A 253,777-nucleotide genomic window follows, 5' to 3' on the forward strand; every position below is an offset into this window, starting at 1 on the left:
AGTTTATATCAAATTATCAAAAAGGGATGTTATAGGCAGGCAGCCAAAAGAGGGCACCCCAGCACAGGAAACCAGCCATACCATATTAGGAAATCCAATGGCTCTGCATGGGGGAAGCCAAACAACTCAGCTATGATGGGATTGCCCAAGATAGGAATCAGCATAATCCCTTCACCAAGGAGTATGACAGTAGGTGTTCGCCCTAGTGATTGCTTGCATACAACAGACAAAGTGTTTCATTCTGGGAATGAAACTCCTTTTGTTTAAGGACATAAATGCTGATTGTCTGGTTGTTCTCACATATTCCTTTCCATTCTTCATCCCAGGAAAGTCATTTGACTCTTGGGAAAGTCATTTAACTCCTGAAACACTGCCCCAGAACCCATTTCTTGCCATAAATACACAGACCTGGACCATAGCAATTTGGTCTAATTTTAAGCCAGATACAACCTCTATTCGGTTTCAGATGGACACCTCAGTAGCCAGCCACCCAACATATCACAGGTGACTACTGAGCCATCTTCATTCCCCACAACTGGAAATATGCTTCAATATTGGTACAATAGCGCCTCTTTACAACCCTACAACTCACTATCTTTTACTGCCTTTGCATCATTAGTTCTTGCGCATGTGAGTGTGTGTGTGCTGCATTGTGCCCTTATAAATAAACTAAAACTAATTTGGAACCTGCTTCTGGAGTTCTTTGGGCTCAGAACCAGTATACAAAGGCTTAAGATCCTGGCTTTACATTACTGAAGCCCTCTCACTGCTTCCTATTGAACTAAATCAATTTGTCCATTAAAATTTAAATTCAATTTGTGGGTTTTCTCTCGGGGGGGGGGGGGCGAAATTTAGGTAACAATACAATCAGGAGATGAATCGAGATGTATATATCTCCACTGAAACAAGAAGACAAGCATCTTTCAAGACAGTGCTTGGAGAGAGCATCAGTCATCAAAAGTTTCAGTGGAAGATATGAATCAGTGACTGAAGTCAGATTTACGTTCACAATAAATCTAAAACCATTATTCACAATCTCCTCAGTTCAGAGAATCCTGTTTCTGGGCTCCTAGCACCAAGATGCAGGAGAATGGAGAGACCTTTCACATTACACAATTAGAGAACTATGATTCTACTTTAACTGCCAGAGCAAAATCCTATGGAATCCTGGGAGTGCAGTTTGGGTAGAGGCATTTAGAATTCTCAGCTGTGGAGCTCTTGTGGTGCCTCTGACCAAACTACAAGCCCCATTGGATGCAGCCATGACAGTTAAACTAGAATCATAACATTATAACTGTGTAGTGTGAAGAGACTTATATGGAATAGCTGACCATCTTGACCAGGACAGGTTTTTATATGGTGGTGGTAGAAGATAGAAAGAAGAGATTAAGCCTAGCTTTCTCCGGACATATTTATATGTGTAGGGACTCTAAAGAGAAAACTCTTTAGAAAAGCATTTAATAATAATAATAATAATAATAATAATAATAATAATAATAATATGATTTATTTATATGCTGCCCAATCACTGGGAATCCAGGCGGTTTACAACAGAGGGGATAATAGACGGTTCCCTGCGCTCAGGCTTACAATCTAAAAAGACATGACACAAAAGGAGAAGGGAATGGTGGGGGGGAGGGGATGAGGTCCAACAGATTCTTCCCTCCCTCTGAGGCCTGGACCAAGGCAGATGGACTGGAGGGAGGGCTCTTCTTCTTCAGGCTAGCCCTGATGGAGCTGGGCCAGCCTATTCTCTCCCTCATAGGTTGAAAGATAACAGTTATGGAGGGAGGAGCCTCTTTCTTCAGCCTAGCCCTGATGGAGCTGGGCCAGACTAACTCCCTCCCTCATAGGCCGAAGGATGACAATTATGGAGGGAGGAGCCTCTTTCTTCAGCCTAGCCCTGATGGAGCTGGGCCAGACTAATTCCCTCCCTCATAGGCCAAAGGATGACAGTTATGGAGGGAAGAGCCTCTTTCTTCAGCCTAGCCCTGATGGAGCTGGGCCAGACTAATTCCCTCCCTCATAGGCCGAAGGATGACAATTATGGAGGGAGGAGCCTCTTTCTTCAGCCTAGCCCTGATGGAGCTGGGCCAGACTAATTCCCTCCCTCATAGGCCAAAGGATGACAGTTATGGAGGGAAGAGCCTCTTTCTTCAGCCTAGCCCTGATGGAGCTGGGCCAGACTAATTCCCTCCCTCATAGGCCGAAAGATGACAGTTATGGAGGGAAGAGCCTCTTTCTTCAGCCTAGCCCTGATGGAGCTGGGCCAGACTAATTCTCTCCCTCTCAGGCCGAAAGAATAAATTTAATTTATTCCTCCACAGGAGCCCTCTTCTGAAATCTGAAACAGTACCTTTCAGACATTTGTTTCTCACTAATTCTGCAGTTAGAGAGAAATAGACCAAAACTAATATGACCATGCAGCAAGGTTTGGGGCTTCTTCTGGTCAGAACATATTCCTTAAATCCACCTCAGTTCTTGTACAAATGCTTCCTATTTGCTTTCTAGGGTCTTTTAGGTGTCAGCTATTTTCCAAATTTTGTATCATCAGCACATTTGAGGAGAATTCTCTCCAGCCCTTTTAAAGTGTTCTTCTGAGAGGCACCCATTCAAAAGATTCCTCCACTCCCAGTGTACAGGGACGTAGCCAAGGGGGGGTTATTGGGGTCGGGACCCCCCCCCTTCCATTAGAGAAATGAATGGTGTGTGCTGCTGCGCTGCTGCACCCAAGCCCCATTATAATGGTGGCACTTAGTCTGGACCCCCCCTTCCTAAAATCCTAGCTACGGCCCTGCAGTGTAGTATTCCAACCAGTTTTGAATCCTCCTCATTGTTTGGCTGCAATTAACCATTTGGTTAATCCACATGTCTTAGGTGATTTTGTCAAGTGTATTACAAAAATCAGTATAGATCGCACCCCAACCATTCCTTGAATCTACCAAGCTGGTAAACCAACCTCAGAGAGAAAGGTTCTTCTGGTAGGATGCTCTCTACATACTTATTCCTGGATCCTACTAATCACTGCAATGTTACTGAGATTATTTATTTATTTATTTTGCCTCTTATAGAATATATAAATTCCAGTTCACATGCTTATGTTCCACTACAGCACCACAAGAGATTTTGGTTTGGAGTTTTGAATGAGATCTCAGTTTTGTAAATCTGTATTTTAGCTTGTGTTTTTAAAGTAGAATGATGATGGTTTTTATCACACTGAGTTTTTTGGAGATTTTGCAGCTCAGATCCGGAGTGACTGTGGGTCCAACAATGCGGATTCATGTCATAACGTGAATGTGTTATCAGACAACATTCCTTTCTATGGGAGCTCCTTCCATGGTGCTTCTGCAGTGATTCCAAAGTGACCCCTCATTTTTGGTGAAATTGGAAAAAAGTGAATTCACAGAATTCCCTTTCAAGCTCACTTCGATTTCACTTCGAATTGGTCTCGTGTGGAAAATCGTTCTGATGTCGCCCCCTCCTTGGCCCCCTGCATCCTACTCCTTCATCTCCCTCCTCCGCCTTTATGCCATCTCATCCTCTCTGCCACCCTGCACCTATCCCATCATCCCCTGGCTGCTCATTCAGTCCGATCCTCGCCCATGACTCCCTGCAATCTATGCCATCATCCCCTGCCTGCTGCTTCAGTCCAATCCTGGCCCCAGTGACCTCCTGTGACGTATCCCATCATCCCCTGCCTGCTCCTTGAGCCCGATCCTGGCTCCAGTGACCCCCTGCAACCTATCCCATCATCCCCGACTGCTTCTTGAGCCCGAACCTGGGCTCCAGTGACCCCCTGCGACCTATCGCATCATCCCCTGACTGCTCCTTGAGCCCGATCCTGGTTCCAGTGACCCCCCTGCAACCTATCCCATCATCCCCTGCCTCTTCCTTCACCCCGATGAAGGATGACAGCTAAGGAGGGAGCAGGGAAGGAGGACAGCGTGCAAAGCCCCACTGAGCATGTGCAAGGGTGCCAATCCAAATCGTTGAATCCGCATGGTCTGCACCGGTGTGCTAATACAATTTGCACTCACTCCACTTTGCGTGAATCTGCATCACATGACTTGCCTTGGATTCGATTCCCCCTCATTTCGGACAGGCAACAAGGTGTGATAAAACATTCATGTTACAATGCGAATTCGCATAGCTGAACCAGGAGTCACCCCGGATCTGAGCTGCAAAATGCCCCATGCGATAAACCTTGATGTAATTGTGTTTTACCTTTTGTATACAACACAATAAAATAAAATAAAATAAAAAATACTGAGATTTCTTTTATAACCTAATTCCTTTATCATCACTTGTGGTATCTTTCTCAACATGGACTGATTGACTGGCAGTTCCCAGTTCATAGGAAGTTTATTAACCGGGTCTTCCATAGGAAATGCTGAGGCAGCTCTGGGTAAAGGATGCTGACAGTTGCTTCGCAGAACAGGTAAGGATACCCCCCCCCCAAAAAAAAAAACCAGGCTACTTTTGTAGTAGGGGAAGAATGGGCTTGTATGTATGTGTGTGTGTGTTCAAGTCATATGTTGACTTATGGGAAGCCCATGCATTTTTTCAGAGGGTTTCCTTAGGATTTTATCACACGGGGACTCTAAAATGATTAAAGTGTCCGCATCCCCGAAAAGAACACAAATGTGCAATTGATTATCATATGCCACCAACATCCTAGGGACCAGGGTAAACACACCAGGAGGGTTGGGAAGGGAGGCGAGGGAAAAGTCGACGGTTGCCTCTTCTTTCCTTCCCTCAGCTCAAAGTGGCCCCTTTCCCCCTCAGTCAAGGGCTCAGCTAGGCCCTCCTCTGTCTTGGGACAAAGCAGCAAAGAACCATGGGAAATCTGGCAACAGGGAGAATCCCTTAAGTTGTTTTCACACTACAGCAATTGCGCATAGAAAGTGAATTCTTGAATGAAATGGAAATGAAAACACGGTATTTTCCCGAAAATGACTATTTCCTGATTCATGTCACTTTCTGTTCTCATTCTAAGCGGTTTGCACACAGCGGTGTCTGAAAATTGTGCCTAACACCCTGGATAACCCCAGGTTCTGGCCATTTTAAACTTCCAGTTTTCCTCGTGTGATAAAGTCCTTAGGGAAGAAATACTCAGACGTGGTTCTGCCAGTTCCTTCCTCTGAAATATGCCTATAGCACCTGGTGGGTAACTATGGCTGCATCTTCACTGCAGAAATAATGCAGTTTGACACAGCTTTAACAGCCAGGGTGCCATGCTATGGAATTGTTGTGGATTAAGTCGAAGGCTTTCATAGCCAGCATCCATAGTTTTTTGTGGATTTTTCGGGCTATGAGGCCATGTTCTGGAAGGGTTTTTTCCTGACATTTTGCCAACATTTGTGGCTGGCATCTTCAGAGAATGCTGGTATGGGAGTGAGTGGGGTATATATACTGTGTGACCCTTGGTTGAGAGGAAGTGGTGATTTACATGTTAATCTCTGTGTTGGTCTGTTGGTGGATGGCAAGGCCTCAGGGTCCCAGCAGGCAATGAATCACTAATTAACTGGACACCCCAAGGCCTTTCCATTCAACAACAGGCCAACACACAGATTAACATGTAAATCACTTCCTCTCAACCAAGGGTCACACAGTTTATATACCCCACTCATTTCCATGCCAGCATTCTCTGAAAATGCCAGCCACAAGTGCTGGCAAAACGTCAGGAAAAAATTCTTCCAGAACACGACCACATAGCCCAAAAAGCCCCACAAAAAAACTATGAATTCTAGTGTAATTGTAGTTTGTTGTGGAACAACAAAAACAAACTATGTGTGGAATTGTCGTTTGTTGCAGTTGCGCTCTGGTGCCACAACAAACTACCCTTCCCAGGGTTCCATATCATGGACCCATGGCAGTTAAAGTGGTGTGAAACTGGATTATCTCTGCAATGAGGAGGCAGGCTATTATGTGTCTACAAGTGGGCCAAGGACTGGACCCAGGCATGAGGCCAGGCTGAGGGAGAGCCAGCCCTCCCTTCCCACTCTTTATGGGGCAATGTGGGGTAGCCAGAGGACTTTCCCATTCAAGACCGCTGCAGCCCAGCAATTTGTGCAGACTAAAGCAGACTCTTGGGCTACCCTTGAGGAAGGCAGGCACTGCTGGTGGAGCCCTGGGGCAGCAATCCTGCAAAGCCCCCCCCCCCCCACATACCTCTGTGTGCCCCTTTCCTTCCTGCCTCAGCAAGAGAGGAACCAGGTGTGTCAAACTATGTGACTGAGGATATAAAAAGAAGCCGGAGCTTAGAAACTCTGGATGACAACCATAACCTGTACAGGCAAAATATAGTCATATTGGCAAAATGGGGGGGGGGGGGGGTCAAAACAGACAGATAAAATATCCAAGTTCAGCTGATCCTCTCCCTTCCCCAATTTCATTTTGTGAGCTATCAGGAGTGGTATCAGAGAGTTTATGCATAATGTTGACACTTAAATAATAATAGGGAGCTGGGGATGTTTAGCCTGGAGAAGTGAAGGTTAAGAGGTGATATGATAGCCCTGTTTAAGTATTTAAAGGGATGTGATATTGAGGAGGGAGTACCGGAAAAGAGATTCCATCTGAACTTTAGGAGGAACTTCCTGACAGTAAGGGCTGTTTGACAGTGGTGGAGTCTCCCTCCTTGGAGGTCTTTAAGCAGAGGCTGGATGGCCATCTGTCGGCGATGCTTTGAGTGAGAGTTCCTGCATGGCCCTTGTGGTCTCTTCTAACTCTATGATTCTATGATCCTATGTGCAAATAATGGACTTGAAAACTAGCCCCATTGGAGCAGGGCTCATGGGTTGCCAAGAAATTGGGAAGGTGGTGCATTGATGCCCTGAGGCTGCAACTGCTGGGACAGGAGGGATGGGAGTTAGAGTCCAGCAACATCTGGATGGGTGCAGGTTGCCTCTCTGCAGCCTGCCCTCTCAGCCTGTGTGATGGATCTGCAGAGGAGGAGGAGGAGGAGGGGGAGAGCAGGGCCCCTTCCAGAGAAATGTGGGACATTCCCAAAAGGAAAAGCAAGGAGAAAAGGCTCATCTCAAGAGAAGCCCAGGGTTGTTCCTAGTGATGCTCCAAGGGGAGGGCTGATCATTCGGGGAGCATCCCTCGCCCCCTCCCCTTTTGCTGACGTCACCAGAGCCTCTCTTCCCCCCCCCCCCATCCGTCCACCTGCGCGCCCTCCCTCCCTCCCTCTCTCGGTGGGTTCCTGTTTCCCAGACCCTCCGTCTTTCGGCTGCGGAGGCAGGTGGTCCAGTGGCCCGAGAGCATCCTTCCGAGGAGAGAGACGAGCCTCCCAGGGAGCCCCCCCCCCAGCATTGCTCCGGCGGGGAGGGGGCAGGGCGGCCTCCCCCTCCCCTTGGCCGAGGAAGAAGGTAAGCAGGGAGCCACTGCGGAGGAGGAGGAGGCAGGGAGGGAGCGTGGGGGTTCCCTCTGCTCCCTTGCCCCCCCCCGAGGTCTCTGGAAGGGCATTTCTGAGAGGGACGGGGGGACAGGGGGCTCCTCCCGCCTCGCCCCAGGGCCCAGGAAGGGGCTCTCTCTGGGGGCAGGGGGCTGGAGGGAGGGCCGGAGGGTGGGGGGGCCAAGGGGTGCCCCAAGGAAGACCTGCCTGCCCCGGCCCTGCCCCCGGGATGGAGGCCAGAGGAGGGGATGCCCACCGAGAGGGGAAGGCCGAGCTCATGCCTCCGGCCCCTTCAGGGAAGGCCCAGGGTCCCTCCCGGAGGGAAGACCCCGAAGGAAGGAAGGTGGATGGATGGATGGACGAAAGGAAGGAAGGAAGGAAGAACGAACGATGGAAGGATGAATGAATGGGTGGAAGAAGGGTGGATGGATGGATGGATGGAGGAAGGAAGGAAGGCAGAAGGATGGACGGATGGAAAAAGGATGGAAGGAAGGAAGAGGCCCAGGCATCCCCCTCTGCCCACCATTAGGCCCTGTGCTGCCAGGGAAGGAAAGTGGTGCTCATGCTCTCTCTCCTTCTCTCTTGCCCTGCTGCCCCTCATGCGTGAGGGACACCCCTCTGGTCTACCCACAGCCTCAGGCCAGCCTCATCACGGGCCTCCTCTCCATTGCCCCCCTCCCTGCTGCCCAGAGGAAGGGGGCCCAGGAGTAGCTGCTGCCTCCTTTTGCCCAGAAGTGCCCACCCTCTGGGCAGCAGAGCAGAGAGAGAAGGAAGTGGGTCTGGAAGCACAGCCACCCAGTGCCAGCTGCTGTCTGGGTCTCAGGTGAAGAAAAAGAGGGGCCCCTGTGGCCCTGAAGAGTCTAAAATTTCCTGCCCTCCTCCTGCCTTGGGGCTGAACGTCTAGGGATGAAGCAGTTCAGAGATCAGAGGCCTCAGCTCCTCATGAGACACCTGCTGCCTCACTCTTGGTGCTGATTCTTGGTGCCCCCATCCTCCTCTAAGAGAGTTTATGTAGTGCCACCATAAGGAGCTTATCACACAAGGGACGGGACATCATTGTCCTGTCCCAGTTTCATGCTTCTTGCATGATCATGGGGAGGACTTTCACACTAAATTGCACTTATCCAGACATTATTCCATCCAGAAAGTACGAGTGAAAGTGATCATACAAAGGGCTTTCTCACTGCATCAGTATTATCTGTATTATCAGAACATCCCATTAATGTAATTCCACTTCAGCAACAAGACATGACAGGATCAGTACAGTGTAGTGAGAAAGCCTTTCGCACAATCACTTTCACTCACTCTTTCTGCATGGGATAAGGACACCTGTTCCCATGTGATAAAAACGAGTAAGACCTGAGCATGTGAAGAAGAATAGGGAAAATGTCCTCTCTTTTCTGAGTTGTCACAACCCACTCCCAAATGGTAAGAGGAGGCAGCATCTAAGGATGCTGAGGTGCTCATTTAGAACTGCAGAGGTTTTCAGGTCTGGAGATTAATTATGTTATCTTGGTTTATAGCCTGCTCTCTTTTCTGAAGCCATATGGAAGGTAACAGTAGGCAATGGAATGGAATAAAACTAAGTTTTAGACTACAGCATCCCTTCTAGTTAACTGGTTTAGTAAAAGGAATATATGCAGGTCAGCAAGAAGAAAGCAACAAATCCAAGCAGTTATAGCCATAGTCTAAGGCTGGATGCAAATATGAGAGATGTTGTTCAGGGCTGCTGGCTCTGGAGAAAACCAGAAATCTAGGCTAAGGAATGCATGGTCTTGCAGAGGGCAGTCTGGGCACCCAATTGGCTTAAGGAGGAAGAGCCCAAGCACTAAAAGGAGAGAGAGAAAGAAGACACCTACCCCCTTCAAGGAACTGTTCACACTACACAGTTATAGTGCTATGATTTCACTTTACCTACCATGACAACATCTTGTGGAATCCTGCAACTGGCTCTCACCCCAAGAGCTTCTCTAATGTCTCACCAGACTATAAATCATAGGATTCTGTAGGAGGCAGCCATGACAGTTAGAGCAGAATCATAGTTCTATAACTGTGTAGTGTGAAAGGGCCTCAGCTCTCAAACAAGTATCTGAGGCCCCTCTTTCCTTCACCTCTACCTTCTCGGTACAGCGGCTGGCATCATCCCACCATTTGGGAGAAAGCCTCACTTCCTCTTGATAAAGTAGGCCTCTCAGGCTGGTGCACCTGACAGGAGCATGTAGCATTTGGAGGGAGATGAAGGCAAGTTGTGGAGTTGCTTGCAAGGGCATTTAGCAGATGTTTAGAGTCTCTGCCTCTTCTGGTGAGTCTTGTGGATAGGAAAAAGTAGCATTCTTCTCTTGACACAACTTTGGATCCTTCCACTAAGGAAAAGCAAAGGGTGGTGAAAAAAACATGCTTTCTCTTTAACCAGAGAGTAATAATTGCAGAACCAGCCCCTGATTCCCAAGACTAGCCTGCTTGCCAGCTGTATTAGCTAAAATGGCTGGGGCTGGGAAGTCAGCTGGAAAAGAAAGCTACTTCCCCCTACATTTAATCCTTGCCATTGTGCTGATGTCACAGACTCCATCTAATACATCTGTGATTCACAGGCTGTTAATACTGCCTCAACCACCACATTTCTAGAAAAGACAGCATTTCAGCCCACACTTAGAATGGCAGCAGACCTTCTGCTTTGTGTTGGCTGCAATGGTGTTAATCGTCTGTCAGGCACCACTGTATCTTCATGCTGCCTGGATACAGCTGGGGCTACCCTGATCTTAATAAATAAATAAAATGTTTATTTCTATCCCACTTTTCTGTAGCAAGACAATCAAAGCGGCTACCAACTAAAGCATCCATATACAATATTGTACATAAAATTACAATCCCCCCCTTAAAAAAGAATTAGATATATTACAGTTAAAAGAGTTTTCAATCTATTAATAATAGCATAACATGGGCAGGGTGGTGGTAATACATGGTGTGAGGGGGTATCATTCTGTGGCCGAGGAATTTTATTCAGGAAAGGCCTGCTGGAAGAGATGCATCTTGACAGCTTTTTTGAAGTTGTCTAAGGCGGGATACAAACTGCCGCTTTGCGGCGCTTACCCGCCGGCGCCATTTGCTCCGCGCGGGAGCTGCAGCAGCCAAACTGCGCAGCTCCCGCGCAGAGCAAAAAAGAAGCTCCATTTCGGAGCTTCTTCTTGTGGCGCACTGATGATGTCGCGAAGCGCCGCTGGCGCATTCGCGACGTCATAGGCGCCGCGACACGTCTGGACGCTATGCGTCCAGTACGTAAAGATGGCGGCGCCCATGTGGAAGGGGCACTGCCATCTTGTACGTATTGTATACGTACTAGGGTTAGGGGGGTGCGGAAGCACCGCCCCTTCCTAACCCTAGTACGTATACAATACGTACTATATGGCGGTGTGTATCCCGCCAATGTTGGTAATTTGACAGATCTCATCCGGCAGGCCATTCCAAAGTCTGGGAGCAGTTGCAGAAAAGGCCCTCTGGGAGGTTGCAGTTAATCTGTTAATTATTATATATTTAATGGAGTGGGCTAGTGAGGGCTCCAGGAAGTGATGCAGCTGGGTTGTAATGTGTTTGGGCTACCAACTCCCCGGCACACCTGGAGAGGAAGAAGCTCAACAGGCAGAATCTACTAGTATAAGCTCCCTAAAATCAATGATGAAGGGTGGTATATAAATCTGTTAAATAGAGTGCACTTTGAACTGTGTGTTTATAAACACTGTGGATTGCATCCTGTTACACCAGGCATTGACAAAACACAAGCTGGCTTGAAGGTTTCTGGTGTGTGATAGACGCAGATAAAATATAATTTCAACATTCTTCTGTTGCTTTACGCTATATATAACTTCTATAAACTTTCAAGTTGCTTGGCTTTCAATATTTTAATGATATTATTTATGATATGGTGCTCAGAGCCTGAAAATAACAGTCACCTATAATGTATAATGGGGGAGGTGTAACAAGGATATAACGATGTTCCTTTTGTGACCTTATATAACTGCTGGTAACATGTGGGTTTTGCTGGATGGGGAGTTGGGGGATTGGCTATTTTTCTGTTTTTAAGAGTTTAAAAATAGTCAAGAAAAGTAATGACTAATATATTACTTTTTGAAAAGCATATTGCTAAAAAATTAAAATAATGTTCCAATCTCTGATGGTGGTTGCTGTGAGCACATCAAATAATGCTGCAATGCAATGAATTCATCAGTTAACTGACAAACCAGATATCTGAAACCTCAGAGCCAGTATATTTTCACTGGCTCTGAGGTTATTCTGGCTGAATTCACTTGCTGTCTTAAATCATCTGAAGCTACTTCTAACAAGTCAGGTCGTTGGTTCATCTAGACCAGGGCTGTCCATACAGCCACGTAAAGGCATTTCTTAAACTCATTTGGAGATGCCAGAAATTGAATGGAATCTTTTGCATACAGGAAAATGTTCTACCATTTATCTCTAACACTTGAGAAAGAATAAGCTAACCAAATTTCAGCCCATATTTCTTACTAATACTGATTACTTTGTTAAGTAAATACTTAATCAAAAACCTAAACACTCTTTAGATACTGTTGAAACGTAGCACAGACTAAAATATAGTAAGTGATACACACAAATTTAGTATTAAAATCCTAAACAATCCTAAAGTTCCAGCACAAGAAGAAATATTACACACAAACAAAATGTTTCACATATACAGACATTGTGAGCACCAAGGGTTCTTCCCTAGGGACAACTGAGGAGCCACCACCAAGAATTCCTTCTCCCACATAATAATAATAATAAATAAATAATAAATTTTATTTATACCCCGCCCTTCCATGGAAATGATCAGGGCGGCTTACAAAATTCTCAGATTGATGGGACATTCTAAGAAGGCCTTCCATTAATGATCCTAGAACATGGCCACGTATTTATATCCAGGTAAACACAGTGGTGCTTGATTACCACAAGTTAAAATTATTATAATATAAAATCTGCAAATCTGTTTCATCCTGGAGAGAAATGACCCATGGGGTGACATCTTTATTAATGATTTGGATGAAGGAATAGAGGGCATGCTTATCAAATTTGCAAATGACACCAAATTAGGAGGAGTTCAACAGGAAGAAATGTGAGATGCTGCACTTAGGTATAAAAAATGAAATGCATAGATATAGGCTGGGAGACTACGAGTGAAAAAGATCTAGGAGTCCTAGTGGACCACATGTTGAACATGAGCCAACAGTATGAAAAGGCCAATATGATTCTAGGTTGTATCAAGAGAAGTATAGATCAAAGGAAATAATAGTGCCACTGTACTCTGCTTTGGCCTCACCTGGAATATTGTGTCCAGTTCTGGGCACCACAATTCAAAAAGGACATTGAGAAACTGGAGCGTCCTTCCACATAAAGGACATTGAGAAAAAGGAGGGCGACTAAAATGGTGATGTTTAGCCTGGAGAAGAGAAGGTTAAGAGGTGATACAATAGCCCTGTTTAAGTATTTAAAGGTATATCACATTGAGGATGGAGCAAGCTTGTTTTCTGCTGCTGACACGAAACAATGGATGCAAGCTCCATGAAAAGAAATTCTACTCAACATTAGGAGGAACTTCCTGACAGTAAGAGCTGTTCGACAGTGGAACACACTCCCTCAGAGAGTGGTGGAGTCTCCTTCTTTGGAGGTCTTTAAGCAGAGGCTGGATGGCCATCTGTCGGGGATGCTTTGATTGAGATTTCCTGCATGGCAGGGGTGGACTGGATGGCCCTTGTGGTCTCTTCCAACTCTACGATTCTTTGATTCTATGATTTATTCAGGGCACGTACAGCATAATTATGTACATGTACAGTAAGTTTCAATGAAGGCCCATTCCCAGTTGGATGTCACAGGATGTCGCAGTCCAGACATATTTGCAGGAGAATTTAAAGCAAACAAAAATCAATAGAACTATACTATAATTTTGCATATATGAGCAGCCAATGTGAAACTAATAGATAAAAAAAATTAAACAAATAAAAATTTAGTTTGACATGGAAAAGTTTTCCTTCCCAAAAATCAGATCTCTGAGGCCAATTCAGAAGTTACAAAAATGTGCAAACATTTGAGAACTCCAAATGGAGATTTGGTGGTATATTACAAAAAATAACTGTGGGGTAGGAATAGGAGGGGGAGAAAGACTGACATGATGTTCAAGTCAGAAATGGGAAACAGAGTTTTGCAGACATTCAGATTAGGCTGTACCAGCTGATGATTATACAGGCCCTAGGGCTGCTAGAAGCAAGAAACCAACAAATCATAGTTGATCCTTAATTTCATTTTTGTTTCATCTCCATTTCAACATCAGATCATTCATTTTTTCTTAACCCTCATTTTCTGTTGCCTGATGAAGAGATCTGAGGATCTGGAAATCTTGTATCTTTTTTATGAGTTCGCTTAATCGAGATATGGATTCTGTTTTTTTAAAAAATACAGTAAAATGCATACATGGATATATTTTAAAATGAAATAATTAAGAGTCAAAGGCTTTCATGGCCAGCATCCATAGATTTTTGTGGGGGTTTCGGGCTATATGACCATGTTCTAGAAGAGTTTTCTTCCTGACGTTTCGCCAGCATCTGTGGCAACATAGCCCAAAACCCCACAAAAAACTATAGAAATAATTAAGTTTTATCACCAAGCAAATCTTCTTTGGGAGAGAATCTGAAAGCCAGGATGTAACAGGAAAGCAGTTATTCCCATTTTTATATATAGTACTGTGGAAGAGAACAGAATTTCATCAAATAATCATAGTAGTCAAAATGTGTGTATGTGGTTTCAAATTATTAATTGACTTACAGTGACCCCAAGATGTGACAAAATCTGATCCCTTTATACCTGAAATCTTATTAGTTTGAGAAATTATTTAATCTGGAACCTCTTGAACTCTTAGAATAGAATCTGAAAGCACATGAACTTGTGATAAAATATTGCAGTATGGTAAATTCCTATTAATTATTTTAGCCAACTAGCCATCTGTTGACATATGTTGGTTAGCACTAGAGTTGATTCTGTCAATGTGGATTGCAGCAGTTCAGTTGGAATATTGACTATTCCTGGTTATTTATTTATTTATTTATTGCTATTTCTCTTATTGCAACTTCCACCTTGCTTTTTAGAATTTGGGCTTCGTCTTCATGTGGCTCTTCATTACATGTGTCCTTCATTTTGTCATCCTTTTCTATAACTCTTCTGTGTATTGCATCCAATGTCTTTTTATTCCTTCCAGGTCTTGAATTTTGGTGTTTGTTTTTTTTTATTGTCATAGATAGGGTTGCCATAATGGAGGACCTCCAAACCTGGACAAATGTAGGACATGGTTTGAAAATGTAGGACATTTTTTAAAAAAAATTTCCTGGCTAGGAAATTAAAAAAAAAAGTCCTAGATTTTTAAACCTTGTCCTTGTCCTCCTCCTCCCAGCCTGGGAGGGAGCCTAGGCCAGCTCCCAGGCCGGGAAGGGCAGGGGGAAGCTTGGCAAAGCGGCGATCGCCGCGGTGCCAGGCTTCCTCCTCCTCCTCCCGGCCTGGGAGGGAGCCTAGGCCTGCTCCCAGGCCGGGAAAGGGGCGGGGAAGCTTGGCATCGCGGCGATCGCCACGGTGCCAGGCTTCCTCCTCCTCCTCCTGGCCTGGGAGGGAGCCTAGGCCAGCTCCCAGGCCGGGAAGGAGGCGGGGGCTGACCCTCATCGCGGCGATCGCCGCGGTGGGAAGCGGCCTCCTCCTCCTCCTTGGCCTCGCGGAGGCCTTGAGGACCCCGCGGCCGGAGCTCCGACCGCGGAGCCAGCTCGAAGGCCTCGCTGGGGCCCGGGAGGGAGTGTCTCCACGGCTGGAGCTCCAACTGCGGAGAGCCTTCCCAGGCCTCAGCAAGGCCTTGGAGCCGCCACGGGGCCTGAGGTGGCCGCGGTGGGCGGGGCCGTCCCGGTTTGGGCGCCAAACTGGACCGGGACCGGGTTGGCACCGCCCAAACCGGGATTGTCCCGCCCCCCGGCGGGATATGGCAACCCTAGTCATAGAGCATCCCAGTCCTTGATTTGAACTTTCCTTAGACTAGAAAGCTGGGCCAAAGCTAACAAAATGAAATTCAACACAGAGAAATGTAAGGTATTGCACTTAGGGCGGAAAAATAAAATGCACAGATATAGGATGGGTGACATCTGGCTGAATGAAACTACGTGTGAAAGGGATCTTGGAGTCCAAGTAGACCACAAGTTGAACATGAGTCAACAGTGTGATGCGGCAGCTAAAAAGGCCAATGCTATTTTAGGCTGCATCAATAGAAGTATAGTGTCTAGATCAAGAGAAGTAATAGTGCCACTGTATTCTGCTTTGGTCAGGCCCCACCTAGAATATTGTGTCCAGTTCTGGGCGCCACAATTCAGAAAGGACATTGAGAAACTGGAGCGTGTCCAAAGGAGGGCGACAAAAATGGTGAAGGGTCTGGAAACCATGCCCTATGAGGAACGACTTAGGGAGCTGGGGATGTTTAGCCTGGAGAAAAGAAGGTTAAGAGGTGATATGATAGCCCTGTTTAAATATTTGAAAGGATGTCATATTGAGGAGGGAGCAAGCTTGTTTACTGCTGCTCCAGAGAACAGGACCCGGAACAATGGATGCAAGCTACAGGAAAAGAGATTCCACCTCAACATTAGGAAGAACTTCCTGACAGTAAGGGCTGTTCGACAGTGGAATGCACTTCCTCGGAAGGTGATAGAGTCTCCTTCCTTGGAGGTCTTTAAACAGAGGCTGGATGCTTTGTCAGGGATGCTTTGATTTGGATTTCCTGCATGGCAGGGGGTTGGACTGGATGGCCCTAGTGGTCTCTTCCAACTCTACGATTCTATGATTCTATGATTCCCAGATCTTGGGAATGAGTCTCTTGAGCTTCCCTCTGTGTTGTTGTCTTACAGCTGTGAACAGATCCATGATTTAAATCTACAAAACCATTTTGAGAGCATCTATGTAAAAATTAAGGGGGAGAGAAACAACATTAGGAGAAACTTCCTGACAGTAAGGACTATTCAACAGTGGAACAAACTCCCTCGGAGTGGAGTGGAGTCTCCTTCCTTAGCGGTCTGGATGGCCATCTGTCAGGGATGCTTTGATTGTGATTCCCTGCAAGGCAGAGGGTTGGCCTGGATGGCCCTTGTGGTCTCTTCCAACTCTACAATTCTATGATTCTATGATTCTGTTTCTCTGCACTAGTCATTGTAGTAGTTTTCTTTATCTTTTCACACTAGCCGTTGTACTGTTGGTTTCATGGTTCTTAGTTTGTTCCCACCCCCCTTTTATTTTGCTTCTCTTTTTTCCTTTATGGCTATTGAAAGTGTCTGTTTGCGTTCTTCTTTTAATAGATTCTTGGTCTATTGTGGTTAGTAGCGCAAATCTGTTCGTTATATTGTCAATAAAGTCTGTTTAGATATTGATTTTGCATTGTATCCCCTGACTGCTTTTGCCATATTCTTTCTTAGGCGGGTTATAGACCGCCCATTTGGGGCGGGTTGCACCCGCCCCTTTCCCCGGTGTATCAGGGCCTTAGTGTGTAGAGCGGCAGCCGCTGAGGCCCCGATCCGCTGCTTTTCAGGCTGCGGGGAAGCAGCAAAACGCCGCTTCCCCGCAGCCTGAAAAGGGGTGTCCCTGGGGCTTCAAGCCCCAAGGACACCCCGCGGTGGCGGGGAGAAGAGAAAGGGGCCATCTGAAGGCTGCGCCCAGCGGACTAAACGGAGCTCCTTCCTGCTCCATGTTCAGGGCGCACTAAGCGCCCTGGCGCGGAGCAAGGATGTCATATCCGCGCCGCCCCGTCTAGAGGCGGCACGGCCGTGATGTCATCACGGCGGCGGCCGTATGGAAGGGCCGCCGCCGTTTAGTGTGTGACGAGCACGCACTAGGGTTAGGGCGGTGCGGAAGCACCGCCCTTTTGTAACCCTAGTGTGTGCTCGTCATGCACTAAAGTTTAAAAGCCACCCCATTTCTCTGTGTCTTTTCTGTGGTTGTTTGCTTTAAAGTGGACCACTCCTGTACATTTTAACTCACTCACCTCCAGTACTGCTATGTTAAGGATACTTAACTAAATAACCTCTCCTGACCCAACCCCCTCAACCTTGACGGAAACATTATTCACGCATGCTCTGATCACTGGCACAATGGAGCTTTATCCCCATGATACTGTTGCCCAGTAAAACAGGTTGTGGAGGCAGGTTACAATTGTGGTCATAGTGTCACAATGATGACTAACTAGTAGTTGTGAATATAGAACAGTTACAGATGAATAAATCTAGGTAACTGTTCCATATTGACCATCACTACTTAGTCACCATTGACTTACTATTGTTACAGTTATAATTTCCCCTCACCTGTTTTTTTTTATTTATTGAATTTATATCCTATCTTTCTCCTGAGATGGGTTTCAAGATAGCTACTTTAATTTTGTTGTTGTTAACTGCCCTTGAGTTGGCCTTGACCCATGGTGACCCTGTGGATGAGACATCTCCAAGACCCCTGTCCTGCACTGCTCTGCTCAGGTCCAACATCTCTTTCTACTGCCCTCTAGCTTTCCTAGTAACATGGTCTTTTCCACTGATTCATGCCTTCTCCTGGCATGGGAAAAGTATGATAATCTCAATTTAGCCATCCTGGCTTCCAGAGAGAGACGGGTTTAATCTGTTCTAGAATCTATTTGTTTGTCTTCTTGGTCATCCATGGTATTCTTGGCACTTTTCTCCAGCATCACATCTGAAATGAGTTGATTTTCTTTGTCTTTACTTTCTTCACTGTCCTGTGTTCACCTCTGTACATGGTGATGGGGATTACAATGGCTTGAACAATCCGCACTTTGGTGTTTAGAGTTATATCATTACATTTTAGGATCCTATCCAGTTCTTTCATAGCTGCCCTTCCCATTCCTATTCTTCTAATTTCTTGAATGAAGTCTTCATTTTGATCAATATTTGACTCAAGATATGAGAATTCCTTGATTATTTGAATTTCTTCAATATATAGTATACATTTTTGTAGATCTTCCATGGTCACTATTTTTGTTTTCTTAATGTTCAGCCTTAATCCTACATTGGCACTTTCCTCCTTGACTTTCTTTAGTAATTGTTCCAGGTCTCTGTTGGTTTCTTCTACTAATATTGTGTCATCTGCACATCTTAGATTGTTAATGTTCTTTCCTCTGATCTTCACTCTTCCTACCTCTAAGTCTAAGCCTGCTCTGCATACAATATTTTCTGTGTACAGATTGAATAGATAGGGTGATATTATGCAGCTTTGCCTGACCCTTTTGGCAATTGGGAACTATTCTATGTCTTCAGTTCTGATGGGAGCTTCTTGTTCTGAATACAAGTTATGCATCAGAACAGTTAGATAAGGGCCATCAAGTCAACCCTATACTTTGCACGAATACACAATCAAATCACCCCCCACAGATGGCCATACAGCTTCCAAAGAATGAGATTCCACCACACTCAGACAGTGTATTCCAGTGTCGAACAGCTCTTACTGTCAGGACGTTCTTCCTAATGTTTAGGTAGAATATCTTTTCCTGTAGTTTGCATCCATTGCTTTGTGTCCTAGTCTCTGAAGCAGCAAACTCAACTGTTATTTCTCCCAGGTTTTTTTTTTAAACTTTCTTAGTGATGCTGAATTAGAGTTTGTTAGAGTGGGTTACATGGAACCAAGGTTTGACACAGCTCGGTACACTGATACACCTCATTAAAAAAAATTGGTCAACCTCTACCAAAAAATGTATTTCAGGTCTTTTTGCAGAATATTTGTTTTCTGAAAAATATTGTATTTGCAGAAAAACACATTGACTGGAATTCAGCAAATTCATAAGGGGGTTCTCTTGGAAAAAGGGAAGGCTGTTGGTTCTCTGTGTTCATTTTGCTGGGATGAGTTCTCAAACTTTTAAAATTGTGACCCATTTCTGTAGATCACTGGGAGGAGGCGCTATAAGCCTAATTCTACATAGCTCCTAGCAGAAGCGCACACCTAACGGCGTGTGAATTTTCCTTCTATTTTTTATAGTCAAAGAGGTTTTAAAGTACAGAGGAGAAAGTACCTGGGAAGAGTGTGTGAGAGGGGCTCCTTTAAATTTTATACTTTTTTCCTTAAGGGGCTTGTGGGGACTTGTATTTAGAGGAAGTGAGTCTGAGACTTACCTCTGGAAAGAGCTAGTAGGAGCTTTCTACATAACTATAGTCCCAGTTGATTGAGCTTGCTAACAGATCTTGGGGTCAGGGACAAAGCCCAAGCCAGCAGGTTTTCTTTACACTGGTGTTTAACAGAGGAAGCCCACAGTATTGTTTCAGTGCCTCTTAAGACTTCTCAGTATAGATATTGAGGGACCTGCTGCAGTCACCGGCAACACCTGTGGGATGTTTGTCTTCTTGCCTAGGGATGTGGGGAACTTCACCCACACCAAGTGCAAGTTGGTAGCCCTCTTGAAAGAGAAAGTCCAGCATGTTAGTATATTGAAGGTGAAAATGTTCAGATGTGGCAATGGCTGCAGAAGCCTAAACTGGCTACAGCTGGAGTCCAGAGCAGCAGTCGGATGTTCAAAGTCAACTGAGATGACTAAATGTAAATATGCTATGTCTTCAGTCTCAAGATGGATTAGTGTCTATGGTGCATAGCAACTTGTATATGAAGAGGCTGGACTTAGTGGTCGCCTCATGGTAATACTGTATATAAGGAAAACGCTGTTCTGGTGGATTGTGGGAGTCTGGGAGTCTGAGATAGTGTGGTGTGTCGGTAAGAGTTTTTTGTATAGTAATGACTAGTTCGTGTTTATCTGAAACAAAGTAATAAAGCCCTCTAAGGAGTGAACTGCTAGAGAGTGATTCTTTGATTTAGCAGCTGTTTCTCCAGGCATTGTTCCAGCAAGCTGAAAGCCTGTATTTGGAGTTTCGCTCTGTTCTTGAGTTGGAGAGATAACCAGCATCTTCATCCATTTGGTACCAGACTGGAATCACAGGCAAGGTTCATCACCCAAAATATCAACACAGCAGCTGGAGGCCCAGGTATCTACTCTTCAGCATCTTAGGGAGCAAGAGGTTTTCCTTCACAGAACGGACCTAAGGGTCTTTGGGGGGAAACACACAGAGATTGCACGCCATTGGCAGGTTTTATATTTTTATTGATTTGATTATTTGTATGTAAAGTGCTGTGTACATTTACAGCACTATAGAAATAAACTATAACAACAACAACAGAGGAAGTTTCACACAGAGAAGTAGGGAAACCAGGGAACGTTCTGTGAGCTTGCAGCTACAGAATCGATTTGAACCTCTCTCTGTTATTAAAGATGATGAGGAACAGCAGCAAGGACAGACCTCAGGGACAGAGCAGGGGACCCAGGGAGTATCACCAAAGGGAACAGCTGCTACTAAGCCTTGGAGGAGGTGTGTGGTGGTCGTGGGGGACTCCTTGCTGAGAGGTACTGAATCAGTGGTCTGTGGGCCTGACAAGATGTCTCGGGTGGTGTGCTGTCTCCCTGGGGCAAAGATCCATGATATGACGGAGGGGCTGATAAGACTGGTCAAGCCTACTGAACATTACCTCTTTGTTTTGGTTCATGTGGGAACCAATGATACTGCAAGGTACAGCCTTCAGAATACCATAAGGCATTATGAGGCTTTGGGTAAAAAGTTGAAAGAGATGGATGCACAGGCTGTCATCTCATCTCTTCTCCCAGTCGAAGGGCATGATCCAGCAAGGGAGAGGAAAATAGCAGAGGTGAATAACTGGCTCCGCAGATGGTGCCGCCAAGAACAATTTAGATTTTTGGAGCATGGTCTGAGGTTCCATGAGGAGGGACTTCTGGTAAGGGATGGGTTGCATCTCACGCCAGTTGGAAGAAATGTTTTTGCCAATAGTTTCAAAAATTCGACTAGGAGGGCTTTAAACTGAGTTATGTGGGGAAGGGAGACAGTATTCTGGAAGGCAAAAGGGCTGGAGAAAATAGTCAAACTGTCATAGAGGGAACAAGACAAACAGTACAAGGACCCAAAAGTGGGAGGCAAAAAAACTTGCACAGGCAGCAAATAGTCTTCGATGTCTCTACACTAATGCACAGAACATGCGGAATAAGCAAGATGAACTTGAACTCCTAGAACAACAAAGCAAATATGATATAATAAGCATTACTGAAACCTGCCCTTGCTCAGGTCTCTGCCATTGCCATTGCAGGCACTATGCCTAGCATAAGGTTTGGGACTCTGCCAGAAGGGCAGATGGGATAAGCTCTTGGTCTCCCCCTTCTCCTTCCCTTCTTTCATAGGATAGATGTCTGTTAAAAGGAAGAAACTAAAAAAAAAGTTTCTTCTATGAGTTGGTTCTCACTAATACAGGGGGTTAAGCAAAATTCTTAATCAGAAACAAACAAACAGCCTCCTCTCCATCCCAGGAGAATCCCCCCTTTTCCCATGAGTGTTTTAAAACAATAAAAACACATTTTTCTGCTAAGGGGTTGCTTCAAATCCCATACAGGCATCCTGTAGAGCCTTGAGGGGATTTGCCACAAAAGAAGAACACAATTACCTGTTTACTAGTCAAAATAGTTAAATTTTAACTAAGAAAGCCTGCTGATGGGCTTGCCATACAACTGGTCTCTGTCTTGGTAGACCTATTGTGACAAGGTCTATCATGCATATGATGAATTGGGCTCAAGGCCATGAAGGATCACGCTGCCTATCTCTTTCCTTAAATTGGTCTCAAGGTGCTACAAGATGCCTTTGCATACTGTTGTTATAAGGTTAGCCACTTTGTGGGTGTCTTTCCCAGACTAGGTTTTCATGGCAAAGTCTGGTTCAAAGAACACCAAAGAACACTGCCTTTTTCTGAGGTTGGAAAAATAGACTTGCCTTGTTTTCTGGTAGCACACATGCTCAGATCTAATATACCATGTAGCATAAAGCTCCATATAGGGAGTTACAGCCAGCCCTCTTTATACCCACAGCTTGTAAATATATGTCATATATATATATATATATATATATATATATATATATATATATATGCATGCATGAAATTAGTTAAATTAATGAAGGCTTGAATCCCTACTTCTAACATTACATCTAAGGTGTGAGCAAAAGAGAGGAGATGTAGCATTTCCTTCTTTTTAGCTTAGGAGATATATTCAGAGGCAGCGGTATTGGTCATAGAATAGTACAATAACACCCAAAATGCACAAAACAAGGGCAATCTTTATTCAGCCAACCAAATTTCACAAAATACATGATGCAAGCTTTTGAAGCTCCACTGGCTTCTTCATCAGGCAAAGGTAGGAAAGAATCTTAACAATTTTGCCTGATGAAGAAACTAGTGGAGCTTCAAACACTCGCATTGTGTATTTTGTGCATTTTGGTTATTCGAATAAAGGATTCTGGATCTTACTCTCTTTAGCTTAGGTGTGTATGAAAGCCTCCCTGCCATTTTGATATTTTATGCCAAAGATAATCAAAACTCTAGTTTGATTCCGATATTCTAAATAGAAACAGACTCCCAAAAATTCTTCCTGCATCTCTTGATTTTGAAAGAAATAAGGTAAATATTGATCAAACAAGCCACTGTTATCCAAAAGGAGCTGCTATGCTATGTTCCCTGGCAGACAGGCTTTCCCATGAAAGAACTAGGGCAGATGGGAACAAGGCTGCTTGTGATCTGAGCCAGAGTGCTGCTCTGCTCAGAATAGGCCATGGGTCTAACCTCAGTTTTTAGCATGGAAGTTGAGCAGTTGTTGTGCCCCATATGATTTCATGCAGTATGTCAGCACACACTAACACATACATGCTGCTCCACTATATCTGACGGTCATTATCATCACTTAGAATGAGTCTTCATACTCTCAGCATGGTTTGCAATTTTCTGCTGTACTTGATGGTATCTTTGAGGGGTTATATTCTTATAATCAGGGTGATCTGATGTTCTAACCACAAAGGACGACAAAGCAATGCAAAATATAGGACATTCAGGAAAAATGTAGGACATTACAAAATAAAGGCTAAAACTACTAATATTAATATAAATTGATGCTTCTTTGTCATGTTAAAAATGGAGGACATTTTGGAATTCCTCCTGGACAGAAGGCTGAAATGTAGAAGGTGTCCTGGGAAAGGAGGGTGTCTGGTCACCCTGCATATAATCTATACATATATGGAGAGGAAGTAGAATAATTTGGCAATTACAGTTATTAGCTGGCAAGTTACAAGCTGTATGTCCCCCCTCTTTTTTATTTTGTTAAGTTTTCTAGTTACAGTGGTACCCCGGGATACGAATTCACCGCGTTACGAAATTTCCGGGGTACGAAAAAGTTACATTGGAAAAAACTGTTCCGGGTTACGAAAGATTTTTCGGGTTACGAAATTAATTTCGGTGCGAAATTCAAATCGGAAGCCGCGGCTAGCGGCTTTCCAGCGCCTTTTCGGGTTGCGAAATGTATCGGGTTACGAACGGCGCCGCGGAACGAATTAAATTCGTAACCCGAGGTAGCACTGTATTTTGTGTAGCTGGTTAGTATTTGATTTGTAGAAGCAGTCAGTCTTAGATTAGTAGTTGTATGTTGTTTTATGTTATTAAAAATAATGTGTTAATAAAAAAACCTAAAAGTAAAGGCAGCCATATTGGCCATAAAAAGCTACTAAAATCCATATTAATGTAATATCTTTATTCATCCAACCAATATTTCAAACATTTGAAAAGATGTGTGCCCTTTTGGTTGAGCTAATAATGGTATTAAGTAGGTTAGCATAGCATAATGACTGAAGTGCCAAAAATCAGAAATATTCTGATACTTTCTAGGTATTTTGAATCTGACTGAAAGTTTTGTGTTCCTCCCTTTGTTGTACCCTGGAATAGGAAATGTCTCTGGACTCAGGTGTCATTCCTTCACCATAAGCTTCTCAGTGGGCTACATCATACTTCCAGCCATCACTGCTGATTTTACTGATGAAATTTAGCAATGCGTAAAGCTGCATTTTTCTTTCAAAAACACTGATTTACTGTTAAATTGTGCAGTTCTGATGCCTTGCTTATAGATAGATTTATGTGTACCTTGGGCATATCTACATTGGCTGCTTACCAGGGTCAGTACAGAGCATTATGCCCCCAAATGGCCCAAGTAGTTTCTACTACCATAATGCTGTTTTTATTTCTTTCTCCATGCATCTTTACCCAAATGCTCTCAGGTGGTTCAGTCTTATCACTCACTTGGATTTCTGTACAAGTCACTTTGTCTTTGACATACAATACTACTCCCCCTTATCTTCACCATCTTTTCTGTTTGAACAGATTATAGCCTTCAGTTGTTATAGTCCAATCATGGGAGTCATCCCACCAAGCCTCTGTCAGACATATAAATCGTATTTACCTTCCTGCACTAGAACTTCAAGCTCATCTTATTTGTTTGAAAACTCTATGCATTGGTATATAGACATCTAAAGCCTTGTTTGTTAACATCATTTATTTTATTGGAACTTTTACTGTGGTGCCCATCCTCTCCCTCAGTTTCCCCTTCAGAATTCACATTCTTGTGTTTAGAACTTGCTTTTGGACAGATGTTTCCCATCATCTCCTTCCCCACAAAGATTTAGCTTAATGCCCTCTTGGTCAGATTTGCTATGTTTTTGTCAAAGACATTCTTTGCATTCTTCATGAGGTACAGAAGAAAGGAGGTCTGTTCTCTGCTGCCCCAGAAGGTAAGACCAGGTCTAATGGTTTTAATTTATAGGAGGGTAAATTACAATGGAACCAATTACCTATTTTTTAAATTAAATTATCATTTTTAATAGTTACAACTGATCTGAGAGGACTAGTATAGAGCAATGTTTAAAGTTCTGAACATGTAACAAATCTCTGCTTGGTCATAAAAATTACTGTGATACTTTGAGTAACCACTCCCTGTCAGCAAGCCTAACTTCCAGTATTGCTGTGGGGATTAATAAAGAGAGGAAACCATGAAAAGTGGGCATGTACATTCCAAGTATAGTACAAATAAAAGAATAGCAATGGTCCAAAGCACACTGCAGAAGTAATTAAGTTTGAGACTGTTTTAACTACCCTGGCTCAGTGCTAAGGAAATCCTGGGAATGGTATTTATTGTGGCACCAGAACTTTCTGTCAGAGAAGGCTAAATGTCTCACAAAACTACTGTTCCCAGATCTCCCTAACATTGAGCCATGGCAGTTAAAGCAGTTTCCAACTGGATTATTTCTTCAGTGTGTTTGGGGCCAAAAATTATATTGGCATAGACAATTCAATTGGTATTCTCGAAGGTCCCCCTCCTCCCCGGCAATCAGTTTTTCACTGATGGCAAAAAAGGTACAGAACCATGGAAATACCACAGATGGCTCTGAAAGTGTCTGCCATCTGATCATAGGGCAGAAACAGAGGAAAATAGAGACAAGTAGCAGGAATTGGAGTGGGGAAAGGATGACCTGATTTCCTGCTTAAGGGCAGATACTTTAGCATAGTCAAGAGCAAATATTAGATCTTATTGTTTTTCCTGAAAAAAACATGACTACCCATTGAAAACATTAAAATATATTACTTGGTATAAAAAGTTAAGCTAAATACAAATCCAGTGTTGAAGATGTGCCCCCCAACACCATCCAACGTAAATCCCTTTTACATCCTCAACCTTGTAGATGCAGTTTTGTTTCCAGACAGATTTTACACTGTAGAGACAAATGGTATTCCTCTTTTATGCACGTTTAACTTAACAGGGCACATGTATGAGTAAACAGTTCCTCTAGGTTCATATGACAATTGACACTCCTCTTTTGTGTCTGGACACCCTGCTAGAAAGGCAAAAGTGCAGGTTATAGTCTGTGTGAATCAATGGCCAGATTTTAGACTATATGTTGTTTGTACAGTTTAATCTGTTATATCCCTAAAGTTGTGGAAACTGGCCAACTTGAAAAATGTTGGTATTGTTCTGTAATGCTTTGTGCTATATATGTGGCTTCATGCAGGTCAGTAGGGAAATGTTATATTGGTGAGGTGCTAGTTCAATACCCTATTGAATGGGAGCCAATCTCATCTTCAATTCATGCTTGTTCTTGACTATTACTACTACTACTCATCATCATCATCATCATCATCATCATCATCATCATCATCATCTTAAATCCCACCTTTCTCCCAATATAGGGACTCAAGGCAACAAACAGCAAGTATAAAACAATACAATTTAAAAAAGTACAATAATATTAAAATATATAAATATAAAATTTAAAAACCAATTAAACAATTAAAAAAGTTAAAGCAGTTATAAATTAAAACATGTTAAAAATACAAATCATTAAAATTTATGTAGCACAACTTAAAAAACCCAGCTCTTATCAGCTTAAATGGCTGGACTGCACAAAAACATCTTTACCTGGAGTCAGAAGGACAGTAAGGATGGAGCCATCCTTGCCTCCCTGGGGAGGGAGTTCCAGATCTTGGGCGCAGCCACTGAGAAGTTCCTCTCTCTTGTTCTCACCAAACGTGCCTGAGAAGATGGTGGGACAGATGATCTCAAGACTCTAGTGGGCTCATATAGGGAGATACGGTCCTTCAAATAACCTGGACCCAAGCTGTATAAGGTTTTATATCTTAAAACAGCATGTTGAATTGTGCCCAGAAACAGACTGGCAACCAATGGAACTGTCACAGCAAGAGAGGTGTATGCTCTTGTAGCCAGGTCCAGTTAACAAGCTGGCTGCAGTTTTTTGAGCCAGCTGAAGTTTGAGTACTTTTCAAAGGCAAACCCCATGTAGAGTGCATTACAGTAATATAAATGGGATGTAATGGCAAAAACTTTGCTCACTTGTCTTTTCTTTGTTCTTTTCCAGACCAAAGTAAATGTCACCAGGAAAGAGGTGGTGGATCAGTACCCTCACATGGAAAAGAAGGCCTTGTTCACAATGGATACTGCTCCAGATAGATTTAATGCAGAAAAAACAGGGAGCCATAAGAGAAAAGATACCCTGGGAAGAAGTCAGCCCTGCTTGCAATCACTTATCATTTGGGGAGCAAAACATTGTAATCTGCTATTCCTCTGTCACCCTGATATGGCTGCCTGATAATTTCTCTAATTGCTGAGAATACGCATGAGTTGCTGCCAGAAAGCCCATAAGAAAGTTTACCTGCAGGCCAGTGAAGGATGTTCCTATTGCACAAGAAGGAGCTTAACGATGGAAACATAAAGAGAATCATAGCTGAAAGCAGAAAGACAGAGGTTTCTCAAAGGTATTTTCATAGATACTAAGAAAAATGTTGAAGATGATTCCTCTGAGGTGTAGCTGAGGACATATCTGAGGGTTTTGCAAATGGGAGCCTTGCTCCATATATAGCAAAATCTTCTGTGTTTATGATTATGCCAAGTGTGTTCTGCTGCAGAGCTTCTGGAACCTGAGGATATCACATGAAAACCTTGCTCATTTCTCACTGCCTGGCTGGACCTTATTGTATGAGTACTACTGACATCCACTGAATGAGACTCTGTCTCTGATGCACATAGGCCTGCACTTGTAGCAACACAAGGAGGCCACGAGGAGAGTGCGGGTGGTTCCATCATCTCACCATGGTGCTTCCACCTCCAGACAAGCGTCACGTGTGTCTCACCACTATTGTTATCATGACGAGCATGGCATTCATGGATGCTTATCTGGTGGAGCAGAACCAAGGTCCCCGTAAGATTGGCGTTTGCATCATTGTCTTGGTGGGAGACATCTGCTTTCTGATAGTACTGCGCTATGTAGCTGTCTGGGTGGGGGCTGAGGTGAAGACTGCCAAGCGTGGCTATGCTATGATCCTGTGGTTCCTCTACATCTTTGTGCTGGAAATAAAACTGTATTTTATATTCCAGAACTACAAGGCTGATAAGAGAAACTTGGAGACAGTGGCTAGGAAAGCACTGACTCTGCTTCTCTCTATCTGTGTGCCCGGGCTATACCTGGTGCTTGTGGCCTTGGATAGCATGGAATACATACGCACCTTCAGGAAGAAAGAGGATTTGAGAGGGCGTCTCTTCTGGGTGGCCTTAGACCTCCTGGATATTTTAGACATTCAGGCCAACCTGTGGGAGCCACACAAGACTGGGCTGCCAATCTGGGCGGAAGGGCTCATGTTCTTCTACTGTTACATTCTGCTCCTGATTCTGCCTTGTGTTTCCCTCAGTGAGATTAGCATGCAGGGGGAGCACATTGCTCCCCAGAAAATGATGCTGTACCCTGTCCTGAGCCTGGTGACCATCAATATTGTCACCATATTCATTCGGGCTATTAATATGGTTCTTTTCCAAGATAGCAGGGTCTCCACAATTTTTATTGGCAAGAACATAATTGCCATTGCCACCAAGGCCTGCACTTTCCTTGAGTACAAGAAGCAGGTGAAGGAATTCCCACAAAATGCTATTGCACTTGAGCTGCAGCAGAACTCAGTGCCCCACAATCAGACCGGCCATACTACTCAAGGCATATCTCATGAGCAATCCCCCACCAGAGAGATCTTGGACACATGATGAGGCTCCTTAGATATCAGCACTTGCTCATTTCCGAGGGGGAGGGGGAGGGAGAGGGGGATCTGCTCTCATCCCAGCATGGAGAGCTGCCCTTGGCACAACATTTGGATCAAATGAGAGAACATCTCCTGCATCTCAGGTATTTCTAAGGAGCCCTCTAGGAAGAAAACAAAACCAAATGAACCTTTTAAGGAGAACCTAACCCACAGCATCTGATCTTTTCTATCTGTTTGTTACCTGTGCTTCAACATGTCAGGAATGAAGATTTTTGTTATCATGGCCTGTTTTATAAGGAAGGGGTGGGAGGGGTGGGATAACCAGGACTGGCACATGGACCAGTGTACCTGTAAACATTGGTGTCTTATTTAAAATGGTGTGTTTACAGTTTTTTTGTTTGTTTTTTTTTTTAAAGAAAGCCACCTGCTGAATCACTGCTGGGAATTCTAGTTGGGTTTGGACAATTTTATAATCTTTGCCTAATGGCTCCTTTCATTGCTCTGTTACAAGTGCACTCAGAAAGTGGTCACACCTTCTCACACATGGGTGCAAAAGAGTGAGGCAAATAGTTGGAGAAACAGGAGGTCCAACAATGCCAAAATGTGAAGCAGTCTCAATAAGAACAGTATTTGACTACAAATGTACTCTTTCAAGAGACATTCTGATACTCTATCAAATGATTCAGCACAATATTTCTGTTTTAGGGGGGGGAACTGTTTCTTTCTCACTCTCATTCTCTCCCTGATCACCCTCAGGGAGAGGGGTGCCATGCAGTTTTAGACTGTTGCCATAGTTTACCCGGTGGGCAGGCACAGTTCTTGGATAGGTTGAAGAGTGGAAGTTGCAACCCTCAAATTGGTCACATTCGCTTTTATTCCAGCAACAGCTGAGTTTCTAATGGGGCTGGGCTTTTTAAAAGGTAAACTATACAACCTTTTTCTAAAACATGGCAGGGCCCAGGGCCAGTCACTCCATGTGTGAGCTATAGGATGTGTTGGGGTATAGGGATGGGCAGCAGGAGTTTGAAAAAAGTCACAAAGAATAATACTGAAACACAAACAGCATGGTAGGCTGGTGACGGCTTTCTTCTTAGTATTCTTCTCCCTTTCCCACGTTAAACTCTTGCTCCTCATACTCTCATACCCCAAAAATCTTTTCAGCCACAGTATCTCTTGCTACACCCAAGCCTTACAAAATCTTTTGCACCTGGCAGCACTGCTCCCATCATATGGATGTGCCTTCTTAGGCTGAGAGACAATCTGATGCTGCTTAGGCTGTGAGCTGCATGAGATAAGGGATCCAGTGTGGAAACTTGCTGTTATATCACAGGAGTCAGGTTACAAACTGTTTTTAGATCTGCAGCCAGCTAGATTTTACTCAGTTTTGGCATTAGGAAATGAGAATCAAACACTTATAATAAATGCTAAAATGTCTGTCTGAGGAGGCTGGGCTTAGTGTTTCATGGGCCAATGAAGAAAACAAAGGGAGCAGGCACACACATTTCCCCCCATGTTGCCAGGCATTTTCATATTCTTCTTTCTCAGCAGGTGATGTCCAGTTATTGTATGTTTTGCTTCTTTAAAGGCGAAGAAAAGAATGTTTCCTGAGGTTCATTGGCAGAGTAAAGGCTCAGTTTTACTGCTAGATGAAATATCCACTTTTGACAAAATAATGGGATAAGTGGGGGAATAGGAAAGTACTGAAAAGGAAGGTAAGCAGAAGGGGTGTCACATCCTGGGAAATGCAGGTGATGCACATGGACAGTGTAGAGCAGTCTTACCCTGTCAGGGGACAGGGAATTGGGCATTTCTCCATCCATCCCTGCCGCTCATGGCTCTTCCTTCAGTGCTTACAGCTCCTACAAATTTGCTACTCTAAGACCCTAAAAGTACAGGAGTTTGGAGTCATCAGGCCCCTGCCTTCTCTGAAGGCAAATCATATGAAGATGCTGGACCATTTTCTGGTCCAGAAGGGGGCATTCTAAGATTGTCACTTGCTTGGAAAGTGATGTAACCCACTTGAGGGGGCAGTTTGGTCATTGCACAGGGCTTTGCATTTTTATTTTGTTTGAAGACAGTTTGTTTTTATGTAATAAAGGGTTCTGGACACCCATGAAGCAGTTTGTCTTGCTCTCTGTGTATATATTCTTGTTTCTGTTTTCCACTCTTGTTTGCCCTTTTTCAGAAGTCTCCATGACATCTATGAATAACAGTAGAGGGAGCCATTGGTCCAAGCCCTTGAGGAGGCCTGTAGTGAAGTCTTGTTGTTCGCCTGTTCTGTTCTGGCTAAGGACAAGTAAGATCCATATAGCAAAGCTGTCCAGCAGAGGCTTTGCCTAAAAGCCATTCTTGTAGCCCCACTCATCTCTTAAGGACAGAGCCATGAGATATACAACTGGCCTAGCATATAACCATTGCAAAAAATATTATTAGAATATGTTCAGAATGTATCATCACTGTTTCCTTCTCCTGAATGTTGGAAGATCAGGCCAAGGATTTCTCTCTCTCCATAATTGTGCACAGAATCCTATCAAGTTTGTTCAGAGCCCTTTAATTTTACTTGAGATTTCTACACCTAAATAGGTTGTGGGTAGGTCCTACAATTTTGACTCAAATCTGGAAACTGAGAAGTTTCATTGTAAACTCTAAGCAGATTTGAATTTTTCATGCACTTATGTGATAAGTCAAGAAAAAGGCAGGAATCACTGTCTTGTATTCCAGCAGTTCAGAAAACTGCTGTTGTTTCAAAGTTGAGATCTGTAGAGGGTGCCATTTTAGAGTTTGTGGAAAAGTGCAGTATAAAACAGATAAGAATACAAAGTTATATGGATACAAGCTGGGAATTTCCTTGCAAAACATTTAAGTTTTCTCATGGGCTTGTGAAAGTTTTCTTTCAAGTAATTTATAGCATACAGGAAACAATGAAGCTGGCTTCCAACTTGAAGGATATACTACTTGCAAGAGCAGAGTATTTATTTGTGTGGTTAGACTTAGAAATACTATGAGATTTTTGCAGGAGTGTCTTCTTAGATTGTAAGGGTGAACTGATACTGAAGTAGCATTTGTGATTCTTAATACTAAGACAAATTACTGCCATAAACTGATGTGCCTGCACATTTAAATCAAGATTCTACTCTACTAGACTACTTTGTCACCCAGTAATAATAAATTTGGGCAAGGCACAGTCTGGGTAAAAATCACCCAGCTACAGCCAAAAACCAAATGCCAACAGCAGAGTATAAATACACACACACACCAGCTAGTGCACTGACCACTTTTCACACTTAAACAAATCACAGACAGTTGATTCGTCAAAAGATCCTGGAGGCTTTTATCTTCAGTTAATGTACATATACAATAAAACACAGTATACATACGTACACACACACACACACACCTCTGACTTATGATCAACTTCAAAGTCTGCTTCACAGCTCCAAACGAAGTACACACACACACAGATCGCTACTTCAGCCATAACTCTCAACCAACCAAACATTCCAACTTTCAATTCTGAACTGTCAACAGTCAATCAAAATATTTTTCTGTTGTGTAAAAGCATATGTGTGTGGAGAGGAGGCAAGTCTGCTCCTTCCTTCCCAAGTGTGGTGCAGCAATGTTAGACCATTCCCAGCTGAAGCAATGACAGTAGCCCTCTGTATTTGGTGGGGGTGGCACTGATGGTGGTTTTATATGGCATATTGGGGGGAATATTTTTTTAAAAAATTAAGTAAACACACTGAATGGAAAGAAATAAAATAGAAAAAAGAGAACATGGAAAATATAGGCTAAGTTGTTTTGACTCTATACACTGGAAATACAGCATTGACTGGGCTGCTGATTGTGATGCATGAATCTCCGGAAAAGCTGACCACATATTCTTGTACTTTTCTGCTTTACACTCGCATTGATGTATCACTACTTTAAACAAGGGTAGGAAGCACAAGTCATTAGTTGGCTGTACTGAAGCTGACAATTATTTCTGGTGTAGAACCACCATGTGTTTGTGTGCATCAGAGCCCAGTGATGAGTTCCAAAAAGCAAAGATGTAATTCACAAAAACACTGATATATTTGAAATACAGGGTCAAAGCAGATGACCGCATAAGGGTGGCTTGATGCTGCCCCTTTGAGCGTTGGATCAGGGCCACTGCAACCGCTCACCATGGCCTTGATTCAGCTTTTTGCTGACTCAAATAGAGCCAGCTTTTCCCTTGCCACTGCGGCTTTGTGGCTTTCGGGCAGCATGCAGCGCCTAAATTCCTCATGACTGGATGGTATCAGGTCATGCATCATGCATATGCCATGTTCCCATGCCGCTTGCAAGGCAGCTTTTAGTGTACCAGCCCACAGTCAGGCTTCCAAGTTTAAATAATTACAAAATCTTTATGCCAGTTATGTGGGTACATAATTGATTAGTACACACATACACACCATCACCAGCATCTCAGACAGAAAGTTATTTTACAGTGGACCCTCTGTTCTGTCCTGTAAATGCAGTTGGGTGAGACAAGTCCTTAGGCCAAGGGAAGATCTGTGGATAAATGAGAGTACCATAGACCACTGAATAGGTGAAATGAAGCATTCCAATTGTACATCCCATTCCTTTGCTACAATTCTCCTATCCTACTCTCCCAGAAATAGGATATTTCAATCTTAAATCTTCTCAAGAGCCACCAGTATACTTGCAGTCTTCTGGAAGTAGCAGCTTGATCACTTGGCAGTCTCCTGGATTCTGCCCAGATAACTGCTCCAAAAGTAGAAGAACCATTTTTCAAGTTAGAGAAAGTTAATTTAGGCTGAAAAATGGTGGCCTGCCGGCGCCTGCTTTTCCTCTAGAGGGAAGCCACAGCCACCAAACCATGCAGCTTCCCTGCGGAGGAAAAGGAACCCGAGAATAGCAGGTTCTTTTAAAGCCACAGAGGTGGAGTAATAAGTGTGTCACTGGCGCACTCGTTACGTAAGCGCCACACGGCAACATGGCGCTTACATAACAATGGCGGCATCCATGTACACAGGGCGTCGCCCTTGTTATGCCGTCCATCTATACTAGGCTTGGGGACCATGCGGTTGCCCTCGTGGTCCCTAACCCTAGTATCGGCCCTGGTACGTCGCTTATTGGTGGTATGTACCAGGCCTTATTGGTCTTTGTTAAACTACATTCTTCCTGTAATGTATGAAAACATTTGAATTCACCGTCTGTGACCAAACATTGTTTGAAAGTCAACAACAAGGTGCCTAGGCTTTCCACGTTAAAGTTTTATCGCTAATTTTGAATCTGGGTTTTGCTTTCTGGCAAGTCAAGATGGATTAGCTCACACTCTAGTGAGGAGTATCATCCAAAATCATCTAGTAGCATGGATACTGAACATTTAAGAACTAAGAAGATCTGAAGATCTGTCACCTCTGTAAGAGGATCAGACAAAAAGTATCCAGCCTATGAATAAGATAGGCAATCGATTCATATTGCTGTTGGATTGTGGTGGCCAAGGTATACTGTCTCAAACCACTTCATTGCCATGGATTTTTCAATGTACTGGGCCTCATCAGATTCAAACTACAACAGACAGAATGTATCCAGGTGTATTGGCAGCAATTGGAATGCTAACGATGGCTGCAGAAATAATCCAGTTTAACATGGCTTTAGCTGCTGTAGCTCAATGCTGTGGGATTCTGGAAATTGTAGTTTTATGAAACATTTAGCCTTCTCTGTCAGAGAGCTCTGGTGCCACAACAAACCACAGTTACAAGAACTGCACGGCATTGAGCCATGGTGGTTAAAGTTGTATCAAATGGATTATTTTTACAGTGTGGATGGGGACTACATCACATTTTGCCAGGGCCACAGGAGTGTACTTACTGCATGACTGAATGGAGCATGTTTTACTGAACAGAGTTCAGGAAGGAACTCATCATTGAATGAGGCCCCTTTTGGGTAGGAGACGTGCTGAATCAGCCTATACTAACTCTTAGGCATGATGCCCAGTTGAGATGCTGTCAAGTTATGGATTGGTGGGGCCTTGGAAGGGGCAGCTACCTAGCCAATATTACATTCCTCGTCTTTTATCCTCTATATCCCCAGTTTGAATACACACACACACACACACACACACAGCAAACCTTGAATGTGCCATTTAATAATAAGGAACACAATTTCTATACTACTGTATTAAATGGGATATGATTTTGGTATCCATGGTGAGACCTGGAACCAATCCCCAGTGCATACCAAGGGCCCACTATTCTATGGTTCAAATCCCTAGCTGACTTGAGGATTCTAGAGTCCCTAGGCTTGAAAGGGCTTGTAAAAAGATAGGTGGAAGCCTTCAGTGACTCTCTCTCCTTAAAATGGCTGCTGTTGCTTTTGGGGTCCATTTTTTTAGCAATGGTAAAAGGGACTGTATTTGGATGGGGGTATTTGCCAGCCCCAGCTCCAGGTGGTCCTGTAATGTTTTGTTTCCCAATAGTAGTTGTGGAGACCTTGGAAAAATCTGGCCCTCCCTCCTTTCCAATGCCAGAGCCACTGAAGAGTTGGGAGCCTTAAAAGATCTGCTGGCTAACATTATTGCGAGGGCATGATCACCTAGAATGTGGTCCAACATTATTATGAGAGTTAAGCTCAAACTTGCAATGTGTCTGTTGACACCTGCCCTAGTTATATTCCCAGCAAACACACTTAATTGCGTCCCTTTTTGCCATTTTGATGTGCTGGGTGACTTGCCCACCACAACAAACCACAGCTTATTGTTGAGTAGGCCTTAATATTCTGGGATGACCTTTTATGAAATGCTGTATTGTATCCAATGGCTGCCACATCCCCAGCCAGATTGTGTGCCTTAAGCATGTTTGCTAAGTAATAGGTGAGATGCCAATCTCTTTCTGGGTAGGCTTCATGAACTATACGCCATGAAAATGTTGTGTCCTGGAAACCAGTTGCTGAAGAAGAACCTCCTCCTTCCCTTCGTTTTCCTTTTCTTTCCTGATGAAGTGGCCTCTTCACTTTCTGGTTTCACCAAGGAAAACATAGCTATATAAAAGCCATGAAAGATCTGTCCCCTGACCTTCTGTGAAAGGTGTATTCCCAGTGGGCCCTCACTATCATTGAAGACTTTTATCTTCAGTCCAATTTCCTGCCCCTATTGCTGGAGCCCTGTGCCCTCCTTTTCTGTGCCTGAGCAGCTAATTTAGGGAAATGCTCTGCAGCTTTCCAATATTCCTTGACCTCTTCTTCTTCTGAAGACTCATCTCTCATTCCCCCACTGTTTGAGTCCTCATTCTTTTGGTGTGCCCCTCAGGCTTGTCTCTTTATTGGTTTTCTAACCACTATTTGATCCATTTCTAGGATTTAGAATTCTCAGAGGAGCTGCAGTATGGGGCTCTTGCTTGTTGGGGCATAGAGAGACGCGCTGTGTCCACTACGACCACGTGCAGAGTTGATCCTCACAGGCAGGAAGCCATGAGAAGGCTCTTGGAGAGACGTCTGCAGAGGATTCAAGCAGAGAAGGAAAAATTCCTCCCATGCAGGCTTACCAGCCTTGAGCTCCTAGCTTGTAGAAATAAACACTGCTGAACAGCAAGGCTCTAACTCAAAGAAGAGGGCTTTAATTCACTTGTTCCAAGCTATATACAAGATAGCACAGAGTACCAAACAGCTGTCTGGATACTCACAGCTCTATATACAAATTGACAAAGTGCTTCGCCAGTCACCGACCACAACATGTGCTGTCTTGCCACCAATGAAACCTTGCTGGTTTCATCCCCAGGACAGGTTGCATCATACCATTTCCCATGATGCACCCTCTGACTGACTTCACCTGCTGTGTATGTTGCATCAGATGTCCCATGATGCACAGCTCCCAAATGCTGACTCATGCACACCTGCCACTTGAACTGTAGTAGCCTCTGCTCCAGTTCCACCTAGTGGCCACATCCATGTCATTTCCAGGCCAAGTGTGCCACATGGTTCTGACATTGCTCTCTTTCTGCCTCTGAACTGATGATTCTTTTGGGGTTGCTCAGCCCCTTCCTGCAAAGAGCTAACCCCCTACCCCAATAGATCCACTGGCTGCTCTTGACCCCAGACATTCCACCTTCTCCACAAAGTTTTCTGCATATCTTAGTTTGTTGATATTCCTTCCTCCTATTTTCATTCCTCCTCCTTCTGTGTCCAAGCCTGCTTTCCTTACAATATGTTCTGCATATATGTTGCCCAGGAAGGGTGATGAGATGCAGCCATGCCTGACACCTTTGCCAATTGAGAACCATTTTGTTCCTCTGTGTTCTGTTCTGACAGTATTCCTCATCAGGACTATCAGATGTGTTGGCACTCCCATGTCTTTAAGGGCATACCATATCCATAGCTTTTCATGATCTATGAAGTCAAAGGGTTTACTATAGTCTACAAAGCATTAAAACTACAGTGACACCTAATGTTCTAGAAGATTCATTGCAGCTTTAAAAGGAATTGTGAAGATTTAAAGGGACTGTTAAAAATTGTCAGCTGTCAGCATGGCATCAGGTAGTAAAACCAAATCTGCACATCTTCAACCATCTCAATCTTTTCTCAAAATACAAAAAGACATCATAACAAATGGCATACAGCATATGCAAATGGCATACAGCAAATCCTGGAGAAAATTAGACTAATCGGAGATCAGATGACAGGGGAGATGCTACCAATGAAGCAAGATATGTCTCAAGAAATAAATAAATACAGTTGGCCCTCGTATCCACGGCTTGAAAATATTCAAGTAAATAAATATATGCAAAAAAGCAATCCTTGATTTTGCCATTTTCTATAAGGTTCCTAATTTTACTATGCCATTCTATTTAACGAGATTTGAGCATCCACACATTTTGGTATCCATGGGGGGTCTGGAACCAAAACTGAATGGAAACCAAAGGTCCACTGTAAAATTTTCAGATGGCAAATTAAGAGGGGTAGATAATACCCCAGAGGACAGGATCAGAATTCAAAATGACTTTAACAGATTAACTTTTAGTATTTCTTCCCATCCCTATGGAGTCTTCTAACCTTCACTGGAAAATATCCTGAATTGGTTAGAAGTCAAACTCTGCTAAAAATTTAAAGTTCAACAAATTCCTTATTTGCCTTCCTGATAATTCCATTGTCTAGAAGGTGGAAGAGGCAACAAGGAGAGCAGCTATTTTAGATCTGATGTTGGATGACCTGGTAAATGGGGTACAAGTGGTGGAATCCTTAGGTAGGAGTTACATGGATTTGTAATTGGTTGACCAGCCAAACCCAAAGGGTGCTCAACAATGGCTCCTTTTCATCCAGGAGAGAAGTGACTAGCGGGGTCCCACAGGGCTCTGTCCTGGGCCCAGTGCTATTCAACATCTTATCAGTGACAGAATTGGGGGCATACTCATCAAACTAGCAGATGGCACCAAATTAGGAAAAGTAGCTAATACCCCAGAGGACAGGATCAAAATTCAAAATGACCTAAATAGACTAGAAAGCTGGGCCAAAGTTAACAAAATGAATTTTAATACAAAGAAATGCAAGGTACTGCACTTAGGGCAGAAAAATGAAATGAACAGATATAAGATGGGGGATACCTGGCTGAACAAGACTACGTGTGAAAGGGTTCTGGGAGTCCAAGTAGACCACAGATTGAACATGAGTCAACAGTACGATGCAGCAGCTAAAAAGGTCAATGTGATTTTAGGCTGCATCACTAGAAGTATAGTGTCTAGATCAAGGGAACTAATAGTGCCATTCTATTCTGCTCTGGTCAGGCCCCACCTGGAATATTGTGTCCAGTTCTGGGCACCACAATTTAAAAAGAATGTGGAGAAACTGGAGCATGTCCAAAGGAGGGCAACTAAAATGGTGAAGGGCCAGGAAACCATGTCCTATGAGGAACGACTTAGGGAGCTGGGGATTTTTAGCCTGGAGAAGAGAAGATTAAGAGGTGATATGATGGCCCTGTTTAAATACTTGAAGGGATGTCATATTGAGGAGGGAGCAAGCTTGGTTTCTGCTGCTCCAGAGACTAGGACCCGGAGCAATGGATGCAAGCTGCAGGAAAAGAGATTCCACCTCAACATTAGGAGGAACTTCCTGACAGTAAGGGCTGTTTGACAGTGGAACACACTTCCTCTGAGTGTAGTGGAGTCTCCCTCCTTGGAGGTCTTCAAACGGAGGCTGGATGGCCATCTGTCGGGGATGCTTTGATTTGGAATTCCTGCATGGCAGGGGGTTGGACTGGATGGCCCTTGCAGTCTCTTCCAACTCTATGATTCTATGGTTACTGTCAGGAAGTTCTAATGTTGAGGTGGAATCTCTTTTCCTGTAGCTTGCATCCATTGTTCTGGGCCCTATTCTCTGGAGCAGCAGAAAACAAGCTTATCCTTCCTCAATATGACATCCCTTCAAGTATTTAAACAGGGCTATCATATAATCTCTTAACTATTAACGCAGAAGGATATCAGAATGGAAATAAGATAATTCTGGGTATATTATGGGAAGAAAGGTGCATTTGAAAGTAAGATGGGAGCAGAGATTTGGTGGCTGCCACCCTTCAAATTTTTTAAAACCAAAATAAAATAAAATAAAGGAAATAAAGCCACAGCTGTTATAGCAAGCTGAAAGATTGAGTCAGAGGGATCCCTAAAGGCCCCTCAGGGTATCACGCATGGCTGTAAGTAACACATATGCTAGTGTCTGTGCAGCACAGACTGCAGTTCAAGGAGCTGGATTCAGCTTTTGGAAGGCTTAGAACATCAACACTTAGCTGATGATATTTAACAATATGTTTAATATTCAGGAGTAGTTGTGTTCTTCATTTTACAAATAGAAACAAAAACCCATCAGTGATACCTTTATTAGCCAACCGAAATGCACAGTATACTTGTTGCAAGCTTTCGAAGCTTTGATTTTTGTTTGCATATGCGTAATATGTTAGGTGGTATAACTACAACCTTAATGCATGTCAAAATGCTTGCAAAACTAGTTTGGCCAGACATGCTGAAAGATGGACTGTTCAGTTCGGCCTCTTAGCCTATAAAACAAAATCTATGAATTCTTGCTATAAATAATAATAATAATAATAATAATAGGATTTATTTATATACCGCCCAATCACTGGGAATCCGGGCGGCTTACAACAGAGGGGATAATAGACGATTCCCTGCCCTCAGGCTTACATCTAAAAAGACACGACACAAAAGGAGAAGGGAATGGTGAGGGGGGGAGGAGATCAGGTCCAGCATTCTTCTCTCCCTCTGAGGCCTGGACCAAGGCAGATGGACCGGAGGGAGGGCTCTTCTTCTTCTGGCTAGCCCTGGTGGAGCTGGGCCTGCCTGGTCAACTGCCTCATAGGCCGGAAGATGACAGTTATGGAGGGAGGAGCCTCTTAATTCAGGCGAGCCCTGATGGAACTGAGCCTGCCTGGTCAGCTCCCTCGCAGGCCGGAAGGTGACATTTATGGAGGGAGGAGCCCCTTCCTTCAGGCGAGCCCTGATGGAACTGAGCCTGCCTGGTCAACTCCCTCGCAGGCCGGAAGGTGACATTTATGGAGGGAGGAGCCCCTTCCTTCAGGCGAGCCCTGATGGAACTGAGCCTGCCTGGTCAGCTCCCTCGCAGGCCGGAAGGTGACAGTTATGGAGGGAGGAGCCCCTTCCTTCAGGCGAGCCCTGATGGAACTGAGCCTGCCTGGTCAGCTCCCTCGCAGGCCGGAAGGTGACAGTTGTGGAGGGAGGAGCCCCTTCCTTCAGGCGAGCCCTGATGGAACTGAGCCTGCCTGGACAGCTCCCTCGCAGGCCGGAAGGTGACAGTTGTGGAGGGAGGAGCCCCTTCCTTCAGGCGAGCCCTGATGGAACTGAGCCTGCCTGGTCAGCTCCCTCGCAGGCCGGAAGGTGACAGTTGTGGAGGGAGGAGCCCCTTCCTTCAGGCGAGCCCTGATGGAACTGAGCCTCCAAGGTCAACTCCCTCGCAGGCCGGAAGATGACAGTTATGGAGGGAGGAGCCCCTTCCTTCAGGCGAGCCCTGATGGAACTGAGCCTGCCTGGTCAACTCCCTCGCAGGCCGGAAGATGACAGTTATGGAGGGAGGAGCCCCTTCCTTCAGGCGAGCCCTGATGGAACTGAGCCTGCCTGGTCAACTCCCTCGCAGGCCGGAAGATGACAGTTGTGGAGGGAGGAGCCCCTTCCTTCAGGCGAGCCCTGATGGAACTGAGGCTGCCTGGTCAACTCCCTCGCAGGCCGGAAGATGACAGTTGTGGAGGGAGGAGCCCCTTCCTTCAGGCGAGCCCTGATGGAACTGAGGCTGCCTGGTCAACTCCTCGCAGGCCGGAAGATGACAGTTGTGGAGGGAGGAGCCCCTTCCTTCAGGCGAGCCCTGATGGAACTGAGGCTGCCTGGTCAACTCCTCGCAGGCCGGAAGATGACAGTTGTGGAGGGAGGAGCCCCTTCCTTCAGGCGAGCCCTGATGGAACTGAGGCTGCCTGGTCAACTCCTCGCAGGCCGGAAGATGACAGTTGTGGAGGGAGGAGCCCCTTTCTTCAGGCGAGCCCTGATGGAACTGAGGCTGCCTGGTCAACTCCTCGCAGGCCGGAAGATGACAGTTGTGGAGGGAGGAGCCCCTTCCTTCAGGCGAGCCCTGATGGAACTGAGGCTGCCTGGTCAGCTCCCTCGCAGGCCGGAAGATGACAGTTGTGGAGGGAGGAGCCCCTTCCTTCAGGCGAGCCCTGATGGAACTGAGGCTGCCTGGTCAGCTCCCTCGCAGGCCGGAAGATGACAGTTGTGGAGGGAGGAGCCCCTTCCTTCAGGCGAGCCCTGATGGAACTGAGGCTGCCTGGTCAGCTCCCTCGCAGGCCGGAAGATGACAGTTGTGGAGGGAGGAGCCCCTTCCTTCAGGCGAGCCCTGATGGAACTGAGGCTGCCTGGTCAGCTCCCTCGCAGGCCGGAAGATGACAGTTGTGGAGGGAGGAGCCCCTTCCTTCAGGCGAGCCCTGATGGAACTGAGGCTGCCTGGTCAGCTCCCTCGCAGGCTGGAAGATGACAGTTGTGGAGGGAGGAGCCCCTTCCTTCAGGCGAGCCCTGATGGAACTGAGCCTGCCTGGTCAGCTCCCTCGCAGGCCGGAAGATGACAGTTGTGGAGGGAGGAGCTTCTTCCTTCAGGCGAGCCCTGATGGAACTGAGGCTGCCTGGTCAGCTCCCTCGCAGGCCGGAAGATGACAGTTGTGGAGGGAGGAGCCCCTTCCTTCAGGCGAGCCCTGATGGCACTGAGCCTGCCTGGTCAGCTCCCTCGCAGGCCGGAAGATGACAGTTGTGGAGGGAGGAGCCCCTTCCTTCAGGCGAGCCCTGATGGCACTGAGCCTGCCTGGTCAGCTCCCTCGCAGGCCGGAAGATGACAGTTGTGGAGGGAGGAGCCCCTTCCTTCAGGCGAGCCCTGATGGAACCGAGCCTGCCTGGTCGGCTCCCTCGCAGGCCGGAAGATGACAGTTGTGGAGGGAGGAGCCCCTTCCTTCAGGCGAGCCCTGATGGAACCGAGCCTGCCTGGTCGGCTCCCTCGCAGGCCGGAAGATGACAGTTGTGGAGGGAGGAGCCTCTTCCTTCAGGCGAGCCCTGATGAAACCGAGCCTGCCTGGTCGGCTCCCTCGCAGGCCGGAAGATGACAGTTGTGGAGGGAGGAGCCTCTTCCTTCAGGCGAGCCCTGATGGCACCGAGCCTGCCTGGTCGGCTCCCTCGCAGGCCGGAAGATGACAGTTATGGAGGGAGGAGCCCCTTCCTTCAGGCGAGCCCTGATGGAACCGAGCCTGCCTGGTCGGCTCCCTCGCAGGCCGGAAGATGACAGTTGTGGAGGGAGGAGCCCCTTCCTTCAGGCGAGCCCTGATGGAACCGAGCCTGCCTGGTCGGCTCCCTCGCAGGCCGGAAGATGACAGTTGTGGAGGGAGGAGCCCCTTCCTTCAGGCGAGCCCTGATGGAACCGAGCCTGCTTGGTCGGCTCCCTCGCAGGCCAGAAGATGACAGTTGTGGAGGGAGGAGCCTCTTCCTTCAGGCGAGCCCTGATGGAACTGAGCCTGCCTGGTCGGCTCCCTCGCAGGCCGGAAGGTGACAGTTGTGGAGGGAGGAGCCCCTTCCTTCAGGCGAGCCCTGATGGCACTGAGCCTGCCTGGTCAGCTCCCTCGCAGGCCGGAAGATGAAAGTTATGGAGGAAGGAGCCCCTTCCTTCAGGCGAGCCCTGATGGCACTGAGCCTGCCTGGTCGTCTCCCTCGCAGGCCGGAAGGTGACAGTTGTGGAGGGAGGAGCCCCTTCCTTCAGGCGAGCCCTGATGGCACTGAGCCTGCCTGGTCAGCTCCCTCGCAGGCCGGAAGATGAAAGTTATGGAGGAAGGAGCCCCTTCCTTCAGGCGAGCCCTGATGGCACTGAGCCTGCCTGGTCAGCTCCCTCGCAGGCCGGAAGATGAAAGTTATGGAGGGAGGAGCCCCTTCCTTCAGGCGAGCCCTGATGGAACTGAGCCTGCCTGGTCAGCTCCCTCGCAGGCCGGAAGATGACAGTTATGGAGGGAGGAGCCCCTTCCTTCAGGCGAGCCCTGATGGAACTGAGCCTGCCTGGTCAGCTCCCTCGCAGGCCGGAAGATGACAGTTATGGAGGGAGGAGCCCCTTCCTTCAGGCGAGCCCTGATGGAACTGAGCCTGCCTGGTCAGCTCCCTCGCAGGCCGGAAGATGACAGTTGTGGAGGGAGGAGCCTCTTCCTTCAGGCGAGCCCTGATGGAACTGAGCCTGCCTGGTCAACTCCTCGCAGGCCAGAAGATGACAGTTGTGGAGGGAGGAGCCTCTTCCTTCAGGCGAGCCCTGATGGAACTGAGGCTGCCTGGTCAGCTCCCTCGCAGGCCGGAAGATGACAGTTGTGGAGGGAGGAGCCCCTTTCTTCAGGCGAGCCCTGATGGAACTGAGGCTGCCTGGTCAGCTCCCTCGCAGGCCGGAAGATGACAGTTATGGAGGGAGGAGCCAATAGCTTTTTTGAGGTCTGAATTACCCCCACACTTTCATTTCCATGCAAATTAATTCTTGAGTAGGAAAGCATGGAACTTCAGTTACATACACAATTGATGTCTCCCTTTTATTATTATGGAAATAAAATGAGGGCCTATGAAGATAACATTTTCAAAGTCACAGAATGCAAGGTTTATGACACAAGCAAACAGATGGTTGTATTATATTCACATGAATTCTAGAGAGTAGACCTGTAGTCATGTGCCAAATTGGTCAAATGGTCAAATATACTGAGCCTAAATACCTAAAGGCACCAAATCCCATCTGATCTTGGAAGCTAAGCAGGATAATAAATAAATAAATAAATAAATAAATAAATAAATAAATAAATACTTTTATTTTTATCTCACTTTTCTACTATAAGCAATCAAAGTGGCTTACAATTTTAAATACACCAATATACAATACAAGTACATCTTAACCTCCCTTAAAAAGAATTAAACGTTTTACTATTAAAATTTAAACTATAAAACGAATTATTAATAAATTATTATAACCAATGTACTGACGAGTGAATGGTGGCACAATATGAAATGTGAGGGGAGTTCCTTGTAGCTGGGTAGATCTATTCAGGGAAGGCCTGCGGTAAGCTTTTTTAAAGCTATCCAAGTTGGTAATTTGATGGATCTCCTCCAGCCGGCCATTCCACAGTCTGGGAGCAGTTGCAGAGAATGTCCTCTGGGAGATTGCTGTTAATCTGGCCTTTTTTGTATGCAATATGTTCCTCCCAAAGGACTTGATGGTGCAGGGTGGATTGTACGGACGTAGGCGATCCCTTAGGTTGGACCCAGGCCATGTAGGGCTCTAAAGGTAATAGCCAACACTTTGTACTGTGCCCGGAAACTAATAGGCAGCCAGTGGAGGGATTTCAAGATAGGTGTGATATGGTCGCTCCTGGTTTTTTCATTGACCAACCTGGCTGCCATGTTTTGTTCTAACTGAAGTTTCCGGACTAGGTACAAAGGTAGCCCCATGTAGAGCGCATTACAGAAATCAAATCGTGTACTACAGTTTTTAGGTCCTTTACGTCCAGGAAAGGGCACAGCTGGCGTATCAGGATCAGTCCTAGTTAGCACTTGGATGAGAGATTGCCAACAAATATCAGGTGCTGTAGGCTATATTTCAGAGGAATGAACAGACAAAACTAATAATTAGTATTCCTTGCCAAAGAAAACCCTATGGAATTCTTGAGGTCACCATAAGTCAACAGGCGATTTGAACACACACATCAGAAGCCCCCAGCCCTACTCCACCCGGGAAAAGGAAAGTGTGTGTGCTGGAATTCCCCCACTTGCCTTCACATCTACAGTCTCATTGCTGGTGTGGATGACTAGATGTTCCTCAATATGTCTTTACAGTGGACTTTCCCTTTCTCGGTTTCTGAAATGTTATGGAGAGTCCAGCCAACACTCGTCTTCTGCTTGTAATCTTCTTCTGTTTTCCCACCGTTTGTTCTTTTTACTATAAAAATCCATTAAGAAAGGAAAGGTGGGATAGTTGGTTGGTTTATTGAAGTTATAACACTATTAAGAATTTGGGATTTCATCTTCTATTCAGTGTAAAGTACAATGGATGCCACATCTGCACAGTAGGGGGGAGCAGTAACAAACTGTTATACACAGTTTAGACATTATAAATCAGGAACCAAGGCAAAGAAACTCAGGAATTTGTTTTAATGATTCTGGTTAATGTTTACAACCACACAATAGGAAATTATTTCCTATTGTGAAACCATCTCATCTGAGAACTCCTGCACACTTTGTACCATAAAGCTCCATATGACCTTTATCTGGAAAATAACATTTACAGTGCCATTCGATATACATGTTTATTCATAAGCCTCACTGAATTATCCCAGGTAAGTAAGTGTAAGATGGCAGCTTTAATATCTACCTAGTATTCTGCTTTTAAAAATAAACAAAAACTTGTATAGGCCACTCTTTTTTAGAAATTCTCCCACAGCATTTTTTAAACTGGCACCTTGGCTCCCAACATTCAATACGGAGAAATGTAAGGTACTGCACTTCGGGTGTAAAAATGAAATGCACAGATATAGGATGGGCGACACCTGGCTGAATGAGACTACTTGTGAAAGGGATCTAGAAGTCCAAGTAGACCACAAGTTGAACATGAGTCAACAGTGCGATGCGGCAGCTAAAATGGCCAATGCAATTTTAGGCGGCATCAATAAAAGTATAGTGTCTAGATCAAGGGAAGTAATATTGCCACTATATTCTGCTCTGGTCAGGCCCCACCTGGAATATTTTGTCCAGTTTTGGGCACCACAATTTAAAAAGGATGTGGAGAAACTGGAGCATGTCCAAAGGAGAACAACTAAAATGGTGAAGGGTCTGGAAGCCATGCCCTATGAGGAACGACTTAGGGAGCTGGGGATGTTTAGCCTGGAGAAGAGAAGGTTAAGAGGTGATATGATAGCCCTGTTTAAATATTTGAAGGGATGTCATATTGAGGAGGGAGCAAGATTGTTTTCTGCTACTCCAGAGACTAGGACCCGGAACAATGGATGCAAGCTACAGCAAAAGAGATTCCACCTCAACATTATGAAGAACTTCCTGACAGTAAGGGCTGTTCGACAGTGGAATGCACTTCCTCGGAAGGTGATAGAGTCTCCTTCCTTAGAGGTCTTTAAACAGAGGCTGGATGGCCATCTGTCAGGGATGCTTTGATTTGGATTTCCTGCATGGCAGGGGGTTGGACTGGATGGCCCTTGTGGTCTCTTCCAACTCTATGATTCTATGATTCTTTGACTTGAAATCCAGATAGTGTTATTGAACAGGGAAGCGGAAGCTGAAATGTTTAATTAAACCATCTTAAAGCTATCTTTGTTCAGCCAGTCACTTTAAGAGAACAAAAACGGCAGCTGCACTTTCTGCTCAAATAGTACTGCAATGTTTGCTTCCTTCCAATGTGCCCAGCTCAGTAGCCTGGGTGTCCACAGGATTTTTGTGTGTGTGTGATTTTAATTTGATTAGGGTAGGTAGAACTCACAAAACTACAACATGTCCATACATTATTATTATTATTATTATTATTATTATTATTATTATTATTAACCTTTATTTATAAAGCGCTGTAAATTTACACATTATTCTGTGAGGGTGTAGGTGCATTCCCCCCTTAACAATGAATGACATATAGAAGCCCACAGAGAGTGGTAGAAAATCCTAGAAATTGACAGTATAAATGTGGAAGAGTTTATTTGCTTGTTCCACATGAGGCATCACAACAAAATTTTGCCTGCAGAGAGTGAAAGTGAGAGTAAGAGTGAGTGAGTGAGTGAGAGAAACAAAAATACAGAGGACCCTTGTTATATGCTGGGGATTGGTTCCAAGATCCTTCGTGTATAACAATATCTGTGGAGGCTCAAGTCCCATTAAATATAATGACATAGCAAAATGGTGTCCTTTATAAAAAATGGAAAATCAAGGTTTGATATTTCAAATTTATACTTTTTTGGAACATTTTCAAACTGTGGATGCTTGAATCCGTGTATAAAAAATTCATGTATAAGAAGGGCCGACTGTAAGAGCAGGCATTGGCACCCTAAATCTCTTTTTGTAGCACCCCCCCCCCCCGTCCCTAGGACCTCCCCAGTTTTTCAAATTGTTCTAAAATAATTTTGACACACTGTTGCCTTGGGTTTAAATTCAGTTATTAGCCCCAACAAAGCTATTAAATCAACAAGGCTTTGCTAATTCTGATCTTATAAAAAATTCTGATTCAGTTATATTATTCATTTGTTAGGAACAGCAATTGTATTTAGGCTTTTAGAATGTACTGGGGATTTTCTAACATGAACATTATCATGGCAATGACAGCTTCTGAAAATTTATCTGGAAAAGAGTCACCATATTCTGGAATTGCTTAGTTGATGCTAGTAGTAGAGCCTGCAGGGTGTGTTTGTCAGTTTTAATATTTATCTGTCGCATTAGAACACATAAACACAGTACACATAAAAGACATTACACGACTCAACAATTTTAAAAGTTAACAAAAAATCAAGCACAGTCAAATCACTTTCTAATAACATCCCTATCTATCTACATACATACACATCTTTTTCAGTTAAAACATACATTAATTGAAATAACATGTTTGTCGGATATATCTATCACTTTTACTTGTATTCTACTGAAACTCTATTTTATTAGTATTTTACAGTTCTTTTCCATCTTCCATCTATTTATATAGTGATATAGTTTTTCTACCTTTAGTTTTCCTCTTAATCCTCTATTCCTAGTGCACCTATGGCCTGAAACAGACTGGCCAAAAGGAGCAGCAAAAAACCACTCCTGCCAGCTGCTCATTTGGGACTGCGGCAGTGACCCACTTTCAGAGCAGCCCACCTGGTCACAGCAGTCTCTGGCTAATCATGGCTGCAGCAGCCAGAGGCCACTTGTAGCCATCAGTCTGCTTTGTTCACCCCTATATTTCTCATTATGTTTTAAATAGTCCATCAATTCTAACCATTCTTTCTTGAATTCATCTATTGATCCATTTCAGATCAAACACGTTAAACTATCTATTTCAATATAGTACAACAACATCCGAAAACCACAAAACAGTGATACCTTTATTGGACAAACCAAAATGCACAAAATATATGATGCAAGCTTTTAAAAATTCCCCTGGCTTCTTCATCAGGAAAGGGTGTCAATAATTATACAGGAAGGGGAAAATGGTGATGATAGAGTCACATGCCTACATGTTGTCAAAATTTTGTTGTTCTCACTTAATGGTAAGGATCCAGGAAGGCAGAGGAGATTCCTAGTTTTTTGAGGGTTTTTCAGGCTATGTGACCATGTACTAAGAGTTTTTTTCCTGACATTTTACCAGCATCTGTGGCTGTCATCTTCAGAGAATGCTGGCATGAGAATGAGTGGGTATATATATACTGTGTGGCCCTTGGTTGAGAGGAGTGATTTACATGTTAATCTCTATGTTGGTCTGATTTACATGTAAATCACTCCTCCCAATCCAGGGTCACACAGTATATATACAGTGTGCCCACATCATACGTGGGTGCACCTTACGCAGCTTTCAGCTTACGCTGAAAGCCGCACTGGAAAAAGGGGTGGCACACCCCATAAAGGTAATGGTGCACGCACCCAAGGCACGTGCTGCTGCGCCACCGCATGCACGAGCCCCATTCATTTAGCCCTGTTATGGCTAAAATATAGTATCCTGAATCCAGAAAACATATCTGCCTACATGGATATCTCCCTATACCATTTTAACTGAAAACAGCATCTTGACAGAATGTAGGCTTGTGACTCTAACCCCATCATATTTTTCTTTTTCCTGTATTTTGAACACCGTTGGCCAATGAAGAAGCCAGTGGAGCTTTGAATGCTTGTGTCATGTATTTTGTGCATTTTGATTGGTCTAGTAAAGGTATCACTGTCTTTGTGGGTTTGGGGTGTTACTCTCCCTTGCTATGGTAGGGCCAACGTGACTACTCATGGATGTGTTTTGTGGATTCAAAGATACCAAATTTTAGCTGCAACAGAGGAATCTTGACAAAATGTAGCCCTGTGACTCTAAAGTTTCTCTGTTATAATCCTCCCCACATCTCCACCTCTCTGAATCCTTTCTTTCCTTACTTCCCAACACTTTCCATTCACTTTCCACACCCTTCTTCTTTTAGTCTTGTCTCACATTTTCTTCTCTTACAACCACTCTTTTAATCTTCTTAGTCCTTTTTTTTCTTTCAAATTTCTTTCAGGTTCCTTCTCACAATCTCTCTTTCTTTATTTGTATTTTCCTCTATCTGTCTAATTGCTGTACCTTCCTCATCCCTCTGAGGATTTCCCCCTTCACTTCTCCCATCTGCCATCACCTTTTATCCTTCCAGTCATTTCACCAACACTTTCCTCCCCTGAGTCAGTTCATCTTTTTTCAGCTTCACTTGCCTTTGAAAATCCATCTGCTGTTACTTCTTTCATGGCTAACTGTACCAGTAGATTCTAAATGGCGCTGTTCCAAAAAATAGCATCTCTTCCACCCTCCATTTTCTTACTGCTTTATAGTCTATTATTTCTCTATGGTTTCCATTTCTCTGTCCTCCTCTGTATTTGTACCCATATAAAGGATGGGTCACTTCCAGTTTCATCCTCCTTATCTCTTTATCTCCTCTTCTCCACTCTGTCCATGTTCCCCCTATTGTTAGGTAAATAATTTTTTAAAAACCCTATTGCTATACTATTTGTCTTGCCTGTGGTGCCTGTCCCTCTTTTCCTTTAATTTAAATGTTAAGTGTTTTCTAAATCTTCCTCAGTTAAACATTAGTTCAGTTCAAGTTCAGTTAAATATTAACAAGATCAGATTTGTTCAATCTAACTCGCTATTTCTTCCTTCGTCCTTCCTTTTTACTGTCTTTGTGACTCAATTTGGATTAAGCTGTTTTGTTATCTATTTCAGTATCCATTTAAATTAAGTTTATTTAGTTAGTTGATTCTTCAATCTGTTCAATAGAGTTCTAAGTGTTAAAAGTCCAATGATCCACTTAAGTAGAAATTAAAGATGATTACAATAACAAAGGAGTTGGCAGCATCCTGTTTAACTGCTTTTAGACAGAGACTCAAATATGGCTGTGCATGTTAAGGTACTGAAAGTGTTCAGATGTGGCAATGTCTGCAGAAGCCTAGACTGGCTACACCTACAGCCGAGGGCAGCAGCCGAATGCTCAATGTCGAATGTGCTGGAGAGCATGTACAGCAAATGTAAATATGCTATGTCATCAGACGGAAGAAGAATTGGTATCCATGGTACATAGCAACATGAACAGGAAGGGGCTGGGCTAAGTGGCCACATGGCAATTGGCAATATTCTGGGCAATATATAAGCCCAGAAGCAGTTTGTACTGTGTGGGGATGGTGTGGTGTGACAGCTGGTGTGAGATTTGTACAGTGGTGTTTAGTAATAGCTTATGTGTTTGGAACAAAGAACAAATAAAGCCCTCTTAGGAGTGATAAGCTGGAGAGTGCTGTTTCTTTAATCTGGCAGCTGTTTCTCCAGGCATTCTTCCAAGCAAGCCAGAGGCTTGTCTTTGAGGCTTCGCTCTGCTTCGCGGTGGTGAAATAACCTACGTCCGTCTTCATCCATTCAACATCGGACCAGATTCATCAACAGTGCAGGCAGGAGATCTCTGTGGAACACTGAGGGTTTGGGGGATTTTTGGAGCTCAGATCCAAGGTGACTGTGGGTCCACGATGCGAATTCACGTCATAACGTGAATGTGTTATCAGACGAGATTCCTTTCTATAGACGGAGCGCTTCCGTGGCGCTTCCACAGTGATTCCAAATTAACCCCTCATTTTGGTGAAATCGGAAAAAAGTGAATTCACAGAATTCTCTTTCAAGCTCACTTCAATTTCACTTCAAATTGGTCTGGTGTGGAGTGCAACTTTGCTTCCGTCCCGGTACACCCCCCCAAACTTCCAAAGAAGCAAATTTCCCATGATGCTGCACTGAAATTTTGCCCCAATTGCTTCCGTTGTTCAGAAGAGGAATGGAGGGAATGAAACAGCAGGCTGAGGGGAGAGATGGGAGCAATGGAGAGGGACATCGGAGGTTGGGGGGAGCAACAAACTCCAGTTCCCAGAATTCCATAGCCTCAAGCGAAAGACCCCACAACAAACTCTAGCTCCCAGAATTCCATAGCACTGAGCCAGGACAGTTAAAGTGGAGATAAATCGGATTATCTACTCAGTACAGATGCAACCTAAGAGAAGGCAACTGTTACAAAGGGAAGGAGACTGGATTGGATTCAGGGAGGTGGTATTTTAGGGAGCATGGAGAATAAGGGAAACCGGATCATTTCTGCAATCCTCCAAAATGGGTCCCCTTTAGTTCCAAAGGATTTACTTCCAAATAAACCTGCAGCTTCTACACTGATTATTTTGCAGTGAATAATAATAATAATAATAATAATAATAAATTTCTTGATAATAATAATAAATGGATGGGGCCTCTGACACGGAAGATAGATATAGATGTGGTGAAATGAATGAGGAGAATGACAGGAGAATAGATGTAGATGTGGCTGAAATGGATGGGGGCTCTGACGCTGAGGACCCCGTTTGAATTTGTCTGCCAGGGATGGGAAAAGAGAAGGTAGGAGGAAATGTGAAGCAGTCGTTCACGTGAGGCTAGCATTCATGTGAAAGTGGAACCAGGCTCCCTTCTTAACCCTGGAAATGCAAAGGTTCACGATGCGTTCAGAGCCCACTGAGCATGCGCAAGGGTCCCAATTCAAATAGTTGAATCCGCATGGTATGCACTGGTGTAGTAATACAATTTGCACTCACTCCGCTTTGTGTGAATCCACATCACGTGACTTGCCTTGGATTCGATTCCCCCTCGATTCGGAAGGGCAACGGAAGGGCAACCAGGTGTGATAAAACATTCATGTTACAACAAAAGCCTGCACACCATCTGCCCTCCAAAGGCGGCGTTTTGGCGGAGGAGGAGCGAGGACGCCAGGCTCTCCTGGGGCTACAAAAGCCGCCCACCATCTGCCCTCCAAAGGTGGCATTTCGACGGAGGAGGAGCGAGGACGCCAGGCTCTCCTGGGGCTACAAAAGCCCGCCCACCATCTGCCCTCCAAAGGCGGCGTTTCGGCGGTGGAGGAGCGAGGACGCCAGGCTCTCCTGGGGCTACAAAAGCCCGCCCAGCATCTGCCCTCCAAAGGCGGCGTTTCGGCGGTGGAGGAGCGAGGACACCAGGCTTCCCAGGGGCCAATAAAGGCCAAGTTTACCAACTGCCCACCACTGCCAAAATGGGATTGCACCTTGGTTGGGGTTAGGAGCATGCGTTTGGGGGGAGTGAAAAGGATACATTTCACCAAACCACTCCTTCTCTGGTGTTCCCTCTCTCAATTAGGAGAGAAGAGGGAGTGTCTCGAAGGTGAAGGAGCAGTTGGGGCTCGCTGGGGGTTTTGGGATCCCCTCCAGTGCTATTCTTCACTTGAAAGCGGGGGGGTGGGACTTTAGGAGAGGTGGAAAACCGTAGAGCAACCAATGCCAAAGGAGGTACCTTTTTGGTTCTAGCTTGCCTTCTTTGTTTTTGACATCCAGAAAAAGTGTGTGTGTGTGTGTGTGTGTGTGTGTGTGTGTGCAAATTTTGAATTAAATTAGAACAAAGTCACTATATATCCCATGACAGACTTAACCTGAAAATACTAGAGAAGAGCAAGAAGAAGATAAGTCTGATAGGACTATATTTTAAGCCTGCATTGCTCTTGTGTTTTGTCTTTATGTTTCTTTAAACAGATACAAGGGGTATCTTGAAAATTGTAGAACTGTATTAAGAAAATTTGAACGTTATACAAATAAGGGAAAGCTACTGAGGGAAGATTGACAATTCTTTACTAGACTACCTAACATATCTAGTTAGGTAGTCTAGAAAGAGGCCCATATCTCTCTTACACTTAATAGATATACTGTATCGATGCCTTAATCGTTAACAGACGTTTTGGTCTTTAAAGGTAATGTGTCTGTTTTAACAAAAGGTATATTGGTCGGTTTGATATAATGAGGAAAGGAATAAGAAAAATTACATTTAATTAGATCAAACTGTTTGAAAAAGAATTAGAATAAAATAAAATGGCCTCGGGTACAAGATCTAGAAATCAGACACAAGGACAATTCTCTAATACAAGAAGGGGCTCTATTGAATATACTAGTAAGCAAGACGTTAGTATGATTATACTAGAAGAACTGAGAGAATTCAAAAAAAGCCTTTAAGAAAGAAATAAGAGAAGAATTAAAAGACTCAAGAGAGAAAATCAGATCTGATATGCATAAAGAAATAGAGAGTCTAGCAAACAAAATTGACAGAATAACAGGAGACTTTAAAGACCTAAGAACGGAGGTAGATCAGTTGACTACACAGACAAAAGAACGTGATTAAAAAACGAGCAATATAATAAATGAACAACAAAACGGCAACTTGAGTTTACTAACTCGTGAACTGAGGTATAGAGAAAGGTGCATAAAATTACGTGGCCTCCCACAGTTGGAAAAGGAACAGCTATTTGACCATATAATTCCAGAGCTGGCTGAATACATAGAGACACCAGAAGAAGCAGTGGACCTACAAACTGAAAAAGTATTCAGAATTAATTCGAGATTAGCAAAAGAAAAAAAATTGGACAGAGACATAGCAATCTGCTTTAACAATGTTAGAATTAGAAATAAAATTAGAAATAAAATTTGTCAACAGAGCTTTGAAAAGAGATTAATAATAGAGGACAAGGAAACTGAAATATATAAGGACATTCCCATACAGATATTAAGGAAAAGACAGGAATATAAATTTCTAACCCAAGCATTACAAAAGAACAATATTAAATTTAGGTGGGACATGGTAGAAGGAGTAACTTTCACATACAGATAAAAAAGGTACAAAATAGATAACATAGATAAAGCAAAATAATTCTACAAAAAGGTTCTAGAAAAGAGAAAAAAGACAGAAGAAGAGCAGACAAAAGAGAAAAAAAGCTTCGAAAGAGGATAGAGAAAAAGAAGAATTAAAAGATACCAGGAAACAAAAAGAAACACAAAACTCAGAGGGCTCAAAAAGAGAGGAGAAAGATAAAATAAATACAGAGCTAGAAGGAGAATTTGAGGAACCAGAAGGAAGCATAGTAGAAACATAGTTGGGGAGGGGGGATGGTCAGAGAAAATGAGAATTAAAGTCGGTTCATGAGATGTTAGGGGGTTAAACAAAACATACAAGAAAAATCTTTTATTTCATTACTTGGGAAAAAACTATTGTGACATTTTATGTATACAAGAAACAAAAATAATGGAAAGCGAAATAAAATATTTAATAAATAATAGTTTAGGACATCTTTTCTACTCATCAGACAAAAAGAAAAGACGAAGAGGAGTAGCAATATATGTAAATAAAAAGTATGAAGTCAAAGAATTGTTTAAAGATGAAGAAGGGAGATATGTTGCAATTCAAATACTCATGCAGAATCAAAAAGTAGATATTATTTGTGTATATACTCCACTAGAAAAAAAGGATGCATTTTTCAAAAAATTAGGTAAGGATCTTAATAAAACTGACGGAGATAGGTTGATAATTACAGGTGATTTCAATGGGGTAGTTAAACCCAAGAGGGACAGAAAATCAAGGAAAAAGATAAAAAATAATCAAGGAAATCTGCCGGTCAGTTGTTTTAAGATGATAGAGGAATATAGTTTAACAGATGTATGGCCATATCTCCATAAAGACAAGGAAGGATTTACATACTCCTCAGACTCCTGTAAATCGGTCTCAATGATAGATTTGTTCCTTGTTACAAAAAAACTGTTACCCAAGATAAAGAAAATAGATATAGCGCCAAGGGAAGTATCAGATCATAACATGGAAATAGAATTGGGGGAAAGAAGGACAGAATGGATGTGGAGGTTAAATGAGGATCTACTTAATGATGAGAAATTGGTGAATGATCTGAAAAAAGAAATCAAATTATTTTTAAAAGAGAATTGTACACAAGAAATAAAAGAGAAAACAATATGGGACACATGCAAGGCAGTACTGAGGGGGATACTAATAAAAAAGGCTGTGGAGGTAAAAAAGCAAAGACTAGAAAAGGAAGAAAAAATAAGAACAGAGTTGAAAAGAATAGAAGGAAGCTTAGATAAAAATCCAAACAGTAAAAAATTAAAGAAGAAATACGAAACGCTGAAAAAGAAAATACAAGAAAAAAACACAGAAGAGATAGCAAATAAATAAATAAATAAAGGCGGACAAACAAAAATACTTTGAACAGGCAAATAAAACAGGCCGGTAGTTGGCACATAAATTAAAGAAGGAAAAGGATAAGAAATTGATTACAGAAATAAATTTTAAAGGGAAAAAAACAACACAGTGGTCACAGTGACCTGAGAGCATGTGGAAAGGACCCCTGTAAGTTTATGGCTGTGAATATTGCTGCTTCCCCACCACCTGTCATGTGTATTTCCTCTTGAAGGTCACAGACAAAGACATCTTTTAGTCTAAAGCAGTAAGCCAATCTTTCTGCTTGATCCCATTGTACTTTCCCATGCCAGATCCTATCTCAAACTCCCTGGAGTTGTCCTGATCTTATTACTGCTTGATTAAATGCAATGTCACTGCCATCAACCAAATATATTCCTTTTGTAACTCTGAAGTTAAAATCATCAACCCTGTAGAAATCCCATTGTTTCTGGGATTCCTGGAAAATCAATTCAAACTGCCTCAAGTCATGTTTGGCCTATAGATACCTGTGGTTGGGCAGTCCTATTTTAGCCTCATTAGGAATTAGGCAGACATGCTGTCGGATTCCAGCTGAAACGCCTCAGATTGCTAGCTGAATTCAATCCCAGGTACAGTAGAGTCTCAATTATCTGACATAAATGGGCGGGCTGATAGTCAGATAGCCAAAAATGTTGGATAATTTGGAGGGTCCAAGAAAAGCCTTGAAATCACTATGAATTGCAAACGTATTGAAATTTTATTGCAGTAACAATAAAAGTAATGTTGCAGTAACGTTATAGTAATAACATTTTTTTGTTTGGGGGCATGGAAATGCCTACAGCCATGCCCCCAAGCAGCCACGACAATGGATAATCCGGAATGTCGAATGACCAAAGGACGGATAATCGAGACTCTACTGTAGTGATCTGAGTCCAATCCACTCTGCATCCATTCTCCAGATTGGAACCTGGTAATAGTGCCACTGTATTCTGCTCTGGTCAGGCCCCACCTGCAATATTGTGTCCAGTTCTGGGGACCACAATTCAAAAAGGATGTTGAGAAACTGGAGCATGTCCAAAAGAGGATGACTAAAATGGTGAAGGATCTGGAAACCATGCCCTAAGAGGAACGACTTAGGAGCTGAGGATGTTTAGCCTGGAGAAGAGAAGGTTAAGAGGTGATATGATAATGATAGCCCTGTTTAAATATTTGAAGGGATGTCATATTGTGAAGGGAGCTAGCTTGTTTACTGCTGCTCCAGAGAACAGGACCCGGAGCAATGGATACAAGCTCCAGGAAAGGAGATTCCACCTCAACATTAGGAGTAGAGATGCCATATCCCACCTACAGGCGGGACAGTCCCGCTTTTCGTGGTACCGGGCCGGTACCATCCCTCTTGCCGCCAATTCACAGTTTGCAGCCGTGCGGCTGCCCGCCCCCTCTTCTCCTCCTCCTCCTCCTCTGTGCTGCCCGCACGGCTGCGCCCCCACCCGCCCACCTCCTCCTCCCAGTTCTCTTCCTCTGCGGGGTCTGTGTGGCTGCACTGCCCACGCAGCCGCACCACCCGCCCACCTCCTCCTCCTTCTCTTCCGCACGGCCGCGCCACCCGCATCAGTTGCCTGGGCCGCGGCTGGCGGCAACTCGTGCCCACGCGCGTAGCTAAATAGAGGAGCTCGTGGTCAGCCAATGGCAGAACAGCAGGGGCAGGACTGGTTCCAGCCCCAGTCTGCCATTGGCCAGCCTCAAGGAGGAGGTGGAGACTCAGAGGAGGAGGCGGAGGAGGAGACAGAGGTGGTGGAACAGAGGAGGCCTCTGGGCCAGGGAGAGGGGAAAGGGCTCCTTCCTGGCGCCACATGGCTCCAAGGAGGAAGAAGAGGAGGAGGAGGAGAGGGAGGAGGTGGTGAGTGGTCTTGTGTATTTTTTTTGCAAAGTGTGATTTTTTCAACGTGTGTTTTTGGTGTATTTTTGTGCTTTTAATGCTAACAGGTCTGCTTTGTTTTAACAATGATAGTGGTGATGATGATGATGATGATGGTGATATTGATATCAGTCAGCTTTTGAGGTATGCGCTCACTGTTTCTGAAGCCGAGATGGTGTGACTTTCCAAAGTGCGTTTTCTGCGTATTTTTGGTGCTTTTAATGCTAACAGGTCTGCTTTGTTTTGACAATGATAGTGATGATGATGATGGTGGTGGTGGTGGTGGTGGTGATGGTGATATTGATATCTGCAAGCCTCTCAGGCATGGCCAATGTAAGTTGCTCTGATTTTTACAAACTCATGAGCAGTGAAGAAAAATCAAAGTACCTTGACTAAGTACACACTTCTGAGAAGTAAAGTTGGTGTAAGAAACCTGAAACAGAGGGCAAATCCACTTCTTGTTAAACCACTTTGACATGTTAAATATGCATAGCCATGTTAACCCATGTTAATTGTGAAACCCAAAGGGTTTGGTGATGCAATAAGCCTCTGAAATATGCAAGAGGCCATGTTAAATAAAGTCATGTTCAATGCCCAAATGTGCTGTTGTGTGTGTTTTGGAATGGGGGGGGGGGGGTGGCCAGAAAGGGAAGTACATTTCTGCCATCTGTCTAGGAATAATGCCAAAATGTCTTCCATTTTGAGCATGCCTAAGAAACATGCATTTATAGTAATGCTTTTTTAAATTATTAATTTTTTTGGTTGTTTGCATGTCCTCCATTCTAAAAATATGCCCTACATTTGGGGGCTAAATTTTGTCCTGCATTTGTCCGACATTTGTCCCAGTTTGGAGGTTGACAGTTTTGGCAACCCTAATTAGGAGGAACTTCCTGACAATAAGGGCTGTTCTACAGTGGAACAAACTCCATCGGAGTGTAGTGGAGTCTCCCTCATTGGAGGTCTTTAAGCAGAGGCTGGATGGTCATCTGTTGGGGATGCTTTGATTGTGATTTCCTGCATGGCAGGGTGTTGGACTGGATGGCCCTTGTGGTCTCTTCCAACTCTGTGATTCCATTATTCTATTACAGAACACATCGAAGACAGGATATTACAGAACCCCACTAATGATCACATACACCTCCCAATTGAGACCACTCAGACATTTAATCACTGAACTGCAACCTGTTTTGGACAATAACACTGCCCTCTCAAAGTTAATTGGTGACAGGCCTTTACTTGCCTACAGATAGCCTCCCAGTCTGAAACAGGAAGATGCACAACATAGATGGAGAGACAGGTATAAGACCTTGCCACAAACCTCAATGCCAGCTCTGTCTACACATTGGAAAATGTCATCACAGGAGCTAATCACAGAATCCACAATATTAGAGGCACTTTCACTTGTTCAATTAGCTTCCGGGCCCAATACAAAGTGTTGGTTATTACCTTTAAAGCCCTACATGGCTTGGGCCCGAGTTACTTGAGAGAACGGCTCTCCCGACATAATCCGCCCCGCACTCTCCGAACATCTGGGAAGAACTTACTTGAGCTTCCCAAGGTGAGGTTAACATCTACTCACCAAAGAGCATTCTCAGCTACGGCCCCAACACTTTGGAATAATCTTCCGGAAGAGCTCCAACTTATTTCTACCCTGGATGCCTTCAAATAGGCGTTGAAAACTTACCTCTTCCGGCAAGCATACCCCCCTGATCTTTTATAGACCTCAGAAAAATACTACCTCCCAATCAGGAGTCTACCTCAGGTTGTCAATGAGATTTTATATTGTATTAACTGTTTTTAGATTGCATATGGTTTATATTGTGATTTTAAATAATTGTTTTAGAATTATTGTTGAATGCATAATTTGACTGTAATCCCGCTTTGATTCGTCAGGAGAAGTGGGACAATATAAATAAAACTATTATTATTATTATTATTATTCATTCTCTAATGCAGGGGTCGGCAACGTACGGCCCGCGGGCCGGATCCGGCCTGCGGAGACCATGGGACCTGGCCCTGCCGCTGATTGCCTTCCCTCGGGGGCCACTGGCGATCGCGCCAATTGGCGCGATTGCCAGCGGCCTCCTCCTCCTCCCCTCCCTGTGGGGAGGCCTCGGCTTTCCCACAGGGCGGGGAGAGGCTCTGGGGCTGCTGGCGAATGCCACCCTCCCAGGCCTCCTCTGCCTCGCCCCCAGGCCGGCGCGGGGCATGGAGAAGGGGGGAGGAGGAGGAGGAGGAGGAGGGGAACAGGAGGAGGAGGTGGTGAGTGGCCAGAGGCCTCTGGTTACAAGGTGTTTTTTTTAATTTTTATTTTTGGTGCTTTTAATGCTAACAAGTCTCCCTTGTTTTGACAATGATAGTGTGGTGATGATGATGATGATGATGATGATGATGATGATGATGATATGAGTCAGCTTCAGAGGCATCCAGGCACTGTTTCAGAAGCCGAGAGAGTGTGACTTTCCAAAGTACCTTTTCTGTGTGTTTTTGGTTCTTTAATGGTGATATTGATATCAGCAAGCCTCTGAGGCATGGCCAGTGTAAATTGCTGTGATTTTTACAAACTCATGCGCAGTGAAGAAAAACCAAAGTCCCTTGACCAAGTACACACTTCTGAGAAGTATAGTTGGTGCAAGAAACCTGAAACGCCAAATCCACTTCTTGTGATACCACCTGGACATGTTCAATATATGCATAGCCATGTTAAACCATGTTCAGTGTGAAACCCAAAGAGTTTGGTTCTGCAATAAGCCTCTGATTAAATATGCAAGAGATTGCCATGTTAAGTAAAGCCATGTGAAATGTCCAAATGTGCTTAGTGTGTGTTTTGGAATTGTGTGTGTGTGTGTGTGTGTATGGGGGGGGGGGTATTTGGCCAGAAAGGGAAGTCCATTTCTGCCATCTGTGCCCTCATGCCTTCAAGATACAAGGGCTGGGAGGTGTGGTTGTTGTTGTGTGCCTTCAAGTCATTTTCCTGACTTATTATGAAACGATCCTTTGCAAAGTTTTTTCAGAGGTGGTGGTGGTTTGCCATTGCCTTCCCTTGAGGCTGAGAGAGTGTGACTTGCCCCCCCCCCCGGGCAAAGTTTGTGTTTGTTGCTGTGTGTGCTTTCCAAGTTGTTATGGCTTCTGTGGCGTTTTTCTGGGCAGTTTTCTTCAGAGGGGGTGGGGATGCCACTGCCTTCCTCTGAGGCTGAGAGAGTGTGACATGCCCAGGGCAAAAAAAAAAGGAAAGAAGGAAAGAAGTAGTAGTTAATTTTTCAAACCCTTTCCTTCCTAATAAAGTCTTGTGTGCAGAAGAGGCGGGAGGGGGTTTGCTTTTGCAGAACTGCAAGGCTGCAGAAAAGAGAAAAGAAAAAAAGAGAGAGGTTGCATAATGACTGGTTTGGTTTTTACTTCAAAAATATGATGTGTGCCGTGTATGTAGGAATTGGTTTTTATATTTTATTTATTTATTTATTTAATTTTTTTAAAAAATTATTTAATTATTTATTTTTTGGCTCCCCCCCCCCCAGTTGCCTGAGGGACAGCAACCCGGCCCCCGGCTCAAAAAGGTTGCCTACCCCTGCTCTAATGTAATATATGCCATCTTGTTAACAATGCCTGTTACCACTCTACACTGGGCAAACAGGCCTGTCTCTGCAGCAGAGAAGAAATGGGCATAAATCAGTTATTAGGAATGACAATACAGAAAAACCTTTTGCAGCACACTTTAGTCTTTCTGGTCATTCCATCTCTGGCCTCAGAACAGTAGTCCTTTAACAACAACAACAACAACAACAACGGAAGAGTGGAAAGAGGAACAGCTGAACTGGAACATATCCCAAACTCCACTCCATCAACAGTGCATTAAACAGAGACAATGAATTCCTGGCACACTACACATATTATAACACTTGTTTACACCCCAGCCTCATGAGTATGCTTTAGGCCAGTTTACCACATCTCCTTTCTGGTTTCCATCTTGCACAAACCACATTCAAAAACTCCTTCCAACATCCATTCATATAATTATCCACCCCTCCTGCATCATCCTTCCTCCTGCCTTTGTCCCTTAACACCCACAGTTAAAACTGAATACCATAACCACAGGTTTAGCATTTCTATAGCTATGCTCATGATCTGATTCTAATGGTCCTTCCTGGACACCAGCTCACTCCCATGCATCTGAGGAACTAGATTTAGTCTATGAAAACATTGGGCCCGTCAGGGACGTAGCTAGGATTTTAGGAAGGGGGGGGGGGGGTCCAGACTAAGTGCCACCATTATAATGGGGCTTGGGTGCGGCGGCGCAGCAGCACACACCATTCATTTTTCTAATGGAAGGGGGGTCTGGACCCTAAGACACCCCCCCCCCCTTGGCTACGTCCCTGGGCTTGTACAGACAGGCCAAAATAAAGCTGCTTCGGGTCTCTTTGGATGAATGCTGTTTAAATGGTGCATCCTTAGGACTGGAGTGTGGCTTCCGGCCTCTTAGGACGGAGGCATCATTTATAGCATGCATCCCTCCAAAGAGACCCAAAGCAGCTTTATTTTGGCCTGTCTATAGGGGCCCATATGCGACAACTTCTTTTGCAGTTAGTCTGAAAGTTGCTATATGATCCCTTTGCATATGCGTTTTTAAGTGGCACATGCCTTATAAAACCAGTCAACAGATACCTGTTGAAACAGAAGAATGTTTACTTGTCTGTGAAAAGAATGTAAGGAAGATGCCAGTCTAACATCTCAGAGTAAGGTTCCAGAGTCTGGGGGCAGTCACTGAGAAGACGTTCATATACTGTGCTGGCGTATGACCATAATTAAGATGAACCGAACTGAATACACACATAGGCCTGTTACAGACTGCCAAAATAAAGCTGCTTGGGGTCTCTTTGGAGGTATGCTGTTTAAATGATGCATACACCCTAAGAATCCGGAAGCTGCACCAAAGCTGCCCTCCAGTGCTTAGGAATGGAGTGTGGCTTTGGCGCGACCTCCGGACTCTTAGGACCCATCCATCATTTAAATAGCATACCTCCAAAGAGACCCCAAGCAGCTTTATTTTGGCAGTCTCTAACAGGCCATTGAAAAGTCACCCCACTCCCTCCATCTCTTAAAGCAGTGGTCCCCAAAACTGTGCCCTTTAAGGGCTTTTGGACTCCACCTCCCAGAACCCCAGGCTATTGGCCCCCGTGGCTGAGGCTTCTGGGAGTTGAAGTCCAAAATCTCTTATTAAAGGGCACAGTTCGGGGAACCACTGCCTTAAAAGCATTTTAAAGGGAAGCAAATGAATGCCGCAGCCCCTTTTCCTCCAAAGGTGGGTGTCGGAGGAGCAGAGCTATCACCCCCACTTAGGCTGTCACTTGGTACAGTCCGCACCCCCAGCGCCCTGCTAGAGACGCCATTGGTCCAAGGGCATGCCTTGGGGGCGGGGAGGAGGCAAAGTGGGCGTGGCCGTCGAGGCCGTTGTCCAGGCAACGCCTCTGGCCCGCCCCCAGGTTCTCGCCGGAAGTAAGTAGGGCTGTCCCTGGGCTGCCACTCACTAGTCCCTCGGCCTCCCTCCGGAGGAGGTCCCGGTAGAGCAGGGCGCTCTCTCTCTCTGGGCTTGGCCCTGGCGGGGCTGCCTCTTCTGAGAGGGAGCCGGGCAGGACTGGCCTGCTTCTCCTCCTCCTCCGCTGCTGCTGCTGCTGCTGGGTCCGGCCTGGGGCTGCCCTGTGGGCCATGCCTGTGGGCGCCTCCCCCTCGGCCCGGTCCCGCTACAACCTGGTGGACGACCGGCACGACCTGCGCCTCCCGCTCCACAACGAGGACGCCTTCCAGCACGGCATCGGCTTCGAGGCCAAGGTAGCTGCGTGGAAAGGGTTGGGTTGCACTCTGCACATGCTCCACAGTTCCAGTTCCAGGGAGGGGAGCCAGGTCCAGCTTGCCTGGCTGCTCCTGCTGCTGGATCTGCTGAGGCTCGGTCTGCCCGCCTTTCCCCTCTGCCGAGTCCCCTTCCTTGTCCTCTGGCAGCCCCGCTGGCATTTCAGGGGTTGGGTTTCTAAAGTCACTTTAGGCCTCCTTTCCTTTGCCTTGGTCTCCCAAGCTGTGCTCTTTCAGGGGCGCTTTGGACTTCAGCTCCCAGAATCCCAGGCTATTGGCCAACGTGGCAGAGGCTTCTGGGAGATGAAGTCCAAAATCTCTTACAGGGCACAGTTTGAGGACCACTGTTTTAAAGCAACAAGTCAAGCAGTGAGCATCCTTTTCAACAGTGATCCTCCAACTGTGTCCTTTAAGGGATGTTGGACTTCAGCTCCCAGAATCGTAGACTTGTAGAGTTGGAAGTGACCCCAAGGGCCCTGATCCAGTCCAGCCCCATTCTGCCATGCAGGAACTCTCAATCAATCAAAGCATCCCCAACAGATGGCCGTCCGGCCTCTGCTTAAAGACCTTAAAGGAAGGAGACTCTATCACCCTCCGAGGGAGTTTGTTCCACTGTTGATCAGCCCTTACTGTCAGGAGTTTCCTCCTAATGTTGAGGTGGAATCTCTTCTCTTGCAGCTTGCATCCATTGCTCCACATCCTATTCTCTGGAGCATCAGAAAACAAGCTTGCTCCTTCCTCAATGTGACATCCCTTCAAATATTTAAACAGGGCTATCATATCCCCTCTTAACCTTGTCTTCTCCAGGCTAAACATCCCCATGGCAGAGGCTTCTGGGAGCTGAATTCCAAAATCTCTTAAAGGGCACCGTTTGGGGACCACTGCCCTTAAGTTTCCTGAGCAGGTCCTGCCTTTATTCCAGGAGCCAAGGCACCCTCCCTTCCTTTTTTTGTTTGTATATATATGAAAACACATTGGAGCAGTTCCAAAGGAGGGGCATTAGTGCCTGGTTTGCTCAAGATGAGGACAATGGCCCTGGGCCATGGATTGGCAGGAGGCACTGGGCAGTGCCACTCACCCCTCCTGGTCCTGGTCCTGGTCCTGGTCCTGGTCCTGGTCCTGGTCAAGCCTAGGGCTGCCACAGCTGCTGTGTAACTGCTGGAGCATTTGCTTCCCCAAAGGAGAGTTCCTCTGCTCCTGGAGCAAGCGCTTGAGGAGCACCTGCACCTGGGACATTAGGAAGGAGTCCTCCTCCTGTGGCTGGTGCTTTGGCAGTACTTTTCCATGCCAAGGAAGTGCCTCTCTGGTGGGAATTATTCTAAGGCCTTCTGGTCTTGAACGTCTGCTTCTCAAGATTAGACCTTAATAAGAGTGGCATACTCCTTGTTGTTCCGGGTGGGAGTGAAACAGGATTGCTTGTACTTAATTAATAGTTAACTACAATATGGCATTTCCCTTTCCAGTTCAGGGCAAGGTAGTTTTCTGAATGCCCTTAACCTTGTTTGATTGTTGCCAAGCACTAAATGCACTAAAGAGAGTGAGCGAGAGAGAGAAGACTCAACTGGTGCAGGGGGCTAACTAGGGCAGCATTTTGCAGAGACCTGCACCTGTGCTGAAACAGCAACTTCTCAGCCCCTCTGGCATAACATATGTGCAGAACAAGCAGATGGGAGGCAAGAGGGCTTGAAGGAAGAGCACAGGAGAGTAACAGACCCTGCTGGTGCTGGAAAACATAGCATGAGAAGACATCCTGGGGTCCAAAAGCTGGGCATCTTGAGGTCCAAAATACATCTTGGGGTCCAAAAGACTACCACCAGATCATAAGCACACCTGAGTTTCAGGGCTTATTATGGAGACAACTAAAGCATTGTTGGAAAATGTAATTCAGTGTAGAAAGAAACCTCATGTTTTTCCCAGACTCTTGGGAGACAGCGAAATGTGGAGCCTTTATAACCTGCCTAACACACGCACAAAAAAACCCTCATAACATGGTTTTACAAGCTACTTCCTGTACTCTTGATTTCTAAACATACCTGTCATGCTACTAATAACTCTTTCCATGCCTTATCTAAATTAATTCTCCATTTCTAAATGAAATTAAGCTATCTCATATGATCCTACCTGTGTTTTGAGATCTTCTGGGGAGCTCCTTCTCTCTGTCCCATCCATCTCAAAGCTACACTGCTTCCAGGCTCTGGAACTATCTTCCCAGAGAAGCTAGACTGGTACCCTCTTCATTATCTTCCCACCCATAGGTAAAACCCATTTTTATTCAGCAGGTATTTCAGAATCAGTCTTTTAGGGCAGTGGTTGCTTTTTTCAATTGCATACCTCTTGGCAGCCCATATTCATAAACTGTACCCTTTATGTAACAAAATGTTGGAAATTAATATAGTTGCTGTTAGTTCCTGTTAACATAGCCTAGGTTTGCATTGTCTTTTTTGTCTACTGCTGCATCACAATGTTGACTCATGTTTCGCTTGTGGTCTGACAACAGTTTCGGAAGTGAGGAGTAAGAATCCTTCTTGCTCCCTGTTCTTGAAGCTGGAGGCTTTTTTGTCAGTGGACATACAAGAGTCTCCAGCTGGATGGCCCTTGTGGTCTCTTCCAACTCTGTGATTCTATGGGGGGCGGGGAGGATCCTACTCCCCACTTCTTTTTATTTTATTTTATATATAAATACAAATATTAGACATACAACACATAACACATATTAAAACACCAACTTACAAACATAAAATTGCTTGAATCCTCAAAAAAATGTCATCTTATCTGCTCAAGCTTACTTTTCACTCCATATAATCTCATATCTTTTTACATCCATATTGATCTTACAAATATCTGTTTAACATATAAAGCATAACACATATTCTAATCATTCCTAAAAAGGAAGAATCTTCAACTGATAAAACAATAAATGTTTTCCTTCCAAAATGGAATAATTTCTGCTTTACTTCATTTTAGTTTGAGCTAGTCCTCCTCTTTTATATCTTAAAGATTATATATTCACATTATTTCCTTTTTCCAATCACTCCGTATTTCACCCTTTCCTTTCTGTCCAACAATTAATCTTTCTTTTTATAAATTGACTTTCAGATACCCTACATTATAACACAAAATCATATTACAAAATATATCATTACCTTAGGGTTCCCATATCCCGCCTGGGGGCGGGACTTTTCCGATTTGGGGCGGGTCTGCACAGTCCCATCCCAGTTTGGCCCCGCCCCCGGGACTCTCCCCCCAGCGAGTCCTGCAGGCTTGGCTGGGGCTTGGAGGACGGCTGTCTTCCAAGCCCCAGCCATGCCCAGGGGGCTCCTCCGTGATCACGGAGTCCTCCAGGCTTGGCTGGGGCTTGGAGGACGGCTGTCTTCCAAGCCCCAGCCATGCCCTGGGGGCTCCTCTGCGATCGCGGAGTCCTCCAGGCTTGGCTGGGGCTTGGAGGACAGCTGTCTTCCAAGCCCCAGCCATGCCCTGGGGGCTCCTCCACGATCGCAGAGTCCTCCAGGCTTGGTTGGGGCTTGGAGGACAGCTGTCTTCCAAGCCCCAGCCATGCCCAAGGGGCTCCTCCGCAATCGCGGAGTCCTCCAGGCTTGGCTGGGGCTTGGAGGACGGCTGAAGCCAAGCCCCAAACCTCTGCCTGGCTGCCTCCGTCTCTGGGGGGGGGGGAAATCCCGGGGATGGGGGCAAAACGGCGACGGAGGCAGCCAGGCAGGGGTTTGGGGCTTGGCTTCAGCGAGGCCCCATTCCCTTGCCTGGCTTCCTCCGTTGGCGACGGAGGCAGCCAGGCAGGGGAAAGAGCCTTTCCTCTTTCTCCTCCTCCTCTTCTTCTGCTTCCTTTTCTTCCACCCCTTCTTTCTCCTCCTCTTCTTCTTCTTTCTCCTCCTCTTCCTCCGCTTCTTCTTCTTCTTCTCCTCCTCTTCTTCTTCCTCCTCTCCTCCTCCTCCTCCTCCTCCTCTTCTTCCTCCTCCCCTTCTTCCTCTTCCTTCTTCCTCCCCTTCTTCCTCTTCCTTCTTCCTCCTTTTCCTCCTCTTCTTCATCTTCTTCCTCCTCCTCTTCTTCTCCATCTCTTCTTCTCCTCCTCCTCTTCCTCCCCTTCTTCCTCCCCTTCTTCCTCTTCCTTCCTCCTCCTTTTCCTCTTCTTCTTCATCTTCTTTCTCCTCCTCTTCTTCTCCATCTCTTCTTCTCCTCCTCCTCTTCCTCCCCTTCTTCCTCCTCCTCTTCTTCTTCTCCTCTTCCTCCTCCTCTGCCTTTTCCACTCTTCCTCCTCTTCAATGCCCAAATATGCTGTTTGGAATGGGGGGGGGGAGGTTAGCCAGAAAGGGAAGTACATTTCTGCCATCTGTCTAGGAACAATGCCAAAATGTCCTCCATTTTGATCATGCCTAAGAAACATGCATTTATATTAACATTTTTTAAAAAAAAAATCATCATTTTTGTGTGTCCTCCATTTTTATAAAATGTGTCCTACATTTGAAAATTTTGTCCTACCTTTGTCCTACATTTGTCCCAGTTTGGAGGTTCAGAATTATGGCAACCCTACATTACCTGTATATATTATTCATACTTTTTCTTTATATCTAATCATGTCCTTTTACACACATTCTATTTTTCATTGTTATTTCCCCCCAGCCTGCTTCTCCAGTAGTTTATTATTAAGTTCCAATCTTCTTGGGTCTTCCCATTTTCGTCCTCTCTTAAATTTCTGGTAAGTAAGTCTAAATCCTTCATAGCTAATAATTTTTCCATCCATTCTTCGTCCATGGGTATCTGAGATGATTTCCATTTCTGTCCGTACAGTAATCTGGCTGACGTCACCATATACAATATAATTCTCCAATACAGTGGAACCTCGCCATACGCGGGGGATCCGTTCCGGATCCCGCCGCGTATGGCGATTTCCGCCTATGCTCGAGCCCCATTGTAAACAATGGGGCTCGTGCGCGGCGGCGCGGGCGCGCACGGGGCGCAACGGGTGCACACGCCCATTCAATATGGCGAGCGCGCGTATGGCGAGGTTCCACTGTACTTATTTTCTACTTCTTTCTGTACTACTGATGTTATATTTAGTAAATACATTTCCGGTTTCATATAAAAGAATACCCCAAGTATTTTTATGCATGCCGTGTGAATCATTTTCCAGAACTTCTTAGCTTTCCTGCAGTTCCACCACATGGATAAGTAGGATCCCTCGTTTATCTTACATTTCCAACATTTTGACTTTGAATTCTTATTCATCTTTGCTAACTTAAATGGGGTCAGATGCCACATATACAACATTTTATAATAATTTTCCTTCAGGTTCTGACACATAGTAAATTTATTAGTTTTTTGCCATGTTTTCTCCCATGTTTCTAAGTCTATATTACAATTTATACACTGGCTCCACTTTATCATTGTTTCCTTCACTGCTTTTTGCTCCAACTCTCTTTCTAACAATAAATCATAAAAATTAGAAATATTTTTCTTTGTCTCTCCAAAGATTATATTTTTTAACTCCTTTGAACTTTCTTCTGTCCATATTTTCTTTAACTCTTTTTTGTTATCACCATTAATTGTCTGTATCTAAACCAATCATAGAATCATAGAGTTGGAAGAGACCGCACGGGCCATCCAGTTCAACCCCCTGCCATGCAGGAAATCCAAATCAAAGCATCCCCAACTGTGAAGGGGGCCTACAGGGGAATTGGAATGCATGTAAAAGTGTGGAGCGGGGCTGGACAGAGAGAGGGACAGAGTGGGTTTCAGTTAAGACCTGATAAGGATTCTGACAGGAGAGGGAATTTAGTTTAATCAATCCAGAGGGGAATGTGATAGACAGACAGGTCTTACTGATATTCCTTCTGAGCATGAGAGAGTAGGGTACAGGGTATTTAAAAGCCTGCACTTGATGTTGTTAATGTAAGCTTAAACTAAGCTTGAAGCAACCTGCATAATGTTTCTTAGTTATTTTTTAATGTTATTTAATAAAGTTACTCTTAATTTTTTTTTACAGTAGATGTCTTTATCGGAATTATTTCTGTAACTTATAAATGAAGGCAAGCAGGCTATTTGAACATTGAACTGGTTTGTGGGACACTTGGAACCCTGACCTTTATACACTTCAAAATAGTGTTAATAAGGTAAGGGCAAGCGTCAGTGACTAGTCAGAGAAGAAGTAGAGGTAACCTAAGGTTTGAGAGGAGGTCCCATCACACTTACACTTCTTCCAACAAATCAACAGAGCTAACAAGGATAAAACTATAAAGTAGCCATTAATAACTGCTTTGGAGGGTGGTGGACTCTTCTTCTTTTCTCTCTCTATGCGAAGCTTACTCAGGATCTTTTCTAGTTCTTAGCCCCCCCCCCCCCCTTCTAGTCTTCTTTTGATTTCTTGACTGCAGTCCTCATTCTGATCAATGTTTGATCCAAGGTATGGGAACTCTTACTATTGTTTTCTGTGGGGGTTTCGGGCCATGTGGCCATGTTCTGGAAGAGTTTATTCCTGATGTTTCACTAGACTAGCATCTTTGGCTGGCATATTGAGAGAATGCAGACATGGAAGTGAATGGGGTATATATACTGTGTGGCCCTTGGTTGAGAGGAATTGATTTACATGCTAATTTCTGTGTTAGTCTGTTGTTGAATGGCAAGGCCTCGGGGTGTCTTTTAGTGATCCATTGTCTGCTGGGAAAACTCCTAACCCTGGGTGGTTTGCACTTGCTGGGTCTTGATTTTGGTGGTTTTCAGGACTGGTAGCCAAACTTTACTTTAAGGGTTTCTTCTTTCTCCGTTGAAGTTGTCTAGGTGTTTGTGAATTTCAATGGCTTCCCTGTGCATTTTGACCTGATAGCATGATCCAGAATTTCAGTGTTTTCAAGTAACATTTTGTCCAGGGTGGTTTATAACATGAACTGCTACTGCTGATTTTTCTGGCTGACCCAGTCTGCGGTGTTTCTCGTGTTCCTTGATTCAGGTTTGAACACTGCATTTGGTGGTTTCTATTTCTTCATTGTCTATTGAATTTATGTAGATCCCCCATGGTCATTATTTTTGTTTTCTTTATGTTCAACTGTAAGCCTGCCTTTTTCATTTTTTTCCTTGAATTTCCTTAGTAGTTGCTCTAGGTCTGTAATGTTTTCTGCTAGTAGTATGGTGTCATCTGCGTATCTTAGATGGCTGATGTTCCTTCCTCCTATTTTCACCCCTCCTTCTTCTGTGTCCAAACCTGCTCTTCATATTATATTTTCTGCATATAAGTGAAACAGATAGGGTAAAAGGATGTAGTCTTGTGTGACCCTTTTGCCAATTGGGAACCATTCAGTTTCTTCATGTTCTGTTCTAACAGTAGCCCCTGTCCTAAGTATAGATTCCTCATCAGGACTGTCAGATGTGTTGGCACTCCCATGTCTTCAAAGATGTTCCATAGCCTTTCATGATCTATGTAGTCAAAGGCTTTGCTGTAGTCTATAAAACACATGCTGATTTTCTTTTGGAATTCCTTGGTGCCCTCCATTAGCCATTGTATGTTTGCAAAGTGGTCCTTAGTGAAATATTGTATTGTAATAAAAATCGGTTTGGGTGAAAGAAAAATAGTTGCTAATAGTGGGATTCCTCATTCCCATGCCTATGGGTGGAATGAATTTTCTTTATTTTACAGTGAATAAAAATGGCAGACTATAAAAAATAATAATGGAATGCTGAAAAAAGAAAAACCAGTGGAACTGTTCCTGTGATTCCAAATTAAAGGAATACAAAACTAGAGGAGAATGTCTCAAGACCTTACACTGCACCCATGACACAGGTTGGACTTTAACCTAGGTTTCTTAGATCAGAGCCCAACTCTATGTCCCCCTAGATTGAGAATTTAGTGAGACCTGAATTTGAATTTAGTACATAAGGAATACCCAAAATGCCATACTTGCGTGAGGTAACCATTTCAGCAACTGTATGCAAGCATTATATACTTTAAAATTGGCAAATAGATTATCTACCCTTTTAAGGATTAGTTATTTACTACCGTATTCTGTCACAATGTCAACTCAATTTCCTCTGGTTCTGGAATATTGAGCAATTAATTGAAAATAGGAACGATCAATAACAAGCTTCCAGTGAAAATAAAAGAAGGAAGGCTGCTTCAAAGAATTGTGCCACGTCTTGGGTTGATGTCAGGCAAATGAATTTAAACAAAGAACAAAAGAAGTTGATATACTTGTCAGATTACAAGGGGGAGAGAGAAAACGTGAGCACGAGATAGAGCATGCTGTATAAACAAAAATTGTGAGAAAAATCTTTGTGGTAATAAGAGAAGCTCTACCAACACTATGAGAGATAAAACAAAAATACAGCTAATTACTAGTTTGGGAAACCTGTGTAGTTGTATTGTGCGCGAGACACTTTTAAAATATTTTAGAAAGTGTGTAGTGTGTTGGAAATTATTTTGGCATGCACACACCAATTTTGCCCATGTTTAGCTCCATGCTGGCTTCTAAAAATCCTTTCATAGTTACATGTGCTATTATTTCTACGCTGACTGAAAAGTTTAAAAGCTCATTGCATTTCTTTGTGGATATTAATACACTGGATATTGCACAAACAATGTTGCTAGCCTCATCCCTGTATTATTATTATTATTAACCTTTATTTATGAAGCACTGTAAATTTACACAGCGCTGTACATTCAATCTTTTTAGTTAGATGGTTCCCTGCCCTCGGGCTTACAATCTAAAAAGACATGACACAGAAGGAGAAGGGAGTGGTGGAGGGAAAGGGTAAGAGGTCCAGCAGTTCCTCTCTACCTCCAAGGCCTGGACCAAGGCAGATGGACTGGAGGGATCAGGATTTCAATAAATCTACAATCAGCTTCAACAACAATTCTTCCATTTAAACATTTCTATCTTTTGTTGTCTGCTGGTTGCCCCACTACCCAAAGCATGTGTCAGGAGCTTTATATGCTTTTGTTCTGCCATAATATAGTAATGAGATATGTAGTAGGAATTTTTTTTTAATTTTATTGTTAAAAAATATCATATACAAGAGAGAGAAAACCCCCCACAAAACACAAACACACAAACAATGTCATACAATATCATTTTGTTCTACATCTCTTCTTAATACTTCTTTAATTACTGGATTTCTCTAAATTATACTAATTTGTTACTATTTTTCTACTAATCTTACATACAGTCTTTCATCATGTTTGATTATATATCAGATTATATCCTATCTATCTATCTTCCTTCTTTGTGCTGTTATGCCTTTTTGAATTTTATCATATATCATACATTTTATATGGTCATTTCTTACCCCGGAACAAATACACATACAAATACACGTTTTATTATAAATCTATCCCTTATCCTTTTCAATATTCCAAACCTATTCTATATTTCCTTTATTTTCAGTACCATATTAATTAATCTGGCATCAAGGCCACATGAAGCTCTTTTTTCTTTCTGGATATACTCTTTCCATACTTCCCATTCAGTATAGAAGTCTTCCATAGAACGATTATTTATCAAATGTGTCAATTTGTCCATTTCATAAATATCCATCATTTTTATTTTCCACTCTTCTATTGCTGGAATTTCCTTTCTTTTCCAAAATTTGGCAAATAATATTCTCGCTGCTACCAGGTGCCAGGAAAGGAGGAGAGCATGTCCAAGATCATTTAAGAGGGTGCATCTGGCTGTAACAACAAAGAAAAGGGACAATATGAGAAAAGAAGGAGAAATGTGATAGTTCGTTTTAACAAATAAGAATTATCCAGCCTGAAGTTTGAATTACACTGCGCCTGCACTGTATGCGGGCGCACCATAAGCAGCTTTAAGCATACTCTAAAGCTGTGTGGCAATCAAATGGCGCATGCACCCATGCTGTGTGTACCGTGTCACAAGCATACGCAAGCATTGTTTGCAATGAGGCACAAGCATAAGTGGGATTTCCACTTATGCTTGTGTATGCTTGCGACACGGTACACGCAGCATGGGTGCATGTGCCATTTGTTTATGCAAGGGGGGGTGTCCAGAACGGATCCCCTATATCAGTGATGGTGAACCTTTTAGAGGCCGAGTGCCCAAATTGCAACCCAAAACCCACTTATTTACTGCAAAGTGCCATGTCCCTCTGGCTTTCTAGTAACAAACTCTGGCAAACTCTCTGCTGGGGCGACGGCACATGTGCCCACAGAGAGGGCTCTGAGTGCCACTTCTGGCACGCGTGCCATAGGTTCGCCATCACTGCCCTATATAAAGAAAGGGCCCACTGTATATGCAGTTTAATTGTGTGGTACTAATATTTGATGCTCAGTTCTGACAATGAAAGGCATTGGACTGGAACGTTGGTATCCTGCTGGCCTTGACAGCATGTTGATAAAAAATCTCCAGAAGTAGTGTCAGAGAGAAGTATATGTATATGCTTACAGAATTTGATTAAGAGAAGTTGATAATACTGTACTGCCTCTCTTTCCTCCTCTTGAGTCATTCCCCTAGCTCTTTTTGACCATCATTTCCTGACTTTTAGGCTGAGGCTGAGGGAAGTCTTATGTGAAGGTGTTCTGGAAAATTTATATTTAACTCACTCCAGGAAGAAAGGAGTGGCTATGCCTGCTGATGTTTGGTAGAAAGAGAATAGCAGCCATTTCTTATTGCTCATGCTGTTTTTGTCTAACTGGGAAGATGGTTTTAGATTTTTCTTCTGCTTTCTTTCTTTGCTTGCAGAGACATGTGTACGCATGTTAAACACACAAGATGAATGTGATTTTTTTGTTCAGATATATGTGAATGTTGGTTCAAATATATTTGGAAGTGAAACATAGTATATATAGTTACAAAATGGCTTTACATGCTTGAGTTTTTAAACTATCTTGGGTCAAAATCTGATTCTGACACTTGTTTAAATTGTTTATATTATATGTCATTGGTTCCTAGACTCTGTGCTTCTATGCCTCATGCACTGCAGCAAAATCACAGAGGTGCACAATGGGATATTTTAATCTGGCTTCCCACTTTTTTACCTGGGTCAGCTATGCTGGGTAGAGGAAGCAGAAGTGAAGAAGAGGAGGGTGGTGGCATAGCCCATATTCAGCAGTGTTATTTTTCCTTTACTCTCTGAATCCCTGAAACCTGAATCCCATTGTGGTAGAAAACAGGATAACTAAACTAAATAAATAAACCTATCAGATCTCCTTCAAGAAAAAGCTGCTCTTGTCCACCTGATTTCCCAATATGTTGCTTGTTTGTTTTTACTTTAGAAAATTTGGCAACACCCCTTACCATACAAATTACTTGGAATTATGTTGAAGGCCCTGGAGATCATGGGGGGAAATCACAGCTTGATTTTGGCAGCAGGCGGTACTTGCTAGACCTGTGGTGCTGATATCTGAGAATATGTTATGCTTCCATGTCTCATGGATTGTATTTTTCAAGAGCAGAATTGGAAAGGTCTCTGGTTTGTACAAACCAGAAAGTACTGTATATACTCATGTATAAGTCTAGAAATTTTAGTCAAAAAATTGACCCCCAAAACCTAGGTCGGTTTATCCATGGGTCAATGTAAACACTATAACTCTTATTAAATAGGGAACTATCCCCTGGTGAAAGGCAAGATTTCAATTTTCCTGGAAGCACTGTCCTCCCTCTATTCTTCCATCCAGTCTTTACCCAAAAAAGTTATGCCTGCCATAATTTTGTAGGTTCTTTGACATTGTTTTCCTTTGCTTCATCATCTAGATCCTTTGTTACATGACCTATCCAAGGGTCATATCAAGAACCATAATTTTGCCCCAAAAACCTGCCCTCGACTTATACATGAGGTCTACTTATAGTCGAGTATATACGGTAGGTAGGGCTTAGATACAATAGAATGTACCAAGAAGCAAAGTCTTTGATGCTGACATGGTTACTGAGTTTTTAGGACATAAATACTTATTAAGTTGTTTGGACCTAACTATGTATTTAATAAAAATGGAACTGTTAGGTATTTCATTTGGCCTAGCAGAGCTGTGAAAAAAATTACTGGGACACTAAGGGCACTGTGAACTGAGGAAGTTTGGAAACCTCTGTTTTATGTGGAAAGCCCTATAAATTGATTCTAGGCACGTCAGGTTAACGTTTCCTTTGTGTATATCCCATGGAGTTAAATATTATTTATCTAAACCAGACATTGTATATTGTGTTCTGCAGAAATGAGCAAAGTTGTACCTGAGAGCAAAAGCATGTGTCACACATTCACTTTTTCGGGGGAAATCCTGCTACTGCTGTATTGTTTTCTCTGGCAGCATCTGCTTCTTCCTTCTTAGATTAATCACAGATATGATCTCACCCAACTGGGGATTGTACAGTGATCAGAAAGAAACCCATAAGTAGTCAGATTTTAATGTGATGGTGCAACAGAGAACAAAGACAGCGGAATAACCAAACATTTTGCAACGTGTACTGAAAAATTCAAGAAATTAAAGTGTGTGTGGTTTGTCACTCCTGAAAATATTCACAGAAACACAGGGAGTGAGCTTTTTTTTTATTCAGTTCTTCAGTGATATAGCACTTCCAAGTGGTTAAATTCTTCAAGTAGGCCAAAGAGTGCAGTAGTTTTAGAAGCTCAGTACATAACCATGATTTCAAATAATAAGTAATTACCTATTCATCTAGAAAAAGCTCTTTTCAAAACTGACTTTTTTTAGAATACCCAGTTTTTTTGGAAGGCCTTGGTGGAGTTGTGAGAAATTACGGGTACATTGTCTAAAGGAGAGAATTAGAGGACATTGCAGGGCACCTCTGTTTACTCATGGCAACCTCAGATCAGAGTTGGTCACTAATTACAAATTCATTTGTTATTGTCTTTAGCAGGGCAAATTGTAATTTATGGGTGGATTTTATTTGTTAAATAGAACTTACTAACACAATTTAAACTTTAAGCTTTGAAAGAACTTCAGAGATCTTTCTCTTTTTATCTTCTATGATATTCTTGCAGACAAGCTGGTGAAATGTAGGCCAGACAATGGTACTGTTGGGTGGATTTGTAATTGGTAGACCAACCAAACCCAAAAGGTGCTCACCAATGGCTCTTCTTTATCCTGGAGAGAAGTTACTAGTGGCTTTCAAAACCACACATAGATACTGGAAATAATATGGCCTGGATTATTCTGAATTTGGTATTTAATGATATATCTTTATGCTTGAAGATCTTATCTAGTTCCTTCATAGCTGCCTTCCAAGTCTAAATCTTCTTCTGATTTATTGGCTATAGTCTCCATTTTTATTAATGACTGAGCCAAGGTATAGAAACTTTATTTCAATGTCTTCATTGCTTACTTTACAATTATGCAAATAATCTGTCATCATTATTTTTGTCGTTTTAATACTCACCTGTAACTCTGCTTCTGCACTTTCTTCCTTAACATTCATTAACAGTTTTCCCAAGTTTTTGTTATTTTTTGCAAGTATTATGGTGTAATCTTCACATCTTGACTTTACTTCTTTGCATCTTGATTTACTTCCTCCAATTTTCATCCTTGTTTCTCATGAGTCCACTCCTGCTTTCCATATGAGATGTTCTGCATATAAATTAAACAGGTAATGTGATAAAATGCTGACTTGTCTGATCCCATTGCTGATGGAAAACCATTCAGTTTCTCCAGTTGTCTCTTTGCAATGGCCTCTTGTTAAAAGTGTAGGTTACACATGGAAACAATAAGATGTTATGACACACCTACTTCTTTTAGAGAGAGACGTACTTTCTCACGATTTTGTTTGTATAATTTATATCCTGTCTTTCTCCCAAGATGGGAATCACAGTCAACACAATGAAAGTCTTTGCTATAATCTGTTAAACCCAGATTAATGTTCTCCTGAAATTCTTTGGTGCATTCCATTATGTAGTGCATGTTTGCAATGCCATCCCTTTTCTGAAACCAGCTTGGACATCTGGCATTTCTCACTCTACATATGGTCGGTCGGTCGGTCACTCTCTCTCTCTCTCTCTCGGTAAAATCTTGGGCATCATTTTACTTGCATGGCAGATGAGTGTAATAGTTTGATGGTTAATACAATCCTTGATGTTCCTTTTCTTGGGGTCTGGAATATATTTCGAGTGTTTCCGGCCTGTAAGATATTATTTTGTTTTCCATATTAATTGACATATTATTACTAGAATTTGAATGCATTCCATTTAAATAGCTTGAAAGAACTCAATTGGTATGTTTCTGGTGATTTACCATATATACCCAACTATAAGTCAACCTAATGTGTAAATTGAGGGCAGGGTTTGGGGCCCAAATTATGGATTTTGGAATGACTTGTGCCTAAGTGAAGGATAAAACAGAGGCATGCAGCAAAGGAAAATAATGTGAAAGAACTTTGGCAGGCTTAACTTTTTGTGCTCACCCTAAAGGCTGGATAAATGAGGAGAGAACTATGGTAAACTGGGGCTGTGTGATGTGCTGGGAAGGTGACCAGGAACAGGTGGGGTTAAGAAAATGCACTTATGCACAAGTCATTCCAAAATACATAATTTGGGCCCCAAACCCTGCACATCATAAAGGATCAAGAGGCAAAGCAAAGGAAAGGGCAGTAATGTTAGTAGTCATGGTAGCCTTTAATGTTACTATGATAATTTTGCCTGATTTTAACCCAGGGAAGTTGACAAACATACACAGATGTCTTATTCAGATCCTTAAAAGCCCAATGTTGGTGCCCCTTTGATGAGAAGCAGCCAAAGATCTCCTACTGTTGCCATTTTCCCACCCAGGTATTCAAAAAGATCAGATGTGATGCTGTGGCAGAGAGAACAGAGGAGGTTGGTGCTGTTTTTAGATGCTCACAGGACTGACTAACTCTTGCCTTTCACCACTCTACTGAGAAAAGAGGGTGGTTCTTTTTCTAATAAAAGTTAAAGAACAGCATTTACACTGATTCATGGATAAGTTGACCCAAGTTTTTTGAGACAAATTTTGACTAACATTTCTAGACTATGTACAGCATTTCTCTTAAGCACTGTGAGATTCTCAAACATACACCTCAATTAATAAAACCCTTGAGAATGAAGGATTTTTGGACATGCTGTGGTTACTGACTAGACAGAAGATTTAACATGTTAGGTTATTTACAGAAGGTTTACTAGAACCAAAACATACATATTCACAGCATAAAACAAATAAGCTGCCTGTGGAAAGAATAGCACCAAGACTGGAAGTAACTGCAGATAATTTTCAGAGCTCCCTCTCAATTCAGTAGAGTATAGGACAGGGGTAGGCAATCTTTTTGAGCCGGGGGCCGGGTTGCTGTCCCTCAGACAACTGGGGGGCCGAAGCCAAAAAATAAATAATTAAATAATTTTTTAAAAAATTAAATATATAAATAAACCAGGACAAATGTAGGACAACATTTCCAAATGGAAGACACTTTTTAAAAAAAATGGAGGACATGCGAAAAAATTTGCTGATTTTTTTTAAAAAATGTTAATATAAATACATGTTTCTGAGGCTTATATAGACAATTGCCCCCCAAAGGCCCCAGCGGCAATCGGCGGCAGGACTGGGCTGGGGCCGGTCCCAAGGCCTCGCCGGGCCACATCCGGCCCGTGGGCCGCAGGTTGCCTACCCCTGGTATAGGATAACCCTTTGTGTTTAGGTTTTCAGGGTCTCGGCCAAAGTCTTTCAACAGAAGCCTTGAAGATTTAGATTGCTACACTGAGATGTGTGTGTATGAGCTTTCAAGTCATCTGTCGACTTATGGTGACCCCCTGAAAACATACATAAGTAGAAAGAGTTTAGCTTGAGACCTGAATGGTAGTAAAGACTGGAGCAGGTAGATTTATCTGAAGGAGGGATTGTACAACTGATACCCACCACAGAAAAAGGCTCTTTCTATACGTACAGGAATACACTTAACCCCTGGAAGCAGGAGACAGGCTTCAGATGGTAATTCCTTTTTGTCATTCTGCCTAGGGATTTCTGAGATATGCAACCCTCTTCCCACAAAAATTTCTAAGGTCTCTTCTGATGAAGGGCTTAATTTCTGGAAAGGGTGATATGTAAACATGTCCCTTTAATTAACTGCTGTTCAGAATTTTGGGAGTAGTGTAGCCTCTTGTGGGAGGCAGAAACAAGAAATCTAAATGTTGCACTTGCAGACTCCACTGACTTTTGAGAGGCAGTTTCCCAACTGCCTTTACATTAAACATTTTCATCATGTCATCTGTCCTCGTCCAAAGTCACCTTTATAATCTAATCTGATCCAAAACTTCAAATGGGATTGCTTTGATGGGATACCCTCTAGTACCACAAAGTCTTGGGCCATGCCTAGTAGCAGACACGTTAGAAACTGGAAGAGTAAAGACAATACCAAAAATCAAATATTAAACCAAGTATGCATCTATAATGTATCACAAATGTCCAGTCTACCAAAACATTAGTTTTGCAAGCCAGGTACTTATGTCTAACTGCTACATCTCCTTGCCATCTTGTTCTATATGCTAAAATCACATATAGATAATGCAGGAACTATGTGTTTGTTGTCCTTTCACTTGTTTATCTTTCTCTTCCTCTTCACCAGCACACCTCTGATCTGGTCATTTGTTGTATTTTATGTAATATAAAAATAAAACCATTGGAAGTACTGAATTTATAAAGAAAATCCAAAACTTAATTAATATATATTTGAACATGTGTGCCTGAAAATTTTGATGCATCTATTTAAACATTAAACAGTATATAGTATAGGTAGATGAGTTTTTATTTTGTTTTTGTTCTGTGAGGAGAATCTTGGTTGTAAGATTTCAATTCACAGATAGCAATTTTACAAAGGGATTTTGTCTGTGAAAGGATTATCTCAAGCAGGAAAAATCTGATGTGGTCTCATGGTGGTTTATCTGTTTCAATCTTTCATATCCTCACAGGCAGATTCCCCCCCCCCTCTCCCCACCTCTTCTTACTATTTTTACTCTCTCTCTCTTTCTCTGAGTATGTGTACTTTAGCCTTTCTATCTGTAGGCCTGAGTTAAGACATACAGCAAAAAGCCAACACTGAGCATATCTAGCCAGAGGTTTATGAACGATCAGGGAAATGCCTTCTCTCTGAGCTTCTCTTTCTTGCACATCTTGCCTCCTGGCTTCCTCGGAGCAGGAAGTCTGATCTTTCTGACTACTACGAGAGACTAAAGATTCCTCCTCAGCCTGTCTCTTGTTTTCCTCTCACTTTTTCATGCTTCATAGACTCTTGTGGGGAAGGCATTCTCACCTGGGCTATGACCTGTTTCCTTCTCTCAGTCAGTTATGCTCCTGAATATCCTGATTGGCTATCCTGTATCTTTACATAGCATTCCACAGTGAGAAGATCTGTATTTCTTCCATTGATAGCCTCCAGAAAATGTAGGGAGTCTTGCATCCATCTTGGCTTTTAAATGGCTACTCAAGAACAGGGCCTTTTGACTGAATAGTTGTTGCTACCACAGGTATGGACTTAACTGGGTGGATGGCACTTAACCAGGTAAAGATTTCTCTTCCATTTTCTGTAGTCTTACAAAATAAGAGTTTTGTGGCACTGTAAAGAAAGTGCAGTGCATGTACTTTCAAAGGATATAGTTCACTTAGTCAGGTACATTAATTGGTATTTCAATGAAGAGGTGAATATATGCCATGGGTACAGAGAAGAGAAGAGATGTAGATCAGCATGGACAGAAGCTGCCTTGAAGACTGATTTCTAAAGTGACTTTTGGCTGTATAATTTATTTGAGGATGTTTTTGTAATAGGATGTTCTGCTGTGATCTCTTTCCCTTTTTCTTCCAGTATATTGGCAGCCTAGATGTACCCAGACCAAACAGCAGGGTAGAGATTGTGACTGCTATGAGACGCATTCGGGTAAGTAATGACACTGTTTTGATTACAGCCTCTTCTGTATCTCTCAAACAAAGTGGGGTGCCTGGTTCATGATATCTTTTTAGATGGTGTGGCAAGCATGAATGCTCCTTTCTTTCTCTTCTTCTTCGTGGTCTCTGTGACTCACATAATTGGGTATTCTTCCACCTGCACAGGACACCTTGGCATCTTCTAGAATAGCTAGGCAAGATTTTTGGCAGTATCTCCACCCACCCATAGCTCTAGCCCCACTGTTCCTGCTCATTTGCCTCAGTTCCTTTTCATCCGCTGCATGAGCAGCATCCAGGAACCTCTCTAGCAATCTTTCCTCATAAATGTAATGGTTATTTTCTTGACTTGGCTACATTATGACAATTCTGCTTCTCCTCAGTTTTTGGCATAATTTTGATTTTCTGGTAAGGATTCGGCTTGTGTTTTACTATTCTCAGCTTGGTTTGGTATTCTTCTGGTAACTAACTTGGCTTGTTAACTGCATGTCTTCTGCTCCCTCTCTGTAATGGTGTCCTCCACTTCTTTTTAGAGATGTGAAGACTATGAAACTAAATTAATGGGTGAGATGCCCATTCACTCTGTTTGTTTTGCCTCAGTGAGGCTCATAATACGGGATCTTGCACTCACTGCGAGCATTTACCTGACAAGTATGGAAGGATAGAGAATCCTGTTTGAAAGACTTGTTATATGAGGAAGCCTTAAAATTGCCTCAGCCAGCATTGGCTATGGTTTCCCACCATGAGCAGCTCCCATATTGTCTGCGGCCCATTTCTCTCAGAAGTAGCTGATTGAAACTGAGACTCTTGGTTTTGAGTGGGTACAGTGTCTACTGTTTCAAGAGTGACTCTGGAATGTACTTCTTCTTGTCAAGTTGTTCTCCTGACTCCCAGTTTCTCTTTTCTACTTGAATCTTTTCCCTTGAAACTCTCAGGAAAGAGGAAAAAGCCTAAAAAGAGAAAGCATTCTAAACATTCTGATGCCATTATGCCAAACTAGCACAATCTACTTCAATCTTCTGAACCACATAATTTAGATCTGTTGATAACTGTCTTCATCGACAGCTGTACACCACTCCTTTCCAACTGAATCTCTGTGAATTGTGCAGGTTCAAGTCAGTTGGACATCTGAATGTGCATTTACAGTGTTTCCATAGTGGGCATGTTCAGATTGTTATCAAGTTTGGTTCTAATAAAATTTTGGGTGCATGCGGTCTGTACTATGACCTCATAGAGGATCCACCATTAAGCCAAAGGCAAGGAGACCATGTAGGCAACTCACCTTGCAAAGTCAGAGTCCCTATAAAAAGATGGAATTGGAAATTCTCCTCAGGAAGTTTGGGAGTCACCAAACCAGAATCACCACTGCTTACCCAAGTAAGACAATAGACTCAGCCTCACACCTGATGAACCCAGTGATCAGCTTAATGACTCAGTAATCAAGTCGGATGTCCCTCCGAATTGTGTCCAGACCTAAATGCATTGTGCAACACATTACTTGCTCTTGGCTTAACAAAGTCCAAGCGATCAACACCTTTGTCTAGCAAGTCCCCCTAGCCTCCAGCTACGTTTTGCACTATAAGAACCCTGGGTTTTTGGACCCTCCTTGTGCTATCACCAGGTTGCAATCTGGTCCACGCCAGTTTGAACTCTGATCTTAGCTCCCGCGGCCCTCTCCCCTGCGTTCCTGCGGCCGTGATCCACTGTACATCCAAGCTTCATCAGACTTCCCGGAGAAGACTTCCAAGGTAGTATTCCCTAGTGGTTCCTCTCTTTCTCAAACCTATCCCCCTAACTCACCCATCCCCTGCTGTAGCATTGGATGTATGTGTGTGTGTGTGCGCTCCCCTTTTGCTGTGTGGTTTTCCCTGTGCTTTAATAAATGTTACCCTTTTAATTGGTATCAGCATCTCTTTCTCTTGGGGCTTGCTGGCGACCTCTGGTATACACTGTTGGGACCCGATTCCGGCACGTGGTTTTGTTAGGGCCTCCTCTCAGCTATATTTGAGCTAATTAAAATTCCCCTAAGCGAGAGACTTCCTAACAAGATCCTCCTGTGCATCATGCTATATAGTTACTTAATTGCTTGGAAGTCAAGTGAGAATTCCGTTGCCACCATGTTGAGATATTGTTTGTTACTCCATGACCTACTCTTCCCAATCTCCTGCTCCTGAGTATCGATGAAGATAAGTTTTGTCGCATGAATCCAAGCACAAATTCAGGGGTGATTCTCAATAGTGTGATGCTTTCAGAGACTGTCAAAGCCACCAATCTGTGCAAGACAAACATTATTCAACTCACCATCATCAGTCTTGAGATGACTTCTATGGTAGACACCAGGATCCTTATTTTGTAGATTCTGGTTACCTCTACGGTGTTTCTTATTGCTGCATGTCCACGAACGTGTACAACCGCTCCTTCCATGGCAGTCTCCTATTCCATGGCAGTCTCTTATTCTTCAGTCTGCCTATGTTGCACATGTGTGCATCAATGGTGTGTGAACCATGTGACGGTTCTCTACAGCCCTCCTCCACTCCAGCCCTCCTCTTTTGAGACCACCTTTTTATCTAAAAAAACAAAGCCTTGCTGCCATCGGGATGTTGCTGGGAGATTCCATTTATACCTGCCCTTGCCAATTTAGGAACAGACTAGCTAAGACGAGGCACATGAAAAGGAGTGAAAGGAGAGAGAGTATTTTAAAGAAAAACTTTATTCTAACTAAAGGAATTCTAGAGAAAAATGATATTACTACATGCAGGAACAACTTGTCCTATAGGCACAAACAGAAAGTGTAAGTTACAGAATACAATAATTTCAGCCAAACCAGTAAAATAAAAAAATCCTAACACCACTGTATGCCTTCTTACTCTTATTCTTCTTCCAGGCCTTACTTTAGGTGGCAATGATCATCCTCTGGCCAGAGACAATTCTTCAACATGACTTCTGCTTCATGGTATCAGTACTCTTCAGAGTCCACCACCTTTTCTTAGAAGCCCCGCTCCTCTTCATTGAAACACTGTTTGCTTTTAAGGAAAAAGAGCCAGGACCAGGAGAAGAGGCTTCTCTTCCCCTCTTCTTCCCATACGATTTCCAACCTTTGGCGATAGGCTGGCCCAATACCAACATGATCGGGCTGTAATTACCATCGACACCAACACTGTCTACAAGGGGTATGTCATTGAGTTGGAGAGGTATCCCCTGACAGGGATAATCAACGTAATTCCCCTTTCTTATATTCTCTGTGACAAGGTTTCTACTTTGCTGTACAAAGGTGCTATTGAACCTGTCCCTCTGACAGTGATCCATTGGGAGTTCTTCCAATATTTCATCATCAGTAAAGAGGAGGGAGTCTTCAATCCATCCTGGACCTTAAAGATGTCAATGCCTACATTCCATACAGGGGCTTAGGGATGGTTATACAGTGGGCCCTCCCCTTACGTGGGTATCCGTTCTGGATCCCTCCACATAAGGAGAAAACCGCATGTGCTGGAGCTCCATTAGAAGTAATGGGGCTTGTGTCCGTGGCGCGCGGCACGTGCGTACCTCATTATTTCTTGCAGGGTGCACGAGGGGCTTTTCCAGCGTGGCTTTCAGAGTATGCTGAAAGACATGGGTTCAGTGTACATTCATCCATCTTTCCCCTGTTGCAAAGAGGACTGGTTCACAACAGTTAATCTCAGGGATGCCTGTTTCCATATTGGGATTTGACTGTCACACCAATGCTTGCTATCATTTTTGTAGGAACAGTACTGAGAACTTCCAATTTCACATGCTTCCCTTTAGTCTTTCCATGGCAGCCAAGCATTCACAAAGTGTATGGCTGTGGTTGCTGCCTGGTTGAGACAGAAGGGGATTGTCATTTTCCTATATACAGATGCCTGACTCTTGATAGCCAAATTACATCACCAACTCATTGGACATATCACATATTCCCTTGACCTTCTCAACTCTCTTGGCCTCATTGTCAACTGTGAGAAGTCCTGCCTCAAAACCAGCTCAGAGGGTGAAGTTAATCAGAGCAATCCTAGGCTCTCTTTTGTCTGCAGCTTAACTCTCAGAGGATTTCATACTCTGGTATGGACAATTTGAAGGTAGGGTTGCTCCCATAGTTTGCTACCACAGCTAATCTAGGTTCTCCTCAGCCACGTGGATTCTACCACTGCAATCATACCACTGATCTGTCTTCCATTCTGAACACTGCAATTTTAGTTCCCCATTGTGTGCAATCCACTGGATTCAGTATGCCTTGGTATGTCCTCTGATCTCTGAATTGGTGGCTTGACCATTATAATTTTGGGGCAAGGATGCCTTTTCTCCCCACCTTAGCCACACCTATCAGTCATGAGGGATATTTCACTGGAGGGGTGGGGTGCCCACTTGAATGGTATCTCCATCAAGAACAAGTTGTTGAGCAAAGAAGCCACTCACCACATCAATGTCCTCAATATGGCAGCAGTGAAAAAAAGCCCTTCAACCTTTTGAATCCTTCCTGTGAAGAAACACCATTCAGGCCATTACCAAAAACACCACAGTGATGTATTACTTGAACAAGCAGGGAGGAACAATAAAGTGCAACATATTGCTCTAGCTGACATTGCAAATCTGGGATGGATGCATTTGAGGGAAATCTTCTTGTTAGCAATACCTGTGCCAGGAGAAAAGAGCACTCTGTCAGATGAACTCAGCAGATCCTTGAATTTGTGCCATAAATGGATGCTCCATCATGACACTCTTCATCGAATCTTTCATCAATGGAGCACCACACAGATCAGTTTCTTTGCAAACGTTGGCCTGTTACAGACAGGCCAAAATAAGTCTGCTTCGAGTCACTTTGGAGGTATGGTATTTCAATGATGCATGCGTCCTAAGAGTCCAAAAGCCGCACCAAAGCCACGCTCCAGTCCTAAGTTCCAGCTGCTTTGGAGGTGCATTGTGTAAATACCACACCTCAAAAGTGCCAGAAAGCCACTTCATTTTGACTGTCTGTTTCATCCTTAATTGTGTGTGTGTGTGTGTGTGTGTGTGTATTGACTCAAGTACAGTCCTCCCTCCTCATATGTGAGGGATCCGTTCTGACTCTCCATGTATGGGGAAAAGGGCGTATGCTCAAGCCCTATAGAAAATAATAGGGCGCATGTTCGCAGTGGCGCATGGGACGCGAGTACGCACCCCATTATTTCTGCTGGGGCTTGCCTTCCACATAAGCTCAAAGCCACAGAAGGCAAGCCCACCTATAAGGAGGGCCAACTGTATATATGAGATCTTGGTAACCCTTTATAGTTTGAGACTGCGTCTGCACTGCAAAAATAATCCAGTTTGACACCACTTTAATTGCCATGGTTCAATACTATGGAATTCTGGGAACTGTGGTTTGTTGTGGCTCTATGACTGAGAAGGCTAAACATTTCACAAAATGACAGTTCCCAGAATTCCATAGCATTGAATTATGCCAGTTAAAGTGATTTCAAACTCTGTTATTTCTGCTGTACAAACGTAGCCTATGTAAAAAAAAAAAGAAAGAGTGGGAAACAGTGCAGTTACTGGATTTGACGTTTAAACATGAATTCTTTCTTATTGAATAGGAAGACTTGTTAGCATAATTGGAAGTTAATTAGAGAGAAATAATACTATGGTATAATTACTGAATGAAGTCAGGTAAGTGCTGGAAGTCATTGGGGTAAGATAAGGGAGGGAGAGAAGGGGTGCTGGGGTGGTTATACTGTATGTTGTTATTCTCATTTGTTTATGCTTGTTCTTCTCATTTTCTTTTTTCTTTCTGGTTTTTTTTGTGTGTGTGTGTGTGTGTGTGTATATGTGTGTTGTGATTAGTTGTCTGTTGGGGTTTTCTTTTATTTCTTTTTTCTATCATTGAATAATAATAATAATAATAATAATAATAGGATTTATTTATATACCGCCCAATCAAAAGTTATTTTAAAAATAATAATAAATATATGAATCAGTCTTTTTTAAAAGCTCTTGATGTGGTACATCCTTCCATCTTTTCTCTCACTCACCAGTTTATGACACGGAGTCTAGTTTGGACTGATAATAATTTAGAGGACATGTTGGTGTTCAACTAGTAGACCTTCTATATTTAAAAACTCTTCTAATATCCTATCAAAACCCTGCTTTGGGCCTTTCTACCTTATGATTCTAAGTCCAGAAAGAGTTAGGGACTCTTCCAGTACTACCCAGAACTGGCTTATTATTACTTTGTTGCTTCAAGATGGAATTCAGAGCAATAGGTTGTGGCAGGAATCTGAGGAATTCTCATTATTCTGCTTTCCTTCATTCCTACATGACTGACTAGGAATGGGGGAGGATACCACTAGTGCTTATCTGAGCTGTCAAACACTTTGGGCAAACAGGGCTTAATTTCCATGGAAGGAGGAAAGATTTAAACATGACTAAGCACTGCTGGTCCTGCTCTGAATACAGATTGTATGTGCTCCTAAATTGTTCCCAATACTGAAATTTACAAACAGTAGAAGCAGGTTCTAACACAATGAAACACCTGAGTCAAGTTTGGAGCCCCAATTAGAAAGATGAGCAGAAGTTTGAAATTGCTTCCTTCCATACATTTCTTTCCCTGGGAGACTACATCATAACTGAAATACAATAGCCTCCTCTACTAAGAATAAGCTTAGGTACAGTGGTGTGGCTAAACTGAATGTACCTTCTACCTTGCTCATTCATACCTCTGGCTTCCTGTCATTCCTCTGCCACCTTCCTGGTCTTGTATTTTAGATTAAAGCTCCTTGAGGTGAGAACTTAAGATGAGAAATTACTTCTGACAGTTCTTTCAGTAACCTTGGATGTATATCATCTGGTCCTGGAGACTTCATTTAGAGTAGTTAGGAATTCCTCTACTACCTCTTTGGCTATTCTTTGCTGCATTTCCCCAACAGCATCATCTGCTCCATTTTCCCTAGTTTGAAAGCTGCTCTTTTTAGAAACGACTGAGGGAAAGAAGGTGTTGAGTACTTCTGTCTTTTTTCTGTCCACTGTTAGCATTTTGCTGTCCTCTCCACACAGCAGCACTACCATTCCTTGTTCTTCCTTTTGTTATAGACATAACCAAAAAAGCCCTTTTTATTTTTTTTAACCTCTCTAGCAAGCCTGACCTCATGTTGTGCTTTAGCTTTTCAGACATTCTCACTGTACAAGCTTGCTATTTACAGTTGGCCCATCCTTTACATGGGCTTGCCTTCCGTGGACTTGAAATCACGGGGAAGGCAAGCCCCAATAGAAACAATGGCATGCGCCCCATTATCCTTAATAGGATTTGATCATATGCTTAATTCCCCTTATGCGGGATGCGTGTGTGTCTGAAATGGATCCCCCGCATAAGGGGCAGGCCGACTGTATTTGAATTATTTTTTGGCGATTTCCTGCTTTTTCCATTTTTATATTGTTAAATTTATTTATATCCCACTCTTCTCCCAAGACTCGGACTCGGTCACTTACGGCATTAAAAAAACAATACAGTTAAAAACATACAAAAAATGTACATGTCCCTTTTGCATCTTAGCTCAGTTGAAAGATCTTTAGTCATCCATCCTGGTTTCTTTAGACAATTACCATTTTCCCTCCTTGCTGGAACTGTTTGAAATTGTGCCTTCAAATTCTCACTTTTAAGGGCTCATTCACACTATGAAATAACCTGGTGTGGAAACTGTTATTTCCAGGTTGTTCATAGTGCACTCAGTATAATTTTTGAGGGGGGTGGGGGTGGCAAAAAAAACACATAGTCCTGTACTTTGAATCCAGGACTTTTACCGCATCTTTTTTAAAGAGCCACAAATGAGAACGCACTGTTGATTCCATTTGGAGCATTCAGGAAGGGAGGGGTTATGTGCAGAGGAACAGATATACACATCCCACTGGTCTTGCCCTGCCAGCAAAGCACCATTGTTTTTCCCTCTTGGCACTCTGTGGGGGTGAAGAAACTGACTCCATAAATGCAGTGGATTCAAACTTCCCACACTTCAGAAAGTGGTCTCTTTAAAGTGCTGCCTGGCTCCCCCCCCCCCCCTCTTCTGCAGTGAATTAGTCCCCTTATCTGCATTCCCAGAGTTCACAAAAGCTGGGGAGGGGGTTCTCTTGGAAACATGATGAGGTGATGGGCTTTAAAAAAAATGACAGCTTATGTGTACTGTTGCTTTTGCATGGCTGCCATTCTCTATCAGTATGAAAGTATCTTGAAATACTGATGTAAGCGGCATGAAGAACATGAACATCATTTGATTGACATTTAAAAAAACAAAACCCGAAAATGATCGAACGCATTTGAAATAGAGGCTCCATCTCTCATGAACTTCTTTATTAGTATTTCTGACCATGGAATGACTGCCAGTATTTCCCTAAGTTTACTGAAATCAGATTTCTTAAAATCAAGAGTGCATATTTGAATATGTTTGGCTTTCCCTTTCCACTGTATAACATACTGTTCACTTCAGCCTAAGGATCCTGCCACTTCCACCCCATTTACTAAATTATCACTTTGGGTTAGGATCAGATCTAAAATAGCTGATTCCGTTTCCTCTTCCATCTTCTGCACAACTTGTCTGCAAGACAAGTGAGAAATATGCTGGACTTTCACATTTTTGGCAGAGTTTGACAACATCTTTATCAACAACTTGGATGAAGGAATAGAGGGCATGTTTATGAAATTTGTAGATGACACCAAATTAGGAAGGGTAGTTAATACCCTAGAGGATAGGATCAGAATTCAAAATGACTTTTAACAGATTAGAAAGTTGGGTCATAACTAAGAAAATGAATTTCAGCAGAGGGAAATGTAAAGTACTACTCTTAAGTGCAAAAAATAAAATGCACAGATACAGAAAATCTGGTTTGAAGTATCAAATGGTTCTAGGAGTCCATGTAGATCACATGTTGAACATGAGTTAACAGTGTGATGCAGCAGGTAAAAAATCCAATGTTAGTCTAGGCTGCATCAATGGAAGTATAGTGTATAGATTAAAGGAAGTATTTGTACTACTCTATTCTGCTTTGATTAGGAATACTAGAATACTGTGTCCAGTTCTGGGCACCACAATTCAAAACAGACATTGACAAGCTGGAGCATCTCCAGAGGAGGGTGACCAAAATGGGGATAGGTCTGGAAACCATGTCATATGAGGAGTGACTTAGGGATCTGGGTATGTTTAGCCTGGAAAAGAGATAATTAAGAGGTGATATGAAAGCCCAATTTAAATATTTGAAAGGATGCCATATGCAAGATGGAGCATGTTTTTCCCCTTGCAGCTTCAGAGACAAGGACCTGAAGTAATGCTTTCAAACTACATCAAAAGAGATTCTATCTCAAGATTAGGAAGAGCTTCCTAACAGTGGAAGACGCTGCCTTGAATTGTGGTGGAGCATTCTTCTTTGGAGATCATTAAACAGAGGCTGGATCTGTCAGGGGTACTTTGATTATGTATTCTTGCATGGCCAGGGGTTGGACTAGATGGCCCTTGTGGTCTTTTCCAACAAGATTGTGAGTTCAATCCCTGCCAGGGGCTCAGGTCAACTCAGCCTAGCATCTTTCCAAGGTCACTAAAATGAGTACCAAGCTTGTTGGAGGCAATTAGCTTACAGTTGTAAACTACTTAGAGACTGCTTATGCGGTATATAAATCAAGCTACTATTGCTGTTTCTATAGATTCTGTGATTCCAACAAATATCAGAATAGCTATAATAGAAATTCACCATTATTATTACATTTTTCCTTTCTGAATGTGTGGTCATCTGTTCTAGGAAGGCATCATCTAAATCCACAGTTTGGCTTGGATGTCTGTAGTAGACCCCCCAACTACCACATCCTTCTTGTTTCTCTCCCCCTTAATTTTTACTCAGAAGCTCCCAACATGGCTTCCAGGATTTAAATTATGGATCTGTTCACAGATGTACGCATCCTTAATATACATGCTGCTACTCCTCCTTTCCTGTTTGGTCTGTTTCTCCTGAATAGCTTATACCCCTGTATTACTACATTCTAATTATGAGACTCATCCGTCCAAGTTTCATTGATGCCTACTATATCTTATTTGCTTTGCTGTGCTAAGTGTTCAGTTTCATCCTGTTTATTTCCCATGCTCTGTGCATGAATATAGGTACAAAACACACTGAGGAAATAATCCAGTTTGAGACCACTTTAATGGCCCTGGCTGAATGCTAGGGAATTCTGGGAACTATAGTTTTGTAGGAGATTTAGCTATCTCTGTCAGAGAGCTTTGGTGCCACAATAAACTACAATCCCCAGGATTCCATAGCACTGAGCCAAGGCTATTAAAGCAGTCTCAAACTAGATTATTTCTGCAATGTGTTTTGGACCATAAAAACATCTAAAACCATGGGCTATTCTCCCTGTCTGCGTTTTAAAGGTTTCTTTCCTTCTCACGCTTGTATTCGTGCTATTTGCCTAGCTATCTGTATAACATTTGGGCCAATAACTCCAGCACTTGATGAACTCCTGCTCTTAGGAATACTGTCTGCCTTCCCCACACAGAATCATAGAATCATAGAATCGTAGAGTTGGAAGAGACCACAAGGGCCATCCAATACAACTCCTGCCATGCAGGAAATCAGAATCAAAGCATTCCCGACAGATGGCCATCCAGCCTCTGCTTGAAGACCTCCAAGGAAGGAGACTCCACTACACTCCGAGGGAGTTTGTTCCCCTGTCAAACAGCCCTTACTGTCAGAAAGTTCCTCCTAATGTTGAGGTGGAATCTCTTTTCCTGCAGTTTGCATCCATTGCTCCGGGTCCTAGTCTCTGGAGCAGCAGAAAACAAGCTTGCTCCCTCCTCAATATGACATCCCTTCAAATATTTAAACAGGGCTATCATATCACCTCTTAACCTTCTCTTCTCTAGGCTCAACATCCCCAGCTCCCTAAGTCGTTCCTTGTAGGGCATGGTTTCCAGACCTTTCACCATTTTACTTTGGACACGCTCCAGTTTCTCAATGTCTTTTTTTAGTTGTGCCCAGAACTGGACACAATATTTCAGGTGGGGCCTGACTAGAGCAGAATATAGTGGCACTATGACTTCCCTTGATCTAGACACTATACTTCTATTGATGCAGCCTAAAATCGCATTGGCCTTGTTAGCTGCTGCATCGCATTAACTCAATTTAAAGCCCATCCAGATATTTCTAGCAAAGACATTCCTGCCAATTGCTGTGAGGTGCAACCCATTCCATGCCAAAGAAGCTATGGCCCATTCTGGTCTGTCTCTAGTCGTTCTTTTGGGGTTTCCTTGCTGAGGAACAGAACAGAGGGAATCAGGAGAAGCTGAAAAAAGCCACAATCCACTTTGTTTTCTCCACGTGCCGGCAACACCTTGAGGGCTTTGTCTGTCTGTGGAGAACCTAAAAGAAGCACTCAGTCCCATTACTCTCTTTGGCAACCTTTTGCAATGCCTGGGGTCCAAGGTGACACTAGCACTTTTGCCTATTTGCAAAATTGATCTGAGGAGCACAATGTTGAGCCCCAAAGGTCTACCCTCGAGTTATCCATAGTCATATCAAATTCAGAATTTTGACTTCAAAAGCTGCCCTTGACTGACACACAAGCTCAGTGTACTGTATACATGAGTATATATGGTAAATAATAATAATAATAATAATAATAATAATAATAATACACAAGAAAGGAGTTCTGTCATGTTTCTTGTTGACTGTTTTGCATTTCTCACACAATCTTTATAGAACTGGAAACACTACACATCAGCAGTGCCAACTTCAATACTGTTTGTGTGCATGCTGTGCCCTGAAAAAATATTGGCAGCAACAATGTGTGATAAGAGCCTTTGGCACTTCAGCCTTGGATTTTCCCAGAACCACAGGCAGAACTCCCTGTGTCTGGGGTTATAATTTCAGTTTTAACAGGCCCTTGGCATTCACTTCCACAAATGCCTCTAAAGATAAAAATGTTTTCTTTCTGCTGACTTCAGAAATAAGTACAGTGACATATCTAATATATTTGACACCTAGTACCAATCATTTTTTAACATCCTTTAAACAGGCTGGATGGCCATCTCTCGGGGATGGTTTGATTGAGAGTTCCTGCATAGCAGGGTGTTGGACTGGATGGCCCTTGTGGTATCTTCCAACTCTACAGTTCTATGATTCTATCCCCCTCTTCTTTCAACAGCCTTTTCCTGATCTGATAGAGCTGCTGGCAGGACATGAAAGGATGGCTACTTGGCCAGCAAAGCCATCAGATGTGGAAGTCATCCCTTCCCAACAGTGGTGGCTGGTTAGCTTGCTAAAACAATTGAAGTGTTTTAGTGATAATCATCACTATTATTACTGATCACGCCCCCCCCCCCCTTTCATTAAGGCGGCTGAATACTGTTTAAGGCCAAGATGGGATAATGGAGATAATTGCCCCTTTCAGTCCATTCACTTTTCTTTACAAACACAATTATTTCAGGAAAAGGATCATTTGATTTTATATTGCACTAAATACAGTGGTCCCTTGCCTTACGCTGGGATCTGTTCCGGACCCCGCCACGTAAGGCAAGTTCCACCTATGCTCGAGTCTCATTGAGGATAATGGAGCTTGTGCACACGACGGTGGGTAGTGGTGTGCATGCTGCGGGCACACGCGCCATTCATTGAATCGCGCAGGGCTTCCAATATAAGCTGGAAGCCGCATAAAAAGTGCCCGCCTATGACGCGAGCGTACTGTAACACCAAACCATCTCAAATTGCCAGTCACTGAAAGTCCCCCCCCCCCCCCCGAATAAAATTGAAGGAGTCCTGTGTCTCTCTCATGCCTCTCCCATTCTTTAAGGCAGAGTTTGCAGTTCAGGACCAAATCTGAGTTTGTGTGCGTGGTACTTCTTCACTACCAAGGAAGTGAGAAAAGGGACACAAAATTTCCCACCCCAAAAATGCCCTTGGGGAGCCCCATATGCTAACTAAAGACATGTTTCCAGGATGGAAATTAGTGCCCAGTTGCCAGGGCCCTATTAAAACTTGGACAGGAGGGGGGGGGGAGCCAAAAAGATGCCAGAGCATCCATGCATGGCTTCTTTGCCACCAGTCCAGCCCTGCTGCTCCTGTTTGATGCTTTTGTTACTCTTTGTTTGCTTGGCTCATATGGGCCAAGAAAGGCAGAAAGAGACCCTTACATGTGATGATTGCACATACCACTGCAATCTGGTATTGCTAGTTGGCTTCTTTGTGCAGGGGCCTAGTCAGGTTTCTCTGCCAAGTGGGCCTTGCTCTCCCTCTGAACTAGAGGAGAAGGTGGATGGATTTGGCTGAATTTTCTGTGCAGGTCTGCCACAGGAAAGATCCTTCCTTCCTCCCTCCCTCCCTCCCTCCCTCCCTTCTTTCCTTCCTTCCTTCATTCTTAGTTCTCTGGGTGCTTGCAGCTCTTTCCTCTTGGAAGGGTAACAACCAGTGCACTCTGAGGTGGGCTATTGTTGCCACCCCACAGCCTTTCTGAGTCTGGCGGAGCTGCTGGCTGGGCGGTAAAGAAAGTAGGTTTGCTTCCCTGCCCGGCTAGCAAGCCACCAGATGCAGAAAACACCCCTTGGCATCAGCAGCCACTGGTGGGAGTGTGCTGCTTCTACCACAATGCAGCCTTTCCTGGTCTGGAGGAGTTGCTGCCTGGGTGGGAAAGGAAGAAGACTTGCTTTCTTTCCTAGCTAGCAAAGCCACCTATAAGCACCCCTTTCCTCTAAGGTGTTCAGTCCACATACCCTTCACCCCACTAGTAATGCCCCTGAATAACTGTAGTATTTGGGTAAGGGCCTGTTGAAATTGAAATCCTGGTGTGTTTCCTTCCCTAATCTGTGTTTTCTCTAACAACATATGGCCATATATGGTTTTTGGATAAGCCCCTAGGAAGTTGATTGATAGTGACAAATTATGACTAACCAGTGTCCAGAATAATAATAATAATAAACCATTTATTTATATACCACTTTTCCTGGAGATCAAAGTGGTTTACAGCAAGTAAAATTATGACCGAAGCCATAATACAATGTAAAAACAGTTAGAAATACAATTACAATCACAGTTACAATATTAACAATTCAATAAAATCATCTCAGAATAACACAGTTAGATAAAATTACTAGATAGGGGAGTACAATCTCAGAGAGAATTGGGAGGGTAGGCTTGTTGGAAGAGGTAGGTTTTTAATGCTCTTTTGAAGGCTTCCAATGACCCGCTGAGGCAGATATCTTCTGGGAGTCCGTTCCAGAGAATGGGTGCCATAGCAGTATAAGCCCTCTGCTGGGTTGTCACCAGTCTCACCTTAGGGTGTTCGAGTAATAGTTTCCCCGTAGTTCTAAGGGTGTGGGGCGGATTGTGTGGGGAGAGGCGTTCCCTCAAGTAACTCGGGCCCAAGCCATTTATGGCTTTAAAGGTAATAACCAACACTGTATTGGGACAGGAAGCGAATTGGCAGCCAGTGGAGAGATTTTAACACGGGTGTTATATGATCTGATCTAGATGTTCCCGTGATCAATCTGGCTGTAGCATTTTGAACCAATTGAAGCTTCCGAACCTCATACAAAGGTAGCCCCATGTAGAGCGCATTACAGAAATCCAAACGAGAGGTTACCAGTGCATGTACTACAATTTCTAGGTCCCTTCGATCCAGACAGGGACGCAGCTGGCGTATCAGCCGAAGCTGGTACCAAGCACTCCTGGCCATCGCATCTACTTGAGATGATAACTGTAGAGATGGATCCAGGAGTACTCCCAAACTACGAACTTTGTCCTTTAGGGGAAGTGTAACCCCGTCCAGGACAGGATGACAAACTTCCCTACCTGGATTCGAGGGACCTATCATGAGTACCTCTGTTTTCTTTGGATTCAGCCTGAGTTTGTTTTTCTTCATCCAGTGTTTGGGTTCCTTGTCTAGAAAGGTCATAGTCTCCTAACCCAGGAATAGGAAGGAATAGAATGTTTCCCATATTCAGCCTGCATATTTAAGTTGGAGATTTGTTATTGTTTTTGTTATTTCAGGTGTTACTAGTAAAACCTTTGCCAGCAATGTATAGATCAGGAGTGTGTAACTTTAATAGGCCTTGGAGACCTGCTGCGCATCTGTGGAAGTTCAGTGGCAAACCACAACAGTCCTTTAAACCAACAGGAAAACAATTTAATATTAAAGCAGAAGATGGTGGGGTTCCAGTAGGGAAGCATGCATGCACTGCCAGCTAACCTGGCCACTGAGTGATGTGTGAAGCTGTTATCAGTCCAAGGGTTCCAGACAAATTTTGTTATTGCATCTTTGCATTACTTTGTCAGAATTTTGTGATTTGGGGTTTCTTATCTTCTTTTGTAACCCTGCCATGTTTTCTCACCATGTCTTCTGCCATTTTTTTACTACACAAAATAGCTGCACAAGTTCTTTATTATTATTATTATTATTATTATTATTATTATTATTGGTAACCCTAAGAGTTCTCCATATGGTAGAAGTCTGTTTTCTGTTTATGCTTCTTTTCATTTGAAGGTGTTTACTTACGAGGGTCATTCAATAAATACTTAGCCTACAAAAGAAAAACGAAAATTTTGGAGAAGTGGCGATTTATTTTTCAACATAGTCTCCATTTAGCTCAATACATTTGGCCCAGTGATGTGCCAACTTTTTTAACCCGTCCGAAAAATACGTTTTTCCGAGGTCTGCAAAATAGGCCTCCGTGGCGACGATGACCTCCTCATTTGACCCAAATCTATTCCGGGCGAGTGACTTTTTCAGGTTTGGAAACAAAAAGAAATCACAGGGGGCCAAATCTGGGGAATACAGTCAATGGGGCAGCAATCCGTAGCCCAATTCGACCAATTTGGCCATGACCGTGGAGGTGTGAGCCAGCGCGTTGTCGTAGTGGAACAGCACCCATCGCGCCGACAGCTTTCTCATGCCCAGTTCTTCGTGTAAAATATGATGCACCATTCCTTCTGCGATTCCTACAGTCTCAGCTATCTCGCGAACCTTCAATCAGCGGTCTGCCAACATGAGATCGTGGATTTTTTTTTACGTTTTCCTCCGTAGTAGCTGTTTTTGAGGCACCTGGGCGTGGCTCATCAAAAACCGACGTGCGGCCATGAACAAACTCATTGAACCAATTCTTGACGGTCGCCATTGAAGGAGAAGAGTCACTATACACAGCATCCAAGCGCTCTTTGATTTCGCTGCGCTTTTTCCCTTCCAAAAACAAGAATTGAATCACCGAATGATATTGCTCTTTTTCCATTTTTGTAAAACCGACCAACACGCTCGCTTCCAAAGGCTATCAAAACAAAACAAATGAAGGGAATTGACTGAAACTTTGACAGTAGGCTTCTAAAATAATGTACTGCACAATGGTAAAACTCTTTTGTAACAGCAGCGCCATCGGGCGGTGAGGCTAAGTACTTGTTGAGTGACCCTCATATTCAGTGGAACAGTTCCCTATTCCTTTCTTCTCTGAAGTTGTTTTCTGTGTCTTATTACTCCAAGCTCCTGTGAAGGAGCTTCTGGAATTTGCCAGGAATTTCTGTAATTACAGCTGCATGTAAAGCCCTTTCACCTTTGCCTGCACTGATCTTTTCTAATCTGCAGTCGAGAAGCTCAGTATGTTATCTGAGATGTAATGCGTTTCTTGGACCAACTTGAATTCCATTTACTGAACCCCCATCAGGTGATACTCAACCAACAGAAAGACTTCCTCTTGATTCAATGACAGGGAATGCTGTCTACTTTTCCTGGTGATATTATAGCTCTGCTCATTCATTTCATCTCATACTGAAATATGTGTTTATTGTTGGCTCACAGTCCAGAGGCAACTACAAGGAATCAGGAAGAAGGTTGAGATACAGATCTGACATTTATGTTTAATTTCACATGCAGTGAGCTCAGTTCTCCAAGTGCTCCATCCTAGGAGGAATTAGTAGGCTTGGGTAAAGATTTGGAGAAGTACAAAAGACTCTAGCACGAGAATCATTCCAAAAAAGGTTTGATGAACATACCCAGTGCCTGTGGAATGCTGGCCGGCTTGTAGAATTGGGGGGTGGGGAAGAGAAAACAACAGGAATTGTGGAATGGAATTCAGTAGCCTGAGAAAGGACATGGCTGGCTGAAAAGCTGTTTAGGGGCATCACTCCGCACTTCTACAACTTGTTGCAAGTCCCAGATGTATTATTTTTAAATGAAAATATATTTTGTTTTCAAATACGAATTACCAGATTTTATGGCCACCCGCCAATCATCCGTTGCATTCAGGCTTCATATGTGGAGAAGGGAAAGGAAAGGAGAGATAGGGAAAGAGAGAGAAAAAGAAAAGGACATGTAAAATAGTTATTCATTGATTTATGTAGTGTGATTTCCCCCCCCCTCGTTTTTCAGAAATAGCTATCACATACACAGGTCTTCATTCTGCCTATAATTAAAGAAAGTTGTGCCCGCTTCCTTGAAATTTCCATTTCTAACTTTAATTTTGTATAAAATTCCTTTTCATAAACTGGTAAAGTTAGATGATCTTCCAAAGACTGATATTGGGATATTCCTGGATTTCCAGTTTTACAAGATCTCCCATTTTGCAATTTTGTTTAGCCATGAGTGTGGCTCTGGCAAGCTAATTTGCCTTTCAAACCATGCTATGAATTAAGCAAGAGGTGAGGGAAAACAACTTTGGCTCCATACCAGTCTAGATGTGAGCAAAGAGCTATTACACACACACACACACACACACACACACACACACACACACACACACACACACTCTTCTCCCCAAGGTGAGCAACAAGAGTCTGGATCTTCCTTTCCCTTTAAAGCCACTTCAGTTGGAGACTATGGCCTGTTACAGACAGCCAAAAATAAAGCTGCTTCGAGGCACAGTGGAGATATGGTGTTTCAATGATGCATGCGTCCTAAGAGTTCAGAAGTCGCACCAAAGCCACGCTCCAGCCCTAAGGAGCTATTTCCCGCCTCTCCCAATGGCTCGAGGTGGGGTTACAACCATAAAACAACAATGCTATCTAAATTACATGCAGTAAAACAGTATATCACTTAAAAATACAATTCAAGACATCTAAAATACTCAATTACAGCCAGAAGTGGGATTTTTCCTTAAGTTCTTCACAGAAGATCGGGTGGGTAGGCTCGCTGGAAGAGATCCGTCTTAATAGGTCATCCACCCCCGAGGGGGGGGGGCTGGATACCGCCCTTCAGTCCCATCTTGACCAGAAAATTATCCGTTCATGACTGGGCAGAGGTCTGAATTACCTCTGCCCACGGATTTTCCTGATCCGTACTAAAGACCACATTGAGTGTATTACCCACACAATGTGTGGGACCTGAGACTAATTGGGACAGGACGATGATAGTCATGGAACCCATGAACTCCCAAGCTGTACCTCTCATATCTAATGAGTCGGACTCGAAGGGGATGTTGATGTCTCTCAGGACAAGGAGCCTGGGAGACTCCAACACCAGCTCCGAGACCAATTGTGTCAGCTCGGCCAGGGAGTCTGTTATGCAACAGGATGGATAGTAAACCAACAGAATCCCCAGACTGTCTGTAGCCTTCAAGATCAGGTAGATACACTCAATGTGCTCTGTTTTCCGGACTGGTTTCCTGGTCAGAGTGATGGTACTTTTATGGACTACGGCCACTCCTCCCCCTTGCCCACTTTCCCTAACCTGTTCCTTAACAGCTTACCCAGCTGGGAGAGCTTTGATCCAGGTCACACTACTGTCCTCTCCCAGCCAGGTTTCTGTAAGGCAAGGGAAATGTATATTTCTCACCAGAAGTTTCTTTTCTCATCTGTGTATTAACACACATAGCCTGAAGGCAGGTGTGTGAGAATCAAAAGTCCTCTGAAAACAAAGACCATTATATGACCCTTATTGTCCCTCATCCGGTCAAGACCATCAAAACAATGCTTCCTTCAATGGCTTTAATATCCATAGTAGAGCTTATGGGGAAAGTTTTTAATTTAGACAACTTCTGAGCCCTGGCCATGTTTAAATGAACAAACTGTATTGAGCAGATTGATTTGAGAAATACGCTGAACGCTAATAGAATTTTCAAGTAATGTCATAATAGCCTCATGTCAGTTAATCCTTGTTAATAATTTAACACTTGTTCTGCACTAACAGAATTTTCCAATATAGACTCGTGTGATACTGTATATACTCATGTATAAGTTGACCTCATGTATTTACTTGTGTATTTTCATGTATAAGTCAACCTCCACTTCCTCCCGTGCCTTGGCAGGAGATATAAGGAGTTGCCTGGGTGGCTGGAGGGAACCAGCATACCAACAAACGAGACAACAAATCCTTCCTGCTGCTGTCACCTCTTTGAGAGAGCTGTTGTCCGACTGTTGACCAGTTGGACCGGGACCAAAAAAATATATCTCTTATCAGTTTATTTGGGTGGATGTCAACAGTTATAGGACTGATGGCCAGCTGGTAGTGAGAGTGCTAACTGAAAGACCAGGGAGTAGTGAGAGAACAAACCAAAACCATCTAGTTGGCTACAAGGCACCTGGAGAGAGTAGGGCTGTGACAAACTAGCCCACTAATAAGCCTATTGATTGAAAACCACACCCATTGACTAGTGGAGCTGTGTTGTCTTGTTATTGTCTGGTTTTAAACAGGATGACTAGGGAATTTTGGGTGGCAATGCAATCTGTACAGAGCAGAAGGAAGTATGGTGATGGCAGGGTCACAGGGAAGGGGAAAGAGAGATGTTTAATACCTTTCATTCACCCTTGCCATCCTGGGGAACTTGTAGAGTGAGCCAGGCCATCCACAAAAACTCACCTTGCTCATATGTAATGTCAGGTCAATTAAAAATAAATCATATATTATCTATCGTCCAAAACACATTGCAGAAATATTCCAGTTTGAAACTGCTTTAACTGGCCTGGCTCAATGCTAGGGAATTCTGGGAACTGTACTTTTGTGAAAAGTTTAGCCTCCTCTGTCAGAGAGCTCACCTGATGAGAGTAGGGTTGTGCCAAACTAACCCACTAATAAGCCTATTGATTGAAAACCATACCCATTGACTGGCGCCACAATAAACTACAGTTCCCAGGATTCCCTAGCACTAAGCCAGGGCAAACTGGGTGATTTCTGTTGTGTGTTTTGGATCAAATACATGTATAGTCTCTGCCCTATGAGATCAACATAGATTCATCTATTAAGACCCAATAGCCTTTGCATAAAAGGCACAAAAAGAAGAAGAGGGCAAGGGATCCCGACAGTGCTCTCAGGTGCCACTACGACAAGAATCACAAGAATCATCTTCTCTGCATCCAGTTGAATAAGAACCACCTGGGCAAGCTTAGAAAAGGGAACCTTTGACGTCAATTTCTGTTGAGTCTAGGAGTCCTGTGTTGCAGTGCTTTTTCTTTTAATTCTCTATCACTTTACATTTCTTTCTCTCTGAAATCCCTTAATTTTCTCTCATGTTCAAGCCTAATCAATTCAATTATTTCTTTTATTTGCCATGTTTCCCCAGTGTCTAAGTTTTCAATTGTGGTTGTGCCTGTCATCTCCAGTCTCCTTATTCATTTCTTCCCCTTTTAGAACAAGGTTTTCCTAATTTGATTTTGCATTTTTGGGAACTGTAAGATCCATATTTCCTTACGTTTACTAACAGCTTTTTACATCAGGAAACACTTTTGTTGTGATCCAAGTCATTTTTTACTTTATACTTGTTACTTTATTACTTTGGTAATTTTTTAATTTTTTTTTTAAATTTACCTGAAACTTTTATCCCAGAAACCACCTTACTGAGTTCAGAGTTCCTGTTAGCGTATGGATTTTCACTGTGTTCTTTTGGTAATTGTTGTATTGTTATATATTTTAATCATGTCTTATGTTAATTTTATAGTTTGGGAGGGAGGGTTGGGTCAGGGTTTTGTGGGTTTTATTGTTTTTTACATTGTGTTTGATATAAACTCTGCTGTTACCCGCCTCGATCCCGAAATGGAAGAGGCGGGCTATAAATAAATATTTTATTATTATTATCATTATCATTATTATTATTTATAATCCCCTACCTTAACTCAGCTATTCCATCCAGAATTTCATCTTAGTCTATATTTGAAATCACAGTAGGAGACATACTGTGTTCACATACAGATGGTTTCGACATTTCTATATAGAGTGATGACTTCATATTCAGTCTGACATAAAGCTTCATATATGCAGTGCCTGGTTGTGTGTCAGAGTGAGAGAGAAAGAATGGATGAGTGAGTCAGTCTTCAAGTATTTGCTTTATCTATTTATCTCAGTGGTTCTCAAACTTTTTACCTTTGTGACCCCTTTACATCCACATGCGGACATTGCCCACACACCCCCGCTTGACATAGTATATGAACAAAAGTATTGTGTTTATTGATTGCTTGGCAAAAAGCGGGATAGAAATAAAAAAATAGTTTATTATTATGTTTAATGTGCTTATTTTCATTACACCATCATGTATATTTATATTTTAACATTTTATAAGGACATAGCTCTCCTCTTTCTCCTCCTCCCTCAGGCAGAGGCTCCAAGTGCCCTCCTTGCCTTTCTCTTCCCCTTGTTGTTGTTGTGTGCCTTCAAGTCGTTTCCTTTTTATGGAGATCCTAAGGGACAGAAAAGATTTAGGAAGCACAGTAGGAAGCGGAGGAGGGATCAGGGCCTCCAGATCTCACACTCCCCTTGAGCAACTCTTGCTCCTCTTCCTTCAGGTCCAGTCCCACAGTTTGAAAGCAAGTGATTTATCTAATTGAATGTTCAATCCAATAAACCTCAGCAATTCAGGGTGGGTAACTTTAGAAATACAGTGAAGTAAAACCAATATAGTAATGCATGGGATTATAGCTACCCACTTCCAGATTAGCACCAGTCATTAAACATCAGCCTTCTGTACAGCACACTAAATTTGCACAAATCTCATAATGGGTATTGTGAATCTCCCTGATGGTCACTTGGAGCTTCTGCTTTTCCTCTCCAGACACACACATCTTTCACGGATGTTCACAATGTTTACATGTGTTTCCCATGCTACCTGCCTTGCCACCTTACAGTGCTGTGCATGCATAATGCTGTGCATGCAGAGACCATGAGATGATGATGAGAATGTGCACTAGATGGCAGGTTGTCACAATTTAATTGTGATACACTTCTAAAAGTGACTTACTACCAATTATATTTTGCTCTCCACAGTATGAATTCAAAGCAAAAAGTATAAAGAAGAAGAAGGTTAATCTAATGGTGTCTATAGATGGCGTAAAGGTGGTGCTGAAGAAAAAGAAGAAAAAGGTGGGTTCTGCAGTTCATAGACCAAATCATCTTTATATAACAGATCTATTAACAGACATAAGGTATTATTTTTTCTAGCTCTTTAACAAAAACCCATAACTGGAAAACAGTGTATTTCTGACAAATCCATTACTGAAGATGGTTTTGGAGCATACAAAAAGAGGCTGCCAGCTTTCCTGCAGTGGTTCAATTTCTATATTCCTGCAATCAGAAAACTGCAAACAGTGGCTGCTTGTAGAGGCCTTGTCCAGCCTCTTTATAAGTTGCTTTGCACACAGGACAGTACTACTCCTGATTGGGGAAAGACACTCTTTCCTGTGCAGGACTTTTACACAAACTTATCCAGATAGACATACTCATAGGTCCCATATCTTAATGTGTGCAATTTTTCCTAGTTCAGTCTTTTTCACGTATTTGCCTGTAAAAACTGTTGTAAAGTTGTAAACACCATCAATCCTGCATCTAACTGATTGACTACAGTCAATCTTCATCTGCATAATGGAATACAATTGTCCCCAATCCATTGTCTCACCTTTCAGGTAACTTATTTCTGGAGACATTGCCTTTAGCTACCAAAACTTCCCTCAGAGGAAGGAGTATAATTCATTGGAAAAGGACACACTTTAATCCTTGGTATCTCCACATAAGTGAAGAAACCTCTAAGAGCCATTGACAATACTGGACTAGATAGATCACTGACCTGACTTTTTATAAGAGAGGAAGTGAGTTAGAGACTTGTCTGAAAGAAGAGGTAACTCTCTATAATATTAATAAATGTATTTATATCCCACCTCTTTGTACAACACAACCAGGGCGGCTTACACATTAAAACAATACAATCTCATCCCAAAATCCCCCCTGCTAAAATACAGTTAAACAGTTAACTTAATGAGCAGAGAGACACTGTAAACTTCTCTCAGATGGCTAGGCCTTGTCTCTCCCTCTGGTTCACAAAGAATCCAGCCACCCTCCTGAGTGACTTTTCAGACTGGCAGCATTCTACAGTACTTTACAACACTTGCGGACTATCTTTTTGATGTCACTTCCTGTTTAAATGCCTAATCATTATGGCTCACAGTAACCCTTTTATGCCCGGTTACTAGTAAAACCCACATTGTACACTTTCCTTGTGACTCTATATCCCAACAATCCCCTCCAAAAGTGAACAATGTGTGTTCCCATGAACCTTCTTGTTCCACACAGTACCTCAGGCTTTAAGCTTCCTCTCGTGGTGCCATTCCCAACTGCAGTGACAGCACCTCGTATCTGTCTACCTGTAGGGCCTTTGTGAGGATGTCTGCAACATTGTCCTCCGAACTAATATAGACAAAACTTAATACACCGTTTTGCACTAACTCCCTCATATCCTGGTACTACACACCTATATATTTCGTCAAACACTGGTTATCATCATACCCTGGTGCTTGCTCCATATACACTTCCTCATCCAGCTGGGTGTTCAGTTAAGACGTCTCAAAATCAAAATGTCTAACTATCTGGCGCTTCCTTGCAGCCAGTGCTAACACTAATCTGAGACTTTCTGGCTTTGCAGTTGGAGAGAATGCCTTGTCAAAATTCTCAAAACACGGCTGAGAGAATCCTCTAGCCACCAATCTGGCCTTATACTTGTGGGTTCCATCTGGCATCTCCTTCCTCTTAAACACCCACTTGCAATCCACAACCTTTCGGTCTCCTGACCGAATACCTCCCTATTCACCAAGGATGAGAACTCACACTCCATGGCCTCAAACCATCTCTCCTGTTCTTCCCTGGGATAGGTAAGAAGCTCCTGGTAGCTCTCCGGCTCATGAGCCACAACAGTACACACTTTGACATTCTGCACCACAAAAAGATCAGGTGGCCTTCTGACTCCCTGAATCCTCCTGGGGATTATTATCTCTGTACACCTCCTATCATCCTCACTGTCACTACTTGTCTGTATCTCTGCATCTGCAGATGGCACTTTCACTAATTTTCTATTAGTGATGGGTGAGGTCTGTGTACCTGTGGGTTCCCTGCAGGTGCTAGGCTGACCATCTGGCATAACCTCTGGTGTTCTTACTCCTCCAGTTCCAGTACTGACTCCTTGTTGTCCAATTCTCACAAACACCTCTTGGTTTGTGTGGATCTTCTCCCACCCAGAGTGTTTTTCCAAATGTGCACTTCTGGACAACAGGATGCGGCCATTTCTCAGGTAAAACCTATAACTATTCCCCTAAAACCCCACAAACATCAATCTCCGCCACTTGGGGTCACCGTTCTTTCTGAAATGTTGGGGAACCAATACATTGGCATACTGCCCAAACACCCTTAGGTAGCTGAGATTGGGTGCCCTCCCAAATAACATGAAGTAGGGTTTTTGTTTCACAGCAGAATTCCAAACTCGGTTAGTGATGTGGCAGGCAGCCAGGATTGCCTCCCCCCAAAGTCCTTCTGGGGCCCCTGCATCAAGCAACATGCAATCCTTTATCTGTTTTAACACCCCAATCTTTCTTTCTGCCAAACCGTCTTCCTGCGGAGTGGCTGCATTAGTGGTGTTATGGCGGATGCCCTTCTGTTTCATCCAATTGTTCAAGCTTTGGGACAAAAACTCACCACCGCTATCTGTCACCAGAGTACCAACCTTGTACTCAAATTCCCTTTCCACCATCTCCACCCAGTTCTTGAATGCGGCAGCAGCCTCATTCTTTTCCCTGAGTGTGTAAGCATAGGAGTATCTGATGTGCCTATCGACAATGCCCATCAGATACAGTATCTACTATTGCCCACAGATTTGGTGAAGGGACTGGCCAGATCAGCATGCACCATTTGGAAAGGTTTATGGGTGGTGCATTTGTTTTTCTTGGCAACAGGAAAAGCATTTAGATTTATCTTGCTGCACACAGAACAATCCAGATGATTCCTGCAGTCATTCAATTTCAGCCCAGGACAAAGACTTCCCAGTTTCCCCAAACTAGTGAAACTAGTGTGTCCCAGCACCCTATGAAAATAGTGTGCACAATTTGAGTGCAAAGGCACATTGTTTACTGTAGCACACTGCATGGTCATCTAAGAAATATAATTTATTGTGCTTATATGCTTTTGCCCAAACCTGCCCCCCTTTAGTAATGACACAGTCATCCCCCTCAAAATGTAGGGCATACCTGTCTGAAGTTAGTGAGGATACACTGACCAGACAGTTTTGCAACCAGGGGCACACAACACATTCTCAAAGTCTTTGGCAAACCCAGGAAAGTACACAGTTCCCATGTCCCTTATTTGGCTTGAACCCCATCAGCCAAACCCACAGAGTCTACATATGAGGGCTTCCTGTCCTTCAGCAAAGACTTCCTTTAACTAAATGATGGGTTGCTCCACTGTCAACAAGCCAAATGTATCTGGCTTTAGCAGCGAAATGGGCTTGACAGTCACTGTTCTTCATTGCTGATACAACTCCCTTCCTGTTCCCAGGAGACCTGTGTTGTTCCTTCTTTCTGGCAGCAGGTGGATTCTTGCAGTTCTTCTTGAGATGACCTGGCTGTCCGCAATTGTAGCATCCCCTGACTTTGCAAACAGCTGCACTCTCGGCTTGTTGAACTGCCTCTGATGGTGTATTTGCTGACCTTGGTTTGGCATGTTGCTGTCTTTGAATGCCTTTCTCAAAGTGCCGTCTCTGGCATTCCAGAATATTTGGTGGAGCAAGCTTGTTTTCTGCTGCTCAAAGACTAGGACCCAGAGCAATGGATGCAAACTACAGGAAAAGAGATTTCACAACAACATTAGGGGATGGACTGGATGGCCCTTGTGGTCTCTTCCAACTCTATGGTTTTATGAAACATTCTTCTAGTAACATAACCTCCTTGCATGCTGCCTTCGTAGACTTCTGTTTGAAAAAAGTATTTATTGCATTCTCCTTACCCTCCTTAGATAGACAGGAACTTCCCTCTATCTATCTCATTCTACTGTATCTATACATATGACTCCTGTCACTCAATCCTGGAAGCTGTTTAACAGACTCTCTCTCAAGATTCTATACAGTCTCCTCTCAGTCTCTGATGCAGTAACAGTCTCCTCTGAGTGAGGTTAACAGTCTCTTCCTGCTATATTAACACCAGTTAGAATAGGATTTAGTTTGTTGTGTATTTATATATTTATTAAAGTTATTATTATTTGTTTTTAAACTACAAACTGTATGTTTGTTATTTTTGGAGTAAGTCTTTATTCTTTAGGAAGACAGATTTAAAATAATAGTTTGACCCACACTTTTGTTGTTCTGCTGTTGAAAGCTGAACTCTAACAAGTTTGACTTTCATACCTGCATATTTTTGTTTCCTTTTAAAAGGGTTAGCACCCTGGGAAATTTAAACTGCACCCCACATTTTTAAAGGATTTTGACTCCATATCTCAAACTATACTATGGAAAAAAATGGAGGCATCCTCGATCGATAGAAGATTATTCCATTTAATAAGAATGTTGCATAAAGGAAGTTCTCTTAAAGTTAGATGCACTCCCTAGGGCTACCTTACTAGGGTAATAAAAACAGAGAAGGGAGTAAAGCAAGGTTGCATATTGGCACCACTTTTGTTTAATTTTTACATCAATTTTATGGTGAGCCACCTCCACAACACCAATTTCTATCCTCTCAAATTAGCTGAAGAAACATTACTGTGCTATTTTATGCAGATGATGTGGCTATTCTTTCAAGAACACCCATTGATTTCAAAAGAGAATAGTGCAGTGTCTCTTTTTTGCAAAGAAGATTATCCACTGCTCAGCTATCAAAAATCTAAAATGATGCCATTTGCCAGAAAGCCTAGAGGACATTTCTGGATAATAGATGTCCATAGGATAAAACAGATCTCCTGCTTCAAATTCCTGGGTGTAGTTTTCTATGCTTCAGGAAAGTGCATAGGGATTATGTTGCTAGCAGTTCTCAGAGATGGTCAATACCTCTTCTACAGAGATCTACAATCTGATCTTATTCTGCCAATACTCCATAAATGTACTGGTTCAGGTTTTCCTGTTATATCAATCCTACCAAAACATACTTGCTCAGCAGCAGTAATAATGAGATGAGCAGTGATTAGCTCCAAGGATTAGTACAATAATGAAGTTTACAATAGTACAATACTGTATAATATAGTGCAATAATGATCTAGGTTAATAGGATTCCACCTCTGTTACCTAAATGTGTATCTGGCATTGCCTTCCTTTTTATTACTGTATTCAATATGTATTTTATGTTGTTTTACTTCTCTATGGTCTTTTAAAAGTTTAAATGTTTGTACCTGTATTTGAACTAGTTTTCATATATTGGTCTGTGACTGCAATAAAATATTTACATTAGTTTGCAGGCCCAAAAAGGTGTGTTGTCTTCCTGGGTTATAAATCCATGATGTAACAGAGAAGCCTGTTTGACAAAACTAGTCAAGCTCACTGACATTACCCCTTCCTTTTGGTTCATGTGGGAACCAATGACACTGCAAGGCATAGCCTGTCAAATCCAGCAGGATTCCAAAGTTCAGAAACACAGGCTCAGTAGTAAAAACACAGGAATATTTATTAAGAAAACTATAGATCCAGTCTGGAGAGTTTCATTGTCAGGAAACTGACCAGGGAATGTTACAACTACACAGTTAAATTACACATAATTATATACCAAAATTGGAGTATTTACATTATGACTATACAGTGCCTCAGAGAGTGCCTCAGAGATTGCTGGTGTCTCTTTCTTTGGAGGTTTTTAAACAGGTGGATAACAATCTGTCGGGGATGCTTTGATTGTGTATTCCTGCATGGCAGGGAGTTGGACTGGATGACCTTTTGGTCTCCTCTAACTCTGCAATTCTATTCTGTGATTCTATACACCCATTCATTCTGAGCTTCTGGGAAATGTTTTCATTGAATAAGATACTCGAGTTTCCTTTTAAACTATTTGGAGTCCAATTTTTCCCCCTTCAAATGGTTGTTCACTATACACCAGAATAGGTGGGAGAGGTTTTACCAAAACATGCCACTCATTATTCTCTGCTGCCAGTTTGAGTAAACTAAAATTGGAAATGGGGCATAAATGTACTGTAAATCTTGAGCAGCTCCAATTCTGCCATTTCTTTGTTCACCAAACATTTAACAACAAAGGGACCAACAAACTTCAGTGTTACATTTTTCAAAATTTGAATACTTTTCAAAAATTTAGTAGGGAGATATATTGAATCTCCCACTTTAAATTCCAAATTAGTACCACAATGTTTCTTGCACATTTCTTCACCAGTTGCTCCTCTTTATCTTGGAATGACGTGACTGGTGGGATGCCACAGGGTTCTATTCAACATTTCTATCAATGACTTGGATGAGGGAACAGATGCCATGCTTATCAAACTTGCAGAGGGGTAGCTAATACCCCAGAGGATAGAATTTTAAATGACCTTAATAGATTAGAGAGCTGGGCCAAAACTAAAAAAATGAATTTCAACACAGAGAAATGTAAGGCACTTAGGCACAAAAATAATGAAATCCACATGTATAGGTTGTGTGACACCCAGCTTGAGAACAGTATATGCAAATGGATCATGAGTCGATAGTGTGATGCAGCAGCTTAAAAAGCCTATATGATCCTTGGCTCATCAATAGGAATGTACTGTCTAGATCAAGAGAAGTAATAGTACCATTCTATTCTTCTCTGTTGAGACCTCACTTACAAAATTGTGTCCAGTTCTGGGGACCACAATTCAAGAGGGATTTTGACAAGCTGGAGTATGTCCAGAGGAGGGTGACAAAAATGGTAAAAGGTCTGGAAACCATGCCCTATGAAGAGTGGGTTAGGAACCTGGGTATGTTTAGCCTGAAAAAGAGAAGGTGACATAATAGCCATGTTTAAATATTTGAAAGGATTTCATATTGAAGTTGGAGCACGCTTGTTTTCTGCTGTTCCACAGGCTAGGACATGGAGCAGTGGATTCAAACTATAGGTAAAGAGATTCCACTCTATAGGTAAACTATAGATAAAGAGATTATATTAAGAAAAACTTCCTGACGGTAAGAGCTATTAGACAGTGGAATACACTGTCTCAGAGTGCTGTGGAGTGTCCTTCTTTGGAGGTTTTCAAACAGAGGCTGGATGGCACCAAAGCACACAATCTGTCTGGGATGCTTTGTGTATTCCTGCGTGACAGGAGTTTGGATTGGATGGCCCTTGTGGTCTCTTCCAACTCTATGATTCTATGAAATGGCTTTCTATGTTGGCTTAGTTTCTTCCCTGTGTTTTCCCCAGCTTGCTTTCATGCCATGTAATGAGGGCAGAGCCTATAGCAGTGATGGTGAACCTTTTCGAGGCCAAGTGCCCAAACTGCAATCCAAAACCCACTTATTAATTGCAAAGTGCCATGTTCCATTGGCTTTCTAGTAAAAAACTCTGTGCTGAGGCGACGGCGCATGTGCCCACAGAGAGGGCTCTGAGTGCCACCTCTCGCATGCGTGCCATAGGTTCGCCATCACTGGCCTATAGGCACTGAACTGGGGATTCAGAATTCTGAAAGTGCAGTGATCAACTTTGGGCTATGTCTTCTTGTTTTGTCTAACCTTTAATGCCCACAGCCATTTTTATTCAAGGACAAGAGAAATAACTGTTTTCAAAAATTGTGTTCCATGTTTATTAGTTATATCCTTCTTTAAGTAATATTATGCTCTTGCTTGAATTCACATGAGTGCCAACTTCTAACTGCCACATAATGACTGCCAACTCCTAACAGCTACAGAATGCAGAATTGATTAAGAAATTAGTCCATTTTCTTTTGAACAATTGTTTTGACAAGACAGCCTGCACCTCTTCATCCTGATAATAGAAAGTTGCTCTAAGGCAATCAGGAAAATTTAGTAATGAAAACACACGGATCCGCAGAGTGGAACCTTGGAGAGAAGGTTCCTAATGTGTCAAAGATTATCACTTCAGAAAACCTTCTTTGGTTGCTATCCCCCCTCCCTTTTTTTTGGTAATTGTTGTACCACTCTGTGAGGCATCTGTCCTGCTTATACGCAGATCTCTTTTGCAGAAGAAAGAGTGGGACTGGGATGAGAGCAAACTACTGGTGATGCACGACCCAATCTACAGGTGAGCAGAGAAGGAGTGGCACTGTTGACAGAGTTGGCCTCTGGTAGGAAGCAGAGTTAAACATTAGCAGATTGTATATGAACCAGAGACGAGGCTTTTGAAGAGTGATTCAAAGGGAGAGGGGATAGGAAAGGGAGACTTTTCAATCATACACTGCAGAAATAATGCTTGATTCATCTTGGACTGGATACAGATTCTGGATGGGCTAAAGTCCTTCACATATATCTGTAATCAGTGATTACATGTACTGAATACATCATTGATCCATGCCAAAGACATTTTTAGCTGGTGCTTGGTGGTGTATAGTCCCGGTTTAAAGATGAGAGTATGATATTCATTCTACAAATTAAAGGCTGGGAGAAAGGCATTGTATTATCTTTTGAGCCTTAAAAAAAGTAACCAGGGGAGATGCAAGATTCATTGGAGAAGGAAGGCTACACAGTCTTAAATGAACCCAACTAATTTTCAAAGAATTCAGTAGATAAAATGGCAAACAGACTTTTGTTGAAAGGGAAGAGTGTTCTCTATATTTTTGCACAGTGCAGGAGCTTGCAACAGAAGGGGACTTGATTTCTTTAAAAAAAAACTCACAGCATAGTATAAGCATGAGGAAAGTGGTACTGTATTGCTTGTCGACATTCACAAGGGCCAGTTGGAGACCATGACACTTGATCATTAACAATTGGATGTCTATGTATACATTTATTTTCTGAGCTTATCAGATGCTGGGAGCTATAATATTCCTCCCATAGAAGTACAGCCTTGAGGGACCTGGACTGTTTCTGGGGCATTAAAGTAGAGCATTTGCTGTGACAAAAATAGCAAATGTAGACCCCATACACCTCGTTCTATGGGAATCGGACTTCTATAGGAATGCAAAGGCACATTCATAAGTCACCTTAAATGACTTAAGGTGACTTATGAATGTGCCTTTGCATTCCTATAGAAGTCGGATTCCCATAGAACGAGGTGGATATCACGTTTGGCTTATGTCCTAACATTCAAACCTCCCCACCCTCAAAATAACAATTCAAAAAGTAGGAAATTCCTTGGACATGCCTGGTTTTCCTCTTAGACCAGAGATAGGCAACTCTTGGAGGTTACGAGGCTTTTTTGTCCTCCGCAGAGGTATGGGAGGGGGCAAAATTGGAAGAAAATTGTTGGGGGGAATTTGTCTCCAAATATATCCTAATGTTTCTTAGGGTGCATAGGTGCAATTTCACCATGTTCTTCCCCCAAGCTCTTTTAGCCCCAGACTGCCTTACTTTCTGCTGAAGCGATGGAGGGAAGGTAACCTAAAACACTTCTGAGGGTGTTAAAAAACCCATGCCCCCTAAATGTAGGGGGCAGAGAGTAATTTTTTTTAATTACAAAAAATTGAGTTGTAGGGGGTCACTGTGAGCCAATTGGTTTAGACAGTGGCAAACTCTGTTTCCCACACATACACATACAGTTGTGCTGTTCCTGCAGGATATTTTATGTGTCCCACGATTCCCAGGACCTGAAGATCTTCAGTTACATTGCCAGAGATGGCTCCAGCAATATCTTCCGCTGCAATGTCTTCAAGTCTAAAAAGAAGGTAAGCTGCAAGCTGACATGACTGAACAAGGTACAACCCTGAAAAGCTCTTATGTCTGTATAGTACACTGAGTATCCCCCTTGTATCCTGTGAGGTTTGCTTGTCTATGTTTCAAGTCAAAGGGGGACTTGAAGTCTACCTAGAGGAGAACCAGGACTGGCGTGCAGGAAATACAGTTACTTCCCTCAAACATAGTGGAGAAACAGCATAGTGGAGAAACAAGGAGACCATAAAGATGTTGTAAAACAGCATGAATATGCTCTGAAAACCTGGGCCTATACAACAGATTGAGGACTGCAATTTGTACCACCTGAAGCTTCAAAGTGCTTTTAAGAGGTTGGTGCAGTGCAGTAATATAATGTGGATGTGACCAAGTCAAGAATGACAATGTCTGAAGCATATAGGATGGGGAGAACACTCTCCCCTAATCTCAAGAAAGAGAGAGTTCCTGGCTATGGAAAAATTGCCTTTTCCCAGGCTACCTTCATTCCTTCCCTTGAGATAATCAGAAATCCATTGATAAATGCATAAAACCCACCTTTCCAACTCCCTGGCTAGGTATGGCCAATCAAATCAACTCCTATTATTAAATATTAAAGAACCAAGCAGAAATAAATTCATAAATAGCCAGTCACTCTTAAAATAAAATCAATCAATAAAATAAACTAATTAATTTAACCAAACTTTTATTACCTAACAGTAACTCACAAAAATGGCTTTCAGGAGAAGGGGTCTCTGAGCATAGCTGTGTAGTTTCTTGGCTATCTAGGTGAAGAAAAAAGTTGTATCTTTTATGCAGGGGGACATCTAACAAGAGGGAAACTGAAACCAACCAATCATCCAGGTTATTTCTGCAAGTCTGAGTCAGCCTGGAATGTGCACAGGAAATACAGTTTTCTGTGCACATTCCAGCTGATTGACTCTTGGGTATATTTCCAGAAAGCAGGAAGTAGGAAGATTGGATTTGTTTTAAATACCAGTTAGCTGGTACTGTTTGTATCAAATGATTCTGGCCAGACCAGCAAAGGGCTTCTTCTAGACATCCTCTTTATCTTGCCTTCTCTAATTTTGGAATACCAAAAGCTGCCACATAAGATAAAGTTGGATATATAGTAGCCAGGACAAAGAATTGCATTCCTAGGAAAGAAAGCCAATCACTCGCCTATTGAGACTATTCCAGTGGTTCAGTGATTCTGCTGAATATTGACTAATGAAATGTGAATCTTTCTGGTATTAATATTTGCCTTGCAAGGAAGCCATTTCAGAGCCAACATGCCATGAAGAGCATCAGAGACTGTAGAAAGCAAGTGCTTCCAAGGAGTATGGGAAGGGATGGCAACTTGGATTCATGTGCACCATACAGATTTTCTGAGATAACAGGTCCATATACGCCTTATCAGTGACTTCTGTACCACTCCTGTTTGGACTTAAATCCCTGATATTCTATGTAGCGTACAGCATGTACACTTGAACATGTTGCAGGCATGAGGCTCTGTCTCACAAGAGCCCAGTTCTCTGTACAGTGGGAGTTATGCACTTTTGTCTCTCTCATTCTCTGTCCTTTCTGTAGAGCCAGGCCATGCGCATTGTCCGAACTGTGGGGCAAGCATTTGAGGTCTGTCACAAGCTGAGCCTGCAGCACACTCAGCAGAATGCTGATGGTCAAGAGGACAACCAAAGTGAGAAGGACAGTGAGGACTTGGAGGCATCAGGTATATAGAAAAGATGGACAGGTCTGGAGCGGTGGTTTCTGTTGCATTAATAGGTTAGTCTTGCTAAGATTTTGAAGAAAGCATTGATTGACATAATAATAATAAATAAATAAAACCTTAATTTATATCCCGCTTTTTGTTACCACAATCAAAGCGGTGTACAACATGAGAGAGGGGCTTGGGAAACTGCTGACTCCATCCATGTGCTAATAACGGCAGCCTGTAGAAAGCTGAAAAATGCTCCCATTCATCTGACACAGCTTGTGTGCCGAACCACCACTTCCTCCTCTCTTCACATACTGGCCACACTGAGACACTACTATCCTACTTAATACATAAGACGTGAGAGACTGCCTTGGTTTTCTCCATCAACAAGAGTTCTTAATCTCTCACAGCTCATGGCCCACCCGTAGCTGAGCCTGTCAGCACTGCTGAGGAAACAGACATTGATGCTGTGGACATTGGACTTCCAGGGAACAACCACTTGGAGTTCAACAGGGGGGTGACGGATCTTGATGCTGTTGATACAGAGTCCCCTGGACTGCTTTCCACCAAGGTACTTTCCATATTTGGGGAAGAATGAGCAGGGAATATTTGTGGCTTGCCAATTCATTGAATTAAGTGTCTGGAAAAGAGGAGGTAATTAAATCCATTACTCATACAGCTCAGAGAAAGCATGCAGGAAGGAGACACCTTCAGAGCTGAAGGCTCAGGGCTACTCAATCAAATGGACCAACCTGCACAAACTCTGGGACACCTTGTAGGAATAGCTTAAGTTCACCAGTTGATCAGGGTGATGGTGGTGGTTTTCTTTGTCTTAAGTGTGACAAAAAACTGCTTCATGAAGTTTCCCCAAAGGAAATTCTGTTGTGCTGTATACTGAACTTCTGTCTATGTTCCTGGTGTTCCAAGGAGGGTGACTTGAGACATTTTGCTACCTGGTCCATGACAATGGTCCTGTGTCCTTTAGTTCTCCATTACCTCAGTGATTGCGATGAGAAAGCATCCTCTCCACACCTGAGGAGGGTAACAAAGGATTTCAGTTGGTCCTTGGCAGGCCATACACCAGACACTTCCAATAACTCCCTGACCACCACATTACTACTGGGATACATGAAAACCAGATTAGTTACAACTTCCCATAAAGCTTTCACAGCCGCAGCCCTGAACTATGGAACAACTTGACGAAAGAGATCTGCCTTATTACTACACTGGAAGCCTTTAAGCAGGCACTTAAGACGGATCTCTTCTGGCAGGCCTGTCCATTTGATCTGCTATAATTGATCTTAAAGAACACCCCCACTTCCGACTCAATAGTATGGGAACAGACGACGATTGGACATTTTAATGATTGGTAGCAGTATTGCTGACCGTTTTATAGTTTGTATTTTTAGATAACATTGTATTTGCATTTTGTATTGTTGAAATTTTTGCTGTAATCCCACCTCAATCCGCAGGCAGAGGCAGGAAATATAAATATAAATTTAAAAATTATGCCTGATAAGGGCCCCCTTCCCAAAGGCAGGTAAAACTAAATGGACTACTTCATAAGGCCAGATGATAAAGAAAAGCCCCAGCTCATCACACCACCAGACAATCTCTTTTTTGTCCACGCCTCAAATTAGTACGAAGCAGTTGAATTAAAGGGCTTTTCTATCAAATCATAAGGGCTTTCCTATCAAACTGTAAGAGCCATCTCCTAACTAGCAAGACCAAGGGCCCGAACAGACAGGCCAAAATAAAACTGCTTCAGGTCACTTTGGAGGTATGCTATTTAAATGATGCATGCGTCCTAAGAGGCCGGAGACTGTACCAAAGCCACATTCCAGTCCTAAGGACTGGAGTGCAGCTTTGGTGCAGCTTCTGGCCTCTTAAGATGCATGTGTCATTAAACAGCATACTTCCAAAGTGACCTGAAGCAGCTTTATTTTGGCCTGTCTGTTTGGGCCCCAAGATACTATCCTCCTGGATCTTGTCCCTCTCTGCAAAATCATGATTGAGGCTGCTTCTATTTTTGATGGGACAAGATGATAAGGAGACAGGAAGTTATCACTCTGCTTTGCCTGCCTACTGCAATTATATGACCATAGGCTATAAAGATGTCGCCTGGAGAACATGTGTGACCTCCTTTCCTAGGTAAAGTTTGGAATTTCTTTGTATTTTAACTCCTTCCTGCTATATGATGTCAACTCCTGTGAATACAGGATGTGTAGGGTCATCTTTGATGTTTGGGAAAGTAGTACCCACAGGATGCCAAGGATGGGCTCTACTGAAAAGCTCCTTATGGAATATCTATAATGTACAGGCTAACTCTGTTCCAGGAACACAGACCTTCAGTAGAGTCAGAAAAGCTTTATTCAATAAGCAGAATAGATCACAGTACATAGTTGTCAAGACTGAATTTTTCCTCTGTTACCCAGTATACTTGGTATTCAAACAATTCACCCATTACAAAAGCCTTCATACCATTTGTCAGCGACTCAAAACATCCAGTCTTTACAGGACTCACCCCTCTTTCTCTCCTCCATCCCAGTAGAACAACCCTGGTAATCTACAGTTATACTTCTTTCCCATTTACTCATTATCTCAGGCCTACTGATAAACAATCTTTTCTTTTTCCAACATCACCAATAGAATAACCCATCAATCTGCAATAACACACTTATGCCCAGTCACTTATGCCCAGTCAATTAAGCTTCTGGGGTGTGTGTGTGTGTGTGTAGGAGAGAGAGAGGGAATATCTTTTTAATCCCTATATCTATTTGTATTTTTCAGAGTTTGATTCATAAAGAGAATATCCTAATGGCTTCTCCGAAGATGCTGCTTCCTTCTGCCCAGTTGCCTGAAGCAGTCCCTCTGTCTACTCACCATCAAATGCAATTTCTGCAACAGCTCTTGCAGCAGCAGCAGGAACAAACTCAAGTTGCTGTAGCCCAGGTTACTATCCATTTTGCAGGAGTGGGGGATACAGAGAAATCATAACATTGATTGCCTGAGCAGAGCCAATATGTGAAAAGGAGACCTTCTGAGTTCCCAGTCTCTCTGCCTTTTTGCTGAGATCCTGCAAGGAATTAAAATCGAAGAGCCTTGGAACAGCCTTGGTTTGCCTCCAAGAGTATTCTTTGTCACTTAGGCCTGAAGCTTACAAAAATTTTAGGAAACTTGGGTATCTGGTGAATATGATGGAGCTCCATTTTAGAACTCACTTCTCCATTTGTTTGTTTTTCCCCTGTGTTCTAAATTGCTTGCTCACTTTTTCCACCCAGGGAAAGCTCCTCATTCTTCATACACTGGGATTTCTTAGCACTTTGTTTTTGATCTCCAGCTGTTTATCTCTATAGACTGTCCTTGGTAATTTCAACATATCTGTCAATTTTCAATCTCACCAGAAAACCTATGTCAACCAGCTCTCCTACTCTGTTCCAAACCATTCCCTCTCCACTCTAGGTCTTCCTTCTCCAACTGCTTCTTTGATCTACTTGTGGCCTCATCACCATTCCAGGTGGTAGTATTAATCTTTACTTCTAATTTACCCTCTCCTTGGTTACTCACAGTATTCATTGACAATTCACTATCTGCTTGCAAAACCTTATTTAGGATTAATAACTGAAGCCTTACCTGTTTTGGAGAACTCCAGATGTTTTGGACTGAAAATCCTATCATCCCCACCCAACAAAGTGAATAGTTATGGCCAATCGAAGTTGTAGTAGTTGAAAACTCTTGGAAGGCATCAGATTGGGAAACTCTAGGTTATACCCATTATTTTTCTGTCAACATTCAGTCTACATCATGTTTTTTCCCCTGAGCAACAGTGAGAAAATTCACTTTTGCTGAGACTATTAAGTAAAATTACCAGTAGCACATACATCAGGGAATAGATACTGCCAGATCTGGGGCTTTACCCAAGGCTCTTTCTCATTTCTATCCTACAGGTGCATTTGCTGAAGGATCAACTGGCATCAGAGGCAGCTGCCCGCCTTGAGGCCCAGGCCCGAGTACATCAGCTCCTGCTGCAGAATAAGGACCTCCTTCAGCATATCTCACTCTTGGTGAAGCAGGTGCAAGAACTAGAGGCAAAGCTGTTGAGAACCAGTACCAGTAAGAGCTTCCTTTCCATAATTTTTATTCAGCTCCTTCTGTTCTTAATTTATAGAATTCCTTTCATTTTACAGTTTTAGTTGCCTTTCAAACTTTGTATTCACTCTCACAATGACATGATGGAAGCAGAACACTAATGGGAGTATAAATCTTTATCTGTTTATGATTCATTGATGGATAGGATCAAAATATTGATATGTAGGATTTTTTTTAATTGCTCAGCATTTATAGGCCATTAATAAAAACACAAAACAAAAGCAACATGTACACAATCCAATAATCCTAAGGACTGGCGCGCAGCTTTGGTGCAGCGTCCAAACTCTTAGGATGCATGCATCATTTAAACAACATACCTCCAAAGTGACCTGAAACAGCTTTATTTTGGCCTGTCCTTATGGTGCCTAAGCTGCACTGAGCTTCATGAAGCAAGGGTTTGATTCAGTGTGAATCAGATGTATATGTTCATATTGCCATGTTACAGAGCAGTAAATGGTGATGTATTCTCTGTGTCTCACACAAATGGATTGTGCTCCAAAGAGCACCTTTTGAAACTGTCTAGAATCTAGTAAAAACATTTTGGTGATAGCCTTGCCCACTTTCAGCAACCCTGTATAAGGGGCTTCCCACAGAAAATGCCAATTCCTTTTTATCTTCTGCTGCAGTGGAACCATGTAGTGGAACCATGTAGAACTGTTGCTTTGCTTTCAATTTTGACTTGGCCTTTGATGTCTTAGATACCAGCTTTGCTGTACCAGATTCTTTTCTCTAGCATTTAGCAGTCGAAGTCATACTTGCCCTTGGAGCTTGGACTTCTCCCTGGTATCGTTTCTTTCTGTATTTCTTGTGGCTCCAAGCTTCCTGGCTGGGATGGATATTCGAGGTGACTGAGCTATTTGAGTAGGGTGCATGTAGTCTCTGCTTGTAGACTTCACTATACAGGCATGGAATAATAGGGAGTTGCGATTAAAGATACTCTTTTACGAATGTGCCCTTCAGAATCCGACTCCAATGTGGGCACCCATGTCTACTAGAATGGACACCACTGCAAAGTCAGAGCATCCATCAATGTCAATGGCTGTTGGTGTTGACACTAAATGCTTCGATCCCATCTGTTTCTACGGCTACTTGATGTGGAGGTAAACAGTCACTGCTTATATCATCACTGCTGTACCCAAGACTGCTTGTGCGAGCTCTGATACTTGAGTAACTTGTACTCATCCTCTGTCATCAGGAAAGTCTTTCAAGCTGGAGTTGGCAAAGAAGCACAAAAAGAAAAAATGTTCAGAGGACAAGGAACATCATCAATCTCAGTCTCCACCCTGAGGCGAACCATCTGCTCCATTCTTATCTGATACTACTATACCAGAAGAGACTTCTCATACAAGGCACCTTCAATCTGAGAAGATTCCCAGAAAGCCTCACTGGCATGTGCTGTTCAGGATTTAGTAGTTGGTCCATTCCAACTGCAGTGACTCTGAATGAGAGTTCCTAGACTCTTCACCAATTGTTAGAGTAACTGTCTCAATGACTCTGTTGAGACAGGATCAATTTATTATGCCATCTCCAGCTTCCCTGGACAGTAAGGGCTGTTCAACAGTGGAAAGCACTCCCTCGGAATGTGGCGGAGTCTCCTTCTTTGGAGGTCTTTAAGCAGAGGCTGGATGGCCATTTGTTGGGGATGCTTTGATTGAGATTTCCTGCATGGCAGGGGGTTGGACTGGATGGCCCTTGTGGTCTCTTCAAACTCTATGATTCTATGATTCCCTGCCTCTGTCAAACCCTCCAACTTCAGCCAGAAAACACTGATCCATCTCTTGTAAATCTCAGCAGTCTTATTGATCCCGATCTCAGTTAGCCTTGAGATCATACTCTAGTTACTATTCTGGTTTGACTTGCAGATCTCATTCCCAATACTGTCATCATCATCATCAGCGTATCCATTGACCTCTTAAATACTAGAGGTTCCGTGGCACTGTAAGCTCTTAATCACAGAATCCCATTCTATTTACAGCAATTCCCCCACTTATGACAGTTAGTATTGGCAAGATTACACCTACTTTTATGAAGTTGAAGCTAGGCACCACATTTACAAAATGCATAGTCACCCTCAACATAGATGTCACAACTACACTGTATCTGCTGTTGGCACCACTCCACAGTACAAGGCTTAGGGTATGCAGACCAAGATAGGCCTCCAGCAAAACAGAAGGACTAAGTCTCTTCAGGGGCACAGTAAGATACTGCCAAACAGGTTCCTGCTTCTAAACTGAATCTTGCTATCAATTCCACTGCCTCCGCACAGCTTCTAAAACAGTCTACTTCTGCCACTGTCATGTCAGATACAGGTTGAGATTCTGATTCAGTCACAGTTCTTGCATCAAAGTCTTCTGTAGTCGCTCTTGGTGCCCTGGATCCATCCTCTCTGATATACGATGTAAAGGTGTCCATGAATTAGATGATGTGGATGGCAAAATGCCTTGTTTTATCTGTAGTTCAGCCACAATCTCAGATAGATAATCTATCAGATTCAATTTCAAGCCACCATTCCCTACTGCTCTGCTTATGTTGTATTATCTTGCTCACATGATCTACAAATCTTGGGCAACACCATCCTCCATTCCAGCTACTGCAACAAAAACCGAGAACATCTATAGAGTACAAGACTCAGATATGACCTGGCTAGGTTGACATTGTAAACCCAATTCCATAACTGTCAACGCTGTTCAGTCCCAGACCTCTTGCTGCTCCACTCTACTCCTGCCAACAAGGAAAGAAAAAAGCTCAATTTAATAGGCAGGAAATTACTCCTTCTCTGACTTTCTCTGCAAAATCTCTAATTACTTGGTCTCTATGGACCTGCCATTAGCTGTTGTTTGAAAAATTTACCCCCAGCATTTACAAGTTGAATGATGAAGACAGGAGAGTGGCATCCATGATCTGTTCTGAAGTTCATCAGCCAGAAGGCCAGTAAATCATTACTTTAAGGCACATTGCAGATTGTGGTAGCCAGGCAATGTTTGGGGCAATGGCACTCCACATGCATGCATTGCTTACTGAGCAGGATCAGTTGGTGTTCGAGGACCTGCCATTTGATGACAATGGCTCCAACAACAAAATGGACACTAGGTTGGAACACATTCAAAAATGAGGTCAGTGGTCAAGACGTATGACTTCAGGGGTGCGCATCTACAGGGAGAGAGGGTAAATGCCTTTGAATCCTGAAATTAGAAATAAAACTGCTGGACATCTTTTCTGGAAAAGTGCTAAAGATGTTTTCTTCCTCACATGTCACAGTCATGAATGAAGTTTTTCTTTATAGTAATGATTGTCACTTCCATATCTGTGGCTCTGACTTTATTTTTATTTGCATTGTATCTTAGAAGCATGAAATTTGGCTACTTCCTCGCTCCTTAGAATATTAGTTTTCTAGCTCTTCTGACTGCAAAGAATGACCTATGATTATGTCACTGGTGCCTGGTGAGATCATTGAATCATGGAATCATAGAATTGAAAGAGACCACAAGGGACATAAAGTGTAACCCCCTTCCATGCAGGAACTCACAGTCAGAGCACCCCTGACAGATGGCCATTCAGCCTCTGTTTAAGGATCTCCAAAGAAGGAGACTCCACCACTCTCCGAGGGAGCATATTCCACTGTTGACCAGCTCTTATTGTCAGGAAGTTGCTCCTAATGTTTAAGTGGAATAACTTCAAAGGCCACATATTGATATCCATTCTAACAACCTTTTCCCATCTAGCTATCCCATCAGACTGGCCTAACATTGTGATTGACCAAAAAGGTTGCAGCTCTTTCAAGGCTGAGAACTGCCAAAGCTGTCCGATTCCTCTCCACTACATTCCTTTCCCCCCTTATCGTCACGCCAAGGATTAACCCTTTAGCCAGTGTTAGTTGTCTTCTCCATCTGTCACCTTATCCCAAATATACAATTATATACATTCCTGATTGAATTTACCATTATCTACATTCCAGATTCTTCCATATTTCTCAATCGCAAATATGAAAGAATCTAATCAATCAACAACAACTTATGGAAGAATCCCAATTTTACATTAGGGTTCTGACATTCTGCCCCCTCAAAGAATATTTTGCATCTTTTATATTTATCCTCACCTGGGATTTAATACCATTAGAACATTTTGAACTTAAACAATTAGCCTTAACCGTAGGAATAAACACAATTCAAAGTAAATTATCCATCACAATAAACATTATCATTTCATTATCAATTATAAAGATTGTATGTACAGCTCTGTGTAAATTTACAGTGCTTTATAAATAAAGGTGAATAATAATAATAATTTAATCTGATATTATTATTTAATCTAAACGGTATCTAATTTATTAACATAAATTGAACAACAGTTAAAACATCTTTATAACCCATTTGGGTCTTCTGGGTAATTGACAACCTAGAGTCTTAAAGTCCAACCTTTAAATTTATAATCCATCTTCTGAAATATGGGGCTTCAGCATACACTGATTTCACCTTACATGGAGGGATCCGGAATGGATCCCCACGTAAGGGGAGGGTGCACTGTATAAATTGTTCGCATTAATAATGGTAGAATGTCTAAAGATTCTAATACAATGGATTCACAAATATCAGGCAGGCTTCTTGATGAACAGAATGATTAAAGAAAATGTTAGAACAATGATTAATTTGGTAATTTGAGGAAGGAGTGGGGTCCAACTTTTGTACTGGGGGTAAATTGTGTTTAAATTAATGATGATTGCATAAACAAATAAGAGCTTGGACTATAAATATGGAGCTGAGCTTTAAAGGTTTCAAAATTTGATGTGGGTTTGTAGAAAATAAAGCCAGAAAATACCAAGAGATAAGAAAGACTTTGTTGTCTAGGTGGTGGGGTGTTTGTTTAAGGGGGTAATGTGATGTGTAATGTTATTGTGTTGTTATGTTTATATGTTATGTAATTTTAATGTCAAATAAAATTATTTTAAAAAGAAAGAAATTATGCAAATCATCTGCAGTCATTATTTTTGTTTTAACCTGCCTGTGCACTTTCTACCTTGACTTTCTTCAGTAGTCACTCCAAGTCTTCGTTGCTTTCAACTAGTAATATAGTGTCATCTGAATACCTTAGATTGCTGATGTTTATTCCTCCAGTTTTCATGTCTCCTTCTCTTAATCTAATCCTGTTTTACATATGATATGTTAAACCTTAAAGTTAAATAGATAGAATTGTAAAATGTATCCTTACTCCTTTGTCAATTAGAAGCCATTCAATTTCTCCATATTCTGTCCTAACAGTAGTTTCTTGTCCTGAGTACAGGTTATGCATCAGGACAATCAAATGTTGTGGCACACCCATTTCTTTAAGAGCAATCTGTAGTCTTTTGTGACCTATGTAGTCAAACGTTTTGCTCTGGTTTATAAAGCACAGACTGATTTTCCTTTGAAATTCTTTGATAAGTTCTATTATGCAGCATACTTTGATTGTGCGTTCCTGCATGGCATGTGGTTGGACTGGATGGCCCTTGTGGTCTCTTCCAACTCTATGCTTTTATGATTCTATGTTTGCGATATGGTCTTTAGTGCCTCTACCCAGCTTGGATATATATCGAACCCAGCAGAATATATACTGACAAATCACACAGTTTCCCATATGTTCACTGTGCTGTCACATAGCAGGATTAAGTTCTCCTTATGCAATATTTATGATGTTCAATCATTTGGACATTTTCAAAGCTGAATTGTACTGAGATAGTAAGAAAATAATGAATATGTATATGATTAATAGCTGAAATAAATGTCTGACATAGATGCCCTACAAAGGATGGGAAATATGTATTGGCGAGACCCCTGATTTAGAAACAGTATACAAGTTTGTTGCTAACTTGGAGGACAGCAGATCTAATATTGGGAATTGTCATGTTGATGGGGGGAGCTGATTTTTCACACACTAGAGACAGAAGAGGTGATTGATTCAGTGCTTCTTTTTCTCTCCCTCTCTTTCAGTGGGCTCTCAGGACAGTTTGCTGGAAATCACCTATCGTTCTGGGGCCCTTCCTGTTCTGTGTGACCCCACCACTCCTACTCCTGAGGACACACACCTGCTCCAGTTTGATCCCAGGTTCTCCACCACTACCAGGTCTCCGGGAAGCCCCTTAGGTAGGAGTGACTGCTTGGCAAAGCTAGAATGCTTCCACTTCCACTCCAACATTGTGCCTCCCTTGGGCAGCTTGGAGCTTATCAGGTTCCGTGAGTCTGGGATCACCTCTGAGTATGAGTCCAACATGGATGAGAGTGAGGAATGGGACTCATGGGTCCAAGAGGAATCACTTCGTCTGCTCTTTGTTCTGAACAAGCAGGGGCTGGGAGATAGCCTGGATGAAGAGGTTGCTATATAATTGAAAACAGAACTGCTTTGGGTTTGTGACAAGTAATAGGGGAGAGAACCAGTGGTTCAGGTTTCCTTACATATAGGTCTAACTAAGCTTGTCTTTTGTTGTTGATTTCTGTGTCTTTGCACAGATTCCTCACTGGAGAAGGAATACCAACCTCCTATTGGGCAACAATGTTTCAGTGACAGCTGACAAATCCCCCATGCTGTTGTGGCTCCTTGAAAACTGGGAATGGGATTACTGTTTCCCTACCAAAAATGGCAGGCATTTCCCAAAGCAGCCAAATTATTTCACTGGTATACCACCAGAATTGGCATTGGTTGCCACTTTCAGCCCCTGGAGAATCTCAGCTATTTACTTTTCTCAGTGTATTAAATGTGTTAAACCCTTAAGCCAGAAAAAATAGCCTTTAGCTCCAAAGCCAACAGTCTTGAGTGAGCAAGGATGACATGGAGAAGGAGATGTGTTGCTATAGTGTCTTGCATAGTTGATTTGCCCCCTCCATAACTATTGAAAGCAGAACAAATAGAAAGCAGATCTAGCAAGAACAATCCAGGTTTGCCTAATATCCATAATGTACGAAGGTAGCAGAATTCAGATGTGTAGTCTTTTACACAGAATACATTTGCCTTTGGCAACAACTGGGATTGTGAATATTGTGGGGGTAGATTTAGCGTATATTATACGCTGTCCTCCTTTTATAGAAAAATTTCCAAGTTTTTACTATTTAGGACTGCCACTGTTTATTCCCCAGAAAGCCTTATGTTTTTACACACTGAAGGAGACATTTTAGTTGTGTACAGGTTACATGCAGAGAAACTGAGTTGAGATTTCTACTGGAAATGTGGACCCTATCACTTCTCAAATCACTGCTCAATGCAGTTTAAGTTTTTCAAATGCCACCCCAATTCTAGAAGAATAACTGTGATATTTCCTCATTATGGCATCTTAGACACTGACTAACATGTCTGTTGGAGAGGTTCTTTTAAGTTCCCTGCACACGTAGCTGTAATAAAATAGAAGCAGGTTCTCCATAGCAGCATAGTATGTTTTCATGATTTGTGTGATTGATGCAAATCCTGTAACCATAGCCAATTGTATGGGTGTTTTTAACGTCATAAGCTTTCCTCTCTCACAGTATGATGATGATTGCATAGTTAAAAATTGGTATTACCAGTTCTTATATTGTTCTCACACAGGTCACAGCTACGTGGAATCACACCAAAGTAAAACAGCTTGTATGCTGCTTTGCCTATACAAGAAGGGTGCCTCTTGGTTTCAAAATCTTGGGCACCAGCACTTCAGGTTGTACAGTACCACATGTGCAGAGCTGCTTCTGTTGCTGCTTTATTCCCAGTCATACTTAAACAGAACCTAAAATGGGTGTCTTTTTGCTGGGAGCAAAACATTTGCTTAACACTAACTCATATGGTTTTAATCTTTTATCATTTCTTTACATTATATGTCAGGTTCTTTCCTTTTTCTGGAAAGGTCACACTGAAATAATTCATCTCCCTTTCTACCAGTTCTGGCCAACCCATACCAGGGATATTAAATCTCTTCTTATTTGGTATTTACATGCAAGCATGAAGAATTTCAAAAAATCTCTCCACACTAAGTGAAATTATAAGATTTGAAAGAACTTGGTAACCAAGTTTCTCATATTTTTATGTCATTGCACATTTAAGGATGTTTTTGTGAACATTTTATTTGCAAAAATACTAAATTTTACTGAAAAAGTGAAATTTAATTGGTTTAATTGGGTTTAAGTAAGACTCCAAACCAATTTTTTTTTTGCAAATGAAGTTTTCATGAAAAACGTCTTCAGTGCAGCAAACCTCATGGTGGTTGGTTGTTTTTCGACAGGCTGCCTCAAGTAACACCTTCTTGTTTTCATGGCTCAATGCCAGGTAAAAATTTATAAGTAATTTTCACAGCTCTGACCTACATAAATTCTTGTTGAGGCTAATTTTCAAAGTCCAGAACTGGCAAATGGAGTTTTGCATTCTGAAAATCTACTGACCTTTATTGTAGCAAAGTAGCTTTGATTTCTTGTAGTTTTACAACAATTTGGAATTTATCCTCAACCTTTACTCACCAGTTTAAATAAAATATCAAAAGGATATTTTGAACCATCCTCTGCTCTATTAAAATTAGTAATGGGAAAATTACCTTTAGAGCTCAAGACTGCGCTCTAAAAAAACCCATTGTTTCCCAACAAAATTTGAAGATAGTTCCATCATTGATAACCCAGGTCTGAGCTATTATGGCCCACATTATAGTCGCAGTAGTATCACTAGAAATGTGATAAAATCTCAGCCCTCTCTGAAGCCCTGCTTGAACATCCAGTGCCCAGCCCCAGTCAGCCCGCCTGCTGACTGCTCTGGCCCCCTTTCTGCCTCTCCCTGCTCCTTTGTTGTTGCTCCCACAGAGGAAGGGAAGGAATACAGGAATTCTGGCTTCCACCCCACAATCCTTATGTGTAGCATGCTTCTGCAGGTATATGCTGGACTGAAGGAGCATTGTGTAAATGCCAGTACTATTTATCTCAGGACTGATAACAGGCAGGAAACTACATTTTCCAAGCGCTCTTTATAGCTGGCACTCAGCCATCACAACATGTCAGGAATAAGAAGAGACAATTGAGAAAAATCCCCTTTCCTATTCCAGTCCTTGAACAACAGTGGAGGTCTAAGGATGGAATGGAGCATGGATGGATGTAGTTACACTAGAAGTAGGAAGACTGGAGGTAGAGAAAAGATTAGAGAACATCCCTCATCAGGATTTTAATTTAAGTTGCAGAAGAAAATTTGGTCATCCAGATGTTCTGGACTTGTAACTCACAGTTTTATTGAAGTTTTGCATAAGCAGTGAGGAATAGAGACCATATGGGCTCACAGCTTGTTTGTGGTCTTCTAAACCATGGACTGATAACGTGTAAAGCCAGGTTGTTGGAATTATAAGACCAGGACCATTGCTTGCTCATAATCAACTAGATTATCATGGATCTGACTCAGGGAGAAAGTGCCTTCAGTATGAATTTGGTGAAGGGTTTATTTCTTCACCCATGTTAAACACTAATCTAGTTGAAGGATAGAATGGTAGCAGCAGAGCCAACAGCAGCTAAGGTGGTGTGAGAGGAAGTGAGTGGCTACTGTCAACATATCCTGGATATCCCTCATGCCCAGACCTGTTTTTTAAAAAGTAGTCTTTGGGCCTTGGTGAGGGCAAAGATAAGGGAGGGAAGTGGGCTCTGATGAGATTAAATGTTTGAAATGAACACATAAAGATGGAAAGAGTATGTGTAGGATGAATTGGAGGGAAAAGATGGTAGGTAAAAAAAAAGAAAAGCAGGCATCACAAAGATGAGACCTTTTAAGGGACTGGAACCAACTCAAATCAGATGCATTAATAAGCTCCTCTCTAATCATAGCAGATACCTCAGATGAGAAAGGTAAGTTGAAAAGAAAATTGCTAACTCAGCTCAACAATGTCCATTTTAGCAGGTATTGTATAGGGATAGCTCCACACTCACCCATCTCTATGTTTAGAAGTGATTCGTGTGTCAGATTGTCTGTTTTCAACACAGATGTTTCTTTCATAAAGCCCTTTGGGCTTTCTGTATCTTTTTGTTTATTCCTTCATTTAGAAGAGTGTTTATTTGTGGAATTACTTGCTGTGTAAGTGCACTTAACTCCCGGGTGGTGGTGTTAGCTTCTTGGCTTGCAAAATAAATTTTTCTTATTTCTAAACCTAAACTGTTGTTTCTACTTTCTTTACTTTCTCTGTATCTTTCCAAACTTGTGTCTTAGGTTGTATCAGTTAAAACATTAAAGTGGTTGATTTATTCAAGGCTTATCACAATCACTGGAGTAAATTTCTACATATGGTAAGGAGGAAAGGCATTTCCACTTCTTTCAAATAGGAACCTCCTTAAAACAAACATTATCCTTAAAACAAAGGGATACTACCTGTCTCAACTGATTGTACCCTGTGGGGCAGCAGAGAAAGGGACTACTCCTTCCTCTCTGTGACAACTGTTAAGGTGTTTAAAGAGTGCAGTTGTATCACCCCTCATTCTCTCTTTACCAAGCAGAACATCCCAAATTCTCTCAACTTTTCTTCATATGTTTTGTTCTTCATTTCTTTTATCATTCTTACCTGCTCCAACTTGTGTACAGTATACCCTTCCTAAAATGAGGTGCCTAGAACTGAATGCAGTACTCCAGATGAGGCTTGACTAAAGCAGAATATAGTGTGTTGATTACTCCCCTTGTCTTGGAAATGATAAATCTCAGTAATGCAGGCTAAAATATTATTTCCTTTATTTGCTGCAGCATCACACTGCTGGATAATACTCAGTTTATGATCAACACTCATTCCAAGTCCTTTTTACATGTACTACTACTAAGCTAAGTATCCCCCATCCTATAAGTGTGCATTTGGTTTTTGTGGCCTAAATGTAGAATTTTGCAGTTATTTCTGTTGAATTTATTCTATTAGTTTCAGTCCAATTTTCTAGTTTATCAAGATCTTTTTGAATTCTGTTCTTATCTTCAAAAAGTTCAGCTACCTCTCCCAGCTTTGTGTCATCTGCAAAATAGATAGGATTCTCTCTAACTCATCATCTCAGCCATTTATGAAAAAATTGAAAAATGTCAGCCAAAGGTCAGAACCCTTTGGCACGCCAGTTGAGACATCTGTCCAGTTTGAAGCATAGCCATTAGTGATCCATAACCAATCATGGATCTATCTGACAGTATTCCCATCTGCTCCATTTTTAATCTGTCTGCTAATCAAAATATCATAAAGGACTTTATCAAATGCTTTGCTGAAATCCAGATATATGACATCTACAGCATCCCCATGAGCTACTAAATTAATGACCCAATCAAAAAAAGATATGAGATTAGTTTGACAGGATTTGCCCTTGACAAACTTGTGCTTTCTTCTACTAATCACTGCATTATCATCTAGATACTTGTAAAAAGACTCCTGTATAATTTGTTTTGTTTCGGGGGTGTGTGTTAATTTTTCTTGATATGAAGATCAATCTGATTGGTCTGTAATTCTCCAGATCTTCTTTTTTGCCCTTTTTGAAGATAGGAACAACGTTTGCTCTTTTCTAGTCCTCTGTCACCCCACCTGTTCCCCAGGATTTCTCAAAAATGATGACATTTTTTGAGAGTACATCAGCAAGGTCCTGCAGTACTCTAGGATGCAGTCCATTTGGTCATGCAGATTTTAACTCATTTAGGTCAACTAGGTGATTCCTTACGATCTCTTTATCAATCTTGATTTGCAGTCAGGATCCCTTACCAAGGTCTCTGCTGATGCATAAATGCAAACAGTTCTCTTTTTTGGGGGCGGGGGCGGGGGCGGGGGCGGGGGGACCTGAAAAAAATAGTATTGTTCTGGCTTTTTGTTGTAATCTTTTACCATTTTACCATCCTTACTTAGCAGTGGCCCCACTGTTTCTCTGGTCATTTCTTGCTTTGAATTATCCCAAAACCCTCATTTTATTTCTCCCTGTTTGCCTAGCCAGATTCAGTTCATTCTAGGCTTTTGCTTTCCTTATAGTATTCCTGCATGCTTTGGCTACACACATTACTTTGTGATTCATTCTTTCTTCTATTCTTTATACATGCTCTTTTTTATTTTCTCATTGAGTTTGCTATACAGCCACATTGTCTTTTTCAGGTGTTTCCCATTTTTCTTCTTCTATAGGATTGTTTGTGATTGTTCTTTTTCTTAAAGAACTCCAATTCTTGCTGGATTTCTTTTTCCTTTAGCTTTTCTAGCCATGGGATTCCACCCATTTATTTCTATGAACTTGTTAAAATCAGCTTTCCTTGAAATCCAAGGTTCCTGTTTGACTATACTCTTCTTTGCTCTGTCCCACACTTCTAAATTCTAGCATTACATGGTCACTTCCCCCTAAATTACTGAATACTTTGATTCCAGTGACCAATTCCTTCCTGTCAATTAGCATAAAGCCCAGGACTACCAATCCCCTTCTTCTTCCTTTGCTAAATGAAATAGGAAATTATATGCAAGTCATATCAACAATTTGTTGGAGACCATATGCTTAGCAGGGTTAGGCCCGGTACAGATGGGCAAAAAGCACCATCCTGCAGATGGGGTGAGGGCTGAGCATCCCCACACTCAGAGCCCTCCCCGCACTGCTCAGGTGCCATCTTGGCACGCAGCCGTTCAGATGGTGCGTGCAATGATGATGTCCCTTTGGCGTAGAATCCAAAAGACGCAGCGCCAAAGGGGCGTGATCAAGCCGCCTGGCAGCAGCTGTGGCACCTCTTTGCAGGCACAAAAAGGAGCCGGAAAAACCCGTTCCTTTTTGTGCTCTGCGAAGGCTGATCGGTGCCGCAGTGTGTGTTTGCCACGGCACTGATCCGGGACAGAAAGGGGTAGCGTCTCGCCGCCCCTTTTTGCCCATTTGCACAAGGCCTTAGTCTTCCAGTTGATATGAGGTTATTTTAAGTTTCCCATTACTACTAATTCTTGCATCCTTGAAATTTCTGAAATTTATTTCTGAAAAATATCAACCACAACCTCTTCTTGATTTGGTGGCTTGTAATTGACTCCTACCACAATGCTGCTTTTATTTATTTCTTCATTTATTTCTCCCCAAATACTTTCAGCTGGCCAAGTGTGATCAGTCTCATGGATTTCTGTACAAGTGAATTTGTATTTGACATATCATGCTACTTTACCTCCTTTTCTGTCACATCTGTTCTTTTGGAACTGATAGTATCCTTCAATTGTTATATTCCAATCATGGGAATCATCTCACCAGATCTCTATTATAATATTTACCTTCCTGCACTAGAACTCCAAGCTCATCTTCTTTGTTTCTGTGCATTGGTGTATATCATCTGAAGCCTTCTTTGTTCTCATAAATTTACTGTTTTGTTTACTGTTTTGTTTATTGTTTTGTTTACTGTGGATCCCATTCTCTTCCTGTAGAATGCCCAACCCCTGAAGGATTTAGTTTAAATCCCTCATGATCGGATATGCCATGCTACTGCCAAAGACCTTCTTCCCAGTCTTCATAAGGTACAACCCCTCTGTATCCAGTATGTTTTAGAAGTGAAGACTATGGCCCCAGAAGCCAGACCTCTCTTGTCTGTACCATCTATGTAACCTGTCATTCACTTTTAGTATCTTAATAGCTCATATCTTGTGTAATTTTTTTTCTAGGCTAGTCTGTGCTACTGAGCAGTACTGCTGTGCTGCTGAGCAGTACTGATGCATTCCCACTTTCTAACCAAAAAACAAACAAACCCAAATTAATGTTTATGATGGTACTCCCATAAGTGGGAAAATATATCCCTAAGACAAAAGACATGGATATGTCCCTAAGCCAAAGACATATCCAGCAGATTCTCAAGATAAAAGAGTGGGCATAAGTACAGTTTATCCTCTGTGGATTCTTTATCCACAGATTCAACCCTCCATAACTTGAAAATATTCAAAGCAAATATAAATTCTAAATTGCAAATCTTGATTTTGCCATTTTATTTAAGGGGAACCATTTTACTACACCATTTATATATAATGGAACTTGAGCATCCATGAATTTCGGTATCCAAAGGAGATCCTGGAACCAAAGCCCAGCAAATACTAAAGGACCACTGTACTAAGAAAAAATTACCTTGGTCATCTACTTGAATAGTTAAAATAAACTATAACAACCTGTTTTAAGATAATTGGGTCTTCAGTTACAGCTTGGCCTTCCCATCCATGGAGGTTCAGTTCTGGGGGACCCCACATTTGAGAAAAAACATGCATGCTCAAGCCCCTGTATAATCAATGGAGGCCTATGTATGTGTGACCACATTGGTGCAGCAGCATGCACACACCACCATTGGCAATAATGGGGTGGGGCAATCCACAGATGCTTGGTTCCATGCATGGCTAGCCTACATGGGCCCACTTGACATTCTTTGGTAAGAACTTGCTCCTGCTAAATTTTTTGGGGTGGGGGATTGCTACTACTGCTGGCATTCTTGAAGTGGCTCTGAGGAATAAAGCTCCACTAACCGATCCATCCAGTGATACATAAAAAACAGCAAAAATCTGGAGAAAAAGCAGGAGCCAAACTGGTCCTTAAATTACAATCTAAAAACCTAAGAAGAGCCCTGCTAATCCATATCTGGTATCCCATTTCCAGCAAGAACCAGTCAGGATGCTTCTGTGAACCCAACAATTTCCCAGCAAAGAAGGGAGGAACAGCCCTCTGGACAGGTTGCTCCTTCCACTTGCTCCAACAGGCAGGAAAAAGAAAGATGTTTTGGTGTCCCCACTAAGAAGAGCAATCCACCAAGAGGTCACTCTTTACTACCTCTGCTCCAATAGGATGTATTTGGCTGTCACTTGTCCAGTGCTCCAAACCTTCCCATGTGTTTGTTCTTTTCTTTCTCTTTATTTGTCATCCTTTCCTGCTATTCATCTTCCTGGGAGGTATGAAGGGAGCCTTCTTTTTACTTTCATCCTTTGCTTTGCTAGCATCTCTGCTGTTTTTTCCTTCCTTCCTTCTTTCTCCTTCATCAAGAGCCAAAAAGCAGGTTTTTTTCTCTCTCTCTGGTAAGCCAGTAAAGAACATAGAGACATACTGAGTCTTTCCCAACTGGAGGAGTAGATCAACCGTCTCGCTGGCAATTGTCCCCCTCCTCAGAATTGACCCTCCCCCATTGGCCAGGGGTGGACTGGCATCTGGCGGAGGGCCATGCGGCAGTGAAAGAAATGCAGGAGTAGACAAGTAAGGTAAAATCCCTCGGTTCTGCTGCCTCCTCACAGCTCCACAACTCAGCCAAAAACAAGCCAGTGATTGAGGAGACAGACAAGACCAGGGATGATGGGGAAGGGATAAGTACCAGAAGCCCTAGGAACATACCCAGCATGACTGGAAAGGAACTTTCCCCTGAGTTCACAGCCTGGGCAGTTATCACTCAGGAAGTCACCATCATTGCCACAGATGGCACAGCTGCTCTGTTGACCACAATCCACAATGCTGGAAGGGCAGAAGCATGTGAGATGTTGACTAGGCCTTCTCCCTTTTCCCCTTCTCTAAGTCCAATAATGCACAGAACACTCCTAGCTAGACACACCGCACTAGTCTCTTTTCTTTTCCCCACACTACAACACATGGGAGAAAGTGGAGCCTTCTTCTTCTGGTCTTAACAGATGCCATTTTGGGGGCCCTAGACAAAGTAGGCCTAAACATGGCCTGGATGACATGATGGAACTGGAGACACTAGACCACACTGCAAACATACGATGGCTAATGGAGCACACCAAAGAATTAAAAAAAAAAAATCAGTATGTGCTGTCTAGAGATTATAGCAAAGCCTTTGACTGCATAAATCATGAAATGCTATGGAATAGCCTTAAAGACATGGGAGTGCCTACGCATCTGACAGTTCTGATGAGGAATCTGTACTTAAGACAAGATGCTACCGTCAGAACAGTACATGGAGAAACAGAGTTGTTCCCAATTGGCAAAGGGGTTAGGCAAGGCTGCATCCTTTCACTCTACCTGTTCAACTTATATGCAGAAATATTATCTGTAAAGCAGGCTTGGACACAGGAGGAGGAGTAAAAATAGGAGGAAGGCCTATCAACAATCTAAGATATGCAGACAATACCATACTACTAACAGAAAACATCACAGACTACTGAGGAAGGTTACAAAAGAAAGTGCAAAAGCAGGCTTATGGTTGAACATAAAGAAAACAAAACTAATGACCATGGAGAACCTACACAAATTCAACCTAGATAATGATAAAATAAATAGTAAGGGTTCTTATACCTAGGATCAAACATTGATCATAAGGGGAACTGCAGTCAAGAAATCAGCAAAGATTAAGAATGTGGAGGGCAGCTATGAAAGAACTAGGGAAGATACTGAAGAGCAAAAATATACCATTGAGCACAAAAGTTAGAGACAAGCCATTGTATTCCCTATTACCATGGATGGATGCGAGAGCTGGAGAGTTAAGAAAGTGAATAGTAAGAAAATCAGTTCATTTGAGATGTGGTGTTCGAGAAGAATGCTAAGGATTCAGTGGACAGACCAAAAAGCAAATGGGTCCTAGGACAGATCAAGCTGGAAACCTCCCTGGAAGCCAAGATGACTTAACTGAGGCTGTTGTACTTTGGTCACATCATGAGAAGGCACAATTCATTGGGGAAAAAACAATAACACTCAGAAAAGTGGAAGAAAGTATAAAGAAGTGAAGGCTACACTCTAGATGGATGGACTCTATTAATGGGAACCGATGACACTGCAAGACATAGCCTTCAGAATATGGGTATGAAATTACAGGAACGAAGCAGAACAGTGGAGGTCAGGGAGTCTTGGAGATGTCTCATCCATGGGGCCGCCATGGGTCGAGATTGACTTGAGGTTGGTTAAAACATCAAATAGATCTAACCCCAGGATGTGTTATGAAATGTTATAGCCTTTCCAAGAATATAATGGCTAAGCTACAAGTCCATATTAACCAACAATACTTATAATCTTGTATATTGCAAGGATAATGAGGATGCTTTGAAAGTTAGAGTGGATGTGAAAGCTGAAATGGCCCTTAATAAGATGGCAAAAATCTCTTCTCTGAATCTGGGGGCAGCAGCCTCTCTGTTTTCATCATAGCCAAAGCCTCATTACTCTGGTCTAAAGAGATACTGAAGAGGATTCCCACCAGTGATGTTAAACTTAGGCTGAGAATGAACAAGCTGATTAAGGTTGCAGCCATAATGGCAGATTACAGTTTAGATGCAATTCAGTTAAGCACCAGGGCATCGGCAGTGTCAGAAATGGTCAAGCGCCAGCTATAGGAACTGGAATGTGGATGCACATTACAAACAGAAGTTAATCGTTGCCTCCTTCCTGAGAACTAAGCTCTTTGGGGGCTCCCTAGAGCCAGTCCTGGAGGACAATAAAGACAATAAGCAGACCTTAGTCCCAGGTAAGAGAAAATGTCAGGAAGAAACTCTTCGAGAACATGGCCATATAGCCTGAAAAACCCACAAAAACCATGTGAGTAGGAAGTTTAAAAACCTGGGTGGACAGGTTGTCATTTCATCTCTTCTAGTTGAAGGGCATGGCCCAAGAAGGAAGAGAAAAATAGTGGAGGTGAACAACTGGCTCTTAAAATGATGCCACTGGGAACAATTTGGCTTCTTGAAATATGGTATGTGGTTTCAGCAAGATGGACCTCACAGTAGTGGGCAGGAATGTTTTTGCTAAGAGTCCAAAAAATGTAATCAAGAACACTTTAAACTGAATAATGTCAGGAAGTGAGACAGTATTCATGAGGACTGTATTCATCAGATACTGGAAATAATAACCTGGCTGTTACACAGAGAACAAGACAAATAGTACAAGAACCCAACAGGGGGAAAACAAAAAAAACCTTAAATAGGCAACCTACTGTACATTAACACAGAGACCATGAGAATTAAACAAGATGAACTTATAATATAATAATAATAATAATTTATTTATATCCCGCCCCTTTGAGGTTAATCGGGGCGGCTAACAATAATAAAATACAATACAATATATATCAAAATCTACTTCCCTCCCCCCCTTAAAAAGTTATTAAATCAATTGTAATTAAAACCAACAAATTAAAACAACATCAACACATACACACCATTACAAAACAAACAAAAACAAAACAGCAAACTGTGGCAGCATTTCACTCAAATTTCCAGGGAGGACCTCAGGGACTCTCATGAGAAGAAGGTCTTCTCTTGAACTCCTAACACAGCAAAACAAATATGATATAATAGACATCACCGAAACCTGGTGGGATGAGTTTCATGATTAGAATGTAGTAATAGAGGGGTATAGACTACTTCAGAGAAATAGACCAAACAGGAATGGAGGAGGAATAGCATTATATGTCAAGGGTGTTTAAAGGTAAAAGTTTCCCCTTGACATTAATGTCTAGTCATAACTGACTGTAGGGAGTGGTATTCATCTCTGCTGCTTATCTGAGGGAGCCAGTGTTGTCCGCAGACAGCTCCAATGGTCATGTAGCCAGCATGACTGCACAGAATTCTGTTACCTTCCACCGAAGTGCTACCTATTTATCTACTTGCACTTTTACATGCTTTCGAACTGCTAAGTTGATAGAAGCTGGGACTAGTGATGGGAGCTCCCTCCATCATGAGGTGCTTAGGTCTCTTAATGCCAGTCTTCTAACCTTGCAATCATCAGAATCAGCGTCTTAACCATTAAGTCACCATGCCCCTCGTGATCCATCATTTAAATCTTGGAACTCAGGTTGAGAGCATCTGTGTAAAAATTAAGAGGGAAAGAAACAGTAGGGATGTCATTGTGGAAGTCTATTATAGAATTTTAAGCCACACTGACGACTTGGATAATGTCTTCCTGGAATAGATGACCACACATTCAGAAAGGAGAGACATAGTAGTAATGGGGGATTTCAACTATCCTGATGTTAATTTGAAGTCAACTCTGCCCGAAACATAAGGTCTAACAAATTTCTTACTTGCCTTGTGGACAATTTCATTGTACAGAAAGTGAAAGAAGCAACAAGGGGATCAGCTATTTTAGATCCAATCCTATCCAAAAGGAATGATTTGGTTAATGAGGGAGAAGTAGCAGGATCTTTAGGTGGAAGTGACCATGTACTCATGGAGTTTGTTGTATAGCAGAAAAGGGTAGCCAAACACAGTCAAACACACATTCCAAACATTAAGAAAGCTGATTTCAGTAAACTTACAGATATACAGGTGGGATTTCATGGTGAAGAATACTAAAAGAGTAAAAGGAAGTACTAAAAGAGATGATGGATGAGAGTTTCTTAAAAGTGAAAAACAGAAGGCCCAATTTCAAACAGTTCTGATGAAGAGGAAATATGAAAGGTGTCTATAAAGAAACTAGGATGGATGTGTAAAGAAATTTCAACTAAGCTAAGATTTCAAAGGGGCATGTACAAGAAATAGAAAAAGGGGCAAATCACTAGATAGGAATGCAGACAAATAGCTAGCAAGGCTGTGTAGGGAGAAAATCAGAAAAGCTAAAGCACAGAATGAGATCAGGCTTGTTAGAGAGGTTAAAAACAACAAAAAGGGCATTTTTTGTCAAAAGGAAGAACTAAGAGATGTTTGGAGATGGTGGAGAAATGCTAACAAGACACAGAAAAGACAGAACTATTCAAAACCTTCTTTGCCTAGGTCTTCTCCCAAAAATGAAAATGGTGCTCAACTTGTGGGGTAATAGAGCAGCTGAAGCAGTAAGGAAAATATAGCACAGAACAGGTATAGAGGTTGTGCAGGAATACCTGGCTACTCTGAATTCAAGTCTCTAGGGCCCGATGAACTACATACAAAGGTATTAAAAGAACTAGCAGAAGTAATCTCAGAACTACTAGCAATAATCTTTGAGAGTTCCTGGATAACAGGAGAAGTCGCAGCAGATTGGAGGTGGGCAAATCTTGTCGTCGTCTTCAAGAAAGGGAAGAAAAGAGGACCCAAATAATTATTGCCCTGACAGTTTCACATCAATAATAAGAAAGATTCTAGAGCAAATTATGAAACAGTCAGTCTGTAGGCACTTAGAAAGGAATGCCATGATCACTAAAAATCAGCATATGTTTCTTAAGAACAAGTCATGCCAAACTAATCTAATCCCTTTTTTTCTATATAAGAATTACAGGCTTAGCAGCTGAGGGGAATGCTGTGGATGCAGTATATCATGATTTCAGTAAGGCATTTGACAAGATCCCCCATGACATTCTTTCAAATAAGCTATGAAATGTGGGCTAGAGAATGTAACTGTTAGATGGAATTGTAGTTGGTTGACTAACCAAACCCAAAGGGCTTTCACCAGTGGTTCCTTTTCATCCTGGAGACAAGTGACTAGTGGAGTGCCAAAGGGTTCTATCTTGGGCCCAATGCTTTTCAACATCTTTATAAATGACCTGGATGATGCAATAAGAGGCATGTTTATGAAATTTACAGATGACACCAAATTAGGAGGAGTAGCTAATACTGCAGAAGACATGATCAGAATACAAAATGACCATAATAGATTAGAAAGCTGGACCAATGCTAACAAAATGAATTTTAACAGGGAGAAATGTGAGGCACTATACTTAGGCAGAAAAAATGAAATGCACAGATATAGGATGAGGGACACCTAGCTTGACAACAGTACATGTATAAGGGATTTTATTTATTATTAACCTTTATTTATGAAGCACTGTAAATTTACACAGCGCTGTACATACAGTCTTTTTAATTAGACGGTTCCCTGCCCTCAGGCTTACAATCTAAAAAGACATGACACAGAAGGAGAAGGGAGTGGTGGAGGAAAAGGGTAAGAGGTCCAGCAGTTCCTCTCTACCTCCAAGGCCTGGACCAAAGCAGATGGACTTGAGGGAGGGCTTGGCTTCATAATGGATGGTTAATCTTCTTCCAGGGAAAATACATACTCTCAATTAGGATAATACATATACAGTACATAGCAATACAGGAAATGGTTCGATAAGCAGGCACCAAAAGAACATCAAATAGTAAGCAACAATTATGCAATGCCTGGGAAGGCTTCTCTGAACAAGATGGTTTTCAACTCCGTTTTGAAGCTGGTTAAAGAAGTGATGGCTCTTGCTTGTGGGGGAAGAAGGTTCCAGGAGTGAGGAGCAGCAAGTGAAAAGGGGTGAATCCGGGATGGGGCAGAGGAAATCCTGGGCTGAGACAGCAGACCTTGACTGCCAGAACGGAGGGCCCTAGTGGGAAGGTGAGGAAAAAGAAGGTCTGATAAGTAAGGAGGGGCCAGTCCATGGAGGGCTTTAAATGTCGACAGCAGGAGCTTATACTGAATACGGAAAGGGAGAGGGAGCCAGTGAAGGGATGACAACACAGGAGAGATGTGGTCAGAGCGGTGGGTGGAAGTGATAATGCGTGCAGCTGAAGCTGGACAGAGATTAAAGGACGGAGGTGAGAAAGAGGAAGCCCAGCCAGGATGACGTTACAGTAATCAAGTCATGAGATCACTAGGGCATGGACCAGGATCTTGGCAGTAGAGGCGGAGAGATATAGTCGGATTTTGGCAATATTGTACAAAAAGAATCTACAAGCCTTGGCTGTGGTCTGGATCTGAGGGATACACGACAGAGAAGAATCAAAGATAAAACCAAGACTGCGGGCTTGCTGGACTGATTGAATAGAAATGTTGTCCACAGAGACAGAAAAGGAGTGTTGAAGGGTGGGCTTAGGAGGAAAGACAAGAAGCTCCGTCTTGGACATGTTGAGCTTCAAACACCGATGGCGCATCCACTGCAAGACAGCTGTGAGACAAGACGAAGCGTACTGTTCAAGCCTTGGAGAAAGGTCAGGGGTGGAAAAATATAACTGGGTGTCATAAGCATACAGATGGTAGGAAAAATCGAAAGAGCTAATGAGTTTTCCTAAGGACAGTGTGTAGAGAGAAAACAGAAGGGGACCCAGAACAGAGCCCTGGGGGACTCCAACAGATAAGGGAACAGGAGAAGAAGTCTGACCACCTGCAACTACTGCAAAAGATCTAAACCAGTCAAGAACAGAGTCTGAGAACCCAAGGTCAGAGAGTATGTCAATTAGGAGATAGTGATCAACGGTGTCAAAGGCTGCAGACAAATCGAGAAGGATGAGAACAGAGTAAAGGCCATTAGCCTTGGCCTGTAAAAGGTCATTCGAGATCTTAGTGAGAGCTGTCTCTGTAGAATGCCTTGGGCAGAAACCAGACTGAAAAGGATCGAGGATGGAGTTGGCTTCAAGAAACTCAACTCAAGGATCTTGGAATCTTGGTAGACCACAAGCTGAACATGAGCCAAAAGTCTGATGGAGGAGCTAAAAAAGCTTATATGATCCTAGGTTGCATCAATAAGGGTGTAGTGTCTAGATTGAGGGAAGTAATAGTCCCACTCAGTTCTGCTCTGGTCAGACCTCACCTGGAATAATATGTCCAGTTATGGGCACCACAGGTCAAGAGAAATATTGACAAGCTGGAACATGTACAGAGCAGGGCAACCAAACTGGTGAAAGGTCTAGAAACATTTCCCTATGAGGAGTGGGTTAGCAAGCTGGGTATGTTTCATCTGGGGAAGAGAAGGTTTAGAGATGATATGATAAATCATATATTTAAAATTCAAAGGGATGTCATATTGAGGATGGAACAAGCCTGTTTTCTGCTGCTCCAGAGACTAGGACACAAAGCAATGGATTCAAGCAACAGGAAAAGAGATTCCACCAAAACATTAGGAAGAACCTCCTGACAGCAAGAGCTGTTTGACAGTAAAATATGCTGCCTTGGGTGTGGTGGGGTCTTTAAAGTTTTTTAAGCAGAGGCTGAGTGACCATCTGTTGGGAGTGCTTTGATTGTATATTTCTGCATGGGAGGGGTTTGGACTTGCAGTTTTTTCCAACTGTATGTGATTCTGTCTGATTCAAATTGAGTCAATACAGAGGGTACCGATTCTCATAAGTGCAATGGATACAACTCAGTCTTTTTCATCATGCCCATGGTGATTGGCACTTGGAGAACCATCCTGAACCTTTTAGGAGTGAACCAATTTGTCAGGAAGTGCTGCTTTCAATTGGAGACATCTTTGAATTTCTCCAACCAGGGGACTTCCTATCTTTCCTGGACTTAACCAAAATGTACCTTGGCATTAAGGTTCCCTTGTCATATCACAGGTTCCTTTACTTCACTTATGAGAGCACTCATTTACAGTGCAAGTTGTTTCTGTTTGGTCTCTCTTCAGCTCCCAGGGTCTTCACCAAAATCAAGGTGCCCTAGTGGTACATTGGACGAAGTACTGCCTTCATATCTATCCATGCCTTGACGATCTGCTGGTTCATTCAGCTTCATTAAGCAAGGCTTCAAAGAAGTCCAGGTGGTGCTACATTCATTGACATGACTTAGTATCAACAGAGGAAGGCCCATCTAGGTACCAAAGGAGGTACATATAACCACAGACACCAGCCTGAAGAACTGGGGAGCCCACTGAAGACCACAACTGGCCTAAGGCAGATGGAGCCAGGAGGACACAAAGCACATCTAGAGCTCTGAGCAGTCCAACTGGCATTGCTGGCCTTTGCAGAAATCAGGACAAAGTGACCATCAAGGCCCATTTAAATCACCAGGGAGGAACAAGATTCAGATCCCTCATGAAGGAAGCTCGGGAGATCTTGTTCTGTTGGGAATAGCCACCATAGAGGCTGAGCTTCTCCAAGGTGTCATAAACTCTCAAACAGATTGACTCAGTAGAATGGACATATACCAAGGAAAATGGAGTCTTCACCCAGATGTCTTCCATCTTCTGATCAGGAGATTCCAGTGACCAGAAGTGGACCTTTTGCCTCACCAGTCAACTTCTACCTCTGCAGATTCATATCAAGGTACTCGAAAGAAGGAACAAGGGCATGGATGCTCTCTCTCTTTCTGGCCTGGGGGATTTCTGTATGCTTTCCCCTTGGTGGCTCTGTTCCCCAAAGTGATGGGGGAAATCCAAAGGGAACAAGCCTCTGTGATTCTAGTTGCTCCAATGTGCCCAAGATGGGTGTGGGTTTCTGAAATCATGTACATGGCCTTGGACTACATGTCTTTCCACACCTGCTCACTCAGGGGCAGGTCTGCTGCCCCGATCCAGAGTGGCTACAACTCCATGCTTGGAAACTGAGTGGAGCATATTGAGGGACTATGGATATTCTGATAAGGTGGTAAACACGATTGTTGCCTCCAAGAGGGTTTCAACTACAAGAATTGTGAATATACATTTAGACTCTTCCACAGATTGTGTAGGTGGAAACATGTCAATTTCCTAAGGTTCTCAGTCACTTCACTGTTGGAATTTGTTCAGGAAGGCATTGACCCTCCAGGCCAACATAGTTAAGAGATAAACTGTGGCCATCACCTCACTTCTTCCACAAGAGTGGACAGGATTACATCTCATCTCCATGTCCAGAGATTCTCAGGGGACTGTTGCTCCTAGGACTTGCATACAGTTTTAAAGACAATAATGGTCACATCATTTGAACTTCTACATGAAGCTTCCCTAAAACATCTCTCCTGAAAGGCGCTGTTCCTGACTGTCATCACCTCAGTATACAGAGTGTTTGAGCTAGGAGCCCTGTCAGCACATAAGAAGCTTTGTATCATCTGACCTTATTTCATGGTACTTCAGCTGGATCCTAATTTGGTCCCTAAAGTGAATTCTGCCATGTACAGGGACCAAGAGGTGATTGTACCTTTGTTTTGTCTTCATACATCCAAAGAATTTGAGAGAATATGGTATACATTGGATGTCCACCAAGCCATCTGTATCAACCTCAAGAGGACTAGTGCCTTTTGCACCTGTGACTTCATGTCATTTCTTTCCAGCCTTGCTCTGTGGAAAAGAAGAGATTAATTTCCCACCTTTAGCAGATGGATTAGGGGTTACACAATGACCTGTTGTGACTCTTTGGTAGTCCATCCACCAAAGAAAATTGCCACCTACTCCACTAGGAATTCAATCACTTCTGTGGCCACCACAATGGCAATCTGCAGGGCAGCTCCATGGAAAACACCTTCAGCCTTCATTAGGCACTACATTTGGCCCTCAACTTTCAAGGTGCTCAGGACCCCCATGAAAGTGGGGAAACTGTGAGTATCTCTAGGCCCTATAAACTATTTAATCACAAAAATTACCTGTACTGGCAGGATGGCTGGGCCTAACCACACATGTGTTCCCTCACTTGCTCACTCGCTCACTTACTCAAGTGGAGGGACATAGGGACTCCCATCCCCTTAATCCCAGCCATCCACACATGTGAACGAGATGAGTGAACGTATCCCATCCCTTTTCTCCATTGCCTGACCATGCAAGTGAGCAAATGCATGTTCCCTCCTTCCCCTTGCTGCCCAATCCTCAGCTCCTATGACCTATGTGAGTGAGCAAGCAAACAAATGAACAGGCTCTCATTCCCAATACTCCCCTGTCCCATCCCCTTCCCCCCACCTGCGAATGCACACATCCTCTGTCCTTGTGCTCCTCCATCCCATCCCCTCACTCACCTGCCTGTGATCAAGCAACCAAAGGAATGCAATTGCCATCCCCTCCTTGTGCTCCCTCTCATTTTTCTCTCTTCCTGTTGTCTAGTTATGTACTTGTTCCGTAAAAGAAGAGCAGCATTACTAATACAGTAGGAAGTGTTCTCTCTGTTTCTATCAGAGCATTTCTTTAGCTGTTGTAATGACTGGCCTAATGGTGAATTGCTCCCCTGGTCATGACATCTTTTTATTTCCTGTTGGAGTAATTGGGAAGAGCAACCCAACCAGAGGGTGTTCATCCTTTTTCTGCTGGAAATCAGCATATCGCAGGTAAGACCAACATTTCTATTTGTGTAATTGCTTTCACTCCATCAGAGTCAATGGCTGTTTGAAGAATTATTTTTTGTCATTGTTTTGGATCAGCTTCACTGGATGCTTCATTGTATTTGTGTTATGAGAGAGCACAACAAACATCTCTCTGCTTACTCTCTCTGCATCGGCCATAATTTTATAAACTTCTATAATATAGTCATCTCACATCCTCTTTATTTTTCTGTTCTTAATTTCTTTCTTCATGGGGAAAGTTTTCTGAGCCTGCCCACCTCTTTCAAGCCATCATTTTCGTCGTCCCTTTCTTCCTATACATGCTTAAGTTCCACAAAATCCTTGTGTGTTGGTTACTGTAATTCAGAAATGACTTGAAGGCATACAATAGACGTCTCACTGGTTTTTAGAGTTATTTTGTGTGTTTGTTCTTAAATAAAAGTCCGTACTTCTCCAACTCAGCCTCTTCCTCGCCCACATGTTTTGGCAGCATTTAAGGGGTATATCTGGTTTGTGCATTACCCTTCAGCTGGCTAAGAAGTTCCTACCATCACCAAATGTGCTACTGAGCCTCTTCCAGGGAACTGACAAATCAGATGCAGAAGGGGCTCCTTAATTTCCCAAACATATGAGCTAACCTGTCCCTCGATGTCACACCCACTAAACCTTCAGAGTCAGGGTTAATCAATGAGACCCTACTGTCCACCCTCCCTTTCACCTGAGTCCAGCTTGTGAGGGAGACATTTGAAAAATGCAATTGTCTTTCAGGATTCCCAGCCCTGACAGTATTCAAAGCATGGCAGTGTGAAGAACCCCCTGCTACCAGTCAGTTTCACAGACAAGATATATATCTATTGAGGGAGCAGAGAGTGGACAGTTTACATTGACTTGTAAGCACAATGTGTGCAAGACATCTTTTTTGAATGAAAATTAGTCTTGTCCTTGATACTCTGCAAAGAAGTGGCATGAGGCATCTAAGACAACCTCTTGCATTTTTCCAGTGAGGTGCAGTTAGCCATGCAAAAAAACTAGGAACATATGAACCAATGGTTACCAGTCCAAAACTGTGTGGCTGAATGTTTTTCTGTTTATCAGAGGCTGTGCTGAATATTTTCATATACAAGAAGGTCAGGTGATGTTTCATAATGTTATTTTTAAGCAACAGCTTTCTGAGATCTTTGCCTGCTCTGAGTCGTATTTTGTGATTAGAGAACTTGAAATTTTCCTTGCAGCTTACTGGGGAAATGGCATAAATATAAAAGTAATCCTTTTAAGATCAGTTTAAGCAGTTTGCTAATTACCACTGTCAGCTTTTATTTTCAAAAGCCAGTTTTTATCCCTCATGGTTAACAGAAAGAAGTGCAATATACAAGATGCTTAAAGGATTAGAAACCAAGACACACGCAATGAAACCAGATTCATTACTTTTCAACTCTAGTGCTTTCTGTGTAGATTTATTGTCAAATAATAGCAACAGCAATAGCAATTACATTTATATAACGCTTTATAGTGCTGATGACTTACAATTTTGTACCAGCCCAGTTCAAAAAATCATATGAAAATTATCTTCATTTTATGTATCTAAACATGAAATTTAGCCAGAAGCCTACAGCTTTTATTATATTTAGTTACTTATCCTTTATTTTTGATTGCAAGCAGCTGATTTAATTTTAAAGAAGTAAAAGGGAAAAGAGAGGAAGGGGGGGTCTAATTGATCTATATTTTACTACAAGCTTTCATGAATAGCAGTCCATTTCTTCAGAAGCAGTAGAGAATTATATTAAAGCCTGTTGTTATTAAGCATATTTATACAGTTGCAATAGTGGGATAGAAAGTAGAAAGTTACAACTTGTGACCTTCACCCTAAATCTTCAGGCTTTTCAAGATTTAGGCCTTTGAATGTATATAATTTATTTTTCCAAATGCTTAACAAGTTTTTGGAAACAGTCTCATCCTAAGAGAATGTGTGTACATAAAGTGTTTCCCAAAACAAATGTGTTAAGAAAAAGTCTTCTGGGTGACAGTTGCCAACAGTCCTTGCTGACTGGAGTAAACATGCCCCCAGAGGACCTGAGTGGATTATATGGGAGGAGGCAATACATGTACATTCACATCCACACCTGAGCTTCTGATTTTCTGCTTCTTCATATATTCACTAAACTTGATTGCCACATAAAGTGGTACTGTCTGTTAAATACCAACCACTGTGAAAACTGAAGAAATTTTATAAGGCACAATTTTTCTTCCATTTGATAACTAACCCAGGAAATAATGAGTCCACACAGAGAAAATGAGATAAAATATGGCCCACCTTATTTAACTGTCACCTATTTAAGACCATGTTACCCAGCCCCAAGTAAGATCCGAAGTGTGCTGCCCAGAAAACAGAAATCAGGACATGAGGACTCACCAGCCAGAGCCTAGAATCTGAAAGAGAACATTGACCAGATACATTTCAGTAATGCAGTGGCCTAACATAACTTTTGTATGCTACTGACTTCCACATCCAATATTTTGAATGGTCCAGGAATCAAATCCCTTTGCAGTTCATAGAATCATAGAATTGTAAGAGACCACAAGGGCCATCCAGTCCAACCCCGTACCATGCAGGAATACAAGATCAAAACACCCCCAACAGATGGCCATCTAGCCTCTGTTTAAAGACCTCTAAAGGAGACTCCGCCACACTCAAGGGGAATGTGTTCCACTATCAAACAGCTCGCATTTCAGGAAGTTCCTCCTAAGTTTGAGATGGAATCTCTTTTTCTGTAGCTTGTATGCCTTGTTCTGTGTTCTAGTCTCTAGAGCAACAGAAAACAAGCCTGCTCCATCCTCAATATGGCAACCCTGGAAATACTTAAACAGAGCTGTCATATCACCTCTTAACCATCTCTTCTCTAAACTAAACATACTTAGCTCCCTAAGTCTTTCTTCATCAGGCATGGTTTCCAGACCCTTCACCATTTTGGTCACCTCCTCTGGACATGCTGCAGCTTCTCAGCATCCTTTTTGAATTGTGGCGCCCAGGACTGGACACTGTATTCCAGTTAAGGCTTGACCAAAGCAATTAGAGTGGCACTATTACTTCACTTGATCTAGACACTATACTTCTATTGATGCAGCCTAGAATCGCATTGGCCTTTTTAGCTGCTGCATCACATTGTTGACTCATGTTCAACTGGTAGTCCTCTAGGACTCCTAGATCCCTTTCACACATAGTCTCATTCAGCCAGATGTCCCCCATCCTATATACATTTCATTTTTTCTTACCTTACGTTTCTCCCAGTTGAAGTTCATTTTGTTAACTTTGGCCCAGCTTTCTAATCTATTAAGATCATTTCGAATTTTGCTCTTCTCCTCTGGGTTATTAGCTACCCCTCCTAATTTGGGGTCATTTGCAAATTTGATAAGCATGCCCTCTATTCCTTCATCCAAGTTGTTGATAAAGATTTGAATAGCACTGGGCCCAGGACAGAACAAGATCTCTTTACATACTGATTTTACAGACTAACATGTCTCTATCTTTGAATTCTACCACATTTGTTCTGGTAAAGTTTTTTTGTGTTAATAAATTTAAACATTAAATTACTTTTAAATGTAAAAAAAACCCCTTTTCAAGTCAGCCATGCAAGAACTAGAAAGTGAAGCTGAATTAATGTTTAAAAGCTTAATTATTAACAGTGTGTTCCCACTAAATATCCTATCTATGGATAGTATTTACTTTGATTTGTAATCAGAGGAAGTAGGCTTAAGTCTACAAAAGTTCATGCTGCCAAGTTCTTTCATTATTTAGTCTCAAAGCTGCTACAAGATCTCTCTACATAGAATTCAGATGTGAAACTAGAAGCAGAGTAAACCTACAAAACAAGTAGTGAACCAATCGGAGATTATCTGTTCATCCATAACAACAACAACAACAACAACAATTGATTTCTATTCTGTCTTTTCCCGATGGGAATCAAGGCGGATTACAACAGATATTTAAAATATAAGACAATTAAAATCACAATCAGAATTTAAAAATTCCATTTCCCTTCCCTCCCACCAATCATATAAAATTAAACAAAAAACTGTTAAAAAATTAACAGTGAGAAATTTAAAAGATAAAATTTCAATACAATTCCTATTTTGGGGAAGAGGGGTATATTATCCCAGGGGAGCGGGGCGGAGACAGCCAGCAAGGAGAGGGAAACTGAGCAAGGCTAGTCTGGAAAGGCCTGCCGGAAGAGATCCGTCTTAATAGCCTTCTTGAAGGCTTCTAAGGTAGTAATATGGCAAATCTCGTCCGGCAGGTCGTTCCAGAGCCTGGGAGCGGCTGGCGAGAAGGTCTTCTGGGTCACCGTGGATAGTCTGGTCTTTTTTGGTTGTACAGTGGACCCTTGTTATACGCTGGGGTTTGGTTCCAAGATCCCCCATGTATTACAAAATCCGTGTATGCTCAAGTCCCATTAAATATAATGACATAGCAAAATAACAGATCTTAATCTTTAAACACGGCTGTAGTTACTATTATTATTAACCTTTATTTATAAAGTGCTGTAAATTTACATAGCGCTGTACATACAATCTTTTTAATTGGACGGTTCCTTGCCCTCAGGCTTACAATTTAAAAAGAAACGACACAAAAGGAGAAGGGAGTGGTGGTGGGGAAGGGGATGAGGACCAGCAGTTCTTCTCTACCTCCAAGGCCTGGATCAGGGGAGATGGACTGGAGGAAGGGCTTATGAACTAGAGCAACAAGTAGATAGTGAGGTAGAGCTTCATCAGTGACTCGGATGACAGAATTTGAGGTCATAGTTACAAATTTGCAGATGGCACCAAATTAGGAGGAGGAGTAGCTAATACCCCAGAGGACAGGATCAAAATTCAAAATGACCTGAATAGACTAGAAAGCTGGCCCAAAGCTAACGAAATTCAACAGGGAGAAACATAAGGTACTGCACTTAGGGCAGAAAAATGAAATGCCCCGATCTAGCATGGGGGACACCTAGCTGAACCAGACTACACGTGAAAGGGATCTAGGAACCCAAGTAGACCACAAGTTGAACATGAGTCAACAGTGTGATGCAGCAGCAAAAAGGCTAATGCAATTTTAAGCTGCATCATTAGAAGTATAGTGTCTAGATCAAGGGAGTCATAAAATTATAGAATCGTAGAGTTGGAAGAGACCACAAGGGCCACCCAGTCCAATCCCCTGCCATGCAGGAACTCTCAATCAAAGCATCCCCGACAGATGGCCATCCAGCCTCTGTTTAAAGATCTCCAAGGAAGGAGACTCCACTACACTCCGAGGGAGTGTGTTCCACTGTCAAACAGCCCTTACCAGAAGTAATAGTGTCACTCTATTCTGCTTTGATCAAGCCCCACCTAGAATACTTTGTCCAGTTCTGGGGACCACAACTCAAAAAAGATGTTGAGAAACTGGAGCATGCCCAAAGGAGGGCAACTAAAATGATGGTCTGGAAACCATGCCCTGTGAGGAACGGCTTAGGGAGCTGAGGATGTTTAACCTGGAGAAGAGAAGGTTAAGAGGTGATATGATAGCCTGTTTAAATATTTGAAGGGATGTCATATTGAGAAGGGAGCAAGCTTGTTTTCTGCTGCTCTAGAGAACAGGATCCAGAGCAATGGATGCCAGCTACAGAAAAAGAGATTCTGCCTCAATATTAGGAGGAACTTCCTAATAGTAAAGATTGTTTGACAGTGGAACTCTCTTCCTCGGAATGTAATAGTCTCCCTCCTTGCAGGTCTTTAAGCAGAGGCTAGATGGCCATCTGTTGGGGATGCTTTGTTTGAGAGTTCCTGCATGGCAGGGGGTTGGACTGGATAGCCCTTGTGGTCTCTTCCAACTTTAGAATTCTATGATCTTAAGGTACACTGACTGTCTCCTTTGCCCTCTTTTATCCCAGTAAAACCTTGAAAAATAATTATTATAAACTTAGATGCCTGAAAAAAATTGTATTATGGGGTACATCCCTTCCTCCCCCCCTTCAGGAAAAAGGTGTATATTACCAGGCTTATTACCAAATGATTCTCATTAAAATATATCCATTATATTTTATAAATATGGTATGAAATGTTTTCCTGTTATCATTAATCATACACTCTTTGATTCCCTTTCTGCAGTTAGGAAACTGGATTTTCAAATTATGCATATTAATCTTATTCAGATGGCTCTCCTTCTTGGGGAAAAAAAGTTGGCATTTAAATAGTCCATCAAAATAACAGAGGCCCTCAAGTTATAAATTAAAATTGTTCAGTAAAATCATCCCTAATTACCAGTTCTTCTTAAATATCACCATTATACTTAAGAGTTTCTCAGATTCATAAAAATATATATCAAATAAATATAAATATGAGTATTTAGACTGGAAATATTCTCACAATGGATATTAGGTCTAGCATTTAAACTGAAAATATTCTCACGATGGATATTAGGTCTAGCATTTAAACTGAAAATATTCTCACGATGGATATTAGGTCTAGCTACATTAATCTCTTGTACATTTTACATTTTATTTAGTGGATGCATAAGCCATTAAGTTTCCACTTAGTTAATCATATTGAAGGAGCTTATGGACAGGCATAAATAAGGAGTTGAATCCCCCAATGCCAGGCTGCTCAGAATATACCCAAATTTCTTGGAGGCACATAATAAAATATTTCTTCAATTTAAATAATTAAATTGAATTACTTGCAAGGGTTGTTGCATTTGCTTATGTGTATCTTTTTGTCTCTTGCCCATCCTTGGGTCTATTTATTGTACATGAAATTCTAAAAATCCACTGTTGTGCTGTATTAATATGGCTACTCTACTACATTTATGTAGCAGTGCTTTTTATATGTGTCAGAGAACAGCTGGAACAAAGAAGATTCTGACAAGCTGAGCTACTGCAGAGGGGCAGATTTACCCTTAGTTGAAACTAATTTTAATATCTTGGGTAGGTTCTCAGCAGGAGGAAAATTCCTCTTTGTTTTAAGATAGTCACATTCAGAAACCCACATTCAGAACAATTAAATGTTTAGGTCATTTCTGCAAGAAATACTGAGAATAGCATAACTAACTCAGTGGTGGAGAAATCAGATGAAAACAACTGGGAGGCACGAGGGAGGAATCATATAATCTGAAAATCCTCCTGGCACAAATATCTGGATGCACAGATAAACATGAGAGCCAGAAGAGAAAGAAAGAAAGAGAAAGAAAGAGGCAGAGTGAAGAGAGGCAACAAACTGTTGGATGATAAAGCTACATGTACCAACTGGCCTGCTCTTGCCCCCCCCCCCCCCCCCAAACTAGCCTGCTGCCTTCAGGCACAGTGAATGGTGCTGTCCCATTGCCAGTGTTAAAGAAAGAGTGAACTGCCAACAAACTTAATTTAGTTTAATCTTTATCCCAGGGCACAAATATCTTAAACTAGCCCTGTCTCCCAGATTATGAAGTCTATTAATGTTAGGCAAACTTGGGTTCTGTCTGTAGATGAAGTTCTGTGTTAGCCCCAGTTAGAAGAGGTCCACAAAAATGAATGAGACTTCTTTGTCACTATTTCATTTAGTCCTAATAATTTCATTGCATTTAGTCTATTCTGCTGGATCATCTGACAAGATAAACAGTGCAAGATTCCTCTGCCTGAAACTTGCCTTACATCTTGGGTTTTTTGGTCGTTAGGGACTTTTGTTGGTTTGCTTTACATAGGGTGTGGTCGACAAAGAAGATGGAGACATTCAGTTACTCCACAGAGTACACTCTTACCTCGGGTTACGAAATTAATCCGTTCCGCCGCCATTTTCGTAACCCGGAAGTCTTCGTAAGCCGAGAAAGCCATAGGCGCTAATGGAGAGAAGCCGCGATTTGGTGCGAAATAGCGCCGAAAAGCACCAAAAGGTTATTCGTAACCCGGAATAACCTTCGTAACCCGGAAATATTTTTTATTTTTTTTTTTTTCGTAACCCGAAAATTTCGTATCCCGGCGCATTCGTATCCCGAGGTAAGAGTGTATATACAAAACCTTTTACAAACAGATTCTTTTTTTTTTTTTTTTTTTGTAATTCCAGTAACACCAAACATGAAATAACAGATTGTAACATACTTTTGGAATTATCTCTGAAAAAAATGAGACGAGAAACACATGGGAGCATTGGGGGAATACTGTAAAGCACAGATGATCCCAAGAGTTTTAAGAATTATAAAACCTTCTGGTATGTTTCTAGAAAACCAAGAGTTTACCCATAAATGGGAGGCTATACTTAATAAATGTTCTCTAGATCTCATGGTCCTCTTGATAGAAACTAGCCAACAGGAGTGTAAGGTTCTGGCTGATAAATTAGAACATCATAAACAGGAACTTGGTAAGATGATGAACTCTAGAATATTAAACAGTAAATTAGAGGAATTTGATGCGCAAGTAACTCATAAAATGAGTGAACTTAAAAGATCTCAAACTTAAAAAATTCCAAAGGGGACCTCAGGGATTACCAAGAAGGTAAAGTATATTCTTGGAAATCCCTTAGTGGTCTGACTCCTACAAACAAGAAGAAAAGGGTTTCGTTTGATACAAGTCTGGATACAAGTAAGGAAGATAACAGCCTAGGGGGTGTCACCACGGATTCTTCGACTGATTATTCTGTGTAAAATTTCAATACCGGAAGAAGAACTTTTTTAGAAAAACAGTCCAACAGGTGGAGATCCAAGGACAGAGATGTGGAGAGAAGAAAATTGTACAAGGGCAGATACCTCTCCAAACTCCTCGTTATCTGATCTAGAAACAGAAGCTCTAATCAAAGGTCTTTCGTTTGTTCCAACTCCCAGGCATAATTCTTTTGATAATATGCAGGAAGTCCATCAATTTTTCCGGAAAATTAGATTGGCAAAAATTTTTTCCAGGAATGGTTCAACCAGTGGATACCTGGGTCCCTCGGACACAGATAGATATAAGAATTTTCAAAAGAAATATAATTTCAACCCCAATATTGATGATCCATACATTAAGGTCTTTCAGGACAAAGTGTTAAAGGATATGCAGGACATCTTCACCTCCCAATCCAACAGTTGGCACAATCTATCCAAATTACATAGAGCTACATTGCAAAACTTGCAAAAAAGGCAAGATATAATAATTAAACCAACGGATAAAGGAGGTGCTATAGTTATATGGGGAAGGAAAGATTATGAAACAGAGGCATATAGGCAATTAGCAAATGTAAAACACTATAAGGAATGTATGAAAGACCCTACAGAAGATATATTGAAATATATAAAAATCACTCTGGAAGAGGCATTAAATATGGGGTATATAAAAACCAACGTTTATGAATATCTATTGGATTCCTCGGATAGGATCCCTCTATTTTACTTATTACCTAAGATACATAAGGATAAGATTCCAGTTCTGGGTAGACCTATTGTGTCAGGCTGTGGTTCTATTTTGGAACCATTGGCTACATATATTTCATCATTCCTGATATACCATCTTATATAAAGGACACCAAGGAGTTTGTCAAATATACAGAACAACTTACACCACCTGTAGAAAAAAAAAAATTGTGACACTGGATGTCATATCACTTTACACCAACATTCCTCAAGATGAGGCCTTGGAGATTTTAGAAGCAGTCCTGCTGTCTAGACATATGGGACTCCCCCCTGTTCGTTTTCTGTTACACCTTATAGAAATAACTTTGACCAAAAACTATTTTAAATTCGGTGACCAATTCTATTGGCAAACCTCTGGGGTAGCAATGGATTGTAAGTTTGCCCCAGAGTTAGCAAACTTATACATGGACCATTTTGAATGCTCATATATATTAAGTAATGAACTATTTCCCCCCCCCCCCCCCGCCATATAAATACGTGGAAGAGATTTTTAGATGATATTTTTTGCATATGGGTGGGATCTGAAACTTCTCCGAAGGAATTTTTGGTTTTTCTTAATGGTATCCATGAAAGCATCAAATTTGATATGATATATAGTTCCTGTACAGTGAATTTTCTGGATGTAAATATTCATACAGCAAGGGACTCGTTTGAAACTAACTTATACAGAAAACCAAGGGATGTTAATTCTTTTTTAAGATATGACAGCTATCATCCAATGCCTCTTAAAAATAACCTTCCATATTCACAATTCTTACGTATCAGACGTAATTGCAAAACACTGGAAAAAATACAAAAGGGAATCGAACATTACATGCCTCCAGTTTTTGGAGAAAGGGTATCCCTTGAAGGTTATTAAAGAGGCACATGATAGAGTACGTAGGTTATACCGAAAGAAACTTCTGTTTGAGTCCAGACCCAAAAAGGTACCCGATAGGGTGGTTGTACCACTTACTTCCAATACACATTCACAGAGGTTGAAAGAAAGTATCATGAAACATTGACACCTGCTGGAAAACATACCAGGATATAAAAACATACCGATGTTTGCCTATAAATGTACTCAAAACATCAAGAACATATTAGTATGGGCAAACTCTGGCAAACTCATCATTTGAAATTTGAATCCCCGGTGGGTTTAAATGAAAATGTGAATTGGTTAGTTTGAGTTTTTGTATGTCTTTCCATACCCTATGTTTCTCCCTTGGGCGGGATACAGACCGCCGCTTTGCGGCGGTCTCCCGCCGGCGCCATTTGCTCCGCGAGGGAGCCGCAGCAGTCAAACCGCGCGGCTCCCGCGCGGAGCAAAAAAGAAGCTCCAAAATGGAGCTTCTTCTTGCGGCGCTTTTATGACGTCGCGAGGCGCCTGGCGCGGACTCGCGACGTCATAGGCGCCGCGACACGTACGGACGCTCAGCGTCCGATACGTAAAGATGGCGGCGCCCATGTGGAAGGGGCGCCGCCATCTTGTACGTATTCTATACGTACTAGGGTTAGGGGGGTGCGGAAGCACCGCACCTTCCTAACCCTAGTACGTATAGAAGACGTACTATATGGCGGTATGTATCCCGCCTAAGTTTTTCCACTTTGAGTTTTGGCAGAGTGGTTCCCACTACTAGTTTGGCTAGCCATATAAGAGACTCTGAAAATAGGAGAAGAATTTAATTAAAATTTGGGTGCATGGATGGGATATTCTTTTTTCCAAAGAATTGGAACCCAAATTGATCCATCATTGGAGATCTGAATCCCTGGTGTGCCCAAGTGCAAGTTGGGGATTTGAGCTTTTTATTGCTCTTTTACACCCATGGTTTTCCCTGGGATCTTTTCCTGAGTCTTGGCAGGATTGTTCCAATTACCAGAGTAGCTGTCTATATAAGGGTCTTAGTGAGCAGTACTAGATCATTGTTGCTTTTGAGTTGAGCGCAGACACATTGTGATGAGCAGATATATTTTAAATAGTTGCAGGCCACTGACAGTTGTCGAAACACGTCTGGCCTCTAGTGTTTTATATCATTTAATGTTTTGATTTTTTTACATTTTTATAACTCTTAGTGGGGTGATGTTACCCTTTTAGAAACCTTTACTGGCTTTCTTGTTCCAGGGTTTGAGTTATCTGGCCTTGAGTTTGGACATTTTATTTATTCATTCTTTGCTATTGCTCAATTTTTTGGTATTGTTTTCTTTCTTTTGCAGTTGACCAAAGCATGTTTGAGAATTCAAACACTACCCCTGTGTCAAAGCTGCCAGTCACTAAACCTGCCTCCCTGCACGCCCAGTCTTTCCCAAGCATGAATCTGCAAGGCCAATTGGACTGGGGCAGAGGAAGCCAACCTCTCAAGAACCTTGGCAAGACTGTGGGTGCAAAAGTCAATGACTTCCTACGTAGGAAGGAACCTACCAACCATAGCAATGTGGGAGTAACAGAGATCAACAAGGGTGCAGGGGCAGCATTGTCCTGTACACATAACATTCTGCAGGAATGCCAGGATCAGCCAGAGGGGTAAGTAGTTTCATGAGCCTTATTGGCAGCTATTATTTGCAAGCTTCCCACCTCATAGATGCCACAGCAAGAAAGCTGCTAGCCGCCACCTCTGTCTCCTCCTCTTCTTGCTGTCTTTGCCTAGTTCAACCACAGTTCCTGCTATAATTTCTCCTAATGTGGGATAATAGAAAAGGTTACTTAAACATTCAGGAAACCCAAACAGTTCACCAGAAAGTTTCACACACCAATAAGCTGACAATAAACAGGAATTCCTCCTGATAGCAGTGAGGTAAAAAAGCATCCAGATCATGGTGCTAGCCTCCTCTGTGCTATCCTGCTAGAATAAATAGTTACTGCACATGAGTTTTTACAGAAGGCTCCATGTTTGAGCTCTGTTTGAAGTGGCAGGCATTTCTTAAATGGCAAGACCACAAGACTAGCCAAGAAGATGATAATATTAAGAGCTAGAAATTTGTGTTGGTTCCAAGTCATTCTTGTTGAAGGATCTGGCAATGCACAGTTCATACGGAATCTTTTCTTTAACCATACTTCTTGTGTTTGTAGGCAAGCACAAAATGACTCCATTCCCCGGCTGAATCCACCTCCACTGATTACCAAAAAGCGCACCCCAAGAGCGTTGAAGACCACTCAAGATATGCTGATTGCTCCTCAACCATTGGTAGGTAGCATGGAAGACTCGTTTTCTGAAGAAAACCAGGAATGTTCATACCAACATACCAGGACGAAGGGAGACTGGACAGAAATCAGTTCATTGACACCAAAGGATCTCATTCCTGATCTCATTCATAAGGAGAACCTGGAGCCCAAGATGAGCACTACTTACAGAATATCCTCTTCTGCTTTCCAGGAAGCTCATGGACTCAACTTGACTGCTGACAAAAGTGATCCTGAATGTCAATTGCAAATTGGCACGGAGCTGTCAAAGGCAAAGACATCCACTCTAGACACTGAAGGCCGCAGCCTAGACTTATTGTCCTTTGAGTAGAATTACCTCCTTTAACAAGCCACTGCAGCTCTGCTGTAGATGTATATCTTCCATAGATCTGTCACTATATTTGTTATTTGTCGAGCCAGCATGGTGTAGTAGTTTGAATGCTGACTATGACTCTGGAGATCAGGGTGCAAATCCTCACTCAGCCATGGAAACCCACTGGGTGACTCTCAGCCTTGGGGGAAGGAATAGGCAAACTCCTCTGAACAAATCTTGCTGAGAAAAACCCAAAAGGGTTGCCTTAGGGTTGCCATAAGTCGGAAACTACTTGAAGGTATACATATCCTAAACCACATATCAGAACTGATGCCATATCCCCCTGAGATAGCTTAGTCTCCTCAAGTCATTTGGGTAGGAAGCATCTTAAGAAAAAAGCAAGTGCCTTTTCTAGCAGCTGGGCATTCCTACCCCTATCATGGGAAATCAGCTAATGGGGACAGCCAGCTTGTGCTAGAATGGCATTGGGCCCTCAGTGTAGACTGTATGGGAACCAGCCAGAGCAAAGATAATCTTCACAACTGTAATATGTGCACACATGCACAACACATGCATGCGTGTAAACACAGGATCTGCCCCATAAGCACAACAGGCAAATGCTATTGAACAGAGCAGTGCTTCACGTCAACATTTCTATCCTTGATTCTGATCACAACAGATGGTTGGTAATCTAGAGTGCCCTTTAAAATGAGAGTACTCAGAGAGTGATACCTCTGCTCTGAGAGCAGTACTCTTCCTTCCAATGTTGGCCTTGTCTTATGAGCCCATGGTATTTTTCCTTGTCAGTAGTGTCACCTGTAAGTGGGTAATCCTGTTTTGCTGTAACTTTTGTTGAAGTCTGCATATGATAGCACTTTAATTCTTCTTTATGAACTAAATGCCTTTATGAACTCATGCCTCCACTTACCCTCGCAAAGGCAAATTTGCAACCACGTTTGGCCTATTTCTTACCTGTGCCTGGAGATACAGAACCTACTTTCTGTATCTGAGTGACAGCCTCCTGATAATGTCACTTCAGGTGAAGCTCTATCCATCTAGGTGCCCAAAGACTTTGTGTTTTTGTAAATTTGATAGTCTCATTAAGTACAGCAGGAAACTTAACCCATGATGAAATACAGAAGAAATCCCTTAGACCCTAGTAGCATCCTGCTCAAATTCCATGTTAATGTTTTCCAGGAAATGTAGTCTTGCTAGAACCTCCACCCTTACTAGTCCATCCTATAACCTTTCTAGAAATCCTTGGTGCTGAGTTTATATCCCAAACTCAGCACTGGATATTTTGATGAAAAGGAGGGAAGCACTTTGGGTGAGCAGGGTGGGTTGCAACTAACCTGCTCCCTTTAATCTCTTCAATGAGTAGACAGTTGTGAGTGCTTGGTGGCTTTTATCTTCTCTAATTTCTTCTAAATTGAAATGGGAAGGAGATTACAAAGGGGCCTTTCCATCTGACTTATGATAAAAATGCCTGAGCACGTTTGGGAGAGTGACATGCCTATTCAGTAATACTGTCTGGAAATGCCAGGTAATGATGTCTACCTCTTTGTATAGGAACACTACAACTTTTAGTAAGCTCTGGCAGCCACTGTAGGTGCTGCTGTAATTTCCATATAGTGCACAAATAATGCTGAATGCTAAAGGACATCATGTTTTTAGGTTTCAAATATGAAATCTCATAAGCTGTCAACTACTGTGCAGTACAAATTATGATGGCATGTTATTAAAGGTTATATGACAGAAAAAGTACTATGTGAACCACCCAATACTACTAAAAACACTGCATGCCTATCATGAAGTTGTGTCGGTCACACTCCAAGAGTGCTTCTAGATAAGACTTTTATCATGCAACCATGGCTGCCACAGCAAGGAGTGGTGAACCCATTCTGGATTTTACTGCTAATCTTCCCACAGGTCCTCCAGATTGAATGGAAACTCTGCTGTTGCTCGAGCCTAGTTTTACTACCCCTCCATGCAGTCGAATATGGAGGTTTAAGGGGATGGAGTATTTTGTGTTCCATTTTAAGCTTCTTCCATTTCCCCACTATTTTAAAATTGTTTTATTACCACCAAAAATCTGCAGAGGGGAAAATTTGATTAGTGCCTTTTGATTTATGGGGTTAGGCACCCTACATCTGAAAGTACTCCAAATAGTTTTCAGATTGTCTTCCAGATCACTCTGGGTTTGGGGGAAGCATTTTGACTGTTCCTCAGTGGGAAGAGATTCATTCAAGCTTCCCTGATTGCTCACCACTGCCACTGATATTTCTCTGCATTGTGTAGCTACAAAAGGGAATGCTGGGTGTGTTTGAGGTCACACTTTTAGTTCATGAGGGGTGGTGACTGAATCTCAGCAGTGGCTCCATTTGAAATGTTGGTGTGATGCAGGATTCCCTGCAGCTGGTAGGAGCAGCTGCGCAGAAAAAAACTGGTGTGGAAAGTGAATCCTGGAGTTTGAAGGGACTTTGGAAACCACCCTGGTATTCCTCTGCGTTTCAGTACTGTGAAATACTAAATAAAGTTGCATGTCTATTATTGATCAGCAACTGAAATAACATATACGTAATAGAATGTCAAATATTCATATCAAATAACGGAAGACTATTCCTTCTAAGAATATAATTATGAGAATTTTGAAAGTAGTACTCTTAGGACTTTTTCACACAGGGAAAACTGGAAGGTTAAAGTGGGGCCAATGCAGGGTCATCCAGGGCATTAGAGACAAGTTTGCAGTTGCTTTCCACATGACACTGCGCACAATCAGGACAGAATCCAGGGAGAAAGTGAGGGGAATCAAGAAATAAGCAAATTTGCAAAACTACCGAATTTGCATGTCCATTTTGCTTGCTAATTCACTCCCTTCATGTAATTGCAGCGTGTGGAAAACAAGCCTCCAGATGCCTTCTGTTTCCAGATTTCCCAGGGTCTCTTGCTTTAGGGAGAATGCTTTTTTCTTCAAGGGATACACACACACTTCCCTTGCCCCGCTTCTCTCCTCCTCTTGGCAGCCTCTTACTTAAGGGCACAGCTGGTGAAAGAAGGCAGAGGAAGAGGACTTTAGGCATTCCTCCTGGACAGGAGGGAGAAATGGAGACATGTCCTGGAAAAGGACAGGTCCTGATTGGGGAGTATCAGGCCTCTGTGGAATCAAGTAGGCTTATGGAGATTTGTTTGCCTCTTTTTGATACCCAAATTAGCATTGAACCCTAAGTAATGTGCCTTTAACTCCTTGTTGTGCTCTTCAGTGTGATAACCATTAGCAAATGGGCTTGCTTTCCTGGGATGCTAGCACAACAGGCAGAAATGTAATAGAAAATGAAGCTTTTCCCATGATTATCCTAGGAACACACTGCCCCCTCCATATTGCTACTGTTTATTTTTTTAAAACATTAGAGCCTCTGACAAGGGGAAAAATGAGAGCTTTTCTATACAGTTTAGCTTAAAGAAAACTGCTGGAATCCACAAGCTTAAGTATGAGAACTCTATCTAGGACTGGGCAAGCCATGTAGCTCACCCATGTGGGACTGTCATTCTGAATGAAACTTCTACTTTGGTTAAAATATACCTTTCATTTATTGAACATTTAGAGACAGTTATAAAGGTAGAGACAGGTTTTCACTTTGTTTCATTTATTTCATGTACGAGACAGTTTTCTTCCAGAGTGAGACCCTAGGTGGTTCCCAAGAGAATCGTTTAAAAATCTTAACCATTTTAAAATATATATTAAAAATCCCCACAGTAAACAGTATAAAATCATGTGAAAGACATGCAAAAGTTAACAAAAATAAAAATACAGTTGGCCCTTCATATCTACAGATTTTTAATTCACAGATCCAAGTATCCACAGCTTGAAAATATTTTTAAAATGTATACATTCCAAAAAGCAAACTTAGGTGGGTTACACACCACTCAAAAGTACGTGCTTGGCATGTACTAGAGTTAGGAATACATGCCGAGCACGTACAAAATGGCGGTGCCCATTCTACATGGGTGCCGCCATTTTGATGTAGCGGACGCCTAGCGTCCGCACGTTGCGGCATGGAAATGACGCCACAAGTGCACCATTGGCGCCTTGCGGCATCAAAACCGTGCCGCAAAAAGAACCCTGCAGTTCCCTGGCGCAGCAAACACAGGCACTGGCAGAGCGCCCTTTTTGGGCGCTCTGTAAAGCACCCTTGATTTTGCCATTTTGTATAAGGGATACCATTTTACTATCCATTGTATTTAGTGAGATTTGAGCATCCATGGATTTTGCTATCCACGAAAGGACCTGGAACCAAACCCCAGTGGATACCAAGGGCCCATTGTAAAACACACATCCTAATAAGAGGTTCCCCTGCTTAAATACTAAAAACTTGCTTAAATAAAAGGTCTTTGTCTGCCAGCAAGGAGAGGGCCAGCCTACCTTTCTGTGAAAGAGAGTTCCAAAGGGTGGGAGCAGCCACTGAAAAGGATTACTCTTTCATGTCCTCACCAAGTGGGTGTGTGATGGTAGTGGGATCAAGAGAAAGCCTTCCCTTGTAAATCTCAGAATTCTGGCAGGTTCATATGGGGAAATATGATCTTTCAGATAGTCTAGACAAGTGATTCCCAAGCTTTGGTTTTCTAGATGTTTTTCACTTCAGCTCTTAGAATTCCTGACTGTTGGCCAAGTTGGCTCGGGCTTCTGGGAGCTGAAGTCCAAAACAGCCGGAGGAGCAAATTACCAGCATTTTGAGTTGTGCCTGAAACTGGTAGCCAGCAAAGTTGTTTTAACAAGGGAGTTATATGCTCCATGTAACTGGACCTAGCTATAGACTTTTGGACCCGCTGAAGTTTCCAAACAGTTTCAAAAGACAACCCCACATAGAGTGTATTACAGTAGTCCAGCAGGATGTAATCAAGGGAAGGGTCACTGGAGTCTGACATCTCATGAGAACGAGCACAGTTGGCACACTAGTTTTAGCTGTGCAAATGCATTCCCCGTCACTGTGGGAATCTGGGCAGCCAGGCTCAGAGGTGAGTCCAGGAAAATGGAAGAGAACCTGATCTGTGACATCTGTAACCTCATCCAACACAGGCAGAGACCCTATTCCCTGATCTGCCTTACTACTGACCAGGAGTACCTGGTCAATTCTGCAGCATTGTCCCATGCGTGCAAGTGTGCCTTATGAGCAAGTGTGCACAGGTCTGCAGCCTAATTTTTTAAAGAAAGATTTATGTGGAAAGGTATGAGAAATCTGAATAAATTTATCTTGAAATGTATTCATATTTCACATGTTCAGTGCTACATATATATTTGTATGTACATATGTATGTATGTATACCTCCTATGTATTATGTTATATTCATAGAACATGGAGCTTTTTGTGGCTACTAGTCGTGATAGATATTCCCTGTAGTACTTTTGACAGTGTGTCTGTGGACATCTGTTACTGGGGAGCATGAGACAGACGATGCAGTATCTTTGCAGGCTTTCCATAAGGACATCTCACTGTCTGCTTTGGGAACAGGGTAGCTTTTGATTTGATCCAGAATGGTTCCTCATACTTTCTTACATGCTGATCTATAGAAAATTAAGAAAAGTTCCACACTATTTTTTTTAAATTTAGAAGTTGCAACAGAACTAGTGCATAAAAATATTTTCTTCAAAATAAATAAAACAGCGAACAAACATGGCCTTTCTTTAGTTCTGTAATCTAATTTTGTTAAGTATTACTTGTTCAGATTGCCTAATAAAAGGTAGTTGCATGTTGTAAAAGTTTACTGCTTGTTTTGCTACACTCAAAACAGCCTAGAACCAGGTACCAGGGATCTGAAGGGAAGCAGCTTCCTGTGCAGTGGAACACACTTCCTCAGAGTGTGGCGGAGTCAACTCCTTTGGAGGTCTTTCAACAGAGGCTGGATGGCCAGCTGTTGGGGACGTTTTGATTGTGACTTCCTGCATGGCAGGGGGTTGGACTGGATGGCCCTTGTCATCCCTTCCAACTCTATTATTCTAGTCATCTTTAAGCTGTGCCAATGAGGCCTTTATATGAAGATGTGCAGGTAGTGGAGGGAAGGTGTAGGAAAGGAATGGAAAACCTTTGGCCCTCTGGATGTTGCTGGATTGCAACTCCCATCAGCTCCAGAATAGGTAGGGATTATAGAGGTAGTATCCAACCATCCTAAAGGGCATGGATTCCTCACTCCCCAACTAGGACCTTTTTAACTCCCAGCTTTCCATGTAAAGCTCACCTTACCAGTTTCCCCTGATCTCCCAAAGACCCGTAGGATTTTATTGGTTTATAAAAATTAGGTAGCAGTAGTTATTCATTTGCCTTGCCTTGCCTTGCCTGATGAAGTTTGTGCAGTGTTATTTGGGTTTCATCAGTTTGTTGTATTACCTCATTTGTTGCTACATAACCCACTTTATGAATGAATGGACAAATGAATGGAGTGACTTTGTTAGTGGATGCCTCAGTTCCTATACAAATGTAAATCTTTTGGGAATTACTATATCCCTGCATGGTACTTAATTTTCTTCCAAGATTTTATTCATCCAGTTCTCTTTCAGGCATTTGTATTTGGAATACTGAGCAACATCAACAAGAGTATAGTGTCCAGATCAAGGTAAGTAATAGTCCTGCTATATTGTGCTTTGATCATACTTCACCTGAAATATCGCATCCAGTTCTGGGCATCACAGTTCAAGAAGGCTATCAACAAGCTGGAATGTGTCCAGAGAAGGGTGACCAAGATGATCAAAGATCTGGAAACCAACTCTTATGAGAATGACTGAGGCAGCAGGGTATGATTTAGCTCGGAGGAAAAAAGACTGAGATAACTAAATATCTGAGGGATGTCATGTAAAAAACGGAACAAGCTTGTTTTCTGCTTCTCCAGAGACTAAAACATGAACCAGTAGGTTAAAATTACAAAAAAAGGTGATCCTACCTAAATACTAAGAACTTTTTTTTTAACTGCAAAAACTGTTGACAGTGGACTAGATTGTCTCAGAGAGTAATGGATTTATTATCCATCTCTGAAGGTCTTTAAACCTAGGTCCAAAACACACTGCAGAAATAATCCAGTGTGAGACTGCTTTGACTGCTCTGGCTCAGTGCCAGGGAATCCTGGGAATTCTAGTTGGTTGTGGCACCAGAGCACTCTGACAGAGAAGGCTAAATGTCTCAAGTCACAAAACTACAGTCCCCAGAATTCCCTAGCACTGAGCCAGGGCAGTTAAAGCCGTCTCAGTTTGGGTTATTTCTGCAGGGTGTGTTTTTGGATCCTAGTTTGTATGGGCATCTTTCAGGACAGCTTTAGTTGTATTCCTACATGGCAGGGGTCTCTTCCAATTTTTAAGATTCTGTAATTACATGAACTACATGATAAGTAAGGTAAGGTCTCATTCTCCCATATTAGTAATCACATCTTAAACCTGAAATCATTTGTACAAAGAGCAAAAGATAGAAACCAACACCTCATTCCATCCCACAGAAGTCTGTGGAGCTGTGTCACATATAGAGGCATGGGGTGGTGGTAAACTGAATGTAATTGATAGCAGTTGTGAACAGAATGTGCCAGCGGCATTGTGATGTTACACACTAAGGTTTTTTATTCTTTTGGGGGGAGAAGAGCTCTATAGCCGTATCATGTCTGTTTCAGAAAAAATAACCAAGAATCATACATCCTCTTAAACAATTTACAAGTTTATTTGGCATAAGCTTTTGTGGACTATCTATTTCAATCAGATTCAAAAGACACTAAACAAAACAACAATATGATGTGAAAGTAACTCTTACTGTGTAATCTGAGGAACTGGATGGCCCTTGCGGTCTCTTCCAACTCTATGATTCTATGAGAAAGTGATCAAGAACTGCACACTTCAACAAATTCAGATCAGATGTATCCAATGAAATGAACCATACTTACAAAAAGCTTATGTCAAATAAAACTTCTTAGCCTTTAAGGTGTCTGAAGACTCTATAATATTCATAATGACCTGTTACAGACTGCCAAAATAAAGCTGCTTCGGGTCTCTTTGGAAATATGCTATTTAAATGATGTATGGGTCCTTAGAGTCCGGAGGTTGCGCCAAAGCCACACTCCATTCCTAAGCACCAGAGTCCAGCTTTGGTGCAGCTTCCGGATTCTTAGGATGCATGCATCATTTAAATAGCATACCTCCAAAGAGACCCCAAGCAGCTTTATTTTGGCAATCTGTAACAGGCCATAGATTTAATACTGTTTATACCATACCAGGGTTGGCTTGGCAATAAGTGACTGGATGTTAGAAACAGTCAATCTATTAAAGCCATTCCATGTGCCACTGGATGTAGTTCCCAATTACCTGTCAAGCTTTGGCCAGTCAGCATCACCAATGTCAGGCCAGGTAGATTAATGGTGTGCCTTGGCATAACGCAGCTCCCTCGGTCTCTCTCCTTCAAGGAAGGCTTTAGAGCTGCCTTACTGACACTATACAACCAGATTAATTTTGCTGCCCAACCCTGCCTTGTCCACTGCAGCTCCCACAGTATACACCATCATTTCAGCCTTATCTGAAAATATAAAGATATAGATGTGTTAAGTCTGTAGAATCGGTATGTAGAATAACTTTGAATAACCTTTAAAATATATTTTGAGTTTTTTCATACTTGCAAAAAAAGGAAAGAAGCCTTTCATTTTGTAGACTTACTGTGCCTATAAAACATTACATATATCAGTAGACAATTTGATGGATATTGGTTCAGTTTGCATTACTCTGACCGCATTATTTCATAGCCTGTGTACATAAGACATAAACATATTTATGTTGCCACTTTATAGCTGTATTATACAGTGGGCTCTTGTGATCCGCTGGGTTTTGGTTCAAAGATCCCCCGCGGATAACAAAATCTGTGTGTGCTCATGTCCCATTAAATATAATGACATAGCAAAACGGTGTCCCTTATACAGTATACTGTAAAATGGAGAAACCAAGGTTTGATACTTGAATCCGTGTATAAAAAAATCCGTGTACATTTTTTAGTATTCTGTACATTTCATATAGAAATATATTTTGCGTAGAAATATTTTTTTCTTCTAAGCCATTTCTGATTCCTGTCTATTTATGTAAAAATACAATTATGTGATTTCACGTCTATTTTCCTAGTTTTTAACAGCTTAACTGAAAGAGAAGTTGGCAGCAAGAGCTTTCCTAGACTAAGCCTAAATGCATCTGAGGATGTAGGCTTTACTTCTGGGGCTGGAGAGAGTAGAGAAGCCTTGCCATCAGAGGGAGTGAGGCCTGCCAGCAACATCAGGCCTGAACTCGGAAGCAGAGCCCTCCCTGCGGTCCCTCTGCCTTGGTCCAGGCCTTGGAGGGAGAGAAGAACCGCTGGAGCTGATACCGTTCCCTTCTCCTTTTGCGTCCTGCCTTTGAGGTTGTCAGCCTGAGGGCAGGGGCCCATTTCATCAGCCGCCCCGAGAGAGAGACATTGTGGCTGAAGAGTGGAGTAGAGATGCTCCACATAACTAGGAAACGGGCATCTTCCCGCTCCGCTGCCGATCCTCGCGGTGTCCCTCTGTGTGCTTTGCCTAGAGACCTGCTTCTCCAGCCCTGGCTCCTTCATGCTCTTGCCGGTCCTGAGGCTGGTAAAAGATTGCAGCCAGGCGGAAGGAAGGAAGGAGGGAACTGGAGACAGGCGCCCGAAGACTCTCTTGCCCAGACAGAGACGCTGCGCCAGGGCTGCAGAAACAGGCCCCCGGCCTGGGCCCCGTGGCCCTGGCTGCGGAACCCTGGGCGGCGGGTTGTTGTAGGCAGGAGTGGCCCACAGGGAACCGTGCTCCTCTGCGGAGGGCCGTTGGGGAAGAGTGTTTCGCGGGTCCTTGGGGCCAGGTGGCCGGCCAGAGAAGCGCCAGGAAGACGCTCTGCTGGAAGAGGGCCAGGCAGCCTGAAGCACCCCCAAAGCCTGGGCCTTCCCAGGGGGAATCCCCGCCGAGCGGCACTGGCCCCGTGCTCCCTCCTCCGGGCAAGCCCTGCCCCTTGCCTTGGCACCTCCCGCCTCTTGGGCCCAGAGGGCGCCTGCCTGCCTGCCTGCCACACACAAGGGCCCTCCCGCGGCACTCAGCCAGACTGACTACCTCCCGCCCGCACTGCGGAAGCAGCCCCGGCTCCGAAGCGGGCGCGGGGCGTTGCGTCACTGGGGCCGCGTTCTGATGACGTCACCGAGGGGCGTGGCGTGCCTTGGCCCCGCCCTCTCTGCCTGGCCCTGCTGCGGGAGGGGCGGATCTGAGGAGGAGCAGGAGGAGGAGGAGGAGGAGGCGGGTGCCTTCCGCTGGTGCCGCCCGAGGGATGGCGTCCTCCTCGGCGTCCTCCTCCTCGCCCGGGGCCGCGGGGCTGCTGGAGGCGGTGGGGCGCCTGTGGCGGGTGGAGGCCCCCCTGGGGAGCGGCTCCTCGGCCGCCGTCTTCCAGGCGCGGTGCCTGGGGGAGCCCCGAGCCCCTCCGGCCGCCGTCAAGGAGTTCCTGCCGCCGGGCTCCGGCTCAGGGACCCCCGGCGAAGGCGGCGGCGCTGGCGCTGGGGACTACGGCTTCCGCAAGGAGCGGGCCGCCCTCGAGGAGCTCCGCGGGCACCGAAACATCGGTGAGGAGGAGGAGGAGGAGGAGGAAGGGGCTGGGGAGCTCTTTCAAACCAACCGAGGCTGCGTCCACACTGGAGAAATGACCCGGTTTGGCACCGCTTTAACTCGTTGTCTGTCTGGCTCAAGGCTATGGGATTCTGGGAGTTTGTTGTGGGCCCAGAGCGGAGCTTAAGGAAGGAAGGCCCCGCAGAAAACTCCAACTCCCAGAATTCCATAGCAAAGAGTTAAAGCTGTGCCAAATTGGATTATTTCTCCAGTGTGAATCTGGGGACAAGACACCAGGTCCCCACCTTGGAAGCTAAGCAGGGTCAGCCCTGGTTAGTACTTGGATGGGAGACCGGCAACAATACTGTCAGCTCCGTTGCAGAGGAAAACCACCTCTGAGTACTCCTTGCCTGCGGAAAGCCCTGTGAAATTCATGGGGTGGCCATGAGTCGAGAGGGGTCTTGGAGGCACAGACGCCTAGCAGTCATTAACAACAGCCAGAGCCCAGCAAGAGGTGCCGCCCTGCCTGCCCTGGGTCATCCCTGAAGAGCCCTGGGGCCAATGAAGATTTTCATGCTGGTGGAACACTACTAAAACGTTTAGGAAGCATGCGTAGGTGAAAGCCTGACACACTTCCTAAACATCAGGGAATCGTCCCCTCACCTCCAGCGTCCCTCAACCATTTCCCATTAACACAGGGCTGCTCCCCAAACGATTCAGGGCTGCTGGAGGTGAGGGGACAGTTCCCTGACGTTTAAGAAGTGTGTCAGGCTTCCACACATGTGCGCTTCCTAAACATGTTGCTGGCCTTTGGCCAGCGCTTACCCCACAGTGAGCACTGCACTGTACATCTTCTATGCTGAAATGGCCCATCTCATCATGGACGCAATCTCAGTGACAGAATTTATATCCAGGGTTGCCAATTTCTGGGGGAATTTCAAACTTCCCGCCCAAACAGTGGCCAATAGAAGGTGATCAGGAAGTCTGGATGAAAAACTACCAGTCCTGCCCCTTTTAGGCCTTCCCATAGTGTCTTGCCCTGAGAGTCCCGCCCCTTTTAGGTCTTCCCATAGTGCCTTGCACTGGGAGTCCCGCCCCTTTTAGGCCTTCCCATAGTGCCTTGCCCTGAGAGTCCCGCCCCTTTTAGGCCTTCCCATAGTGTCTTGCCCTGAGAGTCCCGCCCCTTTTAGGTCTTCCCATAGTGCCTTGCACTGGGAGTCCCGCCCCTTTTAGGCCTTCCCATAGTGCCTTGCCCTGAGAGTCCCGCCCCTTTTAGGCCTTCCCATAGTGTCTTGCCCTGAGAGTCCTGCCCCTTTTAGGCCTTCCCATAGTGTCTTGCCCTGAGAGTCCCGCCCCTTTTAGGCCTTCCCATAGTGTCTTGCCCTGAGAGTCCCGCCCCTTTTAGGTCTTCCCATAGTGCCTTGCACTGGGAGTCCCGCCCCTTTTAGGCCTTCCCATAGTGTCTTGCCCTGAGAGTCCCGCCCCTTTTAGGCCTTCCCATAGTGTCTTGCCCTGAGAGTCCCGCCCCTTTTAGGCCTTCCCATAGTGTCTTGCCCTGAGAGTCCCGCCCCTTTTAGGCCTTCCCATAGTGTCTTGCCCTGAGAGTCCCGCCCCTTTTAGGTCTTCCCATAGTGTCTTGCCCTGAGAGTCCCGCCCCTTTTAGGCCTTCCCATAGTGCCTTGCACTGGGAGTCCCGCCCCTTTTAGGCCTTCCCATAGTGCCTTGCCCTGAGAGTCCCGCCCCTTTTAGGCCTTCCCATAGTGCCTTGCACTGGGAGTCCCGCCCCTTTTAGGCCTTCCCATAGTGCCTTGCACTGGGAGTCCCGCCCCTTTTAGGTCTTCCCATAGTGCCTTGCACTGGGAGTCCCGCCCCTTTTAGGTCTTCCCATAGTGCCTTGCACTGGGAGTCCCGCCCCTTTTAGGCCTTCCCATAGTGCCTTGCACTGAAAGTCCTGCCCTCTTTAGGCCTTTCCATAGTGGCTTGCACTAGAAGTCCCGCCCCCTTTAGGCCTTCACATAGTGGCTTGCACTAAAAGTCCCGCCCCCTTTAGGCCTTTCCATAGTGCCTTGCACTGAAAGTCCCGCCCCCTTTAGGCCTTTCCATAGTGCCTTGCACTGAAAGTCCCGCCCCCTTTAGGCCTTTCCATAGTGCCTTGCACTGAAAGTCCCGCCCCCTTTAGGCCTTTCCATAGTGCCTTGCACTGAAAGTCCCGCCCCCTTTAGGCCTTTCCATAGTGTCTTGCACTGAAAGTCCCGCCCCCTTTAGGCCTTTCCATAGTGCCTTGCACTGAAAGTCCCGCCCCCTTTAGGCCTTTCCATAGTGCCTTGCACTGAAAGTCCCGCCCCCTTTAGGCCTTTCCATAGTGCCTTGCACTGAAAGTCCCGCCCCCTTTAGGCCTTTCCATAGTGCCTTGCACTGAAAGTCCCGCCCCCTTTAGGCCTTTCCATAGTGCCTTGCACTGAAAGTCCTGCCCCCTTTAGGCCTTTCCATAGTGCCTTGCACTGAAAGTCCTGCCCCCTTTAGGCCTTTCCATAGTGGCTTGCGCCCCCAAACAAGAAGTCCCGCCCCCTCTTCTGGGTAATTTGGTGCCATTCTGGAGAACCAATCCAGGAATTTTCTTCAAGGGTGATTGGCAACACTGCTTATATCAGTATCGGAGAGGGTAGTAGGTCAATAGGACCTTGGTCAGTGATGGCAAACCTTTTAGAGACCGAGTGCCCAACTCAATGGCGTTCCCACACAGGATCTCACCTGGTTTCAGGGGTAGGACATTTCAGGGGCGGCCTTCCCCAGAGACAGAAACTACTGGGGCAGGACTTCCCCAGAGACAGTTAAAGGCACAGGAGGGCAGGGGAAGAAGACGATCGGGTGCCCATTCCTTCAACTGTCTCTGCATACCCTAAGAGTGTCATAGAAGGCACATGTGCCATAGGCTCACTGTCCCAGACCTAGGTTGTCCTGTAGCTGCATATGACTTGGCTTGCTAGGTCTGTGTGCAGTGTCCCAACATGAGGTGGTGTTTCCTTTCACTGTTGTGGCCCAGATAGATGTTGCCAGTGACAAAAAAAAAATTGTGAGAATTTTAGATAGACGGTGGAATATAAATATTTTATTAAATAAATAAATAATCACAGAACCATTTCAATAACATGAAAGTTTTATTTGTCACTATCTAAGATAACATTGTTCTTACTTTCCCTTTGTCAGTTTTACTTCGACCATCAATGTTAGGAGTTAAGAGTGTGGAAATTCACTTCCACATTAGAAGGCTAGCTTCTGAGAAGAAACAGAGCGTTTTTTTCAGTTCTTGAGTAGACAAAAGCTATAGCTCAGCCCATGAACTCTAGCAGAAGGTCTTGGAAAAACTCAAGCTGGTATCTTCCAGACATGTTTGCTTGTGGGATTTGCTAAAGTGCTATCAAGAGAATTGCTTCTGAAGGTTGATGGTTCTATACTGTACGACTCCTGCCAATAAAATGGATATTTTCTGCTTGTAGTGACCCTCTATGGTGTGTTTACCAACTGTTCTTCTGCCAGAGGCCCATCATACTGCCTTTTATTAGAGCTGCTGGATGTCAGTGTGTCAGAGTTGCTTGTGCATTCCAGTCAGCATGGCTGCTCCATGTGGATCACCCAGCACTGTGCCCGAGACATCCTGGAAGCCCTGGCATTCCTCCACCACAAAGGCTATGTGCATGCAGACTTGAAGCCACGCAACATCCTCTGGAGTGCAGAGGAGGAGTGCTTCAAGCTCATCGACTTTGGACTCAGCTTCAAGGAAGGGAATCAGGTTGGTCACACCACAATAAAATCTACAGGGATCCCTTGGTATCCGCTGGGGTTTGATTGCAGAAGCCCCCATGGATACCAAAATCTGTGGATGCGCAAGTCACATAAAATATAATGGCATAGTAAAATGGCATCCCTTATATAAAATGGCAAAATCAAGATTTGCTTTTTGGAATATATCTAATTAAAAAAAAATTCAAGCCATGGATGCTTGAATCTGTGGATATCACGGCCTGACTGTATTAAGCATATTTTCTGAGTTTTCCTTCCTTAGTGGCAAGAAACTCATCAGAGAAACAAGAATGATACAGAAAATAAGTCGGAATCTTTAGGTTGACCTGACATTTAAATGTACCTGCACCCTTATACTTTTGCGTTTGCTACCTTTTTCCTTTTGAACAAGCTTGCAGAACTTGGTGGACCAAAAAGAGTGCATAAAGCACAGAGGAGAAAAAACTTTCAGCTCTGTAACAAATTCTTGTTCTTATCTGTAAAACTACCTGTCTTCATCAGTTGGAATCAGGAAGTCTTTGTTTCCTCTTTTCAGATTTGTGCATGCATGTGTCCTTTCATTGAAACATATAATGAGTCATTTACGTGAATAAAGAAACAAATAACCTCAACCAATTTTCATCACTGTTGACCACAATAATGGCCCTGTTTTGCAGTATTTATCATGTGCCCAAATACTTTGAAATCACCGTTGATTTCATCCTCATTTTATTTCTACTAGTATAGTGAACTGAGTTTGATAGCTGATCGGAATATCTCTTAACTTCATGTCTGGATCTGATAACCCGATCTGTTAGTTCAAAACTGTGCACCAAATTAGTCCAAGTGCAGATGTTAAAACTGAAGAATTTTATGTTCATTTGATTAGAAGTCATAAGTGTGAAAGTCTGATGAGTTAAGGGTAAATAGCTGCAGGATGTAGTTGTATCCTGTGTGGTAGTATTCTTGACATCTCTGCTCATAATCCATCACCCACTGTACTTTTATCTTCAGTGGTATCCTGGACCAGAGACCACTGATGATGATAGGTCATATGTCTTTCCTGAGAGAATGCTCTTATTGCTCAGTCTAAATGTCCTGAAATCTTTAGGGCTGAGTGTTGTCTTCTGTTTTCTCTTTGCAAAGATGTTGACATGTTCAATCAGATATCTTGAAGTGAGGAGTTAACTTGATTCCTATTAATTAACGTTGAAATATTCTACCAGCAAGTAGACCATAAACTTCCCATCATCTTGCAATAATCTATAATGGTGAAAGTACAACATTCACATGAAGCTGCTGGGATTTTATTTGAGAGAGTGTATTTCTAAAATAGGTTCTTTAATAAACTGTTGAGAGTAGCTAGAGACATGCACATGTTGAAGCAGTTTAAGTAAACTAAAGTAGTGGAAAGAGACAACAATGTAAGGCTGAAAGAACAAAATGATATTTGATTATAATTTGCAGTCTAAAAATGCTCTTGCTTCCCCATAGGATGTCAAATACATTCAGACAGATGGGTATCGGGCTCCTGAAGCTGAGCTGCAGAACTACTTATCCAAGACAGGAGTGCAAGGGGGAACTGAATGTACATCTGCTGTAGATCTTTGGAGTCTTGGAATAGTATTACTGGAAATGTTCTCAGGAATGAAACTGAAGCATGTTGTCCAATCTCGGGAATGGAGGGTGAGTCTCTTTCCAATAATTTTGCAGAGAGATTTGTCACCATTTGAAGGTTTAATCCCCAAATTCTTTTAATTTTGACTACAGCTGCTCTTCAGCTTTTTAGAGAAAGCAATGCCTTATGTGATTCCAGTTTTAATTGTCATATAGGTGAAACACTAAGCCAGATGGACAACTTTGTTAGGCCTGGGAGCCAAACATTTGCCTCTCAATACCCATCGTGAGATGCACCAGGCCCAGAAATACTGAAAAGAGATACATTTAAAATAGCTATGAGTACGCAGCTTTATTTTGGCAGTCTGTAAGGGGCCAAAGAATCAAACCTACTTGCTCTTTCCACTTGGAAAAGCCTGCAGTGTGTGCATATGTATATGACATGGTGCTATTTGAACAGGGAACTCCTACACTGGAGGAGAGCAATACAGATGGCTGAAGAGAGGAGAGGAGAGGCTCAGCAGATTTTAAATGGGATGTTTTTAAGAACAGATGAAAAATACTAAGCATGTTTCAGTATCATTGCTAATGTAAATATGTATTATATTGTAATTATTATCCTGACTTAGAGATGGGGACCTGGCAGTAATATCTAACTGTACCACAACCTCCTCAATCTCTGTTTGGTCTAGCTGTTGGGAGTAAAAATGTGTGTTTCCTTGTCAATGTTGTTTTCTTTCCTTTTTATTTCTTCATCTCCTTTCTAGGCAAATAATTCTGCCATTATTGATCACATTTTTGCGAGCAAAAGTGTGGTAAACTCTGCCATCCCAGCTTATCACCTCAGAGACCTCCTCAAAAGGTATGATGCTCCAGGTAATATGAAAGGAGAATAGCTTATGCAGTGTTTTCTTCTGCTCTTGCAGCTCCAGGCCAGCCTTGTAAATACAGTGCACCTATGAAGTAAGCTACTTTCCAAGGTTGTTAAATTGTCATCCTTGAAAGTGTGAAGAAGTCGTGTGGTCCACTAGAGGGCAATAGTGTAAATAGAATGTATGCCATTGCATTCTCACATCATCTTCAAAAACTATTATCAAACCAATAATCTTTGCTAACAAAAAAAAGTTTACATTACCAATATCAACTAAATTGCCTTTTGTGTTCACTAACAATTAACATGGTTAATCTTCCAGGCTCTGTGAGTATTCTTGCCTCACTAGTGAGCAGGAGAGACAAGGGCATTCCTTCTCTGTTCTCAGACTTGCTTCTCTGATCATTTTACAAATTGATTTTGAAGCTGGCAATTGAGCTCATTTTATTTACATGTTGTAAATGTGATTTAAGTGTTTTTACTCTTTTAACTCTGTTTTTAATACTACTGATATTTACTTCTCTTTCAACTTTTGTAATCAATGTTTTAACTGTTTTTGGTTTTTTTAGCTATTGTAAGACACCTTGGATCCCATTTGGGGAGAGAGATGGGATATAAGTGCAATAAATGAATAAATAAGTAATAAAGAAAGAAAAAACATCTATTTCCTTTTTAGGCCCAATTTCTTAAAAAAGATAGAATGGCCATATTAGTATATAATTAATAATAATAATTTGTTTTATTTATATATCGCTATTCCAAAGATCATAGCAGTGAACAGCAAGTAAGCTAATTAGCAAGTAAGCTAATTTGCCCCCAACAGTCTGGGTACTCATTTTAGCCACCTCGGAAGGATGCATGCCTGAGTCGAGCTTGGGCCCTTTTGCTGGTCTTGAACTTGCAACCTTGTGGTTTTGAGTGAATGGCTGCAGTACAGGCATTTAACCATGTTTCATCAACAGTCATAAGTTGTTCCAAAAAAGTATCACTAGATCACTCAAATGCTGCAAAATCAGCTTGGAAGTATCTACTTGATTTCATTTTTGGTCAGCATTCAAACATTTTGGCACTCACCTGGTCGACAGCTTCTGCATAGTCAACTGCTCGTTAATTATAAACCCATTGCATCCCCAGGATAGTTCTAGCGTCTCAGCAATTGTTTTAGCTGAGATTTGCAAATCTGTCAAAATCATGAACATGCTCAACAATTTCAGGGGTTGACACTGTTGAAGGTCTCTCAGAGCTTGCTGCATCTTTGGTCTCCAATATCCTTAGGTGAGCGATCATGTTCTCCTGGAGTTTGTTATATCGTTGGCCCTCCTTGTCCATGGATTTTTTTATTTTCAAGTATTAAACCTTGATTTTCCCATTTTATATAAGGGACACAATTTTGCTATGCCATTGTATTTAATGGGACTTGAGCATACACAGATTTTGTTATTCACGGGGGTTCCTGGAACCAAACCCCAGAGGATAACAAGGGTCCACTGTATTCCTGGGCTGCAATGCCCACTCCTCCAAAGTGATGTGGAATATAGGAGTGTTTCGGCAAAGAGTGCCTTCAGAACTATAGACTTTCCCCCTTCCCTACTGTCATTCCCTTCTACTTTTGTGTCTTGTCTTTTTTAGATTGTAAGCCTGAGGGCAGGGAAATGTCTAATTAACAAATTGTAAGCCGTTCTGATAGCCTTGGCTGAAGAGCAGGGTATAAATATTATTATTATTATTATTATTATTATTATTATTATTATTATTATTGGCATACCTCAGTTAACAAAGCCCCTGAGAAAGAAGCTGCTTTATGCAGTCCTTTTACATCACAGTCCCCCCTCTCCACCTCGTCCTCTCTCTGCCTGGAGGTTTGGGGTTTTTTTTGGTTGGTTGGTTGGGTCTTTTGGTTTTTGGTTTGTTTGTTTTTAGGAACATCAGCATTGAGAGGATGGCGAAGGAGGACTGGGAAAGCATACATTCAGTGTCAGATTGCAGCAGTATGCCTCCATTTTAAAAATTGTAACAAAGCTTGAGCTGGGAAAGAATCAAATTCTGCTCCATCCAATCCTACTGTTGCTGTACGTTTCTGCACACAGCAGGCCTGAATACCGTAAAGGCACCAGATCCTGATTGATCTTGGAAACTAAGCAGGATCAGCCCTGCTTAGTACATGAAAGCGAGATTTCCAATGAATTACAGGGGCTGAAGGCTACATTTCAGAAGAAGGAACTGGAAAAACCACTTCTGAAGATTCTTTGCTTAAGAAAATCTTATGAAATTCATGTGGTCATCATAATTTGACAGGTGACACGCACACACACACACAAAGTTAATGAAGTTACTTTTAATTAGTGAGGGCAGTCTAGTGGTTGCATCTGAAAATTTAGTGTGCGGCTTTAAGGCTGTTTTACCTCTGATACATTACTGTAACTGTGTATGAAAAAAATCAGTGAGCAACAAATAGTCAGTTTTTTATCTCTTTCCTTCCTTTATTCTGTGGTTTCTGGAAAATGTTGTCTTGCCTTGCAAGGTACAGAGCTGTGATTGTATTCATTTTTGATTTTACTGTTCGTTCTCTGGACTTTGTTACACTGAATTTTACTGTAAATTAAAGGCTGCTATTCTTTTCCAGCATGCTTCATAATGACCAAGAGAAAAGAGCTTCTGCTGCAAAGGCCTTATGCAGTCCCTTCTTCAGCATCCCTTTTGGTAGGTTATAAATATACTTCCAGAGTCCAACCCTACTTTCAATTAACTTACAGCCAGTGTGACCAGGCTAAGAAACAACAATTCAGATTTTTTTTTTCATACGTAGAGACAGAGTACTGAACATAACTGGCAAGATCTCTTTATGTGTGAGATGTAGTAATTTTAAAAATTAGAACATTTAATACTCAGAGACCAACTTACTGTTTATCTGTGATACAGTAATGACTTTGTCCTATAACTCTGCTATTTGAATAGCTCCCCATATTGAAGATCTGGTGATGCTTCCAACTCCTGTGCTAAGATTACTAAATATTTTGAGTGATGCTTCTCTTCAGAGTGAAGAAGAATTTGAAGGTCAGTGCACTACTGGTTTTCACATAACTCATTGTAAGAATACACTGGGAAATGTACTTGTGGTATTTATGTGATAAGGAAAAGACCATATTTGCCATTCCAGAGAATAGAAGGACTGGGGAGAAAAACCTGCCTCAAGATAGCTTCGAGAGACATGTTAGTGCAAATGCACACATTTACACTGGGCAAACTGCACAAATGATGTCAATGCAAGAATATTTAAGAATCACATATGACATGATCATATGATTGAGTTAGGTACTGTACAATATTTTTGTACCTAATACTTTTTTTTGATAAATCAATATTTTTGATAAATCAGTCTGTAGAAGAGTACTCTTCTTAGAGGAGGCATGGGGGTTTTATTGACAAGAGAGTGGCTCCATTAAAATAAGAAAGGAGGGGCACGTGATTGCAAGGAAGGATTGATGGGAAAGAAGTATGTTTGAACTCATGTAGATTCTCACTGTCAAAAACCACCAACTGAGCACAATTCATATCCTGGAGTGAGAATTAGTAGGCAAGGGAAAGATTAACCACACTTCTGAATTATTTTAGCGTGTGAACGTCTGTGTTTTAAGAACTGGCAGAAGTAATCTCAGCACCCCTGGCTATAATCTTTTAGAATTTCTGAAGAACAAGAGAAGTCCCAGCAAACTGGAGGAAGGCAAACATTTGCCCGCTTCCAATTTGCTGGGACTTTTCCCCATCTTCCAAAAGGGAAAAGAAGACCCAAACAATTAATGCCCAGTTAGCCTGATATCAATACCAGCAAAGATTTTAGCATATCATTAAACAGATGGTCTGTCAGAATTTAGAAAGTAATGTCATAATTGCAAAAATTCAACATGGGTTTATCACAAACAAGTCATACCAGACTTACCTCTTCTTTTAATAAAATTACAGTGGACCCTTGTTAACACAGTCTGTGGATGCTCCAGTCCCATTAAATATAATGACATAGCAAAATGGTATCCCTTATAAAAAATGGAAAATCAACATTTGATATTTGAAATTTATACTTTTTCTGAACATTTTCAAACTGTAGATGCTTGAATCCATGAATAAAAAAATCCATGTATAAGAAGGGCCGACTGTACCAGCTTGGTAGATGAAGAGAATGCAGTAGATGTAGCATATCTTAATTTCAGTAAGACCTTCGATAAAGTCCCCCATGATATTTTTGCAAGCAAGCTAGTAAAAGGAGGGCTAAATGATAGTACTGTTAGGTGGTTTTATAATTGGTTGACCAGCCAAATCCAAAGGGTGCTCACCAGTGGCACCTCTTCATCCTGGAGAGAAGTGACAAGTGGGGTTCTGACATCTTTATCAGTGACTTGGATGAAGGAATAGAGGGCATGCTTATCAAATTTTCAGATGACACCAAATTAGGAGGAGTAGCTAAAAGCACAGAGAACATGATCAAAATTCAAAATAACCTTAATAGATTAGAAAGCTGGGCCAAAACTAACAAAATGAATGTCAATAGGGTGAAATGTCAGGTACTATGCTTAGGCAGAAAAAAATGAAATGCATAGATGGGGGACACCTGGCTTGACTACAGTACACGTGAAAGGGATCGAGAAGTCCTAGTAGACCACAAATTGAACCTGAGTCAACAATATGATGTGGCAGCTAAAGAAGCCAGTGCAATTCTAAGGTGTATCGATAGAAGTATAGTGTCTAGACTGAGGGAACTAATAGTACCACTCTATCCTGCTTTGGTCAGGCCTCACCTAGAACTCTGTGTCTAGTTCTGGGCACCACAATTCAAAAAAGATGTTGACAAGTTGGAGTGTGCCCAGAGGAGAGCAATCAAGATGGTGAAAGGTCTGCAGACTATGCACTGTGAGGAGCAACTTAGGGAGCTGGGTATGTTTAATTTGGCGAAGATAAGGTTAATAGGTCATATGATAGCTCTGTTTAATTATTTGAAAGGCTGCTGTACTGAAGATGGAGCAAGTTTGTTTTCTGCAGAGAATAGGACCTGCAGCAATGGATTCAAACTATAAGGAAGAAATTTCCACCTCAGTATTAGGAAAAACCTCTTGACAGTAAAGAGCTGTTCAACGGGAACATGCTCCCTCGGAGTGTGGTGGAGTCTCAGCAGCCCCATGCTGTAGCCCCATCCTTCAGCACAAGACTGCATTCCAAATACCTGCCAGCCATTCAGCATCTCAGCTTTGTTCTAATTGCTGGTAAATTTTAATTAAGAGCAAAGAAAAGACGTTTTCTAAATTGGTCAGAAAATGATAAATGGATTTTTTGTGTGTAATAGAAACACGCTGGGAGTTTAACTCTTCTACTAAAAGGAAATTAATACTACCATAATTGGAAGGGCCACTGAGTTTAAAGCAGTGTTTCCTAAACTTTGGTACACCAGGTATTTTGGACCTCAGTTCCTATGAGCCCTAACCAGCATAGCCAACAGTCAAGAATGCTGGGAGCTGAAGTATAAAACATCTAGAAGACCAAAGTTTAGGAACTGGTTTAAAGGATCCCCAGCAGGAAGCTCTCCAGCCTCTTTTTGAAGACATCCAAAGAAGGAGACCCCACCTCCCCCCTGGGCAGTTGGTTCCATCGCTGAACCACTCTTCCTGTCAAGTGCCTTCTAGTGTTCCATCAAAATCTATCCTCCAGTAACTTAAAACCATTAGAACTGGTTCTACCATTTAAGACTGCAGTGAAGTAGTTAGTTGAGTCTTTGAAGAGAATCAGAGAATTGTAGAGTTGGAAGGGCTGTCCAATCCAACCCCCTTCTGCCATGCAGGAATACATGGAGCTGCATGTCGGGGCGGAGCTTTCGGCCGAAGGGAAGGGCTTGGGCACCCGTCCCAGGCCCTTCCCTTCAGCCGAAAGAGCTCCAAGGGGCCCTTTCGGCCGAAGGGAAGGGCTTGGGCAGGCCGCCTCCTGGGCTCCCCCACAACCCTTGCGGCCCCAGGCCTCTCTCTCTGGAGGGAGGCCTAGGGCCGCAAGGGCCAAGAAGGAGCCCACGGAAGCGGCCTGCCGCCTCCGCAGGCTCCCCCACAGCCCCCATGGCCCCAGGCCTCTCTCTCCACATTAGGGATATGCCATCCCTAAGCGGCGGTGGCCTTGGCAGCGGGCTGGGGCCGATCCTGCCGCCTCGCCGGGCCGGATCTGGCCCACGGGCCAGGGGTTGCTGACCCCTGCTCTATACTCTATCCAGTACACTTAATTGCCTGTTATAAGTACAGGTTGAATCTCCACTATGCAAAATGCTTGTGACCAGGAGTTCTTTGCATTTCAGATTTTTTCCCATTTTGAAATATACATAATGAGATATCAGAAATGGGGCCCAAGCATGACATGCATGTATGTTTCATATATCCCTTATAACCATAGGCTGAACATAATTTTATACGTCATATTTTTAGTAATTTTGTGCATGAAACAAAGTTTGTGTACACTGAACCCACAGAAAGCAAAGGTGTCACTATCTCAGCCACCCGTATGGATTTCAGAATTCCAGGTACGGGATACTCAGTCTATAAATTATTAGTTTTCTTTCTGCTTCCACAGATATAGTGGATGACATAAAAGAAGAATGTAGCAAGTATGGCCAGATTGTTTCCTTGTTTGTTCCTAAGGAAAGTCCTGGCAAAGGTCATGTAAGTAAACTGGCAATTTGAGGTGTTTGTGTGATTCAGTTTTAATATAATGCTCTAATGACTGTTGTAATTTTATAGCAATAAGCACACTCTGCCTTCAGAAAGCATCTGTCATAAACAACTTTATGTTCTGGTTGTCCACAGGTAATTTTATACACTGGTTTTGAGAAGTATCTGTAAATTGTGTTTGCATACCAAAACCTTAAAATATATTCTTCATATGAAGGGCTGGTTCCATGTAATGTACTGTATTTGCATGTAGAATTTCAGGTGGAAATTGTGTAAAGCATATTCATCATAGCAGCTGTTCGATGGAATGAAATCTTGTCTCATGTGTCCATCTTAATAAGGATATTAGGATATAATCTGAAAGCACATAAAGCAGAAACCAAGGAGAACAGGAAAACAGAAGCTAGTACCTTTTCTTGTACAACCAAAAAACAAAATCAGCACCCACCTCAATTACAATATCCCAAATAACAGAACAGTGGAATAAACTAACGGAACTTTTTTTATATATACTCATAAAACTATGCTACAAGCTTAGATATATATTAAAGAAGCTCACGAATTTTGGTATCATATAATAATACAATTTAACAAATTGCTATTCAAAATTCTTCAAAAAATCCTCCACATACAAAGTTGACTTCAAATGTGTGAAAGATTCCTATTTAGTCCTGAAAACAGATGAAATTAAACCAAAATACTGTTTATTCAAATAAACAATTTAGCAACAGCATACAAATAAAATAGATTTTTTTCTTTTTCACAAATATTTATTTTCTTGAATAACTATTTGTTACATTATATTATCATATGATACCAAAGTTTGTGGGTTTCTGTAACACAGCTTGTAACATAGTTTTATCAGTATAAAAAAAGTTCTCATGGGCGGGTTACAGACCACCATTTCGGACGTCCTCAGGACGTCCCAGTTTGAAAAAGGGGTGTCTCTTCTAGACGCCCCTTACCCTGTTACGGACAGAGTCCGTAACAAATGGCGGTGGCCGTTCCACACGGCCACTGCCATTTTGACGTAACGGACGCTCTGCGTCCACACATCGTGCGGCAGAAGTGACACCGCGAGTGCGTGCTTTGGCACTTGCGGCGTCTCTTCCAGGTTGCCGGAAGGAGCACGATTTTCGCGCTCCTTCTTTGCAGTGCGGAGGAGTCGCGCGGTTTGACTGCTGCGACTCCTCCGTGCTGCACCTGGCAGCAGCCCGAGACCGCCCCTTTTGGGCGGTCTGTAACGGGCCTTAGTGTGATATTTTTTCTTGTACAATGGTCATTTCTTTAAATTCTGTCAACAAGAAGATAGCAAAGAGAGGGCCTCTAATTTCCTGAGATGGGGAGCAACTACTGAGAATAAAGTAAAAAAAAAGTTATTGTTTTTGTCAGGCACTTAGCAAACAAATTCTTTAGGCATTATATATTTACCGTGAAACAAGAATAATGCAGTGAAATACAAGCAAATATCCAAAAATACAGTGATTACTGCAGCGATATGATAAAAAGAGGAACAATCAAGACAGTGAAAATGTAATGAAAAGCCAACACACTAAAATAAGATGCAAAATGAGGACCTAAAATCAAGCACAAAATAAATCAGTAGTTAAGACTACAGTACCAACATGTAAAAAATTAACATAGGAAAGATTCAAAAGACTGTGAGAACAAAGGAGTCTTAACTAGCGGCAACACAAAAAGTTGGCAGCATCTGCTTTGTAGACTTAAGTTAACTTCGTCAGATGCATTTGGTAGCTATGAAATTTTGATAGGGAGAGCTCCACAGTAACAATTCATCCAATAAAATAGATACAAAGGCTAAAAAAAGTATAGCAATTCATCGACATAATTAAATTTATCAGTAAAACCTCATACACTGATTTTGTTGGCTCAAATAGTTTTCATACAGTGGATAGAATGGGGTTTATTAGAAAGAATTTGAATGAATATACAGTACATATATCCATTTTTAAGCCATGTGTCCTCACTACTCGTCCTCCCCCACCCCCCCACCCCCAAGAACCAGGGAGGAAATAGGGATTTGCTATTCTGGGAGGGTTCCAGGAACAGTAGCTTTCAGTGTGATGAGACTGGCACCACACCAGCCAGTTTCCCATCCCTAATACTGGATACTGCAATTTCAGTGTGATGAGGTTCACCTCCACAACCCAGTCACCACCACCCCAAAGTTCAAAAACTAAAACGAAAAGTGGTCAAGTTTTTTTAAAAAAAACTTTTCAGGCTTGGTGCAGGCCCAGGCAGTTGCAGTAGGCAAAAATGTGGCCCCAGACCTGCCAAAGTTGCCATTCCCTAATGCTGGATGCCACATCAAAATAGTGTTAGGGCACATGATCCTTGAGGTTATTTCCAGTTCTTAAGAACAATCCTACAGTATGATTAAGAGTCACTGGACACCAGGAACATCAGTCTGGCATGCAGTAGTTGTATATGCCAACTAGCCTTTGCACATGGCAACCTTACTGGAAAAGAAGGATGGTTACACTTTTCTTGCAAAGAATTAGAGTGGGGGTGAATTTCTACCATGTGTTTTAAATTTATTTTGTTGTCAACTTACTTTGGTCTGTTGCCTGATAAAAATGCAAAGATTAAATTTCCTCCTGTTTTCCCCCCCAGGTTTTTGTAGAATATGCAAATGCTGGTGATTCCAAAGCTGCCCAACAGGCACTTACTGGGAAGAGATTCGATGGCAAGTTTGTTGTGGCTACATTTTACCCACTGAGTGCCTATAAGCGGGGGTACCTTTACCAAACTGTGTTTTAGTCTCCAGCAACTGCAGTCTGAAGAATTGCATGTATCCAAAGCAGCCTAGCTTTGCTTGAGTGTCTCCTAAAGATGAGATTCATCCATGTCCTCTTTCTTTCCCATTTTGTTATTTGCCGGAAAGGCCCAGGTGTTTATATTTTGCTGCATTCAAAAGCTGCTGCCTTCCTCTTTCGCCTGTGGTAATCAGAATAACATGAAATGGATTTCTGAGATTTAAAGCAAAAAAAAAAAAAAGTTCAGTGTAAAAGAAAGAGAGTCTTAAAATGTATGACAGTGAATTCTGAGCCACCAAGCACTGAAAGGTCAAGGTTTCGAGTATTGCTGCTAGTAAACATGACTGGAACTTCTCACAGTGCTTCCCCTTGGCAGAGAAACAATATAGAATTGGCTTTGCCTGTTATAGAGGACCAAGACTGCCAATTCAAGCTGTGTTTCTATACCTTCACATGTTAGACATGAACCTGTAGAGCTGGCTTTGCAGAAAATTTCAACAGCATCATTAGCAATAATGTTACTCTCCCACTAGAACATTCAAGTACAGGATTGTTGCCCTTAAAAGCAGGACATGTTGTGATATGGTGGACTTATTCAGATGCATTTGTCTATCCAGCTGAGACTGGATAGTAGCCCATGAGCATTTCCATTGCACTGGTAACTTGTAGTTATTCCCTTTGATCTGTGAAACTCTTTTCCTGGGAAAAAGGCTAGAACTGAGTGAATGTATCTCTCAGCTACTTGTGAAACTATGGTAGTCAGTAAAAGCTTAGCTCTCATATACTCAGAGAGCAGTATTATTTTAAAGGAAATACTTGTTTATGCAGAGTTATGGATATTTGGAATTCGGATCAATTCTGTCTTTTGTTCTGAGCAGAATGTGGGCTCATAGCTAAATCATCCCTAACTAGTAAAGCAGGAGCGGGCTCCAGAATGGGAGGGAATGGATCCACTTTCATGGGCCTGATGATGTCTGTCATAGTCACAGTCTCTAATTCATCAGGTCCCTGGATAAATTACTGCTTGTGGCTTTTCCACCTTTCTTTTGCTTCTTCTCTCCTTTCTGGGTGGAGAAAGGGAAGAAGAGCAAAGTGCTCCCAGCCATCGCTTGTCAGCCATGCCTAAATGCTGGGATTGAAGCTCAGCCAGTGTTAGCCTGTGCCCACAGAGCCCATGCTCTGTGCCCTGTTTCCAGGTGAGAGGGTGAGCAGCATGCCAATCATTGCTAGGAGAAAGGTGAAATATAAATTAAATAAAAATAAGTAGATAAATGCTTCTCTCCATAGTCAGCAGGTGGTGAGGCCAAACTGGGAGCCTCCATGGGTCAGATTCTGGCCCTTTGAGGCCCAGAGGAGGCCTGTGATGAGGAGTAGAGCCATTCACTGTAGCTAGATCTGCCTTTTTATACCCATTAGCCTTTTTGTGTGCTCATAAGTACTTGTCATGCTGCACCTCAAGCCAAGCTGGCTTTGAGAATCATTTAAAAGCCAAAAGTAGATTCTTCATTGTAACATGTAAGCCTTTCATCCAGTCTTTTTAAAAATCTCAGCATTTTATTATAAATTATTTGTTTTCAAAAACTGTTGAAGTGGTCAACTTGTGGTCATTATGTTATTGGGGCTTCAGTTCCCATTACTGCTATTCAGCATAGTCATTGTTGAAAGTTGAAGGTTTCAGTTCCATAACTGCTGGAGAGTCATAAGTAGCTTAACCCTGTTTTAGATGCTTCACTGACTGATTGAGTAAAATGAATGTTAGAATCCCCACCAACTAAGGAATATTTGGTTGTAGGAAATAGGGCTGAATGTGGTTAAGGTCTAGGAGTTACAGTGAGCTCTTAATATCCACTGGGTTTGGATCCTGGACCCTCCTGGGATACCAAAATCTGTGGGCGCTCAAATCCCATTATATGCAGTGGTGTGGTACAATGGTGTCCTTTATATAAAATGGCAAAATCAAGGTTTTGGATTTTTTGGATTTTTTAAAAAATATTCTCAATCTGTGAATGGTTGAATCCATGGATGAAGGATCCGTGGATACAAAGGGCCAACTGTACTTTATCAGATTTTTTTAAAAAAATTATATACAGTTGGCCCTCTGTTTTCACCATCCCCATGCAAATGGAGGCTTGCGCATATTCAAGCCTCATAGGCTTGAAAGGGGTGCACCCCCGGGCACTTCATTGGAAACAATGGATGTCGCCCCTCCGCAGATCCAAGAGTTAGGAGGAGGCGACTATATATGCATCCTTATTTATAATTGATGTAACTTATCTTACCTTCCATAAAAACAGATTATGGTACCTTTCTGTGACTTCTAGTTAGTCAGACTTTCATTAGGCTGAGAAAGATACTTTGGGTTCATTGCCACTATTGCTCAGCATACTTACTTACTTACTTACTTATTTATTGGTGGCACTCAGAAGCCAAGAGTCTCTCTATTGACTTGCTGGTAACAGTGGCATTCAGATGTTGCTGAACTGCAACTCCTATCATCCCTCATCATTGACTACAGTGGCTAGAATTACTGGAAGCTGCAGTCCAGCACCATCTGGAGTGTCAGAGTTGCACATTGGAGACCCCTTATCAGCTGGAAGTTGAAAGAACAATCAGCCAAGACAAGAGCCTCCACATTATTTTGCCTGCATTGTATGTTAGAAGTACTTTTGCCCTCTAGAGACTGGTAATGCCCAATATTTTCAGTTAAATTCATTGCTTTGTAGAGTGGAAAAGATCAGTACTGCTTAGACATTGATGCTTATTCATAAACACGTCGGATACAAACATGCATTCCTACAAAACAAATACATGCATGTTGGTTCTAGATAGATATTCACCTTCTCTGAAGCCAAAACAAAACGGAGAGAAGGATGAAGCAATCACAGTGAACATGTAGGTGAGAAAAGTGTTCAAGATGAGGAGAAAATACAGACACAAATCTAACAAGCAGCTGCCAGGAAGCAGGAAAGATGGTCTGCCAGAACCAAAGGAGTAGAACAGGATCATCAGAAACAAACATAATCTTCCTCATAGTCACTTTTGCACTTTTGCAGCCATTCTTACATTGGACCAACAACATTTGACTGGTTTTTATTAGGTAAAAGGGGATGTCATGTTGGTCTGGTCTAGTGGTGTTATGGCTTTAGTCACATGAACTTGTGCTGCTAATCCTGTCAGAAGATGCCAGAGTGGAAGGGTGGTAGCCTAGCCACTGGAAGAGTTGGGTTGTAATTCAAAATTGCAGATCAAAAGCTCAAGAACTGATTATTTTATATGAAATTTAAGATTCAGATAATATTGAATGTGCCTATTGAGTGTGCATGTGCATACTCATTGAACTCCAACATTTGCGTTAAATAGTCATGGACCTTTTCAGTATACATGATGCTAGGTCAGGTTGATCCTTATCACAAAGTATGAGACCCTTTCTTCAAAGGCAATGGCTATTAAATATAAATCTAATTTATATTTTCTCAATTGTACCTGTTCTGGCACTTTGGATCAACTCATTCAGGTACCACTCGATTTCTCCTATGGCTGTGCTTGCTTTATTGTGCTTGTTTTTTGAATTAGCAAGAACACACTGTAGAACTGCTGCTATATTATCTTGTCAGGGAGCCAGAAGATAATGATTCTGTTTAACCGCTAATATATGGCTTTGGACATCCCAGCAACAGATCTAACCTGGAGTCCCCTTTGCTCTCTGTTATCCTCCCTCTCTCTGTCCTAAGAAAAATAGCACTGCCCATTTTACTTTGACTGTTCCTGAGTTTTTACATTTTGTGTATTTGTTTTTGTTTGGGGGTTTTGGCAAACTCTTCTGTGATCAAACGTCTTCTGTTCAGACTGTTTAAGGAGATCTGCTGCTTTGTGTAGTAGTTCTCAGGTTGGGGAGCAGCTGCTTGAGAAAGAGGACAAAAGTGCAATTTTAATTAAAGGAATAAAGATTTGTTCTGATGTTGGAAGTAGTGTCGTTTGTTATCCAAGCTACCCTCACTATAGATGTGGTTGTGAGGATGGAGTCAATGCTGCATTTGAACTGAGTGGAGTGGTGTTTGTCCCAGATCCTTGGCTTGTCGTATTATTGGCACACACGCACCCAAAAAATCAACCTTTCTGTGTCTATTGTATTTCATGGTATTCAAAGCATGTTACATATTTTGAGTTGTAGCTGACACGATCTGCCTTCTCCAAGTGCAGAAACCAAGAGGGTAGGGATATATTTAGTAGAAAGTTGTTGCTATCCAACCTAGGAGCGCTGAATGATGATCGAATTTGTGGAGTAAGCCTGGATGCTTGCAAACTTCTTCCCTAAAGAAAGATAACCTCCATGGGGAAAATGTGCTGCTCTCAAGTAGGTGGGGGATCTTCTCTTGGTGAATGTTACATGTAGAAAAGTTATAAGGAGCGTGTCCCTCCATTTACAAATATGGTTGTGCATACTTGCAGATTTGAAAAAGGCTTGTGCTTGCAAAGGAAGGGGATGTCTTAGAATGGTGCGTGAAAATGATTTCTATTTAAGCATGAGGGAGATTGCATTTTCCCTGTGTATTCTGTAAAACAAGTTGATACCCTTTATACATTGAAAATATGTGCACAGAAGGGTGTGGGTAGAAGAGAGAAAAGTGCCTGGAAAACATTTTTCCTAGTGGAACATGACTCTCAGAATCATATGGTTGGAAGGGGCCTCATGGGCCATCAAGTCCAACCTATTACTCAATGCAGGATCTCCAGCTAAAGCATCCCCAGCAGGTGGACATCCAGCCTCATTTTGAAGACATCCAAAGAAGGAGATAGCACCACTCTAGGTTCCATGGCTGAACTGTTCTTACTGTCAAGATTCTTCTAATGTTCAATGGAAATATCCTGTAAGTTAAAACCATTAGACCTGGTCCTACCTATAGGACAGCAGAGAACAAACCTGCCCTCTCTTCTCTGTGGTAGCCTTTGAGATATTTAAAGAGGGCAATGATACTACCCCTCAATCTTCTCACCAAGCTGAACAAGCCCAGCCCCTTCAACCTTTCCTCATATATTTGTTCTCTATGCTTCTTATCCTTGTTGCCCTTCTCAGAACTTGCTCCAACTTGTCTATATTATTAAAATGAGATGCCCAGAACTGAATGAAGTCCTCCAATTAAGGCCTGGCCAGCGCAGAATATAGTGGGACTATTATTTCCTTTGGCTTGGAAACTGCTTGTATGTATGCAAGCATTTGTCTTCTCTAGTGAGCATCATACTGCTGGTTCATACAATTTACAGTGGGCCCTCGATATCCATGGGCTTGCCATCCATGGATTTAACCATACACAGGCTGAACGGGCACATGCATGCTGACAGACATGTGTCACACCTGCCATTAAAATCAATGGGATTTGAGGCCCTAGTTATTTTTTATCCACAGCAAGGTCCAGATATGTGTTCAACATTAATCCCTGACTGCTGAGTGATGTATGGGGGGGATCTTATACCTGTGCATTTGGGTTTTGTGACCTAAATGTAAAATTTTGCATGTTACAGTTTGAGGATTGCACTATGATTCTGGAGAAACCGAGCTTAGCCCACTGAATCCCACTGAGTGACCTTGGGCAAGTCACATTCTCTGACCTTCACAGAAGACCAAGGCAAACCCTCTCTGAACAAATCGTGCTGTGAAACCTCTGTGATAAGTTTATCTTAAGCGTCGTTATAAGTCGGAAATGACTTGAAGGCATACACCAGAACAACAATTCTAATGAAATTCATTTTATTAATTTCTACCCAATTGTCTAGTTCCCACGGCAAGGCCTCCTTGTTTTGGACCCAGCCGGCCGGCTAGGCCCCGCATGGCTCTTTCCGCCGCTGAAGGAGGCCTCACTGCAGCGAGGCCTCCTTCTTTGGGACCCAGCCGGCTAGGCCCCACACAGCAGAGGCAGCAGTGGGGGAGAGGCCTTGTTGCAGTGCTGGCCTCCCTCCCGGGGCCCAGCAGATGGCACTGTAGGCCCCGCCCCAAATTCCCTCCAAGCTCAGCTAGGCCTCGCATGCCGCCACTGCTGCAGCACTGCTGGCGCAGGACTCAGGTGGCAGGAGCCAGGACAAGCTCCTAACCTGGGCCAGAACATTCACAAATAGCTAAAAAACTTGAATGTCCCGGGAGAATCCGAGATATGGCAACTCTAGATGGGGGACACTTGGCTTAACAAGACTACATGTGAAAGGGATCTAGGAGTCCTAGTAGACCACAAGTTGAACATGAGTCAACAGTGTGATGCGGCAGCTAAAAAAGCGAATGCAATTCTAGGCTGCATGTAACAGAGGTCTAGATCAAGGGAAGTAATTGTACCACTCTATTCTGTTTTCATCAGGTCTCACCTTGAATACTGTGTCCAGTTCTGGGCACCACAATTCAAAAAGGATGTGGACAAGCTTGCGTGTGTCCAAAGGAGAGTGACAAAAATGGTGAAGGGTCTGTAGTCTACGCCTTATGGAGAGAGACGTAGGGGTAAAACAGACAGCCCAAAAAGGACGGATTGGAGTCGCCTTGGAGTTTCTTGCCCTGGAGCGCAGCGAAAAGATTTGTGCTGCCCCAATCCACCTTGCCACTGTGGTCCTGGACAACACTCTGAAAAGAAGTATTTTTTTCAGAGTGGCTTTTCAAGGTTGGGAGAGTTTCTGGATGGCTTGGGGACGTGTGATCACCATGCCCTCAAGCCACCCAGAAGCAGTCCTATTATGCCATCTGTTTCGCCCATTAGCGAGCTGGTTATATTTAGCCCGAAGAAGAGATAGTTAAGATTTATATGATGGCCTTTTATTTTAAAGGGTGTTATATTGAGGATGGAGCAAGCTTGTTTTCTGCTGCTCCTGCGAATAGGACCCGGAACAATGAAAGCAAACTACAGGAAAAGAGATTCCATCTCAACATTAGGAGGAACTTCCTGACAGTAAGGGCTGTTTGAGAGTGGAACACACTCCCTCGGAGAGTGGTGGAGTCTCTAAACAGAGGCTGGATGGCCATCTGTCGGGGATACTTTGATTGAGAGTTCCTGCATGGCAGGGGTTTGGACTGGATGGCCCTTGTAGTCTCTTCCAGAGGTTTCACTCCTCCACTGCGCGGGGCCTAGCCAGCTGGCTGGGTCCCAAAGAAGGAGGCCTTGCCATGGCGAGTCCTCCTTCAGCGGTGAGAAGAGCCGCGCGGGGCCTAGCTGGCCCACCGGATCCCAGAGAAGGAGACCGCCGCTGGGCTCCAACTGGCTGGGCCCCAAGAAAATAGAGGAGGACGCCACAGCTTAGTCTCACAGGTAAGATCTCTATTTTTATTCAACTTCCTTAAATGTATTTTATTATGTTTGTTGTTGTGTGCTTTCTGTCTAGGAGGAATGTTTTCTGTAAATAAGGATTTATATTAATTGTTTTAAAAATATTATTTTTGGTTGTGTATCCTACATTCTTGAATATCCTACATTTTGTGCGAAATTTGTCCTACAGTTTGTCCTACATTTTTTCTACATTTTGTCCCAGTTTCGTGGTGGCAAATTATGGCTACCCTATCCCCATCCTGTATTATGCATTTCATTTTTTTTTTTCTGCCTAAGTGTAGTACCTTACATTTCTTCATGTTGATATTCATGTTAGTTTTGGCCTAGCACTGCACCCAGGACAGAGCCCTGTGGCACCCCACTGGTCACTTCTCTCCAAGATGAAGAAGAGCCATTGCTGATCATCCTTTGGGTTCAGCCGTTTAACCAACATTAGGGGAAGGTAATTACAGTTAAACATAACAATTTCTAATGGTGAATGGTCAAAACTTTGGAGATCTTCTCCCTTTAAATCCAGATCAGCTTCACTTAAAGAATGCTCCTTGAAATTGATGCATTAATGGCACCTTACTCCAGTTAAGTTAGCAAGAATTACAAACAATATGGCTCACAAGTCATGGAGGGGTTGTTATTGTATATTTTTACACATGTGGTTACATTGTGACAATTTAGCCAAACAATTAGACCATAGAAAAGGAAGTAATGAATGGAGTATGAATGGCAGAGGCTATATGTTTGGTAGTTATCTGAATAGAAGGATATAGTGTTTTGTTTGAATTGATTGTATTGTAAGTAGGCAATTTGTATGAATGTGAATGAATTGTAAACTGTCTTTGGTTGCCGTATATACTCATCTATAAAATTTATGCCCAAAAATTGACCTCAAAATCCCAGGTCAACTTATTTACGAGTCAGTATGGTAATATGATCTCAGCTGTTTCAGATTTCCCCATGTAGTTGGGAGAGAGTTTCTTTTTCTCTTGAACCAAGCAGAAAGAGTCCTGGGTGCTTGATTGCTGTCAAACAAACAAACAAACAGAGTCTCTCTCCCTCTCCCACCCAAGCTTACCACTGCTGTCTGGGAAGTCAAGCGTGAAACCAAAGTTGAAACACTGAAGCAAAAAGCCTCAGGTAGAGTCCCTCTTGCTGTGTACACACATACACACACTAAAGGAGCCTCCAGATTTTACCCTTAACTTATACACAGGCCATGGCAAAATCTATAATTTGGCTCCCAAAACCTGCCCTTGACTTATAGTCAAGTATATACAGTATATGGTTTTTTTAAAATTTTTATGGAAACATTAATAAAACATTTAAAAAAGAAAATGTAATTCTTTTTCATCAATTTTACAAACACAGTGGCTGACACCTGTAGCACTAGGAATGACAACTGGAAGCTGGATTTGCAAACTTCCATCCATCTACCAGCCATTTTGTGATATACACATAGAGGCGTAAATTCTTGTGTTAGTCTTGAAAAGAGCAGATCCATTGATTTAATTCTTCTTATAGAAGTTGACTCACTATTCAACAATTTATTGAATGAGTCTACTCTAATTGGGACTAACCAAGTGGAGGAGGATCCATGGCCAGATCCCGAGGAGATGGAGGACCAGAGGAGAGGGCCAATGAACCTTGACAGCCCCCGCTGCCGCCGGGCCCCCAGCAGCCAGATAGAGGGAAGGAGAGGAGGGGAGGAGAAAGGAAGAGGATAAGGAAGGATGGAGGGAGGGAAGAAGGGAAGAGGTATGGCTGTGAGAGGTTGGAGGGACCCATGGCCAGAGAGGCCAAGCAGCCAGGCTGTCAAAACAGGCATGCAGACTCCTGAACCGAATCCTGAAACTGGTACAAACGTAGTGGGAACTACTGTGTTTGCTGAACCGGTTTCAGGAATCAGTTCAGGAACTGAATCAAAAGGTAAATGGGAATGGGCCCTAAATGCCTTGCAACCAGATTTAGACTGAATTATATGTGCATTAATTTAAAATTTGTGTCTGCTACATTAATGTTCCAAATGCTGAGAAATGCAGAAATATATTCCTAAAAATGACAGCCATTTCCTTTTGCAAGTGTGCCACAAAGGAAACTTCAGAATGAGGTACTCAAAATCACTAGGAAAAGAGGATTATAAAAAGCACAGTAAAAAAAAAAATTACAGCAGAGGGTTTTATTGTATTTTGTAGGTACTGTTAATCTCTGGCTTGCTTCAGAATTGAGTACAAACTCGTAATCAACTGTATACATGGTTTTGATTCTTGAACCAACATACTGAGATCCAGAAGTCATGTGGTGAAGATGCTCTAGTCAGAGTGGTTCTCTCATTGGCTGGCTGTCTTTCAGGCTGGGTTGTCATGTGACTGCCTGTCTGTGCCTGCTGTACAGGTGAGAGGATGTTCTGCACAGCAAGTGTAGACAGGCAGACACATGACAACTATGTCCAGCCAGCCCCTTGGCTCCAGCAGGGGACTCTTTGCTCTGCGTTTTACAGGACTGACTTCTTTGCAGGGAAAGGCCATACAAAAGTAAACTCGAACACATTAGGGAGCTGTCAAACAAAAAAAGACATTTATTTTATTCAGAAAATGTGTTTTCACATTATTATTTTTATTTTCCTGGCATGTATACAAGATGACAACGAAACAAAATATGTAGCCCAAACACAGGTCAAAAAAACAATTTTGAATCCTGTGCAAAAGATTGCATGCAGGGCTCATACCCTGCCTGCACAAATCATAGAATCATAGAATCGAAAGTTGGAAGAGACCACAAGGACCATCCAGTCCAACCCCCTGCCATGCAGGAAATCTCAATCAAAGCATCCCTGACAGATGGTCATCCAGCCTCTGCTTAAAGACCTCCAAAGAAGGAGACTCCATTACACTCCGAGGGAGTGTGTTTCACTGTCGAACAGTCCTTACTGTCAGGAGGTTTCTCCTAATGTTGAGGTGGAATCTCTTTTCCTGCAGCTTGCATCCATTGTTCTGGGTCTTGTTCTCTGGAGCAGCAGAAAACAAGCTTGCTCCCTCCTCAATATGACATCCTTTCAAATATTTAAATAGGGCTATCATATCACCTCTTAACCTTCTCTTCTCCAGGCTAAACAACCCCAGCTCCCTAAGTCGTTCCTCATAGGACGTGGTTTCCAGACCATTTTAGTCGCCCTCCTTTGGACACGCTCCAGTTTCTCAATATCCTTTTTGAATTGTGGTGCCCAGAATTGGACACAATATTCCAGGTGGGGCCTGACCAGAGCAGAGTACAGGGGCGCACTATTAGTTCTCTTGATGTAGACACTATACTTTTATTGATGCAGCCTAAAATTGCATTGGCCTTTTTAGCTGCCACATCACACTGTTGACTCATGTTCAACTTGTGCTAAGATCCCTTTCACATGTAGTTTCATTCAGCCAGGTGTCCCCCATCCTATATCTGTGCATTTTATTTTTCTGCCCTAAGTGCAGTACCTTACATTTCTCCATGTTGAATTTCATTTTGTTAGCTTTGGCCCAGCATTCTAGTCTATTCAGGTCATTTTGAATGTTGATCCTGTCCTCTGGAGTATTAGCTATTCCTCCTAATTTGGGGTCATCTGCAAATTTGCTAAGTATGCCCCCAATTCTGTCATCCAAGTCATTGATAAAGATATTGAATAGCACTGGGCCCAGGACAGAGCCCTGTGGGACCCCACTGGTCAAATCTCTATGACTGTACGATTCAGCTCTTGCAAAGAAAGAAAGAAAGAATGTTCAGATATATGATATGTTCAAATAACAGAAGGAAATAATGTCCTGAGTACAGGCATGGTTAAAAATAAAAAAGTAATGTTATGAGTATAAAAGTTGCCATTCCAATGGACAGTTGTTAACCCCACATGCTCAAGCATATTATTATTATTATTATTATTATTATTATTATTATTATTTGTACACAGAGGAGAAACATTAAATTCTCAAATTCAGTAAAGTCTTACTATTTCTCAAAAATGTAGAAACAAGTAGTACAGGAAAATGTTTGATATTTCAAAATATCCAATTGTTCCTCTGTACCTTTATTAGACTTTGCAACCTTTGCACGTCTACGCTCACTCATTGTTAGTTTGGATGTTAGTTTACAGGAGTATAGCCAGCATGGTGGAGTGGTTTAAGCATTGAACTAGGACTCTGGAGAAAAGGGTTGAAACATTCACTTGGCCATGGAAACCTACTGGGTAACCTTGGGTCTCACCCTCTCAGCCTCAGAGGAAAGGCAAAGGCAAACCACCTCTGAGCAAATTTTGCCAAGGAAGACCCACAATAGGTTCGCCTTAGGGCACCATACATCGTAAACAACTTGAAGGCATACAATAACAACAACAATCTCATTACTGTGATTTTCTGTTTGTCAAGCTTTTTCCACCCACTCTTTCATCTTACATTACTCAAACCAGTAGCCATTTTCTTCTCTCTCTTCCATTGGAACATACATTTAATTATGGCAAGTTTTGTAAATAAAGCTAATTTTATACATTTTACATGGAGGACTAAGTTTCTTTCTGTGCTAGATCCTGCATAAATGGGTGAACATGGGACTGGTTTCTGCCTTGCCAATTTGAGATCCAGCATTATCACTCTCATTGTTCCACATATTATTAGGGACAGGTATGAGTAGTCAACTAAATTGTCCAGGGTTTATTTCCTTCTGTATATTTTTACAGGTTTTTTCCCCTTCACTGCCACCCTAAAACACACACACACACTATCTAGATTTCCCTCCCCACCTTTTTTTGGCTGGGGGGGGTGGGTTTACTGAGTTTTCTTGAATTTCTAACCAAGTAAATGATAATTAGCAAATGACAAGATTGTTATTAGGAAAGCTATAAGACTTACTAGTCATAATTATCAGGAAATGAGAGATAGGGTTCAAGATGCATGCAAAACCCAAAATGTTTATGAGTGCCTTAAAACAGATAAATCAGGAGGAGATGATGCTGTAGTTTGGTAGGGAAAGATTTCTGTAGTACAGGATACATACTGTGGCTGACAAATTCATAATTTAGGATTACATATCTGTAACTCTGCACAGTTACACAATATACACAATGTGCAGGTTCTGGTATTATAAAACTAGAAGTGGCCATCCAGCCACTAGCTAGGAAAGCCTGGAGTGGAGTGTGTGTGTGTGTGTGTGTGTGTGTGTGTGTGTGTGTAAAAGAAATTAACCTTCGCTGTCCAGAGTATGTCCACCTTCATGTAACATCTAAGAATGATGGTCTGGAATCCTGTTAGAGAGGTACATCTTCATAAGTGGATGTACATCTGAGAGAATCAGAATTGGGCAGTTCCATAATGTCTGTAGAGGGATGCTATTATGTTACAGTACTACGTAGCAGAGCCAACAGTATGGCATAGTTGTTTTAGTGTTTGACTATGACTCTGGAGACCAGGGTTCAGTTTCCAGCTCAGCCATGAAACTCACTGGGTGACCTTGGGCAAGTCACGTGCTCTAATGTGGGGAAACCAATGGCAAACCTCATCTGAACAAACCTTGCAAAGAAAGCCTCATGATAAGGTTGCCTTAGAGTCGTCATAAATCAGGAACGACTTGAAGGCACACAACAACAAACTGCTCTGTATTCAGTTATACTGTACTATGTATTCACATTTGTAGCTCTATTTTCACTATCATAAATCTCTCCCCCCCGCCAATCTTACCTTAAAGTCTGTGAGCCATTCTGAGTGATCACTCTATTCAAGAGCAAATGAGAATATTGCTATAGCTATGATAGAAAAGGTCATTTTACTAGATGCTGTACCCTATTTCCCCCCCCCCAAAAAAAAAAAAAAGATTAGGTAGGTCCCCAAACACTAAAGCTGCAAGACAAAGGCAGCATGTCTCAGATGCCTTAGTAACAGATCTCACAAAGTTTAAATTTGATCAAGCTATTTTCTTTTAAAGCAGGGGTGAGTAAAATCATGGAATCTAGAGTGCAGTATTAATCCCTCCAGGAGACGTTGGAAGGCTCATCCCCTGCAAATACCCTGAACATTTTTTAACCTCCTTTGCTTCCAAACAGCCTCTAGAATGCATGTGATTATTTTTGCCAATCCTTAAGCTTTCCTGGGTTTAAAATGGCTCAGAGGGGCCCAAAAATGTGGCAAAAGTATTACCAATATTCTAGAAGGAATTTGGATGTAATTTATAATCCATGCAGATCCTAGTGAACACTATTTTGCCCTTTCCTGTTTTAAAGGAGGGGAAACACCAGCAATTTTTAATTGATGAATACAATAGGGAATCAGTTTCACAATACATTTTCTGATATTTTCTTTGATGCAATTTGCTGAAGGCAAAATTCAGATTGCTTATGGACACCTGATGCCTATTCAAGGGTCTGGATGTAGTGTTCTGAATTGCACACTACATGACAGATTTTTGCAAAATGTAGCAGCAGTTGACACCCTGTTTGGCATGCACAGGTTTCTCTTTTATCTGCATATGTTTGTTTTTGGCCACTGTGGATTTTGGTATTCTCTTTCTTCTGTGCCAAACACTCCCCCAGGCTGACCATAAAGACCAATGCCTCTCCTTCCCACTTGGACATTCTGTGCTTTATGGGGAGCAGGCCGACTCAGAGAGGCATCTGCCCTTGTCCCAGCAGTCAGACATAACATGGTTACATCCAAGCTGAGACCTCCAGAGAACCACGTGGGAGCTCTGTACAGTTGTAATAATAATATGACTGACTATGGGGACATAACAAGATCCTTCTCTGAGCCTGCCCACCCTCCATGAGGCATGGAATAGATGTGCAGGGCTTCAAAGGCTGTATGGTAAATTGGAGTTGTAGTATATGGATTAGCCTAGGTCCACATGGGAAACTACTATGCTGTCCTGAGTCGCACTGAATTGTAGCAAGAGTCTTTTTTATTCCTGACTTGCATTACAGTAGGTTCAGTCTTCTGGATAATAGTCTTCTAGATAATACATTTCAAAGGAAAAAAGTTTACAGTTACTAAAAATGATATTCTGTTGGTTCAAACATGTGAAAATTATGAATCAAGTTTCCAGCTCAACAAGCAAATATAGCTCAAGCACATGAAAATGAGAAAAGCCTTTTTCTCTTCCACCCCTATCTTGAACATCATTAACTAAAAGCCATACTTCAATTACAAAACCAGAACTTAGCCAGAGATATCTGCTAAACCTTTGGGTTTCATATCACAAGAAAAGTGGGATATAATAAACAAACAAACAAAGTTGTGTTGATGAAAAGGCAGTTAGGTCCCCATTTCAGCAAAGAGAATCAACAGAGTGCTAAATTTCATACATAACCTATGTGGTCCATTTAACATGCCCTAACTTTGCAGAAACAGATATACTTTCATTTTGGTGGATTTTTTTTTAAGTGTAGTGCTGACTACCTGCTGAAAGTGAAAAGGTAAGCCCTAGAGATGCTGCAGAAGTATATTGCTAAGGTCATATTGCTATGGCTTCATATTAAAACAAAAGAGACATAAGCTAAATGCCAGAACAGAATGGACTATTCTAACTCTATCTATGGAAGGCCAGTGATCCTGGCAGCAAAGGATATAAACTGGTTCAGTTGGTAATAAATATGTGGTTCACTTTGATGAACAAACAGCTGATGAGATGAACTGTGCTAGTAAGAGGAACAAGAGGTTGAATTAAATTTATTATAAGACAAATAGACTATTGAACTAGAGACCATAGAAGAGCAAGAATAAATGTTGACTTCTCATAGAACTGCAAATGATGCCGATAAGCAGTTTCACAGCCTGATCCAGTCCCTCTAAAAAAGAATCAAGTGTGTGATGTAGAAAGTAATTGTAATTGTAATTCTTTTAATTATTTTGATTGTTTAATTTTGTTTTATTGTAGTATGGATGGGGCAGAGGGAATTAATAGAATGTATCTTAATAGTATGTTGTATTTTATATTGTGTTTTACCCGATGTTGTAAACCCCCTCGATCCTATTGGGAGAGGCGGGATATAAATAATTTTTTTATTATTACTATTATTATTATTAAAGTCAGTCAAAGACATGGAGCAGTACACAAAGAGAAAAGGAAGTAGATGAGGATGGGCTGATGACTAGGTTGAAAAATGATGACTGTCATGGCTCAGTGCAGTGGAATTCTAGGATTTGTAGTTTTGTGAGATACTTAGCTTTCTGTCAGAGAGCTCTGGTGCCACAACAAACTACAAATCCCAGGATTCCATAGGATGCACTCAGGGAAAACTGCATTATTTCCACGGTGCAGAAGAGGTCACTCTGAAGAAGAACAAATCCCAGAACAGGTTTCTAGATGCTGAATGTGATCCAGCAAAGGTGTAATGGCTCCACACTTGGGGTTATATTAGCCAGTGAACAGAAACCAAAGCAAGTAATGGAGCACAACCATGTGCTAATGCTGGAGCACAACCAGCATTAGAACAGACATTGAAGAACTAGCCACAGAGCAAACACAATGGAACAAGGTATGTGAATGTGAGCTGAGAGAGAGAAGTAATCATTGAGCTACTGTCCAGCTACTGAAATAATAGCTGATACTTTAATCAAGCTTCTACCAAGGCACTATTTTGACAATGTAAAAGTCCAGATAGGATTTCAGGGATACATACATTGTTGAAAAGAAGTGTTAGATTTAGCAACATTTGCATGCCTATATTGCTCATGTCATTGCTCATGTGCATGTAACTCTATAGCAGTTTAGGCACAGTACGTAATTATGGTGATTTCCTGTTCTTTCTGCTTTTTCCACACACAATTCTTTTGTGCATCACTGTAATCTACAACCATGATCTTTCACTTATTTTTAATCCATTAGACCATGTATTTGATTATGATAAAGATTTGTTTCTTTCTCTACTACTTTCTCTACTATACCTTGCTTGTGAGGGTGTGTGTGTGTGAGAGAGAGAGAGAGAGAGAGAGAGAGACTGGTTGTTGTTCAACCTCTACTTTTGCGAATTTGATTTCTCTGCTTGATCTAGTACTATCTCTCACATTTCTCAACACCTTTAAAATTGTTATATTGAATTAAAATCAGCCATCATAGAAATTTGGATTTGATTTTGAGGCAGAGAGGTGGAAGGGAGAGATTATGATATACTTCTTAGTTTAAAAAATCAGCTGAATCCTTTTAGGCAGCTATCAATATGAATATGTAATCTACAGTTACTCATTTGTAACTGTTGTGTATTCACTAAACTAGGGGCTATGTTATGTAGGGACCATGGAAGTCCCCCAAATCTTACTTACCAATAATCAGCCTTTGGAATCAAGTGGGCTCCATTCCCCTGTTGATAAAGTAGCAGCTTGGTGATGTTTCCACACACACCCCTTGTGCAACTGACCTCCAGTATGAGTGTGATTTGCAACAGGGGATTTGTTTTGTACCTGTCACATCAGAAATATTTTATGAGACGCGGCGGGAATGTCAGGCAGCTGCTTTTCAATTGACAAGGGTTAGATCCCCATCAATCCCAGCAGCTGCAGGGTTTGGGACGATGTAGCTGAAATGCACTACATAGCACCATAGTTACAATGCATAGTAGCCTCCTCCCATATAAACTGCCCTGTACACTTAGGGCCTCTGGAGAACAGTTACTTCAGGCAGCTGGGACGAGGTTGGCAGCTGTCATTCAGAAGACATTTTCTTCAGCCACCCCCTAAACTATAGAATTACCTGTCAGAAGAAATTTTACAGATGAATATGCTGTCCAAATTTAAAACAGCATTAGAGTCAAATCTCTTCCAGTGGGCCTATCCAGATGATTTTTAAATTGTGAATTAAAATTTGGTAATTTTATGCTATGGATTGATTGTTTTAATGTGTACTGACTTTATTTGTTCATTTAAATTGATGTATGCTTTTAACTGATGTGTGTTTTTAACTGATGCTGTCTGCTGTGTGCTGTATGGTAATTTGTTGTTGTTCCCTGCCTTGATCCACAAGAAGAGGTGAGTAAGAAATCATCACCATCATCATTTACAATTTTGCCATATATTTTTAAAAGCTTATTTTCATGATATGCTTTGTCATTCTAATCTACAAAAAAAAATTAGTTGAAAAATCTTCAAAAGACAAAAAGGGTGTCCTGAAATGAATGGGGAACTAGTAATGAAGAACAGGTTAAAGTGTAAGCTTGAAGGCCTTTGTGCAAGCTCAGAACAATGCTCAGGGGTACTTAATATTATTAATTGTTTTCTAAACAATTCCATATGGAGAGAGAGAGAGAGAGAGAGAGTTAGATTCAGAATGTAATTCCACCCTTCACTATGCTGTTACAGTGGAATGATATACAGTACACCTGGCTTAATAAATGCTATTAAAATGGAAGACTCTGAATTTGTCACACTATTAAAATTACACTATCATAGTTGTGAGGATCTTGAAAAAGAGATAACAAAAGCCAAAAGTATGCCTATATACTCTAACAGAAAATGTTCAATTTATGGTACAAATATATTGCACTTAGATAAATTCCTAAATCCTGTTGTTGTTAGTCCCAACTAGATAGAACCACTGAAGCAATTGGGCTTACTTCTGTACGGGCTAAATAAAAACTGATTAATTGTATTTACTCCAGCTGTTACTAACCAATATGATTTCAGCCATAATGTTGGTGTGTGGTGGTGGTGCATATGGAATATGGAATATTCAAGTCATGTTGAAATTTTCTTTCTTAACTTTTACATGTCTTTTGCAAATTCTTCATACTTTTGGAAGGATTTTGTTAAATAAGGTAGTATAAATACATTTCCCTAGATTAGGTGGAGAGATGTTTCTCCCATTTCCTATGCAACCCATCCCTTATCAGCCCTTTTGCAAGCTAAACATTTGCAGTGATAAAAATGTGAGGCCTTATATGCAGTATGGAAAAGTTGTTACAGATAGAGTAGTGAATGTAAAATATTGATACTGTTCTCATTTATAAACCTGATTGGCCAACTTTTTTTAAAAAAAATCTTATTATTTTAAATATTATTTGCAGGAGACGAATATTTGGATGGTTTGCAGACATTTCTGTGCCAGAGAGAGGAAAATATTCTCAAAATTAAAATGTGTTAAAAGGCAGCAACTACTGTAACAAGAAAGCAGAAGAAAACTTAAATAGATTTGGTAAATCTGATCATTAGCTGTTGGTTTAGCTAGGTATTGATAACTATTTGGAATCATTATATAACTAAGTGAATCCTTTTTCTTTTCCAGTTAAGAAAATAGTGTCTTAAGAAACCCACCCCCATTCCAGATAACTCCCTACTTTTGGTGCCATTTGTTCTGTGTGCAAAAATGGAGAAACAGTGCATGCTGCATTGTATAAAACAAATGTGAGTGCTTAACATTTTAAAAATTTTAAAGAATCAAATGTGCCAATTCTGTAACAGTCTGTTTTTGTTGTTGTTTGTTCTTTTTCCACATTGGATTAATGTATGGAACCATTCATTGTTAGACAGCAATGGTATCCATTAACCTTATTTTGATTTTGTATATTCCAGCTAACAATATCAGGCTTGCTCTAGTACAATCTTTGTAAATTGTGGAATAGTTTTTTACATTCTGTATTTGAACACTTTAATTTTTAAAACAAAAGCCTATAAATCTCATTAGTTGGCAACCAGATATGACTAGAGGGATCAATACACTCACAAAAAAATAATTTCATCTTTGTGCTTGTTGACTTCCCACAAATCACTGTTTCTCAAAGACAACAATTTAAGATCAATTTATAAATGAAACTTTTTTGATTGCTGTGCTGACACCAAAATGCCCTTCTTTGCTAACAATATACATGTCTTTCACAGGCTTTTGCTAATTCTTTCTCTTTGTCAAAACTCTCGAAAAGAGGTCCCTGTATCTTCTGATTAATTGAAATAATATAGACATGAGATGGAAGTGCAGAATATTTCTACATATTAATTGTCTATGAAGTGGAATGCATTCCATGATGAGCACACACACTCCTGATATTCCTGTTCAATAAAGTGACTTTTTTTTAAGAACAGAAATATTCCTTGCATTTTCCTTCTGTTTCAGAATAACAGAATATGGAATATACATTAAAATTTTAAATTGCTGAAAAAAATCTTGCATTATTTCTTGTCTATATTGTTGAAACAATCAGTTAAATTGCTCTTGTCTTTGCTCCTTAGCTCTTATAATAAGCCAAAAAAAGTTTGCAAACACACCGTTGATCAAATAAGTTTGTCGCCTTTGCTCTTTAGCCTAATAAGCCAAAAATGTTTGCAAACACACAAGCTAGTTAGAAAATTAACATAAATATCAAAGCAATAATTTAAGAAATATTGAAATGTTTATATGCTTCTATTGTCATACCATTGGCTTCTTTTGAATTTGCTGTTGAAGCTTCAATTTTACAATGTGGCTGTGTTTGCTAAAATGCAATTATTAAAAATATATAAATGACATTAATATAGAACATGAATATGATGGTGTGAAAGACATGTAAAACAGAAGTCCTGTATATAATCTTACCTGAAAGTTAGTCCATTAAATCAGAATAAACTTGAACAAAACTGGACTGCCTAGAGTCAACAAGTAAGATATAGCACTTGGAGTCAAATGTAGCAATAACTGATTGCAAAGCAGTCAGGAATGATTTGGGTAAAACAAAAACAGAGGATTAAGCTAGATGAAATGTTAAAAGCTGGTACTCCTTTAATTTATATTGTTTTTATTTTTAAACTGACAGCAATGGGGTCCCCCAATCAGATTGTGCCATACAGGGAAAGTCTGTTCAACTCTTTCCCCTCTCTGCTGCAGATCTCTTGAAAATGCTGGAAATAATCACCCTTGCATTCCTGGGCCCTGTTGCTATTCATTCCATAAAGAAAGCTGCCATTGGCATCAAGAACAGTTTTTCTCCGGGGAGAAATATCGGTTTCCCTAGGGGTAGGCAAGCGTGAAATTTTCACCAGGACTGTAACTCAGTGAGAAAGGGTAACACCATACCACACCACCTACACAGCACAGCCCCAATCTTGATCTCCCCACCCATTCCTAACAACTGTTAATTGTAAAGCAAGACATGTTAAATGTGGGCACACATTTAATGTATTGTTTACTTCACAATGAGCTGGGAATTTTTTTGAGATTACACAGGTTTTCCAGCAGAGGTGAAGGGTGAATTGTAAATTATTATAATGCATTCTGAAATGCAGTGGCTGTGATTTTGTTTAAAATTACAGCATAAATATTTTTCCTTGCACATATTAATTTTAAAATGTTGTGAACATACAGGAGAAAAGTGGAATTTTTAAAAATTGCATCTACTACAAGTACCGTTCCTAAAGGGGGAAAAATGGCCCATGAAGTGATCATGTTACAGGACATATTATACTCCGTGAAGACTTCATTCAGTCCTGTGCCTTTTCCCTTTTAACAGAACAGGTTGCAAACTCACCAAAGTATCTATTAAGAAATTACCTTTTTATCAGTGGAATTGATAGCCCAGGGACTTAAAATGTGACTCAAATTTTCATCACTTTCCAAAAGCTTTCAACATTTTTTCATGATAATGAATTGAATATGGCCAATATTTCAAAAGGTATGTTTTTAAGTAGTTCCTAAATTGGCTGGCAAACATATTAAATTGAATCCTTTGATTTCTTGTCTACACCTAAAGAGGCCATGCACGTATGGAAGCGGGGAAGCAAATCTACCTTCTTTGTGCATAGCAACCAAATGAAGAATCTGGTTACATGTGGAAAACTACAGATCATCATAGGCAAAACAGGAGACAATCTACTGCTCTCTGCCTGAATGTACACATAACTACAAATAACAGTGTGCAAAACTCAGGGAAGCATGCTGCCTCTGATCTTGGCACCTTATAGATAGTTATTTTGCATTGATCTGCGTGCCTACTTTCTATGCACAAAAATAATCAGGCACTCATAGCACCTGAGGATATGTGGGCATTTCTGGCAGATGGACATTTCCCTCCTTTCAAGTAAATAATTTCAGTGTAGTGTGCATAACATTCAGAATGTACATTTTAGTAGCCTCCTATAAACACGTTTGAGAAGTCCGGTGTTAAAAATAATGCATATTTTTGTACAAGTAGAAATAATACTTCAAAACTGAACTTAAAATTCTGAAATACATAAGCATTAAATAGTAGCAGTAGTAATGGAGACACTTTTTGCAGAAGGTTAATTATTGTTAATAATTTACATAGTTATCATGCATATGTATTAGTAGTAATTTTTTAAAAAATCGTATTATTTTAAATTGCTATACAATGCTTGCATTTAATTCTTGTTTGCACCCTAGTGGACTAAGCTATACCTTTTTTTGTTCCTCTTGCATGTGTGTTAGCCCAACAGGAGAGCTCCACTTTCCTTGCCTGCCACAACAGGGTAAGGACTATCACCTATTTCCAGGTTGTAGGTCAGAAGCTCTTCTAAAGTACATAGGCCTTACCAGTATGTCTTCCATGCATTACTCAGAAGTCCTCCTTTTTTCCACTGTGTCTGGGCAGTTTCCCTATTTCCTACTATGCAAAACCTGTGAAGAAAAACACTGTGCATAAGATCTGAAAGGCGCCATGCCAGTCTTCCCTCTGGCATTTTGAGGAATCCATCTCGCTGCATTCCCTTGCCCAGTCTAACCAATGTGCAGACTACTGTACAACAGCATTGTCCTGAACAGGTAGTCTGAACACTGGGGCGACGGAGCAGGATTGGGTTAGGTTCACATTAACCCTCCTTATGTTTTGGGGTAAAAAAAAACCTCCCTTCCCACATCAGGCTTTGTTTTCAGCTTTCCCTCAAATTCTGCAGTCCTCCTTGAAATGCACTGAAGTGCTGCGATTTCTAGTCTTGACGTGGCACATTTGCAGTAGACTGTGGATCTGGCAATGAATTTAGGACCAGAGGAGGGGGAGGGCTGGGTCTGAGCATCCATATATGGGATGATGTCACCCTGGGGAGGTTTGGGTATGCACTGTGCCGCTGGTGAGACCGCTGGAATTGCCTGCTCTCAGACATGGGTCTGTGTATAAAATGGTACCAGATGTTTTAGTGTAATGTTAAGCAGTCATTTCATCTCGAGGCCAGGTTTTTTTCCTCAACTGGGCAGGAAATGGGCCCCACTATGGAAAAGCTGTAAAAACTCAAGAAGTACAGTTTTGCTGCAGCAAGTTCAGTTCAGAGTGAATTAAAAGTTAATGTTTTTTTTAAAAAAAGGGGGACTTTGGTGAAACAGTCATTAAGAGAAAGAGATAATGTAAACTTTCTGATTCTTTTAGTCGATCTGCCTTTTCTTTTATTTGTTGGCCTTTTGGTTTCAGTCAGAAAATATTTTTTTAAAAAAAAATCTTGGAAGAGGCGAGTCATAAGGAGGCTGCTTTGGACTTGCACAGTAATTACAGCCACTTCCTGAAAGTGAAGCCCCCACAAAAAGTCTGCAGAAATGTTCTTTGTCAGAGAGTCTTCATAAGTAATTAGTTCCACATGTGCTCTTCCTATTTTCCTCCAGCTATTTGGGCTTGCTTGAGACATTACTGGAGCTCAAGTCTAGCTCTAAACTTTTCCCTCCAAGGGAAACTGTTTGTGGTGTTATCAGAATCAGTTTTGTTTTTATTGTTGCTTGCTTAAATTGTTCTAGTAGCTTTAGAGATAAAGAAGTTCAAAGCTATTTTCCAAGGGCCCACTCCTAGCAGAATTCAGAGGGAGGCTACTAGGCAGAGGGCCTTTTCAGTAGTAGCACCCTAGTTGTCGAATGTCCTCCTCGGAGAGGCTTGTCTGGTGCTTACCCCGTATTCTTTGGGAGGCCACCCAAGGGAAGATTTTATTTCTGAAACTTTTAAAAGAGATTTGGATATGAAGCATCTAGAAACTTGCATACGTTAAGGATGTGCTGGTATCATGGAAGTTTTGTAATATGAAACCAATTTTACCTCTGTTGCAATTTCATTTGTATTTTTTATTGTGGTTGGACTGTAGTTTAATTTTTCATATAAACCTCACAGAATATAGTAATTATTCAAGGGAAGTAACAGCACCACTCTATTTTATTGTAATAAAAGTGACACTGCCCTCCTCTCATGCACATCAAGAAGTTCTCTACTAAGATGAAGCTTGTTACTACATGACTATGCCATCTAAAGAAAAAAAAAAACCCTGAAACAATAATTTCTGTTTCAGGATTATTGTTTTCCATGTGCAAAGTAAACCAATTATTTTGCTGACTAAAACATACAGATTTCTTTCACTAGTTAGGATTTCTAATCTACATCTTTACTTTATGCAGAGTTGGATATATTGCATGCAACAATATTGGCTTAGGAATATGAAATCTTGTCTCTGTGCTCCGCATCCTAGCGCAATATTGGCAGGCAGGAGCTCAGTGGAAAGCCTGACTCCATTTGTGTGATCAACAAGGAGGAGGCAGAGCAACCCCTCCAGATTATGGAGGGGATGGCCATCTGTTGAGGATGCTTTGATTGAGAATTCCTGCATGGCAGAGGGTTGGACTGGATGGCCCTTGTGGTCTCTTCCAACTCTATGCTTCTATTATTCTATGATTCTGCACTGGTCAGGCCCCACCTGGAATATTGCGTCCAGTTCTGGGCACCACAATTAAAAAAGGATGTTGAGGAGCTGGAGCATGTCCAGAGGAGGGTGAACAAAATGGTGAAGGATCTGGAAACCATGCCCTATGAGGAACAAGTTAGGGAGCTGAGGATGTTTAGCCTGGAGAAGAAGAGAGGGTTAAGAGGTAATATGATATCCCTGATAAATATTTCAGGGGGTGTCAAATTGAGGATGGAGCAAGCCTGTTTTCTGCTGCTCCAGAGACTAGGCCCCAGAACAATGAATTCAAACTACGGAAAAGCGATTCCACTTAAACATTAAGAGGAACTTCCTGACAGTAAGAGTAATTTGACAGTGGAACACACTCCAGAGGCTGGATGGCTATCTGTAGGGGGTGATTTGATTCTGTGTTCCTGCATGGCAGCAGGTTGGACTGGATGGCCCTTGGGGTCTCTTCTAACTCTGATTCTATCTAGAATGGAAGTAACAATAATGAAATAACATGAAAATCCTAAAAATGATTTTATATGTACATAATGTAATTCCACTAATAAGTCAAACAATAATAATAGATAAGATTTTTAGACTGTAAGCCTGAGGGCAGGGAAATGTGTAATTAAATTGTAAGCCACTCTGATAGTCTTGGCTGAAGAGCAGGGAATAAATAAATATTATTATTAAGTATTATAATAAATTTGTAATGGTAACTGTATCATTGGCAAAAAGGTGATTATACATTTAATATTAGAATTTATTCAATAAACATGCTTGATGATTGCTGACTGAGAAGCTGTTTTGATTTAAATCTTCATTCTCATACCACTCATTAAATCTTCATTCTCATACCACTCATTAAATCTTCATTCTCATACCACTCATTAAATCTTCATTCTCATACCACTCAGGACAATATCAAATGGGAGGAATGTCTCTCAATTTAAAAAAAGAAAGAAAGTAGGGCCAATTTGAAAATGAATGCTATTACGTGAATGATTGTCAAATGCACAGAAGAACACAGCGCCCACCCCAAAGCCAAAGTAGTGTGAATGCAAAAGTTATCATATGAGTATGTATCCTTTGTAGTCTAGAGTTCGAATTAGCATCCCTGCACGTGCACAGTGAGGGCAGAATCGGATCGTGACCTCTTCACACTTCCGGCGGGGCTTGCCTCCAGTTCCCATGGTTTTGCCTTGTTTCACATTATTTCATAGAATCATAGAATCGTAGAGTTGGAAGAGACCACTAGGGCCATCCAGTCCAACCCCCTGCCATGCAGGAAATCCAATATCAAAGCATCCCTGACAGATGGCCATCCAGCCTCTGTTTAAAGACCTCTAAGGAAGGAGACTCTATCACCTTCCGAGGAAGTGCATTCCACTGTCGAACAGCCCTTACTGTCAGGAAGTTCCTCCTAATGTTCAGGTGGAATCTCTTTTCCTGTAGCTTGCATCCATTGTTCCGGGTCCTGTTCTCTGGAGCAGCAGTAAACAAGCTTGCTCCCTCCTCAATATGACATCCTTTCAAATATTTAAACAGGGCTATCATATCACCTCTTAACCTTCTTTTCTCCAGGCTAAACATCCCCAGCTCCCTAAGTCGTTCCTCATAGGGCATGGTTTCCAGACCCTTCACCATTTTTGTCGCCCTCCTTTGGACACGCTCCAGTTTCTCAATGTCCTTTCTGAATTGTGGCGCCCAGAACTGGACACAGTATTCTAGGTGGGGCCTGACCAAAGCAGAATACAGTGGCACTATTACTTCTCTTGATCTAGACACTATACTTCTATTGATGCAGCCTAAAATAGCATTGGCCTTTTTAGCTGCCACATCACACTGTTCACTCATGTTCAACTTGTGGTCCACTTGGACTCCTAGATCCCTTTCACACGTAGTTTCATTCAGCCAGGTGTCACCCATCCTATATCTGTGCATTTTGTTTTTCCGCCCCAAGTGCAATACCTTACATTTCTCTGTGTTGAATTTCATTTTGTTAGCCTTGGCCCAGCTTTCTGCTTTGTTCATTCATTACCCCTTATTTAGGCAATTCACATTATTTAGTTATTCTTTACCCTTTATTTCACGTTATTTAGGCCATGCACTTTATTTGTGCATTCATTACCCCTCATTTCACGTTATTTAGGCAATTCACCAATTCAAAAACAGTCCAAAGCAATCTTGTGCTTGGTTTGAACTATGACTGTAGAAGGCAGGGATAGAATCCCACTGGGTGACCTGGTGCAAATCACACTCTATCAGCCTCCTCAGAAAATGGCAATGGCAAACCTCATCTGAATAAACCTGCCAAGAAAACCCAAAAAGCGGGGTGGGGGTCTCCTTATGGTTGTGTGTGTGAGAGAGAGAGAAGTCTCCAGCTATGGGGGGGACTGGGGGAAGAGAAGGAGTCCCTCCCATTTGGGAGAGCTTTGCTGCAGTAAGGCTATGGGGGGCCTGGGTCCTCTCTGGTTCTAACCTGGCCCATTGGGAGTCCCACTGAAGGCAGTGGCACTGCCTCCAGTTGGAAGAGGGGGAAAGGGGAGGGGAAGCTGGGCAGGAACCAGAGCTGGTGACTAAAGCTACATTCACACTGGAGAAATAACCCAGTGTGGCACCTCTAACTCTTTGTGGCTCAAGGCTATGGAGTTCTGAGAGTTGGAGCTTGGTGTGAGCCCAGAGTGATGCCCCTGAGGGGAGGAAAACAGACCCCCATTCCTCAGGCCGCCCCACTTCATAATCCCCAAAGGAGAAGGAATGAAGGAAGGAGAACAACTCTGGGGCTAATAAAAAGGGGGGATTTTTCTCTCTTTTTGAAGCCCCCTGCCCCTGGAGGAAGGAAGGGAGGGAGGCAAAAAGGTCCCTGAGGGGCACAAGGAGCCAGGAGCAGGGCAAGCCCCAAGCCCCCCATTTTGAGCAGAGAGAGAGCTTGCAGGACGCCTAATGGAGAGCTTTCCTCTCCCCCCCCCCCCCACTCTTTCCTGTCAAAAGCAGCTGCTTTTCCTCCAGGCTGCCAGGGAAGACCCAGAAGCCCCAGAAGCCAAAACAAAATGGAGAATCATGGGAATTGATGTGGGGGCAATACCAGGGCCACAGCAGACATGCATATCACACCAAACAACACCGCATTGAATGCGAAGTAGCCTGGGAATAGGATTTGTGAATTCCCTAGTTCACCGAATTTACATAAGTGTGGATTGATGCGTGATTGCATTCGGAATGCAAGCCAATGCGTCTGATAACCTTTCGTGTAATAACATGAATATGAATGATTGCGTTTAAGATGACACTGGATTATACTTCCAATTTCAGTCATGTGATATCGTCCCCAGTGACAGCCAGCTATTGAGTTATCAGATAAAGAAAACCAAAGTGGGTAACTGCTCAATGGATGTAGCAATACAGTTAAAGAATGAGAAATTTAATTTATAAAGGATCTTAATCAACAGATAATAAGAAAAGTTACTTGTGAGTATCACCCTTAAAAAGGTTCATCCAAACTTAGTGAGAGCCATTACCCCTTGTTAGTTATGGAATGTTAGAGTTGGAAGGGACCACAGGGGCATTCTAGTTCAATTCCCTATCACGCAGGAATACAAAGTACTCTCAACAGATGGCCAAAATAAGCCTCCTTGCTGCAGCCCTCAACCCCTCCAGCTTGCCCTTTTCCTAGCTGTAAAAGAGGGTGAGTTCCTGTCCTGGATGCCTTCAGAAGGAGCAATCCATCTTTTACATTTGTTGCAGTGCCAACTCCTGCTAGCTATGACATAAAAATTAACTCTTTTTTTCAAACCCCAAAGTGTTCTTTTGACCAATTCTGGGGGTGTTTTGTTTTTGTTATTCAGCATTTTTGGGGCATCAGTGTGTCCCTAGAGGAAAATTAGCCCCTGGAACTGCCGTAGTTGTCCACATGTGGCATAAGGCATACAGAAGATGCTGAATGAATTTGGAAGACACATTGGCTTGAACCAAGATAATACCTTATACCTTCAATAGCAGGATCCTTTCAGAATAAAAGCTTGGAATGAAGTTTTTGTAATAAAATACTTTGGAAATGTTCTTTAATTCATAATTATGAATAAAAACAGCAACCTTTTAGCTGATGGTGATCTCAGGATCATGCTCTCCCAGACTGGAGTGAGCCCCTGAAAGAAGGCTATTGTTTTCCTATCACTGAGACTCTCACTTGGTTCCAGCTGGAGCGTAAAATGACTGGATGGGTCAGATGTTGCCTGTGGACTGGTTCTTCTGAGTGTCTCAGAGATAGGAAAGTTAGGAGAGAATGGTTATTGCATTTAGTTAATCATTAAGATATCTCTACAAGCTAAAAATCTATTTCAATCTGATTAATCATTCAAAGATGGGGGAAATAGCTAAGATAATGTTATGTTGCCACGTAAGTTTAAGTTAAAAACCTGCAGTAAAAAGCTTTACAAGACAGAATCTAAAAATGCCATTCATGACTTTACTCCCAGCCCCTTGTCCCCCTTGTTTTTCTTACTACAGCTTTCTGAAATCCTCTACATTTGGCAGATATAAATAAATGTCTGGTTTAGGTAATATGGATCCTTTACTTTATTTAGAAATAAGATAGAGATTTGTGGAGGGTCAGCTACTGAGACTGCTAACCTCAAAAGCCCTTGGCAATGCTCCCTAGAACTACTCTTGAGTAAGTGGTTTGGATCACAAAACTAGGCACCATTAATTCCCCAAACCTCAGAGAATAACAAAAACCAAGAAACAGTTTTGCAAAAATCCAGGAGACTTTATGTACATAGCTAGGTAGGAAATATAAAAATTTGCATTACATGGGACTAATCTGCAATGCATAAATCATCCAGTTTGACAGCAGGCCTTATCACACGTGGGGGGGTTTGCAGCTCAGATCCGCAGTCACTCCTGTTCTAGCAACGCAAAACATGATGTTTTTTCACACCAGATCCAGAGTCACTCCTGTATAGCAATGCGAATTCACATTAAAACGTGATGTTTTACCACACCTGGTTGCCTTTCCGTTGCCCTTCCAAATCGAGGGGGAAGCGGAGTCAGTTCGATTCCAGACAAGTCACGTGATGCGGATTCAAGCAAAGTGTGGTGAGTGCACATTGTATTACCACACTGGAGTGTTCAATGATTCAAATCGGCACCCTTGCACATGCTCAATGGGGCTCTGGACACTGTCCTCCTTCCCTGCGCCCTCCTTAGCTGTCATCCTTCATCGGGCTGAAGGAGCAGGGAGAGAATGATGGGATAGGTGTCAGGGGGTCACTGGGGCCAGGATCAGGATGAAGGAGCAATCAGGGGGTGATGGGATAGGTCACAGGGGGTCACTGGGGCCAGGATCGGGATGAAGGAGCAGGCAGGGGATGGTAGAATAGGTGGCAGGGTGAAGGAGAGGGGAAGATCAGGGTGTAGGAGCAGACGGGATGATGGGATAGGTGGCAGGGTGGCAGAGAGGACGAGATGGGGATGCAGGAGCAGGCAGGGGATGATGGGATAGGTGGCAGGGTGGCAGAGAGGACGAAACGGAGATGCAGGAGCAGGCAGGGGATGATGGGATAGGTGGCAGGGTGGCAGAGAGGATGAGACGGAGATGCAGGAGCAGACAGGAGATGATGGGATGGGTGGCAGGGTGGCAGAGAGGACGAGATGGCGATGCAGGAGCAGGCAGTGGGTGATGGGATGGGTGGCAGGGTGGCAGAGAGGATGAGATGGGGATGCAGGAGCAGGCAGGGGATGATGGGATAGGTGGCAGGGTGGCAGAGATGATGAGATGGGGATGTAGGAGCAGGCAGGCGATGGGATGGGTGGCAGGGTGGCAGAGAGGATGAGATGGGGATGCAGGAGCAGGCAGTGGATGATGGGATGGGTGGCAGGGTGGCAGAGAGTATGAGTTGGGGATGCAGGAGCAGTCAGGGGATGCCGGGGTAGGTGGCAGGGTGGCAGAGGGGGAGAGATGAGGTAAAGGAGGAGGAGGGGAATGAAGGAGCAGGACATAGGGGGCCAAGGGGTGATCTTCCAAACTAGACCAATTCGAAGTGAAATTGAAGTGAGCTTCGAAGCAGATTTTGGTGAATTTGCTTGTTTCCAAATTCACCAAAATGAGGAGTCAGTGCAGATTGAATGTGGAAGCGCCTCCTAAGAACCCCCCATAGAAAGCAATCACGTGAGATAACACATCAAGTTTTAGCGTGAATTCGCATCGTTGGACCCGCAGTCACCTCAGAACTGAGCTGCAAAAAGCTCCAAAAATCTCTGTGTGATAAACACCAGTGTTTTAATTGTCATGACTCCATCCTATGGTATTCAAGGATTTGTAGTTTATTGTGGGACCAGAGCTGTCTGACAGGGAAGGCTAAATATCCCACAAAAGTACCAATCCCAGAAATCCATAGCACTGTGCTATGGCAGTTAAAGTGGTGTTAAGGTGTATTATTTCTGCAGTGCACATTAGACCATACTCCCTAACAGTTTCTCATTTAAATGACAAAGAATTTAATTAAGAACTTAATTCTGGAATTACATTAATGGTTGAAATCCAACTTAAATCAATTACATTTTAAAATAAATATAATGAAGTTGTTTCTGTACATTGGAAAAAATTCAACTTAATTTTTAACTTAATTGATTTAATTATTTCCTTTCACTGCCTTCTGCAAGATGGTTCCTTGATGGAATACTGGTGTTGGCTACCACTTGCCAGGAACTCCTCTAATATGCTGTGTTGTGCTGTGGCTGAAGACTTTGTTTACATGTGTTGTGATTCTGATGAGGTGTGTGCAGTAATGTTGCTATGTGGTCTCTGTGAATGGGGTAGTAGCTGTTGTAGAAGTAACTTAATGTGAGGTAGTAGAAGGAACATAATGTGTAATTTGTGTTGCCTCAACACAAGATTGCAACTCCTTTGGGCTGGAACATGCTGTGCCACACTTAAAAGTGCCTTGTTGAGACCATAGAGTGCCTGGCTACGCTCTCCTAACTGGGGACACTGAATGACTTTTCAAAGGGAGAATGGAATCAAGTTCATTGACATTGCAGTTTTCCAATACCATTAAGGCTCCTTCATGTGAACATTATCTGCTTCATTTTTTCTGGATGGAGGGCATTCCCACCACGGACCCAGAACAGGGAGGTCAGAGGAGGTCAAGTCCCCTCAGACGACCCCTCAGATAAACTGGACCACCCAAATTCCTGTGTACATGAGCCCAGCAGCGATTGGCAATCAGAAATATACTAAATTATCGAATACACATGCACACATACACAGAAAGATATGTACTATTATAGTTGAGTCCCCTCCCACCCAGGAACAACAAAGGCTATATATTGTAAATCATCTTACCCCATGTAATAATAATAATAATAATAAAATTTTATTTCTATACCGCTATTCCAGCGATCACAGCGGTGTACATCAAAGAGTAAGACAACTGAAACATTAGCATGAAATAATATAAAGTTAATAATAACAGTAAAAACTAACAACACCCTATACAAGTGGCTGTGTAGAATGGAATACACAAAAACATTGCCACGGGGAAGAGAATGACCACAAGGCTCACGGGGGGAAAGCCTGGCGGAACAAAAAAGTCTTCAAGTTCTTCTTGAAAGCATCGAGGGAGGTGGAAGTACGGAGCTCATTGGGGAGGGAGTTCCAGAGCTGAGGGGCTGAAATAGAGAAAGCCCTCTGAGCTGATACATATCGAGCATCTGGAACTCTTAAAAGATGTCTTTCACCCGACCTGAGAGTGCGGGGCGGATTGTATGGGGAGAGGCGGTCCTCCAAGTACCCTGGGCCCAAGCCATTTAGGGCTTTATAGGTGATAACCAACACCTTGTATTCGGCCCGGAAGCAAATAGGCAGCCAATGGAGATCTTTTAGGACTGGTGTTATATGGCTGGCCCTGGAACATCCAGTAACCAGCCGAGCAGCCATATTCTGCACTAATTGAAGCTTCCGGGTTTGGTACAAGGGTTGCCCCATGTAAAGCGCATTACAGAAATCTAATCGAGAGGTTACCAGAGCATGTATAACGGTTTCAAGGTCCCCCCAGCCAAGGAAGGGTCGCAGTTGGCGTATCAGCCGAAGCTGATAACAGGTGCTCCTGACCGCCGCATCCACCTGAGCAGTAAGGTGAAGCGATGAGTCCAGAAGCACCCCCAAACTGCGAACAGAGTCCTTCACAGGGAGCGTGACCCCATTTAGGACAAGTGGAAAAATTTCCTTACCCAGACCAGGAGAGCCAATCACCAGTACTTCTGTTTTCTCTGGATTCAGGCTGAGTCTGTTTTCCCTCATCCAGCCCATTACCGACTCCAAGCAAGCATTAAGAGGAGAGATGCCATCCTTAGTTACTGCATCAGACGGAGACATAGAGAAAACTATTTGGGTGTCATCAGCGTACTGATAACACCGCGCCCCGTGTCTCCGGATGATCTCTCCCAGCGGCTTCATGTAAATGTTAAAAAGCATAGGGGACAAAATCGCTCCCTGAGGGACCCCAGATGTCAGGGCCTTCCTATCGGAGCGACAATCCCCCAGCTCCACCATCTGGAATCTGCCCGAGAGGTAGGAACGGAACCACTGCAAAGCAGTGCCCCCAATTCCCAACTCCCTCAGGCGACCCAGAAGGATACCATGGTCGATGGTATCGAAGGCCGCTGAAATGTCCAAGAGCACTAACAGGGACACGCTCCCCCTGTCCATACCCAGACGGAGATCATCAACTAAGGCGACCATAGCAGTCTCAACTCCATAGCCCGCCCGGAAGCCGGTTTGAAATGGGTCCAGATAATCCGTCTCATCCAAGATCCCTTGAAGCTGAAAGGCAACTGCCCTCTCGATCACCTTCCCTAAAAATGGCAGCAGCGAGACAGGCCGATAATTGTTCCGAATTACGGGGTCAAGGGAGGGCTTTTTCAACAAAGGTTTAACAATGGCCGTCTTCAAAGTTGATGGAAACTGCCCATCCCTGAAGGATGTATTGATAATACGGTGCAACATATTAGTCACAACCGTTCCCCCTTGAGCTGTCAGCCATGAAGGACAGGGATCGAGAGAGCAAGTTGTCTTCCTAACACTTCGAAGAATCTTGTCCACATCCTCAGTACAGACAGACTCAAAGTGATCCAGTTTAACCAAGTCCACGGAGGCTCTGGACACCTCTACTCTAGATTCTGAACTAATAATGGAGTCAAGATCAACCCTTATCCGAGAGATTTTATCCGCAAAGAAGTTGTTAAACTCGTCGCAGCAGGCTTTCGATGGTTCCAAAATAGGGTTCAGGGGAGGAGGGAGTTGAGTAAGCTCCCTCACTACCCTGAACAGCTCTGCCGGACGCGACTCCGCGGACGCGATACACGCAGAAAAGAAAGAGTTCTTCGCTGCGATTATCGCCATTCCGTAGTCCTTCAAAAGAGAGTCCAGGAGTGTCTTGTCAGCTAAGGCCTGATGTTTCTGCCATTTGCGCTCTAGTCATTGCAAAACCCGCTTCCTGGCCCGAAGATCTTCCGTATACCAAGGCCGTTTTTTGGAAGCAGGTCTGAGAGGACGCTTGGGGGCGATACTGGATACTGGAGAGATCAATATCCCAGATGTTAGTTAGGGCATCAACAGAATCACCGTCAGTTCCAACCATAAGCCCCTCTAGGGCTTCTTGGAACCTTTTGGGTTCCATCAGCCTTCGAGGGTGGACCATCCGAATAGGTCCGCCACCCCCAGGAGGGATCCGGGTAGAAGCCTTGATATTAGCCTCGACCAGGAAATGGTCCGTCCATGATAAGGGAGAGACATTAGAAACCTCTGCCCACGGCGTCTCCATATCCGTACAGAAGAGAACATCAAGTGTATTACCAGCCGAATGCGTAGGTCCTGAGACTAATTGGGACAGGCCCATGGCTGTCATGGTAGCCATGAACTCCCGAGCCGCACCAGTTGGATCACGACTGGTCTCGAAAGGGATGTTGAGGTCCTCCAAGACTAAAAGTCTAGGGGACTCCAACAACAGTTCTGAGACCAGCTGTGTCAGCTCGGTCAGGGAGTCTGTTAGCGCACGGGGTGGCCAGTAGACCAACAAAATCCCCAAACTGTCCCTGTTCTTCAGGGTCAGGTAAATACACTCGATGTAATCTGTCTGACGTAAATGGTTCCTGGTCAATTCCTGTACAATTGGTGGGACATCTAAGTACACTTTGTATTTGCACGTATCTTCATATTTAAAGATGATTGAGTGATAATGAATGGGAGAAGTAATTTGCTTTCCCTCTGACTGTACCCTACATATTTAGTAGGTATAAATATATTTCCATTTTCTTTTGAGAATAGTATGTGTGTGAATCTTTGTCTTCTAATATATTTCCACAGATTTTGCTTTTAAAGTAGTGTAGTAGAGCAAGGAATGTAATAGGAGACTTTACAGGCACACCTTTCCCATTTCCTTGATATATTAATTTTAATTTTTAAAAAATTCACTCAATTTTGGATAATTTCATGTATTATTCTGCCATTACTTTCATGGTAGTCATCTAGTTTCCTGTTTCTGTTGGTTGTTGCTATTTTAATACAATGCTTTCTGTCTTTTGTGGAAAATGTACTTGCACATAGGCAATATTAATAAGGACTTTCCTGCCAGTTTTGAGGGGGTCCCTTTAAAAACAGTTTCAGAGTCCTTGGTTCATACCCCCATTCTCTTCTTTTAGACTGGCAAACTGAGACCAAGAGATACTGATGTGCCACCCAGTGAAACAAGTGTGTGGGTGGCCTTTGTAATGGTTGTTCCAGCTCCCAGTCCATCTCTCCAAGCCACTAGGATATAATGGCTTGTGGGGTGGGAAGGAGAGAGAAGGCAAATTCTCCTCCATGCAATAGGCCAGTTTATTTCCAATATGCCACCTTTTGTGTCCATTCCCTTTCCATTCCTCAGTATCATTTGGTCAAGGTCACTATTCCTTCTTTGAATATGTGTGATGGGATGATAGCAGGCAGCACTTACCAGCTTTAACATAGTAAGCCCCGTGTTCCATGCAGATAGTGCTTTGGAAGCATGAGCTCCCTGGTAGGGATTGGTTTCTTCTGCTGCAAAGAGAATAGATGCCTTCTACCAAAAGTTGTTCTTGGCAGTGGCTGCAAGTGTGTGAAAGGTTTTTCCAGTTAAATGCTGACAACCTACACACTGCTTTCATTATATCAACTGCCTTCCATATATTTTATTCTTTGCAGTATCGGCCAGAGAACATTTCATGAGTTCGGTCCAATAATACAAACCTCTAGAGACACTTTCAAATGCCTTTTTGAATGCATTCTCCCAGGTGCACACAAAAGAAATCTGAAGTCATGTGGTGGAGGGACATCTTAAACTGGCATGGTGCTTATTCAGAAGAAAGGCACATAAACTGGAGTGCCAGATTTTTTCCAAAAAGTGGAATGATTCCACTTAGATGGAAAAATACAGTGATACATGTTGTTAATAGTTCAGTTAAATAAGAGGAAGGCAATTTCAGGGGGCCTGTGGCCCAGTTTTCATCCCATCACCCAACTATGGGATGCAGCATGCATGAAAATGATCCCAAATGGCCAGAAATGGAAGAAAAGAAAAAAGAAAAGAAAAAAGCCACACCTGGAAGTGACCTAAATTCCACTTCTGGTTTTGGTTTTGATTAAGAGAGGGTGCTGGTGATTTTTCTATACTGAAGGCAGAACTGCTGCTCTTGGAGATTTCAAGTAGTGAAAAATTCATTTTTGCTGTTTTTTTTTAAATGTAGGTAAGCACATTGTTTGTGGGGGAGCCTGTATGCCTGGAAATGGTTTTAGCAGCTACAGATAGTCTATGGACACATCCCTGAGCTATCTAGTAGAATAGTTCTGTATATTTGTGTTCACATACGGAATAAGTGACATCATGGCCACCCAAAACATTATTCCTTTGGATACATATTTATTTCCCTAGGGAACTGGTGGATTCCTGCCAATCTTAGAGGGGCTCACGCTCTCCTCAAAGGACTGTGTTCGCAGTCTGGGCATGCTCCTTGACTCGTCGCTTCAGATGAGGAATCAGGTGAATGCGGCAGTCCAGAGCATATGTCATCAGCTTTGGCTAATATGCCAGCTGCGCCCTTTCCTGGAACAGGGTGACCTCGAAACTGTAGTACATGCGCTGGTAACCTCAAAACTTGATTTTTGCAATGCACTCTACATGGGGCTACCCTTGTACCTAGTCCGGAAACTCCAGTTGGTACAGAATATGGCAGCCAAGTTGGGCACAGGAACAGCAAGGAGTGATCATATAACAGCAATATTGAAGTCACTCCACTGGCTACCTATCAGTTTCTGGACACAGTACAAGATGTTGGTTATCACCTTTAAAGCCCTACATAGCTTGGGCCCAATCTATCTAAGGGATCGCCTCCTTCCATATAATCCGCCCTATACACTCAGGTCCTCTGGGAGGAATTTACTACAGCTTTTAAAGACCAGATTGACAGCGACCTCCCAGAGGACATTTTCTGCAGCCGCTCCCAATTTATGGAATGGCCTGCCAGATGAGATTCGTCAAATTAGCTTGCTAATTAGCTTACTTGCTGTTCACCGCTATGATCTTTGGAATAGCGGTATATAAATAAAACAAATTATTATTATTATTATTATTATTATTATTATTATTAAATTACCAATCTAGAGAGCTTCAAAAAAGCCATTAAGATGGATCTCTTCTGGCAGGCCTTCCTGGAATAAAATACTCAACCACGAATAAGACTTCCCTATTTATCAAACTCTGCCCATGGTTATTGTTTGGATTTTAAAATGTTAGTTTTAGTTTTATACTGTTTAATCTTGTTTTAGGGGGTGGGGGGTACTATGTATATATGAATATATTTTAGTCTGTTGTACGCCACTTTGATTGCTTGGCAAAAAGCGGGATAAAAATTTTAATTTTAATCTGCACTAAGCCATGGTCTATCTCACTTGCACCATGTTCCAACTGAAACTTCTCTAATACTGGTTCCTTGGCTCTTAACCAACTTTGCATCTATTGTCCTGCTACCTATCTCCTGGCAGAGATCTTGTAATGTGCCAGTCAGCAGACTATAATTGATCTTGCCATTCAGAATCTTTTTACTGATCCCTTATATACTTATATACCTTGGAAACTTAGGCCCCATTCCCACTGGCCTATAACGCGGATCAGGACGCGAATCATGGGTGCATCGTTTCCATTTGAGCATGCATTTGACCTGCATTGCTCAGATATTGTTCCCATTGGGATTCGAATCTGAATCTAATTATCCTGAAAAATCCGAATTTTAGGTTGATAAACCGGTTTAAAAAAATAGTGGCTTTTTAGCGAATTTTCCTGTGCCTCCGGAGTCTGATTCAGAGCAAATGAATGGGAACGAAAGGGTGTCTGATTTGGGAACCTGGAGATGGGAGGAGCAGTGCTCAAGGGGCTGGCCTGGGGGCGTCACCCTCTTTGTTCTCTTTCTGCATCGCCGGCGCCATTTTCTTCCGTTCGCATAGCCTTTCCCCCAGTGGATTGGGAAGCAGGGTAAGGCAATCGTGCTACATTGAGCTCCAAATGCAGTATACACATTACTCCCCCTGCAACCTCCCCTCTGCTCCACATTCATAGACCGATATGTGAGGAGAGCCATTGAACCCCATTTTTAACTATTATTTTTTCTTTTTTTGCCTCTGCCTGAGCGCCTGAGCAGCAGATGGGCTTTGCATTACATGCCTGCATGATTGCCCCCCAGACAGCCCAGGTCAGCAATGGGGGAGGCAAAGGGATTTGGGGTGATTAGAGGCTCCTTCTCTCTTTCCCAGAGGAACTATGGGAAGACACAGAAGAGCCTGGACGCCAAGGGATTTGAGGGGAATAGAGGCGCCTCTTCTTAGAGGGAGTCTGGGGAGACACAGAAGAGCCTTGGATGCAAGGGGTTTAGGACGAATAGAGGCTCCTTCTCTCTTTCCCAGAGGGAGTCTGGGGAGACACAGAAGAGCCTTGGATGCAAGGGGTTTAGGACGAATAGAGAGTCTGGGGAGACACAGAAGAGGCTGGACACCAAGGGATTAGGAGCAAAGAGAAGCTCCTCTTCTCTCTTTCCCAGAGGAACTATGGGAAGACACAGAAGAGCCTGGGACCCAAAGGGATTTGGGGTGAATAGAGGCTCCCTTTTCCCTTTCCTGGAGGAGAAAAGCGCCTAAGCAGCTGATTGGCTGTGACATCAAGCTCTTGATAACCCGCTTCAAATTACCACAGGGAAAATACCAATGGGAACGAAAACAGGGGTAAAAAAACCCGGGTCTGTTTGCACCCGTTTTTAATGGGAATGATGGGTCAGATTCAAGTCAGAATCCGAGTCAGAATCGCAGCGAAATAAGCCGCTTTTTTGCCCAGTGGGAATGGGGCCTTAATCTTCCAATATTTCAAGAGACAGTAGACAGGCACTATCCCACTACCGGTGACTCTTTTTTCCTACCTGCCCTGCCCCCATTTCTTATATATATAGATGCCTCCTTACAGCTACAAGTAATACTGCTCTTCCTCTCAGGCAGCTCCTTGCTTCCTTCTTTAAAACATTTTCTTGGTTAACAGTAGAAGCAGCATCTCAGTGGTCCTCTTGATACCCCCATGCAATGATTATTATTATGTTTATTTGTATAGTACCATAGGCTTTACATAGCGCTTTACAAAGGAGAGAAACAACAATCTAAAATAGAAAGGAAGCCTGCCTACGGCGCACAATCTAAAACCACAAAAAGATTATAAAATTAATAAAAGATACTATAACAAAGTTAAAACAATACTATAAAAATATAAATTAATACAAATAATATGACATAAAATATGGAGTCATAAAATCAAGACAAAATCAATGTAATGATAATTCATGGTGCATTGTGTGGAGGAAGGGAGATGCCAGAGAACTCTTCAGTTTGAGGGCTCAAAATCCAATGCTGATGCTGCTTAGGAAATGAGGAGGTAGGGCTTTGGGTTGATTAAAAGTTTCTTAGGAGGTTTATCACATGGAGATTTTTAGAGCTTTTGCAGGTCAGTTCCGATGTCACTGCGCTTCCAACGATGCAGATTCACGTCACAATGTGAATGTGTTATCAGACACCATTCCTTTCTATGGGAGCTCCTTCCGTGGCACTTCCGCAGTGATTCCAAAGTGACTCCTCATTTTGTTGAATTCAGAAAAAAAATGAATTCACAAAATTCACATTCAAGCTCACTTCGATTTCACTTCAAATTGGTCTGGTGTGGAAAAACACTCTGATGTCTCCCCCCCTTGGCTCCCTGCATCCTGCTCCATCATTCCCCCCCTCTGCCACCCTGCCACCCATCCCATCATCCCCTGCCTTCTCCTGCATCCCGATCCTGGCCCCAGCGACCCCCAGCAACCTATCCCATCATCCCCTGACTGCTCCTGCATCCCAATCCTGGCCCCAGTGACCCCCTGCCACCCATCCCATCATCCCCCAACTGCTCCTGCATCCCCATCTCACCCTCTCAGCCAACCTGCCACCTATCCCATCATCCCCTGACTGTTTCTTACCCTGATGAAGGATGACAGCTAAGGAGAGGACAGGGAAGGAGGACAGCATCCAGAGCCCCATTGAGCATGCGCATGGGTGCCAATTCAAATTGTTGAACCCTCCAGTGTGGTAATACAATATGCACTCACTCTGCTTTGCTTGAATCTGCACCACGTGACTTGCTTGGAATCGAACTGACTTTGCTTCCCCCTCAATTCGGAAGGGCAATGGAAAGGCAACCAGGTGTGGTAAAGCATCATGTTTTAACATGAATTCGCATTGCTAGACAGGAGTGACTCTGGATCTGGTGTGAAAAAACATCACGCTTTGCATTGCTAGAACAGGAGTGACTGCGGATCTGAGCTGCAAACCCCCTCCCCCCACGTGTGATAAGGTCCTAGGACTGCTTATATACCACTGTTAGCAATTTTTTAAACAAAAAGAACAGAAAGAGGAGGGGGACAGCCAAGGAGGGGCATCCATCAACAGTTATGCTAGGTTCCCTGTAGCTGTAATGTGGATGACAGTAAGAGACTATGTATCTTTAAAATTTCTAGTAGTGTGAAAAATAGAAAAATAGTTACAAAGGACTCAGCTGAAAGTTAGTACTGTTGACTTTATGGGGGAAGTTATCAATATATTAACAGGAACAATTTTCAATGCCTTTTTATACCATCTGATGCTTCACTTTGCATATTTCCCATCAGTTCTTCTGCCAGATAGATTCTTTGTTCCATATTTGTAGTTTCAGATCCAGAAGTTTCCATGCAGCATATGACAAACTTTCATTGCTCTAAAACTTTAAACTGGGAAATAAGATTTAGGGGCTCACTAACCTCAAAAGTGATCATGCAACATTTATGGTTGAACAGGCTGCAGTAGCATTCCTAGTGTTGGTGTCACCCAGTGAGGGTGCCTGGTGGCATGCAACAACCTCCCAATTGCCCACCCAGGGCTGCAGGGGGAGTGACTGGGCATCTGAGGAAGGGGGCAAGAGTACTTGTTTCTCTTTCCCTGGTGCCTTGATTGGCTCAAGCAAGCCAGGCAAAGCACTGGGCAAGGTGGGTAGGGTGTCTGCATGTGCATGTGTGGTGTCCCTCCTTCCCCATTGCCTTGGCTCACTGGGCCCAGAGCACCAGGGAAGTGGGCAGGGAGGGAGAGACCAATTGGGTGTCTGCCACTGCCAGGCTGCATTCTGTATATACAAATTTAAGGATCAAATATCCAGAATGGACAGGGTTCAAGAAGCGGCAATATTAAATCTAACCATCTCTGTAATGTATCTAAGGTATCCATGTTGGCCATATATCAAAGTACAATATGAATCTATGAATCAGTGGTGCAATTATTTACAAATCTATTGAACAAGAGATTCACCTCGGCCCTCTCTTTTTGACTTTGCTTCTCAATCTTTTGTATTATCTTTATGGCACCGTCGTCTTTCTTTCAGTTAGATTCAAAGGTGTTACAAGATCCCTTTGCATACTGATTTTGCAGACTAACTCGACTACCTATGTTCTATGGTAGAAATTATTCAGATAAGGATAGGGATTTGAGTTATAGGGTGTGGGGAGAGCATATTCAATTTTATGTTTCTGAAAACACCTCCCCATTAATTTTAAATAATAAAAAATATGCAAAACATAAACATTGTATCTGTTTAATGTTTGTAAGATGCCTTGAGTCCCAGACGGGAAAAGTTGGTATATAAATAAATATAACAACATTAACCCTGCAGTTTATCAAGGCACACATTTGTACTTTTATGCATGATAAAACTTTGAAAAGTAAATCTTGCTTTTATCCTTGACTTGTGTGGGGAATTTTAGTAACTTGTTATGAAATTGTATATGAAGGAATTTAAACACCACAAACCACCCCATGCATTTAACTGCAACATCTGCTTTTCATTCTGCTTTTCCTGTAGCACTAGAGGAAAGGAGGAGGGCTAACCATTTCTGAATATGGAATGTAAGAGCAATACAGTAATTTTAATTATGCTAACAAAAGCATACATGATAGTAACTATCAAAAGTATCGTCATATTATTTAAAAAAATAAATGCACAACTTGCTGAATTTGAACCTATTAATTTTCACTGAATGTGTTCTGTGTTATCCATCCATCACTGATTAATCTGTTATTAAGAATATTTTTAGATTGCCCTGCTACAGGTCATAGTAACTCACAAAGAAAAACACACACAATAAAAAAACACAACAGAAAATCTAGAAAGTAACACAATTAGATCCACAAAAGAGCTCAAGAGAATCTTCTCTTCCATCTGACTATTATGGCCCCTTCCCTCAATGTGACATATTGTGAACATATCTGAAGGAACTGTATATTGCATACAGACTGTGGCCTTGAATTTCATTTGACTGAAAGATCACAAAATCATCTATGAAGAATTACTGGAGGAGGTGCAGATTGGTTCTGGTTACAAAGGACTAGTTTTCAGATATATTCCTATGGAGTCACATCTGCTTCAGGCTAGAGGACTTGGTATCTCCAAACCAGAGCTAGGAAAGACACCCAGCTGATGAACAACAGCCAGTCGATGTAGACTTGGTAAAAAGCAGTTTTCTCTGCTTTTGTGACAGAACACAAGGCATGTTCAAGACACAGCTTAGAATATTCATTTTTTAAAACTGATTTTGTCTCTTGATTGTCAGTGAGCTCAAAATGTAATTAAATATTGTTAATAATACATCTGTTAATACTATATTTGTTGTTGTGTGCCTTCAAGTCATTTCAGATTTACGGCGACCTAAGAAGCCCTAGTGATGCAGTGGTTAAATGCCAGTACTGCAACCACAATGTTGTTTGTTCGATCCCAGGGTTCCAAGGTTGACAAGGGCCTTATTCCCACTTACAGATAAATCAGTGTGCGATCCGAATTGATGGATTGATTCGACAGCGAAGTGTGGTTCCCACTACATTTTCCTCTATCACTTTTTTCCCTCCAAAATAATCCACTTGTGACTCCCATTCACAAATGAATAGATTCAAAATGATTCAGTTCCAGCCAACAGAAGGGGAAATTTGAATCAATTCTGATCTGCATGTGTTTCATGCTTGCGCAGATTCGATTTATCAAAAAAGAAGCAGAAAAAAAATCAGCGTCAAAAAGATATGGGTTAAATTGGTCTAGCGTATGGCCCCTCTCTCAGAATCGCTTCAGTGATTCGGATTAAGTGGAAACCAGGGTTGTTTGAACCGGTTCAAACCGATTCACAATCTGGTTTAAAAGGTAGTGGGAATGAGGTCTCAGCTTTCCATCGCTAAAATGATCAGTAAAATGAGTACCCAGCTTGTTGGAGGAAATTGGTCTACAGAGTGTAAACCACTTAGAGAGTGCTGAGTTCACTACAAAGCAGTATAGAAATGTAAATGCTACTGCTATTGATATTGCTAAGGTGAACCTATCACAGGGTTTTCTGGGGCTCAGAATATGTGAGAATATGTGACATGGTCACTCACAAGGTTTCTATGGCTGAGTAAGGAATCGAACTCTGGTCTCAAAGGCCGTAATGAAAAGCTTTAAAGACTACAATATACTGACTGTCATAATATGTACTTTAAAATTGCTGGTCAACGTTAAGATATCCCAATGAATTTTGTAGGGTTTTATGTTGTCCCCATCTTCAAAAAGGGGAAGAAAGAGGATCCAAACAATTATCGGCCAGTTAGTCTGACATCAATCCTAGGAAAGATTCTAGAGCAGATAATTAAACAGAGAGTCTGTGAACATTTAGAAAGCAATTCCATAATCACAAAAAGTCAACATGGGTTTCAGAGAAACAAATCATGCCAGACAAATCTGATCTCTTTCTTTGATAAAATTACTAGCTTGGTAGATGAAGGGAATGCTGTGATGTAGTATATCTTGATTTCAGTAAGGCCTTTGACAGGGTTCCCCATGACATTCTTGCAAACAAGCTTGTAAAATGTGGTCTAGACAATTCAACTGTTACGTGGATTTGTAATTGGTTGACCGGCCGAACCCAAAGGGTGCTCAACAATGGCACCTTTTCATCCTGGAGAGAAGTAACCAGTGCTGTTCCACAGGGCTCTGTCCTGGGCTCAGTACTGTTCAACATCTTTATCAATGACTTGGAGGAAAAAATTGGGGGAATACTTATCAAATTTGCAGATGACACCAAATTAGGAGGAATAGCTAATACTCCAGAGGACAGGATCATAATTCAAAATAACCTGAATAGACTAGAAAGCTGGGCCACAGCTAACAAAATGAACTTCAACAGGGAGAAATGTAAGGTACTGCACTTAGGGCGGAAAAATGAAATGCACAGATATAGGATGGGGGACACCTGGCTTAAGGAGACAACATGTGAAAGGGATCTAGGAGTCCAAGTAGACCACAAGTTGAACATGAGTCAACAATGTGATGTGGCAGCTAACAAGGCCAATGCAATTTTAGGCTGCATCAATAGAAGTATAGTGTCTAGATCAAGGGAAGTAATAGTGCCACTATATTCTGCTCTGGTCAGGCCCCACCTGGAATATTGTGTCCACTTCTGGGCGCCACAATTCAAAAAGGACATTGAGAAACTGGAGCCTGTCCAAAGGAGGGCGACTAAAATGGTGAAGGGTCTGGAAACCTTGCCCTATGAGGAACGCCTTAGGGAGCTGGGGATGTTTAGCCTGGAGAAAAGGAGGTTAAGAGGTGATATGATAGCTCTGTTTGAATATTTGAAGGGATGTCATATTGAGGAGGAAGCAAGCTTGTTTTCTGCTGCTCCAGAGACTAGGACCTGGAGCAATGGATGCAAGCTGCAGGAAAAGAGATTCCACCTCAACATTAGGAGGAACGTCCTGACAATAAGGGCTGTTCGACAGTGGAACACACTTCCTCAGAGTGTAGTGGAGTCTCCTTCCTTGGAGGTCTTCAAACGGAGGCTGGATGGCCATCTGTTGGGGATGCTTTGATTTGGATTTCCTGCATGGCAGGGGGTTGGACTGGATGGTCCTTGTTGTCTCTTCCAACTCTATGATTCTATGATTCTATTAGGCAAGGAATACTCAGAGGTGGTTCTGCCAGATCCTTTCTCTGAAATATAGCCTGCACAGTGCCTGGTATTCATTGGTGGTCTCCCATCCAAGTACTAACTAGGGCTGACCCTGCCTAGCTTCCAAGATCAGACAGGATCTACTGTCTTTAATTCTAGGTGATTAAAAAAAAGCACTATTTCGACTTCAGCCCTTATTGTTATTCACCACTTTTTAACGAATGGAAATCGGAAACAAAGTAATGATGCTTTCAACCTGCATTCTGCACATACTCAGATGTTAGGAAAGATTGACTCTGCAATCCTTATATTCACTCACCTGGAAGTAAACCACTGGATTCAGTAGTAATTATTTCCGAATAAACATGTTTTGTGTACCATGTGGTAAATCTTTTCCTGAACTATATGACATAAGCCAAAAAGTCAGCTAAAAATATCTTTGCATAGAGAAAACTAACATGCCAAGTAAAGAACCTCTTCCAGACGTACTGTGTGCCGCCCCTACCCACCTGGGTCACATTGGGACTCTGGGTGAGGAAGGTAACAGGTTAAGAGTAGTGCAAGGTGAATGTGGGGATTATTTCAAACAGAAACAAATGTTGGTACTTACCTGTGATACGTTCATTTCCAGCAGACGAGGGTCCTAGCATCCTGTATTCTGGGTTTAATGCCTCCTATTCGCTCCTGTAGGCAGGGACAATAAACAAAAGACCAGCCCCTATATAGGGAGGAGCTAGCCCCCCTGGGCCTCAGTCAATAACAAGCCAAGCGACTAGTAAGGTAAATCAAGGAACTGAACTTTAGTAACATCAGCTAAGGGTTAACTAGAACACCTTAGAAAAAACTAGTCCAAGAACCAACAAGAACTCAGAAAAACCAATCCAGCAACAAGAAGAACAAGGCAGGTCCACCAACAGTTAGGGTCGGAGGCCGCAGGCAGCACCCGGGTGGGCAGGATGTTAGGACCCTTGTCTGCTGGAAATGAACGTATCACGGGTAAGTACCAACGCTCGTTTTCCCAGCAGACAGGGTAAATTCTGGGATTTACAAAAGCCCTCTCGAACTGGGAGGGAGGTGCTGCTAGGAGACTGTGGCCCCCGACACAATCTGTTGGAGGACCCTCCTTCCAAATGACGCCTCAGCGGACTGAGACACGTCCAGTTTGTAATGTCTTATGAAGGTCGAAGGCAACTTCCATGTGGCCGCCCTGCAAATGTCTGACAGGGAAACACTAGTGGCCAGGGCCGCAGAGGTAGATGCACTCCTGGTTGAGTGCGCCATCACCCCCTCGGGTGGACTGACATCAAGAGTTCGGTAGCTCTCTTGAATACCAGACCTGATCCACGTACTCAGAGTCGAGGCAGATACCTTGCACCCCAAACAGCCCAGGAGAAAGGAAATGAACATCATCTCAGATGACCTGAAGGTTGAAGTCCTCTTGATGTAGATTTTGAGGGCTCTGCGCACATCCAATGTGTGCCAGGTTTTTTCCAAGTCCTTTTTTAGGATTGGGGCAAAATGAGGGCAGGAGAATGTCCTGTGACACCTGAAAGGCTGAGTTGCCCTTAGGTACGAAGGTAGGGTCTGGACGAAGGTACACTGAGACTGGCCTAAAAATACACAAGTCTTTACGAACATACAGGGCCCCAGCTCTGACACCCATCTGGCGGAGGTAATGGCCATGAGGAAGATGACCTTGAGGGAGAGGTGTCTGAGGAAGGCCTCCCAAAGGGACTTGATCAGCTCAACCATCAGCGCCTTTAAGACCGTGTTCACGTCCCAAGATGGAAAATGATGTCTGGTGAGCTGGCCCTGTTGGAAACTCCCCTCAACAGCCTCTTAATGTGAGGATGGCCGCCATTCTAGCTGTTTTCATATGGAGCAGAACCAACGTGATGGCAGACACTTGCCTTATAACCATGTTGGGTCTAAGTCCCTTTTTAATGTCATCTTGGATGGACTATAGCAGGTCAGCCACTGAAAACCTGAAGCAGTCGATGAGAACTTGTCTAAAAGGTGGATTATGTGATCAATCAGAATAGAACCTGATCTAATCTGGACCTATGGCAGCTTCCACCTGATCACTGATCACCTTGTCAACTGGTTATAGCAATGAAGGTGATATTAAGGTGATTTCACTTGTAGCAATTAAGACTTACCACTCTGAAAGAGGAATGTTAATGTCTGACCTCCAACTAATATTTCAAAACAATGTGCAGTTCTTTACTGGAACATCTGTGAACCTGTGTAAAATAAGACTGATTCTATGGTTATGGTTGTAATTTTTGGGGAGGGAACTCCTGGTTCAGCTATGCAAATTCATGTTATAATGTGATCACCTGGTTGCCCTTCCGTTGCCCTTTCGAATCGAGGGGGAATTGAATCCAAGGCAAGTCACATGATGCGGATTCACGCAAAGTGGAGTGAGTGCACATTGTATTACCACACTGCTGCATACCATGCAGATTCAGTGATTCAAACTGGGACCCTTGCACATGCTCAGTGGGGCTCTAAACGCATCGTGAACCTTTGCACTTCCGGGGTTAAGAAGGGAGCCTGGTTCCACTTTCACGTGAATGCGAGCCTCACGTGAATGACTGCTTCACGTTTCTTCCTACTTTCTCTTTTCCCATCCCTGGCAACCAAACAGGGTCCTCCGCATCAGAGCCCCATCCATTTCAGCCACATCTACATCTATTCTCCTGTCATTCTCCTCATCCATTCCACCACATCTATATCTATCCTCCATGTCAGAGCCTCCATCCATTTATTATTGTTTTTAAGGAATTATAATTATAATTATTATTTTTCACTGAAAAATAATCAGTGTAGAAGCTGCAGGTTTACTTGGAAGTAAATCCATTGGATCTGAAGGAGACCCATTTTGGAGGATTGCAGAAATGATCCAGTTTCCCTTATTCTCCATCCTCTCTAAAGTACCACCTCCCTGAATCCAATCCACTCTCCTTCCCTTTGTAACAGTTGCCTACTCATAGGAAATAATCCGGTTTGACTCCACTTTAACTGTCCTGGCTCAGTGCTATGGAATTCTGGGAACTGCAGTGTCCTGAGATGAGCCTTCTCTGCCAGAGAGCCGTGGTGCCTCAGCAAACTAATTTATTATTATTATTATTATTATTATTATTATTATTATTATTATTATTATTTAAAAATAAATTATTATTATTATTATTATTATTATTATAAAAACAATTTTTGTTTTTTTTTTTAAATTATAATTATTATAATTATTCTCCATGCTCCCTAAAGTACCACCTCCCTGAATCCAATCCACTTTCCTTCCCTTTGTAACGGTTGCCTTCTCTTTGGTTGTATCCGCACTGGGGAGATAATCTGGTTTAACTCCACTTTAACTGTCCTGGCTCAGTGCTATGGAATTCTGGGAGTTGGAATTTGTTGTGGGGTTCTTGGTTTGAGGTTCTGGAATTCGGGGACCTGGAGTTTGTTGCTCCCCCCAGCCTCTGATGGCCCTTTCGTTGCTCCCATGTCTCCTCCCAGCCTCCTGTTTCATTCCCTCCATCCCTGTCATCTACCGTTTTGATCAATGCTAGCAATTGGGGCAAAATTGCAGTGGAGCATCATGGGAAATTTGCCTCTTTGGAGGTTTGGGGTGTGTGTGTACTGGAACAGAAGCAAAGTTGCATTCCACACTAGACCAATTTGGAGTGAAATTGAAGTGAGCTTGAATGCGAATTCTGTGAATTCACTTTTGTAACGAATTCACCAAAATGAGGAGTCACTTTGGATTCACTGCAGTAGCACCACGGAAGGAGTGCCCATAGAAATAGATCACATGTGATAACACATTCATGTTATGACATGAATTCGCATAGTTGGACCCGCAGTCACGTCGGATGTGAGCCGCAAAAACATCCAGAAACTTCAGTGTGATAAACTTCCATGTCAAGAAAATGCAATTGTCCTGTCAGTGATCTTTGTATATGAGCACTGTGAAAACTTTCCTGCAGTATCTCAAAGCTTTCCCTTTCTCAAGAAAATGTTGTCAGCAGCATCATCAAAGTACATGATGTATTGAAAATGATTAGAAAAGAGCTGAAGGGAGAACCCAGAGAGGAGAAATCCTCCGAGATGCCTGAAAAAGAATTTTCTGTCTCTACTTCACTGCAGCTAGATACAGCAAGCATCTAGCCCACTGGGAAAGGAAAGAACACACTCATTTTCCAGAAGGATTTCATTGAAGCATAGGTGCTGGCATCCAATGCACAGAATTCTTAATATCTCCTTTATCAAGTTCCACACTTGTAAAAGTTCTTTTGTGGAAGGAGTTTCATGAAGTTCAATAAATGTTCAATGCATGCTCCAGTTCTTCCCCTTTACAGTCCACACCCTTTCTGCTTCTGTCCAGCTGGAAGACATAAAGAATGTAGAAGCCAAGTCAAATGCTGGCCCCACCCTCAAATCTAATGCACCTTTGAAAGCTAGCAGGCTGATCTAATTCAGTTTAGTGCCTACAAGGTTGGTAAATCTTATTTAAGACTCCAGGCTTGGATTTTTTATCATTATCCATTCATACAAAATTTGGTATGTGGTGAGAATATTGTACCATAGTCTGTTAATAATTTTTATGAAGGATTCTTTTTGTTAGTCCATATCATATTTGAACCCCTAAATTGGTATTTCTTTCCAATATCTCTAGTCTGTTAAGATGATTTTTAATTCTGTTCCTATTCTTTGGGGTATTAACTCTCCCCACATTTGTCATCTGCAAATTTGATAAGCATGAATTCTATTCCATCATTTCAGTCATGGCTGTTAAAACACCAGGTCCACTGAAGCACCTCACTAGTCACTTTTTCTCCAGCATGAAGAGCAACTATTGAGTTCTGTCTGTCAACCCATTACTGAGCTACCTAACTATAACACTGTTTAACCCACAGTTCACCAGCTTAACTACAAAAGGGACTACCCATGTGGTCCCTTCCTACTCTTAAGATTCTATGATGTCATGAAATCTGATCGAGCACAGAGAGAACCCATCCTATGGCCTATTCTGGAAGTCAGGGTAGCAAATATGTTGTCCTCTTATGCATCAGAATAATCTTATAATAATCTTAATGTAAGTACAGTACTATTTGATCATAGAATAGACTGCCTCAGAAGAGGAGTGGAGTCTGGCGGGAATAGTAGATGAATCATATCTTTTCTGGGAACCACAGGGGCATCTAAAAGGCCTCCACAATTGGTGGCCACGGCAACATCTGTTGTTCAAAGGCAACAGCTTGCTTTTATCAGATCCATGTTGTACACACTTTTAGATGTCAGGGTTTGCCAGGTTTAACTTGTGACCAGTTAGACAAAATCAGAGCTCATATTATTCACATTATTTCCAAGGGCTTCCCTTAAGAAAAAGAAATTCTTTCCTCATGTGTCATTAACCAAGTGGTTGTTTTTATATAAGTTTTCCTTTAGCTGGCTAAAACTGTAACATGGTCATTTTATCACCCACTCAGTCCAAACTGAATATTTCCTTCATTTCATATGTTTCTCCATTAGTGTTTAGATTTGGTACTGATCAGATTTCTGGCTTCTGACAATTAGTTTTATGCTGGACTTTATTACTAAATAGCAAACATCCAAAGATTGTAGTTGCCAGTTTTTGCCATCTACTTTCAGCAGCAACACAGCACATATTGTCTCACTGCTAGAATCAGAAAAGACTAATCGTCACGTTTTCTTTTCTTATGTTAGTTCTTTCTATTGCACATAGCAACCAGTTACATATTTTAATCTATGAATTATTTTGAGCTTAACTGGTTAATTAAAAACATTTAAATTTATTTGATGCACTACAAAACAAAAGTGGTGCAATGGATGAAACAAAAGTCAAACAATGGTCAAATTCTCATATCTATATTGGGTGGAACTTAAAAGATGATCTTTTCCAATTTTTTATCTTCATTTTCAAACAGCCCATTATCTCCAGATGTAAACACAATTTTTAAATAGCAGGAAGCATTACAGGCTTGTATGACTAACGGTAGAATATGATTAAGTAATTTCTAACTTAAATCTATATTTTATAGTCTTTTATAGAACTTGCTGGACCTTATGTTTTTGGGTGAGTTTGACTTCCAGTAAATATCAGGATAGTTGAAATCACCAATCACTGCTACATCTCTCCTTTCTGAGTGTGTAGTCATCTGATTTAGAAAGGCACCAACCCATTTCTCAGTCTGACCTGGAGTTCTGTAGTAGACTCCCACCATAACATCCCTGTTGTTTCCCTCCTGTTTAATTTTTATCCAGTTGCTCTCCACATGGCTTCCAGGATTTAAGTTCAGGATCTCTTCACAGGTGTAAACATCCCTGACATATAATGCTACACCTCCTCCTTTCCTGTTTGGCCTATTTCACTTTAAAAGGTTATACCATTCTATTACTACATTCCTGTCATGAGACTTATCTCACCAGGTTTCAGTCATGTCTATTACATCATATTTGTTTCTGTGCTAAGGGTTCAAGTTCGTTTATTTACCATACTCTGTGCATTAGTGTAAAGACATCTAAGACCATGGGACATCCCCCCACAGCTCCCTGTGTAAATTTTTTCCTTTCTCACTCTTGGGTCCTTGCACTATTTACCTTGTTATCTCTATAACAGTTTGAGTATTATCTCTTCCCCTTGATGTCTTTTTAGATTGCAAGCCTGAGGGCAGAGAACCATCTTATTAAAAATAATAATTGTAAGCCACTCTGATAGCCTTTAGGGATGGAGGGCAGAGTATAAATACCACAATAAATAAATAAAGTACTCCTGCCTTCTAAAATACTGTCTCCCTCCCCCACATAACTCATTTTAAAGCCCTCCTGATCATATTTTTGAGACTGTTGGCAAAAACGTTTCGGCCAACCAATGTGATCTGCAACCCATCCCTTGCCAGAAGTACCCTTTCCATGATCCAAGAATCCAAATTTTTCTTGATGTCACCATCTCCAGAATCAGTTGTTCATCCCTGTTATTTTCCTCACCCTTCCTGGATATGGATCAGCTGGGTGAAGAGATGTGATGATAATGTGTGCATTCAACAGTTTCACCTCATAGACTTTTACAATATTCTGAAGGCTATGCCTTGCAGTGTCATTGGTTAAACAGCATGGGGGGCAAAACAGAATGCTGAGGGTCTCTAAGGGCCAAAGCTTTAAATAGGAGTCCTCAGCACCACCTTGTGAGTTTGCTTCTCCAAGAAAGACTGGAACCACTGCATAGCATTTGTGGTGGGATGCCCCCAATTCTCATCTCAAAGAGGCAGCCCAGAAGGATACTGTGGTCAAAGATATCAAAAGCCACTGAGAGGTCCAGCAGAATCAAGAGAGACACACTCTCCCTGTCCAGCTCTCTGCATCTGTCATCTGCTAAGGCAATCAAAGCTGTTTCCACACCGTAACAAGGCCTGAAGTCAGATTGAAATGGATCTAATCCATTTAATTTAGAAACTTCTGGAGTTGGGAGTCCACCATGTGTTCCAGAACCTTGTCCAACCTTGTCCTTGTAGGCCAGAAATGGGACTCCTGCCTTTTGGGGCAGCAGAGAACAGTCTGGATCATTTATGAGCCAGTCATGATGGTTCCCCATACACGTGGTAGTGTTCTGTGTTAATGAACAAAGATAGTAATTCTGTACTTGATAGCTAGTGTGGAATAAAATGTATTAAAAGTGCTGAGTTAAAACTGAAACTGTTATCATAAAAAGAGTTCTTATCTAATTTGCTGAGTGTCTTTAGACTTTCTCCAGGTCTAAGAAGAGAACAAAGACTGCACAGTCTGTTTTGTATTACATTTTTCTCTTTTTCTGAATGTGGCAGTTAACAGTACATGCATAGTTCATTTCTATTTCAGGTACTTATTATTTCACCTATCCAGTTGTATTTATAGTATACTAGAGCTCCCTCTACTGCTGTAATCTTTGATCCACTAGAAGGTAGGTGTAGATGCCGCAAGTAACTACTGTATATATGTGATCTTTCTTCACATCCACAGACATGTTCTTTCCACTCTCATTAAGTGGTTACAGATTCAGTACACATGCTCTAATCTTCTGCAGTCATTTCTTCCAATAAACAGTGAACACAGTTTGTTGCATGTCTTGAATTTTAGATGGAGAACTACAAGAAAGCTGCTCTGAAAATTATGCCAGGAAGCATAAGCTGGAGCAAAGCCTTCAGCCAACCTGCAGTGTTATCAAAAATGTCTCTGCACTAAGTGTGATGCTAAGAGTTAATGGAACAAAAAGTATTGACAAAAAAACTCTTAATTTTATATTATCTAGCTTAGATTCACATTTATAAAAACTTGGTTGAAAGCACTGCACCACAAATTTCTGAGAGATGTGAATAACAGCGGATAACTATGTTCTGATGTATGTTTATTCAGGAAGTTCAAATTTCATACATTCTTATCAAAATGCAACCTAAATGAAACTGTCCTTTTCTCCTAAACAGGTGTAAGGGTGGCTAGAACACAGGACAGGGCCTTCTCAGTTGTAAAGACCAGGCTATTTATCTTTTCGTATGGAGTCCAGTTGGCTCATTCAATCAGTGCTTACTGGATCAGTGCAAACTGGATCCCAGCAAAAATCTCATGGTTAAGAGTTTCAAAACCCAGTTTCCTGAAACACATAAGGAGTCTCTATGTGGTGTCTGAGGTAGAACACAGGAGAACCATTTGAACTACCTTTCAGTGGTGGGGGGATTACATACTCATATGAGGCAAGAGGTTATGCTGGCAGTAGTAATGCTGGAGGTGGCAGCCAGCAGTGGCCTCTTCCCAGCGGGAGTGGTGGAGGAGGTGGCAGAAGAGGAGTTGAGAGCAGCTTCACTGCCATAATGATCTGTACAAGTGCAAACCCTTGCAATGGTGACAGTCTGCAAGGGTAGATCCTTGCCTATCTTGGAGGCAGTGCTGAGCCAGCCAAAACTGAAAAGTAGTGTGACTTCATAGAGCAGAGAGGCAGGAGAGAGAAAATAACATAATAGATGAAGGCAGAAGTATCCATAGTTGTCTGCTGTAATGTACAAGCAATGTATGTGCAGTGTTTAACTTCTTTCCAGAAAACATCACTAACCTGCAACAAGTACAAATTGGTAGTTCTCTTGGAAGAGATGGTCAGTGCACTATAGCTACATGTTGAGCCCCTTCAATATATCACAAAACATGAGGACTTCCTGCATAGATCTCAGGGAGAACTGATCCTACAGAAGCAAAAAGGAAGAAACTCTCAAGGAAAATGAAGATGCCTGTAACAGTGAGGAAACATCCAGAAAGAAAGTCACTGTTAGGAGCAGAATAGAAAGGGAACCTCTACAACAAAGTAATTGCTTCCCACATTTTCAGGCTAGCAATAGTGAAGATGCTCCAACAGGAAACCAGAAACAGGGGATACTGTATTCCAGGGAAGGAGTCAAGGTAACCACCAACCACAAGAAGAAGAAACAAAGGTGCTGATGGTTGGGGATTCATTGCTCAAGAGTACAGAAACACTTGTGTGCCAGTCTGACAAGATGAATCAGGATGTGTGCTGTCTTCCTGGCACAAGTTTCCTGCATGTCATTGACAACTTATCAAAACTCATATTTGGATTAATTGGATTTTAGTATGTAGTTTTTAATCTTATACTGTTTAATCTTGTTTTAAGGGGGGCACTATGTATATATGAATGTATTTTATCTTGATGTACGCTGCTTCGATTGCCTGGCAAAAAGCAGGATAGAAATTTTAAAAATATTTATTTATTTATTTATGAAGAACACAAATCAGTGCCCCTTTCTCCATATTCATGGGTGTACCAATGGAATAAAGCTGAAGAGGTTTGAGGCACAGGTGTTATTTTCATCAGCTCTGCCAGTGAAGAATAGGGGACTATAAAGGGCAGGAAGATACTAAAGGTGAATGACTGGCTATGTAGGTGGTGTAGACGGGAGAGGTTTGGCTTCTGGGACCACTGTCCTCACTGTTTAGACAGAGGACTACTGGCTACAGATGGGCTGCACCTCAGAAAAACTGGGAAGATTGTCTTTGGTAGTGGCATGGCAATTTAAACTAAATTGCTGGAGGATTGATGATAGTTCAAACATCAGTCCAAAGGCAAGCTCTAAACACAAGGTTGTGAGGGAGAGAATGGGAGCCATGGAAAAACTGATAGGAAATTAATAGGTGAGAACAAACAAAACTTCACTAACAAGAGAGTTTGAGAACAAACAAGATGAGGTTAAAACAGCAATAGCACCTTCATTTATATACCACCTAAGCAGTCTCTAAGTGGATTACAACTGTAAGCTAATCGCCCTCAACAAGCTGGGTACTCATTTTAGCGACCTCAGAAGGATGCAAACCTGAGTTGAGCATGAGCCCTGGCAGGTATTGAACTCACTGCCTTATGGTTTGTGAGTGAGTGGCTGCAGTACAGGCATTTAACCACTGCGCCACCAGGGCTCATCTAATCCTAATCCTAATGCAGGAAGGGAAATATGGTTTTATAAACATAATGAGATTTAGTGGGATGACTACAGTGATTGGAATATTACAAATGAAGGCTACAACTGATTCAAAAAGAAAAGATGTGGCAAAAAGTGAGGGGGAGTAGCATGCTATGTCAAAGACAATTCACTTGTACAGAAATCTGTGATCGCAGTGGGGCAGTTGACAGTATTTAGGTAAAATTAAATAGAGAAATACATCAATGCAACATTATGGTAAGAGTTCATTACAGGCTACCAAACCAAGAAGGGGTGGTAGATTATGTCTTGCAGCAACAAATCTCAGCTATCTCAAAGATGCAAGAATTACTAGTTATGCAGGACTTCAATTACCCTGATATCAGCTGAAAGACTAACTGCTAAGCATAGCTTGTCCAACAAATTCCTGATGTGCCTTGTAGATAATTTCTGATTTCAAAAGGTAGAGGAAAGAATAAGGGGATCAGCAATCCTGGTCTTGATCCTAACCAACAGGGAGGAGCTGGTCACTGCAATGAAAGTAGTTGGTACTTTAGGGGCAAGTGATCATGCAATGCTAAAATTTGCAATTGTGGAACAGAGCAAAGAAGTGTATAGTCAAACATGGACCTTGGATGGCAGGAAAGCTGATAGTAGTTCAGCAAATTACTGAGAGAATATACTGAGGTAAGCAAGAGAAAAACTTCAAATCTCCAGGGTCAGAAAAACTGCATCCTGAAGTACTGAAGGAACTTGCTGATGTACTATGTGAACCACTTGTCATTATTTTTTTTTAGAAATCTTGGAGAACAGGTGAAGTGCCAAAGGACTGGAGAAAAAGAAACATTGTCCCTCTCTTCAAAAAAGGCAAAAAGAAGATGATCCAGGAAACTACAAATAAGTCAGCCTGATGTCAACAGAAAGAAAAATATTAGAATGGATTGCACAGGAGTCTGTCTGCAACTACAGTGCACCTGCATCATATGCGGGCTCGCTTTACGCGGCTTTCAGCATACACTGAAAACTGCACAGGGAGGAAGGGGCGCCATGTCCCGTAGGGACGAATGGGGCGTGTGCCCATGGTGCGCTCACGCCGCTGCGCCACCACATGCACAAGCCCCATTCATTTAAATGGGCGTCAAGCATACATTTATTTGTTTTATGCGGGGGAGTCTAGAATGGATCCCTCGCATAAACAAAGGACGCACTGTACTTTGAGAACAATGCAATCTGTAGGAGCCAGCATGGGTTTCTCAAGAACAAATTCTGCCAATTAATCTTATAATGTTTTTCAACAAGGTACTGTAACTAGTTTAGTAAATGGTGGGAATGCTGTGAATGCCATTTATCTGGATTTCAGCAAAACATTTGGTAAGGTCACCCATAATATTTTGATTAGCAATCTGATTAAAGGTGGAACAAAGGGAGCAGTGTCACTGAGGTAAATCATGTTGATTTATGGCAACTGCAAGTGAAGAGAGCACTTCCTGATGGTGACTGCAAGAGAGGAGAGCAGTTCTTTGCCCACTGAGCTGTACCCCCTGCCTTCAACGTATGGGAAGCAATGGTGTCATTCCACTTAGGGTGTCACTCAGTGTGGCCCATCCAAACACCCCTAGTGATTCCCCACCCAAGGAGACGGTGGTGAAGGGGAAAAGAAAACAAACTAGTTCATAATGTGCCTCAGCCAATCAACTTTCAGGGCTTTGACTCCTCTGTCCAATATGTGAGGCAAAGAGGGGTGTTATGAGAATGACACTGATGTCACAAAGGTGTATCAATTTCTCTAGAAGGGGGAGGTGCAGGCGAAGTGAGCACAGCCCAAAGCAGGAATGGCACTGCTGACACCAGAACGTGGTGGGGTGAGTGCTACTCAGTGGCCAACAAGAGTAGTTTGCTCACAGTGTTCTTGTCACCCCCTACCAGTGACACCCAGTACAATCCACACTCATCACATCCCCATACAAAGGTCACTGGATGGGAGCTCTGTCTTATGGTTTCATACATGCTTGGAAAACAATGCTCAAAGCATTGCCATCAATAGCTGCACTTAAAACTAGAAGGGGGTCTTAAGTACCTTAGGGATTTGTCCTAGGGCTATTACCCTTCAACATTTTTACCAATTATTGTTGTGGGGCTTGCTTCTCTGGATGTCTACAAAATGAAGCTGGACAGTTGCTGGGGTTGTTTTAGGTGGAGATCCCGCATTGAATCTCTTCCAGCTCTATGACCCTATGACTATGTAATACAGGCTTTTGCTGAGGAGCCAGACTAAACATGCCAAACAGCTACCAGTGGAAGTAAGCTGAGGAAAAAGGTGCAAAGCAAGAAGAGGTGAAAAAACTGGAACATTTTAAAAGCAGCTGCAGAAGTTGGATGCAGGGTATGCCACATATACTCATGTGATTTGAATTACATTACATATATCACTAACTGTATAACTGAATATTAAAGAATACAAATAAAATAAGCATTCATTTGTGCAGACTGAATGAATTTATTTTTAGGTTTCTCTTACCTACTGATGGCACAAAGTTGCAGTTTTAACACATATAATCTTCCACCATTCCACTCTGCAAATAATAATTATAAATAATGTACCTTATATTTCTGTTTTTATGTGAACCAGAAATAAATTATATTTACTTATATTTTTGTAATTGCATAATCTAAAATTCTCTGCAGTTTTCTTTAAATAAGCATGCATCAAAACTAAAATTAAAAAATGAAAAGTATCATAAAACTAAAAAGCAAAACAGAACTGACAGCATCCAAAAATTAAACTAACATAATTTAAAACTAAGAGGCCCAGATGAATAGACTGGTTCTGAGTGTCAAAAGAGTTATTGAACCTTTAGTGGTCAGAACTATAACCAAAATGAATCAACTTATGCTACAATATGAACATGATCAAGAATGTAACTAAAAATATACTGGCTTGATTCGCTGGTCTACATAAGGAATTTGGACAGATCTTCCTTGATTTCAGCTTCATCCCAAGGCCCATGAATGTTATCTTTAAACAGCTGCAACCTAATGAGGCAATAAGGACACAGACATGAGACTGAGACCAAGAGGAGGGCAAAAAGAACAGTACCAACACTGGAAATGGTCAGCAGACCCACCAAGGCAGACATAGCAAAAAGCAAGGTAACTACCACATAGCAGTGGGGAGTCTGGGCTTTGAGCTTCTTTTGTAGCATAGGCCACAGGGCAAATATCTGGATAGCAAATGTCACCATGACAAAGGCATGTAAGGAACGAGGCAACCGTGAGGCCAAACACACTGAGGCAAAGATGGCCATGTTGAGAGAGAGTGTACTGGACACAATGGCAGCATTGGCTCCATAGTCAAAGAAGATCAAGTGTCCTAACAGCATGAGGACAGACATAGCATAAATTGTGTCTGTGCTGATGGATTCTGTTAAAGTCTTCAATACTGGAGAGAAGCCATAGGTGAAAGCCACAAATACCACAGCATTCTTCAGATCAGCCCACCTTGTCCGGCCACTCTGACTTCTCCCTATTCCTGAGTCAACTGCATCAAAGCAGACATAACCAATTAGCGAAGAGATCAACCCAGCCCCAAATAACCATTGAGGAGCCAGCAGTCCCACATCCATGTACCACCAGATGACAACAAAGACACAGACACTGCACAGCTGTTGTATCACCACTCCAGATTCGAATACCACGGCCCAGTACTGGTATTTACGTGCATGGATATTTTTACGTAACTTCTCTAAAAAGCTTTGGTCCACATAGTTATCAGGAAAAGGCTGCCTCTTGTATAACACTTTCTGCCAGCGCTGTCGTGTGGTCCGTTCCAGCTGGAGACACAACATGATTCTGGTCAAACCACTGCCTTCAAGGCTCTCTTTTATGGAATAACGTCACCAAAGATGAAACTCATATCCACACTTCTCGCTCATTTTCCAGATGATTGCTGGCATCTAAAAGCAAAACAACTTAATTAAGCCAAGTTTGCCAAACCCAAGATCATGTAGGCAGTCCTCTTTGTCACAGATCACCATTACCGAGAAAAAGAAGAAAATGGGTACTGGGTACTGCTAGTTCAACCCCCCCCCCTCAATTTCATAATGGAAAATAGGGTTCTGAAAATAGAAAATTCAAAACCTGGGTCACATTAAATGCATTAGTCAAAAGAGAAGGACTGTCCTTTCCTCTGGTACTGAAGGCCTCACCACTTTTGAAAAAGCAGTCCAATGATGGGGTAAGGCATCTGACACCATCCGGCTTGGGAGGGAGTGAAAAGACATGCCCTGCACCATCGGGCCTATCCTTAAGAAGCAGAGCCCTCCCTCCAGTCCATCTGCCTTGGTCCAGGCCTCAGAGGGAGCGAAGAAATGCTGGACCTGATCCCCTTCCCCACCACCATTCCCTTCTCCTTTTGTGTTGTGTCTTTTTAGATTGTAAGCCTGAGGGCAGGGAACTGTCTAATTAAAAATAATAATTATAAGCCGCTCTGATAGCCTTTAGGGCTGAAGAGCGGGGTATAAACACCATAAATAAATAAATAAGGCAATCCAACTGTAAGCAAAAAATAACCATCACTCTGCCTTTCTGCTGCCCTTCAAAATGCAGAAGGTGCTTAAAAAACAAAAGACGGAGGCCTGTTAGAGACTGCCAAAATAAAGCTGCTTGGGGTCTCTTTGGAGGTATGCTATTTAAATGATGCATGGGTCCTAAGAGTCCGGAGGTCGCGCCAAAGCCACACTCCATTCCTAAGCACTGGAGGGCAGCTTTTGGTGCAGCTTCCGGATTCTTAAGATGTATGCATCATTTAAATAGCATACCTCCAAAGAGACCCGAAGCAGCTTTATTTTGGCAGTCTGTAACAGGCCGGAGTGACAGAGGAGAACTTTCTCCAGAGGAATCCCTTGAAGGCTTCCAACTCCTGTCACTTCAAGAGGAAGCAGAGACGTGAGCAATGGAGAGAAGGCCACAACTGTCTTTACATTTTCTTTCTTGCGCACCATGGCAACAGATTCACCTGCCACAACGCAGTTATGTCAGTTTCATACCATTTTAACCATCATGAATACAACCTAATGACTCTTGGAATTTGCATTCGGTGAGTTATTTAGACTTCTATAGTTTTTTGTGGGATTTTTGGGCCATGAGGCCATGCTCTAGAAGAGTTTATTCCTGACGTTTTGCAGGCATCTGTGGATGATATCTTGAGAAGATGCCAGCCACAGCTGCTGGTGAAATGTCAGGAATAAGCTCTTCTAGAACATGGCCTCATAGCCCAAAAACCCCACAAAAAACTATGGATGCTGGCCATGAAAGCCTTCGACTTCATATTTAGACTTCTCTTGCTCCTTTCCCTGAACTGCAGTTTCCTTAAGTGCACATCTACATTACACAATTTAACAGATTTAATTCACCAATCCCTCTTTTTCCTTGGAATGGCCTGTAGTTTAGGAGTGGACTAGAGCTCTCTAGGGTCAAGTACAAACACTATGGATAAAAGCATGACTAGCATTTGTTTTTTTCAGTCAGGAAATTCTTGCCTGGAAAGAACAATCTGCAGCAAAACAAAATGAATCATAGAATCAGAGAGTTGGAAGAGACCCCAAGGGCCATCCAGTCCAAGCCCCTTCTGCCATGCAGGAACTCTCACTCAAAGCATCCCCATTGACAGATGGCCATCCAGCCTCTGTGTAAAGGCCTCCAAGGAAGGAGACTCTGAGGGAGTGTGTTCCACTGTCGAACAGCCCTTACTGTCAGGAAGTTCCTCCTAATGTTGAGGTGGAATCTCATTTCCTGGAGATTGCATCCATTGTTCCTGGTCCTGTTCTCTGGAGCAGCAGAAAACAAGCTTGCTCCCTCCTCAATATGACATCCCTTCAAGTATTTCAACAGGGCTATCATATCACCTCTTAACCTTCTCTTCTCCAGGCTAAACATCCCCAGCTCCCTGAGTCATTCCTCATAGGGCTTTATGGTTTCCAGACCATGTTAGTCTCCCTCCTTTGGACAAGCTCCAGTTTCTCCATGCCCTTTCTGAGTTGTGGTGCCCAGAGCTGGACACAGTATTCCAGGTGGGGCCTGACCACAGCAGAATAGAGTGGGACTATTGGCTGAGGGCGCCAATCTCAGCACCTCAGACCTTTTAGCACAACACATTGTTATAGTGCTGCTATTCCACTTTACTGCTCTGTCTGCCTCCTGTTGCATTCTGGGAGTTGTAGTCCAGTGAGGCCTAAGAGCTCTCTGGCTGAGGATTCTAAATGCCCCTCCTTAAACTACAAGTCCCACAATGCAACAGGAGGCAGACAGAGCAGTAAAGGTGGAAGAGCAGCACTATAAGAGCGCAGTGCGACAATCCACGTTAAGCCAGCACTTAACCGGACCTGCGGGGCCAGTCTCTCCCTCCATCGGGGTTGGGAAGGGAGGGCCTACCTCTCCTCCGCTCTTATGGCCTTCCAATCCAAAGAGAACCCTTCCTTTCTCTGGATAGAAAGGAGCGGGCGGAGCATCTTCGACCCTCAGGTTGTTGCGCCACGCCTCCATCCAGCTCCGGGGGCGGAGCCAGGAGGAGCAGGAAGAGTGGAGGCGTGGCCTTCGCGTCACGAGCGCCTGTTCCTGGCCCTTAATGTCCCGGATGGAAGAGGAAAGGCGGAATTCAGAGGGGAAAGGACCGCCTCCTAGGAGACTTCCGCCAAAAGAAAGCAACGTCAGGGCGAGGCTGGCTCCTTGACTTCCGCCCGAAAGACTTATAGGGCGGAAGCAGGGCCTCTCCGGAGGCGGAAGTGGGCGAAGCGCCTGCGTTTGATCCATTCTAGCCGTACATCTCTTTGATTCTATGGCGGCCCATTCTCTCAAAAGAACCTCAGCGCCAGCGCCCCCTTGCGCTGATTTGCGGAGGCTGGCAATCTTGAGGCGCTGCTATTCCACTTTAACTGCTCTGGTTGCCACCTCCTGTTGCATTGTGGGATTTGTATGCCAGTGAGGCCTCAGTGCTCTTTCTCTCTCTCTCTTTGGCTGAGCAGGATTCGCCCGATTCTCTTCCTCTCATATAAGGCCAGCCCTGGAAAGCTCCAGCCCCTTCTGGCCAGGCTCCTCCTGGGAATTGTAGTTCCCTAAATGGGATGGAGCCTCTGCCAGTCTGACCCCCCTTTTCCAGGACAAGGCGGCCTACATTCCAGGCTTCTCCTGCCCAGGAGGAATCCCCAAATGTCTGCCATTTTGAGCATGAGTTTAGATTCCTATTAGTGTATTTTGTTTTCTCTTTGGTCAAGAACTACATTTTCCTCCATCTCCTCCATTTTGTGGTGCTTGGTTGGCATCAGAGTTAAGACTTTACTAGGCAGGGTGACCAGACGTCCTCCTTTTCCAGGACAAGGCGGCCTATATTTCTGGCTTGTCCGGGAAGACAATGTCCCCCATTTTGACCATGACCTGGGACCAAAACAGACTGAAGAATTAATCCAGTTGAGGCTCGGTGCTAAGGAATCCTGGGAGTTGTAGTTTGTTGTGGCACCAAAACTCTTTCTGACAGAGGCAGCTATACGCCTCAAACAACTACCAGTTCCCAGAATTCCATAGCACTGAGCCAGGGGAGTTTAAGCTGCGTCAAACTGGATTATTTCTGCAGCGTGTTTTGGACCTTCAAAGCATGGGTCGATGTCTATATGAATACAGGGTGACCAGGTGTCCTCCTTTTCCCAGATATGGCCTCTATTTCAGCTTTCTGTCCCCCGTTTTGAGCATGGCTTTGAAGAATGAATTTACATTTACGTTTCCCCTCAACAATGTCCTCCATGTTGTGCTGCTTGTCCTCCTTAGAGCATCTGCCCCCCCCCCCCCCCGGCATCAAAGGTAAGGCTTTCTGAGGCAGGTGACCAGGCGTCCTCCTTTTCCAGGACAAGGCCTACATTTCTGGCTTGTCTGGGAAGACAGTGTCCCCCATTTTGAGCATGGCTTTGAAGAATGAATTTACGTTTCCCCTCAACAATGTCCTCCATGTTGTGCTGCTTGTCCTCCTTAGAGCATCTGGCCCCCCGGCATCAAAGGCAAGGCTTTCTAAGGCAGGTGAGCAGGCGTCCTCCTTTTCCAGGACAAGGCCTACATTTCTGGCTTGTCTGGGAAGACAGTGTCCCCCATTTTGAGCATGGCTTTGAAGAATGAATTTACGTTTCCCCTCAACAATGTCCTCCATGTTGTGCTGCTTGTCCTCCTTAGAGCATCTGGCCCCCCGGCATCAAAGGCAAGGCTTTCTGAGGCAGGTGAGCAGGCGTCCTCCTTTTCCAGGACAAGGCCTACATTTCTGGCTTGTCCGGGAAGACAGTGTCCCCCATTTTGAGCATGGCTTTGAAGAATGAATTTACGTTTCCCCTCAACAATGTCCTCCATGTTGTGCTGCTTGTCCTCCTTGGGGCATCTTCCCCCCCGGCATCAAAGGCAAGGCTTTCTGAGGCAGGTGAGCAGGCGTCCTCCTTTTCCAGGACAAGGCCTGCCTTATTTCAAAAGGTCCTCCATTTTGAGCCTGATTAAGAAGCATGAATATAGGAGCATTTGTAGCTTTTAGTTTGCAAGGCCCTACATTTTTGTGGTGCCTTGTCTGTCCTCCTTTGCAGTGAGGACACTCGGTGGCCACCTTCTTAGTCTGCGTCTGCATGGCAGAAATAACCCAGTTTGAGACCGCCTTAACTGCCACAACTCCCTCCATCCTATTGGTGTCCAGTATCAATCAAGACATCGCTGAGCAATTCCCTTTCCTTGTCTCCATACACTTTAAAGGAGTCATACAGAACTCTCCCAATGGCTTCCAACTCTAAGCGCCATTTCCTTCTCCAGAGAGTCCTAGATGCATTAATAAATATAGATCTCGGGGGAAGGAATGCGGAGCGACTCCCTCCCATAAAAGCCCACGTGTTCTGGGCTGTGGCTCTGGAAGTATCCTGGCTCGGCCATGGAAGCCACTGGGAGGCCTTGCGAGAGTGCGCCTGTCCCAGGGCCCCGGACTGAGTTTCACCGCCGAGCCGGGGCTAGAACCCTTCCTTCCAGAGCCATACCCAGACGCTTCCTCCAATGCGCCACGGAACACTCTGCGAAAGGCTCCGCCTCTGCCCCCTATTTATACACATAGCCACGCAACGGATGACGCGGCAGGAGCAGACGTGACCAATCAGCGCGACGAACCCCTTGGACGTCACAATGCCGAGCTAAGCCCCGCCCCAAATGCTCTCGGATATTCTCTCTCTCTCTCTTCCCTTACAATGGCTCAGTGGCTGGAGCACGTGACTCGACCCCTCTGAACTCCCCCCTTGTGCTCACGCTGCATGGAACATTCCAAGGAAGGTGGCCAATAGGAGGAGGGCAAGAAACCTTTCTGGATCTAACCAAGCGTCACCCAAAGACCGAGGGGGGGGTGAGAGTGGGAGGGAACGGAGGACAGAGGAGGAGAGGATCAAGCTCTATTGCCAGGATTGCTTTCCTAAAGAGTGGAGGAGATGCCTGGCCTTTCTTGGCAGCATAGAAGGAGGACACGATTGGAGGCACGCAGCCACTGCTGGAGGGAACAGAGCCCTGCTTCCAGATCGCAGACCCACAGAAAGAGCCTTTCAATGCCTATTGAAGTTTGAGTGCAGCTGACTTGCCAACTTGGGAAAAGAGGCTGTATATGTTACAAAGAAGAGACAATTGGACATTGACTGAAGAAAACAAGCATTGTGTTGGAAAGCCCCAAACTGAAAGGGAATGCCATCCAGTGTTTCTGAAGAACATGGATGTTTTATTTGATGAGGTCCCCTTGTTCAGTCTATGGCTGCATCCACAGTGGAAAAATAACCCAGTTTGGGACCACTTTAAATGTGTCCTGGCTCAAGGCTATGGAATTCTGGGAGTTAGAGTTTGTTGTGGGCCTCTGAGCCACACAACAAACCGCAACTCCCAGAATCCCATACCTTTGAGCCAGGACAGTTAAAGCCGTGCCAAACCGGGTTATTTCTCCAGTGTGGATGATGCTAGGCACTAATTTAGAACCAGAACATCTTTCCTGGCTTTAGATGGAACTGAAGCATAGAGCTGAGCATTATTAACATCTCACACTGAAAAAGATGAAACCCAGGGGTTCGCTATATGCATTAACCTTTTATTTGTTGTTGTTAACTGCCCTAGAGTCATCCTCTGGATGAGGCAACCCCAAGACACCCTGTCCTCCGCTGCTCTGCTTAGGATCTGTAGATTCAGGCCTCCCTGATTGAGTCTATCCATTGAGTCTATCCATCTAGCATTATCATCTTTTCTAGTGAGGCATGTAGTCTCATGATGGAGAAAAGAAGGTTAAGAGGTGATATGATAGCCCTGTTTCAATATTTGAAGGGATGTCATATTGAGGAGGGAGCAAACTTGTTTTCTGCTGCTCCAGAGAACAGGACCCGGAACAATAGATGCAAGCTGCAGGAAAAGAGATTCCACCTCAACATTAGGAAGAACTTCCTGACAGGGCTGTTCGACAGTGGAACAGACTCCTTCCTCAAAGTGTAGTGGAGTCTCCTTTCTTGGAGGTCTTCAAACGGAGGCTGGATGGCCATCTGTCAGGGATGCTTTCATTTGGATTTCCTGCATGGCAGAATGGGGCTGGACTGGATGGCTCTTGTGGTCTCTTCCAACTTTATGATTCTATGATGTGGCCAAAGCCTCTGTTTCAACCTTTTGTCTTCCAGATGTTGAATTCTACTCTGATCCACTAATTTTAATAGCTGGTGACATGAATGCCAGATTGGGCTTAAATAATTACACAATAGCTGAGAAATTGGGTTTATCCCCCGAAGATCCAAACCTCTTTCCAATTAGGAATTCTAGGGACCAGGATATCAATGAATCAACTCCTTCCCCCTCTTACATTTAAATTCCACCTATTCCTATGTAATGGGAGAGACAGAGATCCTGAATCAGACCTGTTTATATATATATGTCCCAAAGGGAAAAGTGTGACCGATTATTTAATTTTTTACAAGCAGCCATTTCATTGTTTGTAAACTGGTCAGATCTGAGAGCGAACATATGCCAACCCAATTATATATTTTGCTTTCTTTAGACTAACATGCCCTGTGATTAAGAGCAGTTTAGGGAGTTGGGCATGTTTATTCTGGAGAAGAGAGCAATGGATTCAAACTATAGGAAAAGAGATTCCACCTAAACATTAGGAAGATCCTCCAGACAGTAGGAGCTGACAGTGGAAGATGGTCCTTCAGAGTGTGGTGGGATCTCCTTCTTTGGAGGTTTTTAAACAGAGGCTGGATGGCCATCTGTTGGGGTTGCTTTGATTGTGAGTTCCTGCATAGGAAGGGGTTGGACTGGATGGTCCTTGGGGTCTCTTCCAACTCTGATTCTATAATTTTGTCACCACACCCCTCTCCTCTGATAAGCATGTTGTGTGTTTCAATTTTTTAAAAATGGACTAACAATTTATTTCGCCATAAGCTTTCATGAACTATAGACTATTTCTCATGCATCTGTGGGCTATATTCCATGAAACCTTGTAGTGAAATTGGTTAGCCAGAGTTCATTTTGACTCATCCTCTGGTGGTAAGCATATGTAAGACTGTTGGACGGGTATTTGTGCAAAGGTCATCTCACTGATAATAAAAGGAACATATTCAGCAAACTAGCCTCTAATAATACACAGATAATTCCTGTTCTTGACCTTTACTTTTGGGATGGGGGTGTTTTCCAGGAAGAAGTTCATTCTGTTTTGAAGAAAGAGCCAGAAGTAGATGGTCACTAGTACTCTGTTAAAAATATATTTCTCATGGCACTTAATACTTCATAAGATCTCCCTGAAAAACAGAAAAACATATCTACCTTTGTACTACCCTTACAAAGTATAAATGAAAGAAATTGTTTTTTAGATATTAATACCATCCATATACTTTATTATTTATTTATATAACAGCACTTGTGTGCTAGCACACTATAGAATGTAAAACAAGTGGGGAACATATGGCCTTTGGGAGACATGCACCTACTTGCCCACGTTTGCTTGAGCATGTGATACTGCTTAAAATGCACATTTCAGGTGTTATAGCACTTATGTTTTCCATCTCTAAATACAATTTTTCATTCTTTAACCCACCCACTTTCAGTCACAATTTTTTCCTTTAGTCAACATTAAATTCTAGCCTTCTCTGAATTAGTGCCATCCAGGTATGTTGGAGGAACAGTTGTATTCTACTATAAAAAAGTTAAAAATGTGTGTAACTTAAACAGTCATATCCTTGTCCCATATATGCTTGCCTCCATGTGAATGCGTGCGCACATGCATGTGCATACACACACACACACACACAGTTTATAAAAGTAGAGTATATTTCAGATTGTAAATCCCTCAGAGAAGAATGCTATCCTGCCTGTCCTTTGATGGCTGCCATGCACATAGATGGCACTACAGTATATACATGATGGTGATGATGATGTGCTTCTTCTCACTGTATTGCTGTTACACATCCAGAACCTTAGGAAGGTATGGCAACTATGGGGTAGTGTCAAAAGCTTTGTGGGAAATGTGTGATTTGTAGATGGATTTGAAGGAAGTAAAAGAGCTGTCAGGAGCCAATATGGCATTGGTTTGAACATTGGACAACATCTCTGGAGACCAGGGTTCAATTCCATTCTCTGCCATGGAAGCCCACTATATCACCTTAAGCAGGTCATACTCTCTCAGCCTTACAGGAAGGTAAAGGCAAACCACTTTGAACAAATATTGCCAAGAAACCCATGTGATGGGGTCCTCTTAAGGTCACCGTATGTTGAAAACAACTTGAAGGCACACAACAGCAGCAACTAAAGAGGTGTCATCACAGATATTCTGGCAGGCAGTTCCTTGCACAAGCAGCAGCAACCATGGAATCAGCTCAGACTGCAAGGGTCTTTTAAGCATCTGAGGACACTGTAGTTGGAGATGTGATGGTCACACAGGCAGGCTTTCTGGAGGTGATGATCTATTTTAATCTGCCTTCAAGCTTGATTATGGGACAGCAGGGTCAATTTGGGACAGGTGCTTTGGTAACCTTGGTGAATAATCTATGCCAGGAGCTGGCCACCGCAATGTATGGCTGTTGGTAGATTACTGTACTATTGACCAAGGTATATTTTCACGTCATTTGTCTTTGGTGATTTATGCTCCTTCCTGGATGGATGAATTGACGTGATGGTACTAGGAGAAACAGGGACTAACCTCTCTCATCTTTGTCCACCTGGATTCTCTGTACTGTAGACGGCGAGGCCTGGGTATATGGAGTTGCAGTATTCTATCAAGATTCCATCTTTTTCACTAAGTGCCCTGTCCCAGTCTGTTGGGTTTGAGTATGTGTTTTTAAAGGTGGGTGGCTGGAACAAAATGGGATTCTGTTGGTGTACTGCCCACTCCCCTGCTCAAGAGTCTCTGTTCCTGAGCTGGCTGAGTTGGTCTCAGTGGCAGCATTCCAGTCTCCTCATCTACTTGGGGATTTCAACATAGAATCATAGACTTGGAAGAAACCTCAAGGGCTGTTAAGTACAATCCCCTGCTATGCAGGAATACATGACTGTTTTACAGAGAACAGGGCACATAGTGCAAGAACCTAACAGTGAAATGAAAACAAAACAACTAGAATATGCAGCTGGGGGAATGGGCCATAGTCTTAGATGTCTCTAGACCTCCACGATTCCTGATCAAGTTTGTGAGCCTCTTAACAAAAACATCCCTGCCAGATTTAATTCTGAGGAAAGATCACTGTTGCTGTTGTTGACCCCAATTCATGGCGATCCTGTGGATTGCCCTGTTGACCCTCCAAGACTCCCTATCCTCCACTGCTCTGCTTAGGTCCTGTAGTTTCATGCCTATGACCTCTGTTATTGAGTTTATCCATTTGGCATGTGGCCTGTTTCTACAGCCTTCTATCTTTCTTAGGATTATTGTCTTTTCTAATGAGTCAGGTCTTCTCATGATCTGGCCATACAGCAACACAGTTTGGTCATCTTGGCTTCAATAGAATCATAGAGTTGGAAGAGACCGCAAGGGCCATCCAGGCTAACCCCCTGCTATGCGTGACAAAAGCATTTTTGCTAATAGTCTCAAAAATTTGATCAGGAGGGCTTTAAACTGAGTTATGTGGGGGAGGGAAACAGTATTCTGGAAGGCAAAAGGGCTGAAGAAAATAGTCAAACTGTCATAGAGTGAATAAAACAAAGTGCAAGGACCCAAGAGTGGAAGGCAAAAAAAGCTTTGGCTATGGGATCCTCAGCACTCTTCTGCAACTCAAATGAGTTGATTTTCTGTCAGCTTTCTTCCCTGTCCAAGCACTCACATCTGTACATGGTGATGGGGAATATAATGGCTTGGACGATTGTAACTTTAGTGCTCAGTTTACATTATAAGATCTTGTCTAGTTCTTTCATGGCTGCCCTTCCCATTCCTAGTCTTCGCATTTCTTGACTGCAGTCTCCATTCTGATCACTCTTTGATCCAAGGTATGAGGAATCTTTATTTCAGTTTCCTCCTTATCTAGGTTAAATCGTTCATGGTCATAATTTTTGTTTTCTTATGTTCAGTAACAACCTGCCTTTGCACTTTCTTCCTTGACCTTCCTTAGCTATTGTTGCAAGTCTATGATGTTTTCAGCCAGAAGTATGGTGTCATCTGCATATCTTATTGTTTATGTTCCTTCCTTAGATCTTCACTCCTCCTTCTTCTGGGTTTAAACTTCTAAGTCTAAACATCAATATTATTATTTATATCTGATGTTTTTATACACCGAAAAAATCCCAGTATCCTTAGAACATGCTCCTTGAAAACTTGCCAAGACCCAGTAAAATTTATTATCTGGAATCACTTTTTCAACTTTTTTAGTCTGTTTGGGGAGGCCACTTAAAACATTT

The 253,777-nt window shown here is 42.6% G+C and overlaps 4 protein-coding genes across 7 annotated transcripts; 3 read left to right on the forward strand and 1 right to left on the reverse strand.

Moving 5' to 3' along the window:
* Positions 1–7,194: 7,194 nt before the first annotated feature.
* On the forward strand, positions 7,195–29,312 carry TMEM121 (transmembrane protein 121). Of its 2 annotated transcripts, none has more exons than XM_089516071.1 (2): positions 7,195–7,370; positions 27,253–29,312. In XM_089516071.1, exon 2 carries the CDS (start codon positions 27,984–27,986, stop codon positions 28,920–28,922), a length of 939 nt encoding a protein of 312 aa, XP_089372197.1. In that variant the 5' UTR covers positions 7,195–7,370; positions 27,253–27,983; the 3' UTR covers positions 28,923–29,312. The 2 variants fall into 2 exon arrangements, with proteins under 2 accessions (XP_089372197.1, XP_089372199.1); XM_089516073.1 differs by lacking the exon at positions 7,195–7,370 and adding an exon at positions 20,360–20,439.
* A 33,802-nt stretch (positions 29,313–63,114) lies between these two features.
* On the forward strand, positions 63,115–163,728 carry LOC149316706 (carboxyl-terminal PDZ ligand of neuronal nitric oxide synthase protein-like). 2 transcript variants are annotated; one of them, XM_089516074.1, is made up of 12 exons: positions 63,115–63,437; positions 81,218–81,289; positions 103,478–103,573; positions 111,602–111,660; positions 113,131–113,239; positions 114,810–114,951; positions 115,347–115,507; positions 117,727–117,888; positions 118,884–119,049; positions 125,049–125,201; positions 156,391–156,697; positions 157,244–161,463. In XM_089516074.1, exons 1-12 carry the CDS (start codon positions 63,315–63,317, stop codon positions 157,683–157,685), a joined length of 1,992 nt encoding a protein of 663 aa, XP_089372200.1. In that variant the 5' UTR covers positions 63,115–63,314; the 3' UTR covers positions 157,686–161,463. The 2 variants fall into 2 exon arrangements, with proteins under 2 accessions (XP_089372200.1, XP_089372201.1); XM_089516075.1 differs by lacking the exons at positions 63,115–63,437; positions 81,218–81,289 and having other exon boundaries at positions 103,506–103,573; positions 111,589–111,660; positions 157,244–163,728.
* A 4,209-nt stretch (positions 163,729–167,937) lies between these two features.
* UHMK1 (U2AF homology motif kinase 1) lies at positions 167,938–187,953 on the forward strand. The gene is made up of 8 exons (XM_089516076.1): positions 167,938–168,268; positions 171,749–172,041; positions 173,526–173,717; positions 174,416–174,510; positions 177,143–177,219; positions 177,475–177,573; positions 181,114–181,202; positions 183,846–187,953. Exons 1-8 carry the CDS (start codon positions 167,980–167,982, stop codon positions 183,990–183,992), a joined length of 1,281 nt encoding a protein of 426 aa, XP_089372202.1. The 5' UTR covers positions 167,938–167,979; the 3' UTR covers positions 183,993–187,953.
* A 44,761-nt stretch (positions 187,954–232,714) lies between these two features.
* Positions 232,715–245,806, reverse strand: LOC149316708 (phosphatidylinositol N-acetylglucosaminyltransferase subunit C-like). 2 transcript variants are annotated; one of them, XR_016280518.1, is made up of 3 exons: positions 245,315–245,806; positions 241,404–242,838; positions 232,715–232,800 (listed from the first exon to the last, which is right to left on the reverse strand). XR_016280518.1 is itself a non-coding variant. In XM_089516077.1 (2 exons), the coding sequence occupies exon 2, from the start codon at positions 242,728–242,730 to the stop codon at positions 241,837–241,839; it is 894 nt and encodes a 297-aa protein (XP_089372203.1). In that variant the 5' UTR covers positions 242,731–242,838; positions 245,315–245,806; the 3' UTR covers positions 241,363–241,836. The 2 variants fall into 2 exon arrangements, 1 of the variants encoding a protein (XP_089372203.1); XM_089516077.1 differs by lacking the exon at positions 232,715–232,800 and having other exon boundaries at positions 241,363–242,838.
* Between the last annotated feature and the right edge of the window lie 7,971 nt (positions 245,807–253,777).

The sequence above is a fragment of the Sceloporus occidentalis genome, unplaced genomic scaffold, assembly GCF_023333645.1.
Source record: "Sceloporus occidentalis isolate IW3139 unplaced genomic scaffold, rSceOcc1.0.p SCAF_3, whole genome shotgun sequence".
Classification (NCBI taxonomy): domain Eukaryota; kingdom Metazoa; phylum Chordata; class Lepidosauria; order Squamata; family Phrynosomatidae; genus Sceloporus; species Sceloporus occidentalis.

What these genes read in the sequence shown, in the direction of transcription:
- TMEM121 (XM_089516071.1), top strand. Translation starts at nt 27,984, where the DNA reads ATGGTGCTTCCACCTCCAGACAAGCGTCACGTGTGTCTCACCACTATT.
- LOC149316706 (XM_089516074.1), top strand. Translation starts at nt 63,315, where the DNA reads ATGCCTGTGGGCGCCTCCCCCTCGGCCCGGTCCCGCTACAACCTGGTG. An exon ending in TGAGGACTTGGAGGCATCAG is followed by an intron (nt 114,952 to 115,346) that starts GTATATAGAAAA and finishes AATCTCTCACAG; the next exon opens with CTCATGGCCCACCCGTAGCT. An exon ending in CTCAAGTTGCTGTAGCCCAG is followed by an intron (nt 117,889 to 118,883) that starts GTTACTATCCAT and finishes TCTATCCTACAG; the next exon opens with GTGCATTTGCTGAAGGATCA.
- UHMK1 (XM_089516076.1), top strand. Translation starts at nt 167,980, where the DNA reads ATGGCGTCCTCCTCGGCGTCCTCCTCCTCGCCCGGGGCCGCGGGGCTG. An exon ending in CCGCGGGCACCGAAACATCG is followed by an intron (nt 168,269 to 171,748) that starts GTGAGGAGGAGG and finishes TTCTGCTTGTAG; the next exon opens with TGACCCTCTATGGTGTGTTT. An exon ending in GAGTGAAGAAGAATTTGAAG is followed by an intron (nt 177,574 to 181,113) that starts GTCAGTGCACTA and finishes CTGCTTCCACAG; the next exon opens with ATATAGTGGATGACATAAAA.
- LOC149316708 (XM_089516077.1), bottom strand. Translation starts at nt 242,730, where the DNA reads ATGTTGTGTCTCCAGCTGGAACGGACCACACGACAGCGCTGGCAGAAA.